Source organism: Dysidea avara, chromosome 6 (genome assembly GCF_963678975.1).
Source record: "Dysidea avara chromosome 6, odDysAvar1.4, whole genome shotgun sequence".
In the NCBI taxonomy this organism is placed as follows: domain Eukaryota; kingdom Metazoa; phylum Porifera; class Demospongiae; order Dictyoceratida; family Dysideidae; genus Dysidea; species Dysidea avara.
The window spans coordinates 13059529-13281162 of NC_089277.1; the positions used below are offsets into that span (position 1 = coordinate 13059529).

At 37.7% G+C, this 221634-nt stretch overlaps 21 protein-coding genes, 2 long non-coding RNA genes and 2 other non-coding genes across 39 annotated transcripts; 13 read left to right on the forward strand and 12 right to left on the reverse strand.

The window, feature by feature from the left end:
- Nucleotides 1-2582: 2582 nt before the first annotated feature.
- Nucleotides 2583-7072, reverse strand: LOC136259203 (uncharacterized). Its single transcript, XR_010703239.1, has 6 exons — nt 7026-7072; nt 6798-6827; nt 6715-6742; nt 6287-6343; nt 4310-4351; nt 2583-2621 (listed from the first exon to the last, which is right to left on the reverse strand). It is a non-coding gene; the product is annotated as an uncharacterized lncRNA (long non-coding RNA).
- A 6448-nt stretch (nt 7073-13520) lies between these two features.
- On the reverse strand, nt 13521-20304 carry LOC136259204 (uncharacterized). Of its 6 annotated transcripts, XM_066052687.1 has the most exons (8): nt 19350-19540; nt 19031-19303; nt 18925-18971; nt 17585-17614; nt 16911-16979; nt 16769-16810; nt 13865-13929; nt 13521-13818 (listed from the first exon to the last, which is right to left on the reverse strand). In XM_066052687.1, the coding sequence occupies exons 3-8, from the start codon at nt 18968-18970 to the stop codon at nt 13684-13686; spliced, it is 387 nt and encodes a 128-aa protein (XP_065908759.1). In that variant the 5' UTR covers nt 18971; nt 19031-19303; nt 19350-19540; the 3' UTR covers nt 13521-13683. The 6 variants fall into 6 exon arrangements, with proteins under 6 accessions (XP_065908759.1, XP_065908756.1, XP_065908758.1 ...); XM_066052684.1 differs by lacking the exons at nt 19031-19303; nt 19350-19540 and adding an exon at nt 20195-20304; XM_066052686.1 differs by lacking the exons at nt 19031-19303; nt 19350-19540 and adding an exon at nt 19851-19963.
- A 7059-nt stretch (nt 20305-27363) lies between these two features.
- LOC136259206 (uncharacterized) lies at nt 27364-30790 on the reverse strand. The gene is made up of 4 exons (XR_010703240.1): nt 28167-30790; nt 27840-27986; nt 27604-27786; nt 27364-27548 (listed from the first exon to the last, which is right to left on the reverse strand). It is a non-coding gene; the product is annotated as an uncharacterized lncRNA (long non-coding RNA).
- A 1564-nt stretch (nt 30791-32354) lies between these two features.
- On the reverse strand, nt 32355-53391 carry LOC136259073 (poly [ADP-ribose] polymerase 2-like). Of its 2 annotated transcripts, none has more exons than XM_066052492.1 (20): nt 53244-53391; nt 52778-53062; nt 51955-52173; nt 51237-51557; nt 49678-49763; nt 49362-49412; nt 48140-48236; nt 45485-45560; nt 44830-44926; nt 44313-44402; nt 42718-42802; nt 41757-41895; nt 41644-41707; nt 40323-40460; nt 39855-39979; nt 39693-39792; nt 39294-39392; nt 38899-39023; nt 38768-38850; nt 32355-32573 (listed from the first exon to the last, which is right to left on the reverse strand). In XM_066052492.1, the coding sequence occupies exons 1-20, from the start codon at nt 53263-53265 to the stop codon at nt 32503-32505; spliced, it is 2373 nt and encodes a 790-aa protein (XP_065908564.1). In that variant the 5' UTR covers nt 53266-53391; the 3' UTR covers nt 32355-32502. The 2 variants fall into 2 exon arrangements, with proteins under 2 accessions (XP_065908564.1, XP_065908563.1); XM_066052491.1 differs by having other exon boundaries at nt 52778-53092; nt 53244-53280.
- On the forward strand, nt 53325-56127 carry LOC136259074 (forkhead box protein O6-like). Its single transcript, XM_066052493.1, has 2 exons — nt 53325-54055; nt 54497-56127. The coding sequence occupies exons 1-2, from the start codon at nt 53615-53617 to the stop codon at nt 55676-55678; spliced, it is 1623 nt and encodes a 540-aa protein (XP_065908565.1). The 5' UTR covers nt 53325-53614; the 3' UTR covers nt 55679-56127.
- A 257-nt stretch (nt 56128-56384) lies between these two features.
- LOC136259075 (ubiquitin-conjugating enzyme E2 J1-like) lies at nt 56385-69219 on the reverse strand. Of its 2 annotated transcripts, none has more exons than XM_066052494.1 (7): nt 69130-69219; nt 66496-66701; nt 62160-62244; nt 58732-58837; nt 58111-58169; nt 57983-58053; nt 56385-56850 (listed from the first exon to the last, which is right to left on the reverse strand). In XM_066052494.1, the coding sequence occupies exons 1-7, from the start codon at nt 69158-69160 to the stop codon at nt 56506-56508; spliced, it is 903 nt and encodes a 300-aa protein (XP_065908566.1). In that variant the 5' UTR covers nt 69161-69219; the 3' UTR covers nt 56385-56505. The 2 variants fall into 2 exon arrangements, with proteins under 2 accessions (XP_065908566.1, XP_065908567.1); XM_066052495.1 differs by having other exon boundaries at nt 66496-66714; nt 69130-69212.
- Nucleotides 69220-78227: 9008 nt separating this feature from the next.
- Nucleotides 78228-87950, forward strand: LOC136259260 (protocadherin Fat 4-like). Its single transcript, XM_066052748.1, has 3 exons — nt 78228-79242; nt 79327-87876; nt 87930-87950. Exons 1-3 carry the CDS (start codon nt 78283-78285, stop codon nt 87948-87950), a joined length of 9531 nt encoding a protein of 3176 aa, XP_065908820.1. The 5' UTR covers nt 78228-78282.
- A 54-nt stretch (nt 87951-88004) lies between these two features.
- LOC136259261 (cadherin-23-like) lies at nt 88005-91466 on the forward strand. The gene is made up of 2 exons (XM_066052749.1): nt 88005-91379; nt 91442-91466. The coding sequence occupies exons 1-2, from the start codon at nt 88015-88017 to the stop codon at nt 91464-91466; spliced, it is 3390 nt and encodes a 1129-aa protein (XP_065908821.1). The 5' UTR covers nt 88005-88014.
- A 119-nt stretch (nt 91467-91585) lies between these two features.
- LOC136259207 (uncharacterized) lies at nt 91586-118605 on the forward strand. Its single transcript, XM_066052691.1, has 9 exons — nt 91586-98073; nt 99767-115003; nt 115059-115175; nt 115241-115561; nt 115652-115872; nt 115977-116055; nt 116105-116277; nt 116337-116402; nt 116453-118605. Exons 1-9 carry the CDS (start codon nt 91591-91593, stop codon nt 118449-118451), a joined length of 24696 nt encoding a protein of 8231 aa, XP_065908763.1. The 5' UTR covers nt 91586-91590; the 3' UTR covers nt 118452-118605.
- Nucleotides 118606-120283: 1678 nt separating this feature from the next.
- Nucleotides 120284-128079, reverse strand: LOC136258006 (E3 ubiquitin-protein ligase TRIM71-like). 2 transcript variants are annotated; one of them, XM_066051304.1, is made up of 2 exons: nt 127863-128079; nt 120284-122655 (listed from the first exon to the last, which is right to left on the reverse strand). In XM_066051304.1, the coding sequence occupies exon 2, from the start codon at nt 122647-122649 to the stop codon at nt 120781-120783; it is 1869 nt and encodes a 622-aa protein (XP_065907376.1). In that variant the 5' UTR covers nt 122650-122655; nt 127863-128079; the 3' UTR covers nt 120284-120780. The 2 variants fall into 2 exon arrangements, with proteins under 2 accessions (XP_065907376.1, XP_065907377.1); XM_066051305.1 differs by lacking the exon at nt 127863-128079 and adding an exon at nt 126118-126303.
- An 875-nt stretch (nt 128080-128954) lies between these two features.
- LOC136258070 (uncharacterized) lies at nt 128955-141472 on the reverse strand. Its single transcript, XM_066051376.1, has 9 exons — nt 141332-141472; nt 141226-141267; nt 140331-140618; nt 139562-139692; nt 139438-139511; nt 139187-139364; nt 138708-138902; nt 138152-138256; nt 128955-129621 (listed from the first exon to the last, which is right to left on the reverse strand). The coding sequence occupies exons 1-9, from the start codon at nt 141360-141362 to the stop codon at nt 129346-129348; spliced, it is 1320 nt and encodes a 439-aa protein (XP_065907448.1). The 5' UTR covers nt 141363-141472; the 3' UTR covers nt 128955-129345.
- Nucleotides 141462-143665, forward strand: LOC136258071 (D-aspartate oxidase-like). Its single transcript, XM_066051377.1, has 2 exons — nt 141462-141576; nt 142481-143665. Exons 1-2 carry the CDS (start codon nt 141558-141560, stop codon nt 143482-143484), a joined length of 1023 nt encoding a protein of 340 aa, XP_065907449.1. The 5' UTR covers nt 141462-141557; the 3' UTR covers nt 143485-143665.
- A 6697-nt stretch (nt 143666-150362) lies between these two features.
- On the forward strand, nt 150363-151806 carry LOC136258894 (D-amino-acid oxidase-like). 2 transcript variants are annotated; one of them, XM_066052271.1, is made up of 3 exons: nt 150363-150520; nt 150690-151410; nt 151465-151806. In XM_066052271.1, exons 2-3 carry the CDS (start codon nt 150708-150710, stop codon nt 151743-151745), a joined length of 984 nt encoding a protein of 327 aa, XP_065908343.1. In that variant the 5' UTR covers nt 150363-150520; nt 150690-150707; the 3' UTR covers nt 151746-151806. The 2 variants fall into 2 exon arrangements, with proteins under 2 accessions (XP_065908343.1, XP_065908342.1); XM_066052270.1 differs by having other exon boundaries at nt 150690-151806.
- A 13-nt stretch (nt 151807-151819) lies between these two features.
- On the reverse strand, nt 151820-153351 carry LOC136258893 (D-aspartate oxidase-like). Its single transcript, XM_066052269.1, has one exon. The coding sequence runs from the start codon at nt 152971-152973 to the stop codon at nt 151933-151935; it is 1041 nt and encodes a 346-aa protein (XP_065908341.1). The 5' UTR covers nt 152974-153351; the 3' UTR covers nt 151820-151932.
- A 138-nt stretch (nt 153352-153489) lies between these two features.
- Nucleotides 153490-156634, reverse strand: LOC136258895 (peroxisomal targeting signal 2 receptor-like). Of its 2 annotated transcripts, none has more exons than XR_010703092.1 (12): nt 156538-156634; nt 155096-155223; nt 154968-155028; nt 154803-154917; nt 154649-154756; nt 154494-154602; nt 154334-154443; nt 154237-154274; nt 154110-154185; nt 154006-154056; nt 153724-153820; nt 153490-153663 (listed from the first exon to the last, which is right to left on the reverse strand). XR_010703092.1 is itself a non-coding variant. In XM_066052272.1 (12 exons), exons 2-12 carry the CDS (start codon nt 155199-155201, stop codon nt 153592-153594), a joined length of 948 nt encoding a protein of 315 aa, XP_065908344.1. In that variant the 5' UTR covers nt 155202-155223; nt 156538-156634; the 3' UTR covers nt 153490-153591. The 2 variants fall into 2 exon arrangements, 1 of the variants encoding a protein (XP_065908344.1); XM_066052272.1 differs by having other exon boundaries at nt 154001-154056.
- A 229-nt stretch (nt 156635-156863) lies between these two features.
- LOC136258896 (c-Myc-binding protein homolog) lies at nt 156864-159777 on the reverse strand. Its single transcript, XM_066052273.1, has 5 exons — nt 159617-159777; nt 159436-159559; nt 159179-159306; nt 157063-157095; nt 156864-157006 (listed from the first exon to the last, which is right to left on the reverse strand). Exons 1-5 carry the CDS (start codon nt 159623-159625, stop codon nt 156989-156991), a joined length of 312 nt encoding a protein of 103 aa, XP_065908345.1. The 5' UTR covers nt 159626-159777; the 3' UTR covers nt 156864-156988.
- LOC136258891 (ribosomal protein S6 kinase 2 beta-like) lies at nt 159668-171085 on the forward strand. Of its 3 annotated transcripts, none has more exons than XM_066052264.1 (24): nt 159668-159778; nt 160218-160321; nt 160738-160794; nt 161645-161755; nt 162150-162231; nt 162285-162365; nt 162771-162874; nt 162936-163042; nt 164381-164418; nt 164611-164693; nt 164791-164850; nt 164904-164974; nt 165371-165459; nt 165705-165769; nt 166075-166174; nt 166232-166311; nt 166364-166552; nt 166997-167044; nt 167282-167329; nt 167539-167749; nt 167846-167955; nt 168538-168614; nt 169417-169669; nt 170607-171085. In XM_066052264.1, the coding sequence occupies exons 2-24, from the start codon at nt 160253-160255 to the stop codon at nt 170724-170726; spliced, it is 2253 nt and encodes a 750-aa protein (XP_065908336.1). In that variant the 5' UTR covers nt 159668-159778; nt 160218-160252; the 3' UTR covers nt 170727-171085. The 3 variants fall into 3 exon arrangements, with proteins under 3 accessions (XP_065908336.1, XP_065908334.1, XP_065908335.1); XM_066052262.1 differs by lacking the exon at nt 159668-159778 and adding an exon at nt 159939-160128; XM_066052263.1 differs by lacking the exon at nt 159668-159778 and adding an exon at nt 159940-160128 and having other exon boundaries at nt 162771-162850.
- On the reverse strand, nt 170759-182559 carry LOC136258892 (polycomb protein eed-like). Of its 3 annotated transcripts, XM_066052266.1 has the most exons (14): nt 182427-182559; nt 182270-182356; nt 182154-182219; nt 179643-179743; nt 179070-179094; nt 178945-179026; nt 176829-176920; nt 173374-173504; nt 173122-173305; nt 172813-172877; nt 172616-172676; nt 172492-172565; nt 172045-172113; nt 170759-170970 (listed from the first exon to the last, which is right to left on the reverse strand). In XM_066052266.1, exons 1-14 carry the CDS (start codon nt 182454-182456, stop codon nt 170889-170891), a joined length of 1149 nt encoding a protein of 382 aa, XP_065908338.1. In that variant the 5' UTR covers nt 182457-182559; the 3' UTR covers nt 170759-170888. The 3 variants fall into 3 exon arrangements, with proteins under 3 accessions (XP_065908338.1, XP_065908339.1, XP_065908340.1); XM_066052267.1 differs by lacking the exon at nt 172045-172113; XM_066052268.1 differs by lacking the exons at nt 170759-170970; nt 172045-172113 and adding an exon at nt 172252-172447.
- On the forward strand, nt 174530-174602 carry Trnar-acg (transfer RNA arginine (anticodon ACG)). The gene has a single exon. It is a non-coding gene; the product is annotated as a tRNA-Arg (tRNA).
- Trnar-acg (transfer RNA arginine (anticodon ACG)) lies at nt 175710-175782 on the forward strand. Its single transcript has one exon. It is a non-coding gene; the product is annotated as a tRNA-Arg (tRNA).
- A 29-nt stretch (nt 182560-182588) lies between the features above and the next one.
- LOC136258641 (uncharacterized) lies at nt 182589-184842 on the forward strand. The gene has a single exon (XM_066051979.1). The coding sequence runs from the start codon at nt 182612-182614 to the stop codon at nt 184790-184792; it is 2181 nt and encodes a 726-aa protein (XP_065908051.1). The 5' UTR covers nt 182589-182611; the 3' UTR covers nt 184793-184842.
- A 2734-nt stretch (nt 184843-187576) lies between these two features.
- LOC136259262 (tripartite motif-containing protein 2-like) lies at nt 187577-189317 on the reverse strand. Its single transcript, XM_066052750.1, has 2 exons — nt 188351-189317; nt 187577-188157 (listed from the first exon to the last, which is right to left on the reverse strand). Exons 1-2 carry the CDS (start codon nt 189315-189317, stop codon nt 187577-187579), a joined length of 1548 nt encoding a protein of 515 aa, XP_065908822.1.
- Nucleotides 189318-193149: 3832 nt separating this feature from the next.
- On the forward strand, nt 193150-195508 carry LOC136257766 (uncharacterized). The gene has a single exon (XM_066051077.1). The coding sequence runs from the start codon at nt 193178-193180 to the stop codon at nt 195365-195367; it is 2190 nt and encodes a 729-aa protein (XP_065907149.1). The 5' UTR covers nt 193150-193177; the 3' UTR covers nt 195368-195508.
- A 5515-nt stretch (nt 195509-201023) lies between these two features.
- LOC136257698 (probable beta-galactosidase 2) lies at nt 201024-203394 on the forward strand. Its single transcript, XM_066050989.1, has one exon. The coding sequence runs from the start codon at nt 201062-201064 to the stop codon at nt 203273-203275; it is 2214 nt and encodes a 737-aa protein (XP_065907061.1). The 5' UTR covers nt 201024-201061; the 3' UTR covers nt 203276-203394.
- A 186-nt stretch (nt 203395-203580) lies between these two features.
- On the forward strand, nt 203581-214236 carry LOC136258702 (tripartite motif-containing protein 2-like). The gene is made up of 2 exons (XM_066052046.1): nt 203581-203731; nt 211743-214236. Exon 2 carries the CDS (start codon nt 211749-211751, stop codon nt 213921-213923), a length of 2175 nt encoding a protein of 724 aa, XP_065908118.1. The 5' UTR covers nt 203581-203731; nt 211743-211748; the 3' UTR covers nt 213924-214236.
- Nucleotides 214237-221634: the final 7398 nt, after the last annotated feature.

The following is a 221634-nucleotide window of genomic DNA, read 5'->3' on the forward strand; positions in this document are numbered from 1 at the left end:
CTATCACGATGTTATGATTTACATGCATAAGTAACATCATATATGTACAACTTTAATTTGTATGAATTATTTATAAATAGTGAAATTGTGTACTTGTTCAACACAATTAAAGCCATAGGCAGTTACAGATAGCATAATAATATAAAAATTCTGTCTCAGAACTATACAGGCTTGTTGTCTGGATTGTGTTCTTCCACAACAATACACATTTACATATGATGTCACAACATTATTATTTATAATACACATCACAATGTTTAGAAACAACCACGATTAATCCCAGAATTGATAAAATCTTCCAGCCCTAGTATACGCAAAGGCTGCAGCACAAGTAGCTGTAGACTTCTCAGTGCACTCAGATGCTGTGTAAAGCCTGTCCCAGTTGTACACACTTTTAACTTCTTTGACATTAAAAAATGCACTGAGCATTGTACATAAAATTACAACTGTGACAGTGGTATCGGTTACTTCATAACTCAATATGGTCCATGGTAGGATCTGTCTAGCTTGAACTTAGGTTGCTCATTGATTAATACAGTATTACCAACCTGAATTATTACCGAACGAGTAAACCTATATTGAGGTTGCTCATTGATTAATACAGTATTACCAAAGTTTATTTGTGAAATTGCTAGGAAAAATATTCAGCAGGCTCAGATCAGAAAAAACAATATAAGTCTACTCATTCGGTAACAATTCAGGTTAAAGAGAACTGTGCCATAGTCTTGAGTAAATACCATAGTCTGAGTAAATAACAGGAGTCTTTGGACGAGGGGAATGGAAATTCAATGCTGACGGTAGCTTAGCATCTCTACCATATAGTAGGAAAAAAGGTGTTTCTCCTGTGGAGGAATGTACCATTGTTCGAAAGGCAAACAACAATGGACCAAGTAACTTGTCCCAGTCATGCCCTTTAGTAGTTGCTAGCATTGCTTTCAGCATGTGGTTGAAATGTTCGATTAAGCCATCACACTCTGGATGTCCTGGAATTCTGGAGCATGATAAGGCAGAGTTGCGGTGATTAAAACCGGAGAACTGTTCATATTTACATCATTCATTTAAGTTTAGGAAAGTATTTGTGAAAGTATATAAAGGTTTATAACAAAAGGATCAAAATTCAAGTAGAAGTTTTGATATTGCATGATTAGAGCTGAACCAGAAATTGCAGAGTTGGAGCATTTCAAGACTATATCAGGTTGCTGCAAAGGTATTGCATGTTTCAACTAGCAGATCAAACGTTCCAGGTTTTTATTATGGTTCTAATATGTTGACAAAATTTCTGGCAATACAAGAAAGTAAAAGCAGCTGGTACACACATTGTATAAATACAAGGTTTGGCCTTTTCTTCACTGTCATAGTAAGAAGTACACTGCAACTGCTGTGATGTTTCATTTCTGGGTTTATTTATCTAAGACGATACACTTAAGATTGAATAGCACACATTGTCAAGTATTGTACATATGATTTGTGATAGTACATTGGGTGATAGTACATTGGTACTCATGATTACATAATGGTGTAACTGTATTTTGTAATGCCACCAAAGTTGATTTCAAGGTCAACATCACATCTTAGCTTTTTCCGTTTCTGGTTGATTCCTTCTTGCAGGGATAAGATTTTTGATACTTTCTTGTCACTTTCTGGGTATTTAGGAAGGAATAAAGTGCAGAGTGTGTTGTTTCCCTGCAGAGCTTTCACTATGGCTCTAGATGTTTCAATAGTTAGTGGGTTGCTATCCAGATCTGTCTCCTTTAAGACACTATTTGCTTTTAGCATCTTTTGACACTATTTGCTTTTAGAGTAACAAAAGAGTGGACAGCCAAATTTTCAGCCTTTTGTGATGAATGGTCTTGAGTTATTGTGCTTGACAGTTGAAACAGTGATAAACTTGATTTATACAGCAACAATACGCTACAGGCACATAGATAATTGATCATAATTTACGATTGAAACAAGTTACAAAGATGGGACTTAAGGGCCTTATCTGTGCACTGGCAAATCAATCAAAGTAAAGGTATAGTGCTTTCCCTGTACTCCTTCGTGTTGACAAAGAAGGCCATGCCAAATAAGAAATGATGACGGTGAACACTGATTTTCCTCATCGTATAGAAGCGCCTATAACTCACGCGTCCTTTGCTGTGCAAATACAAAACAAAGATTTTCTTACTCTCTATGAACAGGCAAATCTATTGATGCGATTGGAGCTTACTTTTTGGTATGTATGAATGCGATTAAAGCGTGCATAAACTTTCCATGTAGCATGCATATTTTTACCCATTGTATTCAATACAGCTTTATGGCAAAATAGAATTTTGCAAAAATGGCCAGTTTTTGCTCAGCTGGTCACAATTTAGTTTTTCTTTCCAACAGCAGGGAAGAGCTACTAGAAACAAGACTTCCGGATAAGTAGACAATGACAATATTACATCTACATAGCATGATACCAACATACCGGACACGGTCGGTTACATAGGAATGAAATGCATACATAAATCATGCATAAAATTTATAAGATGTTTTGCTTTATAACCACAAAATATTATATTGCATGTACAAGTGATACATACACTTACCACTAGAGGCACCGGTCATGAACGATGGCATTGTTGGTGGACTATGACCTATGTACAGTAAGATATAAATATTGTAAATATAATTCAAATATAAGATCTTCTGTGTGTCATACAGTACATGTACTTCATCAACTAGTTATTCACAAGTAAATGTAGACACCTCAGATCAAAAGAATTCCAGAGGATACATTTGCCATGTATACCTGAGACATCTAAATGTAGCTACACCGATGTACATCAACATATATCCCAGGAAAGTGGTTGCACTTCTAAAAGAGCAAGCCACTTCATCAAAACAAGTATGGCCTTGATGTGGATGAGGTAATGGTACCACCCTCTGTTCATTTTATACAAGCTCAGACAGAAATCAATTGTGGGAATAAATTAATGCTCATGTTATGATTATCACAAATTGTGAAGTGTTGCCACAGGAAGCACTCAAATGAAGGCGTTTCAGTATCCTTGCCATGCTACAAGTTGGGAAACGTTACTTAAAAGTGATTTCAATGCATTCACAAGCATTTCCACACGTTTTTGCCAGAATGCAGACACGCCCACATTACAGATGACATGAGTTAACCACTCTTAACGAAGCTTACCCTTTAGGTCTTTAGTATACATGCATTGTGATTGGTCGTTAAACAACGTGAAAGCATTAAAACACTTGTAAATTCCCCAAAATTTGCACTACTCGACTTTTCTGTGATATCCATAAGACTCGTCTGTTTATTATAACAATCGTAGCTACAACGTTACTTGCTGCCTAACCATAATTGAATCTTTCAGGCATGTATATAAAACAAATCCAGTGGTTACACTCGTGTTGGCATCAAGGCTATCAGTTTGAATTGAAGTGTTACATATTAGCTGAAACATGGGCACTCCTGATTTGCCTGATATGTATGCCAGCAGCCCTCGGAATTTGGGCACACATATCAGGCAAATCACTTGTTCCCATTTTACACTGCATGTATAAAATATCTCTGTTGAGACGTGCTTGGATTTATTGTATTCAATTCATGATACTGTGCCAGTTCTAGAACCCTCTCAAATTTTACTAACTTAATTAACTGCTGTGGATGCCCCTACACACTAGGAATGTCACATGTCATAGAGGTTCATGTCACGACATGTAGTATGTCAACGGCATAAGCAATTCTTAAAGTTTCAAAACTGAAGCCGTTACTTATATAGCTATTTTTATATTCAAACATGCAAAAATATGAACTTGAACATCAACAATATTAACTGACATCAACAACCAACAATTGCTCATACTTATTTGTCAAATTTCCTCATATTGCATCAAATTTGATCAAAATGAATGTAAAAGTCTGCATTATTAGGAGACAATTATGTCACAACATAAAGAAGCCTATGTATGTCATATCCCACCATGGAGCTTTATATCATGACATGTTGTATGTAACGACTATCGTGGCATTCCTACTACACACCTGCACTCACTACCAAGTCTGGAAACCACCTTAGCTGGATATGCCCCTACATGACATGAAGTTGGCTTCTTTTATTTTATTTTTGTGGGGAGGGGAACGTAAATCTTCGTAATTCCTACTATTTAGTACTACAGGTATACAGTATACCTTGTAAATATTATACAATTATACTCCTGTGTAAAGCATGCATGCGTGATTTGTTTTATACAGGGTAGGGGTGTATGCACTCAAATATTTCACATATAATCAATAAAGTTATAACAATACATGTATGCTTACCGGATATGCCTCTCACAGCATCGGCATAGGTTGTTGCAACACCTAGACATACATAAAAACAATGATATATTGAAGCAAAAAAGGCTATTTTTAAACTGGTGTGTGCAACTCTTATCATTGATATGTACCATGAAGCCACCTAACTTCAAAGGCAACTTTCAGGGTACATATCTTATAAACCATGGCTGGCCATGGTACATTTAAGTTAAACCATGGCTGGCTATGGTACATGTTAAATGTACCATGGCATTGATGTGGGAGCAGTACTGCCAAATTCTTTATATAAGAACTCAAGCTGAAATCGATTGTGGGAATTTATTATTGGTCATGTGATGAAAACCATGCTTTTGATTTTGCATCCTACAGCACTCAGATGGAAGCGAATTGCCATCCTATGAGTTGGGAAACGTCGGTTTAAGGTGAGAATTAGTGCTATAGCATATTCATAAGTGATTCACCACATTTTTGAATACAGGCACACCCACTTTCTGAGTAACAGACACGCCCTCGTGATTTGCCTGATATGTACACCCAAGCTCAAGGGTTGTCAGGCATATCACTCAGGTACATGATACAACTATTACATACATACTAGTACCCAGGTTATGAATCATCTCACATCAGCTAGCTCATTGACTCCAATATAAATGTATTTGCAGGATCATTGTTACTTTGGTGGGATGGTGCCCCCATTATGGGACAGTAGCTGGTCCACAAGATTTTGTTTGATCGGATTCTTATTAAAAAGTCTCTCCTCATACATACACATAGACACTATTTTTGGGTGATATGTTTGGCCAGAAAAACCCAAACCTCCTGATATACAGTACTACTGTACCAGGGCTCAACCCAGAATATTAAGCTAGGGGGAAAAAGTAAGCTGCTTCGGATTCTGGGGGGGAGGGGGGGCTGGAGGTATGCTCCTCCACGAAAAGTTTGAAAATTTAGGTGTAAATATACTCAATTTTGGTGAAACTTTAGTGTGATGCCATTGAATATTGACCATTCGAGTATACTAAACTTTGGGATCAATTAAACCTTTTCATTTCTCAAGGCTTTAGGTATAAATCTAGGGGAGGGGCAATAGCTAATGCAGAGGGGCCTGTGTCTTTCCCTCCCCCTAGATTAAACCGTACAATAAGCAATAAAATGGATATTGCATATACCAGGTACATACTACCTGTAACAGGTGTCCTATGGAGCTGATGAAGTGGTACAAAGTAATCCAATGGCGGATCCAGGATGGGGCATTTGGGGCAAATGCCCCTCCCTCACCTGTGGAGGAGCCAGCCAGCCATGCTTCTGATTAAAATGATTTACTGTGTCAGGCCAAGATCAGCTTAGCTATAAAATTCATGAAAATAATTATATAAATTTTACTAGCAAACCAAAACGAACTAAAGTCAAACTAACTGTGAAATTGTCACCCAGCACCTTCGTGCGTAATAAGCGCCTCTAAAATAATTATCGTATTGCTGATGTTAAGGCACTCAGAGCCGTTTAAACAGCTTTTAAGACTTTACAATCATCTTTCAGAAGCCAAAAGGGCAACAATTAACAGTGAGACACTAAAAAGATAATTATTTGCTGTTTCAACAACTGATGAGAGATCTGGCTCTACAAATTATAGCCTGCTTGTGCCCCTCCCCTTGCCAGCTCCTGGATCCGCCCCTGTAATCTGTTATGAAAAATACAAATACAAATAATGTAATGATTGATACTTAATATGTAATTCTTTCAAAGGCCAATATAAAATTACTGCTCCACATAAACAAGTATCTTTTGCATGGCTTATAGCTACCATCAAGGCCACCTTGGTAGTAATTATAAAGACACCTAATCAGGCCTGAAGATTCACAAGAGACTGTAATAGGGAAATCACATCATTAATAATCTTTTCTACCCATATGAATAGCTTTTTACCCTAGGCAGTACTCATTGTGTAACTACTGTATGAAAAAGTAATACTAAACATACCTGGCAAACGGCTCCCACCAGATGAAACGAATCTGGCTGCTTGAATCATTGGTATACCTATAGGAAACACATCATGATCATTAATCTAAATAATTAATAGTTGATGACTTGATGTAAATAATGTGTTATTATAATTAATACAACAAATTGTGTGGGCGGATCAAACAGGACTGGTGAGTTAAAACATTAAAATACATAACTTTTTCTATGAATCAACAATGTAAACATATGGGAGATTTTCCAAAATTCATGCAATCACAAATAAGTCATAAGTCACACTGTCTATAACCCAAAGTGTAATAATAGCACACTTTGGGACTTTTCCCATTTGAAGTACATGCACATAACGAAGGACACACACATGCATTCACAAACACATGTACATGTACACACAACAAATACAGGACAGAGAAAGCATTTAAACATACCACGGATCCCACTGCCTAATGACAATGGCTATGATGGTGAAATTATACGTACAGTACATTATAGGTAAAGCTTATCAACTTACCACTTGTGGCACTACTTGTCATGGTGGGGGCTACATAGTAAAACAGTACATACATTACCAAAAATAACAATTAACATTATAAGTACAATAGTAAGGCTATAACAAAAGAAAGTTTGAACACAACTTAGCTTTGGGCACAACTTTAAAAGTATGTTGCTACTGATTGTTTAAATGTGGTTCGAAAAATTACAATACAATTAACTATTACACACATTAGATTTAACTCACCAGTGGGATCGGGTGCACAGCTCCTGCCGTCTGCACCAGTGATGGCTGTAGGGAATGGGGATCATTAACAATATATCACATTATAATATCAAGAGTTAATAATAGTGGGGAGTAACCACTAGATGGTCATGTTGGCTCACAACAAACTGATGAGTTGATGCGAGGTAAAATTTTCCCCTAAAGTACTCGTAATGTCAAAGGATTGCTCAGTTGTTGTTGTTGTTTAACCAACATGTTCAAATTGTCACAAACACTAAGGTGACCTTTCATGTTTTCATAAACAATATGCATGCATCAGCTAATTTTTCTCTGATACAGCAGTCTAAAACATTCTACTGAGCTTTGTATCCGGATGACACTGGCTGAGCTGCTATGAATCATGAAGCAGTCGGCATTGACTATCTTACCTAGCTGTTAACATGCATGCACCTTCTAGCATGGTTTTGCACCAACCTTTTGACATGACATACAGATATAGCCCAGCGTTTGAGCCATGTCATATCGGCAGTTGACTGACTAAATTTCGGTTTTAAATTAGCTCAGTGGCAGTGCTGCATTGACAATTTGTGATAGCACACAACTACATACCACTGTATTTCAGTAGCATGCACTTAATTAACACCATATATAGCTATTAAACCCTCAGCAACACTTTACTTTTCATCTCCCACTGCATTAAAAACGATCGAGATACTCTAACAGAGCAGTCAAGTAACTACTCTAATAAAGCAATCAAAGCTAAAGCTTCGTCACAACTTTTGCCTTATAGTTAGCTATTTGGTATTTGAAGCATTGGATTTATTGTAATTGTTAACTAAAAGTGGCATAAAATTCAATCTCAGAGCTTCTAAAATTTCAGTTGGAGTTATGTCCTCAGATGCTTCATTTTTCATGTCAACTTTCAGATTTGGGTTCAAACGAATATTCTATCATTCAAATATTCGGTGACTATTCGAATATTCGAATACCATTTTGGGTATTCGAATATTCGTTTCAAAGGGAATATATAACATCGTATGGTACATAAAAATTCTTGATCTCACATACAGCTCTCTGTAAGCATTTTGATTCTGTATTGTATTAAGGAGACATATTGTATAACAGGATTATTGATATCCCAGTCACATGTACTGAAAAAGAATATTCAAATATTCGGTAGTTGTGAATAAAGAATATTCGAATAGTAAAAAACACTATTCATTTGAGCCCTATTTCAGATACCCACTTTTAAAATTTCTAGATTTGCCACTGTATTAGTTATTTAGACTGTACTATAGCTATTTATAGGTTTACTAAATCACTTTTAGACTATGGTACAGCTCATTTACAGGGTTACTAAATCACTTAGTCACCTACACATGTTCATTTAGTAACCGGCCTGCCCTCACGCAATTTTGTACAATGATGATACATAATTATAACAAGGAAGGTACACTGGAGTAAGGTAAGTGCGCCTAATTTCGGACAGTTCCTAACTTCTGACACTTCCAATATTTGGCGTCATATCTCCAAAACTATTTACAGTATTTACTTGAAATTTTAGGTGATTAATACTTCATACACCATGATGCTGTGACCCTAAATTCAGCTTTAAAGTCCTGCTAGTTTTTCCAAACGAGTGATTATTTATTGCCATGTGTGGCAAAAAAAAATTTTTTTTTTTTAATGACAAGATAAAACAGTACATAATAAACAAAAACAAATTATCTTACATATGGGCCTCAGCGAAATTATCAAAAATTCTTCGATAATCGCTGCTTACTCCCAAAAGAGCTATCTGGCTGATTTTAATATAGTGCAGAGAGACAACTATGACTTACCACTGCACCAAGTTTCATTTGCTAACAATCAAGCAAACACTCGCTATGGACGATTTTGTAAGAACCAGTCTCATTGAAGCTACATAAATATTTTCGGAAATACACCTAGATTTGAAATACCCATAACTAGACAATGAAAGGTACTATGACTCTCAAAATCGAGTATGAAGTGAGCAATAGATGCAAGTTTAACGTGGCGGTGTTTAAATTTCGAAATCAACTTCGGAAGTGCTGTTTCAGGCGTGACAAAAAGTGTCCGGAGTTAGGAGCATGCGCGAAATTTACACATAGTTGAACTTTGGAGCGCAGCTCCTCGACGGATGGAGATATTTTAATGAAACTTGCAGGACTGATGCACCACAGGATAGGATTTATCACCATATTTTAAGGTTTAAGTAATTCGCTTGCATAGCGGAGATAGAGCACCGAAAGCAAAAACTGTCCGGAGTTAGGCGCATTTACCTTACTTGATAATACTGTAATACAATTCTTCTCCGTGTTCTGCGAATAATTCTGGACAAATAGTAGACTAAGCGGCGTATCTACTGTAGCTCTGGCCATTACTCAGACATGCCAACTCTCACGCATTAGGCGTGAGTCTCACTCTTTGGCTAGTAATCTCACGCTCTCACGCCTAACCCTCTGTTTCTCACTCTTTCAGCTTAGTTCTCACGCATTTCTCACGCCTGATCTAATTCGTAATTAGCCCTGTGCTTAAAATTGGGCAGACCTGTGCTTATTTTTATACTTAGAACATGCGACGACCTTTTTTTTTTTTTTTTTTTGGTCTTCACTACCAAAAATCCTGGAGCTGCACTTGAATCTGTTCCACATTGCCAGTAGTGTTTGAGGTCTCACTCCTAAAATTGTTCAGAGGTTGGCATCTCTGCATTACTCTGGTTACCGGTCGAATAATTATTTTTTGTAGGCACTGTAAACCTAAGAGCAAAGTGTGCTACCATCCTATTAGCTTTGTTCCACAGCTTTGGCATTAGATTATAGCTTGAAAGACAAACGGTTACGATAGACGGCAACTGTGCAGAGTTAGGAAAACAGAAACACGATGGTACAACAATACCTTGCCAAGTTGTAACCAAGGAAATACGAAGCGTTTAAACTAAGGTGTGGCTTACAAACCATACTGTTCAATTCTAATACCTAAAGAGGTTCTAAAAAGCCATGTATCCATACCAGAAGGTGTACACAGCTGCTATAGGAATAGAAACGTACCTTGGTGTACGAAGCAATACCAAACGGCACGATATAACAAGTTTCTTCTGTGGGAAAGGCCAGTCAGTGACTTCCACCAAAGCAACTCAACTTTAGAGAACTTTCATATTCTGCACTGATAGTCTACAGTAAAGAGAAATGCTAGTCTTTTCATGCTCTTCAAGTGGTAACAAGCAAAATGCACCTCGTATCTAACCAGTGACGTAAATTGTACAGGTGGTATACTGGGTGCGTGAAATCAATTTCCAATCCCTATTAAGAGTTGTATATCTATAACCAATACTCCTAAGGCACCATGAAGGTGCATGAGACTGGTTATAGGGTGATTTTAGTAGACAGAAAAGCCCAAACCTTCCACATACAGACAGTACATTGTGTAATGGCAAATTTACATAGAATATTAAATGGAGTGTTTGGTAATGCTTTCTACACTACAATGGTACATACCCAAACTGTCAAAAATCCTTAAAAATTTGGTGATAATGCTATAAAAATGGATATCATATAGTACGATACTGTATACGTATAGTAGGGACCACAAAGGAGTAGGTGTGGCCCACGAAACAACATCACCCAAAAACCAGCCTCAATTTTCCCAGACGACGATGAGGCAGTATTGGTTAGGCACAACTTAGCCAAAACAAGCTTTCAGAACTCGAAACGCTTTCAACAAGTTGCTACGGAATTATAAAAAAATTTAAAATTTAATGGATTTCTTACAGACTGAGTGACTGACCGATGCTTTCAGACAAATGTAATGCAATAACGACTGAGGCTATGGGCTTGACTTTTTCACTGTTCAATATTGCTTCGGCTCGAGAGATGCCTTTCAACATACTTCAGTACATGTACATGCAACACATTCTTCATGGATTTACCAATGTCAGATGATTTCTGTTACGAAGGGAAGCCATCACATGCTACTGCCAAATCTACACTTTTTTGCTGCCAGCAAAGATGAATGGGGCAAAAAGGAGGATAGCATTCTTTCACTGATTGCGGAGATGCTTTTTAGGCAGTTCTTGATTCATAATGCTGCATGTGTAACAGGTTGAACATAGCTGACAACAAAGCGTAACAGATACTTCACTTTTCTGATAATTGGTAGCAGGGGCATGCGACACCTTTTCTTTTGATGCGGTAAGTGTGGGTTCACCATTCACAATAATTCTATTTCACAAAAAAAGTTAACAAACAAGTACACAAAAATAGGAATTTTCAACTAAAGTAGAGACCATAGTACATTAATAAAAAGTACTGAAAAAAGCTGGAGTAGTGCACAATATTAAATCACAGTAAAACAATAAGAAGTGTTCGGAAGTGTTATATCCCTACTGTACATTTCCTGAGCACAGTAGGGATATAACACTTCTTATTGATTTACTATGATTTAATATCATGCACTACTCCAGCTTGTTTCAGTACTTTTTTTATCAATGTTCCAGGTCCCTACTTTAGTTGAATATTCCTGTACATACTAAGTGTATGTTAGATACCCACTGGAGGTTTTTAGTAGGGTTGACAACCCAAATGCGCGGTTTGGTCACTAACTAATGCCCGCCGATGTGCCAAACCAAGCACGAGGGTTTCAACCCTACTAAAAAATGACAGTGGTATCTAACCTATTTAGAAAGCAGCTCGTTACCAGTACTGACAAAAGAAGCACAGAGTCAAGCTAGGTAAGGTCCTTTACAGCGTGTTTACTTGTGCTGCCGGCTTAGTGGTCAGGTTAGTGTTGTTTTAGTAGCTGTTATCATAGATACTAGAATACATAATGGATTGGAAACGCAATACATTTTACGGTTACGGGCTCGATACGGTCACGTGATTTATGGCAACGTTACCAAGTGTACAAACTGCAGTTGTTCTTAACACTGAGACTACTATTACAGGTTTTATAAAGCGTTAAATCATTGCTAAAGGATTCAGCTATTTATTTATTTTATTTTTTTCCGTTAATAAATTAATGACATATATAAGATAAAACAGTACATAATAAACAAAAACAAATTATCTTAAATATGGGCCTCAGCAACCTGCACAGCAATCGGTGCCTCAGCAAAGGGACAGCGCAAACTGGACCTGGCACCGCAAATGCACATAATTGCAGACCTCAACAAAGAGAAGCTCAATTTACATCTCAGCCATCCCATCACTATTCCATAGGAAAGACTGTGCTTTACACTCAAAAGGTTGGCCAATCTCTTATAAAACTGAGTAGCAGCATCACCCATTCCACCAGTAGTAGTAAAAATTAAGGGAGTAAATGAGGCATTCTCTACTTCATGAACCCGTTGTTGGTATTCACGTCTCTTTTCCTTGTCATGATGTCGGTAATGCAGAGTGTAGGGGTTGATTTGAGGGTGCACTAGGGTTAAAAATTCTGACATCAAAGTATGACCTCTCAAATCGTCCTCCCCAAAAACCATTAGCTGCAATGGTTTTTCTCAAATCGTCCTCCCCAAAAACCATTACACTCAAAACCATTACCTTCAGCTATTTATTGGTTTGTGACTGAAGGTTAGTCGTTTCGTACAACCAAAGGTGTGAAGGAAGGAACGCGAAATTTGTGTTCAAAAACTAGTGTGGGGGTTTTAGTGCATAGCCATAGGCGCGTATTACATACGAAGTTTTAGAAGTGCTGAACAGTTTCGCCACATAGTAATGAATACAAAATAGTTATTTTTAGCACTGTACAGCAGTTACTTTCCGTAAGCGAAGCGAAAGAATGGCTACATGACGGTAGTGGCTGTGGGGGTTTTCCTGGCTTTGTGAAAACGAGTCTGGCGATACATGCTATACTAAAGAAAAGTTCATACCTTCGAGAGTGCTAAAAAGAGTATGAACGAATTGAACAAGCCACCTGTTTTCGAGAAAACTCTGGGCGAATTCGACAAAAAGTGTGTATTGTGCCTATTGAAAATGCTGCTGTGCCCCGTAAATGTAATCACGTGACCGTATCGAGCCCGTAACCGTAAAATGTATTGCGTTTCCAATCCATTATGTATTCTAGTATCTATCCTGTTATTTATGTCCAAGGCTTGTTTACTAGCTAATACAAGCTGGCCACGAGGCGTTTCTTTTACCCCCTTTACTAGCTGAAGGGACATGGATAAAGACCGAGATAAAGACGCATTCTACTCGACTATCTCTCCCTCCAAGGTTCCTTTGCGTACTCTGCAGCTGGCCTGGATAAGGTGCACCGTCTTTCTCTCTCAGTGTTTCGCTGCGTATACTACAGCATTTGTGGTAGGCTAAGCCATTCGTTTTGATCAGCTGATATTGATGGGCACAGTCCAGCCTGCATGTTCATGTTTTACTTTTCCTAGCAGTTGTCCAGCACATGCAAACACTGCACCATGCATATCAGCACATAAGGTTTGGTACATTGTAACTCAAGTCCAACATCATATCTTTAATGTCCAGCCTTAAATAGTACACGTAGTTAGTTTCACTCTCACATTATCCCATGCATCCAGATGTAACACAACACGTGGTTAGCTACATAATGTCACTTCTGTGTGATACAGTTATTAGTGCAAACATATAGTGTTTGGAATCAGGTATGCTGTGTTACACATATAGCTAAGTATGCTCCAATACATGAGTTACAAAGGTACAGCTCCATTTGATGAACAGCAAGACCCAGAAAAGTTGTATCCATTTTCATCTTGCCTGGCTATAACCACATGTCTTCCTAAACACCGTTCGTGGTACCCCCATGAGCAACTATTGCACCTGACCTATGGAATCCATACATTAATTTGTATGTATAACTATAGACCTCACCATGTCAGTTGTATCATCATCCAAACTAATCATTCCACAAGATTGATAATAGTCATCCAAAGATTCTAAATAAACAAACATTGTAATGCATGTGACACATCATAACTCATCGGTATAATACAACAGACGATGAAAAGAAATTTGCTGGTTCACCAAGAAATCCAACTATTCATCAAGAAGGTTATTTAAGCTAATATAGATACATTTTACCACAACATGAACAAACACGTACATGTTTACTTAATGGTACAAATGACAAAATGTGATGATGTATACCGTATAGCGGGAATGTTTGGCGAGAATAAAGTTTGGTGAATCTCTCCATCAAGAGTAAATGGCGAAAAAAAGTTTGGCGAATTGATGAGAATCGGCGCCGCTTCACTAATTAATTTTATTTCTTGATCTGCATACCAGCATTCTTCGTCATGGTGACGCCACTGCTTGGACTAGCACGCTGTGAGGATTAGCAGACATTGCTTTGTTGCACAAACGATGTGATCCGTAGATTCCATATTATACAAGGTGATCAATCTTGGTAAAGAGTTGGGCACTGAGACATAGATATTAGAGAATATCTATGACTGAGAGAGCTGGAAACTGTATGGAAATGAACATGACCCGCTAGCAGCAGTAGCTGTAGTGAAATCCCTCCATGGAGAAATACGGCAGACGCTTGCAGCGCTGACCTTTTCATCGAGCTTTTCATTTACTGCAGCAATGGTGGGCGACGGTAGCTATTACCTTGCATTGGGATCTGAAGCATCTCAGTCGTATAGGCTGCCTGCCTTCTGTGCAAACCCTCCTGTGCCCAACTGGTAGACTTCAATGATTATGATCCAGTAGGTTAGATTCTTTTGATGTAGTTGACTGCTCGGTTTGCCCTAGTTCTTAACAACTTAGTCGTACTTCAAGATTCCCAAGATGTGTGTTTATTCCAAATACTTTTCACGTGATATTAAAGGTGGACAAGTGGGAAAGTTTGGATGGTTTTAGTTTGGCGAATAGCTGGTCATTCGCCAAACTTTATCCCCGCCAAACTTTCCCGCTATACGGTATCAAACTGATTGCTGAAGCAATTAATAGGTGCATAATTATAATAATTTTTGAGGGAAGCCATTACATGGTGCTAGCTATCACAAATCAACACTTTCCGCTGTCAACAAAGATACACAAAGGAGGACTCAAGTAGGTCCATGATGTTCTCATTATATGTACTGCAGTATGCCAAATTAAGGTACCAAGCAACATTGAACAATGAGGAAATCAAGCCTGTAACAGGGGGTCTGTTCCAAGTAATTGTAAAGCTGAGTACCGTGTGCAAAATACACACATGGTCTTACTAGGGGGGTCAGGAGGCATGCCCCTACAGATTCCTTCTGAGATCACTTACTGACTGCTCTATTAGAACAAATGACTGTTCTATTAGAGTGTCGCAATTTTTTGCAAACTAATATATCAGAAAATTGATAGGTGGGCTCCATAAATTGATAGGTCGATGGGGACCACAAAGGTTTGGTCTCTTGCAAAAATATCAGCTAAAATCCAGCCTGAATTGTCCTTCACAACTTGGCATTATTACAAACTTGGGAACCGGACTACTTGTTCAGTACAGAATATTGGTATCACCCATCTCCACAACGTATGACTAGTGGGTATAAATTTTTGTGATGCTTGAGAATATGATAGCAAACATAATTCACTATACTTCCATATCTCTGCAAGTATTTTCTTGTAGTCTACATGTCCATTTTCAGTTGAATGCACACGCTCTACTATGTCATAAAATTTCTCAACTGCTGCAACTAAATGATGGTCATTCTCATTCTGTAATTACAAAATTTTGTGAAGGGCAGGCACAAAGTTTCTTACCCTTTGTTTGTTCCAACTTCAGCTCTGGGTAGTTTAACAAAACAAACTTCCTTGTTGTAGTAATGAAAGGCAGGGCTAATTAGAGCATCACTTCTTTCCACTCCATTCAAAACGGTCTGATATCAAACATGATCTTCTGCACCTTCTCCTCCGTTACTGTTTTGTTTTGCTTTTTGGAGGTGTGATTGGGACCAAGATATTTTCCTCTACAGAACCTTTCGAATAGCCGGCTCTCTGTGACCCTCTTTTGACATACCTCACAAACTCATAGTGAAATTCACACCTCGCATACACTGCCACGAGGAAATCTCGTGATCCAACACTTGAAACGACAGTAGGTCGGCAACTGATACAACAGGCTGTACGTGTCGCATCTCGCCTTGCCATATGGCAGCACGACACCTGCGCAATTTATAAATTGTTGCGCATTTTATGAATTCACAAAATGCGCAGCACAATTTATAAACTGCGCAAATTCACAGATTGCGCCTAATACCACGAAGCGACAAGCTTTATTAGCTACAACGCGACAAGCTTTATAACAGCTGGCCACGAAGCTACAGGCTTTATAACTGGCCACAGAGTGACAAATGTTACAAACAGGTGCAATAGCATAGCTGAAGTGTGTTGATGGTATAATGACAACAGTGCTGACAAACGCAAATGTGCTTGCTGTAAACTCGCAACACCAGTAGTTTCACTGATGGCTAGCTAGTTGTGAATGTGAACATTGTTGGGGTAACTGTGATATGCTTTGAGCAGCTGGCTGTTTCGGTTGATGGCTAGATTGGTCAAGTGCTGGTATGGCTGATGAAGGTAAAAACCCAACTCTCACTAACCATACAACCACTAATTAAAATCAGTGACATAGAAAACTCTTTGAAGTGTTGCTGAATTTACCATAACAGTCTCACGTGACAAGAGGTCTCAGGTCTCTAAGTGGTATTAATAACCTCATTAACTGTGTCAACATCAAAGAGAATTATTCATGCTGCTTTCTAACAAGAGTAAAAAACTAAGAGTAAATAAACATACCCACTGGTGTTCTGTACAGCTCCCTAGTCGGCCAGAAGCCCTCTATTATGATAAATACAAATATAATAATCAATGCATATGTAATTGTACTTGCATAGGTCAAACAATACTTGTAAATTAACTGAAGTAATACTGAACGTACCTGGAATACAGTGCTCGCCAGCCCTAGTAGATGTTAACTGGGCTGGCACCGTCGAGATGGTGGCTGTACCTACACAAAACACATCATAATCATTAATCTAAATGGTTGATTTGGTAAACATGTGGGTGGATCAAAGGAGCCCATATGCATGGGCTATATTTACAATGTAACCAAGTGCTAAAAGTGTTAAGGGAGTAGATATGGCCTTATAGAAAAAACTAAAACTAAACAACTATACAACATGGCATTCAATATAATTTTTTCCTTACTTTGGCCCCTTTTCTGTTACACCTTATTTGCTATAAGTTATTGTTTAAATCCAAGTCCTTGTAACTAGGTTAGGTAATCCTAAGGCTGCAGCACAAGTTGTTGTCAGACCTTCAGTGCTGGTCACTGTAAAGCATTAAAAATAACAAATATCCATTATAAATTTGATATAGTCAGCACTGAACCCACACCATTGTCATACTACTTACATAAAGGGGAAAAATGGACACAAAAGGGAAATCTTTTCAAAAATGCACATGTCAGGAGTCCTGTACAGCAGACCACTCCACAAGCAGTACACTAGCTATAATGCACCCTGTTAGTGCAATGCATTCACAAACGCACGCGCGCGCGCGCGCACACACACACATACACAACAAGAAAACGTCTCTTACAAGTAAACATACCATCGATCCCACTGCTTGATGTCGCCGCTCCTATGATGGTGAAATTATAATCTTACAGTACATTATTGGCAACCCTTATTAACTTCCGCTAGTGGCACAAAGTGTCACTGCAATTACTACATAGTAACACTACAATTAACATTATCAGTACAACACATAACACGTAACAGAAGAAATTTTGAACACACTTAGCTTTGGGTATGCACAACTTAAAAGTTTCATGAAAACATCAGAGGAAGGCTACATATTCTAAAGGCCTTCATCTTTTGGCTATTGGCAAAACGCAGAATTACGGAATTCTGGAGTGGAATTCCACACCCATTAATTTTATCATGCAAGTCATATATTCGAGTCTTTGGCATGATGCATTGAGCTGGAATCAATTGTTTTCTGAAATGTGTGTGTGTGTGTGTGTGTTGTGTCTGTTATGTTGTGCATGTATGCGTGTGTAACTATATAGTATGTACACGTTGAGCTGGATCCTCAAAAACATTTAATAATTATCTCATGGTGCAATTACACACTATCTTGAAATTTGGCTCATTTTTAGCACTGCTTGACCTGCTAAAAGTATTTTAAAATCTTTCCATTCGAGTGTCTGACACAATATTCACGACCAATCAAAATTTTCACCATACATTCCACACGGGAAGCCACAGAAGTGTAGTGTCCATACAATTCTTTTACAAACTTGTAATGGAGCCAAATCATACATGTGTGTTGTTGACACCTTTGCTGTCACCACTAATCATCTGGTAGGTTACATGTAACTCTCTTGATAAAATATCCACTTATTTTTTAGCTGTTTTTCGGGATCCAGCTCACATGTGAGCACTGTAAAAGAAGCCAGTTTGTGAGAAATAGAAACATAAGTAAGCTTTGCTCAGATGGGTGGTTTCTCATTAAGCATACCAGCACTAAACACTAAAAAAAAAAAGGTAGCAAACCTTCTAGGTTATCATGATTAGTGCATCCATTTAGAGATAAAAGGGGTCATCTCCCATGTGCTCATATATACAAACTTTTTCAAACACTACAAGCTACATTGGGAGTGCTTATGTACATACATAGTTCCCAAAAGACTGCAAATCATTGTGACACGTTTATTTTAAACTGTTGCACTGCGGTGCACCATGCAACAAAAAGAATAAAGCTAGATTTTTCTGGGTAGCTAAAACTGGACAGAATGTTGATTGGCAGGCAAAGTAGCTGGTTTACTTTGCTAAGCCATGTTCTGCCTGTTTGATAGAAAGCCTGTAAGATCAATCCCACTTTAATACCTCATTACGGCTTAAAAATTACTTGACCTACAATACTATTACACATTAGGTTTAACTCACCAGTGGGATTGGGGCTGGTGGCTAGGGGTGAATTGTCACGTGACATTCTATAAACAAAACAATCATGCACATTATATCAGTGAGCATGAAATAAACATTTTGTAACCTTTAGAGAACCATATATGGTATAATACAACACTATGGTTCATAAAAAAATTGCTGAATAGGTGAATGAATTTTCTCACTAACATCAAAGACATGTCAATCAGTAAACAGCTGAATGTGACCTTTAACAACACATGCACATGCAGCAAACACATAAACAACTTGCATCAGCTAATTTTGTTGATACATTTAGCCCAGCCTTATGATGATGACGACTAGAAATGGTATGTGTGTAGGCCCTATAGTTGACTCCAACTTAAAAATCATGAAAGGTCTGCAACATATACATTGAGCAAACATTGAATACCTGTGAATGTCACCTTTTAGCATATGGTAACTACGACCTTTACCATAAATGACGCATTGGCTGTTGCGAGTCTCACTCTTTGGCTAGTAATCTCACGTTCCCACGCCTAACCCTCTATTTATCACTTTCAGCTTAGTTCTCACGCATTTCTCACGCCCTATCTGCTTAATCATTAGCCCTGTGCTTAAAATTGGACCGCCCTGTGTTGATTTATGTACTTTGAACATGCAGCGACTTTTTTTTTTAGTCTTCACTACCAAAAATCCTGGAGCTGCACTTAAGCCTAGTCCACATTGCTGGTAGTGTTTGAGGTCTCACTCCTAAAATTGTTGAGAGGTTTGCATCTCTGCCTTTACATAGCTACATACATGCATTTCAGATACATTGTGTAGCTCGAGTGTAGCTACTGGGCCGCATCATATTTGCGAGTGATATGCATGACATGAAGGCGCCAGTTTGTCTCGGTGCCGCCAGTGTCAGGTCGTAAAGAATGTACACAAAGTAAGATACTCACCCACAGCCGAGGGGTCCGCCACGACCTTAAAATCCTGTACGAGATTCAGAATCCCACGAAATTTCAGGCAAGATTCCGGATTCCAAGAAATATTTAAATTACTGAAATCCAATTAACAAAATTAAAATCCTGTACTCAAACAAAATTAATGACACGCTAGCCCTACAGCAATGCGTGGAAAGGTAACAGCTACCTCGAGCTACTCTCTTGGATAGACGATCAGTGCCTCGGACGCTCTCCTCGAATGCCGGCGAGCTCAGACAATGCTGCTCAACTTCGTGTTCAACTCGCACCTAACTCGGCACCTAAACTTCATTAGCTACTCATTGTAGACTTCGCTGTACCTGGGATAGGCTCTGGATTCGCCTTGTGGTTCGCTGTTAATCGGAGACATAACTACGGACTCGGCAAAACTCGAGACTCGACTATTCAGCGGTCAGAGACTCAGTTCACCAAGTTTTGATTTAATGAGCCTTATCCGCAATTACGTCACAACGCGAAAATAACGCAAAAATGGCGAAAAGTGTGGGGGCCAAGTGGGATACTTTGTATGGAAGGGATAACGTTTCGAGATGTTCCACGTGAAGAAAGCATGAGAAAACTCTGGTGAGGCTTATTAACTATCTTACTATGTAGGGGGCACGCATTTTCGTACTTCTCGAGTAGTCCTACGGTCTGCTTTTGGTTTCTTCCCAATGGCCCTCTGTACAAAAGGCCCCCACATTTTTCGCCATTTTTGCGTTGTGACGTAATTGCGGATAAGGCTCATTGTTTAACTGTTATTTGTATGTTCTAATCTTAAAAAAAAACAAAAAAAACTATTCAGCAGTTCGACTCTACACTCGTGCTCTGTTGAATCCATAAAAGCTCTTAAGGTTACGGGATAGTGAGCGACTGTCCAAAAAAAATTATAATGGAGGCGGGCTTGGTGTTGTGTTGTGTGGCTTAAATTGTTGGAAGAATAATAGTGTGCTGACTGGACAGGTACAAGGTACAAGAAAACACATGTAACAGTACAAGACAGGGGCGGATCCAGGGGGGGGGCTTTGGGGGCTGAAGCCCCCCCCTTCATATTTAGGCTTTACTTGATCAATATGCCGAGTATTATAATGAAATTTTGTCTTAGCATAATTATATGATCACTAATAATACAAATACTCATAAAACCACCTTATAAGCATCTTCCCAAGGTATTATCAGTGGATTTATGCTAAAGTTTATGTAACAAGGACCTGGATCAGCATTGGAGGTGTACAAGATCGAGATACTCTAATAGAGCAGTCAGCTAACTACTCTAATAGAACATTCACTGGAAACATGTAATTGGTTCTGTTATGGAATTTTTCCAAATCTGCCTGCACCTATACATACAATGCAGTGCATTGGCCTGTTTAAAGGGCTTCATTCATCTACTTGTGTAGTTAATATGTATGGCAATACTTAATTCAGGTACACCATTTCCATTGAAAATGCTCTCAGATTCAATCTTGTATTGTTCAAATTTCAAAATTTTCCACTTTCAACATTATTATTCTAGCATGCACCTATTCAGTGTTGCGCAATTGTGAGAGGGGTGCATCATGTACTTGGTTGTCTGTACCTACCCAAGCTATTCCATGAGCAAAATGCTTCAGAGAGCCATACCTATAATCTAAAGGCAGTATATAAAATATCTACAGAAAATATTATGAATTTTATGTGGAAATGTCTCCAAATTGCAGTATTTTAGCAACTATTTTTCAAAATTTTCCTGGGGGAGCATGCCCCCAGACCCCCCTAGTTCCAGCATGCTTTGCATGCTGGGAAGTGTGCTTTGCACACCTCTACCCAAGAGATTAGACCTTGAGGTAGCCCCCCCCTTTTATAAATCCTAGATCCGCCCCTGCAAGATAACATAGAAACAACCCACTTTGCAACTGGCGCACCTGTAAGCGCATGCGTAGTTTTGCTGAGTAATGGCGATATTTTCCTGAACCAAAAATCAGGACTGTCAAACTAGTTGTTAACATTTTGCATACACAGATTGCTAGTTTGGCTTCTTGTCTAGGCCCTGACGGAGCGGTTTGTTAGAAATAATGTTTCTAGTGCTTGTGATATGAATTTAAAAATTAATTTTGTGACCACAGTGTCTTGCTTCAGGCCATATTGTAGCCATATTTCAGCAACTATACACATTATTCACAAATCCTCCTGTCAGTCCCTCACAAGTGATGTTCTTCAAACCTTAGAATTGTCAGTAGGTTCTCATGGTTCTTCATTGGTCTGATTTTTGGTTCATAGTTTTCACTAATTGACATGGGGACAACTCATGTTTCCATAACAACATTTGAATTCCATGTCAATTAATGAGAATTTAAGAATGCATAAATATTTGATAACAATGGATTAAGAAAAATCAAAACCCTAAATCATGAAAAATGATCAATAATGTACATGTGGGTTTGCAGTATCCCGTAACCTTAAACACCTATATAGACACAGTAAGTTTAAAGCGAAGTGAAATTAACAGCTCAAGGCAAGTTATAACAGGCCAACAAGCTTATAGCTGCATCTCGAGCTGCATACCACGAGTTGCACGCTATTAGAATATCCAGAATTATTCGGAAATTCACGGACTTTAATCAACCAACAGATTCCAAGGCAAGATTCCAGATTTTGTGCGAGATTCCGAGGGATTCCAAATGACTTGTACGGGATTCCAGTCCGTGACGGACCCCTCGCCCACAGCCCAACTCAGTATCTTCGCGGAATGAACTTCTCTGATCTCAGTCCGAAACACGCGCTGACAGTACTCGTCGACTGTATAGCTCTGTTTGCAACTTTCAAACTGCCGGAGAAATTTCCCAAAAGAATAAGTTAAGGCTGACCAAACCGTAAATGTGGTGGCGGGTCGAGTCAGTCTGGGCATTTTATAGTGCTTTTTTTGGCACGTGAGAGGCAGTATTATGCAATCAGACTGCGGAAACAGTCTCAGCTTTGACCACGAAAGAAAACAGGATCAGAAATTATGATACTACCCAGTATAGCTGGTTGAATGTTGTGTCACAGTGCGTGCATGCTAATTATGTGTATGAAATATGAAAATGGTCAGGGTTCAATGCTTGATTCAAACAAATTAGGCTAAACTTTTTTTCTCGGCCGCGGTCGTGTTTTTGGTATCACCTTTTCACACCGCCCGCCCTTTTGAATTAATTCATTATTACTGATTTTCTTTTTTTGCGAAGAAGCGGTTCAACTGGCTGACAGTCTTTGCATTATATCTGTAGAGCTTGCTAGATCAGATTCGTGAAAGCCTTTAATAGCTTCTTGATACCTGTAATTGGCAGTTATTTTCGGTAGGGTCTATTCTACGGAACGGAACGGAACGGAATGATGGACTAAACTGCGGAACGGAATGCTTTCTCAGATTGAAGCTTGCAGCTTACCATTGCTGTACAAGTTATCAGTGGCACTTCCAGCAGGTAATCAAACGTTACCCCAAGAAAGATAAAACGAATTTAAGGATCGATTGTGGGTTCTTGTTGGTTGTCATTAGTAACGAAGTACTAATTGTGGGAATAGCTGACTCAGTGTGTTCATCTTCGGATATATCAAGTAGGGAACTAATGCATGACTTGTTTTTACTAGTATGTGAGTTATTTTTACTTACTTGACTTTAGAATGTACAGTCTGAGGCCCAGCCTTTCTAATCGGCATAAATCAGTATGTGTATAGCTACACTACAAAGGAAACAAGTATGGTGACAAGCTGAATCAACTCAGTCTAAGCAGAATCTAAAAGAATTTTGTGCAGTGTGTGAGGAGCAAACATTCTGATACCTCAAGGAGGCTATATTGTGTGAACATCAATGATTCATTAGCAGAGTAGTGGACTATTGTCAGATATCTCAGCCTGAGTACTGAGTTGAATTCTGGATGGGGTCTATTTTACAGAATGGAATGCTTTCTGAATCAACTTGCAGCTTGGCTAGCTGCTATCATTGCTGAAATTGCATTTTATCAGTGGAACCTCCAGGAAAATGGAATAGGATAATTATAAAACATTAATTGATTGTTTAGGTAATCATGACTTTATTCAGTCTAATAAACAGATTATATGGTTGATTGAGTGAGGTATCACTTTCAGAATGTTCAGACGACCAGTGATGAGATGCATGGATTCATCGAATTTTTGTTGTGGTTGGAGACATTAAATATCCAAAAGCAAACTGACTGTATAATATTAATTCACTTTCTTTATATTTTCTCAATTTTGAGCCTGTATACAAATAATTGAATTTTCCTTGTCAATAGAAATCCTAGAATAAGATGGGAGAGAAACTTATCTTTGTTTACCTATACTGTACAACCAAGAGTTCGTAATACTGATTTGTATGGAGGAGAGTGTCTAACTCTCAGTATGGCCTGTACAAACACCCTGCGTAGTAAAGTTCACCTTCATCAAATCAACACCTTTACTGGGGGATAGAAAACTGTTGATTAGTGTTGCTGAAGAAGGTAAAGCCTTTGTTCTGAAATAAGGCCGAGGTGTTACTTTAAGCAGGGTGTTTGGTGAATGCGTTCAAGTTAGACACTCTCCACCTTATTATGAACTCTTGGTACAACTTCAAAGGAAAATGAAGAATTACATACAGATGAATCAATAAAATCACTACAGTAAGGTGAATTACAGACTAGTGAGATCTTGGTTAATTAATGACAGTGGTTGGAGATTAAGTGTGGTAGCTTCTTGTTCTTGAATATGTTGCAAAGTGGAAGTACAAATCAAAATGGGATATCAATTTCATTATGAAAAATTTGTATACATAAATAATCTAGCATTACTATTTCATTTGTCCTCCACTTAAACATGCTACAACAGTACTAGTGTCAGTACATTGGCAGTGAGTCTACCTTGAAATCTCAACTTTAGAGTAGATCCAACACAGGACAGCCCGCACTGTAACAAATACATGTGATCCCATTGTAATTTCATGGACCAGCTGGACTGGGAATCACTTGAAAATAGACGAACAAATTTAACCTGTTTTGTTTGAAGTGAAGCATGTGAAATGTTACACTTAAGAAATCCTAGGATTCTTAGGTGGTATGTAATTAATGTGAGTGTTCCATTTCAGGTCTGACTAGATACATTGAAATTACACACACATCCTGGTCCAAATCATGTTTGCCTGGTGGCTACGGGCATGGTTTCACATGCGACTTATAATAGAGATTTGGCTGATCTTGGAGTTTTGGCATTTAGCCTGATTCAAGGCTAGCAGTCAGACACACCCTTGAATTGTGCAACAGATAAAATCAGCTCACTATTGAATACGGCATTAGTCCACTTCTCTCTAATATCTATGACTGCACCAGCTGTTAATATATAAATAACTCCATGCATACACTTCAGTGATGTTTGCAGAATATACCCTCCTTGCGGTCTGCCAAAATATTTGCTCCTCACACACTGCACAAAATTCTTCAAGTTTTAATTCAGCTGGCTCTTTCCTGTTACCAGTATCTTCCTGCTTGCTTTATTTATACACTGACTTATGACTTGAAAGACCGGCCCAGACTGTTTTCTAAAGTCTAAATAAGAAAAACAGCTCACATAAAGTTCCCTTCCGTATGGATGAACATCACTGATACAGCTCATCCCACAATAATACTTCGTTACTAATGACAACCAACAAAAACCCACAATCGATCCGTTAATTCTTTTTATCTTATGTTTAATCACCCACTGGAGATGCCACTGCTAACTTATAAGGGAAGTTTCAGCAATGGTAAGTTGCAAGCTTCAATTTTAGAAAGCGTTCCGTTCCGTGGTTTAGTCCATCATTCCGTTCCGTTCCGTTCCGTTCCGTAGAATAGTCCCCACCGTTATTTTCCGACTTGCAGTATAGGTCTTGCAGCAATGTTTCTACAGCAAATGGAGCTAGTCCATAATTCCAAGTCTCCGCAATCAAAGGGCAGAATAGTCCTCCATGGCAGCTGCAACGTTCTCGTGATGTTTATCTTTGAGAGCCTCGGCTGAGCAGCAGCAACATGCAAGCAAACAGCAAGCAGCAGCTTTTAAAATAAAATACAACACAGTAAAAACAAACTAGTGAAGGTCACTACTAAATGTAGTGAACGTCACTACTAATGTCTGCCACAATACTCACTACTTTTGTGTAGTGACGTTCGGCACTACTAATTTTGTAGTGAACGTCACTACAAAAAAATAGTGAGTATTGTGGCTGAAATTAGTAGTGAAATTCACTACTAATTTTTTACAGTGAAGGAATTGTATTTATGATAGAAATAGCTACTACACAGCTATTTGAGAGCTATACTTACGATCTCCAGCTATAACTCTGCACATAGACCCAGGCAGAAATCTATGGATGAGTTAATTGCCCATCTGAAACGTATATCATCAGTGTATTTACACAAGAATTATAAAGCCATGCACACTGTCCTGTATAATATGCTTGAAGTTCAAACCAATTGTAATTAGCTATAGTTACTGAACTTACTGCTTAGCTACAGCAGCAAACCATGCAAAGAATAAGAGGCATTAATTATCTTGCACGAAGGTTATGGGGAGGAATTGTTGAACTCCATAATACAGTGGATCCTCGCTTATCCGAACTTCGGTTATCCGAACACCTCGATTATCCGAACGCCAAATGTGACTGTTCTATTAGAGTATTTTACCATCAGTGTGCATTCTATTAGAGTAAATGACTGTTCTATTAGAGTAGTTCAACGAAGCTCTGTATATAAATCAATGGGCTTCAGTTATCCGAACAAATTCACTTATCTGAACACTTTTGGCAAACTATAAGAACAAAGCTGTTCGGATAACTTAGGATCCACTGTAGTAAACTGTGAACCTGTTTTGAAGTCTGGTGGGCTGCATGTATAAACATTGAATACAAACTTTACCTCCACCAGGTATAAGGTACAGGAAAATTACAATATAGATAGGATGATTATAGCTACAAATAAAGTCTATCAACTATTTAAATCTCTACTATAGTGGTTCCTGCTGCATGCATTAGGAGGTAGGTTGTTGTTGTTCCATAATTATAACTTTATTGCTGATGAGTCATAGGGTCTCATGTAGTGGTAAGGATGCATGGCCTTGAGTTGTGGTATGGAGGGGTTAGTTCATTGTTGGATATCTGAAACAGTTGATTGACAATTTTATAAAAGGTTACGAGTTTCATGTTATCTCTTCTTTGTGAAAAAGATGCATGGGATTACTTAACATTACAGTAACACCTACATTGTTTGTAATAAAACGGTCAACTTGATGTTGCACCATTTCAAGCTGATGTACATTGCCAGCAAGCACAGTAAGGTGGTAGCTAAAAAAAACTGCTGAAGTGCAGACTTTCTTGTGCGGGGTTGGGAAAACACATGCAAAAGGAAAAGAGCAGCCTGCAGGGGTATGCAGGCTAGTTGGGTACCAAAGTGTTTAACATTAGTATGGCATGCGCAGTCAAGATTTTAGCTTAGTGTTAGCTAACAGTGTGGTAATTGAAGTGATCTCAAATGAAATCACTTCCAAATAAAAATTTAGATACACTTGTACATGTAGCAACATGAATTCACACAGAAGGAAAAAATGTGTCTGTCACATCTACAATTTTGTACAAAACGAAACTGCTAGTCAACATAGCAACAATGGCTAATAAATGGGAAACTACTGCAGGAGCTCCACCTGTTCAACAAACACTTACATCAAAAACACTATAAGAAAATATTAAATCACTTACAGAATCTCCAACATTGGTACTTTTTAACATTGAGAACAGTGTACGTTGGTTGTGGAGTGGGTGAAGTTACAATAGATGCCATCCACAGCATCTGGGTACGAATATCAACTGGACATTTCTCAGAGAAACACTCAGGACTATTTCTTTCACAAGATGTAGACAAGGCAACCTCTAACCAAACCTCTTTATACAAATAAAGATCTGAAGTTGATGCATTTTACTATGACAAACAATACCTGCTGTGTTCCATTGAATATACTAACAACCACCATTTTGTTCATAGATTTGCTCATTTCTGTAACCTGATTAGCAGCAGCACATGCAGCTCCACATACATGTGAATCAGTGAAATTTTGTATGATCATTTTTCCTTCAGGTGGTGGCTATCAATATAAAACCACAAATACATGAGGAACACAATGTAATGCAGTGAGCCATTTAAGCTTGTAAAGAGCCAATATGAATACACCCCCTAGTACCTTCCCTCAATGCAAGACTTGTACTAACTCAAAATGTGGAAAAACGTACGCCATGTATCCACACTCTACTTCTATACCACTTACTATAGGGCAGATTTCGCTGACATCAAGAACAGTGTATGCTGGCTGTGGATTAGGGGAAGTTATAACAGTCGCCATCCACAGCATCCTAGTATGAACATCAATTGGGCACTTGCTAGCAAAACATTTAGCACTGTTTCTATCACATGTTGTAGACAAGGCAATCTCTATTATGAGATCATATCTAATTCCATTAACAACCTGTAGACACATTAATGAAATATGTCATGATTTGTAGTGGTATATCTGGTATGTTCCATTCAATATACTAACAGTTACTATTCTGTTCATAGAATTGATAATTTCTGTAATCTCATTATAAGTAGCACATGCTGCCCCAAGTACACGTGGATCAGTGAAATTGCGTTTCCTCCACAAAGTGGCTAAACAAAATACACATTAGTAAATGTGGTCACACATGTATGGCACAAACAGTTCAATAGCAAGAGTTCATAATAGCTAAACACTATTGCAAAATCCTTGGTTATGAACAGTAGGATCACGAAAGTTTGAGCCTTTCTTGGAAAAATATCATACTAAAATCAGCCTTGGAAGTATATATATAACTAAGCCCAAAAGTGCCTTCAGTGTGACCCAAAACATTTGCAATAAGTTGCTATGAAATTAAAATTTTTACTGACTGACTGATCATAAGATTCCTCAGTACTCAAATATTTCAAATACGTACATTTGTAATAGTTTAAACATTAGTTTAATGATCACATCTCCTGGTTGTGACATAATGGATGACTGGTGCTTTTAGACAAGTGTAACATGATAACTGCAAAGGCTACGGGCTTGATTTTTTTCACTGTTCAATGTCACTTCAGCCCCCAACAGGTGCTTTTTGGCATACTGCAGTTCATACAATGTATGTTTATCGATCTGTGTTCTCCTTTGTGTCCCATTTGTCTTTGTTGACAGTGCAAGGTGTCAATTCACAGTAGCGTCACATGATGGCTTCCCAATATTGTAATGGTATTGTGACTGGATTTATTGTAGAGGTCCTACTCGTAGTGTTCTTCATTTGCAACGCTGTGTAATGGGGCTGAAGATGAAGTATATATAAGAAGGAAGTATAGGTCCTACTCGTAGTGTTCTTCATTTGCAACGCTGTGTAATGGGGCTGAAGATGAAGTGCAAAGGCCACTTCAGTAATTGATAGTTTAGGCACACGTTCACATAAAAACAATAAGCTTGGTGGCATTCTTTCTTCTAATGCATCTCCTCACATGCATATACGGTTATGAAATTACTTTAGTAATAATTATTAGCTGATAATGTTTAGTATGTTAAATAACATTTCATTGCCAACTAGAAAGGAAAATAGGTAACATTAGTTAATTGGATTTGGAGGTTGGAAGTTAAAATAATCATTACAGCAAAACAGCAGGTATCTTCTCAACCTATGGTTCACCCATTCATCGGATGAGACAAAAAATAAGAATCAAGCAATAATTTTTCAAATAGGTGTGACCTTAACCATTAGTACAGTGGATGCTAGCATTGCCTTTACTATATATTGACCCCATGATGCTGCTGACTATAGTGTAATATCAGTCTTTATATCAGGCCACAATCAATATCACAAGTTCAATGAAGCACGTTCCACCAAATATGCTTAATGCCCTCAAATAGCTAGATACTAAATAGATGGTCACTAAGTGATGTTTGTAGAATGTCACTAAGTGATGTTTGTAGAATGTAATTACAACTTGCAGCTGTATATGTGATCATGTTAAGTTTACAATCTGCATACAGTAAAACTGCATTGGTGCACACAGAAAACAGTGAGTCATTACCTTCTATATAAGATCTTATCTGCATTTTGTGCCCTGAACATCAAGTTGATAATTATAGTTCCTCACTTACACTGTTTATGATGATGCAGAGGTGTGGCTTTCAAAAGCCTGGGTGACAGCTGTTGTGAAATCAAGGTGACAGCCAAGAAATGGCTGCAAAGATGGTACTTAAACTTTATTGTCATTAAAATCTTTGATTTCACAATTTTCACACAGCCTTTCCATTTTCTGTTTTGCATGGATTTCACTTTTTGTATTGTAAATACCACCAAGAGTGAATATTATTCACTCTTGATACCACAAAGCTAGCATAAAACTGGTGTCAAGGCTTGTTTTTTTACCTATATCTGTGATCATGGAAGACAGAAGTCATATAAAATTATATTGTAGAGTTTGATAATACAGTGAAACCTGTCTAATCAGGTCACTGCATAAAGAGTTCACCTGTCTAAACTGGCCATTATAAAAATCCCCACGTATGCTAACTGTGTACAAAGCAACCAGCCACCTCCTTAGCAAAGTCAGAAAATTTTGTCCCTATGATGACCAGAATACAGATTTTACTTTACTCACACATTTTTCTAAGGACAAACTAAATTTTTCATTGGTAAATTTATGAAATTACAAGCCTTTAAGCAAATTTGAACTGTCCTGGAAAGTTTTTCCCCAACATCTTTTGTGCACTTTTTTAATTCTAGGTATATAGCTGTTCTTCAACCCTGCAATTTTACAACAGGTCAATTGTTCCTTGTAACTCTGTAGCTGTCACTGCAACTTCTTGTAACTGCAAAGGGTTGCCATTACACTGGCTAATTTTCAAGTTATTCCCATAAGCAATTTACCCTGTTGCATGACAAAATATTGCTCTTTTAACACAAATAAACTCTATTATTATTTACCAGATCTGCACCAAAGCTGGGTACATGAATCTTCCCTAATACATCCTTAAAGTGCACCAATTTTCAAGGCAATTGAGCTGTGCACTAGCTTGTGTTCTTATAATCACTTATGTAAATACACACGCTCTGCAGCTGGAATGCATGGTAAACAACTTCAATAATAACTAAATTAAATTGACCTGTAGACTATCATCTCACTATTAGTACCTGTTAATATCACTTGATGTCTCCTTTCCTGACATAGGGCACTTCAGAAATCACACTGACGAGTGGTGGCATCAAGACAGTCTCAAAACATCGATTTAACTAAATACTTTACTATAGTCTCAATCACTAATGGACAATGTTTCACTATAAATCGCTATCTTTTGGGATGTAGCATACAGTGGAACCTTAATTACCTGGACCCGGATTCTTGGTTAACAGAACTACTGATATGATTGCTCTATTAGAGTAGCGATTGTTCTATTAGGGTAGCATTAAATACTGATATTTTTCTTTGATTTATAGATATGGACCACCTCTGGTCCCAAGGGGTTCGAATAACTGAGGTTCCACTGTATAACACAACTACACAGATATGACTGAAATATAAATCTCCTTGAGCGCTACACACACAGGGTCATGCATTAATTTCAGTCATATCCCTCATAAGCATTTTATATAATTATCTAGCTTGATGCACAGTATATGATAATATTCTTGCTGAAAACATTTAGGAAAAATTTTTTTATAGCTGGTTACCAATATCTAATTCTGAATGTATATCATTTTACTTTAAATTATCTCCAATTCTTTTAACTTCCTACATGTCAGCTACTTCATTCTAAATCCTTCAAAACAACAAGAATTAAGCATATTGTGTATGTGATTGTTTTCTTAGAGTATCTCTGTATTTAATGACCAAAAACATATCTGAAACTGTGCTCAACAACTTCTTAATGTAAATTAATTTGAACTACATTTATACAATATAACTTCTGTGTCACAGGATTCAATACAAACAGGAACTATACAAACAATGTACCTTTCACAAGTCCACATAGAACCAGGAAGGGTTAATAGAAGTACATAATTCCATACATTCCACTGTACATAAACAAAGTACTGTAAACACTAGAGCTGTGAAACTTAACTGGTTACCGATTAATCGACCAGTTATTTTTAGAAATTCAGTTATCATTCTCATAAACGGATAACCAATTTCTAATATTTTCACTCAAAATTGCATGGTTTGGGCATTCTTTTCATTTCAACATTGATATCACACTTGTTGCAGGATTCAGCTTTAGCATGTTGCCCACTATTTGGCCACTACAAGTGCAATCTGTTATACTATACAATTTGAGTTACAAACTATGCCCAGCATTAAAAATTACAGAAAATTACATTCAGCTGAGGTAACCAGATAACTGGCAGGTATGACTTGCCCAGTAACCGGTAATGATTTTGTCTAGTTTCACAGCTCTAGTAAACACTGTATCTGTATGTCGGAATTGAAAATACTCTTGTTTAAAACATACATAAGTGTATTGCAGTCATAAATAAAACCTAGATAATAAATGTAATCTAACAGATGGTTAAAAATATCCTTGCATACTCTTTCACTACTAATAGCTTGCCCTTAATGTCTAGTCTTCATTTAAACTGGAATGTTATCCAGACTAAATATCTCATCTTAGTTTGCTTGGGATCATAAACAACATACTCTAAAAGAAAGTACATAAGAGTACAGTAAATGAATTGCCACATACAGACACAAATCAACCATAAATTATTTTGTGTTTTGTAAATACATGGGCAGATCTAAGAGATGACAAGGAAAGGGGGAGGGGTGTATACCCATGCAGGTGATTATACCCTCTCAGGGAGCTGCATGTAATCTACAATAATGTTTGTGTTGCACCTGAGTGGTTTAAACAGGGGGATGATCTTATGATAAAATGTGATGACCGTATTTTTATATATATATATATGTATATATTGACTGCTCTGCTTAATTGTGACTAAATATTGGAAAAAATATCTGGCTGTGATGCACACAGAACTGCAACCCTCCGAAGATTATTATTGTTGGCATTAGGACTGCGTCACATAAAACCAAATACAGGTACCAACATGACAATCTAACACCAGGGCAAGGCATATACAGTGTGTAGCTACCATAGTGTTCAAGAGAATAAAACATACAGTTGAACCTCAGTTATCTGGACCCCACTTATCCGGATTCTCGGTTAACCAAACTACGGAAATGACTGCTCTATTAGAGTAGTGACTGTTCTATTAGGATAGTTGAAATACTTTTTAAAATTTTAAAATGCTATTTTAAGATTATTTATACACAGTTTCAGAGATACGGACTTTTCAGACTTATGGACCACCCCTGGTCCCAAGGGGTTCGGATAACTGAGGTTCTACTGTACCTAACAAAACCTAGTATGAAACTGACTGCTATATTAAGGTAAGTTACTGCTATATTAGAGTAGATCGATCTGTGCAAGTTTACAAGATGGACACACAGAGCTTAACTTGATTAGGAGAGCTAGACTTTTTCTAGCAATTAAGTGTGTGAACTTCCATTTACATAGTCAAGTTAAGTGACTGACTGCTCTATTAGAGTATCTCGATTGTATAGTATACAATACAACAGGCTCACTTCCACCCTTCTTACACTAGGGTTGGGAGGTATTTAGGTATTAGTAGTTAACAAAGGTACTTTTCAGATACCGAAGTGGTTTTCTAAAAATACCAAATACCGAATTTGATGTAGTAATAATTTTTGATGGTTTAGTGGTGACCATACGCACATGAAGTGAAGTCCCATACAAACATGTTTACACTGTGGACAAGCACATAGCTTTGTGTGTTGAAGTATTCACAATGATTTCTTACTTTTTGGGATACTTCAAAACTTACTTTGTGCACAATAATAATATTGTTGTTTCATTTGTTCCTTTTAATTAAAAGACTAATAGCACAATGTGGGTATAAGTGTAAATATAGCTTACCATGTTTTTAATAAGAGTGTAAAATATAAAAGGTATTTAGTGATACCGAGGTATTTTCCTAATACTGTACCGTTCTTCAAAAATACAATACCGCCCATCCATACTTACAACAGTATCTCGCAAGCACCCTTTCTCCAATGCCTGACAAGAAGGCAAAACACTGGCAGCGGGTGTTAAGCCACCTCGGTCACCTGTAAAATGGCAAATCGCTCTGAAACTAACATCAGCGAAACTAATTCACACTAACATTTCGTGGATGATGGCTTGTCACTTCGACTCTCTAGATTAACAACTGCTCCAAAAATGCACTGGCACTGATACAGTAGGAATGAATCAATCATGTGCTAATCTGTTTTGATCGACGTTAAATAGAACTGTCGTATTGTTTCAATCACTGGCACGAAAACTCCTGATTATTACACGTTTGCACCTTTGTTCACCGGCGAGCCAAACCCCAGTTAGCACAAGTTCATAGGTCTTGTAGTATTCTCAAACATTCACTAAGTCATAATTTTGACCGCATTTCTTATTCTTAGTACTTGGTTGTATCATGAACCACAATTGTGGTTCATAATAGGGATCGGAGCAAAAATTTTCAAAACTCTCTAATAGAAGGCACACCAAAAGCAGCCTTCCGGGCTTTGGATGTGTTTCAAAAACCTTCCAAACCTTCCTCTGGTGTTGTAAAGACTGATCTGGAAGTATAAAACACAAGGGAAGTGGTATTGGGAGTTTTTAAAAATTTCCTAAATCGCCCCATATCTCCATCTTCTTATTATTTTGCGCATCTACAGCCCACAGGAAGTAGATATCAGCACTAAAAATGTATGGTGTATTTTAAAATCATTCCTACCCAGGTCTGTGTGATATTAAAATCTTTGCTTTCTAAGGCGATTGCGAGATATAGAGCAAGAATCATGGCTTTGAGACGCCATCACTCGCGAAGCCATAAAAGCAAAAGTACAACAGTTTAAAAAATGCCATTTGAAGCAACACACAGGACTAAAACGCATCAAGATGTATTAAACTAAACATTAAACATAAATGCTGCTCACTGAAATTTGTTTCTGAACGTTTTAGAGTTTTTCAACTCGCGTCAGTGAAGGGCGTGTGGCCAACAGCCCGTCACTGAAACCGCTTCCCAGGCACTTTCCTAAGGGCTACTACATCCATTTATCAGTCAAGAATTGATGTAACAGCCTCGTAAGCTATCAGAAATAGCGTAACCCTTCGAATCGAAAAGGGGGGGGGGTGTCCCCTTTGTACGCGATCGAAAATTAAGGGCAGTTCCAAGGCCTTGGGGGAAAGAATTCGCGTAAGAAAACAGTATAGCCTTCCAGTATATGTAAATGATTATAATTTAATGAACTTAGTACTCATTCCTGTGAAATTATAGTGCATGTGTTATTCTAATGTTTGCAATTAATACTCTTAATTTAAAAAAAATTTGTGCTGTGTGTTTGAAATTTAATCATTAAATCTGTCAGATGTCAATAAGCACCTCAAAAGCCAGTGATGTGGAGTCTATGCAATTGCTTGCTATTTAACATTTAATTTGTTGAAACTGGTGAGTATGAATTTGTCAAATTTTATTTACACCTGGTGTATGGTAAATTTGATTTGCTGTTTTCAGTGTCTGTATGTACAAATCCATGCAGCAGTACTATATCACTGCATGCCAGCCATAAAATTGTGTTGTCAATGTGCATGGACATGAACAAATTTCAGAAACTAGGGGGGCAAAAAAATTGTAAATCTAAACAAGTAAAATAGGGATCGAAGTTGTGATTCTGAAAAAACAACAACTGCATAAACAAGAAGTAATAGGGATGGTGATTCACAATACTGCTTAATACATCAATACAAGCCAAGTAGCTTGATTTGTGTACATTGAATTTAAGATTCCTATTTTGGCTTTTTATTTGAACAGTCGAAATAGGAATCTTAAATTTAATATACACAAATCAAGCTCCTTGGCTTGTATTGATGTGTTAAGGAGTATTGTGAATCACCATCCCTATTACTTCTTGTTTACACAGTTTTTTTTCAAAATCACAACTTCGATCCCGATTCTACTTGTAATTTACAATTTTTTGCCCCCTAGTAATTACTAGGATCGGGTCACATATACCCTAGTACATACACCAATGCAACAACCCCCTGGTGAGGCTATGCACGACAAGGTGATGAAGGCACAATCAAAATAATTATGCTCCCAAACCAACTCAATACGGCACAATAATGACAGATATAACACAATAGTGGCAATGTAACTAGAGGCCACTGGTAGCAGTGCCAGTACATCATTGGTGTAGCAATAGCAGTGATGTGTACACAGTATATATGCACACAAATCTGTAGTATTGTACACAGCAATACATTATTGGCAACACCGAAGATTACATGTAACAAACCAGGTAAAGGATGATGTAATGTGTCTCTGAAGATGACTCAGTCTATTAATAAGTGAGGCTATGCATGACAAGGTGGTGAAGGCCAGCATATATAGTCAGCATATGATCCCAAACCAAGCCAATATACAACACAGAATTCACTAGCAATCACCGGTAGCTAAATGCGGTTCATCAGAGGTGTGGCAATGGTGAACTTCCTTTGCTTGTTGCATATTGGTGCTGGGTGTGGCCACCTTAATTACCTGTTTTGTAGGGTGTGTTATATGGAATAATATGGCTGTTCAGTATACGTTTGTGCCTTCGTTCAATGGTAATTCTATCCCTGGTTAGTGCATGTCTGTAGGCTTTGTAGTTTCTGCATATATTAATTAATTCATTCATTCATTATTTATGATGTAATTCATTTCTGGTACTTGGTTGTATACATAACAATACCTGACTGCTATATTAAGATAACTGACTGCTCTATTAGAGTATATTGATCTGGCAAGTTTGCAAGCTAGACACCAGCTTTTGTAAGCTAATTTTAGGATGGAGAGCCAACAGTTAATTAAGTATATACAGTTAAGTGACTGCTCTATTGCCAAAACACCATTCGGTCCAAAATGACAAATGGCTCTGAAGCACACACTCGAGCACACATCAGTGAAGTTAATAGCTACTTATATTTCTATGCCTACTTTCATACATGTAGATGACAGCTTATTGCTTCGGCTTGCCGCTTTTACATTGTTCCAAAAATGCACTGGCTACACATATTGGTAAGCAAGTCACATGTTAATCTGTTTTGGTTGGTGTTAAATAGAGCTGTCATACTGTATCACTGGAAAACTTCCAACTATTATACATTTGTGCCTTTGTTCTCTGGCGATTCGAACCCCAGTTAGTGCAAGTTTGTAAGTCTTGTAGTTTTCTCAAACCTTAATTATTATTATTTCATTTATGACGTAATTTTGACCAAATTTCTTATTACTCTTAGTACTTGGTCATATTATTAGAACTTAAACACTAATGGTACAGCAACATGTGCTGCAGCCTAACCTAACCGAAACTGGAGACTTTAAATGATTACTTAACCTACAGTAGTTGACAATAAGGTGAAACAGAAAAAGGGCCAATGAAAGGAAAAAAAATCCTCCTACCCCAGGATTCAAACTGCAGGCCACCCAATGTCTAGTCGAGTGCCACACTCAAGTACAGGTGGATTACCCAAAGGCTACAGTACTTGTTGTTGTCAAGCCTTCAATATTGACCACTGTAAAATAATAACAAGTTGATGCTATGCTACTTCTAAAAATCAGCGCCCATGCAGTTAATACTACCCCTTCTAACTGAATAGGCAATTAATCAACCATGTACATACTATTACTATTACTAATTCAGCTAGATAATTAGATTTGTAAATACTGTAATTTAGCATATTACAGTGTATGGATTATTTTGTAATTCTGAAATTACGTTGCTATGCGTTGCTAAGGAAGTATAACTATAACAAACCACTTTAAACCGCAAATTACGCACAGAAGTAGTTTCTCAACTGTTTACAGTGTGTTTACTGTGTTTTCTCACACGAATTGTTTAGAGAAAGCCTTGAGGCTGCAAGACTTCCTCTAATTACTAAGTATTGCATTCTACTTAGTATATAGTCAGGTATGGTATACAAAGGACAGCCATTGCTCAAAGAAACACTTACATTTACAGTACCATGCAATTGGTATACTTGGTCTCCTAGGAAATTTTGTAAATGGGATACACACTCTGCATTGCAAGTGATTCTCTGTGATACATGATTGTTCTATTAAAGAACCTTGATCTTGTTAAAAAATATGTCTGATAGATAGGAAAAAATGGGAAGGGTAGGGGGTAGGGGGCATTTGGAACCTCCACTGAGTTGCTTTGGCTAACCAATGTTTAGTATAAATGGATAATGCAGGGTTAAAAAGTTAAGTGGGGAGGAGGAGGGCTCACAGTGGACCTTCCTGGATCCACCCATGCCCAGTGAGTCCAGGTGACCTATATTAACAAGTAAAGCTCATTTAGTGGCTACCGTATTAACAGACCATACCCACATACAAAGTAATGGCGAACTCTAATAGTTCCAAACATTGGAATCACTATATATGCACAAGGTCACTTTAATACAAGAACCAGCCTTGCATGTGGAAACTACAGCACTATTGGTAGAATTCTAGCATGAAAAACAACAGTACATTCTACAGTATGTGGATTCACAAATGTGATAATATGTACTGTAAATTTGACAACATTCAAGATTAAGTAAGGAGATAGTGATCAGACATCAATTGCTAACATCTATAGTACATGTATCTGCTTGACTTTATATATCTGTACAGACGTTCTCAAAACAGCATCCATGTATCTGTTGTGCCAACTGGTAATGACAAACTGGCACAGATCGAGATGGGCATAACAATGAGGCCCATTTGTACAGTATATGTACATTTTATATAATTACTTTACCATTGTAATTAAGGGTATATCCCATCGGATTAGAAACACCTGTGTCTTTACTAGTTCCCACTGGAACAACTACGCCATCGGGTCTAAAAATACAAAGAGCATAACACAGCTTAAAGTGCTTGTGATCTTACAGTGTATGACTCTGAGAAGGGTCAGGTTCGATACGACCAAGTCCTTTAGTACTATGTTTTCCTCTAGGGAGCTTATCAGCACTATAATCTGCTGCTAGGAGATTGTTGCTATGACCCAGTGACACCTGAAGTATAACATCACAAGAAAAACAATATTACTGAAGTCAAGGAAAGAAGACACCAAACCGAATAGTGTTCCTAAGTTATTGGATACATTAAATTCTTTTTATAACCAGAAGTATAACTAACATCAAAATGAAATTATACACAAACGTAATCAATTGAAACCAAATATAAGATCAATAGAATTCTTTGTTAAAGCGTGTGCCTTGTGCAGAAGTACAAATATACTAACAAATAACAGAGAACAAAGAGATCATGTTGTACACACAGACCTCTGAAAGCAGTACAAGTCCTTCATTCTTGGCACGAGTGGCAAAACAGTAGTTGGCACTCTTTGAGCACATGTCAGCAAAATAGATTCCTTTACCAAACTACATACAGTAAGAATAATTTAGTACATTAATAATAGAATTGTAATTATACATTATACATATACAGCATTCAGGATACGTCAACTCAAACATCAAACAGTTAGAATTTTTTTTTGTGGCACACACACACGTATGCATAGTGGGAAGGCACTTTTACATTAGAATTAAGAAAATCTATATCCCTATGCACACATGATTTGAAATCAAGACATCGTAATGAAGACACCGGCATTATATGTAGCATAAAAAGTGTCTAGTTTACTTTATACTATGTACATGTACTAACAGTTGTTAACAAACCATGTATCCTGTGACTGGTGCTTCAGGTGGGGCAATTCTTAATCCCTGACTAAGAATTCCAACCCAGTTTGTTAATCGTGATCCATGCCATAGCAACATTCTTAACAAATGAAATACACATTACAATAGCATATCACTATACAATGAATTTCTCAGACTAACTTGTTTCCATGGTCCTGAAATTGCTCTGCTTCTCTACCTCGCTCAATAGCTATTACTTCTTTGACAACCATTGTATACATATTATGTGTCTTGGCATGTGTTTGTTGGACATATTTCTCTATTAGCTAGTAGGAAAATACATTGTATAACATCAACCTATTTTACATATTACAAAACAAATAGCAGGGATGGATAGGTTTTCTCTTGTTTGCACTGAGAAAGTAATTTTTAGGATGTCTATAGCAAAATCCAATGCCTTAAACACACACAAACGCATGCATACCATAAACTATCCCCTTTTGTTGTAGTTCATGTTTATCATAACAAAACGTGGCACAAAATAGTGTTCACTGTTAAGTATATAGTACACTATACATGTAACCTCTTTATAAAAGACACTTTTTGAGGTCCTAACTATATTATCCCTGCATGAAAACAGAAAACATCCTAGTTGCACTTATAAGTTACCTTAAACATCTCGCTACTGTGATCCAGTGGTTCCATTTTACAGCCTAATTGTTGGTAGTGACGGTCAACAGGATGAATATCAGATTTAGACCCAGCATCACTTAAAACTTTCATGGCAATCTCAATGTCTCCCAAAGCCTATATAACACATACAAAGGATACAACAATGAGCTAGCAGATCAGTTCATGGTTATACACGAAGGCCCAAAGGGATGGGTACATTGGCAGTATCCTGATATTGGTGGTTGCTATGTGCAATGTGTGAAGAGACAAGTGTCCTACTTATCAAGGTCTCTATTTCACACACTACCTATTTGGAATTACACCGCACTAAAATAATGCAAAACGGATCCTGACGTGGTCCTCTCCTACATATCATGCATGACATGAAGCCGTACTCTATTTAGATTCCCATCTACTATACCTTCTATCCTATAGACACCATCCAATAATTTCAAACAACAAACTATAGCCTAGATATTATATAACCAGTTTCACATGTACTCATGGAAATTTAATACAAGTATAATATTATATAATGTGTGCTGCATACTTTAAGGAACACAAGACAGAAAAGCACCTAAAGGATTGTGGACAGCATTTAACCTGAATTTCAATAAAAAGTGGTATTTCTAAAGAATCATTATGTTGGCAACTAAAGTAGGGATGATATATGTACTTTTACATGGGTTAGGGCACATCCAGTCACATAGTGGATCGATGCCTGCAGGATCTCTGGCTGGTTGTTCATACAGACAATACTACAAAGGGCTTCATATAACAAAATTCATTCACTCTTTGACTGACTATGCTTTACCCACACAGCCTAAGAGAATATAATAGCCTTACACAAGATTACCATTTACAGGCTGTAATGAATAAATTTATATGCTGTCAATGGAAATAAGTGGTCAAGCACTGTGCTGGATTAGGTCAGATTTGTACAGTTAGCACCTTCTACTATAACTGTTACAATGTATTACAATGTACAAATACTCTAACAGGAACTAGAGATAGATTACATCCTTGGCCACAAAACCCTTATAACAGGAAAGCAGAGCCTAACCAAACAGTCTACTTTTAAGTAAGTGGTTTGAAATTTCAACTTCTTTAGTGACTAAAAAGAAATTAACGTACGTACATATTGACATTACACGACTGGTTTTGGTGGCTACAGTCTTATGAATGCAGTGCAAAAAAGACTGCTTTGGCACGCAGGAAGCCGGGTAGCTCAATATGACCTACTAATGTGAACAAATTGATGTGCTGTTGGCTTATACAGGTACATTTTTGCTAAGTATTTCTACTAGCAGACTATTACCTCTAACAAGGCTATCTTTTGTTTGACTTCTTCCTTTGTCCTTAAAATGGGAGGTCTTCTCATCCTACAGTACAGGTTTCATAAAATGTAAAAACCTAAAAACTTTTACATACCCAAAGTTGTGAGGAATTCTGGTATAAAACTCATCACATGCCTGGACAAGAGCATCACCAGTTTTGCCCTTGTTAATGCAAGCCTCTATCTTCTGTAAGGCAGCATAACCTGCTTTTATTTGACCTTTGGTTAGTTTCCCTGCAAGCACAGAACACACATTACAAAAGCTACAGAGATAAAGTACAACTACACAATTTTTTTACAATCCCTATGAGCTCAGTAATGGTGCACAATACTAGAAATATAGTGTCATGTGACCACAGAGTCTGATTCCATGTGACTACAGGGTCTGATTCCATGTGATAAGCATGGATGTGAAGTATTTTATTGATGAGTGGTGCTCACAGAAATTATACATGCGTGTGGAGGAGTGATCTTACTTGACTAGAAAGTAGTGACACTAACCTGTGTTATTACAGTGCTTGTAGGGAGAGTGAAGGGATGCATGTGTCACAAATTACATATGTACATGCAAACACATTTACTATTAAATTTCAATTAATACACTTGCAGCTGTACAGCTACAGTGTAGTACATGCACACTATACACACATGCATGAGTACACACCCTTCCACTATTAGTAGTTACAGGGTGTATATAGTCAACCTAGTAAAACTGGCACATCATCGGGCACAAGGCATCATGCACAGGAGTTCCCCTTATTTATAGTCCCGCACAAAAGGACTCTATACAATACCATATAATGGACAATGATACATGGATAATTGACATTTGCTTCCCACAATGAAAGTATAAACTTCTTCTATAGTAGCAGCAACTAAGCACACACAATCTGTTACACATGTACAATACACTATATGCCACCCTAAACTATTGACATACTGGGATAGTGCAACCCAAGTCAGTCATATAGTGTGATGGGTCCACCTATGACATTGGAGCTGGTAACCACTTCATCACTCTATCAACTCTGATCACATTGCTAACACATGACTTACCTAGTGGAGCCTTCTTAGTGTCATATTTCATCTCAATTACGGCTTCTTCCATTTCTTTGACATTACAGATCAGTTCAATGAGAGACTAGATATGTATGTAACAGAGTATATACAAGATCTTGATGAACAGTCACACATGTGTGTGTGAGTAGTACATAAGTGCATGTGGCTGTGTAGTGTCATATGTACAGGGCTGTATACAGACTCTGTCTTTCTCTGAACCAACTATTTATTTTATTATTTTTAAAATCAATTTTGCATGTATATACATGCATCCATGTAAAGTGGTTGAATGCTGGCCCAATCACAATTCCCTTTGATCACCTGAAAAAGTCGGCTAAACTGACACGTGATTTAGACTCAATTTTGAGCTACTGTATGTGCATAATTCAGTTTGATAGACAGAGGAAAATACAATTATCTCAAAATTATGCAAGTGTAAAACTGCAATTGTCCTAAGACTAGAGATTGATTTTCAAATATTCGGCATAGTCATTCTCCCATAAAAGAACATACAAGAACAATTACAAAAGCAATGAAAGCACACAAGTACAGAAGCTATAAGTACAACACAAGCACACAGTTACAGAAACTATAATATACGCTACACAAATATCATTACACAGCATAAAATCATATACACCCTGTACCAAGGATGGATGATATATCATCAGGTAGATCATTCCACCAGAGTGCAGCAGAATGTCTAAAAATTTAACTGGTATAAGATAGTCTACAAAAAAACCGGCTAAATAAATCATTACAACGATCAAGTAAAATAGCTAAGATTAGACTTCTAGAACTGCAGTCATCCTTGGGTGGTAATGTGATTTGCTCTTTTTACATGTGTATAGTGCATGTCTATCCATGCATGTGTTTTTATATGTATATGCATCTTTTACAAAGTCTCTGTGTGTGGTTTGCTGTGGTGAGTGTGCACGCATTGGATAAATATGTATACATGTATCATAACACCACAACCACTTTGGAGATCAGTTGATTGGGCTGATCAAATCACTCAATCATTCAAACACATCATGAGGTAACTTTGTATCAACAAAACAATGAAAACAATGGACATTTAACACATACCGTACATTTAAAGATGCATCGTACAGTATCTACTTACTCTACAGCCTCTAACATACTGTATAATACAATGCATACACTGTACCATAAGTGTGGTACCTGCTATAACAAATTGTTACACAATAGTCAGAACAAAATGGTGGCAGTTCACACCGTAGCTACTAGTCTATACCATTTCTATGTCATTACATACAATTGGCTTTTCCTTTCATTTTTATGTACAGGCTCCTACTACTACTGAGTGATGGAATCTTGTGTCTAAATTTGTGCATGTGCATAAGTATGTGTGCATGACTCATGACATTCATTCTGGTAAGCAATATGCGTGTGTGTATGTGTGTGTGTGTGTGTGTGTGTGTGTGTGTGTGTGTGTGTGTGTGTGTGTGTGTGTGTGTGTGTGTGTGTGTGTGTGTGTGTGTGTGTGTGTGTGTGTGTGTGTGTGTGTGTGTGTGTGTGTGTGTGTGTGTGTGTGCAGGCTTGTAGTAAACTGGTCACTCTGGTCTTACTTGTAGTCTAACATCCAACTGTGACTTGACCGCTGCAGCACTACCATCATCTGGAGCATCAACAACATCCTCCTCAGATGAGTCTTCTTTCTAAAGCAGCACACACCAAAGTTAAAGAAGCTACTATATATCTTACTAGTATAAGATTGTGGTAGTATACATTTACATACATGTACTGTAGCCCGTAGAAAGACACTTGGGACCATCATGAACATACACGCTTATTAAAACAGCATCTTGATTTACATGTTTTAGGATTTACATGAACTTGGTCTGTGTTCTTCTATAATGATATGGAATATGCATATAAATATTAGTACTGATTCAGAGATTAAAACTCTACTACAATGAATTAGAAAAGTAAGAATCAGGTTGCCTACACCTGAAGATATCTTTAGGTGAACAGGGTAGGTGACTTGTTTCACTACTTTCTATGTCTATGATCCCTAATCAAACTGAAACTTCCTAATTTTTCCTTGTACTTGTACATGTATGCTGTACGGTTGACCAGTCTTACCGCGGCTTCATAATCCACTGCAATTAGATCATATTTGCCAGATTGCTTCACAAAGTTGTCCCGTTGCTCCCAACTATTACATGTCTTATCAGAAAACCTGCAAACCACTTATAGTCAACAGAGTGCACAACCATATACACATACAATCAGTATTGATATGGTAAACATTCATGTATACGTGTATAATGGAGTCATACACAACCAAAATTGCAATTATAGCAAGTATTAAACAGTAACTGTTCTTCATGCTACACAACATTGCACAGTACACTTACAGTAGCTATATAAAGTTTGAGTTCTCAGCTGTGTAAAACCCTATCGTGCTCCTTGTAAACAAAAAGAAACACTATACGAACATGATAAATATTGGAGGAGTAAAATATCGAAATGTTCAGCAGTATCTACATACATTTTTTTAAACCAACAAAATGGACCACTTTCGTGGATATGCTGCAATGTTCGATCATTTAGAGGCCGGGCAACAAATTAGTTAGCCATGTGCATCAACAAATTTACTAAATATAGTTGAAATGTAAAGAATACTGAGTGCATGTGCTTTGCAAAGCAGGATCATGAAACACTTGTTCTTTTTAACACAACAAAGCAATGTACACCAGTTGTACATGTGTATACACAAGACATGGCAATGGCTTACTTCTTCTTGAAAATGTTTTTTGCTCGTTCAAGGTCTGTCCCACACACTGTTAGTGTGTTCTGGCCAGTCAGCCCAACTGTGTACATGAAGAGAATGTATTATACATACAGTGCACTGTATATCATACAACATATCATACAGTACAATCAAGGTACAATACTACTGTATATTTGGAGGTTTACACTCTCTCAAAAAAAAAAAAATTGACCAGATACCAGCCTCACAATACCTTTATGGTACCTTGGTAGTATTGGTTAGGTATAACCAATCCCAAAAGTGCCTTCAGTATGACCTGAAATGGTTGCTACAAAAAAATTTTTTTTTTAATTAAGTGGTGGCTGATCAACCGATGTCAAAGTAACTCAAGAACGGTCAAGGTTACGGGCTTAATTTTTTTCACTACAAGTATTTGATGTTGCTTCCTTTTGGTGCGGTATTAAAAGTAAACAAACGAGTACAAGGAAAAATTAAGAATTTTACATTCTATTAGGGATCATAGAAATAAAATGCAGTGAAACAAGGAGGTCACCTACAACTGAACATATCATACAGTACAATAGTACTGTATTTGGTAGTAGGGACCACATGGGTGTGGGTGTGTCCCATGAAAAAACATCACCCAAAAACCAGCCTCACTTTTCCCAGATGACGATGAGGCGGTGTTGGTTAGGCAAAACTAAGCCCAAACAAGCCTTCAGATCAATCCAAAATGCTTTCGACAACAAGTTGCTATGGAATTTTTAAAAGGAATTTTCTAGTGACTGACTGACTGACTGACTGACTGACTGACTGACTGACTGACTGACTGACTGACTGACTGATGCCTTCAGACAAGCATAACTTGATAACGGCTAAGGATATGGGCTTGATTTTTTTTCACTGTTCGATGTCGCTTCAGCCTGGGAGGTGCCTTTTGGCATACCGCAGTATGTACAATGCATTTTTCATGGACTTACCAGTGTCCTCCTTTGTGTCCCGTTCATCTTTGCTGACAGTGAAATTGTTGATTTGGTGGTATCACGTGATGGCTTCCTTTGGTAACAGAAATCGTCCATATTTTTCATAGTTGCTACTTTGATTGCAGAGGTGCTTTTCAAACAGTTCTTGATTCGTACTGCTGTGTAACGGGTTGAACATAGCCAACAATGAAGCGTAATGGATACTTAACATTTCAGATGATAATTGATATAACTGGGGCATGCGGCACACCATTACTTTCTTTTGATACAGTATGCGTGGGTTCACCAGTCGTAATAATTATTCACGCAAAAAGTCAACAAACAAGTACAGAAAAAATTTTGAAATTTTCAACTAGAGTAGGGACCATAGCACATCAATAAAAGTATTGAAACAAGCTGGAGTAATTCATGATGTTAAATCACAGTAAAATAATAAGAATTGTTATATCCCTACTGTGATCAAGATACCATAACGGAAATGTACAGTAGGGATATAACACTTCTTATTGTTTTACAGTGATTTAATATCATACACTATATACTCCAGCTTGTTTCAATACTTTTTATCGATGTGCTATATGGTCCCTACTCTAGTTGAAAATTCCAATTTTGTGTACTTATACTATTGGAGATAATCCCTATAATTCAGTACAGTTATATTAACTGTAAATTGTTTAAATAATAAAGATTGTCAACACCAATTACTGGATGCAACAGCACAAACGAATAAACTGTATACTATTTTTTAGCCATGTTGTGCTTAAGGCATTAGTACGACGCTATATATAGTAAGGATTACTACATAACAGGATTACAGTTGCACTCTTACATGGGTTTGAGTTAATCTATTTCTAACACTTTAGGCAGGGATGATGCAATAACTTCATGTTGCATGCACCTGCAAATTTAATCACTACTTTACTCATGCTGTGTTAATATGGCAAAATTATGATAAAATTTTTCACTCATACACAGATGTAGGTGTTGATAGCTTGTAAAGGCCAGAGGTCAAATTTCAGATTTTCATGGGCTCGATCTCTGAAGGTACTGTATGGACCATTGAAGAAATGCGTGTAGTTAGTATACATACACTCTTGACGCAGTTCCATCATTACAATCATGCATACAGTATGCAGTTTTAGTGCTAAGAATCTGACTCCCTACATTTACAACCTGACAGTTCCTAGATTACAATAAATAAAACCATTAACTGGCAAAAAGTAAACGTGCATTCAGCAATCTTACTGCTGAGTTTCTGCATGACTCTAAGCATTTAGAATGAAGGCTTTAGCCTTCACGCATCCCCCTTATCTTCATAAATGGTAGGGTATGCCACTGATCATTGAGGTCATGTCTGTACCACCAATGGAATCATTTTTTTGAAGGCAAAAATTTCTCAGTCATTTGAGCAGTCATACAATAATTACTACGTGCAATTACAAAATCTTGTACATAGCAATTTTTGTTTTAATCAACTATGGTCATTGGTTATAACATATACAACAATATACACAGTGAGCTTAAACAATACCACAATTACAATGAGTAGTTGAGGCTCATTTATCACTGTACTGCACACTTTAGGAACTGCTGTGTTTATTGATAGCAAAAACATATGCACATCCTACAAATATATACTGTAGATGGACACTATACATTATACCCATACACAAAGATACACCAACTACATACTCACCTCTTCCCCAATGAAACCAAACACTGAAATTGCGACTGTCATTATCTTCCAACAGTTGAATAATATAAAATTTGTTGTTGTTATTTTTCACATTAGTCTGCACATGGAATAAAACAAAACCAAAAATCTCTCCATATTTGCATGTAGAGATGCATGTACACATATACAAATATAGTATATATGTGTACCATATTTACATTAACACATACATGCATGCATACAGCTATATACTCACACACTCATACTGTACATACAGACGACATTTATACAACCATATATGTACTGCATGCATTACGATACAGTATGTCACTAATATGAGGCAACTTCAAAGCACACCTACACTGAATTCTCATATTAGGAAGGCGTATTCATGTTTGTACACTGTCAAGTACATTGTATGCATACATTGAAAAATACCGACCAAGTAAATGGGAAATTATATCACCAGATATAACAGTTTACATTGAATTAGAACTGAAATATTCACACAGAATTATTTACACACAATTTTCAGTATAGTATGTGTAAGCTCACAAGCCATATCTTAGTGATATAAGAAAGAAGCCATACTGTCATTAACATTTCTCTCTAGGCCACAGTATAATCATGTAAACTTGTAAATGGCCTCATGCAGTAGGAAAAATATCCACAAAACTAATCCCTGAATCCATTTGTCCTTAGGGCAAAAAGCAAGCACACAAAACATAAACACATTTATGGTGTGCTTTCTGGCAAATAAAAACTGATAAACACACACAGACCACCTGAGGGTAGTACCAGGAGCCTATAAGCACCAAAGGCACTTATACAACTTCTATAGGTCTTATAAGTGCCAAAGGCGCTTATAAGGCCTTTGGCAGTTACAGTTCCTGGGAGTACCCATCAGTTAAAGGTAAAGAGTGATACTGTACAATGAGGATGGTGTCAAATGAAAACGGAATATATTAATCTTGGCTTTCATACAAAAGACCATGTTATCATAAACTCAGGAAAAACACACTGCACATTTTAAACCACTGAAGTCAGGAAGCCTTTTGAACAGGTAAAGAGGGGCATGTATAGGAGATCCTCCCCTGTATATACAACACACACACACACGCATGCATGCACGCACACAGAGTAATTTCTACAATTCTTGATGCTAATTTACAATTAAAGAGCTAGGACACACAGAATTACATCCAGTATGTTTTCTGCACAATCCTATACCCAAGTACAGTACCTGGTTGAGCATGGCATCCCACACTTCATCACCTTCACAGTAAACGTGTGCCTGAAACAGAAGTAACTTGTTCAATTAACACCCAGACACCCACCCACCATTCATCCACTATGTAACCATATCTAACCAGGAAAACATAATGACATCAATATCATGTGACCCACTCAAATGGTTCTTAAGATACAGGACAGTCAGATTACATGTATAAGGCCATTACAGCAAAACTTCCTTCTGATGTAAGATGTGACTTAAGCAGTCAAAAGTTATCATAGTTTCCATAGTAACTTGAACAAACAATCAAACTAGATAAGAATACCTTGTGAAGTTTCTGTGTGCAAGCACTGTCCACTGGTGCCTTCCCTTTGAATACCACAGTGGTCCCATCAGTGTCATCTTCCTTTGCTACATTGATACAAGATGGTGTAAATGGACATATACATGTATTCATATGTACCACTAGCCAGGCTAATAATGTAGCTGCTGCAATGTGGGGTTGAATTTCTTGTGGAGTAAAATTTGCTACATGCATACTGTACTTCTAGCAATGCATGCTATTACAATAAATTTATGTAGGGGTATAATATACCCTCTAGGATAGAAGCTATAATACTGTAACACAGTACATAGATAGGAATCATATAAAATGGATCCATGAATGTGTATAGGTGGTACAGATTATACCGTAACTACTGCTAACTACATAAACCTGTCAGAACCACGTACCATTAGTAGCACTGCACCCCATATACTAAAATAGGGAGAGCTACATACATCATATGTATCACAGGTGCACTGTATCCTATGAAGAACTGGTTATCTCATTGAATGCAATACAGCTCTTATTACACTGTACCCTGATGGTCAGTTACCATTCCAGTTGATACAATGCTTCATAGCCACAGTAACAGGAAGAAGCTCTGTCACATGAAAAAAACCACCTAGTGTTTTGGTTTCAAAAGGCCTCTCAGTAAGCCCATCCCATCCACTTAACACCTTCCCTTCTTCCATTAACAACTTGACCTGTATGTAACCAAGGAGGGGCAAGCTAGGACAAATATTTTCACTATGTCTGTGAGGGGCTGGCAATAGTTAAAAGAATGCTTTTGTGCCTGACTGACCTATAATTGTGTGTGTCTCTAACCAACAAAAGAAACTAATCCACTTAAAATACTAACAATCTGTCAAGAAGTGTACACAGGACAACCCATTGGTGTTTACAACTGTGACTTCTCTTCTGTGTTGCCTGTAAGTCTGCTGTAAAAGTGCTAGTGGCAACTTCACACATTTGTATTAATGAAAATCTAATCAGTGGGATGAAAGACATCAAGTTCTGGAGGATTGACAGTTAAAGTACAGTTGTGTGCTAGATCAAATTCTACTCTTTGTTTATAGTTATTTCATAGACACACAGCCATCTGTGATATGCTTGGTGTGTGTCACCACAAGGGTACTCCTCTAGACCACAGAGACATTGGCTTCTCAAGGTATTCCACTTTCTAAGATAATATACCTCCATACTGCAAGCCTCCCACAATGTGTACTCAAATATATCCCTGGTTAAAAATATTCACGAGGAATCCTGAAAGGTTTAAAACGGTGGGACAGTTTAGATAATTTGGAAAACAGTGGAAGTAAATTGCTTCAACTACAATAACCAAAAATTGTTTTGAGAACGAAAGTATTTTATCATAAGAACAACATCTGAATTCTACATAACATGAAGCCATGATGTGTACTAGAAATGATACATATTTGGGTAAATTACAAATACCTGCACAGCAGTACACTAAATGTTGACATTATGGGCATAATTCTAGTTATTAATTGCATATGCCATAGCTACACACACCACACACATGGTAAATGCATACAAACCTTTGCTTGTACTTTTGCCAGCACGAGAGCTACCACGGACAGAATTACTGCTACTACTCGAAAAAGCAGCAGGTGCAGACGATACTGCAGATGATACCGGTAAAGATGCAGCTGTTGCTTTCACTTGTCTACGAATATTTCTTTTTACATTGGTGTCTTTGTTAATCTGTTGCATCGCAGTTACATCTGCCTCGTAGCGTCGTCCAAAAACACTAAAATCAACAGTACCACCAGATCCGGCTGAATGAAGGCTCTCAATCTTATGAGATATAGTAGCATCGTAGTCATGCCATGTTCCGTGTTCATCCATCCACTGCCAGTCTATCAGTGGCAAACATAAAACGTACAGTAAAGAAAGGTGGGAGTTGACAAATTCAACCAACTTTGTTCTATTCATAAAAGTGAATCACTACTAATCTTATTCCAGTATAGCTAACACTATCACATTACAAATACGTTATTTCAGCCAGCTGAGATTGTTAATAGTGCTAGCTTCATGAGTAGTCATAGAGCCTCAAAGTTATCACAAAACATGTACTTACACATAATACTACAGATCAGTATAAAAGACAATCTAACAAAACATATTCATCGTTTCCTACGTCACAGATAAACCTTAACTAAACCATCTCATGAACTAGGGAGTAATAACCAAATCCTGCATCCTAAATGTTTTTATTGGATGACTATTACTATATAAGAAGGGTAAATCACGAACCTGCTGAACTGCTAGTGTCTATTCTTCTAACATTTCTTTCTGTTTTACTTTCATCATTTATCTGCACCATGCGCTTCAGGTCAACTGTGTAGTCCCTTCCAACAGACGAGATACTAACTTCATCCAAGTCACAAAGCTTTGCAGCTTCCAGCAGCCTGCAGTGACCAGCCTTGTAAGCATGCCAAGTCTTGCCTTCATCCTCCCATTCCCACACTTCAGCTAATAATTATACACAATGAACACAAACAGGAGGTGCCATTGGATAGAGACACATTAGCCACACACATATACACATAAGTAATCCATGTATGAAAACCATACATTAACTTTGTAAGGCTTCTGTGGTTGCCAAGGTAATGTCATAGGGTTATGTGAAGTACAGCCTACCCTAGCATATACAAATAACATATGAGCTTCAGTTTGGCTGGCTATCTCACATTTGAGCCAATGAGAATCTGACCTGGCCATTTAAGTCATGTATATAAGTGACTGTAGCAAAAAGCCCATTCAACTTTGTATAACGGGCTTACATGATAACCTTATACAGTGCTGCCATACAGAGACGTAGTACAATAAACATAAATGGTTTCTGTTCAATGGAGACAGTTAAACAGAAAGTAAAACCTACTACTAGTAAGTAAGTCAGTGTTCAAGGAACACTTGACAATTGGGTGGTGCACATATAGTACACCATATGGGCACAAGCTTATGAATTTTTTAAGCATCACTTTTATTAGCCATCACATGATAATAGGCCTGACCATATTAGCTTAATAGGGTGTTATCAAAGACTTGACGAAGTTAATAATGATATGCTACTTACAAGTTGTAATCGAGGGGTCTTCTGATGTGCATCGAATGTCACGTTGGTATCCAGTTGATGTGTTGCGCTGCTCCATATCGGCAAACACAACCTTCATCTCTGCCCCTGACACTTTAAGTATCACATCTGCCTTTTGTGCTTTGAATGCATCTGTAAGTTTCTGGGCCAGAGCAGACGTGAATGGTTTCCATCCACTGTCTGCATGCCATTCCCAAGTTACATCTGACTTGTTCCGCTTAGACTCTTCTTCTCCACTAGCAGAGGAACTGGATGCAGCTCTAGTGTCTTTTAAAATGTTTAAATATTTCTGTAAATCTGGTACCAATATTTTCGCACGCGGACAAGAAGGAAAATCAAAATGTACGGCAACGTGCGCGTTGTATATAAGCATGTAATTGTGTACATGTGTGAACATTAAAACGCTATGAACATGTCGAATGGAATTAACGCGTGCAAAAACACTCACTTCGTTTACGAGAATGAGACATGCTTCACGTGATCGGCATATGACGTCACTAGTGCCACGAAGGGGCGACAACTTCCCGCAAAACCTATCAGTATTCTTGTGTGTATATTTTAATGATGCGTGATTGATTGGAAAATATATTTCGGAAACGGACATAATTTACGCTTGTCTGATACTATTTGACTTTGAAGCTGGTTGTGCCTCTGGTTGTACATAGTTCGCTGCTGATTGTACTGAAAGCTAAGGAGTCGCGCCCACTTCGTGAAAAGAAGTCTTTGCAGTTTTGGCCCTGCCTCTAATTCCCTTTATGTGAAAAGCCGCCTTGCGCAGGAAACGTCACCGCCAGAAGCCCCAAATAGCAAGCAACCACGATGGAAAATTTTTACGACTCATATGACGCTCTAAGAGTTCGTTCAAGTACTTGGCCCTGTCCAGAACCTGGTATGTTACCTGGTATGATAAGTACTGAGATACAAGAACTACCTACAGCGATGGAAGCGGTGCAGACAACAGTTAAAATGGAAATGGTTGAGCCACAAAGTATTTTGGAAGTGGAAAACGACTCTCCGCCGGATTATTACCAACGAGAAGAAGGCGAGAAGAGGTTTAAGCAGAGCGGGAGCAGTGGGGGCAGTTCGTCAAAGAAACCAAGAAATCCTTGGGGAGAGAAATCTTATGCCGATTTGATAACACAGGCTATTCTCTCGTCGCCAGATAAGCGTTTAACGCTTGCTGAAATTTACAAGTGGATGACGGACAATATCCCTTATTTTAGAGAACGCGCTGATTCAAATTCTACTGCAGGATGGAAGGTGAGTAAAATCAATGGTGTGAAATTAGCACCGCTAGGTCTAATTTAGTTTTAAGTGGCGATAATTGTCCCCCAAAAGGACATCAACATTTAGGCCTTGTGAATGTTTAGATTACACACACGCATAGTAATGGGAATGCGGTTTAATATAGTTTTTTCAACCCACCTAATAGCAATTAATTCGTTGGCCTGTGTGTCTGCTTTGTGTGTTGAGTATTCTCAGTGTGTGTTCCACCCTTTGCCTTTCACCAGAAGTTTTATCATTAATGTATTGAAGTGCAGTAGTTAATTTATCATCATCTAATTGTTGCCATGTTAAAATTTACAGTACTTCGTTTGGTTCATGTCTTTCTCCTTCAATAGTTATAATTAGCCTATTTGTTATGTATTTGTTGTGATTCTGTATACATTTGTATGTGTGTGTTTGTCATTTGTGTTGTAGAATTCCATAAGGCACAACTTGTCCCTTCATGAACGATTCGTCAAGACAGAGAACACTAACCAAGGGAAAAGCAATTGGTGGACAGTTAACTTAGATGTGAAATCAAAGCCCAGTCGTCGTTCACGCAGTTCTTCTGTCGATACTCCTACCCAGCAAGGAAGCACTCCAACAAAGACCAAAGAGAAGAGAAAGAAAACAAAGAAATTATCAGGCATAAAGCTGCCATGTTCCACGCCACCATTGGGAGGTAGTCCATGTGGAAGTCCAATGGGGTCTCCTCGTGTTAATTCACCGTACAGTCCGGCTCACTCTCCATTGCCCAGTTGTGCTAGCCCAGTAGCTGGAGCAAGATCACCAGCACTTGGAAAACGAAACAGCCGAGGCACTCCGGTATCACCTCTATTATCTCCGTCCATCAATCCTGAGATTTCTTTTCAGTCAATACTTAGTGATTCCACTTCATCGTTGGCAGATAATAGTAGCATGGCAGATAATTTTCCCGATGAGGCTTATCACACATTAGATCAGTCGACGGAAAGTTTATCATCATTCTGCAACCGAGAGAGACGTGGATCATCATCAAGTATTTCATCTATTGCATCCATTAACTCGCCTTTGGCAAATCTGAGTCTCAACAATGGCGGACAATACAACAATACAGCATTCAATTTTCAACAGCACCACAGTCCAATTAGCTCCCCAATCCCACCAGCTATAATGAATTTGAGTGGCTACTCTGATCCTGATCTTACTGGGCATCCAGAATGTCATCCTGCACCAGTTTTGTTGCAGCACAATGGTCTGGCTCAGACACCCCCTCCTCCACCAAGCTATGAGGAGGCATTATACCGCAATGGATGTCGAGCGATGCATCGTTCATCACACCCGGCTCATCAGCTCCACATCTCCCATTCCCCAGATATTGTCCTTGTCCGACCACGATCCACATCTGTTCCAGTGTCGGTAGATTTAAATCACCTTCCACCTGATCTTGATGCTAGCCTTTTTAACGGCAACACAGGTTTTCATTCAGTTGATATGCAAAACATTCTGCAAAACGAAATGGATTTAAATGGTGGTAAATTAGACTTTGATGAACTTGAGCCAATAATGGATATCCCCCCAGAACGATGTCTCAACTTGAGCCTTCAACAGCAGGTGACCAAAACAGCCACAATGTGAGCATTATATTGCACTCCCCAATTAATGCCACCCTTAGTTACATTAATTCCTGCTGCTTCATTGGTTGATACATGTTATTACTTTTCCTTACTACAAAGTTAAATTTTTATCAATATTATTTTTTCTATTGATGGTGTAAAAAAGTGGACAGTTATTTCTTGTAAATGTGCAATAATATATAACCATGTCACTCATCTTTTTTTGTTGTTGGGTATATTGTAGAGTTTATTATTAGTCTTGTATATTACTTTGTCCATAAAAAATAGTTTTAAAAGAAGACAATTTCTTTGTTACGATACCTTGTATATTGTTATACATAGCATTTTTGGCCGCTGCATTTTAAATGTGCCTATCATTTGTGGCAATTCCATTTTCTTGTTCAGTAGACTGTGTTGATCATACTGTATATGTATTTAATTTGGAATAGTTATAAATTTATTTTAAAGAGATTTTATTGCTAATTATTACCTGCTAATATATTTGGCTAAGTGTGCATGTGCAAAGGCAGTGACTTAGCCAGAAGCCTTATCAAATATTTAATTGTATGGCTTGAAGCCAACTAACTTTGAGTCTATTATCCTATTCTGGTCATGTTAGGGGTGTGGCGATCAGGATTTGTCTTAGAGCTTAATGTTGGCATGACAACATAACTACAAACTGTAACAACTGTCTCTTTATATGGTCTTGCTGGTGCTATTACATCAAGTTAGTTTTATACATGATATAATGCATTTCTTCATTCAAAGGTGATTGTGAAATGATCTAAAATGCAACCAGTTCTATCTCAATGACTTGATAGATAGGAAATTGGTAATGTGATTTCACTTTCACATGTAAAGTAACCTTCTCAGGGCCAGCATGACTACAACAAAGATTAATGCCCAGAGAACCAGTAGGGATGTGATATTATTTCCATCAGAATTTTGTCTGTTGGATGTTTCGGTAGTTCTTGACTGTGGTGATGGCTTGTCTTGCTGGCTTGTTTCTTTGACATTCCTTTTTCTCAGCCCTTCACTACTGCTTCTTGTTTCACTCTGTTGCCTATCTAAATCCACTACTTTGTCTTCGTCATCTTTTTCTTTAACTGTGTCTGTAGTCTCTTCCTTTGGTCCCTCCATTTCTGACACCTTTTGCTTCAGTTCTTCCAGTGATTTCTTTGTTTCTTCCTCTGACTGCATATTAAAACATTTAGCATAAATACACAGTACTTGCTTTTTACATATATTATCCTGTATATTATAACAACACTGCACGACTTACTAGAAAAATATAACATTCGTGGAAATAATAATCATGCATTCTTTGGTAAATTCTAAGTAAGGAGAGATTATGAATGCTTTCGTGAAATGAAAGCACGAATTTGTCATCAGATGAATTGATTCATGAAATTACAGTGCTGTGAATAGAAGACCAACTGTAGTACCTTTACCCCTTACAAGAACATACTATCAGACATTTGTTGACAAGTGTGTATACATACATGCTAAAGGAAGCCCTAGAGGGCTAACAATTAGAGTGTTGCTGAAAAGGAGCTCCAACATTTATATAACAATTAGACATTAGCTGTTTACTTCAAGCCAAGCCTACACTGCTGTGGCAAAAATCCTGACGATATTATAAAACCAATCCCAGATGTAGCTATAACATCGTTACTTCACAATGCTAAATTAGATAATTTCGTACTGGGTTCACCAGGCTAAGATAACATTCACATAGCTATCAGCTGAATCGAGTAATCTGTTTGTGCATTCTTGACTTAATTGAGCCAAGCGATCATAGCTACCTTCAAACATATGGGGAAACCAGTGAAATGAGGAAGACACAATAAATGCTAATCACAATTATTAAACTTGGTGATCATAAGAAACAAATGTTGTAAACACAGCATGCACACAGAATTAACTAGATGTAATAGTAGACATCTGGGTGTAGATATTATAAGATTATTAAAGCTTTGCCTGTCTGGCTTGTTTTGTCTACAAAGTTGTAACAAATCTAAACCTACCCACACACGCCTATATGCACTCTGAGCAATATATGCTATTCAAATATACATGAGGTAAGTACATGTTATTTTGTAGAAAAACAAAAGTTTCAAACCGCAAAACTTTTTAATGATTGTGATCTAGGCACAAAGATAACATGGGCTTAGACAAAGACATCACGTTGTTGAATCTTGGACAGTATTATTTCTGCCTTTTATGGCAGTAAACCAAACTGAAGTGAGTAGTACTAAACACAAGGTGACAGCTGTTAAACAGTCCGAAACACCACCAATGCAATAAATACCAGCAACTTTCTCACTTTAAAGGACATTTGCAAAGCTACATCCGCTGCCTCACTGGTCATTTTTTTGCTTTGTTCATCGTCTGTATCTGTGAAGGGGGAAGGTTGGGTATAAGCATATTGTTTTAGGATAACATAATACAAACCTTCAACAAGTATATCCTTCACTACTGCTCCACAAGTTGAGCACACCCATTCAAGTGACCTATATAATTTATAATGATCATTTTAAATGTCTCAATAAAAACTTTATACATTTAATGTAATTAAAGCATATATCCCTAGACAAGATTATAATTTAGATTAGATCATGGACCTTAATGGGAGGCAACTAGAAATCAAATTTCACACAACTCTCTAAAGGCTTCTACTGACAGAGCAACCAGTCTCCGTTATTAGTTTCTACCTAAAAGAATTTTCTACTCTTGTGATCAGTTTACAAAACTCCAACCTGCTGTGGCTTTTATTGCCAAAATCCCAGGACCCATGTGTACATATCCGAGAGACTTGGCACACAGGTGTAAAATACACATACAAAAAGAATTTAAAACATCCATAATTACCATACATAATAAAGAGATCACACTGCAGCAACCACAATTACATGGTGTGGGAGTGAATGTCAAGGTTTGTGCAGAGGTGTGAAAGTTGCTTTTAATAATAACTTGTGGTTACCACCTTAACAACAAGATAACCAAACAAGGCAGTGGTGTGATGCCTGCTTGTAACCACTGTTCTCATTAAGGTGCACCTTCAAAAACGCTGACCTTTTAGCTAGTAACTTTCTTTCTTCTGGTGTATAATCCAATGATCCAATTGCTCCACCTCCTTCGCTCGGCATGAACCCAATTATTGCAAGCAAGGCAGTTCTAACTGTAAGTACAGCAGTTAATTAAATCAAAAAATACAGCAAAACTATATGTACAAGTGAAAAGAGATATAATGTGTTATGTCTTTCATAGTTTGAGTGTCCCAAGGGCTTTGTCAGATTATGGCTAGAAAACATGGGTGTGTGTGTGCTTTAGCTATACACAGAGGTGCTATACAGACTAGCACAATTGTCCAAGTATCCTTAAAAAGAATTTTCATAATGAGACCAGCTTTTTCCCAGCAACGCAAATCCACACATTGCGCATTTAATCAGTATGATATAATGGTAGACAAAACCCAAGTGTTAAGTAATATGCAGCGTACTGCTAGAGTGTGCCACAGTGCCAGTAATGGTAAAATTGGTGCTAATTGCAATGCACATGTCAGTGATAAGTGTGCGAAACAGGAAGTCCCCAGAGGTGATACTGGGAATTGTCAGAACACCAATAAGCACTATATTATCACCCAAGCTGCTGAATTATCACCACTGAATATCTTATAAAGACACAGATGTGCTAATGAACTGGTACCTTACATCTAGCCTGTTGATTGTATAAAGCAATAATTGGCTTACCTTACATCTAGCCTGGTTCAATCACTTACTATGGCTACACCTGCTATAAGTAAAAAATTTTAAGTGCTTGGTAAAAAATGTGTAGCATTCTGTGGTCAGCTACCAGTATGCAAATAATGTACATAGCATTATTACAGAAATGTTGAATACATTCTTTGCGGTTATATTAAGCTAGCTATAAATACAACAGAATAGAACCTGGAGGTTCAACAAATAGAGTTTGTCCTTGCATTGCGTACAGTATATTTATTTACAGTGAACCTAGCACTTTAAAAAGTCACTCTGTTAAGGACACATTGGAAAATGATCTCTATAATAAGAAGCACTTTGGTGCAACAGGTCTGGCTTCAAAGATTAAACCTCAGTATAGCAGCAAAAATGGGTCAGTGTTCATTACAAAGTGGCACACTGTATGCAGCTTGCATTGAATTAATAGTTATATTTATAAAGCTTGTCCAAAAAAAGAATTGATAGCAGTCCAAACACTATGTATGGTCTGTTAGTCAGGATGTTTTTCTTATTTAAACTGCCACATTTGTGTTGTCTGTGTGGAATGGCCAACAAAACTATTAGACTGAAATCTCAAAAAGTGATATACACAATCACATAGTCATACACACAAAAATGGATGTCCATATACCAGCTAAAGAACCTTAAAAGGTGTGCCAATTCATTGGGCATCTCAATGGAATGGAAACAGGTGGAAGAAGAATGCAACAACAACCTCTTAGCTTATATTAAATAGAACACTTTCAATATGTCCAAGATAATTTGATTCTCTTCTCAAGAAACTCAGATATGAAACCTCAGTGAGGGTTCCTATAGAAACTGATGTGTTAACTGATATTTAAGTTGACAAGTTAACCACAAGTCTGCTAGGCTATTAGTCATCTTTTTACTCATTGTCATAAAACATGCTTACCAAAAATTAATTTTACCTGGTGTAGATATATATATATATATATATATATATATATATATATATATATATATATCTACTACTGCTAAATTTAGTACTGTTGGTAATTTACTTTTTCTTAATACCACATATAGAACTTTCCCCAAACGGTAAAGTAAATAAGTGCTTCACAGTGCGCACAGCAAAATAAAGTAGAGTGGTGAAACTGTCAATTTGTTACCAACATCAAAGTTAATTTGTTAATTATACACGTTGCTTTTACCACATCAAAAGAATTTTGAGTAAAGTAGAGCAGTGCTGCACCACTCTACCGCCCTTAGGGAAGCCCCTGACATAATATATAGACAGCACACTGCATACATATAATAACAAATATGTTCCTAGAATCAGCTGCTCTCGAGGCACAATTGGAAAGGGGACTATTGAAGACAAATGGGGCTATTGTAAAGTTTGCAGATTCAACTTAACTTATCTATTTGGTTTCACCGCACCTTCAATAGTAGCCACAGTTGACTAGTGTCACAGTCTATATTTGAAAATAATTATTTGGGCTTAAACAATGTTTTTGGGCATCAAGTAGTGGTCAAGTCTGAATGCTGAACTAAGTAATAAACACCACAGTGTTTAGCCAAGTAAATGCGGTACTTCTAAATAACTCTCATCAATGTAGGCATTTTGCAAAACAATGTTAGTAACCCTGCTGAACAAAACTAGCACAGTAATTTGTATAAGATCTAGAGGAACTAATCCTAGCTATTTATTCTACAACTAGAAATAGATTATACGTTTACATGAGTAATAATCTGATAGCAGGAAGAAATTTGATCATGAGTATTCAACATGTACGCTCTGAAGAAGATGACCAGAACCAGTTGCACAGAAAATACTGTACTCATGGAGAGATGCACAAAATTTAAAGCAAGGTGACATCACTTTAGCTTTGCTTGTGCTGTACTCACCCAATCTTTACTTTCCATACAACGTACAGTACTGTAATTGTACTGTACTTTCCATACAACATACAGTATCTTGTAACTATAAAATATTATTTAACCTCTTCCATCCTTTAGCAAGCTTATTCATGAATTTTCGTTGTAAAAACTATTCCACATCAAACTTGCAAGCTATGCATTAAATTGATAACAAAAACCAGTCTAGTATATCTCCATATACGGTAATACTGGTAAGAAAGGTACAGTATGAATGCACTTGAGAGAAATGCTTGGGTTAATTTGTGTGGGTGGCTGTAATTGAAACAGACTGGTTAATAGTGTTGAGGTGGTCAATACTGAATACTAGAGCAGTTAAACAAAGGTGCTTCAGGAAGGCTGAGAAATGCTGAAGCACACACACACATAACACACTGCTAGCTCAGCCAACACAGAGAGTAGCCTACCATCCCATATTTGTATGGAAGACTATTACATAGAAAAGTGCCTAAGACGAAATTGCACATGACGTACAGTGTGTATTAACAAGACCATCCAGCTGTACAGAAGAAAATCTAACGTACGTGCATTCTCAAAAAGAATACAGCTGGTCACATATGCGGGACACACATATACCCACAAAAGAAAACTTAGACTTGCAACAGCACACAGCTCAGAGAACGTTGTGATCTGTGCACATACAATCAAAGTTGCAGGAGTCTAGAGCTCTTGGGGCAGGATCAGTAGCCTGCAGGAAGTTGTACAATGCATATACCAGGTTCCCATTAGTTCGTACAGCTTAGTGGACCATCCAGAGCAACATCTTGTTCAAGAAAACACACGTACAGTACATGCACATACACACACTCACATGCACAGTACACACACAAATCAAACACTCACTACTCCATGAGGGCTGCCATAGTTCAGGATGATAAGCTGACATGCTCAAACAAATCTTCTTATTCACTTCAAATCGTCCATTAGGCTACATGATAAAAAAAAGCATAAAACACTAAATCCCAAATGCAGCTATCTGAAACAAATTGAAACACAATTAACTTTGTTCCTTTCATGTGGATAACAACATGTTTTGTGTAAGTGTCCTACATATTACATGTATGTGAAGGTACATCATGGGAGTATAGTGTGTAGTAGCATTGTATTACTGTATACTACAAGAAGACTACTAGTTCAGTGTACACTATATTATATACTATACGTAGACCAACTTGGTAGTTGCACGTATGCTATTCACATTTACAGTATCCTACAGGAGGAAGATAGAACTACTGTGTCTGACTACTGTATCCCATGATGGGAATACCTGTTAAAATTATTACACTGCACAAACATCATGTGCTAATGATCTTATTATGACCAAGCAGTAATCAGACAAAATGTCTGTGACACTTTATAGTACAGGATCATGTGGGATGATGTGTAGTGTCACATGTATATCACGAAATAATCCCCCCTACTGTATTTGGTGTTCACCATCCACTTTGTAACCTGAAAGCTGCACACCTGAAAGCCATGTTATGTCTCTATGCAGTGATTACAGCCCGTCTACTTATATGATTAGCTTCTTTACATACACATATCTTGGATTTCAGATGTGTACAATGGCTATACATTTAAGGTGCTGAAATTATGAACAGGTGTCCTCATTATCAAGGTGTCCATATTTCAGAGTGTTAGTTGAATAGCAAGTATGCAAGACGAAGCAGCAAAAACAGCACGGTCATTAGTGTTGTTTCCTTGAACTACTATTGTTTTCTACAATGTCTTGTAATATGAAATTTCACAGGAAATTAAATTTGATGGTTTGGTTATTGCATGGCAAAGAAACTGCTATAATTTTTTGTGCGTAGAACAGTTGTGTGTATGTGTACGTGTTCAGGATGAGGCTGACCATTCTAACATTATGTCAGTCACCACCTCCATGGCAGTGACCCCTGGGGTATTAGCAACACCAATCACATGGTTGAATGTACCAAACTCAGGATGCGTGGCATACCAACACCAACACAGTGCCTCTGCAGACAGTTTGCAAATCTTTCAGGAGATAACATCTTGCGCTTAGATGTTGTGCAGTGGACTTGCAATCTGGAGTTCTAGTGGGTCCTCTACTTTCCATGCAGACAACTGCAACATAATGATTCACCTTTACTGTTGTCTTTCCAAAAATGTGTAGAATACTGTTAGCATCAAAAAACAAGAAAAAAACTAAATACATCTACAGCAGAAGTGCATCCGTTAGATGTTTTTTTTTTGTGTGTGTGTGTGTGTGTGTGTGTGTGTGTGTGTGTGTGTGTGTGTGTGTGTGTGTGTGTGTGTGTGTGTGTGTGTGTGTGTGTGTGTGTGTGTGTGTGTGTGTGTGTGTGTGTGTGTGTGTGTGTGTACATGTGTGTGTGTGTGTGTACATGTGTGTGTGTGTGTGTACATGTGTGTGTGTGTGTGTGTGTACATGTGTGTGTGTGTACATGTGTGTGTGTGTACATGTGTGTAAGCGAGCATGTGTGTAAGCGAGCATGTGTGTAGGTGAGCGTGTGTGCGTGCATGTGTGGTGTGCATTAGCATTTGCTAATTTTAATCATCCGTGTCTTACAGACTGTAAGGTAGCTCTACTGTTGGGTACTACAGGAAAGACTTTCTTGCGTGCATGTAGCACCTGATTATACAGCACAGGTGTTCTATAGGTTAGAGCTGAGCAATACTGTACATCTGTCGTCTAACAAGTATTCATGGTACTGAATATTTCACAACACCATGTATGATATTTCTCACTATCCAAGCATTGCTAGCTAGTTGAGTTGTGGGAAAGTGAAGCTTAACTCACAAACTTTTTTCATTATTCTCATTGAGGATGGCTGAACACTTGTTGTTTTGAATCTAAATTTTCATAACCAATTTTTTACAGCAAATTTATATTTATATAGCCTTAGCTTGTGCTTTATGTACAGGTTCAAGCAATACTGGAGCACATGAGAAAGTTTAAAGTAAGCAACTACAGTAGCACAACTTGTTGTTGTACGCACTGTACTAAAAAAAAATTTTTTTTTTTAAACTGCATGGCTACACTCGAATGCAATACAATCTAAACAGTCATACCAAAATAGGTGCACACTGATTATACATTAAAGGAACCTTATAATCGGTATCAATTTAATATTGTTAGCTGTACACAAGGAGATTAGCTGTATACAGCAACACACACTAGCACTAATTTTTCGCTTGACTACACCATGCTGGGGACACACTGATTCATTGATATACTTGGAAGAGCACTGAACTACTACAGAAGCCACTTTTAGCAAAGATGGGTATTCATGGGGCCTCAATGAATTTCGGACTGTGTAACTACTGGACATGCCAATGGACACAAAAGGGCTTAAAAATTAATATCATGAATGTCTCTATTGGAGGCATTGAACAGAACAAACTCATGCATCAATCATAAGCCATCATCATATGCCTAAAAGGAATTCACCTTAACATCAGTAATTATTATTATTTAAAATTAAAATAACAAGTCATGATTAAAACACACTTAATGCAACAGTCATATCATGTATAAAGTTATATTAGTATGAGCCGTAAAATAAAATTACTTGTAAGAAATTCTTTATCTACAGTATCTTATGTAGTTCCCCAAATACCGGACAGAAACCCAGACACTGATATACAGAAGCCAGTTTTACATATACCTTGGCTCCTTGTGGCTTCATTCTACTAAGATCCCCATGTATGTGAATATGGCACTCTACTTTTCAGCATGAATGGAACTGAATGGAATTCTTAGTGCCAAGAATTGATGGTGAAATAATCCATTTAAGTAAACTGATAGATGTCAGGGATTCAATAATTTGTAGACTATGGTATATAATGACCATCATTGGACTATACTATGATATTTGCCACTAACTTGCTGGATCATCCATTAATTAACAGTACATGAATGATGCCAAAATCTTACACCTGGATGTGCAAAATGTAAACCTTTAATTGACATACACTGACTGATCAGTATACGTAGTTCTATATATACCTGTGCAGTCGCTATGTAGAAAAGTAACTCTTGTCAGCCATCATTATAACTATGAGAGCTCCACGCATATAACCTACTTCAATAAATATTAACTCCTACTGATCTAACGTAAGTACAACCATCCAATCTATTCATTTAAACTACGTTGGCAAATTGAGCATATAAAAGTAAGTGAATGCATGTTGTTATGTGTAATAATATATGTGCATGCGTGCATTAATGTGAAGAGGTATCTACAGGGCTAGCAACAAGGTCAAGAGTACTCAGATGGCAACAACTTCTGTATGATGTTTGTGGTCACTCTGTTTAAAAGAATTATGTGACAGACAACACCACAGTACAGATGAAAGGTCGAAGCAAAACCAAAATAGCCTCTATGTAGGCTCCAAGTGTCTGTAGTGAAAACCAAATGATTGACAATCAAAAGTTCAAGAACACGGCTATGTGTGGGTGGTAGGTATCTGTAGTGTGCATGGATATGTGTAACAAATATGCACTGCTTGCAACTAACACGAAATATACGATACATGAAAACCATATGTACTAGTAATAGCATGGGTAGCAGTGAAATTTGGGATAAATATCACGAGTGTTGTATTGGAAATGGGGATAAATTTCACGAGGCGAAGCCGAGTGAAATTTACCATTTCCAATACAACAAGAGTGGTATTTATCCCAAATTTCACTGCTACCCATGCTATTCCCAGTTAATACCATACTCGCTGCATATACGCATGCTGTGAATTAGCGTTGCTATATACGCAATTTGTCACTATGTACTAAACACGTGTCAACACTAATTGTTAACATAAATTCTAGCCAATGAAATTGCAATTACAACTTTTTCACTGCTACCAGTGAAATACGGGATAAATTTCACTGCTACTATTGAGACTTTTGTATGGGCAGTGAAACAGGTGTGGTATTAATACATAAACCATATATACATAAATTATCACAGCATTGTATACGTACATACCACATGTATTACATAAATAAACATTTCTCCCCACACCATATATGGCCATATACTGAACATTAAGTCATATCAAATCCACTCTTAAAATAAATTTAGAGCAGCACAAAATGAACACACACCCACTCGATACAACCTCCCAGCATATACATATACATCACTTGCAGGAGATGATATTAATTACTATGTTTCATTAAGAGAACTTAACTCACTGTCAACATAATGATGCTTGGTGGCTTCATAGGGTAATCAGGAGGGAGTAGAATCCTTCCATGATATCGGCCCCCCTGAAACGCTGTATCCTTTGGTCCTTGAACCGTGAAATGCCACTCAAACAAATTGTCTTCCAATGGTTGTGCATAATACAATGATGTGGCTGCTTGTAACTCTTTAGCCTCACGCATTAGTCTCTTTACAGCTAGACAATGGAACTAGGCAGTACTTACTTTTATTACATAAGTGGTAATAAGGTTCAAAAGTTTAAAGTGGGTTTCTATAAGACGCCTACCCACTTTATTAAAACTATTTCACTATGTAAACACAAGGGTGCAAGCATTCAGGAAAGTTCATGTCTCCCAGTACATGCAGTATCATGTATACTAAGGAAATGATTAAACATGTAATGTGTTCTCTTGGTACACGAACAGTAGCACTGCAGATCTATGATACAATTTTATGAACTCTTGGTATAGTGGGAGTTCATGAAGAACATCCTGGATACCTCAATAAAATGATCAGGACACAGTCCCAACAGTATAATATTACACAGTAAATGATTCAGACATACACAGCTAGGACAGCTACTAGACAATGGTATTTCTAAGGTGTTCAAAAGTTTAGAGCACATGCACCATTAGATATGCTGCATGGTCATTTTATCTAACTCTGATTTATTTTAAAAAAGTTACCAAATATACATCCGAGGACTAAGAATGTCTATTAGAAATCTGTCTGCTGCCTATATGGTGGGTGACAACTGTCAGTAAATATACCAATCAAAAGTGCCAATAATCGGAGAAAATGTTGTAGTTAGCATACAGTTTACATGTACGGATAGCATATGTACAGTAGAGTCACACTTAACTATGTACAGTGCATGTTGAGTGATAGGTACTCAGATAAAGCTGGCCTATTTTAAGGAATAACCAAGCAACTGCACAACACTTTAAACAAATCTGCTGGCAAATAAAGCTACAGGTGTTGTTATGAGCACAGTGGAGATAGTATTGACGTGGACTCCTCAACTCCATGAGTCAGGCTAGTCAGGGTGGTCTTTAGTAGAAACTATGCAGGGGCTTTTCAACCACGGCAAGATTTTTAACAATCTGCAGTTGGTTGAAATATCACCAGTGGGCTAGCTGATTACTAACACTATAACTACAATAAACTTAAGACTGAGTAGAAACCTGACCAACAAACTATTAAGTGTGGTTGCTATTGCATCACAGCTTTACCACTGACTTGTACAGAAGTGCAGTAACCACATACACCATACTTGGAAGAAAGGTGGTTTGAGTATGAGTTAAATAACATGCACTAAGCAGCAGGATACACTTTCACCATAAGTTGAAAGATACACCCCTGTTTTTTTAGTTGTGGATTCCATCCCAATGAAAACATTAGCCACCAACAATTCTATGTACAGTGTCCATTAATTGCATCAGATCTCTAATTTGATGACACACCACAAACATTGATCAGGGAATACCCATGAAGTAATTCTCTCATGTAAACAATCTCAGATAGTGCCTGCAGTGCAATAACTTTGGTAAATGCACCAAGTCTAAACTAGGCAGTTTTAAATTTAGCACGAAGCTATTTACTTAGGTGATCAGCTTGGCACCTGCACTGTATCACCAAGTAACTAGGAAAATGATACTAGTCCACAATACTGTACAACAGTTTTGTATTTAAAGCACTTGCGTGGGTGAAGATTAAACAAATAAGAGTGCTGCTGCTATTACCATACAGCACTGCGTACAGAAAATACAGCACTGTTGATCACGTGTGTAGCCAAACCAATGCTCACGTGCGTAGCCAAAACAATGCTATCTGTTTGTTTTATGACCAAACTTGTACTATATATATAGACACTTACCGATTGTCTGACCAACACAGTTGGAACTACAAAATGAATACTCCGAACAAAGACAGTTAAAGCATTGCCATGTTTGTGCAATATGGGAAAATAGCACGAGGGTGTGGGCAAGAGACTAATACAGCACGAGGCAAAGCAGTGTTTATCAATCTGTTTTAGTGGTCACCTACAAAGGTTAAACTGGTAAACTCAAGTAAGAAATTTTATGGTACAATCAGAGTCATAATAGTCACTAGCAACCAACCTAACTCGAGCTCTCACATTGTGTCATAAGTTGTTACATCATAACTACACTTCGACAACTCCTCAGTTTATTATATCAACTCTTGGTACAATGAAGTCACTTACTATGAAGACAAAAAAATGACCCTAGGTGACAGGCCTAGACAGATCATCCATGTAATGACCAAAAAGGGTGACACTATGTAATCTGTTAATGAACTGTCACATGTATCTCAATTAACCATTAAGTAGATGAAATGATTTTGATTGCCTAAAAATTCAAAATACCTTTGGATCACGTGCAGTTGAAACACATTGGCAATGTTGCTTACATAAACAGGAACTATCCACAATGGAGACAAGAGTATAGTTGGAACAAGTACACATATTACAAATATACAGATAAGACACAAAACGTATACTCGAGATACTATTTATTTAAAACTTGACTTTACAATAATAATAATAGAAGTCCAAAGATTATGTAAGATATCAAAGCGACTAGCAAAAAGATAATTATAATCACCTGGACTACGCAGATTGTATTGACTCTCCATCTTATAAACTAAATGCCACAATCCTTTTGATCAGAAGTGCAACCAAAATTCTAATTTCTCGAAGGAAAAATATTTTGTAGTTGGGCGGATAGCCATCAGAAAATCCATGTTGACGTTGCTGAGCCGCCATCCTGCCTAAAATAGTTATTCGAAGCAAACATCAGACGAACATGCTTAAATAACATGTGAGATGAAAACGCAGCAGACAGAGAAAGGAAAACTCATAAAAAGGGCTTGTTCTCAGCGCGCACTTCGAATGGATGCCATCGGAATTAGCGCAATGCTGCTTTTGATATCTAGTTTGACTGGTATTGGTGATTGTCAAGGAGGTTTGTTTCCTCCTGCAAGGTTGGGAAGAAATCTAGCTCCGTTTAGTCGTGTGGAAGCAACTTCAACTTGCGAGGAAGTCAGTGGGGAGGGGCACCCCGCGAGCTATTGTGCGCCAGGTGGCTCTCTTCTCACTTGCTTGGAACGGACATGTGATGAAGGATGTTTATATGAGTCTCGTCTATCAACTGGACTAGATGTACTAGCAGAAGGTTCTGCTGGACCCAGTGTGGTAAGCCTAAGTTACTACTATTTAAATCCATCCCTCCTGGAGAGGGGAAACTGGGTGTGGCGTATTGGGTGGCAGTTCGAATCCTGTGGTAGGATTTTTTTTTCCTTTGGCCCTTTTCTGTTTCACTTTATTGTTAGCTAGGTTAAGTAATCATTAGTTCCTGTTAGCTTAGGTAATCCAAAGGCTAGCTGCAACACATATTGCTGTCAGACCTTCAGTGTTGGCCACTATAAAGTACTAATAACAATAACAAAATAGTCTTGCAGTAGAATTTGTAGTAAACACAGTTATAGAGAAGTGACAGTGCAGTCCAGTGGAAATTAACTACTAGTATCATGTCATAGACAATTCACATTAAATAGTACATTTTCTTTTCCCTGACTTCTGCCCGTGTCTGTTTCAAGTTCTGTTTGGACTTCAATTTTAATGCCGGGATCCTACCTATTTTGCTGACTTCCTTACCTACATTGTTCCGTTGACTAGAAGCTGTTCACCTTGGAGACCTACTGAGTGTTCAAGGTGAACAGCCTCTGTAATGTGTGTTCTGCATTCCTGTTGCTTTAAAAGTCTACAAGTTCAACGTACTTTAATTATTGTTGTGCCAAGTCAGGCCATGCATCATATTGTCACGAATTCATTCAATTGTCATACACCTATGCCTGATCTTTATACATTTCTTTATTTAAAAATGGAGCCATGGGAGGTACAATGTTAGAGATGTAGTGATAACGATAATGCTTATGCATATACGATACCGCTCAAATGCAACATCGTTTTGAGACAGTGCAAGCTATTAAAAATTCACTAAAGAGCGAGGCACCCATTTTGCTTGCAAGTATTCATCCCGCTTTATTTGGGATGAACACTTGCAAGAGAAATGCATGCCACTCCCTTTAATTAGCAGGTTTTTTAATCGCTTGCATTCTGAGTGGTGACGTTGCATTTGAGCGTTACTGTAGGTGCCTCACGATTTCCAGGGGTGTGTGTGTGTGTATATATATATATATATATATATATATATATATATATATAGTACTAAAAAAGTTAATCTGAGGACAAAGATCAGGGTGCAATGATCTAAATATGTTACACCTCCTTATTTTTTTAATAACTTTATTGGTGTATATGGAAATATATGCAGCATAGTATTAATTGCTGTCCCTAATATATCTTTTTGTCTATATTTAAGTTTGATTAAATTTGCTCAAAAACGTTTTGTTTCAAAGATGATTTAGGCAGTACTATCATGTGTATTAACTAGTGTTTAGTGAGTGCCTCTTTGTTATTTATAATGTAGGTGATATCCAATGATACTGGACCTACTGAGTACATGTTCATCCAATCAGATGGTTCCCTGGTAACATTTCCTGTTCCTTCACCGGTAGATGTTGGGTTCACTGTGTCATTATGGGCTAACCAGTCAGCTGGCAATAATGGGTGAGACTGTATGTTAAGGTGTTTACGTATGCCTTTTCAGTATACACTGCAACTAATTTGGCTGAAATAATGTCTATTGCTCCTGGTATATAAGTTGTACAAATGTCACACCAGAGGAGATGGGTCATGCATCATTTTTTGATCTCAAGCAATTTCAGTCATCATTGAAAGTGGGTCAGTATTACTGAGATAGTAATCTGGATGGGACCTGAATGGGATAAATTAAAACAAAGACGTATGTCAGTATACATATATTTAGATTTTAACGTCAGGCATGATGAATGTGTGTGAGACTATAATATGTATGTATGGCATTGATTATAGAGTAACTACTCTATAAGGATCGTTTGCAAGAGGAAGAAGTAACCAGTGGCTTTGTGTTACCCATACAGTATTTTAATCAATGCAAATGTTAACTCTGATAGTAACAGGCAATTCCGGCGTATGTTTGTAAGTGGGTGGGCTCACACAAATTTCTTGAGGATGTACACCTCCTTTCCATCAGTAAAATCAAGATTCATAGCAAGAACCAGTTACTACCTATTATTCAAATGCAACAAAAGGATTTTCATATATAGGTATCAAAAGCAGGTACCATGTTTGGTTGTGGAATTACAGTACACTTGTCAGTAGGTGGCCCTGCACTGTAGTACATACTGTGTATAGTGGGAGTTTTTTTCCTAGGGTAAAATTTTGTGATTTTTATGAATTGGCTGCTGTCCGTGCCCCTTGAAATTTGCAGTGTTATAAAATGCATGAAAGATCCTGAAGAAACCAAACTCCTCAATTATACATTATTATTTGTTTAAATATATTAGTTTGGAAAATGTAGGAGACCCTTGTTTCATTTGACATACATACGTATATCTTAAAGCTATACTGTTATTTTTGAGGGCAAAAATTGTTACAGATCAACACCATCGAAATTTAATGGATTTCACTTCTTTTTGTGTGTTAAATGCCCCATACACATGCAGTCATAAACTGGCTTTGGGGCTTTTTTGCCCAATTTCTATCATATTGCAAATTTTATATTTGAGTATTAATTTTGTTAATTTATTTTACTATTAAGTAGAATTTTAATTTACTGTATGAAGTAGAACTGATTGGCTGACAACAGTGGTTTAGTGGTGAAGGGTTTGGGAGCTGGGTATGGATGTCCCTGGTTCAAGCCCTGAACAAACAAATAAACCAACAAAAAAAACTGACATTTTTTTTATTCTTGGTGACTATTCTATTAGAGTATTTTGATCTATACCAGGTTGGTTTTCCCCTTGTGACTCATTACTGTCACTACGATTTCTTTAAGATTTGAACTATGATGACAAACCTAAGTACAGACTGATTTCAACTTATTCCCACATGTGGTTTACCCTATAGGTGTGACAAAACATTAGTCTTTTAAAATATATAACTTTGTGATTTTTGCAGTAAACTTAGTACTTCCAAATTTCAATTTGGCACATTTACATTTAATAATTGGTTTTGTAGTGATCTGTAAAAGAAATTGAACTTGACCAACCTTTAAGGGTTTGTATTTCACAAATGCATAAGGTGATATTTTAGGTGCTGAAGGTGGCGGACATTTGCAGCAAAAGTATCATTCCAGGAAATACCCGAGGTGTGGCGCACTGGCTTTCTTGGCCACACAACATACTACTCTGTGTGTCTTGATCTGTATGGAGAACTGAAACAGTTTATTTATGTATATAGAGTTGCATTCAACTACTCTAATAGAACACATAATTGAACTACTCTAATAGAACACATAATTGAACTACTCTAATAGAACATTCAAATCCTGTTCTAGGTTATCATACAGTACAATAGTGCTGTATAATAGGGACCACAAAGGTGTGGGCGTAGCCCATGAAAAAAACATCACCCAAAAACCAGCCTCACTTTTCCCTGATGACGATGAAGCAGTATTGGTTACAGTAGGTAAAATAACTAAGCCCAAGCACCAGCATACACCATTTTTGTATCTCCTTTCTTTTGTCACTTCGCCCTTATTTATGCTGTAAAGTCTAATAATAAATAATAAAATAATAAGCATAACTCGATAATGGCTAAGGCTACGGGCTTGATTTTTCACTGTTTGACGTCGCTTCAGCCAGACATGTGCCTTTTGGCATACCGCAGTACATACAATGCATTTTTATGTACTTATCAGTGTCCTCCTTTGTGTCCCATTCATCTTTGCTGACAGCGAAAGGTGTGCGTGATAGTTAACCTGTGTAATGGAAATCATCTTTATTTTTTATAGTGGCTTCTTTGCTTGCAGAGGTGTTTTTTGAACTATTCTTGATTCACAATGCTGTGTGTAACAGGTTGTACATAGCTGACAATGAAGTGTGATGGATACTTCACTTTTCAGATGATATGGGCATGCGGTACCATTTCTTTCTTTTGATGCGGTATGCGTGGGTAGGTCTGTGTCAAATATGCCAGCATAATAAAAGCATAATAGGCTGGAGTGCTATGTGTAGCTAACTACGGAGCTTAATTCCATGAAAATATACTAATAGAGCAGTCAGTGGAAACTGCCAACTGCAATTGAGTCAAAATGTATTGTACACAGCTCATTAGATCAATACTCTCTAACAGAACAGTCACTTTGTAGTGAAATACCTAATAGAGCATTCACTAATCAAAATGTTTGTAAGAAATGTTGCTAAACTAGGAGAATAATGCAAGCATAATGGGACCACTGAAGAGCATAATAGATGAAAATTTTGGGAAATTCCTGAAAGCATTTTAAGCAAAATTTTGGGCATATTTGACTCAGGCCTATGTGTGGTTCACCAGTTATAATATTTTTATTTTACAATAAAAGTTAACAAACAAGTACACAAAAATTTTTTGGAATTTTTCAACTAGAGTAGGGACCATAGCACATTGATAAAAAGTACTGAAACAAACTGGAGTAGTGCACGATATTAAATCACAATAAAACTATAAAAAGTGTTGTATATACATGTCAGTACCCCTATTGTGCATTTCCATTATGGTATTTTGAGCACAGTAGGGATATAACACTTCTTATTGTTTTAATATCGTGTACTACTCCAGCTTGTTTCAGTACTTTTTATTGATGTGCTATGGTCGTTAAAAATTCCAAATTGTTTGTGTACTTGTAAAAGTGGCATATAACATGAAAGAAAGTGCTGTTTTAAGTAGCCAGACCACAGGATAGCAAAGTACAAACTTCACTTACCTGCTTTTCATAAAATTCAGAGGATGTGACTTTCAAGTAATACGAAATTATAACTTTAATACGAAATTATAACTTTAATGGCATTTACTGTCTTAGTTTGTTGTACAGGTAGTTAAACTAGTTAGTAATGGGCCTTTAATTTTTTTTTTATAATACACTACTACATTGTAGTACAATTAAAGTATATTTATGTATAATCTAGCTATGTGACATTAGCAATAACATTAGCTACCATATATATTTGTACTATGGCTTTAAAATAAAAGGGTGATTAAGTGACCTTAGATGAACTACACGAGTTCAGAAGATTGCTCTGTTAATGAGCAGCTACTAATAAGCACCTGATTCCCCATTTCTGCATGAGATCAGCTATACCATACTAGCTTTATAAATGATGGGTGAAACAGTAACTTCAGAAGCTTACTTATCTGATTGCCTGAGACCATTAGGGTTTGGATAACTGAAGGTCAACTGTAACTAAGATGATTCACATTTTATTAAGATACAGTAAATATCTATCCTGGGTATCATTCCACCTTGGGAATCCCCCAACTACACACAGACATATGGTCATAGATGCAGAGGATAGCTGGCGGAGCACCACACAGGCTTGGTGATAATCTATGTTAGTGACTTGGTGGCATATTCAACAGACTAAAATGGTACAGAAAACATGTCAGCTTGGGCTTGAGCCTTAGAGAAGTAGTTCAGTATTTAAATCTCTAGAAAAAAAACCTGTGTTGTGAATCAAGGAGAGTGTATGTAACCTTTTATTAAACCAGGAACATGCCCACACACGCCTGGTTTACTGAAATTGTTTTCAGAAAAGTGTGTGTGTACCTATCTACCTATGTGTCTATCTATGTTTGTCCACGTGACCAAGATCGTTAATGGTAAAAGCAGCTTGCACATAAAAAGTGAAAGTGAAAACGAAGTCTATTAAACTTCTGAACAAGTGAACTTTGCTCTGAGGTGGTTTCTTTCTGGCAGTCTGAAATACGGGTGTGATGATTCTTCTCAGGCTTTGTGAATTACCTTCCCTACAGGTTCTACAGGCATTTAACAACTGAAAAACAATGGTGCACACCTTGTAGAGTATCAGGAATAGCCTATATCTTCGAGTTGGAAAGGAAGCATATCCCCTACATACACAAATGAAAATGAAGAGCAACTTTGAGGCTTTCTCAAGAGAATTAGCCGGAAAAAAGCATAAAATAGTTTAGGAGATACTTCTGTGTATAATATGAGTGGTTTGTTTAACAAGCACTTCCTTAGCAATGCATAGCAATGTAATTAAAGAACTACAAACTTTCATGAATTGCAAAATCCGAATTTACAATAACTTAATTAAGTAATGCATTATTGCAAAACCAAAACCTAGTTGCTAAAATAATAACATAGCAATACATAGTTGATTAATTACAGATATGAGTTGGCTAGCTAGCTGCATGGCGCCTGGTTTTTTAGAAGTAGCACGACATCAACTTGTTTTTATTTAACATTTTTACAGTTAAATTTCATTAGTGGCCATCTTTTTACAACGATGACCAGGCACCATATCTGTTTTTGACCTTAGCACAGTATACTAATTAGCATTGTAGTTATGTGCTTTTGTATTAATTAGTAATACTGCAATTACAATGTATATTGTTCTATTGCAGTTACCTCTTTAGTCTGACTAATGGAACAAATGAAGTGTTCACAATTTCATCCGACAGTACCACAAACACTCTCGTAGTTCAGTACTCATTGATAAGTAGTGATAATCTACAGCAGACTGCAACCATCAACAATATTTCACTCAGTGATGGTGGATTTCATCACATTGGTGTTGCTGTTCATGATATTTGGTTGTCAGTGATTATAGATGGTGTAATTAAATTGCGAAGAGAATTAGCGTCTTCAGCTGCTACTGAAGCAGACAATATTTATGTGGGAACTTTAAATCAAGATGAGCAGCCGACATTACAAGGTAGTATATATTTATGTATTTTAAAAATTAAAGATGAAGTAGAGATCCAAGCAATAAAAAGTAATGAAACAATAAGTGAATGTTGATATTACAGCATAGCTCGGTGGGAAATCCCTACGTTGGCATTGAACTAAATTATTATTATAACATGCCAATGTAGGGATTTCCCACTGAGCTATGCTGTAATACCATCATTAATCTCTTGTTTCACTACTTTCATTGCTTAGATCTCTACTTCATTTTTAAATTTAATCTACTACTTTGTTTGGTTTTCTTGTTATAGCATGTAGCCATATGTGTGTGACTGTTCTATTAGGGCGACTGCTGTATTAGAGTATCTTGAGTCAGCCTTTCACTACCAGGGGTGTGTCAATACTTCATTGTGCTAGCATACAGCTAGGCCAATAATAATGGAGTGTGTCATTGTGATAGATTGGTAAGAGGTATGGTCTCAGTGCTTGATCGTTATTGATCAACCAGATTGCAGTAATTAATTAATAGGCGTGGCATTGAAATTACAGGTATCTATTGAGCATAAACACTTCAATAAGCTTGCAGCATCTAAATATGCTGCTCTAGGAAAGTGTTGATAGGAAAAATTATGCCTCAATATGGTTTTATTGCATGAAGTAGGAAGAAGACTAGCCTGATTGAAGATAAAAGGTACAGAGGGCACACACTCATCAGAACCCCCAAAAGGTACATCCCACAGGTGAGTTTGCTGTTGTGGCATAAAATGGTGGCTGTATACTGCTTCGTTTGGCCTCCAGCCTCGCGACTGGTCAGGCAGGCTGGCTGGCAGTGATCCTAAAATCCAAGTTTTAGCAATTTTGTTTACAATTCTATATCCGGTTGCTTATTAGCATTGTCTTGTTTTAATGATGTTAGATGGACTAATATTATTTCATTAAGCATTGCGTAAGATGTCTCTAGGATGATTTTTGAAGGCGGCAATTTAGATAGCGAGCGTCAATTTGGAGGGAACTCTACTTAAACAGTACCACCGTACTGTTTGATACGCATATAATTTTGTTGCATATACGTACATAGTTGGAGCAGACACATATATCGTACAACGGGTGCATGATAAAGAAAACATTACAAATGGCCTGTTTGTATGAAATTAATTGACTAACTTTCACGTTCTGTGCAAGCAATAATTTTTGAATGTTTGTTCAAATTTTACACAATTTACTAAGTTTGTTTATGTAAATATCTATTGATTATGGTACAGGTGTAGCAAATAACTTTATAATGACCAAACTAGTATGTTTACAACATTAGTTTTATGTGCCCATAACTGGCCAATAGGTACTTGATTACATGATAATAAAAGTGGCTGTACAAGTATATAGTTGCTGGTGTACGCTTTAGAGTATGTGTATATTTTATTAGAGTATTTGAATGGAACTATAACATGAAAGTATTTTACATGGTACCCAGCTGTTCTAAATGTACTTAATTGAGATAATATTTCACGTTTTAGTTTGCATCATTTTTGTCCTGTAGGCACATTACATACTGTGCTGTACTACAGTGTTGGATTATCTGATGTTGAACTGACAATGCTAGCAGGTAGAGACACAGGTCTACATGTATATCCCAACTGTGCATGTCCATCAACACATCCCTCTATTGATCCATCCAATGAGCTAATGTGCATTGATGTTGCACGTAGTGAAACTGTGCTGAGAATTAGTCCCAATGCACACAGTGTTGAGTTACTTAATGACAGGAATGATGACACTTGGTGGCAGTCAGTTAACAATGTATCATCAGTTAATGTTACTGTTGATCTTGAGAACTACCGTGAAGTATTTTTGGTTGCTATACATTTCGTTTCCATATTGCCAAGAGCTGCCATTATTCTATACTCACAAGATGGAGTTGATTTTTCACCTCGGCAATATTTTGCACAAGATTGTGCTATATTTGGTATGCAAAATAACTCGGCTCTCACATCTGCCACTGATGTAAATTGCCTCCATGCATTTAGTGTTCCACTAAGCGATCAGTATTTAGAATTCAGACTGTTGGACTCAATCAGTAGGCCAGGGATAACAAACATTGACAGTGATCCTCTTTTGAAAGATTTTAGTCTGGCAACTCATGTTCGCATAGTATTAATTGGCTGGTATTCTCAACAGATGATATTTGGACATAGGTATTTTGCAATCAGCGAAGTGTTCATTTCTGGGAGACCTTGTACTTGTAATGGACATGCTAGTGCTTGTGATGGCTCTGAGTGTGTGTGCCAACACAATACTATGGGACCAAATTGTGAAGAATGCCTTCCTCTGTTCAATGGTCGGCCATGGGCAGCAGGGACAGTGAGCTCTGCTAATGAGTGTCGTAAGTGTACATGCAATGACCATTCAGATACTTGTGTGTACCAGGATGACACAGGAGTTGGGTTGTGTACCAATTGTATTCATAACACGATGGGAGACAACTGTGAACAATGCCTGCCATTATTTTACACACCATCCAATGTACCATTTACAGCTCCTAATGCATGCCAGGCATGTGACTGTGACCCTGCAGGAGTTATGAATACTTCTGTCATGTGTTTGAATGATGGGACTGGACAGTGTCCATGTAAATCGTTAGCAACTGGTAGACAGTGTGACACTTGTATGGAAGGTTACTTTAACTTGACTGCTGATAATCTTGTTGGCTGTGAGCCGTGTGTGTGTAACACAACGGGAATTGTACAGGGTCCTATTAACTGTGATATGTACACGGGACAGTGCCCTTGCCTACCCAATGTTGGGGAGCTGGACTGTTCTCAGTGTTTGCCAGGCTATTATGGATTCGGTAATCCATCTGGATGCCAGGCTTGTGATGAACAGTGTTCTAATGCTGGCTGCTGTGGTCCAGGACCTACTAACTGTCAGGTAAGAAATGGTGCATGTAGTCCAGTATCTATGTGAAGATATAGGTTATGTTCATTTATATGCAAATTTTTTGTATTTTTGTAGAACTGTAGAAATTTTGAGGATGTGGATGGAAGTACTTGTGTCGCAGTGTGTCCTGCTAATGCTTTCCCAGATAATGACAGAAACTGCCAGTTGTGTAATGGATCCTGTCTGGCATTTTCACGATCATTTTATGAAATATCTGTAGAAGAAAACGTCCAACAAACAAGTGCTCTGCTCATACTGTCCATATCAGATAGAAGATCTATTAGCAGACCAGTAGAGTACACAATTGTTTCAGGTAATGATGAGTTATATTTTACATTAAATAGTAGCAGTGGACAACTGTTCATCATAAGAGAAGCTGACCGGGAGCAAATATCATCATTCAGACTACAAGTACAAGTTGCTGATATTGGTACCAGCCCCACATCAACAGAAACAGCTCAAGCATCAATAGTCGTAACAGTAGATGACATGAATGATTCGCCACCTCTGTTTGTATCACTACCATACACTGCTACTGTTCTGGAGAACTCACCTCAGAGCACCACAGTACTTACAGTATCAACTACTGATGATGACATTGGTACTAATGCAATAGTAGGCTATGCCATAACAAATGGTAATGAAGGGGGATATTTCATGATTAACCAGCTGTCTGGCATTATAACAACAACAAATTTAGAAATAGACTACGAAAACGTTAGAAATTTTTCCCTAACTTTAAGTGCCATTGATGGGGGTATAATTCCACTGACTAGTACAGCAGTAGTTAGTATAGAAGTCATTGATGCTAATGATATTAGACCAGTCTTTACACAAGCTGTTTACCAGTCTGTCTTATCTGAGTCTTCTGTTATTGGTACTTCTGTTGCCCAACTGGTTGCAGTTGATGGAGATACTACTGAAGACAATGTTCTAATCCAGTACCAGCTGTTAGATGGGCTTGATACATTTATCATTGATAACTTAACTGGCTTGATCAGGACTTCAGCATCACTGGATTATGAAGCTATAACACTGTACAACTTGACAGTTGTTGTAAGCAATGGAGTACCTAACAATGAGCCAATGGGAACTTCAACAGTCAGTGTGTTTATAACAGATGTAAACGACAATGCTCCACAATTTAACAGCTCTGTCATCTCTACCACCATTGATGAAGACATATCCATTGGACAGACAGTGTTAGAGTTGTCTGTCATTGACAATGACTCGGGAAATAACAGCATGATAGACTATATCATTGTTAACAATACAATGCTACCATTTGTAATCACCAACAATGGTGTGTTGATAACTGATGAATTGCTGGATAGAGAAGCAGTGGCAGCATATACTTTCACTGTGTTGGCAGTTGATAGAGGTGATCCTCCAATGACTGGGTCTGCATCAATCACCATCACATTGTCTGACGTTAATGACAATGAGCCAGTGTTTACAGATGATATGACTGAGTTAGAATATGCTGAAGATTTGAGTGTAGACACTATTATAACAGCTGTTGTAGCTACAGACAATGATATTGGCTTAAATTCTCAACTGTCGTATTCCTTTGTCAGTGGAAATGAAGAAATGAGGTTTTCTATTGACATGCAAAATGGTGAAATTGTGTTAAACAATTCTTTAGATTTTGAGACCACACAGGTGTACAGGTTGCAAATAGTAGCTCGAGACAGTGGCGTTCCAGCTTTGTCTGCTACAGCTAATGTAATTATCAACATAACTGATATAAATGATAGCAGCCCTGTGTTCAATCAATCACAGTATAATGTGACTGTCTTGGAAGTAACAACAGCCAACTCAGTGATATTCACAGCTAGTGCTACTGATGCTGATGTGGGTACAAATGCTAATATTTCATACAGTATTGTAACAGGTAACTCAGATAATACATTTATCATTGACTCCAATACTGGTATCATTTCATTGAGAAGGCCACTAAATTTTGAGTCTACTCAATCTTACTTACTAACACTGTCGGCAGTTAATCTTTTGTCAGATAATCCACTGCAAGGGACCACTCGACTTGTCATCTTTGTTTCTGATGTAAATGAGTTTTTTCCTCGCTTTACACAGGCAGCTTATGAAGCAACAGTTTTAGAAAATAGACCTGCAGCAACAAGTGTATTTCAAGCAGTTGCAACTGATAGTGATGCTGGTAGCAGTGGCAAACTTGAATACCAAATATTTAGTGGAAATAGTGCAGGAAATTTTGAAATATTTAGAAACAGTGGGTTAATAGTTACTACTAGACCAATCGATAGGGAAGATGTAGACATGTTTAATTTACAAATACTAGTATCTGATGGTGGTACCCCTTCCTTCTCAGCATTAGCCTCAGTAGCTATAACAGTATTGGATGTAAATGATAATCCACCCATGTTTAGCTCTTCAAACTACAGTGCAGTCGTATCAGAAAATTCTCCAACTGGTGTAAGTATTTCAGTATTTCCCATGTTAAGAACTACAGATATAGATATGGATGGGTCCAATACTCAAGTAACGTATTCAATTGTAGGCAGTTTCCCTTTTTCAATAGCTCCACAGACAGGTGAATTATCCGTTAGTGACGATATTGATTTTGAGAATGAGAGCAGCTACAGTGTTACTATCTTGGCTGTTGATGGAGGTGTCCCAATGCTGTCATCTATAACTTCAATCAGCATTACTGTGGTTAACTTGAATGATAATGCACCGATGATTCGCAGTGCTCCTACAACTGTGATGTTTGTGGAGGGAACAGTCAATGGTGTTTTGATTACTCCAGATGTTGTTGTAATTGATGTTGATGATTTACCAATATCACTGATGACTATATCTTTAATAGACCTTAATGGCAACCCAATCACTTTCCCAGATACCCTAGCTATAACTACAACTCCCACAGTTCAGTCGATGACTTCCGATGGTGGAAAGGTATTACAAGTATCTGGTAGTTTTACCACATCTGATGCCACTAACATGCTAAGAACACTAACATTTATTAATGAAGAAAATGAACCTGACAGTACTTCACGGTTTGTACGGATCACCGTATCAGATGGAACATTTGTGAGCACTGCAGTGCGAGTTCGAATTGACATTGAGCTAATAAATGACAATGCTCCTGTGCTTTTACTTGGTGGACAATCATCAGTATACAATGTATCATTTACAGAGGGATCCTCACCAGTTCGTATCACTGGTGATGTAACTATAGAAGATGCAGATAGCAGTCCTATTATTTCAGCATTACTTACTATAACAGACCCAGTGGATGGATCCAGTGAAGGCTTTATGTTGTTGAATGGTTTTCCTGATGAGCTTTCAGTTGAAAACAATGTATCATCCCTCTTGCTGCAAGGGTCTGTCTCTGCCAGTGTATATGAATTTGCACTTGAAAATATAGTTTATTTCAATATAGCTGAAGAACCTGGTACTCCACTGAGACGTACAGTTGACTTTACTATCTCTGATGACCAGTTTAATGGTGAAACTGCTACAACAATCATTGACATCATTCTGATGAATGATCCCCCTAGGTTAGACCTCGGTGGTAACATAGATTATGAGACCACATTTTTAGAAGGAACTGGATTTGTCAGGCTAAGTTCTTCATCATTCATGCTATCTGATAATGACAATACAAGTTTAGACAGTGCTGTTGTATCACTAGTTAATCCACTTGATGGAAGTGGTGAGGCATTACTGGTAAACTTGACTGAGGATAATAGTACTGTTTCTGTGATACAACAACCTCATCAAATAGTTGTCATTGGATTGGCTGATATCAATGTGTATTCAAACATATTAAGTAGTATACAGTATTCCAACACCTTAGCTAATCCCAGTAGTGATCGTAGGATGGTGGAGTTCACTGTTAGTGATGGTATACTAAATAGTACCACTGCTACTGCTTTTGTAAGCTTTACCCTTGTCAATAATCCACCAATAGTTGATTTGAATGGACCAGAATTGGGTGGAAATTTTACTACAGTGTTTCAGGAAGGGGGAAGTGCTATCAGCATTACTAGTGAGAATATCATTATTAGAGACATTGATAGCCCTTCAATTGCCTTTGCTGTAGTTGAGCTACGTAATCCTGTAGATGTGGGTCAAGAGGGGTTAACTCTAAGATCTGTAGATAGTGATGTTGATATATTGTTCTCGGCTGACAATGGTTCTATTACAGTCAGTGGTGAAGCTAATTCTTCAGTATATTCAACAGTGTTTCAAGAACTCCAGTATTATAACACTGCTGAACAGCCAACTGTTGAGGAGAGATTAATAGCATTTCTTGTCAATGATGGGAGTGCCAATAGTACTCTAGTCTTCACTACAATCACAGTTAACCAAGTGGATGATGTGCCAATGCTTACTATCAGTAGCGATCCTGTGTTTATGATAGAATACATTGAAGAAGCATCAGCAGTTCGTATGGTTGACTTATTTGCTGTAAGTATAACGGATGGAGACAATACAACCCTCGACAGTTTACTGCTGGTAGTTAGTGGATTGCTAGATGGAAATAATGAAGTGATTGAGTTTTCTGATCCAAGTGGTGATAGGTCTCTTAGTGTTCAACAAAGTAACTTACCTGATGGCTCTAGGAGGTATGTTTTCCGCTTCAGTGAATCATTCCAAACCATTACAAACTTTGAATTGCTATTACAGACACTAAGATATGCAAACACATTATTGGAACCCACTGCTGGTTTTAGGTCACTACAGTTTACCATTAGTGATGGCATCACAGAAAGTATCCCTGTTTATTCTAATCTTTCAGTAGTACTAATAAATGATAATAGTCCAGAATTTGATAATTTCATCTATTCTGCTTCAGTTATGGAAAATGCTGTTGGAGTAACTGTCATAACATTGACTGCAACTGACACTGATGCCTCCACTGGTCAGTTTGGATCTCATGGGATCATTGTGTACAGCATAGCTGGTGGGAATCAAGATGGACTATTTTCCATTGACAGCCAAACTGGTGACATTGTTATTGAGGTTGCTAGTGATCGTGAAAGTGAAACAGGAACATTTGGTGGATTGTTATCTGTGGAAGCTCGCAACCCAGGTTCATCCCAACAAGATTTTGCCAATGTGTTGATAACCATCACTGATATCAATGATAATGCCCCACAATTTGTTAATTTTACTGATAGATTTACTATTTCGGAGTTAGCGCAAAGTGGCAGTGTAGTTGGGTTGGTTTCAGCTCAAGATGTCGATGCTGGTAGTAATGCCGAAATCCGTTACACTTTATCACAAACCACTACAATACCATTGTTTGCAATTGACCGATTTACCGGGCAGATAACAGTTGCCTCCACCGCACAACTAGATTATGAGCTACAACCACAGTACACAATTACAGTAACAGTCACTGATAGAGGAAGACCTGCTCTAAGGAATTCTTCATTGGTTATGATTGATCTGATTGATGAAAATGATAATGCTCCAATGTTCGAACAAGCATCTTACACAGTGAGCATATTTGAATCTGCTCAGGTTGGTGATGAGGTGTTAGCAGTCAGAGCAGTTGATGCTGATTTTGGTGGAAATGATAGTCTTGTATATACCATCACAACTGATGATGACTCTGTTCCTTTTACTAGTGACACTGCAAGTGGTATTATAACTGTTAATGGATCTCTTGACAGAGAGCTGATTCCAAGCTATACATTCTCTGTTACTGCCAGTGACCCAGTAGGAAACTTTGATTCTGCAAATGTTACAGTTACCATTGAGGATACCAATGATAATGTCCCAACATTTATGCAAGTAACTTACTTCTTCAGTATCAGGGAAGATGCAGGTGTTGACTTCATTGTAGGTGCTGTAACAGCCGTTGACAGCGACATAGGGACAAATGCTGATATATTATATACAATAGAAGATCTTGTACCATTTCATATTATTTCCACATCTGGTGTATTGGTCGTTAACCAAGAGCTGGATAGGGAGATGGAAAGTTTTTATCAGTTCATTGTACTGGCTAACAACACTGATGGCCTTGAAGGATTTGATGCAGCAAATGTCACTGTAACCATAACTGATGTTAATGACAATACTCCACTATTCACAGAACAAGTGTATGAGGTGACTGTTGAAGAGAACTTTCCACTGTTTGTTGCAGTTGTCACTGTGGTAGCTAATGATTCAGATATAGGTACAAATGCAATCATAACTTATCAACTCTTGCCATCCTCTAATAGTGGAATATTCGCTGTCAACAAAACAACTGGAGAAATATATTTAGTTGCCAACATTGACTATGAGACACAATCTGAGTACACACTAACCATTACTGCTACTGATGGTACAAGAAGTAGCCAGGCTGTTATCAGTGTATCAGTGAGTGATGAAAATGACAACACACCAATCTTTGATTCACCATCATATTCGGGCACTGTAGCTGAAAATACTCTGTCTGCTAGTATTCTCATGGTGCGAGCTAGTGACAATGACTCTGGAGTAAATCAACAAATAGTATACAGCATACTTACAACTGAGGACAGTTTTCCTTTTAGTATAAATGACACTTCAGGTGTCATATTTCTCACAAGAATGTTAGACAGAGAAGAAAATGATGAATACACCTTCTTGGTTGTTGCAGAAGACAGAGGTATTCCATCACTAAATTCTACTGCAACTATTGTTATCACTGTGGAAGACAGAAATGACAATGCTCCAATATTTGACCAAATTGGATATAACACCAGTCAGACTGAAGGCACTGAAGATGTTGGGACAGTAATATTTAAGGTGTCTGCCATTGACAATGATGCAGGTAGCAACAGTGTAGTGATGTATAGTATTGTTGCAGGTAATGAAAGGGGACATTTTTCTATTGATCCCTTTACTGGTGAGGTATCCCTTGTTACACCACTAGATGCTGAAACTATACAACAACACGAGTTGATTGTTGAGGCTACAGATCGTGGAACTCCTGTACAATCAAACAATGTTACAGCACATATTGATGTAGAGAATATTAATGATAATATACCTGTAATCAGTCTCAATTCCACTTCAGTGATGTTTCAAGAAGGTGGTAATGCTATCACTGTGGCTCCATCTATTGTAGTAGAAGATGGTGATGTAGATCATTCACTGTTACAGGCAAATATTAGCTTAATTTGTCCTTGTGGTGATGAGCGGTTGATATTAGGTGGTCTTAGTGACACAATAATTGTTAGTGACAGACATATTACAATAAATGGACCTATAGCTGATACAACCGTTACCGAAATCCTACAAACAGTTCTGTACCTCAACAGTGATGAAGAACCCGATCCTCAAGAAAGACTAGTAATATTTACCATCGATGATGGTATGACGGTAGTCATTGCCAATGTTACTATTATTATTTTTACTATAAATGATCAAGCTCCTGTGGTTGATCTCAACATTACTGATCCCAATACTGTCAATAGTCAGACTACATTTATTGAGGGTTCTTCATCTGTTTTAGTATTTGGGACAGTTGTTAACATTACTGATGAAGATTTTAATGGTGATACGTTAGATTATGTTGACCTAACACTGTCTGGTCCATTGGATGCTACTGCAAGTATTACTGCAACTCCTAATGGTTTAGTCAGGGTGTTGTCTTTTGGGCCTACAATGCTTCAGCTAATAGGACCTGCACCACACACTGACTTTGTGAATGCATTAACCAGTGTGTCTTACCATAATACTGGTAATAACCCTCGTCAGCCACTACAAAGGACTGTGGAGGTCATAGCAAATGATGGCATGTTTAATGCCACAGCAATAGGAATAATTGTCATAGAAACTATCAATGATCCACCAGTGATACAACTCAGTGACCAGTTCAATTATTCTACAACTTTTCTTGAAGGCAGACTTCCAGTATCTCTTGTGTCCTCTCTGTCTATATCTGACCCTGATTCAACCACACTGCAATCCGCTTCCATTGAACTGATTGATTCGGCTCAGGGCAGTTCAGAATATTTGATAATAGAATCACATGAAAATACCAGTACTGAAATCAATGAGACGTCAATTTTGATTAGTGGTCCTGCACCCATAAATGATTTTATTGTAGTTCTCAGCAGTGCTAGGTATTTCACCAATGCATCCAATCCTGTATTTGGGATCAGAACTGTGTTGTTTACGGTAAATGATGGTGAATTACTAACAGAAGCATATGTAGATGTTGAAGTTATAATGCAAAATGACCCTCCTGTGATTAGCTTGAATATGGGAAGTAACATAACTGAGTTTATAGAATCTGGACCACCAGTTACTTTTATACCTACCAGTTTAACAGTCACTGATGAAGACAGTGACATAATTCATTTTGCTGTTGTTACATTGAGAAATGTCATGGATGGAAGCGAGGAAATCCTTCAACTGCCACCTCACCCAAATTTGACGTCAACTTATAATCCTTTGCTAGGGCAGCTTATGATACAGGGTGAAGCCATGCCAAGAATTTATGAGGAAGCTTTGATATCTGTAACTTACAACAATATGGCTGAAGAGCCATCTGCTATTAACAGACAAATTGAAGTAACAGTAACCGATGGTCTGGCTACATCAGATAGTATAATGCTAATCATTCACATCACTCTTACCAATGATTCTCCCCAAATTGTTCTTGATGGAGAGAACTTCACTGAATTTTCAACCCTCTATTTTGAAAACAGCAACTCTGTATCAATTGTTAACGCACTCTCTGTACAAGTAATGGATGTTGATAGTCCATTCTTGTCATACCTTACTGTTGAGCTAATGGATATTTTAGATGAAGGACTGGAATCTCTTATCTTTAATAGTTCATTCACACTGGGAATTAATCTTACTTCAGGTACTCAATCTCGTTCGTATAATATAACATTTTCTGACCAGCAAGGATCCTTAGCAATGTATACTGAGGTACTGAAATCAGCTAGGTACAACAACTCAGCCTTGGAGCCCAATGCTACTACTAACCGTACTGTAGTCTTTGCTGTGTCTGATGGACAACTGATTAGCCCTCCTGCTGTTACTACTATTGCTATCCAGTTGCTTGATGATAATCAGCCACAATTCTTTAATAGTGAATATTCAGCTAGGATAGAGGAGAATTCAAGCAATGGAACGTTTGTTGCACAGTTGAATGCCTTTGATTCTGATGTTGGGGACAACTTTATTTATGTTCTAGAATCCAATAATGTTTTTGTAATCTCACCTGAAACTGGAGTTGTTACTACTCTTGGCAGTGTCGATCGTGAGAGTGTAGAATTTTATACACTTGCAGTGTTTCTTGCCAGACCAGGTTCTCCACTTAACTTCTTCAATGACCAAGCTATACTTAACATTACCATCTTAGATATCAATGATAATGCTCCAATATTTTCAGAAGATATTTATTTAATAGAAATAGGTGAAAATGTTGAGATCAGTTCAATAATTTTTACAGTCAATGCGACAGATACTGATGCTGGTGTAAATGCAGAAATACAATACTCAATCACAACTAATACTGAGATGTTTATGATTAATTCAACCACAGGTGATGTTATTCTCACCCAAACTTTGGATCGGGAAATTGATGATACCTATAGCATTATCATAGTTGGTGAAGATCAAGGGCAACCATCAATGAGTAGTCAAACCACTCTACAAATCAGTGTGACTGATATTAATGACTCTCCTCCAGCATTCTTGCAGGCATCATATGTTTTCCCTATCTTAGAGACTGTACAAATTAGTAGTATTGTAGGTCAAGTAATTGCGACTGACCCAGACTCTGGTTTAAACTCAATCCTAGTATATTCAATTCTGGAAGGAAACATTAATGAATCATTTAGCATCAATGGTAGCTCAGGTTTTATTGAAACAGCAAATCTACTTAACTTTGAAATAACTCCTCGATATGACCTGACAGTTTCAGCATCAGATCAAGGAGTTCCACCACTGAATGTCACAGTATTAGTTGTAATACTGGTTATAAGTGAGGATTCAACATTGCCTATGTTTTTACAACCTTCTTACCAAGCAATGGTATTTGAAAATATCACGGTTGATACTGTAGTGTTGCAAGTTCAAGCCAATGATCCAGTCACTAATACTTCTGATACACTTGTGTACTCCTTTCAGGATCCAACTATTATAGCCTTTACCATTGATCCTATTGATGGTAATATCACTGTCAATAGGAGCCTAGATAGAGAAGATCAAGGTTTATATCAGTTTGAAGTAATTGCAACAGACGTGCAAGACCCTACAAGGTTGGGCTTTGCACAAATCACTATTGAGGTTTTAGATTCCAATGACTTTGCTCCAGTGTTTGATCAACTTGTATACAATTTTATGGTAGAAGAGGGAGGCACATCTGGTACTGTAGTAGGCATGGTGCTGGCTAGAGATGAAAGAGATATTGGATCAAACAGTGTTATCATTGATTATGCCATTGAAGAACTAGATGTTCCCTTTACCATTAATTCTTTAGGTGCAGTTATTGCTGAATCAGTTGCCAACAGAGAAAATGTAAGTTTTTATGAATTTAACATCACAGCTATTGATGGAGGTTTTCCAATGTTATCTGGTAATGCTATTGTGAGGATCACTGTGTCAGACATCAATGACAATTCTCCAGTGTTTGACCAAAGTATCATCATTGAAGAAGTACCAGAAAACGCTTCACTTGGTTATTCAGTAGTAACAGTCTCAGCTACTGATGCTGATGAAGGTAATAATGGAACAGTCGAATACACATTGATAGATGGTTCTCCATTCACCATCAACCAGATGACTGGGGTTATCACCCTACAAGAAATGCTAGACTATGAATCAATTAGTCAGTACAGCATCACTGTTGTGGCTGAAGACTTGGGAAACCCTCAACTTAATTCCACCCTTCTCTTGATCGTTAATGTTCTGAATATAGATGACACAGCTCCAGCATTTGATGTAAATCAGTATAACTTTCGCATCAGTGAAAATTCTTCCTTATCCAGTGAAGTTGGCATAGTGACTGCAGTTGATGTTGACAGCTCAGAGATTTCATATGAAATCATTAGTGGTAATACACAGTCTCACTTCTCTATTGACATGACCGGAGTGATATCAGTACAACAATTTTTAGATAGAGAAAACGTATCTGAATATACTTTAACTGTAGTGGCATCAAGTCGTGATCATACAGGTAATGTTTTATCCAGCTCAGCATTTGTTTTAGTTATAGTTACTGATGTGAATGATAATGCTCCAGAGTTTATCAATGATCCATATGAATTTTCAATACCAGAGAATGCAACTATTGGAACAGTTGTTGGTAGGTTTACAGTCATTGATCATGATGCTGGATTTAATTCCCTGATAACTGCGATGCTAGAAGATGAGCTATTTGCAATATCTGGTTCTGCAGTGGTTGTCAGCAGTAGTTTGGATCGTGAAACACAAAACAGCTACACGCTAGAACTTCAGGCAGAAGATGCTGGTGATCCTTCATTGTCATCATCTACTCAAGCATTTATCAATGTCACTGACATCAATGACAATGCTCCAGTCTTTTCTCAAGACTTATATACTGTTATGGTAGCAGACAACAGCACAAACGGCACTGTAATATTTACAGCTATGGCATCTGATGCTGATGAGGGGCTAAATGCTATCTTGTATACATTTGATGATGTAACACTGTCTACATTTAGTATTGATTTGGTAACAGGTGAAGTCATTCTGTCTGGTCAACTAGATGCTGAAATTATATCCTCTTATGACATTATCATCATTGCATCAGATGGGATGCTATCATCTAATACAACTCTTCATATTCAAGTTGGTAACCTTGATGATTCTCCAGTTCAGTTTACTGATGCACACTATATAGCTGCAGTGGGAGAGAACTCCCCAGTTGGTTCTCCAGTGACACAAGTAGTTGCAGAAGACCCTGACATCACACAACTAACCACTACTTATGGATTAGTAAATGAGAACTTGCTTCCATTTCAAATTGATGCAATGAGTGGACATATTACTGTGTCAGGTGTATTAGACAGAGAAGAAACACCTGAATATATTGTCACAGTTACTGCTAGTAATGTTCCACAGTTTACTGCTACTGCTATTGTCATTATCAATGTCTTTGATGTAAGCGATGAGCCTCCTAGGTTTATAGAAGACAGTTATCAATTTTCTGTAATAGAATCTGCTAATTTAGGTACCACTGTAGGTTCAGTTTCAGCAATGGATCCTGATATTTTAGGGTTTATAGTGAGTTACATGTTGTTACCATCCAGCAGTCCTTTTATAATAGATTTTTTTGGTAACATAATGTTAACATCTCCATTGGACTTTGAGAAACAAGATCAATATTTCTTAATGGCATTTGTTAGTGATGAAATTGGACTGAATGGGTCAGTAAATGTGCTGATCAATGTGACTGATGTAAATGACAACAACCCTTTGTTTTCTGATGACAGTTATACAGCAGAGATAAATGAAACTGCACCAGTTGGAACAGTGGTAATCAGTACAAATGCAACAGACAGTGACAGTGGTACTAATGCTTTAATCCGTTATGAACTCTCTCCAGATTTGTCTCTGTTTGATATTGATTCTAGCACTGGATTAGTTACAGTTGCTGAAGACCTCATCAGTATAAACCAGTCCTTGTACTTGTTAGATGTCGTAGCAACTGATAGTGGGGAAGTATCTCTTTCATCGACTGCAACTTTGCTAATAAGAATATTGACTGCCAATAGACCACCTGCTTTTATCAAGGATCCTTACGAAGTTAGCGTTAGTGAAGATGTGTCTGTTGATAGTATGGTGGTGCAGGTACAAGCCATTGACCAAAATTCTAATGGAAATTCTGAAATAGTTTACTCTCTTGAGCCCAATGACACTTTTACAGTGAATCCTACTACTGGCAATATCACTACCATTGAAGTCTTAGACAGAGAAAATATATCTTTGTATACTTTGATTGCAACAGCTACAGATGTCACGATTGTTCCACCATTAGATGTGAAGGTTGAAGTTAGAATTACTGTTACTGATGTGAATGATAATGCTCCACAGTTTGATGAAAATACGTATAATGCTTCTTTGCTGGAGAACAGTACAGTAGGCACTTCTGTGTTAATGGTGTTTGCTACTGATAGAGATATTGATGCAAATGGAGCTGTCACTTATGCAGTAGTACAGGACAACTCTGATGGAAGTTTTAGTGTTAATACAACTTCCGGGGAGATTTTCCTCCAAGAAGATATTGATTTTGAGACCATCACAGTTGCTCGTTTGGTAATAAGAGCTCAAGATGGAGGCCTAATTGGCATGTCAGCTATGATTGATGTTGTTATTGACATCGTTGACGTGGATGATAACCCACCTGTGTTCAATCAAAATCGGTATATCATAGTGCATTCAGAAGATCTTCCTGTTGGATCTGCCATTGTACAAGTGTTAGCAACTGATGCTGATCAATTAGATAACGCTGCCATACAGTACAGACTTCTTAATGACACAAGCTTATTTAGTGTTGACCCTGAAAATGGCACTATTATGCTACAGTCTCCTGGACTAGATCATGAATCTGTTCATAATCATATACTAATTGTTGAAGCTTTCAATCCATCCTCGTTTCTATTTTCTGCTTCTACTAGAGTAGTTATCACTGTGACAGATGAAAATGACAATGCACCTATTTTTCAGCAACTTTTTTACCAATTTAATGTCACAGAAAATTCTCCAACTCAACAGCTAATTGAAACTGTGATAGCAGAGGATAACGATGCATTGAAGAATGGAAATGTGACTTATGCTGTAACATCAAGATTTGTCTCTATTGGACAGCTAACAGGTGAACTGAGACTGGCAGAGATTTTAGACAGAGAAACAACTGATGTTCTTTCATTTGAGGTAATTGCTGTGGATCAAGGATTTCCACAAATGACAGGCAGAGCTGTTGTAAATATTACAGTGATTGATATAAATGATAACCCACCAAAAATAAGTGTTGGCACTTCTCAATTTGTGTATGAAGAAGGATCAAGCCCAATTCATGTTGGTGGAGATGTTATTGTGACGGATGCTGATGATAGTCTTCCACTTCAAACGTGTAATATATTGCTTCATGGGGGAAATGGATTCATATCACTTGACAATGTTCCATCTTCAATTAGCATGATAGCTACAGATGATTTTATTGCTTTAACTGGTCCAGCATCTGTTGCTACATACACTATTATTTTGCGTACTTTGCAGTTTTCAGCTGCTAACCTTCCTGAGCCTCTTGGAGGACAGCGCACCATCAGTATTACTGTTTTTGATGGTACATTTACAAGTTCTCCAGATGTGATTTTGATTGATGTTGTGTTGATCAATGATAATGACCCAGTACTTGATCTTAGTCATAGTTTGGCTGGCTTAGGTTTCAGCACCACTTTTGTAGAAGAAGGCATCCCAGTTGGTGTAGTAGGATTTGATGCTACTCTTAATGACCTTGATGAAGATGGAGAAATAGTGTTTATAAATATTACCCTCAATGGTATACTAGATGAAACACTAGAAACACTTGTGTACTCAGAAGTAAACAATATTTCTGTTGAAGTCCACACAAATCATAGTATCAGTATTGTCGGTCCCGGTACTGCTGATGACTTTGTGTCTACTCTAAAGACAGTGACATATGTGAACTATGCAGATGAACCATCACTAGGGATACGTAACATCACATTTACAGCCTTTGATGGTAGGTTTACAAGTGCAGTCACTGTTTCCATTATTAGAATCCAGCTACAAAATGATCAACCTATTGTGTTCCTTGGTACAACCCAAGATGTGTTGATTGAGTATAGTGAGTCAAATGAATCAGTCCCCATCACACAATCAGGCTTTTCCATAACAGATAGTGACAATACCATGCTTACATCTCTTACTGTCAGCATACAAGATTTTGATATGACCATTGATAGTTTACTGCATGCAATTCCAGATGAGTTGAATCTCACTGCAGAAGTGATATCTGGCGACTTACAAATTATAGGAGCAGCTAGCTTGTTGGAGTATACTGAAGTCTTAGGTTCCGTAATGTATGCTTTATCCAATGATGCCAATGAAACATTTGAAGATATCCTGAATGGAATCATACCTCGAGTGATTTCAGTTGTTGTAAGTGACGGAATCACCACCAGCCCTTCAGCAATGACCACTATTGTATTTACAGCTGTTAACAATCCACCTCTTATAACCAACATTAGCTTTGTTGCCACCTATATTGAGGAGGGTAGTCCAATACTAATTGCACCATTCATTGTGGTAACTGATGTAGATTCAGCTAACCTGACTAGTGCTACAGCTTATATTGAAAATGTTTTAGATGATCAAATGGAGGTTCTTCAGGTTTCACTATCCTCTCCTCTAATTAGAATTATTTACAATGAAACTAGTGGTATTCTATCCCTCTTTGGTATTGCTCCTGTAGAAGAGTATCAGGATTTACTTCGTAATTTGTCATACGTAAATACTAACTCTGAACCAACTGAAAGAGGTAGGAGAGTTACAATCAGTGTTAGTGATGGAGAGGCATCTGGCGTTGCTACTGTTGTAGTGAATGTAAAGCAGAGAAATAATCTACCAGAACTGAGTGCTGTTATCCTGAATAATAGTTTCATAGAACAGGGTGAACCTGTAGCTTTAATTACAAGGGTAGCACTAACAGATGAAGACGATACCATATTTACTAGACTGACTGTTATTCTATCAGGTGGTTTAGATGGAGCAAGTGAAGAAATTATTTTTCCAATGCTAGTTAACATTAATTCAACAATGTCTTTTGTACCTCCTACAACTTTGCAGTATGATGTATTCTTTGAACCTAGGAATTTTGGTACAGCAGCAAATTACATTGAATTATTGGAAGGTATATCTTACAGCAATGCAGCCCAAGAGCCCAGTATAGCAACTCGAAGTATTAGCCTAACTATATCAGATAGCAATGATCAAAGTGCTCCTGTTTTAGTTTACGTTGACGTAGAGCTAATTAATGATAATCCACCAGTGTTTGCTCGTACAACTGAAACAACTTCTGTAGCTGAAAACAGCCCATTAAATACTATCATATTCACTGCAAAGGCTACTGATCTTGATGAGGATGCTGAAGTTGACTACAGCATTGATAATTCTTCATGTGATAGTTTTTCCATCAATTCCACATCTGGTGATGTGAGTATCACAAGTGTATTAGACTATGAAATTGTCACTCATTGCGACATCAAAATTACAGCTACTGATGGGACCTTTAACACTTCACTGATATTGCTGGTAAATATCACCGATGAAAATGACAATGCCCCTAGTTTTGTAGAGGATACTTATGGAGGTGAAATTTTAGAGAACCAACCTATTGGAACTAGTGTATTAACTGTTAGTGCTACAGATATTGACGAGGGAGATAACGCTGTGATAATGTACTCCATTGCTGCAAATGTGCCATTTGGTATCAATCAAACTGGATATATGTTTACAATTGAGGAACTTGATTTTGAAAATAGAAATTTTTACTCTTTCAGTGTACAAGCTGTTGACAGCGGTTCACCTTCTATGACATCAACTGTACCAGTTAATATCATGGTCGAAAATGTCAATGAACAGCCTCCTGTTTTTAATGAATCATTACCCACAAGTGTTTCAGTACCAGAAGACATGCGTGTAAACAGCACTATCGTAACTATTAGCGCTTATGATCCTGATGGAAATTCATCCATTCTGTACTCCATTGTGGATGGAAACTATTCAGATGTTTTCTTAATTGATGAGGTTACTGGTGATTTGATATTAGTTAGGAGTTTAGACAGAGAAGCTGAAGACGCATATCGGTTAGTGATAGCTGCTATGGATTCAGGAATACTTCCTTTGCTGATAGAGACTTCTCAACTAGATATCACTGTTGTAGATGTCAATGACAATTTTCCTATGTTTGTACAGAGCTTTTACAATGTATCTATCACAGAAAATACAACTATTGGTACTGCAATTGTTCAGTTGACTGCAGTTGATATTGACACTAGTACTAATGCTGTCATCTACTATAACATCATCTCGGGAGATAGTAACGAAAAGTTTGGGATTAATTCAAGAGGAGAACTTTTTGTACAGAGTGTATTAGACAGAGAGACAGCCCAAGCATACCAACTTGAAGTTACTGCCAGCAATTCACAGAACAGAAACCCTATTCAAACTGATATAGCTAATGTTACCATCATTATAACTGATATCAATGATAACCAGCCTGTGTTTACAGATATTCAGTATAGATTTTCTGTTGCAGAAAATGTTAGCATAGCTACCGTAATAGGTATGGTGAATGCCACAGATGCAGATGAAGAAGGTAACAGTGAGCTGATTTATGAAATTCAGTACCTTGACAACTATACTGTACCTTTCAACATTAATGATAATGGATCACTGAGTGTTACAGAAATTCTTGATTATGAGACAATCCGAAATTATAGGTTTATGGTGATAGTTACTGATCCAGGCAACCTTTCTGGCACTGCAGCAGTTTTTGTTGAAATACTGAATATAAATGATAATCCACCTGAGTTTTTCGGATTAGATCAATCTGGCATATTGCATACTAGTGTGGTAGAGAACTTACCCATTGGATCAAACATTACCACCATTGTAGCTATTGACAGGGACTCCTTGGGTGATTTGAGTTTTGGCTTAACGTACACTATTTTAGACAACCAAGACTTATTTCAAATTGATCCTAATGCTGGGGTTGTTACATTGATTGGGGATCTTGATTATGAGAATACGACAGAGTATAACATCACGATATCTGCTTCTGATAGTATTGAAGGTTCGCTGGTGTCCACTGCAATTTTAACAGTACTTGTTGAGGATCAAAATGAGTTCAGTCCAGTATTTACCATGGATGGTTACAATGTAACTATACCAGAAGATACTACCGTAATGTCTTCAATTGTCACAGTGACTGCAGTCGACCTTGATGGTGGTTCAACCTCTGTTGTGGAATATCAGCTTCTTGATAGCTCAACCTTTACCATTAATGCTAGCACTGGCGTAGTTCAATCTGTTGTCTCATTGGACAGAGAAACAACTTCATTTTACAACCTAGTTTTGAGAGCATTTAATCCATTTGGTTCTCCTCCTCAAGAATCACTTTCTAGCCTTAATATTACTATCAGTGATGTGAATGATAATGCTCCCATGTTTCAAGAAGACATGTACATTGTTTCAATTCCCATTGGTACTCCAGCTGAATACTTCATCACCCAAGTTAATGCCACTGACATTGACACGTCCAATGTAGTTGTGCAGTATAGTATAGTTAATACTTCAGTGCCATTCACTATATCACCAGATGGATCTATATCTACAGCAGCTTTGATAACTGAGCTTGGAATGTATTCTTTGCTTATTTCTGCTACCGATAATGGTGATCCACAGCTTACAGGTTTTACTGTGTTGACTATTAATGTTCTGAGAATTGCTGACTTTGAATTTGACATAAAAGGAACTGGATTTTTAGTATCTTCTTCATCGCTACAACAATTTGGATTCTTTGTAAATGCAGCTCCTGGAGAGCAGGGAACTTTAACAGCCTCTCTTTTAAACATCTCAACTACTGAGAGCTATGAAACAGCTTTGCCTGAAGCTGCGAGAATTACAAAGGCTGTACTTCTTAAGAATGTGCTGTATGTAGGCTCTAGAGTTATTACAGTTGTTGGTCAAGTTGCTGATGAAATCAGTGGGATTCGCTGTATGCCAGCTAGGCTACTGATCCGTGTAGTACCTGATAGTGCTCTGTCTGAAGTCATTAATTTACCCCAGGTAAGTATATATATATATATATAAATGATAGTTATGCTGTGTTTTCATGTACTGTAAAGGGTTTCATGTATTTGTATCATGCAGTATGGTAGCGCTGTATGGTAGGAATCCTATACCAAAAAAAGTTAACAAACTAGTGAATATAAAAATTGTTAATTTAGAAATGGAAGTAGGGATCAAGCGATAAAAACTACTGAAACAAGTGATTTGAATGATGGCAACTATTACAACATAGCTTTGTGGGGAAATCCCTACTTTGGCATTGAACATATATGGTGACGTGGTGAGATGCCAATGTAAGGGTTTCCCCACAAAGCTATGTTGTAATAGTTGCCATCATTCAAATCACTTGTTTCAGTAGTTTTTATCGCTTGATCCCTACTTCCATTTCTAAATTAACAATTTTTAAATTCACTAGTATTTATATAAATGATAGTTATGCTGTGTTTTCATGTACAGTAAAGGGTTTCATGTATTTGTATCATGCAGTATGGTAGCGCTGTATGGTAGGAATCCCCCCAAAAGAAAATAATAATATATATAACTAAATTCTGCCAAAAAGATTTCAGCTTTATGTGACAAAAATACGTGCTTTCACAGAAGTGATGCAATGTATCTAACATTTAAAATAAGAAAACTTTTTTAAAAAGCACCAGTAATAGATTTAAAAAACTATCTTCCAGCCTGACCATAGTTAAGTAGAGGTTAAAAAAGTAAAAATACGCATCATAATTATGTTAATTATGTGAAAATAGCAAACTTACACATAATTTGGTTCTAACAAATGTCTGCTCTCTGCACCTTGTTTTTACTTTAATAATTCTGAGGAAACCTTGAATTTTTGTATCATCATCACAATATTTATTTGGATGTCTTGCACTACTGTAAAAGGTAGTGCATAGCTGCACTTACAACTGATGAAAAGATGATGACTTAATAATATATCACTTGAGATATCTCCACTAAAGTCTCACTTGTGAAGATAGCATAGAAAATATACTGTTGTACACTGTCACTCTAATAAAGCAGTCACTCTAATACAATAGCTTGCATGATATTATACAGTACAGTAGTAACTGTACTGTATATTAGGGATCTTTCTGACAAAATATAATATTGGCCAGAAACCAGCCACACAATATCTTCATGGTACCTCGGCAGTATTGGTTAGGTATAATCAAGCCCAAACGTGTCTTCAGTACAACCTGAAAGTGTACAAGGAATTTTGAGTTAGATTAGGAATTATAGAAAAAAGGTAGTGAAACAAGGAAGGCCGCCTACATCTGCAAGTATACTAGTGGACATTCAATCCCTAATTCAGTTTGGTACCCATGACTGAATTAGGGATTAAATGTCCACTAGTATATATGTGGGTGTAGGGTGCAACCTTCTTTGTTTTGTTACTTTTTTTCTATGGTCCCTAATCAAGCTTAAAATTCCTAAATTTTCCTAGTACTTTTTCTAACAGAACAGCCATACTCATACAGTATATCACAGCTTGCTATAACAAAAGGTAAAACTGTATATCATTAATCCAATCCATCCGCTGGAAAATAGCAAAACAGATAGGATGGTATTACAACATAACTAACGGCATTTTTTAACCATCACATGCATGGATGACTATGTTCTTGTTTCATTACTTTTTAGTTATTTCATTGCATGGTTTCTACTTTATTTTCTGTTACTGTAGGTACATGTAACAGCTATTTCATCCTCCTCCAATGGCTTGATAGAAGCTAGTATTACACTGCCGGAACAATGGTTTACCAATTCTAGGCTGACTACTAATGCAAGTGCCTCAGTTGACATTAGATTTATAAATTCTTTCCAACCACCTATGTCAGTAGGAGTAGTAACACTTGTTCAGCAACCCACAATCTCAATAACTGAAGATGTGGCTGCTGTGGTTCCAGTTGGAATAGCATTTCACAATGACCTTCTTATGGTTCCAGTATATGCACACGTAGTATATTCGGTTGCCACATTTGGTGTACTGTGTAATGTGTCAGATGGCATGAGATTTGAAATGGACCGTGTTGAAGTTGGCTCAAAGTGGAACTATGAAATTAGACAGCAGTTTTCAAGTGACATTAGTATTGTTGCAATGCTCACTGATCCAAGCTCTGCAACAGACAATCCAGCATCTGTTGAAATTCTCTTCACTCTTGCTCTTAGAGTTATGTCTAATGCTACAGCAAATCAAAAGCAAACCTTCAGTTGTTCTGTACTGTACATTAGTCATGTACTAAATGAAAAAGTGCAGCTACGAAACATGGTAACTGTACAACCAGCAACTATTTATGACTACTTTGATAATGATCCTTTTGTGGGGGAAGTACAGATAGAACAGTCACAACCAGTTGCTGTCTTTCCATATGCAGCACAATCTCAGTTGATCAATACAGCTTATTTCACTGGTGTAGTAGTATCTGTACCAGTAAGGCTGTTAGTTGCATTTGAGTCAGGGTTAATAATGTCTACCGTTGCTGATAACTGCTCCTCTTTAACTGATAGTTTGTCTATTGAGGAATCATGCAGTAATGTAATATTAACAGGAAGTGAGACACGTGGAGAAGAAGCTGCTGTTGTGATGTTGTCTTTCCAAGACCTATCTTCAGATATAACATTTAGAATTTGGTTTCCTACTTCATCTGCTACTTTGATTAGTACACCAGCTGTCCTTAGTGCAGTAGATGGATGGATGGGTGAAGATGTGAGTGTAGGAAGTTGTACTCAACAATATCAGCAAGGAAAACTATCTGCATTTGCCAATTTTTCATTTTCTAATACCTCTCCACAATTTGACGTTGACATTTTCAGCCTAATACAATCACAGTTGGTTTCATCAAATGACTCCATAATAGGAATTGGAAGTGATGGATCACTAATAGGTTTGCAGCCTGGAGAATGTGAAATAACTGGTGGCATTAATGTTGCTCCACTAACAATTAATGTATCATCTTCACCAGTGACTATAGCTAGCTTTAATGTTCTCCTAACTACTGGTATATCACTTGTGCTGCCAACTGATCCTTATGAAGTATTGTCTGTGTTGCCAGCAAGTGCTTTTCTGCTGCAAGATTTTAATATTGATAGAGTAATGGTCTATGTGATTGCTGGGGTAGTATTTAGTGATAGAACACGGTATTTACCTACAAGTGGTATAATTATAAATCCACTAAATCAGACAGTGGTTACTACAGGTGAACTAGTTGATCTAACTGTTCAAGGTAGTGGAACTGGTTTTGTTGAAGTCATGTGGCAACCTCAGTGTAACTCTTCTATACTAGCCTCTACCACTGTGTCTTTGACAACTGATCTACCTGATCCAAGCCATGTTGAAATCATCCTTAATGCCACTAGAATATCAAAGGTTGGAAGCCTTGCCAGTCAGGCTGGTGTTTCAGTGGCAGCATCAGTGCAAGCATTTTTGGTTTACCCAGATGGTGCTAGGGTGGATGTTAGTACTGATGGCAGACTTCAGTTGGATTTAACACAGGCTAACGACTTGATCACCACCTCACTTTCAATGAGTAATGACATTGTTATTACAGTTGCTGAAGCAGCAACAAGTGGTGTAGCTATTGTTACAGCTACTGTGTCAGGCCATTCTGTTACAACACAATTTAACATTACTGTTGTGGAATTCAATTCACTCTTAATATATGCAACTCCCTATCCCATCTATGATGGGTCTGATGTCAATATGATCAATCAGTTACACCAAATAGCCAACACTGGCATGTACCAGCAAGCAATGCTACACATGCTAATGATCCTGAGTGACAATTCTTCTGTTGAAGTTACATCTGCATTTTTGTTCTATGAATCTAGTGATGAAACAGTGAACGTGAGTAGTAACATAGTAGCAGGAATATCTCCAGGAAGGGCTACCATTGGAGGACGTTTTGGTGACCAGTCTACATCACTTGAAATAGAAGTGACAGAACTACTTGTTGTAATATCTGAATTTACTAATTTCACATTAGGCACAGATACACTAAGTGGAATTAAAAATCTTCACACAACCCAACTTCATGTTAGTGCCATATTTAATGATTCAACCATATATAATGAATTGGTGGTAGACAACAGGGCTGTGTATCCAGGATTACTAGCATTTTCCTCCAGTGTACCTTCTGCTGCATTGGTCGATCAGTTTACTGGGGTTGTAACACTTCGTGATAATCATTATGACATTGTAACAGTTACTGTACAGTCTGCTCTCTCTACTGCAACTGCAGAGTTCAGTTTTGCTTGTAATCTGGTTGCTGAACCTGGAGATGTTGATATTGGCTCAGAGACTGGGGTTCCTGTGCCTCCTCAAACAGTTGGAACCAGTTTTATCCTCCCAATCTATGTGAACACTGGTGGTCAAAGGTTAAGAACATTTGACTTGCTTATTTTATCTAATTTTAATGTACTGCAGTTGCAATCAGTAACAGAAGGTACTGATTTTGTAGCTACTCTCACAGTAGACAGCAATCAAGATACTGTTAATATTATTGGTATGGGTGTTTGTGGAACCACTTGTGACACACAGGAACTGATCAATATTGCAAACTTGAATGTTACTGCTGCCAGTACTGGCATAGTTCAGATTGAGGGACTAGTCATTAGTCTAAGTACAGATGATGCAGGAGATTCTCCGCTTAATGGTGGTGTTGCCAGAGATTTTGTTGCAGGAGAAATACAAATTTCAATCATGGATGAAAATAGCAGAAGGAAACGTTGGTTAACTCCGCATAACATCCACCATCATTATAAAAGACAAACTGATTGTCGACCATCACCCAACTGTAATTGTATTATCCCAGGAGATCTCAATAGAGATTGTATATTTGATGCCAGTGATGCGTTATTCTTACTAAATTACCTTGCTGAAGAAACGTATGATTTTCAGTTATCCAACTTCACTTCTCAACCAGATGAGTTTGATGTTGACAAAAATGGTGCAGTTGATTTGTCTGATGCTTACATACTTGAAAGAGTGTCCTTAAATTTACTACATTTACTAACCAATGTGACTGTCATTCCCACACAGTCAAATCAAGATTGTACTTTGGTGATAGGTGCTACTTTTGTTAGCCGACAAACTACAAGTGGAAGTCTTCTTGTATTCTTTGACATATCATTACCATTTGACCGCACCTTTATGGCACAACAACAATTTGATGACTCCGTATTCTTGCAAGGCCAACTTATTCCTAACAGTAAAAGCTTAATTGTACAGGGTGGTGTAATATTAGCTGCATATGTCAACCAGGGTCAGTATGTAGCCATACTGAGAACCAATCTTACCTCAGAAAACATTTCATTGAGTGTGATACAGGTAAATCAAGATACTGGACAAAGTTCCGGCCTATCTCCCTCACGAGTTCAGCCAATGTTTGGGTTTCCTAATCCTCCATTTGAGTATCCTCAAAGTTTTGATATAGATCTTCCACTTAACGACCCTGCAGTGGTAGTCAATATTCCTATTAGCTATGGATTCAACCCTTTCACTACATTTGATAACAGACTGTCAAACGAAATTTGTACAGACACGCCTCCACCAGTGTTTAGTAGCGTTAACTATACTGCATCTGTTAGTGAGAATCAGAATGTAGGAACAACTGTCATTACTGTTGCAGCAACTACGGTAACATTTTATACCATTCGTTATTCAATTGCATCTGGTAATGAATTAGGATATTTTGCTATCAATGATGATACAGGAATTATCACTACTAATGTGCTATTGGATGCTGAGTCGAATGAGACAATGTTTATGCTAACTGTAGTAGCTATTCTTGTAGGCACTGAACCAAATACTGTTAGTAATGCCTTGGTGTTTATCACTATTACTAATGTTAATGAAGCACCAGAAATCTTAGCTACTGGAATAGTAGAAGTCGATGTTACCAACCCAGTTAACAACACAATAGTTAGTCTAGTAATAGTTGATCCTGACACATCTGATGCTAACTATTCTGAATTGACTATTACAAGTATTTATCCACCATCATCACTGTTCATACTAGTTGGTAGTAGTATACTTGTCAATGCTCCATTGGCTTCTGGACCAAATACCAACTACACACTAGACATTCAGGTCACAGATGCCATAAACTCTAGTTTATTCTCTACTGCTTCTTTTGTAGTATCAGTTGTCAACATAACTGAACCTTTCTTTGATATGGTAGCATATACTGTGGATATACCAGGATCAACAGAAGTTGGAAATGTTCTTACAAATTTTAATCTGAATAGTCCACTTGGATCAACTGTTAATTTTACCATTCTAAACTTTACTGATATATTTGACATAGATGCTAGTCAATTAATACTAGCAAGAGCATTTAATATTGAAGAAGAAATTACTTATGAGTTTGATATTGAAGCTCTTGTAACAATAGCTGGAGAAAGCTATACAGCTGCTGCCATAGTCCAAGTCAATGTGTTTCCTCACTTAAACATAACTGTAGAGTTTACAATGGATTTGTTTGTTTCTTCAGTACCAGAAGGATCTGAAAATGGTACTATTTTCTTGCAAACAGTAGCAAATATTAGTAATGGATTAGCAGATATAGCGTATAGCTTTATTGATGGTAGCAACCTTCCATTTATGATCAACAATATCACTGGAGAAATATCAGTGTCAGGATTTATTGACTATGAATCTGTTCCCTCCTACAGCTTTGTTGTAACTGCTACATTACCTGACAGTACATTTGATACTGCAATAGTTATAATCAATATCACAAATGTCAATGACAATCCACCTGTTATTACCGCTCACCCATCAGTCATAGTCCTATCGAATATTTTACAGAATACTAGAATAGCTACAATACAGTCAACTGATGCAGATGGTATTGAGGATTTCAGATACTCTATACAGAATAATCATATTGGCAGCATTGATGAAATAACTGGTGAGATTAATACTACACAAAGCTTATCAAACTTGGCCAGGACAGTACAAACTTTGACAGTTGAAGTAACAGATGGTAATTTTACTAATTCATTTAATTTAATTGTAGTGATATTACATCAAGTTTATAACTTAACATTGTCAGAACAACAGCTAACATCATCCACACGGTCAATACTGATGTTTGCTAATGAGATTGTTCATGATATCATGTATGTTCCATCTCAACTGCCCAGTGTGTTTGAGCTAAATTCTACAACTGGAATGATATACCTCAGTGAAACTTTGGATTTTGAAACAATCATGTCATATCAGTTTACTGTTAATGTGACATCTCCCATCCAAGAGGTGGGAATTGATGTAGATGTTACTGTGATAAATGAAAATGACAATATTCCATTGTTTGCTGATGAACTTTACAGTGTTTCTCTACCAGTAAATGTCCCCATTGGAACACAAATTATTCAGCTAAGAGCTTCTGATGCCGATCTCAATCAGCTTCTATTTGGCATTGACTCAAACTACACTTTTATTGAAAGAATTGATGGGTTAACAGGAATTATTGTTACAACAGAATGCATCCCCCTATCAATAGAAGACTCTGTCATAACTATACCGGTGTATGTTACAGATGGGTTGTTTAATGCATCTACTGTACTGACTGTAAATGTTACATTTCCCATGGGTGTTACCTCTTGTAGTGTTGCCAGCATTAATGTTACTTCAGAAATTGATATTGAGTATAGTGTAAATGGAGGAGGGTTTTTAGTCAGCACTGATGAAAGGTTGTCAAGATTGATGTATTCTCAAGCATTCAGTTTTCTATCTGAAGAACCAGGTACACTGACTGCTAGAGTTGGTGAAACACAAGACAGCATTAGTAATTACCAGCCACAGCATTTAATGGCAGAATCTGTGTCAGCAGTATTACTAAATGATGTGGTGTATTATGATGACCCAATTGTTGAAGTTGCTTTACAAGTCAGAGATGCAAGATACAGTGTTAATACACTACTAACCATGGTACGAATTCTAGTAACACATCCAACCACTAGTAGCATATCTGCATCATGCACGCCACGTGCTCCAAGCAGTACTTGTATTGCATCTGCTAACATACCTAGTCAGTGGTTTACAACAGCTTGCAATATTTCTGTGCAGTATGGTATCACCCACCAAGATGAAATGTTTGATCTTAGTACGGTTCAGGTTATCCCAGCAGTCAACTTCACAGCGAACTACACTGTTGTGCTTACTGCTCCAGCAAGACCATTGTATAGAGGCAACAGATTCACAGTTCCAATTGTAGCCCATACTGGCTTTGCAGCAAGGTCTTTTCAACTACTACTGACAAGTACTGCTGGTATTTCAATTGGTAATATTAATGTTGACATTGACCTGTGGTCTCTAAGCACACCTAGCACTGTTGAAAACACAGATGGCAGTACTACTACTTCATTCGCAGCAACACTACACACTGAAGTAGTTCAAACAATATCACGAGAACTTGTAGACACCTCAACCAACTTGGCTGAAGTTATGTTCACTGTTCAACAGAATGCTATGGAAGATACTCAGTATTTTATTAACTGCACTGTTGTACAGTTAGCAAATATTTTTGAGAGCATCCTGACAGATAATGGACCACCTACTGCAGTTTGGATCACAAGAAACAATATTGAACTGCAAAGAGGCAGTGTATTAGTAGCAAGTGACCCAGTAATTGGCTTGTTTGCATATTCATCTCAGTCTGAAATAATTAACACTGGTACCACTAGATCCCTTGACATTCACCTCCTCACAGCTAAAGCAGAAGATGGGTTAAGAGAAGCAAACCCAATGTCATGCAATTCATCAAATTCAATGGCTTTGGAGGTTACTGGTAACTGTCAATCTGTTACTATTGACTCTGGTCAAACTGAGGGTTCACCACTAGTCAACGTTTCTCTTTTCAACTCTGGTCATAAAGTTGTGCTTCTATTCAGAGTGTGGTCTCCTGTTAATTTTAATTTACAATTGTCTGATGCCATCTTAAGTCCAATTGCTGGATGGCTTGATCCAGAACAAGGTTGTACTCAAAAATACCAGAGAAGTATGGTTAGGGTAGACTGTAGGTTTACTAATGGAGAAATGACTTCTAATGTTGTAGATGTTACTGCACATTACACAAGTCAACTACAAGTACTGAATTCTACAGTTGCATCATATCAGGATGGCTATGTGTCTGGAATTACACCTGGTAATACCACAGTGGTTTTGCAAGTTGATGGTCAGATACTAGCTAGTAGTAGTATTGTGGTAATTTATGAACCTGTGGATGTTATAGCACTAGACACTGCAGTAGTAGCATCCTTATCACTTATTCAATCAGCAAACCCCATTCTACAATACGATACTCATTTCATCAATGTATTTGTACAAGATGTGCTGGAGTTTGAAGGTGAAGAAGCCTATGTAGCAGTTGCAGCAGTAATGTCTGACTCTACTAGATTCCCTCTTAATGCAAGTCCAGGTTTGTTAATCAACCCACTGGATACATTTGTGTTTGTTCTAATTGAGCCTTACACCATACGTGCAAGAGATTCTGGAAGTGGAGAGCTCCTTCAAGTTAACTTAACATCTGGAAATTGCTCTGCACAAAGTTTGGTATTCAGTCAAACAGCATACATCAACATATCTCTTCCATTACCAGTTAGTTCCATTCTTCGGTTGTCATCTACAGCACTAACAAAAGAGTCAGATGCAGCAACTATGATTGGATTGCCAACTTCAGTTTCTTTAAGGACATATCTTGTTTTCCCTGGTGGACGCCAATTAGAAATGACTCTAGACAGCCGCACTGTTTACAACTCTACCAATGGTCTCAACATCACCATGAGTAGTACAGCTGTCACAGTAATGGCTAATGCTAATGCAAGTGGATCACAAACTATTACAGTAACCTATACACATGTTGACCTCAATAGTACAGTTTCTGTAGATATTGTTCAAGCATTGGATATCACACTAGAAGCACATCCATTCCCACTATATCCTGGTTCTAATAACTTCCCAACAACTACACTGTATCCTATTGCAAACACTTCTCTTTGGGAGCAAGCCATGGTATTTGCTAAATTAGATCTAGATAATTTTCCTTCAAGAGACATCTCTGCTGACTCTCATTTACAGTTATCATTGAATGAAACATCTCCTATGGATTTAGAATTAGAATTTCTCCAAGTATCTCAGTCTCAAGTTCTCAACATAAACTCTGCTACTGCTAATGGATTTGTTAACATTACGGGAACATATGGTAACATTATCAGCAGTAGTCTACTAAGGATCACCATATCCACTATTGCTGTAGTTGTTAGATCTATTGATAGCATATCACTTGTGTCTGGAAGAACTTATATTGCTGGAATACAGGACATAGCATCAGACCAAGTAATAGTATCAGTGACCTTAAATGATTCTACTCAATATATAAACTTGTTTAGTGCAGGCGTGCGACAGTTGCCTCGACTTCTTCAGTTTTCCACCAGTAACAATACTATTCTCTCAGTTGATGAGTCAAATGGTGCACTGTTACTACATGCCAACAGCCATGAACAGCAGAACATCACATGTACAGTAGCAGACAACACAATATCTTTAAATTTTCTAGTAGCCTGTAATCTGGAGCCTGATGTGGGTGATGTTGATCTTGGAAATACTGTTGGATTACCACTAAACCCCCTGACTGTTGGATCCACTGTATCCATACCATTGTATATAAATGCTGGTAGTGTTGGAGTGGCATCACTTGATATTTATATATTTTATCCTCCTGATGTTTTAGATATCCAAACTGTTGAATTATCATCATTGACTAGTAGGAATCCTTTTGTAAGCTCACTCAATGATCCACCTGGTGTAGTGGCTTTAGGAGGAACACTTGATCAAACCCAAGCACGTGGTACTATATTAATAGCTACACTACAAGTTGAAGTTGTAGGTTCTTCCACTACTGTAGAGTTTACAGGAATGATCAACCAATTTCATGATGTTGATGGCATGCTTATTGGAAATGGGGGTAAAATTGTGGCTGGTAATATAGTAGTTGATATTGTTTCCAGTAATAGTAGACGAAAAAGAGCAACAAGTGACTCTGTCCCCTTGGTGTATTCAAGACAGCGCAGAGTAACTTGCGGTGATCCTCCCTGCTCTATTTGCCCAGACACCAGAGAAATTGGAGACATAAATTTTGACTGTGTCTTAAATGTTCAAGATGTCACATTTTCTAGAATATACATTACAGAAGCTCCGTTAAGCTTTACTGGTTCTCTGGCTTACTTGTTGCAAAATGTGACTGATGCACAACGTGCTGCACTGGATTCAGATCGTAATGGAGTAATCAATATTGATGATGCATTTTACTTGTTGAGGGTAATATTTCGTCTACTGAGGTTTATTGGTGATGGAATGGCTGTATCCAGACCACCAGAATGTGGATTACAAGTTAGTTTTACACTGTACAATAGTGGTAATACTTTGACTGATGGATCAGATGCTGACAAAACATTTTTAGGATTACTGTTAGCAGGTGACGATAAAGGCTTTCAACAAGTATTTGATAATGATTCACTGGTTACAAGCCATCGTTTACCACTCAATACAGATACTGGTTTGTTTGGGGGCATAGTAAATACTACATATATTGGCAACGGTACTTTTACTGTTTCATTTGGCCGTGAGTTAGTACAGTATAGTAATATTGGTATATCACTTGTGCAACTAACTGTTGATGACTTGGACAACTCTAACTTGGCAAGACAAGAATTTTTACGAGGCATACCACAAGCACCTTATATGTATGCTAGTTCATTTAGGGTGGATGCTGAGATACGTGGTTCATCCATCACTTTGTTAGCTAGCAATGGATACAATCCTCTATTTGTTGTTAATTCCTCATTGTCAGAACTATGTGATTCTTCTGTGACTGTCGCATCTACCCTAACAAGCATTATAGCAAGTAGTACACTACTTGCTACAAGTGTTTCTCCCACCATAATACCTACTTCCACCAGTACTCTACTTGCTACAAGTGTTTCTTTCACCATAATGCCTACTTCCACCAGTACACTACTTGCTACAAGTATTTCTTTCAACATAATGCCTACTTCCACCAGTGTACTACTTGCTTCAAGTGTTTCTCCCACCATAATACCTACTTCAACCAGTACACTACTTGCTACAAGTGTTTCTTTCACCGTAATGCCTACTTCCGCCAATACAGTACTTGCTATGAGTATTTCTTTCAACATAATACCTACTTCCACCAGTACGCTACTTGCTACAAGTGTTTCTTCCACCACAATGCCTACTTCCACCACTACACTACTTGCTACAAGTGATTCTCCCACCATCATACCTACTTCCACCACTACACTACTTGCTGCAAGTGTTTCTTCCACCATAATGCCTACTTCCGCCAGTACAGTACTTGCTACAAGTATTTCTTTCAACATAATGCCTACTTCCACCAGTATACTACTTGCTACAAGTGTTTCTCCCACCATCATACCTACTTCCACCAGTACACTACTCTCTACTTCCACCATCATACCTACTCCGACCATAGTTCCTGAACTTCCACCCATTACACCAATGATAGTGGCAGGAGCAGACATAAAGTTAATAGGTCAAACATTAGGTAATTCATCAACCAACTACAATCAAGAATTTGGGCTGCTTGCTGCATCATCAGAAAATGTTGAAATAAGCTTAGGAGGGTACACATCACAAGTGCTCATCCAGAAGGCACGTCAACCAGCAACAAGATTCAGAGCATCAGTGTTACATCATAGTAACAGAGTGTGGTCAGATGGGAGAACTGTTCCTGTGGTATTCCAAATACATGATGAAGACTGGAGCAGTAGAGTACAAGTGAACACTCAAATTAACATGCATGTCACCTTAATCTCCAGTAGTGAAAACATGGTGTACAACTGTACTCCCAATAACAATACGGGCATGTGTACAATAATTGTAATATTTCCACAAGAGTGGTTTAATGACATATCTGTTCAACATGCTAATTTGACTTACATGACACCAGAGCCTACTTTAATTACAACACTACAGCTACAACCATTTGCCACTGTAAGTTCTATAATCAATCAAGTTGTAGTAGAGTTACCATCGAGGACCATCTTTCCTGGTGAAACATTTTCTGCTGATCTTTATGCTTATAATTCTTTTAGCATCACTGGATTCAACTTAGTGTTTGAAACTGGCTCTAATCTTAACATAATAAGCAGCCAAATTGTCTCATCACTGTGGAGTTATGATGTTTCCACCAATAATCAACAATATGCAGTAGCAGCTATCAGTACTAATCCTGATGGTAACCCAAACAGTATGGGTAGAGTATTACTACTGACTCTCAACTTACATGCCGCACGGCAGATAACAGATCCAAATAGTTCATTCATTAATGGAACAGTAGTTTCTCTATCCGACACTAGAGGGTTAGTTGTGCTAAGTGACTTGGACTCCACAAGTGGACCAATGATCTTGTGGACTAGGAACATGTCATCTACCATTACTATGGTGGATATAGTGGAGGATCATCCAATAACATTATTTGCTGTTGCCACAACAAATGAAATAGTTAACACTGCTGTACTAAATGGTGTTGACAAAACAGCTGATATCTCAGTCATTGCAGGACTAGCTTCGGGACAGCTACAAGTTGTAACTAATGGTCTTACCTGTTCAAGTAGTGATATGTCTGTGCTCTCCATTAATGACCAGTGTTCTACAGTAAATGCAGGAAATTCAGAAGCACCGTATGTTAATTTTACTATCAACTACGTGAGTGTTTCTGTTGATGTCACTTTTAAGATCTGGTTTCCTCAAATGCCATTGCAAGTTGTCTTAAGTGATGACATTCTTAACACAGTTGAGATAGGCAGTTGTAACATCTACCAGAAAGCTACTATTACTGTACTAGCTAACTTCACTAATGGAGGCAGTGCTGTTCAGGATGTTGTTGTGACTGATTTTGTCTCCTCTAATATTTTATCAATGCAACCAGATATTGCTAATATCACCGATGCTGTTGTGTATGGTGTAAGTATGGGAGAAACAGATATTTGTGTGCATACAAATGAGCTTATCTTGGGATGTGCAAATGTGTCTGTCTCAGTAGAGCCTGTAACTGTTTACAACTTAACAACCATAGTTGTCAATGATATTGTAGTAGCAACAAATCCACTATCTGACAGTATCTCAATTAATGTGAGGTATCGTTTGGAAATTGAAGGGGATCAAGCTGCCGTGATTACTGCTGTACAATATACTGATGGTACTATCTTTTTGCTAGAAGATACAGAAACACTGTTACAAAGTACCAACCTTTCAGTAGTTGATACTGAAAGGACAAACATAATAGCTAGGAGTTCTGGTACAACTCGATTGAATATTACATGGCTACCTGTAGGCTGCGTGACTGGAGTACACTCATTGGCTGAAATCATCTTATCTCTGGAAGATCCAATTAGATTGATAGTCACCCCATCCTCACAAATGTTAGAAATAACACCACCTTTAGATGCTGCTGGATTCGTAGGTATTCCCACAACTCATAAAATTACTGCACAATTAGTGTATAGGAATAATAGAACACAAGATGTTACCAACCACAGCAAAACTGTGTACACCATTGGAAATGGTTTACTGTTGACCAATATGAGTAGTGGTAAAACAGTGACAGTCAGCAATAGCAGCAGTGCTCTTAGTGCAAATATAACCGTGTCATATCCTTCTCTATATCCACAATTTATCTTCTTTGAAATAGTAAGAGCTCAACAACTTGAACTATTAGCTCATCCATACCCACTGTATGATGGTTCTTTCAATGATATAATTACACAATTAAAACTGATATCAAACACTGGTATACGACAACAGGCTGCATTGCGCCTTACTCTAACACTCAGTAGCAATCGCAATTATATTGTTACTACACATGATATGGCATCTATTAGACCCATTGCAAGCAGTCCTTCTGATTTGCTGAATGTTACTTCTGTTGTGCAGATTAGCTCAGACGTAGTCTTAAGTGTTTTGTCACAGGCTGAAGGCAGTCTCATGCTCGAAGGATCATTTATGTCATCCTCCTCTATCAGTAATTTAACCATAACTTTCTCATCTTCGCAAGTATCATTATCAAGCTTCACTATAAATCCGCTTCCTTCAGGTACTCTTAGAGGTGAGTATGGCTGGTCCACCATGCATTTTACCATTGATGCATTCTTTGATGATGGCACTGTCATATCAAACTTGGTGCCATCTAATCTACCTGGTCTTGTCAACTTCATTTCCCTCAATAGTGGTGTATTCGCTGTCACTGAACATGGAATACTGACTCCATTAGCTAATACTCATACTGAAGTAGCAGTAGAAACTATTGCAATTGTGGAAAACATCCAACATCGGTACAACTTCTTTGTCAACTTGGACCCATCACTTGGTGATGTTGATTTGGGTAATGTTGAAGGAGCTCCTATTATGTTATCATCACAGTCAGTTTTACAAGTTCCAGTGTATGCCAATACAGGTCAGAGTTACCTTGGTGCTATACAATTAGATGTTAGGTTTAACCCACAAGTTCTACAAGCTGTCAATGTTACTGAAGGAAGTGACTGGGTACAAGGGATATCTGAATATAACATGGACAATACAGGTGGAAGTGTAGAGTTTGGAGGAGCAATAAATGCAGAGAGAGTGAGAGGATCAAGAGTTCATATATTTACATTAAATTTTGAAGTAGTTGTTATCTCACCAGTAATCACTAATTTGTTGACAAATGTTCTAGTTATCACATATTTTGGCATTGAAAGTAGCACCATTGGTGATGATACTCCCAGACTGTCAAGAGCAGGAAATGTTACATTTATGGTAAGCCCAGTTTCCAGTAAACGTTCAGTAATGAGGAGATCTAGAGTACAAATGATCAACAAATTTACATCAAACCATTTAACGAAAAGGCAGACACCACAGTGCACAGGTAGTACATGTGTTATGGTAGGGGACACAAATGGAGATAGCACATTTGACATTAGAGATGTATCCTATACACTAATGTACATTGTAGAAGCTACTCTAGGCTTCAGCAGCACCAGGGGAATGGAAATCATTTTGTCTACTTCTCCTGCACAATCATCTGCCTTAGATGCAGACTTGAATAGTGTCATAGACATTGCTGATGCAATTTTCCTACTAAAATCAGTGTTCAGACTCGTGTATATAGTACAAGAACCAACCATCACTCCAGTTAACCAATCTCGTAGTTGTCTGCTTGAAATATCTGTGACTCTTACAACAGGAACTGAGGCTCCAGTTGATGATGTTGAAGTGTTTTTTGATATTGGCTTACCAAACATTGAAGCTCATCAGAACTTCACATCAAGTAAACTATTAATTGGTACTGTTATCACATATAACAAGGGAAATAATTTGTTTGGTGGAATAGTGAGAGCTCAACGATCATCCCTGACTGCTAATCAATATATTGTCCAAATTAACAGCTCAATAGTTAACAGTATAGTAGGTATCTCTGTATTACAAGTGACATTTGATGCACTCAACATATCAAGACCATCACGTACTGCACAATCTTTTGGAGTCATGACACTTCCACTGGTTTACCCTCACGAGCTAGACTTTATATTTAGTGTACGAGGATACAACTTTACAGTGTTTGCTCCCAATGGTTATAACCCGCTTGTTTCTTCAGAACTTTATCTAGTGGCTGTGGACTGCAGCATAAATACAGTTGGAAATGTTAACATTTCTGTTAATTTTGAAGACAGTTTGTCTACTACAGAGTATGCAATAATCACTGTGAGCTTAGGGATATTTATTTTGGGTGTCCTAGTCCTGCTGATTACTATTTGTTCTTGCTGTCAAAGCCTAAGAGAGAAGACTTTTGGTTACCAAAAAATGATGACAAATGATTTTACTCAAGAGGACTATTATGTGGTAAGCATTAAATTTTATATTGTAGCATACAAAATCTGTGATGTGTCTTTCTTAGGAAACTCATCCCGTGACCGACATCCTGCCTGCTGTTCAACAAAAACGTCAAAACTATGAAACCAAATTCAAACTTGGTAACCCCCAAAATTTCTGGTATCAAGATGAAATGGGAATCGTGAGTTACTCACTATTAAAATATTACTATTAATTGCTATACATGTTATACTTTTGTGTTAACAGGAATTACTGCCAGTTGAGAACGATGATGAAGCAGACTACTCCAGCAGTGATGAAGATGAAATTGATGTTGGCATGCTACTACAAGACCATGATGAAATGATCCGTTCCAATGTATTCCCATTTGACAACACACAGGAACTAAAGGTTGGGGAGCTGTATGATGAAACCAGTTTTAATGAAGGGAAAAGAAAGAAAAGAGGTAGTCGAGTGAGCAGGTATTCCACTGGGAGGTTGAAACGGCACAGCAAGCCACCAGATGAAGATGAGACAAGGCTATTAGAAAATGAACAGCAAAATGGTCAGACTGAAGTAGAACTCATGGTAAGTTTACTACTAGTTAATAAGTGAAGAAAAGTATACACTACACACACAAAGTTTTGGTATAGCTGTCATATTTTACTTTTCTTCAAGACTAATGTGCTAGATCAACAGTGGCAAGAACAAGGAACCAGTACATTCCAAGGAACACAACAATCGTCAACTCCTACTGCTACTGATATAAATGTAACTGATAAGAAAGACCTCTCTCTCTTGATCACTGAATTAGTAAACTACTTGGAATCAGGAAGAGCCAAAAGTGATTTTGATGCTTTGAACATCATCCAGCCACTAAGCCCAGCACTTCAAGCAGTGTAAGTAACACAGAATTTCATGCACATTTTTTTGTTAACATACGTACCATGCATTTATATACACATACTATCAGACTAAAATATATTGTCTACATTTTATTTAGGCGCACTTGCAACACTGGTAAGAACCAATCTCGAATTGCTCTACCACCAGATCATAGCAGAGTTGTTCTTCAACAATCTGTGAGTATTCTGGCACAAAAATAATTTACTTATCTTCTTTACCCACCAGCAGGATGATGGAACAGACTACATCAATGCCAGCTACATTGATGGCCATAATCAGCAGAAAGCCTATGTAGCAGCACAGACTCCAATGGGAACTACTGTAACTGATTTCTGGAGGATGATCTGGGAACAAAAACTCACCAGTGTAGTAATGGCAGCTAATGAAGGAGAACACAGGTAAAGAATAGTACTCTACTGTTATACCATGTCTCAAAATCCTTAATTTTTTTGCTTAGATATTGGCCAGATGAAGGTAGTTCTTTATCTTATGGACCAATTACTATCACTTGCTCTAAACAACAGTATGTCATATTGTGTGTTAATTGTTACTTATAGTTGTTATTCCTTTAAGGCTGAATGACAGTTTTGTTCAGCGGACATTCAGAGTTACACAGCAGTATTCTACAGAATCATTGGAGGTGCAACACTTCCAAATTTTAGCTTGGCCTGAAGGAGAAAACCCTGCATCACTGCCAGGCTTATTAGAGGTACTACAAGACCCAGAAGTACAATATCCATTGCTAGTACATTCACATAATGGAGTCGGTAGAACAGGGGTGATGATTTGTATACATCGTGCTCTCAAGTGTGTGGGTGCTGGTGGGAAGTTAGACTTGCCAGGAATAGTGCGTCACATGCGGCAGCAAAGAGGAGGCATGATACAAACATTTGAACAGTACAAAACATGCATATCGGGTGTATTACGATACCTCCAATATGTAACTGGTTACACTACCATGAGTATTGAAGATGGGGCAGCAGCTTCACTACCATTGCTGGATATTATTCACCCTAGGAGGTCACACACAGTGACCGCAGCGGCACACCCTCTTGTTGCCAATGTTGCAAAACAGCATGCACAATTACCACGAACATTCTCTGATCCAACACTACAAGGTTCTCCACGAACAAAACGACTATACTTACAAAACATGATACCACCACCCCCTACGTACCCACCACCATACAGTGATGATGATGCAGCAAGAGCACCCACTTCTCCACAAGTACCCATATCACCTCCACCACCAATGACACCTCCTGACAATGAGCTTGGTGCCACAGCCAGTGGCCCATCACCCATACAACTAAAGGAAGACACAACTACAGAAGATACTGCTACTCCAACCACCAGGAAGCCTAAATTAAACCGTATACCAAGCATTGTAGTTGATGATGGTGATAAGGTTGAAGTTTTATTTGATGCAGACACATCTATTTTGCAGCGAGATACCATGAGGGCTTCTCAACATGACACTACAGCAGGACAATTGGATGAAGAATTACAAGAAGAAACTACAGAAGAGTCTTATGTGGCAACAAAGCCAACGATAGAGGAAGACGATGATGATGATATTTTTACAAAAACATTTGGTAGTTTGGAAAAATTACCAACTAAGAAATCTGTTGCCTCTTCTGAAGTAGATGAGCAAGAAACTACAACCACTAATGTAGAGAAGACCTCAATAGAAGAGCAAGATCTTTCAGAGCAAATCAATACAAAGGTGTCATTAGATACTGAACAAACACAGTCTTTAAGTCAGCAAAGTGAAGTTCCAGAAATCCAAGACATGGAAAATGAAAATACAGAGCCAAGCACAATTCTACCAACTATTGAAGAAACACAGACGTCCACAACTGATCAACAAGAACAACAAGAAGAGTTAATAAAACAAGCAACTGAGGTTCCGCCAACTACCCAGCAAGCTGAACTTTTCAGCCATGAACAAAAACAAACCTCAGTCGGGGATGCTGCAAAATTATTTGGTGGCATGAAGCAACAGTCCAAGTCATTCACCAATGTATGGAAACAGCAAAACTCTATTGGAGAATTTGCTAGAAAATTTGGTGGAACTAAACCACCATCAATTACTAAACAGTCTAAATCATTTAGTTACAAGCCAAAAGAGCAGACTTCTTCACGACTAGTAGGTGACCTTGCTAAGATGTTTGGTGGTCAGGACACACAACAACCACCCAGTCAACCTCCTACAACATCAACAACTAGTGCAAAAATGGAAAACCAGACACTTACTTTTACATTTGATGATGTCGATGGGGAGTTTTCTGAAATGACACTTACTCGTTCTGTTGAAACGCAGCCTGAAACAAATACAGAACCAACACAAACAGAGCAAGTCCCTGCAGATACAAGGGAAGAACCACCAGATATGTCGACACCAAGAACAAAGACGTTTCCCAAAACAGACAACAGTTCAACAGTACCTCCTCAGCCATCCAGAACTCCATGGCCATCAGCACCAAAGATATTTAATCAGAAGCAACAGGGCAAGGTTAAGAAACTTGACATGAACAAGTTTGCCATGTTTGGGAAAAGCATTCACGATTGACACATCTACAATACACTGTATTTATAATAAAGCTTGTGTGAAACAACTATAACAGGTACTTTTATATAGTTTGTCATTAATGCAGTCATTTTTATACATTTGCACTCTAAATTTACAGTTATAATAAATTATATAATAATACTATGTAACCTCAGTTCCCTTCCGCAGCAACAATATCGATATTATAATTGTACTTGTATAGCATTACTCACGATAAGAATTTTTTGTGTATATATTTGCATGTGTTGCAATGATGGGTAACTGCATAGATCTCTAGTAGCACAGTGGTAAAATAATTTAGCCACTTTTCTTAGATGCTTGCAATCAAAAGTATGGTTTATAATTTACCACCACCACAACAGTTGTGATTTAATTTAGTTATTCTTATAATCTTCCTACAGTGATCAGCAAGTTCAATAGCTTGGATAGATTTCTTTTTAAAAAGCTGGTTTTGCCTGTTATGTCTGATTCCTGCCTTGGTACTTCTACTTTTCTATATATAGTGCCTCAAAATATCCTGGCATACTATATAGACTCAAGCCTAGTTATACATCTAAGACTAACGCGGACAGTATAATTATGTAATGGTAATGATTGTGATTCTAGAGCATAATTCACATACATACTGCTTGTATTTATTCCGTCTATGTAATTTTGGTGTTTTTTATTTATTTACTGGACAGACAGACAGTGTCTGGTGCGTCCAGGGAAGCAGCCCAAAAAATACAATCACGTTACATGTACAATAATGATATCATGCTGTAGAAATAATTATTGTCAATCAAGAGTCTACGGATAGCAGCTTTAATTTAAACAAGGGCAGACCACAGGCCCCAATACTGATCATGAATAGCATTGGAGTCATTTATAGACTTGTGGTCCATTTTCTCTTGTCATCATAGGGACTTTTCGAATTAGTTGTTCCAATACTGACTAAAGATGGAGTTTGTATAGGTATGGCATAGGCGGAGGAAGAGGGGGTGCTCCAGCACTCCCAACTATTTTACTGGGGGTGCTGGGGGGCAAACTTAAAGCTGTCTTGCGCAATAGTCATCATGTGAACTCCTGCAAGGTTTCCAGAAACTGGTCAATCACGATCGAGATAATCTAATACAGCAGTCACTCCAATAGAGCAGTCATCCTAATACAATAGTCAAGCATGTATTAAAATAGATAGCAATTTATTGACAGCTAAATCCACCAAAAATGCCCCAAAATTCAATCTCCTGATACCTAAATTTCAAAATTTTCCTAGGGGGGGGCATGCCCCCAGACCCCTCTAGCGTTAGCATGCTTCGCACACTTACTACTACCAACATAAATTTTGGGCACCCCCAACTCTAGCACCCATCCGCCTCCTATGTATAGTATCAAGAGTACATAATAAAAATAGGGAGGGAGAGTGTCTAACTGCCAATGCAGCCTGTACATAATCACTGCGTATTATTGAATAGCCAATGATCTTTGAACAAATTAACACTTTTACCGATGATAGAGATATGTTGATAGGTGTTGAGTGCTGTTGAATAAGGTAAAGCTTTTGTTCTACCAATGTACTGATGCTTTATACTACGCAGTTATTTTGGCTGATCCTAGTTAGACACTCTCCCTCCCTATCTTTATGTACTCTTGGTAGTATTGGAACACTATTTTTGCTGTGTACAAATTTGTTTCTTATTATCTTTACACACACACACACACACACACACACACACACACACACACACACACACACACACACACACACACACACACACACACATACACACACACACAAGACAAATGCAAATGATCCAGCACTAAGCAACATTACACTGCAGACGGTTGAAATTCTGAATAAAATAAATGGTCAAGCAATACATAAATTATAGCAGCAATTACGTAGGACTACTGTTATAGTTTTAAAAGTGTCTATTACAGTAGTTATATAAAACGTGTATATATATATACAAAATTAATACTATCATAGCAGCTAAATATTATAGTTTGCAAAAGTAATTAAAGTTATATGTTCAATAGTTTGTGAATGCCTAAATCCTTTTGTTATAGCAGTCACTAACATACAAGCTACCATTGGGACTGAGAGCTATGCCATGAGGACTGTTAAACTGTCCCTTAGCAGATCCATTAGAACCAAAGCAATACATCAATTTACCAGAATAGTCAGACAGACACACGATGATTGTAGTCAGTAACTAGAATAAAGCCATGTGCATCAGAAGAAAGACTATATGGATAATTCAATTGACCCCTATTTGATCCTCGTGTACCAAATTTGCCTACATACTGACCATCAAGATCAAAAACAACAATGCGGTGGTGGTAATAGTCAGCATTTAAGCAACTGATTATTGACACTAACTGCTACATCATAAGAACCGCCTATCCTATCAGAACCAAAAGTCATGCAAAAGTCACCATTGTACTGGAACACTGATATACGATGGTCACTATACTCAGCAACATATACCCTACCACTATGTGTTGTGATACCATATGGAGACTTCAGTTGACTATCACCTGAACCACAACCTCCAAACTGCAGCAAATATTTGCCATAGGCATCAAACTTCTGTACCCTGTGGTTACCAGTATCAACCACATACAAGTGATTGTCATTGTCAAATGCAATACCTCGTGGACCTCTAAATTGTCCATTAATACTACCATGGTTTCCAAACTCCCTAACCATCTGATCCTGACCATCAAATACGTATACACAATGGTTAGAGCGGTCAGTTGCTGCCCACACTTCATCCCTACTAAATGCGATACCAAAAGGTTGACCCATGCTACCATTATTATCCACTATCCTGTTAGGAAAGCTAAGTGCCTGGTAATCCCTAACCACAATGGTGTAAGGGCTTCCATTAATTTCCTGACCATTAACGGATACAGATAGCTTTGCCTCTCCAATTACAAATGAAGCCACATAACTACCATCATTGTTATCCCTCACCTCCCCAACAGTCACATTGCCTGTAAATGATTTTAATCGGACAAATACCTTGTGACCTCCTGTGGAACAATGATCTCCATTGCTATCCTTGGTGATGATGGTGACTTCTACCTTTTTACTTACAATGATGGATTGTGGAAGATTAGTTATTTCAGAATCATGACACTCTGCATAGGTAATGAAGGAACCAAACTGTGGAATAGGATCTGCATTGTGTATGAACTCCATTGTGGCTGATTGCACAGGAGATTTATTTAGTTTCTTGTACCTTTCAGTTAGTTTCTGCATGTCATCAATCACTTGTTTCTTTGCGGACAATATTTCTAAGTCGGAACCCTTCTCTAAAGCATCATTTAATTCATTCATGCTGACAAATTTGTCTTTTGTTGAATCCACTTCATCAAGTTGTATTGTAAGTGCCTTCTCTTTCTGTGACACTGTGTCACATACTTGTCTCTTGACTTGATCTTTCTGCTTCATCAGCTTTTCAACCAGTTCATCGTAATGTCGATCAACTTGCTTGTTCACTTCATCACCTTGTTCTCTTATCATCTTCATCATCTTGTTGATGTTATCATGTACACCAGACAGACCTTGGACCATTCCTTCTATTGGAGTGGTGATCTCCTTTAACTGAGACCGGTGCTTATCAGCTATCTTCTTTACAGTATCATGATTGTGACCACTGTGGTCTTTCATTGTACAATATACACACACCAGCTCATCACATGTCTCACAGTAGTGCTTCAGTTCATAATCATGTTCCTTACAAAGTGGGATCTTCACCTTAGCTTGAATTGCTGGTGTGTCTTTCTTTGATCTCAGTTCAGCTAATGGTAGAACACCATGATCATGGCAATCCACTTGGCGATTATGACTGTCATTACAATCATGGCACAAAAATGAATTACAGTCAGGGCAAAATGATACAACAGGATGATCCTTATCACATATATCACACTTGACAATTTCTTCTCCGGCCTCGTTTTTCTTCAAAATCAAATCATCGACTAGCCGGGTGATTAAGAAATTGGTTGAAAATTTCCTCACTCCTCCTGGAGGAACCTTGGCTCCATTTCTGCACTCAGGACAGATGATCTTAGATTGTACCTGTATCTTCTCCAGACATCCTTCACAGTAGGAATGATAACAAGGCAGATACTTGGGGTTCTTGAACAATTGATAACATACTGGACATGTTAAATTATTTTGAGCTTTCTTCACTTCTGCTGCTGACATTGCTCACTAAGGTAGAGAAAAACAGCAATCATTGAAGATAAAAGTATAGTACACATCATATAGGGTGTATATAGTAGGGATACCTTCAGACAAAATTGTACCCTTCAAAATTCTGCATATTTGTCACCAACCCACATGGAAAAGTTTCATGAAGTTTGCTTGGACAGGATGGGAAACAGGAAATTAAGTTGAATATCCTATAGTTTTGCCCCTATACCCAAATTCGACAATCGATTTGCACGTCAGAATCACTATGGGCCTCCACGTGGCTTAAGATTGCTGAGACACACACAACTATATATGCTGCACATAGATTGGAAATTACTCCATAAATTGAACAAAATGGTGAAACATTCCTTGTAATAAAGTATATGGGAAAAACTTATTTCATGGTGAAACTAGCCATTTATGCAGAGGAAGACAATGTTTATGCGAAAACTGATTCTAGTACTTATTCTTCCAGTGAATAGTGATAGAGTCCCCACTTGAGTTTCTGTGAGTGCAGTAGTTTCACTGCCAGGTGTAAGTTGTCTGAACATTTCACACCACAGTGAAGCTTCACATGATGCCAACTCACTACATTGTGTTGCTAAAGAAACATAACAGATACTGCTTTCTTTCACATGCGCCAAGTGTGTGTAAGTACATGCTCCCACTGCCATGATTTACCTACATAAACATTCCGTTACATTCGCGCTTCATCCACTCGATAATTCAGCTTTAACTTCTCCTACATCAGGTTTTAGTACCTAAAGAAATAAAATACAGTTATGTTATTTAAATTGAGGGGCTGTCCTTTCTTTCGCCATCACCTAGTCAGAGATTACTCTACACAAACATACCAGAGCAACACATAGAAGTAACCGTAACCTATGAAGAAGAAACCAACTAGAAGTAACCGTCACCTATGCAATGCTCAACAACAAAACAACTTTAGTGATGATAACAAGACACTACTACTTGATGAAAAGGCCTTATAAGTTTCAAAAATGTTCTGAAATCATGAGAGAATTGTGGTATTCTACTCTAGTCTCAGGAACTAGTCTCCACTACCAATTCCTTAAAACACTGTGACATAATATTACAAGGACTGTACACTATTCGTAATACATCTTGTGTGTTTACAATCCATGTGCAACATTGTAATATATTGTCCATGCACATGACCTCCTGGAGACACACCATACAAAAAAATCCAAGAAAAACAAATATTCACATTTGTTTTGTAGATTCTAATTGCAGCATTTGCTGTCATGTCAATAATTACATAATATGTGACCTAATTAGGGAAAACTGTCAATCTACGCACATTAATACACAGCACAACGAAATGCTTGCGAGTCAAGTCCCTTTTGAGTAGAAATCTTTGTCAAAATGGCTGTCATGGTTTGGAAGTGCTACAGTAAATTTCCCTCAAAATTTCCCAGTGTAAATTGTAAGATATGCGATTTGAAACATTTCAATCTCAGCATAGCTTAGGAAGGTCAAAAGCTACAAATTTGAAATTTTCGCTGTGAATACGGCCAACCAGTGTTTATTTGGCCGAGTGGGTCATATGGTATCCCCAGCCTTAATATTAGCTTTGCTGCACTCTATTTTTTTCGTTGTTGTAGCGCCAGGACTGAAGCGCTTCTGAAATCCAGCTCTGAAATAATTCTGTGGCATGTAAATACACTGCTGAAAGAAAGGGTTGATACGGAAAATGAATGCCTTGGTATGGTTTCATTAGATGAAGAAGTGATTGAAGATGAAAGAAAAGACAAGGCGGAACCTCAAAAGGCACATCCCACTGGTTTGTTATTGTGGCATAAAATGGTGGCTGTGCACTGCTTTGTTTGGCCTCTAGCCTTGCGACTGTGGTCAGTCAGGCAGTCAGACTAAAATTTGAGGTTTGGTGATTTTTAAAAATTCTATATCTGGCCACCTGTAAGTGTTTTGTTGCTGTATTACATATTATATGAACTAGTACTATTCTGTAAAGGTGATTTTCATCATGCAAGATGTCTCTAGGTTGATTTTCAAAGGCAGAATTTTGGGCGGCACGCGAAATTTACAAGGAGATCCCTACTTAAACGGTACGTCTGATTATATTTGTGTTTTATAAAAAAATATTGGGCTCTGTGCCACTGAAAATTAAAGAAATGTATCTAGAAAATATATAGGCAGCTCTAGTCTGGTGTTTCAGTTGGTCGCCATATGCATTAGTCTTGTGTAGCCAGACCACTACTTTTCTTTTGTGTGGGGTCGGGAAAAGTACACCTGCATTAGGAATTCTGTGTAACTTTCACTGCAGTAAGGGTGATGATTGTTGATTGCTGCTGATTGGTGAAGCCCTAAACTTCTAAGGTGGCCTGTTAAAAAGCCTCACACCTGCTATCCATCATTGTACAAGAGGTCTTAGAAGTTTAGGGCTTTGCCAATCAGCAGCAATCAACAATCACACTGACTGCAGTGGAATGTTACACAGAATTCTTAATGCAGGTGTACCAGACCCTACTTTTCCCAACCCCACACAAAAGAAAAGCGAGAAGAAAAGTAGTGGTCTGGATATGCAAGACTACATATGCATGTCTATCCACTTGTGAAAAGCAGCCTGAGCAAATCAGAGACATGGCTGTGGTGCAAATGTGTAGAGTATTGGTGAAGCTATTCACTCATAATGAAAAGTGAACTTTACTGGTATTTGCGTAGTTTGGTTGCATAAATAGACACAATCCAAAACTACGTAATCGTCATAGCAACAGTTACCCGCCATTTTGAGCTCGAATTAGGGGTACTGTCGAACAATAATTAGTTAGGGGCAGGTGGTTATCAGGGTTGAACAAGGCGCGAAGCATCGACAGCCCAAATCTCGGCCCAAATTGCCTTATTGGCCCACTGCGAAGCAAATAGATAGTATCCATTACCGCGGTAAATTATTAGTGATACTAATCGTAATAGCGGCTGATCATCCAGGCGCTCCTTGTACAGGTAAACAAAGGAATTAGTGTCGTCAGCCCTTCGCGCCTTGTTCATCACCTGATAATCACCTGCCTTTAGCCAGAACAAGGAATTTACTGCATTGAAAGCTTCCATGGACTATTGTTTGACAATACCACTTAGTTCGAGCTTTCTTCATTGCTGAATTTCAACGCAGTGCAGTCAGTGATTATTGAAATTGGCCCCATACAAAATGGCGTCCTAAAGTGGGCGTGGTTTTGGATAGTGTCTATGTATTATTTGTCACTATCAATTACTGAATATTAACTTCGCCGTACCTGCAAGGTTACGCAAACGACCAACACTTGGTGATCTCGCACACAGCCTCGGCACACAGCTCAGGACTCCTAAGGCTGCTTTAGGAGTCCGACTCCTAAGCCATAATGAGTATTTCTCCATTTTAAGGCACATTTGACAATATGAGTATTTCTCATTTTAACGTACGATACTAGGTTGCTGGTGACAGCCACATTCAGTACCTGTACCAACCTTACGAAAAACTGGTGCGTCCAATCAGATTGCTTAGTGACCAATTAACAACATTCTATGACGTTATTCCCGATTTGGCCACTGATTATGGTCAGCTTCTTATGTCTTTTCCACAACCAGCACAAATGTAAGGGTTTGTAGAGGAAATAGACGTCATTTAATATATAAGTGCAAGTACAGTAGCTGTCGCACTCTGTTACCGGAAATTGTCCCAAGTGTTTCGCGCGTATTTTCAAATTAATTGCATTCCATCTGCACAGGTACTGAATGCGGCTGTCACCAGACTAGAGTAGAACTCCAGAGAAAGTTGTAATTGTTTGGGATTAATCAGTTTTGCTGTCTGCTCTTCCCCCCAAATAATTATGGAAGTTGCCCATGCTAAGTATATACTTAGGTGTAGCTAACAGTTTAATAGTTACAATCTTACTTGGTCTGATCATATAAAGCAAATTACCAACAAGGTTAACAGAATCAAAGGATTTCTGCAACGAAATTTGCACAACTGCCCACTTGAAAATAAAAGTAATTGCTACATGTGCTACAAAGCGATGGTAAAGCCTATAATTATTAGATTACATGATGCAGCCATTATTTGGTCACCACACACACACAAAAGGATATCCGAAGAAGTCAGAGGCAAGCAGCAAGGAATAACTTCTCCCCTTATGCCAGTGTTATACAAATGCTAACAAACCTTAAGTGGCCAACCCTTGCTGAATGTAGAGAAGAACAGAAAGCTGCATGTTATGATGTTTAAGATCACTAATCACCTTATTGACATCTCAACAAATTCTTACCTAACACCTGTACCAATGTTACATGATGTTTATGTGGTGCAGCCATAGAAGAGTCTGGGTAGTTACTGTATTATTACATTATTACTGTGCAGACCTCTGAAAAGAGTATGATGCACACATCACAAACAAACAAATTACAAATAGCTTAATCAATATTAATAATTGTTGCTAGACCAACTAGAATTGATCAATGTCGTTAGAGTCAATCATGTGCTGGGGTAGAGATTCTAGAGAATTCCAGAGTTTGATAGCAGAGGGAAAGAAGGAATATAGATAAGAATCAATTCTTGTCATGGTTGTCTCTTGCTATGGCCTCTTGTATAGCTAGAAACAAGTCACCCTGCATGTAGAGAGATCAGCTAGAAGAAGTTACCTTGTAGAGTTCAGCTACAAAGAAACCACCATGTAGATAGTTTAGCTGCAAACAAATCACCCTGTAGAGAGTTCAGCTAGCACCCTGTAGAGAGATCAGCTAGAAGAAGTTACCTTGTAGAGTTCAGCTACAAAGAAACCACCCTGTAGAGAGTTCAGCTACATTTCAAGTTACCCAGCAGAGAGATCTGTACGAAATAATTTGCATGTAATAAATATATTTAATGTATAATATTACTGATAAAAATCAAAAATAGTTCAAGAACATCATAGAGCAATATTTTCTGGTAACATAGCCTAACATATAATAATTATATAGCATATTTGCAAAATTTCATCATCTCAGTTTCAGTCAGAAAATCACAAGGGGGACTCCAGCCCCCCGAGTTGCTACGCCTTTGCCAGAGCCCTTTTTGCTACAGTATCTTTGTACACAAAGACTACACTACATAAATTGCTAAGCATTAAATATAATGAGCTTCTGGGGGGGACTGTGAATGTGCGGGCAAGGTAACTTTACAGGTAACTTTAACAATATTGTATAATGTCACCACTGTATTACAACTAACAAAATACCTTCAAGATTTTACTGAATTTTTTCACCAAGTGACACTGGGTCATTGCCACCCTCCCCAGAATTGCAGGTGTACCACTGTTCCAGACATCCAGCCATATATATATATATACTGTATATATATTATACTTGACTGTTACTCCAACATTGCTAACTGTAATTCTGCTTCATCATGATGAATATTTAACCTTAATAACATGATAATAAACACATACAATACAGTAACATTCCATATATTCAAGTTGACAACCACCTCAAATTTCATACAACAGAAGTCCCTAGTGGCATGATTAAATGCTCTATATATCGGCAAACAGCTACATCAAATTTCACTAATTCACCACATTAATCATGTATATCGTACTGTAAATACAATTCGACATGTAGGAACCCAGTCAAAGGTTAGAAACCAAGGCGAATGTTTGAAACCCACAATTAAAAACAAGTTTTTATAACTAACTTTAAAGTACATTTTACTAAATGTTATATGCAGTCGATGTGCTTGAAGTCTGAATAAATAACTCTCTAACCAACTCAAGGAGGTTTCTAACATGTCAGGAGATTAGAGACTTCATTAAAGATCAAAGCATACTATACATGCTACATTCTAATGATTACTATAAATCCTTGTTAGATGATCTACCTACATTTTTGGTGTATCTAATGGACCTTATCCAAAATGACGACAAAATGGCCGTGGGCACTTCGTATGTAATCACTAAATTGAGCTTTGTTTGTGGATTTCATGACATGGAACTATTGGATAATAAAGGTAAAAGGCTAGTTAGCATGATGTGGCGATGCAAAATAGTCCCAAAAGACAAAACCAGACTTAAGTTTTGGTATCAAAGCAAAACCATGCACATTTGTCTTGTAATTAAGTCTGAATACCTCGATCACCTTGCCCCTTGCTGCAGTATGTAAATGTTAACATAGCGAACCGCCATCTCTCCCAATACCCCCTGTACAAAAGTGTCCACACTATCGGCTGCCATTTGGTGCTTTGACGTCATTGCGGATAAGTTGTAAACGTGCCAATCAGGTAGACAGGTTGTACATTTATATCATATCATAATCGTACTCATCTAGACATCCACTGTTATTTGTACTTTAGATAAACTGCTTGAAAGATAACTCCTTGACTGTAGTAGATATATTCAGTTCTACATTCATAATATACTTGATGTTCAGGATGCATTCAATTTGAAGCTAAAATAGTAATACTAGCACACTCCCCTTGTACAATTCTAGATCTGTCAGGTGATCCATCAAGTTTTTACAAAATCATGAAACAAATCTGTGCATTCTTCAAGGTATCTAAATCATATAAAGGGTGTGACCTTTCCTAAGGCACCTAGCCTAATAATCTGATCAATGATAAACAATTTGATATTACATCTTTTACCAAGGATTTGTTTTATTTTTAAAGGTCATGCCTCTTTATCTGGTTTAGATGTTTTGCAACATATATTACAGTAGTTATTACTATGTAACATCAGTCTCCTCCCATAATAACGATGCAAGTATCTTTTCAATAATTCCCTGTATTTTGCTGGACCACTGATTAACAGCTGTTAGCTTCTGTTCTAGGACTTGTTTGTTATTTAGGATGATTCTTCTTTCTTCCTGTTCTGATTCTGTCAATGATTCCAGTGATGCATCATCATCATTTGTTTGTGTAGCTATTTGTTCTAAGCATGACTCTAATAGTTTCACTATAGCTGGTAGGTTATTGAATAGTTCCATTCCATTCATGTATACCTATTCAGCAAATTCACAAGTTCTCCATAACACAGGCACACAATTGTTCCTTATACATACATTACACAAATGAGTTGTAGGTGTTTGTGGATGAAGACAAAACCAAATTTAAAGGTTTACAATAACACATGTACTTAGGTCAATGCACAATTGATAGGTGTACCAATAATCGGATTGGATCAGTTACCAATCTGGCAATTTCTATTATATCAGTAATCAGCACAAATGCTGCAAGAACTAATTTTGCTACCAATTTCAGCAATTAGAAAGCTTTTTTGTTCACTACAAACAAATAAGAAAGCCACTCATATTACTGTATTTGTGCTACAAAGCTCAAAGTTACAAAAAACCATATGAGTGCACATGTGAATACTGCTGGATGAATTTGCTATTGTGACAAAAATGGTGGTCATACGATGCTTAGCCTCTAGCCTTGTCAGGAAGGGAGGGGGGTGGGGGGCAGGCAAACAGGTTTTGGCATTTTTAAACAGGCACACGCCCCATTACTATAATTGTTTTGGAAAAGTGTGTGTGTTTGCGTGCGTGCGTGCGTGCGTGCGTGCGTGCGTGCGTGCGTGTGTGAGAGAGAGAGAGACACACACACACACAGACAGACAGACAGACAGACAGAGTCTGTGTCATTTCACCCATGTGAGCTAACAGTGTTGTGTCAAAAACAGCCTCCATATGTGAAATGAAGGCTGTACAGAAGCAGTATAAACCTTCCTGTTAGGTAAGCTTTCATATCCGGCTTTGTAGGCCAGGAAATAATGAATCACTTTGAAGAGAAAGTAGGTGTGCCCCGTACTTATGCGTACAAAACTGAAGGGCAGCCTCAAGGCTTTCTCAAAACTATTCACGTGAGAAAACACTATAAAGTAGTTGAAAAGATACTTCTGTGGATGATTTGCAATTTAAAGTGGTTTGTTAAAGTTGTATATGCTTCCTTAGCAGTGCATAGCAACATAATTACCGAATTACAAAACAATTCAAGAATTATAAAACACACTAAACTACAGTATTTACAATCTAATTATCTAGCTGAATTAATAACATGAATATGGATTAATTGCCTCTTTGGTCAGAATGGGATAGTATTAACTGCATGGATACCTGGTTTTTAGAAGTAGCATAACATCAACTTGTTTGATTTATTTTATGCAGTATTGACACATGCATGAGGTTTTGTTTTCACACAGCAACCATGTGGGGCATGAGCATGATCACAGCCAGTTCTAATCATTATTTACCACAAGAGGACAGGAATGGTGCCACCTTTGGTTTCAACTTAATTTTGTAAACATTGAAATACTCTAATAGAGCAGTCAGAACCTCCCCTCATGAAGACGCTAAATTTTTGCATCACGATAAACTGCTACACACAACGTCACACAATCACGTACAATGTCACATAGATATATTTAAAAAGAGATGCAAATGTTAGTAAGTAAAAGTAGAAGGAATTGGTGTTACTCCACTTACTCAAGGGAAACAGGACAAATGTTTCCAGTAATTCACTGCTCACCCTTTGCTCACAATCATGAATCTTATAACAACCCGCTTCTCTGCCATCGACTTACAAAACACGTCACAGTAGCAATTTAATGATCAAGTGTGCACCCATTACTAAGCAGCCGTAGGCACACACCAAAATTCTTAAATTGCTTTGCACAATAACTTGCAATGTTTTCCCCACAAGTGAGAAAAGAATATTTCTTTCGCAAATCATTCCTACTATACTGTATAGCAGGCATGGGGCGAAGTACATGCAAAAGTACTTAAGTAAAGTACAAGTACTTTGACATTTGTTGAAGTACAAGTACAAGTACATGACATTGTTTTAAGAGAAATACTTAAGTAAAGTACAAGTACTTTTGAAAGTATTTAAGTACAAGTACAAGTACAGATTATGCTTACAGTGTTCACGATTACATTTATGTAGTTTTGGTTGCACCTAATAAAACTGTGAAAATCTGCCATCTGTAAGGTGAAATCTTTCAGGAGTAAATACCTTTCCTGCAATGCTAAAGGGTCTCTCAACAGGCACAGAGGAAGATGGTACTCCTAGAATGTTTTTTGCCAACCTTGAAAGCAGAGGATATAATCTTTCTTCTTAGCTGCTATAGCTTCCTGCTTCTTATAATGATTAACTAAATCTTTCAGGCCAAAAGCAGTACAACTGTTTCTAAGATCAACAGAGAAATAAATCAGAAGATGGGAAACCTTTTAAATCCTGTTTTTAGAGCAAATGCAGCAATTGTGACTTCGACCAAAAGCTGACCATGCCAATCCAGGAATATATTTATCTTTGAGCCAATATATATATATATAGCTACAACTTATTTCACTTATACATATGTGAAAGGACTTCATTGTACTTCATGTACTTCAAAGTACCTATAAGTACTTTAAGTACCTTAAGTACATCGCTTAAGTATAAGTACAAGTACATTACATTTGTACAAAAAGTATTTAAGTATAAGTACAGGTACTCAAGAAGGTGTACTTAAGTGTCCTTAAGTCCAAGTACCAAAGTACTTTGCCCCATGCCTGCGTATAGTAGGGATTAGAGGTGGACCGATACCACTTTCTACCGATACTTCCGATACAAGTATTTGTATTGAAATTATCTGCTGATACCGATTCCGATACTAATGCACTTGTCAATTTCATGCCCCACCCCCGGGCATCCCCACACCCCAGGCGGGGATTTGACATTGCTTCTTGTCCCCACCCCTGGGGCAATTTGACAGTTGTCCAATTCACTGACCGATTTTCGGTAGTTGCATTTCTAAACAATAAAATCACACTTGCTATAATTTTACTAGCTACAGGGCAGGTTTATTACTAGTCACAAGCATGAAATATGCGCTTAGTCATCTTTGAGATGTTGTCAAATCCCCTACTATGGGGGTGGGGACATAGTGGGGATTTGACAGCCGATTTTGTCCCAGTAGTGGGGAATTTGACACCACAATTTGTCAAATCCCCTGTATTCCCCCCCCCCCCGGGGGTGGGGGTGGGGCATGAAATTGACAAGTGCATAAGCATTGAAGCCTAGACAAGTTTACTATAGAAATTTCACTGTTGTGATACATAGCTAGCTATTAAAATATCAGAAATTGTGCAGTTTAATTGAGAAGTGATGATCTCAGTTCAATCAAGTTTCAAAATATTCATTGTACAAACAGCTAAACATGATAAACATCATTGTGTGATTACTAATTGCTTGATTTGAGGTAGTTTTCTTGTAAGCCTTATTAATTAGGTAACTAATTGCGTGGGTGGATGATAGTTTCTAAACCTTTTCATGAAAAAGCAAGCCATTGGCAAGTAATCATAAACTTATTTATTCGAGAAACGTCATTTGATTACAAAGGATTTACGTGCTCTAATATATTAGAATAAACACAGAGCAACTTGGAAAAGAGTAATGCTTTGTTTTCACTACTTTGTTAGCCCAACTAAGTTATTTGCTACTGGAAACTTAGCTAGAGATGGCTAAATAAAAGTGGTGAGTGTCTACTGGTGGTATCTGTACCTTTCTTTGTATTACCAATACCGATACAATAACCACTGGTATTGGCATCAATACCAATACTGGTATCCATAAGGACCACAAAGGAGTAGGCGTGGCCCATGAAAAAACATCACCCAAAACCAGCCTTACTTTTCCCAGATGACGATGAGGCAGTATTGATTAGGCAAACAAAGCCTGAACAAGCCTTCAGATCGACTCGAAATGCTTTCAACAAGTTGCTACAGAATTTTAAAAAATGATTTAACGGAATTTTCTACTTACTGACTGCCTGATGCCTTCAGACAAATGTAACTTGATAGAGCAGTTTCAAAGCCATGGTAACCAAATATTACATACGTGACCACACACCCCTGTTGCCATATTTTTGTACCACCTGTGAACACGTGGTACTGCTGAAACTGTTTACATTGGTCAAGAGTTTGTTCAGGAAGACTCAGTAGTGTGAATATCATTACTGTGGTTAATGTTACCACTGTTGTGCTTCGTGGCTGACTGTTTGATCATGGTTAGATGTGCTATAATGGGTTGTTCTAACAAGTCCACAAGGGATAAATGTTATTTTACAAGCTCCCTGCTATAATTTGTCACCAAGGGCAGCAAATGCTTGAGATAACTAATGAACATCACAGGGCATGGTTAACAGCTACATGTATCTCCAGGGAGGACCTTACAGATGACAAACTAGGGAATGTTTTTGTTTGTGAGCATCATTTTGCACAGGAGGTAAGTATGCATGACTAGATTATAGTCTTAGACAGCCTGTTGCCTTGACTACTTGCATTCGTGATTTTTTTGTCATCCGTCATGAGTTATGGTTGCAGCTACATGTAATTTTATTTTTAAATACTGGTTAGCTACTTAGTAAATGCTATATGTTGTTGTAGTAAAGCCAGCTAATACAATGGATAATGGACTGGTTTCCCACCAGGGAGTTAGGACATTACAAAGTGGATATTGCTGCTTTGGAAGCTGCACAGCGTATACAACTTAGATACAAGAAAAAGGCTGCAATTCAGTTACAGTAGCACCTCAGAGTGTTTCGACTGCTTCCATAGAGCTTCAGACAGATGATAATGATTGTGATGTAAACCTGGAGTGTATTCCAGTTACAGAAGCTAGTGCGGAAAATGTACAGGTGACCTCAGTAGTGGAGCCAATGACAATCAACAATGACACACAGACACTGGAGCCAATGACAATCACACAGGCGCTGGAGCGAATGACAAGCAACAGTGATACACAGACAATGGAGCCAATGACAAGCTACAGTGACACACACACACACTGGAGCCAATGACAAGCAACAATGACACACAGACACTGGAGCCAATGACAATCACACAGGCACTGGAGCCAATGACAAGCAACAGTGACACACAGACACTGGAGCTAATGACAAGCAATGATGACACACAAACACTGGAGCCAGTAATGACATATGACTAAGAAACTCAAACACCTAAGCAAAAGAGAATGATGTGTGACAAAGGAGTACAGACAGATGACAATGATTTCTTTTCTGAAGTCCTTTTCTTTCAGATGACTCAAAAGTGCAATACTACACTGGTCTATCAAGTTACTTATTACTAAAACTTTTGACCTGGTGATGAGTCCTTTTGTGCATGGTGATAAATGATCTTACTATTGGAAATCCTTTTTAGTAGTCCTTCTCAAGCTAAAGCTAAATTTGGGGTTTCAGGACATTGCCTACAGAATGGGAATATCTAAAACCACTGTATCCAGACAATTTCACAAGACTTTAGATGTCATGTATACTCAGTTAGAGTGGCTAATCAAGTGGCCTGAAAAAGCAGAGTAGTAAAAAACAATGCCTAATTGTTTCCAGGCTACTAATGGAACCAAAGTTGTGGCAATCGTTGATTGTTATGAAATCAAAATAGAGACACCACCCCATCTAGTAGCAAAAGCTGCTACATGGTCTCAGTATAAAGATGTAAACACAGCCAAGGTTTTATTGTGATGTGTCCCCAAGAAGTTAAAACTTACATTTCACAACTTGGGGTGGAAGAGTGAGTGGTAATTTTTTTAACAGTAAAGCCAGGGTTTCTTAATAAACTACTACCTGGAGATGTAGTGCTAGCTGACCAGGGTTTCGACATATAGGAGGATGCCTTTACTAGAGGCTGCACTCAGTTGACTCCAATCGACATAGAGCAAACAAGGAAATTAGCTAACTTACGCATACACATAGAAAGAGAGTAATTGGCTTGACAAAAAAATTTTTTTAATGAGCTTCATGCCTATCAATTTTTCAGCTATGAATAACTTGTGCATTTCTGTAGTTCCAAAGGACTGGTCTGTTATTGTAGTATCATTACAAACTTCTGTATTTCACACTATGACAATAATATTGGAAAATTGTACATAGACTGTAAAAAATTACTGTCAATAGTCTTGATACATTACTTTCTAGATCATTTACGTACGTGTGAACACTGGAATTCTCCTGCAATCTGGGCAATACCACTTGCAGGAACAGGGTTTTGATATTTTTAAGCAAGCGAGATGAAACCATGAGCCATGCTTGCAGTCGGGATTATCACAACCAACCATTTCTCCACCTATGTCTATTTTACAATAACAGTATGTGTATTCACTGTTAACAACTGAAGCTCATGCAGTCTGATTTGGCATTACAACCTCCCTAGAATACCATTTAGCTGGGAGTTCAGGGAGTACACAAATTTTGAAAAAACTTGAGCATTGTCAATACATTCTCCTATTTACTGCTCATCTGGATAAATTCATTCATGATATAAATTAGGATTTCCATCACTGAATGTCACTAACACAAAGTCGCCATAGTCAGCTGAGCACACACATAATTGTGTCTGTATCTGGTAGTAACAGGAGTGCTTTTTTGAAAGCTTTTCATCTTCTAAATAAGACGCTTGATATGGATCTTGCTCTCTATGCAGTAAGGACATTTTATTTCCAGCACACCATATCTGCAACAACTACATTGTACAATCCCATCAGGGCTGGCACCAATATACGTATGGATGATCTCTGTGAATTCGAATTGCTAAACCACTATCTTGATACTCAAAATTTGGTTTATCACATCTATATATGAAATTCTTGCAATGGCTTCACGTTCACAACCCCATGTAGTTGCCCTGATAGTAAATTTGTAAAGCTGAGGATATCGATGATATGAGAGATTGAGCAGGGTTACTGATATCGGTACCACAGACAGACTTTATTTTGGAAGCAGTAATTCAACCAGCACGCTGCATATACCAAGCTGTGTTTCTGGCTTGGTTACGTGTATGAGTTTCAATGACATTAGCTTTCTCTTCAGTAATGGTCAATGGTATCTCATCACACACATCTTCTAGAAGTAAGTTCTTCATTATCTGGCTTGCGCAATAACTCACACAATGAAGGAGGAAGCTTGATAGCTGCTGAAGCAGGCCCTGAATGCATCAGAATGAGCAGGCACTATGGAACAAACCACTGGTTTACATTTAGCAATGTCACTTAGAAATAGTGATTGCTCTTCATCTGAGGGTGGCACACTTAAACTACCTAAAGCTCTAGCTCTAGATGATCCTGAGCTGGCAGAGTGCTCTTTGACTACTGGCACATAAAAATTTTGGTCTACAGTGTAGATCTGTAAGTGGTACAGTGTCATTTTTTATTGCAACTTATCCTGGATTTAGGCATATAGTGTATTTAAAACCATGTTATCCAGTATTACCTTTGACTTGTGGAAGTTTCATAAAAAACTGTTGTACTGGACTAGAAACAGTGTGTTACATTAATTTATTACATGGTTACATTACTGTTGGCATGACTACATCTTTAGTACTGAAAGCTTAACACTGGGTACCAGTACATTTAATGTTTTGACAGGACAAAATCTGTGTTATACTGGAAGTTTGACAGTACACTCAAAAAAATTACTGTGCCTCTATAATCGGGGATTGTCATCAACATTAGCACCCTGAAATGTCCAATACCTCAGGATCATCCTGGCATTGTTCATCCATAAAGCAACAGAAAGTTGCTCGAGCAGGTTCTTCCTTGCTAGCTTAGTAGGAACACCACTACGGGTGGTGGTACGGTCAACAATTGTCTGTAAAGTCTTTAAGGCAAAAGGGGTCCAGACTCCAAAACTTTCCACCACTAAGGGAATAAAATCAGATCCCACTTTCTCCACAGCTGCCAAATGGTTCTGAAACTGCTCTATAATGGCTAAGGCTATGGGCCTGGTTTTTCACTGTTCAACGTCGCTTTGGCCCGAGAGGTGCCTTTTGGCATACCGTAGTACGTACAATGCATTCTTCATGGACTTATCAGTATCCTCCTTTATGTACCATTCATCATTGACAGCGAAAAGAGTTGATTTGGCGGTAGCACATGATGGCTTCATTTTGTAATGGAAATTGTCTGTATTTTTCATAGTGGCTACTTTGATTGCAGAGGTGCTTTTCTAACAGTTATTGATTTGTACTGCTGTGTAATGGGTTGAACATAGCTGATAACGAAGCATAATGGATACTCCACTTCTCAGACGATAATTGATAGCTGGGGCATGTGCGCCATTTCTTTCTTTGATGCGGTATGCGTGGGTTCATCAGTTATAATAATTATTTATAAAAAAAGTTAACAAACAAGTACACAAAAATTTTCGGAATTTTCAACTAGAGTAGGGACCATAGCACATCCATAAAAAGTACTGAAGCAAGCTGGAGTAGTGCATGACATATTATATCACAGTAAAAGAATACGAAGTGTTATATCCCCACTGTGCATTTCCGTTATGGTATCTTGAACACAGTAGGGATATAACACTTCTTATTGTTTTACTGTGATGTAATATCATGCACTACTCCAGCTTGCTTTAGGACTTTTTATCGTTATAGTCCTTACTCTACTAAATTCCACTGTATTATAACACTCAATCTAAAACAAACTTGTTTACATGTTTACCTAAACCTGACAGTATAATGTTTTACTTACCTGGGAGTGGTAAGTTGCTACAACAGATGAAAATTCCCCAACAGATGCTGGTGAACTGGTGTCATTATCAATGTAAAGTTCTGGAAATCCATCCACCATTTTATACTACATAACATACAGTTAAAGTAACACACACAACACAGTAATTCAAATATAACACATGTTACATTACTATACAGCACGGAGCCTCTATCTATGACTAACCACCATTTACTGGATCTTACTTATGTTCTGTTTACTTTATATCACGTCCATACTGTAAATCACTTTAATATATAAAACAGATGTACAAACAGTTATAACATACATGTACAGTAATACGTTTCCTCTGAAAGAGTTAAAAGGTTACAAATACATACATATACGACCATCAGAAGCCATTCATCAAGCTTCTATAGAGTTCAAGTAAGAAGAAATCATATAATTGGGAAAAACAGTGGAGATTTTTTATTATTTTTTTGTTGTGAGCTTTTCTGACAAGTTTACAAAGGATTGGTATACCCAAAGAAAAATGTTCACACACTGCACAACAGTATTAAGTATGGGATAATGTTACCTTTAGGCTGGCCTGGTCTCTGGTCACACTACTACATAGTGCCAAAACACATTGCTCTATAGAAGAGTGAGAGGCAGACGTGATATCCGCAACCACACACATCTGTCTGAATTTTTGGACACCCTTCTGAAAGGAGTCATACTGTTGCTCCACTGCGGTCAAGCTCTTAGCACACTGAGCATTGACAGAATCCATCTATTGAATACGTACATAACAATTAAACAGCAAAGCCTTCTCTCTACAAATTTCTAAATCCAGTGTATTAAAAAGCGCATGTACATTCTATTAGGAAATATAATAGCATTGTCCAAAGTTTATTGTTTTGTGACATCATTTAGATAGTTAAACAGCAGCATATCTGTAGCATTCACATTCTTACATGTACGTTACTAAAAAAAAGCTAAAAGTACTCTTAAATTTGTCCTGTACATATCAATACATACCAATACAGACACAACACATATAAATCAGTTACTTACTTCTTTTACTCCAGTTAAAGACAAATTGTGTACTTCCAGCAAAGAAGACAACACTTTATCTGATGCAGCAACTGTCATATCCTTTTCCTGCCCATAAGTCTGCTCCAAAAGAAACTCCACCAGAATTTGAATAGCTTTATGTACACTGCCATCACCATTGCTGGCTGATACCGGAACACTGTGGTAGAAAATAAGAGAAATAAAACTATAACTTTAGATGCTGTATTAATGCTGTATTAATTAGAACTTACCCAGCAATAAATCCATTTTTAAGTGCAAATCCTTGTAACCGTTTTACTGCAATTTCTTGTGCATCAATGTACAACTGAATTAGAACACATTTAAACAAAAGGGTATCATTGATTTGTTGCTCACTCTATCTTGTTTGTTGCCAAGCAGCAGGAAGGGAATGGTAGGAGCAATCCTGGTATCCAAGTTGCTTATAATATCCTGTTTCCAATGTGTAGCAGCCTCTGTGTCCAGCTGTGCATCCAAATCTATAACAACTAGAACAGCAAATAATCCACATTATAAACACACCACTTTACACATGGTGATCTATGAACAGGTGTACCCTTAATTTTCTAGCACATCGCTTTGTGCACACTTAACTTTTTTACTCAAAGTATATCCCTTGACAGCATATGTTGCTCTTGGGAAAGTATATAGCACATCTGATTGGTATAGGGAAGGCATGGACAGCCCAATCAGCATACATATTCATCTGTCTGTGTATTTGTCCTGTATGTGTTTTTCATATATAACTACAATCATTAAATTTAAATTGTACAGTGTATATACGTCTATGCAGTCTAAATTAAAACTGTGCTATCAAACAGTACAGTAGTACTGTTTAAGTAGGATCTCCCCAAAATGGTGCACACCACCTAAAGTCCCACCTTTAAAAATCATCCTAGAAACGTCTTATGTGACAAAACTCACCTTTGTGGAATAATATTAGTCTATCTAACATAAAACAACTCTAATAGAACAGCCATCACACCGAGTACATGCATCTAGAAGCCCACGGAATGGTACTACGTTATATTACTGAGCAGTGACTATACCCACTCCTTTGCAAGCTACATTTTCATACAGCACTTGCGGCAATGCTTTAACTAAGAGATCGTCTAATACTGCTTACCTATTACAGCATCTACATTCTTGTAATATGTCTTCCTTAAGTCAACATCCTCTTTCCCTGGTAAGTCCCAAAGGGATAGCACCACAGCTTGTTGGCACTGCTTCTTCTTCCATAAACCATTAGATTGTGTGTCTCCATGTCCACCATTATTATGTCGTGTCAACAGTCTACTGTCAAGGAGCTTCACTACTGACCCTATTGTGACAGACATGGAGGGCTTGTAAGAGTAGTCGAACTGGTTTTTGGTATATCGAAGAAATATGCTTGATTTTCCTACAGCACTCTCCCCTACAGATCGAAGGAATGCAAACACACTGTAATGTCACATGTAATAAGCAAAACATGGTACAGAGGAGTCTCATGATCAATTATTTTTTTCTCCAAGAAATCAATGGATAACTTACAGTAAAAACAAATGTATGTACGTGCACTGTATGTAGACAATCCGTCCAAAACTACTCTAATAGAACAATCAATTTGACATTGTATAGTAAAGGCTCTTTGCTATGAATTGTCATGATATGGCACAATGGCATGTACATTTACTGATTTTGTAAACAAATGTGGATATGCATATTATGGAAATTTACTGTAACAGCTTTGCTAAAAAGATTATCACAGAGTCATTATGCCACAATCTTCTTAACCCACCAGCATTGCTGCAATAATGTGCACACTGATAAGCAGCATATTAGGCAGCTGGTATTATTTTATTGAGAAATTCACAGTGAGTAATATGGTAGTTGTGGAATGTTGAAGGTTATTAGCCTGTCGCATGGATAAAGCTGTCTACTGGCTGTCAAAGTTCATGTGGCATAAAAATTCATAATTATGGTCTTTATAACTTAATGCAATGTCAGCACTTTGGAAATACCACAGCTACGATTCTCCTTACCTACTATAATGATCTTGTAACTGGTAGGGCTTCTCTTTACAGCTATATAGTGGAGGTGAGAAATTTTCATCTACACTTTTCAAAACACATTTTCTATGCAACTCACTGGAGCTCAGAGTTGAAGAGCAGCTTCCCATTATGAGAACAACATCTCAAAAGTCACAAAATAGTCTTTAGTAAATCGTTACTCGTCCGATTCCAACTCCGCCTTTCGGCGAATCCTTTAGAATACAATTAATTATTTGACGGCGCGCGTTTAGTATGCTGACAGCGAGGCTGACAGTGCTGAGGAAGTAGATCTAGTGATTATCGACCTTTCACTTAGCTCAAGCATGGCAGAAGTAAACAAAGGTATGTCCTATGAACAAGAGAAACGTCAGGCTTACGCGAGGGCTTACGTTGAACGTATCCTGGAAGTAGAGGGCAAGCTGGAGAGAGCGTGATTTTCATCATTGGTGTTGTAGCTACTGGTTGTTGTTATCTGCTTTACCAGTGGACCTACTATTTTTTGCTAGGAAACTTGCCTCCATGTTGGCTGGGAAGTGGGGTGTTTATTACAGCAGATAATAAGTTGTGTTTCTGTGCTTTTCTTTAATCTGTTGTTATGCACCTATCAATATCAAACCCCACCTACCCCAGGTCGGGAAGAGGTGGGGATTTGCAAATGCTAGATGAGCTAATCTTCTCTAGGAATCAACGAGAGGAAATAATAAAACAATGAAAAACTTTACCACACTGTAGAGCAGTCAAATACTCTAATAGAACATCCATTATTTAAACAAAAGACCAACTCCTAAACTTCAACTTTGAACTCAAACCATACTGCAGCGTTTATGTTGTGCCCTTATATGAAAGCTAGTAGTTATCACTGCTATGATTTCGTTATAAAGTGGCTTATTCAATAAGGTTCAGTCGATATTATTGTCAAATTCGATCTCAGAAATGCCCCTACCCCCTAGATAAAGTGTGCTCCTCATGCTGAGTGTGCTTCTCACACTGCAGTACTAGTTGTATCAACCAGTTGTCACATTTTTTTGTCACCACTATAGATGCCCCTAGCTTAGCTGCCTTAGCACCTCCCCCACCCCCCCCTAGATCCGCTGGTTAAACTGGTGTGACATGTCAGCTTCTTGGGCTGCACAGTACGCTACCACCTGACTTGCATTATAAAAACAAGTACATAGTAATTAAATAAGCAATTTAATTACAAATTACATAAAAGAATTGTCTAGTGATGTTAACTCATTTCATACAGGAAAGAGGCCTAATGTAGCAGTTGTAGGAGCTGGTGTAGTTGGACTACCAACAGCAGTGATGTTAACTGAGAGTAAACTTCAACCACAGGTGACAATTATTGCTGAACAGTTCAGTCCCAACATCACATCTGATGCTGCTGTTGCTGCAATAAGGATCACAGACTATCAAACGTTTGCTAATGATCCACGAAAAGTAAAGTGGATTGGAGAAACTTACCAATATCTATCAAAGCTTTTCCCAACCCCACTGGCTGCAAGGCTTAATTTAACTCTATTATCATCGTATGCGATCTTTGATGAATACAAAGAGTATCCTGGAGTGAGAGATTTGGTGCTAGGATTCCGTTTCATAAGTGCAGAAGAAAAGAGAGTCCTTAACATTCCACAAGATAAAACCGCCTGCTCTTACTTAACATTCACTGTACCATGTGGACCATTCTTGGCCTGGCAGTTGGAGCAGTTCAAAACCAATGGAGGGATGGTGATTCAGAAGAAACTGAACAGCTTAAAGGAAATAGATGGTGAATATGATGTTATAGTGAATTGTACAGGACTTGGTAGTAAAGAATTGGTTGATGACCAGGAATTGTATCCGAATAGGGGACAGGCAATGCTTGTCAAGGCTCCATGGGTGAAGTATGTGATAAAAGAAGAATTTGATGGTGGCTCGTTTAGCATCTACCCTCGTAGTGAAGGAGTTGTACTAGGTGGTACAAAACAAATTGATAACTGGTCAACAGATGTAGATCCTGTAGATAGTGCTAACATATTAGCTGGGTGTTTAAAATATGTCCCCAGCCTTGCTCAAGCTGAAGTGCTTCATGAATGGGTGGGGCTTCGTCCAGGACGTAAACAGGTTCGACTTGAAGCAGAAGATCTGTCAGAGAATACTGTAATTGTTCATAACTATGGACATAATAACAAGGGATTTGCTCTCTCAATAGGCTGTGCCAAAGACACGGTATTGCTAGTTGAAAAGCATTTGAATGAAAGAGGATTTTGAAGTAAATTTTTAATTGTAATTTGATTTGTGGTAAATATCTTTAGAAGGTAACCACCATTTTTGTATTTGTTAGTCATGTGTGTTAATACAAAATTATTTTAAAAGAATTATCTGTCTCATCCCTGCAAGGTGATACAGTTGAGGGATTAGACAGGTGCAGAGGACATTATTTAGTGCATCACTGGGCACAGTGTATGGCTAACCTATTTTTTTGTTCGTTTTTTTTGTGCAACTTTATCAAACATTTCGTCTAACTATGCTCTTCCCTGCATCATTGTCACGTAACTGTTGTCATCTATGAATATAGCTACTACGACTATTGCTCCAGGCATGAGTTTGAAACTCCTTGGTAGTTAATTCATATGTATACAGCTGTCACGTATAGTGCTGTATTCTGTTCTGTGTCTCATCATAGGAACTTGTCTAAGCCAGTCAGTCACCTTTGGGCCAAAAAAAAATTTCTTGGGGAAAACATATTTCTGATCCAATAGATAAAAAGGTATGACAGCTGAATGATCCATTCTAATACTTCTTGGAACTTTTACATCACCAACGATTGGGAGGAGAATTTATACGATATATCTTTGACAACACAACTGCTTTCAGGAGCATAGAGATGTGTTAGAATTTTTCATGTGGGCACAGAAGAAATTTAAAGGTGGAGGAAAAGGTTTCCCCCAAATATAAAGGATAAAAGCGGTCTGGATACAATGGTACATTTACTGTTAGATGAAGCAGTATTTCTGTCTCAAAGCATATTTCTGACAAGAAACTGTAGAGTCAGTGGCTCGCATAGTGACACCTAGTTACTAATATAGATTTATCAGTATCCTTTTTGCCTGCCAGTGTATTAAAATGTTGTCTTTTATTACCTTTTTGTACCTTACCATGCCCACAGTAGTTTCCAATTTGTGGTCACATGTTGCCCGAGGTATCACATGCCGTTCTCTGCAACACTATGATGGTAGTTTTCTCTCTAATAAGCACCAGCACAGACTGAGGTAATAGTATGCATATGGTTGAACTCTGCTGCAATAAGAGTCACATCTGTGTGGCTTAAATCTGTTCAGGGTCAAAATTATAATTATCAAGAAGCTGATTCTGATCACAGCCACTCTTCTGCACAGCCTGTCAGCACCTGCCCCTCCTTACTCTAAAAGGGAAGGGTGGGAACTACCCAGCATGCAGAATATCTTCTGCCATATTACCTCTTCTCCATGTTATTTATTACAGTCTCTTAACAAACTCCACGAATTAAGGACACAATAGAAAGAACCTCCATAATAAGGACAAAAATTTTGCTCCCAACAGGTCTCATATTTTACCTTTGAAAGAGGAAAACCTCTATATTACACAAAAAATTCTGGGCCCCAAACCATAATATAGTCAGGTTCACTATGTACTTTTGTTCAAATTTTATGGGGATTAGCAAACCTATGCATTTTTGAAAAGCTTAGAGCATGTGGAATCTGAAAATCAATGTTTACATTTGCATAGATCTCTGCAAGGTCAACATTTTTTTAATTTCAAAATGGTAGCTAATAAAGTAAAAATTCCAATTTTAATGAACTCAATGGATTCTCTGGTGACATTTTTCACATCCCTATTCGTTAGAGGTGTTAGTTAATCAGAAATTTTTACAAACAGAATAGAAGAGCATCCATTATGCTGCAATAACTCAGGAATAATTTTTAGCAAAAATAATTGAGGAATATTCCAGATTAAATGGATGAGGTCTATGTATAACTGGTGCAAAGTATAAGTTTGGATTCTACTGAAACAGTTCAAGCCTAAAAACAGCACAAAAGATTGAGTTACTCTAATAGAGCAGTCACATATTCCAATAAAGCAGTCAACTTTGAGTCCATATTTCTAATGTAGCAGTCACTTTTGTGAAAATCCTAGCTAGTGTGCATATGTTAGGCATAAATTTCAGGAGAACATTCTCCTTTAAAAGTAACTTTGAAAAGTAGCAATTGGCAACTATGATTTCACCCTGACTAGATCCAAGAGTACTTTTGCACCAGTTGATGGCATACATTGACACAGTTAATTATGTCAAAGATAACTTTGCTCAAAATTTATGGGCCTACATAATTATTATTAGAAAGCTGAGAGCATGGAGATCAGTGAAAATCAATGCTTACATTTATGCAGATACCTACATGTTAGCAGTTTGAAAATATCAGTCCATATGGTGCAAATGTCTCCATATGTCATGAGCCTCTTATTTGCAACAAACTATTTCTATGTTCTTACACCCTTGTAGAATCCAGATAGCCTCTAAAGTGCTAAGAAACTTAACTTGGCAGATAGTTATTGCATGAAACAAAGTGAATTATCAACATTTAGATGTATAGGGTATAGCTACGTATAAAAACATCACAGCTATGTATCTACATACATATACGTATATGTATTAATACCGAATACAGTTAATTCAAAGATATGAGCCTAACAATCATCAGCACTGTTACTGTTGTCATTTTTGATGCATTATACAGTGCGATAGTACTATATATTAGGGATCATGCAGAATCTTTCCAGTTCAAAGTATCACCCTAAAACCAGTCTCAATTTCCCTTCACAACAGCTTAGCAGCATTGGTTAGGCACAGCCAAGCTCAAAAATGTCTTCAGACTAACCCCAAACTCTTTCTATAGCATTTTAAAAATTTTCTATTTAACAGAATTTAATGCTGACTGACTGACTGACTGACAGCCAAGTATAACTTGACATATGGACTTGATTTTGCCAACTACAGACATATAATACATGCATCGTGGGCTTGCCTTTGTCTTTGTGTTCTAGTTCTCTTTGTTGACAATGCAAGGTGTCAATTTACACTATATAGCATGATATGGCTTAACTGTGGCTGTGTAAGCTTATTGCCAGTATTTTCCATAGCAATATGATTGATAGTAGTGACACTTCTCATGCTGTTCTTTGTCTGCAATGCTGTGTAACGGAAAAGCATAGCTGAAAATGAAGTGTAATGGCTACCTCCATTTTTACTTCATAATTGATAGTTGGGGCATGCGACCAGACATATAATTATTATGTCAGGTTCCCTTCTTCCTTTTGATGCAGTATATGCGCTGGTTCCCCAGTCATAATTATGTTACAAACACAGTCCTACATTTAATCCCTATGGTTCAGTCTAATACAGTAGTGAAAAAAGAGAGGTTGCATATATGCTGCAGTGGACCCTAATTCAGTCGTGGTTGTAGACTGAATGAAGTATAGGGATTAAATGTCCACTAGTATATATGCAGATGTATGGGCAACCTCTCTTCTTTCACAACTTCTTATTATAGCAATTCCCTACTTTTTGATCCCTAATCCAACTTCAAAATTTTCATTTTTCCTTCTACTTGTATGTTTAAATCTTCATTTGTACCACACAACTATGCAAGGTAAATTGTTGCAATAGCACTAGCATTTTAGCATGGAGCAGTTACTTGTAAGCCTGTCATTAAAAACATGTTGGCTAGATATTTTATTACTGTGCCAAATGTCCTTGTTTATTTTTGTCATCTTCTGGATAAGAATCACTCCATCGACAATGGCAATATTTGGATTATTTAAAGATGTGTGATATACAATCATTCTGTCACTGGAAAAAGCAAATTTTCATTGGATTAATAGTTAGGTAACAGTGGATCCTATAATTTTCAAAGATTGTTTATCAATTTTAACTTGTCGGTGCATGCCTATATCTGGTGCATAAAATAACTCTTGGTGATCAGAGTAAATTCACTGTTGCCAATTGTTTATGTGAAAAGTAAACTTCCCTTTTAGGGGAGAGCAATTTTAAAATGAAAATTGTTTCAAAATTCATCTAGTGCTAATTATGCTAAACATACGTAAGCACATTAGCAAAAGAAATGGGCTCAAAAGTTGACTGCTTATATAAGTGACTGCTTTATTAGAGTATCTAAATTTTCAGCTTTTCAGTTTAGGTTTGAATTATTTTAGTAGGAATCAATTATTATACTTTGCACCAGTTATACCCAATATTTGTTCACTATATATTATTCCTGAATTATTGCAGGTGTTCTTCTATTCCCTTTGTAAAAGCTTTCAATTATTCATGATTAACTGTCTCACTTCTAATGAATAGAGGTGTAAAAATATCACTAGAGAACTAGAGAATTTGTTGAGTTCATTTATTAAATTTTATGTCAAATTAAACTTGATATGTTAGAATTTTCTTATTTTATTAGCTGTCACTTTGAAATTAAAAAAATACTGACCTTGCATGCAGGAATCTGTGCAAATGTAAACATTGATTTTCAGATTTCTCATGCTCTAAGCTTTCCAAAAATGTATAGGTTTGCTAATCCCCATAAACTTTGAACGAAAGTGTATTTTTGACCTAGTGAACCCTGACTAAGAGAGAGGTTCCACTGTAATGCCAACAGTTAATTTTTTTTTGTACCAAGAGTTAACTCTTGTTAGTACTTTACAGTGGCCAGCATTGAAGGTCTGAAAGTAACTTGTGCTGTAACTATGGACGGATTCAAGGTTTGGCAAGGAGGGAGGGAGGATATGGAGTAGCGTAGGGGGGTCTGGCGGGCTGTACTAAAGTCATTCAGTCACATTTCAGAAGATTTTTGATGCAAATCATACTGCTTTAAAAGATCATGTGCATATCATTTGCAAAATATTCTTAGGAGGTTAAGTATGCACATGCATGGGATACTGAGTACTGCAGATTCTATAGTTTTCATACTCAGCAACTGCCGGAGGATTCTCAATAGTGTTATATGTGGTGACTGTTCTATTAGAGTATTTGACTCACTGCTCTATTCCTGTAGCCGGAAAAAGCACCGGGGCTCGAAAGTACAGTTTAGTGACCCGGAAAATTGCAGGGAAGTACCCTACCCTTGGCTTGAACTGTAAATGACATGTAAATTTTATTTCGGCTTTTTAGACTCTCTAGCACTGCACAACGAAGAGCAGCTGTGAAGTGACCATCCTACCTTGACATCTGATGAACAGTACACTTTTTCAAGGGAGCTGCTGCATGGCTTAATAGATTTGATTTACCATCAAAACCCTGCTTTGTCTGAAGATGTAGTTCATCATCAGCATGAGATTTTTCATCATCTTTCTTCTGTCAAAGAGTGATCCTTATCTAACCAATTAGCTGTTGAATGCTGCACCAAGAAAGGTTCTTCTTCTTGGCTTACTGCTCTTCCTCTAGAGCAGTATGGCTTTGCACTTCATAAGGGTGAGTTCATTGATGCCATTTGTTTAAGGTATGGCTACATTCCATCATGACTACCATCTCACTGTATGTGTGGCAAGGATTTTAGCCTATCCCACGCCCTTAGCTGCCCACATGGTGCCTTTCCGATTATTCAGCATAATGAAATTAGGAATCTGACAGCTAGTTTAATGTCTGAAGTCTGCCATAATGTCCAGATTGAACCACAGCTGCACCCTTTGTCTGGTGAGACCTTGCATTATCGCTCTGCCATTCAGGATGATGACGTGAGGGTAGACATCGGAGCTTCTGGCTTCTGGAGGTGCCTATACCATCATACCTTCTTTGATGTGAGGGTTTTTAACTGCTTTGCAGCTTCTAATCATTCCTCTACACTATCTACTACTTTTCAAAAACATGAACTAGAGAAACATCATGCCTATGAGGAACGGATTCAAGAGGTGGAGCATGGGAGTCTTACCCCCCTTGTTTTTCCACTTCAGGTGGCATGGGAAGGGCTTCTACCACCACTTATAAACATCTTGCCTGCCTGCTGAGTGAGAAGTGGAATTCCCCATGTTCTGTGGTGATGGGCTGGCTCCGTTGTAGTTTGGGGGTTTTCCTTGCTCCGTTCTTCAGTTATGTGCATCAGGGGATCATGCTCAAGATCCAAGTGTCTGTGTGTACCTCCAGCAGTTGATCTTGCTGTTACTGAGGGGCACCTGCCTGCCCATTGAACCCTGGGCATGCTGTAGGTTCTGTGTAGGTTCTTTTCTGTAGGTTATAATTAATTTTTCAAATATTTTCTTAGAATTCTGAGATGTATGGGAGGAAGGGAGTGCCATTAGGGCCGGAGGGAAAAAAATGACCATTCCAATTACGTACTCGCACGTGACCCACCAATTAAACGTTTTTTAACCAGGCGCACGCCCACAGCCGGCCGAAGGCCGGCTGTGGGCGTGCGCCTGGTTTACTGAAATTGTTTTAGTAAAAGTGTGTGTGTGTGTACCTATCTACCTATCTTTGTCCGTACGCACCCACGTGAGCAAAATCGTTTAATAACGGTAAAAGCAGCTTTTGTGTAAGAAGTAAAAGTGAAATGAAGTCTGTATTAAACTTCTGCACAGGTGAACTTTGCTCTGAGGTGGTTTCTTTTCGGCGGACTGAAATGCGGGTGTGGTGACTTTCCTCAGACTACCTTCCCCTTGAGGTTTTCAGGCATTTAGCAACTGAAAAACAACGGTGCAGGCCTCGTACACTGCCAGGAATAGCCTATCGCTTCGAGTTGAAAGGGGGCGTATCCCTTACTTACGCGAACGAAAATGAAGAGCAGCTTTGAGGCTTTGTCGAAAGAATTTGTGGGGAAAAACACGTTAGTCACACTATAAACAGTTTAAAAGATAGTTTTGTGCGTAATATGTTGGTAAAAGCGGTTTATTTAACAAACGCTTCCTTAGCAGTGCATAGCAACGGGGATCCCTAGCAACGTAATTGAACGAATTACGAATATTTCATGAATTACGAAATACGAGAAATAGCTAATTATATTATTGCACAACCCAAACTACCCTATTGTAAAGTTGTAATACATAGTTGGTTAATTCATAGTAGTATATACTGTCTATAGTTATTCCAGATGAGTTAGCTAGCTGCATGGCGCCTGGTTTTTAGAAGTAGCACAACATCAACTTGTTACCAAGGTTTTTACCGATTGTGGTACGCTGTAAATATTACTCTCGAGGGTACTCCTCCAGCCTAGCCCCGAGCCTAGCCTCCAGCAGGGTCACACTCCCAACAAAACGTAGGCATAGACGTGAAAAGAAGGTTTGTGTTTAATGTGAAAGTGCCACTTTACAAAGTTCACATAGCCCGACATAGTCTGCGTATTTTAACTGTATGACAATACTCATATCTGAGTTTGTACATTAATGTTCCCTATATCTATGTATTATTTGCTATAAAAATTATGTTCAGTCTTATGACCTCCCAATAGTGACCTTTATTTATCACCATGGAGAGATCACTCAGCAGAAGACCAAGAGTGGCTGTGATTGGTGCTGGTGTGATCGGCTTACCGATAGCAGTGATGTTGACCCAGAATAGGTTTAAGCCACATGTAACACTTCTTGCTGCAGAGTTTAGTCCTAATATTACCTCAGATCGTGCTGGCGCTATGATGAGACTTCCTGAACATGTTGCATCCATTGCTGATCCTAGAGTAAATGGATGGTTTAAAGAAACTTACCAATACTTTACACAACTTTATGCCTCATCTATGGCAGCCAAACTTGACTTATCTTTAGTAACACATTATTCAATTTACAGTGAACGGGTACAAGATCCATGCCAGAAGGATTTAATGTTTGGTTTTCGTGAAATTGGCACAGAAGAAAAGAAAATCTTAAACATCTCACAGGAAAATTATGCTATTTGTTACTCCACATTCACCTTACCAGTCTCACCTTATTTGATGTGGCAAATGGAACAGTTCAAAGCCAATGGAGGGACAGTGATTCAGAGGAAACTGAATAGCTTGAAGGAAATAGACGGTGAATATGATGTTGTGGTAAACTGTACCGGACTTAGTAGCAAGGAGTTGGTAGGTGATAAGGAGCTATATCCAGTTAGGGGACAGGCAATGCTTCTCAAGGCTCCATGGGTGAAGCATTTGATTATTAGTGGAACTGAAGGTCATTACACATACATTATCCCACGTAAGGATGGAGCTTTAATAGGTGGTACATTACAAGTTGACAATTGGTCCACAGAGGTAGATTCTTCAGATCATGCTGGGATATCAGAAAGATGTTTTAAGTATGTTCCAAGTCTTGTACATGCCGAGGTGCTTGATGAGTGGGTGGGACTTCGTCCTGCGCGTAAACAGGTTCGACTTGAAATAGAAGACCTGTCAAGCAATACTGCAATTGTTCACAATTATGGACATGGTGGAAAGGGACTAGCTTTCTCTATAGGTTGTGCTAAAGAGTCTGTAATGTTGACTGAGAAATATCTTGGTGAGAAAGGATTTTATATGAAAAGCATGATATAATTTCTGTATGTACCAGTTTTGTATGTATAAAAGCTTGTATTATTATTATCATTCAGTGGAACTTTACGATGGGACATTTTGAATACAATATTGGCACAGAATTATTAATTTTATGCATTTATTTTTTGAAACGTTATACAGTACAGTACCATCATGCATACATACACAAAAAGTATGCAGAATGTTCTTATAATTTTGCATTGTCATATTTTAAATTTTTTTTCCTTTCAAAGTATTCTTCAATGAGTTGAATGGAATCCCTAGCACAGCCAATGGAGTATACAAGTCCTTGACCAGTGTGACCATAATTGTGTACCACTGCAGTGTCTGCTGATAAATCCTCTATTTCAAGTCGGACTACTTTACGTCCTGGACGGATTCCCACCCATTCATCTACTACCTCAGTTTGAGCAAAGCTGGGAACATAGGAAGTACATCTAGACATTATTCCAGAACGATCAATAGGGTCTATTTCTTTTGAACTGTTACCAAACTGTGCTGTACCACCGATCAGAACTTCTCCTTCTCGTGGGTAAATGTACGTTACATCATCTGCAACTTCAACCCCAAATGAATGCTTCACCCATGGTGCTTTAAGAACGATTACCTGCCCTCTGACTGGATACATTCCATGGTCACCAACCAACTCTTTACTACCAAGTCCTGTGCAATTCACTATAACATCATATTCACCATCTATCTCCTTTAAGCTGTTCAGTTTCTTCTGAATCACTGTTCCTCCATTGGCTTCAAACTGTTTTAGCTGCCATTCCAGGTAAGGCCCACATGGAAAAATGAGTGTTGAAAAACACCAAGCATTTAAATCCTGTCGGATGTTTACAATTTTCTTTTCATCATCAGCGACATCACGAAATCCTAACACAAGATTCTTCCACCATGGGTGATCCCTGTATCCATCAAATACCTGGTACATTGTAGTCAATGACATTCCAAGTGTCTTGGCCATTGGTGATGTGAACAGGTTAAAAAAATAGTGGTATGTTGCTCTTGTCCATTTCTCCTGTCTTGGATCTTTAGAAGATGTTTTGTTTCCAGTAATACGGAGGGAGGCACCGGCAGTATCAGAAGTGATGTTTGGAGAGAACTCAGCTGCAATGAGGGTCACATTTGGTCTGAATTTGTTTTGTGTTAACATCACAGCTACTGGCAAACCAACCACCCCAGCTCCAATTACTGCCACTCTAGGTCTCCGCTTTACTGGTATCATTTCTATTGGCAAAATATGATGTACTGTACATTTGTTACAATAGGACAGAACACTTAATAGTACTAAAATTCAAAAATTGACTGATTATCTCTAATGTTTTCATAAGTCCCCCTCCCATTAAAAAAAAACAACAAAAAATGCTGAATAGTTAAATCCCATTGTGTTCTCTGGCCACTACACAAGTGACACATAATTTAATATGCACACACACTAATCAGATGGCCCTGTGGCCCAATGGATAAGGCATCTGACTACAAATCAGGGGATTCCAGGTTCAAATCTTGGTAGTCGTGCTTTTTTTCTTAATTTACAAACTACAAGTACTACGCTGGAGCAGGTAGCACACATGCATGGCCATGTCCACCTCCTAAGCCCACATCTTTACTTCTTACAAATGTACAAAAGAATACATGTATGGATAATTGTGCTTAACACTCTAATAAAGCAGTCCTATTTTAATTCTTAGTCCCCAGTATGCTTTTTACTAGTAAAGAAAAAGCTGTGACCCTGCCAGGATTTGACACGTACACAATTTGAAATTATTTTCATATAAAGTCATACATAATCTAAAGGTAACATGTGCACATAAAAATTAGAATTAATTATACAAGAGGTAGCTCATGGCGGAAACAATGCAAGACTTGCTGGAGTGTACACTTTAATGGTCTTGTCCCAGGAACAGTCGACCATCTTGTCAGAAAAAAAAAAGGAAAGCATATAAGCACGTGCAAAGCGGCTACATCAGCTTACTGTTCCTTTCTCATGTAGGCTTATGTCCAAACCAAACGTGAATTCAGTATGGTGTGCAACGTTCTCAATGGGATTATTGTGCCTCATATCCCATAGCCTGTGTAGACACAGATTTAATAAGGAACAATAAAGGAAAGTGGAGATCCAATAAACAGAAAAAGCATGCTGCCACTATTACAACCATCCAAACACCTTTAGTAACCCTATTTTCCTTCTGTGGATTCCAAACAATGCAGTGAATGCACCTTTACATACTTACTACACACACACACACAACCTCACAGTAAAGTCGTAAGAACATGATGCTACTGCATTGCTGGAATGTGGATCACACTACAAGAGATACTGCTAAAAGCTTAAAGTTACAACTAGAGAAATAATAGTACCTTGATATTCCGAATGGCTTTAGAGTGAGCATGTATGTTAAACAATGGTTGGTTAATATGCCGGATATCCCAACCTCTATTGAATACAATAATATACGGAGTACTAAACCATCTCAGGATGTTTTACCTTATGCACCCATCTACCGCTCCTGTGCACAACTTGAACTAAAATAACCAGTCAACCAAATTAGTTATGGATTTCTAACATCTACTTACATACATACCTGATCATATTTGCTCCAATCACATGTAAGAACTTCTGATTGGTGTACATTGACTTGTGAAACGGGATGAGCAGGTTTGGAAAGATCCCAAAGGCACAACATTTGGTCACCTAGTCCAAAGTGCTATGTGCAGCATAGTAAAGGGAACAGGCATGCTTACGTGAAACAGATGCCACTGTGCTTGGCAGGAGAGGCGACCAGCAAGCACGATACACTATTTCTGAATGACCAGATAATACTGATACACAGGACTGCTGGGGGATATCCCACTGCAGAAAAGGTGAATAAATGATACCAAAAAATGTCATCTACTACCAATCGAACAGTGTGGTCCCACGATGAAGATATTACATGATGATGTAGTCGGGATAAGTCCCACTCTACACTTGAAACTTCAGCAGTATGACCTTGCAGCAAGCACTCCTGTAGATTGTGGGAATCATTTAGTAAATCCTCCTTGCATATTTACCTGTGGTTGGGTTGTGTCCCAGACAACTACACCGCCATTTCCTGTGGCTACCAACAATACGTTTTCACTAGCTTCGCTCCAAGAAACATCATAACAAGCATCTTGCCATTGCAACCTAGACAACAGCCATGATAATGACTATGGAGTAACCCACATAACACAAACTTTTCGAGCTGGTGCCAGGCTCCAGTAGCATCTTTTTCAAACAGTACACAAGCACCGGCACCTACAAGCAAAATGAAAAAGCCAAGCAAGGAAGTGTTGTGACAGCTCAAGTTTGTTGTTCTACTCACCAGCTATTCCATAGTTTTCTGCTCCAGCAAAAGCTAACCTATTACCAGCAAATGGTGAGAACTGTACTGCATGACCACACAGTGGGCTAGTCTCTATAGAAACCATGTATTACGAACATGCCACTGACCTGCAAAAGATATACAGTAGATTCTGTGTAATCTAGCAGACTATGAGTGCCACAGGAGTGCTTGCACGAAGTCACAATGGGTAATTATAAGTTCCTGATAAGTCAAGCATGAATCTGATTCATACAAAATTATATTGCACTAGTCAGTGGCGCATTTAAGGGGTTACCTTGGGTTCCGGAAGCCTCCTACGAAATTTGAACTTGCAGCAAGAATACCAACCATCATAGTTTGGCTGCACAGAAAGATGGGAATTGAACAGAGCCACAGTGCATGTAATTGGAAATGTGCTCAAAGGGGTTTTAGAGAGAACAAAAGTATGAATTTAAAGATGCAAGGAAAATGTTAGTAAAGTTCAAGATTTTCTAATAGAGCTGTCAGATGTATTCTAATAGAGTGCTTTAATAGAACATTCATAACAGATTGCAAGTATAATTTATTAAGAATAAATCAAATGCATTGAACTGAAGAATTTGGATATAGTATTTGGATCACTACAATACTCCTGACCAGCTATATTAAAACCATAATTGATAAGAGCTATACAATTAGGCATACAAGCCTGTACATTGAAGATAGCATGTCCATGAGCTAGTAAATTCAATGTTCAAAATCTGTCAGTGGCTGGGGGTTGTGCCCCAAACCCTGCATCAATAATTACTCACTACCAAATCTGGAAACCCTCTTTGAAAAATCCTGGATAAGCTCCTAACTAGTCTGTATGTAAACAAAAATCAACATCCAACTTTTCTTATCTAGTGTTCAGAGTAGCTTTTGGGAATTTCTGAGACTCAATCACAAATAGGAAAGAATGTGTGGGCATTTCTCAAACCTGAGGAAAGAAAGCAGCCTACACCACATAAGCTTACTTCCTGAGGAAGTTGTGTACGACTGCAGGATATTGGTCAAGCTCTATAGGCCTCTATAGGCCATTTCATGAGCTTGAAGCAGTGCAAGGGGGCGTCACGTAGGTACGCACTGTAGGTAGATCTGCGACCGTGGTCAAAGTCTTGACCTGCTGAAATTTCACTGTGACCTTTGACTAAGAGCCTTTTTCAATGACTTAGCAACGGTATTTCAGATTGTAGGTTGGAATTTTTTGTCCTTGACCGTTGACTTGTCACGAATTTGGTTCGTTGACCTTGACTTAGAAATTGATACCCACAGTGAGTGCCTGTATGTCACCCCCAAACTCGAATGCAGCGATAAAACACGGTCACTCATGATCACACAGAATGATTTACAGCTAACATACACGGTAGTATATACAGGCAAGCAAACTATTTAACGAGAAACAACACAATAAACAAACTCACCCAACCACTGAACATACAACTCGGCAACACCGTTTTGACCTTCCTCCTACACTTGTAAGCGCCAGCGCTTATAATTCACAGGCACCAACATCACGTGACTACCAACCGTACAGCCATATAATAGACCTATGGGGTGTCTATCATCTATGGTACAGCCTAACATAAAAATCTCTAACACTCCCAAAATGTATTAGACTATATGGAGGTCTAAATATTTCAAGGATAAAATTTTTGCTGGTAACCCCCTAAACCTTGAAATCAGCAAAAACTTTCCCCCTCAAAATATTTAGGCTATACAGTACCGTTTTAGCATGCTAGGTACGGTATAGTAAACACACAGAAATATTAAAAAGTACATAATTATGCATCACATCTACAACTTGTATGTGTATCTGTGCTGGCTATAGACAAGGGTATGTAAGTGATCGCGTGTTAGTACAGGACTGGTCCCTCAGCTGTTTGTAGTCCCCTATAGCAAAAGCAACAACATAAAACACAGTTAGGTGATTAGGTGACTTTACATACCCCAGAAGCATCTGATCCTTCATATTTTGCTAGCTAGAATAAAACAGAAACAGGCGTTTGATATAAGCACAGATTAATTGTAAACAAAGAAATAGCAAACAAATCAGACTGCAATTTACTCCTAACATGATACAAAAAATTGAACGTTAGCAACAAAAACAATGTTTAATAAAATAAAAACATGACATGTGTCTACTACATCCTCGTACTTTACATATTTCAAGAGAAAAGTTTTTCACTGATTTTGACATTTGGGAGGCTAACAACAAACTCTTATCCTTGAAATATTTAGTCCTACATTTGGGATTGTTAGCAATCTGCAACTTTATTACAACATTGAAATGAAATATTTAGGCTATAATTATGGTGTTGAAGTTTTTGCAGTGACTTCTGGTAGTACCATACAAGTTACGTGATATAATGTTAAATTCTGTTGTGGGTGAACATCTTATAACAATGACAGGAAAAGAAGCAATGTTAAGTGCTGAAAAAACTAGAAAAAAGGAAATGTTTCCTATAAATGCTGTAGCCACTACGGTACCTTGTTTTATCTATTACTCAGTTATTCCATATTTAGCCAAACTACTTTTCAATGTTAAAACCCTTTCACAGCCTTTCCTGGTGTGACAATATAAAACACACGCTAAGTGAAACTGTTGTTGCTATTGTACTTTTAGTATAAGCATGTGTATGTATGTTTGCATTTGTACAATGCATGACAATGCATCTCTGCATGTGCTACACTTCTTATATATGCACTTGCGTTCTTTCTAGTACATGCATATGTAGTTGAAACACTAGATGTATGAATGGTACATATACAATGTAATGTAACAATGTTTGAAATGAATAAAACCTCCATGTTAGTTAGGAAGATGCAGGGTGCTGGCTAAGAATTACTCTTAAAAATATTAAACAGTGAAAGTATGGTATTCATTTTGAAAACAACTACACAAAATTGGCTTATCTAGAGTAGAGATTTAACAAAATTAGTCAGATGTTCCCATGACACCCACATTCTTGTCTTAGGTCACTAGCGCAATCAAGTTATGGCACACAGCAGCCAATTTCTAACCAGCATAATCAGTCCAATCAACAACTTGAAGGTTGTGTAAAAACAGAGCCTCTAGGCATGTTTTAATTAACTCAAGCCAAAGCCAACTAAAATCTCATAGCAATGCTAATTGTGAGTGTTAATCTACAATCAAACCTACCTTTTAATACACAGCAATCAACACTATAAGTGTTAATTATACTGTAACACCTGCAATATGACCATTACATTTTGGAGAAAACAGAAATTAAAATTGCATGCGGTTTTAGGACCTGCACCTCCTACACAGTTTCATACTCACAAATGTCAAATATCATAAGAAGTTTTCAGCAATTTAGAGATTCCAGCATTGCATTTGCTGTGGATTCAGAAAAATATTTGGCAAATTTTAATAATGCCACACCTATAAATAACAGTGAATTCCTACTACAGAAAATTACAACATTATACATACACTGTCATCGAATTATTGTAAAATCAATTAGATTGACATGTAGCAATTAAATTGGTTTGCATTATAGTGATGCCATGTGTGACTGTATTGAATGAGATGGCTTCCAGAGGTCACATGCTGTTACAAGTCATGTACGATTAATTATGTAAAGAATTAAAACCACCAGGGAATAAAGTATTTGCATGACTGATGTCTTAGGATTTGCTAACAGTTGTTGCATGCATGCAAGCACATTACCTGTATGTTTGATGTTTTTAACCAGCCTCAACCATAGTTACATTCCATCAAACATAAACACCTTGATTACAAGGATTTACACACAGCTAACCTACTGCCTATCGACCCAATCTGTTTCCCAACAAACTGTCAAATATCTTGCCTACTAGACAAAGCCACTTAGCTTTATAGGTTCACGTAGGTTGTGAATTCATAACATCTACCATTATGGAACTCTTGCATTAACAACATTTAAAAGATCACAGGATTTTTAGAGAACATTAACAATATGCGATACACCAAGAAAAAAGATTATGGGTTCCCAAGCTTGAAATATGCAATACAATTCAAACTTGGATTTATGGATACACATTAGACATATTAAACTTTACCTGTTGTTTTACAACAGTCAGTTCATTTTCTAGTTTCTTGTTTTGCTCTTCTAATTCACGGACACGTTGTTGTAATGCATCGGTATCAATACTTTCAGGTGGTCCTCCATGAAGGTGCTTCTTCACAAATGTGCATACAGAAGTTAAGGCATCACCATGGTGAAATAAACAAAACAAAAAATCCCCTAAATGCATAAACATAAAAACGTGCACACATTTTATACGGGTTTCACAGATCTGTTTTTACGTCAAAGGATATTCTAAAGGATCCATTGGCTTCTCTGGCTCTTCATATAGGCCGACCAACACTTTCGTTAGCGCATCAAGTATCCCATTACTTTCCAAATACTTGCGAAACTCTTCTCGTTTTGTTTCGGCACTCTTAGAGATTTATAAGCACACAATAAACCTTCTGGACATTAATGCACAGTCATTTACCTTGCTCATTTCTTTCAGCAACTTTTAACTCTCACGTGACCTATAAAGCGCGTTTATTAATACGCCCACGTGTGTAGATCACGTGTGCCGAGAAAAGAACTGCTCGCTTTTTTGTCACCAGTTGCAGATCATCGTTTTCAACAATTGACGATATTTTCATAGGTATGAAACTGTCTTAATTCTATTTACGTGCAGCAAAGTTACCCAAACGTACTACTTTAGTCGGTTTTAATACCGCAACGTCAAACCACTTGAGCAACTCCGGTTATGCACATGTATGGTTTGTGTTTGTAGTGCGGAACGAGCGCCTTCCTTTTTCTACTAGCTATATATTTTGGTTAAATAATGATATCAGTTTTAACACATTGGAGTAAAAATTTAGTAGTAACAGTACTTTTTAACGTAGCTAGTAACGGCGGTAATGATAGGTGCTTTATACCAGAGATCAAGCTTAAGTGCAGCGTTCGATAATCGCTTATCGTTTGGAGAAAAGCCGTACGTTGTTGAAAAAGGTCCGTATATCGCTTTACCATTTGTGTTCCAGTGTGTGTGTGTGGTGTTAATTGTGACTCCCGTAACTGTTGATTCTTGATATTTATAGTTGAAAGGCACATCGCAGCGTCTTGTCGATTAAGTATGCCGCTCGCTCAGTCCCACCCGTGGCAACCAGTGCCGGTGAAACATGAAGAATCGGACGCAACGGAGGTGAGGAAAATAAATTTGTATCTTGTTACATGTTCAGCTTTGGGATGACAAAAAATTGTTGGTTAATTTTTGCTTGAGGGTTTTTGTACTAAGTGTTGTCCATTTCACTAACCACAAATAGCTCATTATAGTAGAGAATTCCATTTTATCATTACTACATATTTTTACCTTCATATTTAATATCAATCATTCTGTTCAGAATTCTTCCATTTTAGTTTTTAAAACATGTTGTAATTGATACTATTATAGCTATGAGGTATTGCTTACACTCTAGGCATTTGCGTTAATATTCCTGGTGATAAAATATCGTCTTTTTGGTATCCATAGTTTTAGTCCATCCTGTTTGTCGTATTGTTAATAACTGTGTAGTAATCATTAGTAAATATTTTCTTCTTGTTTGTACATTCTTCTACTAGGAGCCAGCTGATCATGACGTCCATATGGACACTAACCAAAGCATCTCTACATCAGAGGTATGGCAACAGGAATCAAGTATATAAGCACACGTACATGATTGCATGCTCACATGTATATGTGTGCACACACAGAGAGCACACATACATACACACACACACAAGTATGCATGTAGGTTGGAGTCTATGTATGTACTTGGACATGCAAAACTTCCACATGATTGTGCCACACGTATGCACGTTTTGTTCAACTACCTGGAGAACATGCTTGCCAAGTTAATAATGTATTATGCACTCTGATAACTGTTAATGTCAGTTTCTTTGTGATAGTGATGTTACCAGTGTGTAAATCCTTTAGTCACACATGTTGGTTTACTAATGAACTGATTTGTTTTGATGTCATGACATTGTCTGTTGTTGATATAATTTGTCAGCAAGTCTTTCACTTTAAACTACAGATGAGCTTGATGTTGGTAGAAAGCGCATGTTTTCATTTGGCAGTCATACTTCTTACAATCTTAAGCTTTCTTAGATGCAAGATATTTAAATGTTGATCGTCTCACCTATCCACAGTGTTGGTTTTCAACTTGTATGCTGATTGATTACTGGAACGTACAATGTTATTTTTCAAATTCATTGAATATTGGTACTAAGTAGTACTATAATTATATGTAATCTAAACTTGCAATCAAAGTTAACTGACTTTGACAATCCGGTTGTTAAGCATAAGAACAAAGCTTATAGAAATGTATACACAGAGCTTTCTATTAGAATTGTGGTTTGCCAATTATCCTCTCATGTGTGGCAATATTACTTTTTTTGTATATCTGTTCTATGTCTTATCGATCATATTGTGACATGTTCTACAAAGCATTATTCCAAGACATGGATTCATTCACATATTTTATAGATGGAGTCAGAATACAGTCTTGCTAGTATGATTAGTGAAGGAAAGTTACCCAAGGCAGACCCATCCCAGTTTGAGCTTCTAAAAGTTTTAGGCCAAGGATCATTTGGGAAGGTAAATTATTGGCTTCGTTGTATGTTAGCACTTACTTCATCATAATGTTGGTTATGTCACTGTACTTCCTCAGCAGTAGTCTGGTGTCTATGGTGATGACACTTTGTGGTTTAGTGATCCCTTTATGCATGATTACAACACAGAACTTTGGATATTAAATTTCGATATCCTGATTTGGTCCAAATTAATAAGTTGCATGATAGCTGACTAGAGAGGTTTTAAAAAAATAAGCAATCTAATTGTCTTGATTTGTACTCTAAACTTAGAGCTAATATATCCTTGGGTAGACAGACATACGGTATAAGGGTGACCTCTTAGCATTAGTACTGCATTATATCCTTTTTGGGACATCTACCAGAACTACTGTACTGTTCATCTTTAATTTCCTGTACAGGTATTTCTGGTTAGGAAGATAGTCGGAGTTGATGCTGGTAAACTGTTTGCTATGAAAGTGCTTCGTAAAGCTTCTCTAAAAGGTCTGTATCATCCAGTGTTAGTTGTACTTGTGATGCATATGTTTTGCCAACAGTTAGAGACAGAGTAAGGACAAAAATGGAGAGGGACATTTTATCAGATGTTGTCCATCCTTTTATTGTAACACTTCACTATGGTGAGTGCTATATAAATATGGGTGTATGCATGCATGTGTTTGATGCTGTACTGTACCTAGTTTGCATATGTATATGTAATACAAGAATTGTTATCACATAGCTGTAGTGTTATCCACACAAACTATACACTTGTATATCCGTAATTCTAACTTAAGGAAGAGACCATTTGATACGATACATGGCCGGGACCTACACCTGTGTAATACCTGTGATGTATAATGTACCATGTACAAAGTTGTTTCATCACATGCTTTTTCAAACTTATTTGACTAAAATTTCACACTACTGTAGTGATGTGATTGATTTAGGTTGTGAAATACTACATGTGTAATGGAAATCACTCTGACAATGGGCATTATTTAGAATAAAGATCTGAATATTTTTTGACGTTTTATTCGATACAGCTTTTCAAACAGAAGGGAAGCTCTACCTGGTGCTGGAGTTCCTGCGAGGTGGTGACCTGTTCACCAGACTCTCTAAAGAGGTTGGAAATCATTTCTCCACTATGGTGGGCACTAATTGAGAACTTAAAGTTACTATCCCTGCATCTTCTATCCCCGTACATTCAGGTGATGTTCACGGAGGAAGATGTAAAGTTTTATCTCGCTGAGCTAGCTTTGGCCCTGGATCACCTTCACTCACTAGGAATTATTTATCGTGACTTGAAACCTGAGAAGTGAGTAAAGCAATGCCATATAACTTGCTGGGTTTTGTGTCCATTTGTAGTAAATGGGTTTTTGTACAGATTGATGTGTACGTATCAATACTTTAATGTACATGGTGCAGCAATCATTTAATGCAATGTGTCAAAAGCACACAGCCACATACATATAAATGTACACATGCGTGCTCAAATGTTCAGTATATATATTGCACACCATGTATGTATAGTATATTGTATTTTGCGTGGGAGGATCAAAACGTGCTGCCATGTACTGTATTTGCCCATACAGTATGGTGCAGATAATTGGACATATACAGTAGTACGCTTGGGCGAATACCAAAATACACTACAGTTATGTAAGGAATGTTGCAAAAACAGTCCCACTCAGATAGCACAATTGGTCACTTTTGTGACATTGTAAATCGTTAAAATTAACCAAACCAATCCTACCACTTTGTTGTACAAGTAGTTTTATATTTATATGAACACTTACTGTACTGATAGGCAGTCAAATACTTGAGACTAATGTTCCAAGCAAGCTGATCAGGAAGTGCAATATAACACTTTATGCACCATCCATACTTGTATGTGCAAAAGATATAATAACACTTTGGGGGCGGTGTCTCACTGTATTAGCCTCTTGATACAGACCCTTGTATTGTACTTTCTGAGGTGGTGCTTTAACTCTATAATGTGCAGTACACTGTACTGTATGTAATCAGCTGATAATTAGATAATTTCTGATGCTATTCCAAGTAGGTGCATCATTTGTTTTCCATCATTTGTTTCATTAGTTGTGGTGTTTACGTGATTAATATAATGCACTGTGAAAATTGTGTGTGATACCATCCCATAGACTAGTTATGTAAATTACAGTACATGTATAGTGAAACTTGTTGTATATGGTGCAGAACTATATAAGGTAACTACCCATGTTTAAGTTTTGATTTACAGGGTACCATAAATATTGTTGGTATAGTGGATGTATAAGGCAGTAGACCATGATTGTATGGTATACAATACATTGCCAGGAACACAGCTTGAATTTTGTTTCTTAGAAGAATGCTCAATGGGAGCTTGTAGTGGTGATAGTATCGAAGTTGCATGCTTCATGGATTCTGTAGCTTACAGCCTGTAGATTTTATAATATATATTGTGCCGCATGCAATTCAGCATCACAGGATGCATCCATATATATATATATATGTCATCCATACACATCTCAACATACTTATGTATACATGTGCATTTAAACAACGGCTCTGTTTAGTATCAGCTATATGTGCCCTAGGTAGTAGTAATATGTTGTGGAATATAACTTGATTCTGGTGATCTTATGTTTTACTTCAGCATTCTACTAGACTCTGATGGACATATTAAGTTAACAGGTATGGTGTGAGTGTGCCACAATTGTGTTTCAGTGTTTGCATTATTGTATACAATTTGTTAGTACATGTCCTTAATTGTTACAGGTATAGTGTTATATTATTATTGTGTACTGCTTGGCAGTGATGTGTGTTTTGTGTCAAAGGTGTATAAATTAAATTTTATCAGGCCTATATACTGTTTTTTTTTGGTAGATTTTGGTTTAAGTAAGGAGTCCATTGATGAAGACAAAAAGACCTTCTCTTTCTGTGGTACAGTGGAGTACATGGCTCCTGAGGTTAGTATAGTATGTATGCACTGTGCTGTCTGCGCACATACTCATGCAAATGCATGTACATGTATGTATGCATGTTATTATGGACTTATGTTTCTAGGTTGTTAATCGTCGTGGTCATGGTATAACAGCTGATTGGTGGTCATTCGGTGTACTGATGGTGAGCACTATATAGAATTACCATGTATTGCACTTACCTATTCATTTCAACAGTATGAAATGCTTACTGGCTCTCTGCCATTTCAAGGTGAAAACCGCAAGGCCACCATGACCATGATATTAAAGTAAGTGTAGAAAAGATGTGTAGTGATACTAGAGTAATAAAGCTGGCCCACTGGTCCAATGGATAAATGAAATTATGGCTGACCCAAGTCAGGGGATTCTAGGTTCAAATCCTGCAGAGCTGGTGGGATAGTGATCAACCCTTGTAATATACAGTATGACCTGTACCAGAAGTTACTGTTTTAAGCGTTGAATGAATGCAGACAATATTCCAGGCTCTTGGAATGCTGTCTTGGGGATCAGTCACCACTTGTCTGTAATTTTCAATGCAATTTTAGACTTTTTAAAGTAAACATTCTGGTTATGCAATATTACATGTAGCTTTCTGGCAGACCCCTGTAATTTACTGTATGTTGATCAACATGTCATTCACAATATTATGTATACATTTTTTGTAGGGCTAAGCTTGGAATGCCACAGTTTTTAAGCCCTGAAGCACAAAGTTTACTCAGGGTGCTATTTAAAAGGAATCCTATTAACAGATTAGGTAATTGTGTGCATATCTGTGTTAAGAACATGTATCTTCATTTTCCTTGATTAATTCATGCATGTGCAGCTTGCATATTAATTTGTACTTTGAAACATGAGTTGTGTAACTGTAGAAACTGCTAATTTGTATTTACATACTGTACACTAAAATATATACACATATATATATATGCATTGATGTACTAAATTGGAGCTATTTTTAGGCTTCTCATTAGATGATGTAATGTGTGTTGCTATTTTTAGGTCATGGACCAACCGGTATTGAGAATATAAAGGCACATCCATTCTTTGCATCCATTAAATGGGAGGTAAATGTGTATACAGCACTGCTCCATGTTGTCATATGTAATTATCCTTATTCCACAATGAGATCAAACTCATATTGCCACTCCAACATTATTTTGTTCTTCATGTTTAATTTAGTTAAGCATTGTATTGAAAGCTATAGCCTCATTGTTTAAGTGTTCAACTCCTGGCTTGTGGTTTTATTTTGAGGGTGATTCTTCTAATATATGGTCTTTACAACTTTAAGGGATTCTGAAACCACCATGTACAGCAAATTAGACTTTATGGTTGCATGTAGGATGATTTGTGGAAATATTTATTTTCTTAGAAACTATATAAACGGCAAGTAAATCCACCATTTAAGCCAGCCTGTAGCCGTGATGATGCATTCTACTTCGACTCTGAATTCACTTCACGTACTCCACGAGGTGCATTAAGGAATTAATAAGATTTTTTTTCTTTTTATAAGTTTAAACTTTCTTTAGATTCACCTGGGGTACCTGTGAGTGCTACATCTAAGGAACTATTTCGTGGATTCAGTTACGTTGCTCCAGTATTAAAAGAGGTGATAAAACTACGCTCATTTAACACCAATTTATTATGGTGTGCATTAATAGGAAGAACAACTGAGACAGCCACCTAAAAAGCCACACATCCACATGAGTTCCCTTGGGTCACCACTACCAGTGAGAACTAGTAGTATTCATGATGATTATGAAATTCGGGACAGTGTCCTTGGTTATGGTACTTATTCAAGTGTCAAGCTGTGCATTAATAAAAATAACAGACAGGAATTTGCTCTAAAGGTACTGAGTATTATATATGTATTCATGATAGGTTAATTGTATGTGTTTGTATGCATGTGTGTGTGTGTGAATCTTGTTTGTTTATATGTGTGTGTGCACATGGCCTCCTACAGTGCAGTAGACTTTTGGCACTTGCAGTATATATAGTCCATGTGTAGTACACCATTATTTTTCACTGTATATAGATTGACTGAGTTAGTGTGAAAGTAACAGTCAAGGTTTCCTTCCTTTTTGTATTCATGGTTTCCCAACTATATGTGTGCACAGTGTGTATACTGTGAACCAGGAAGCCACTGCATTGTGCATCCTTTTTCGAGTAATGGGAATTTGCCTTAAAGGGGGTCTCCCAAACACGTATGGATGTGTATGCTGTTTTGTAGGTAAAGTTTATCATTAAGGACGTGTATGTGTGGCATTGCCTGATGTTGTGTTGTCTCATTGCAGATTATCAATCGTACACTACACAAACAGGACCCTGATGAGGAGATAGAGGTGAGCTAGACACACGTAGATGGATGTATAAGTAGGGTGACTGCCCTTTTGTGGTATACTTTGGAGGTGACTAATTTTTATCTCCCCTGTAATTAAAAATTCAACTAAATTAATTTCAAGAGCCATGCATGTGTACAGTACTTGACAATGCATTAATTATTTCTGCTGTTTTTTTAATAAATGTGTATGAAGAATGATTACAATTAATCCCATATGCTGTTTGTTTTGTTAATACAGATATTGCTGCGTTATGGCAACCATCCTAACATCGTTTCACTAAAGGATGTAAGGGAGTGTGTATAATTGGTTGTAGGTTACATGTTGTATTTGTGACAATTATCTGGTTAACTACTCATGCAGTAAAGCTTATTGTGTACATGTATTGTAGCTGCTTCACAATAAATTTACCGTGGTAGCTGCTATTATAGTCAAATTTTCCTAGGGACAATGTTTAGGGACAATATGTTTACAATATTCACTTCCTTACATTGCAGGTATATGATGATGGTACTAACACAATGTTGGTTATGGAGTTGATGAGAGGTGGAGAGTTATTTGACAAGATCCTAAAGCAGAAATTCTTCTCCGAGAGGGAGGCTGCTGGTGTGCTCAATGTTCTGGCTGATGCTGTCAGCTACCTTCACAAGCAAGGAGTGGTCCATCGAGATCTTAAGCCCTCCAATATTCTCTATGCTGATACATCAGGTAATTGTATATGTGTGTGTGTGTGTGTGTGCATCTTTGTGTGTGCGTGTATGTGTGTACTTATAGTTTGTCATAGTATATTTCATATATATTTAGGAGCTCCTGAGTCATTGAGGATTGCTGATTTTGGCTTTGCCAAGCAGTTGAGGGCTGAAAATGGCCTTTTAATGACTCCATGTTACACTGCCAACTTTGTAGCACCAGAGGTAAAATATTTTTTTTGTTATTTGTTGTAAAGCAGCATTGTACAATGTGCATATACACATGTGCTTTACCTGTTATCAAACTAAGTTATCCCCGTTTAGTTTCTTGACTTTGTTTTTGGGAAATATTGCATGTCCTACACCTACGGCTGTATTTGAATAATCAAGAGTCTACATACTTGATTTTATTTATAAATGTCTGTTTGGGTAATTTGCTAGCTAATAGTTCAAAAGTGTAGCATGTTTTGTGTGAAGATATGCTAAACAATGTGTATTATTATTACATTTGTGTTTAAGTTCCCATTGATTACCGTGGAATGCATATCCACTTCTTTGTACATAGTGGGTGTACCGGTGTGGTATTTTTCTGGAGGATGCAGCCCACATAGATGCTTTACAAATTTAGGTACATTTTTAAGCTCTCTTGAAGCTACACATTTTATGGGGTGTGGTACATCTAGAATAGCACTTCACCAATTTTGGCTTTAAACTTGGAATATATTTATACTGCAATTTTATCAGGAATGTACATAAGTGTGCATCTTTGCTACAAGTATGTGTATGATGTTACTGTACACCTTGTAGGTACTAAAGAAACAAGGCTATGATGCTGCCATCGACGTATGGAGTCTGGGTATTATTCTCTTCACCATGCTTGCTGGGTAAGTTGGGAATATTGCTGCATGAGAAGGGTTTAAAAGGGTGTTTAAATTGCCTAAAGGTAGAAGTTAAGTAGCTATTGTATTTTAAGAGTTTTACAACTGTACAACAATTTGTTATACACACAGCTTAATTGAAGGATTGTTTGTTTTTGCAGTACAATTGATTGCAGATTGCATGCAAAATGCAATTCGCACCCATGATTGTTCACACAAAGAGTTTTTTTTGTTGTTGATTACCTTAGGTCGTTAGACAATGCTTGGGGCATGCTCACATTTGTAAACATTGTGAGAAAACATGTGCAAATTGTTCATTGCATTTTGCAAGCAATCTGAGAATGACTGTATTTACTATTTCAGAATCTCAGGGTTTCTTTTGTTCCATATAAGAAACCTTCTTTTGTTAATGCTTAATACATGGGTTGTCCATGGCTTACACAAGTACATTCATCACATCATTTACAAACTGTTTTGTGTCGACAATTTGTAACTTATAGGATTGAGCTGTGAGGTTTTAAAGTGATTGTTGGCATATGTTTTCAGTACAAGCTACAAATTGTTAGCTTGTATAGCTTTGACGTGTGACTGTTTTTATGAAATGTCATGCTTTAAATACTGTTAGTAAATCTGTTGTGATGAAAAATAGGTCCATCTGATGAAACATTTGTATTTTAAGTATACTATATCACTATATGCCTCATTATACAGTAGCTAAATGTTGTCTCTCCCAATGCCTCTCTGTACAAAGTCCCCAGCTTGTGGTGTAATTGCACATTAGGTCTCAAGTCAAATATTTTGCTTGTAGGCAAACACCCTTTGCTCAGGGACCAGAGGACTCAGCAGAAAAGATCCTTACTCGTATTGATCAGGGAACACTGGACCTCACCAGTGGCAACTGGCGTAGCATCTCACCTGCAGCCAAGGATCTTGTCCAGCGCATGCTCTATGTTGACCCGGGTGCTAGGATCACAGCTATGAAGGTGTTACAACACCCCTGGGTCAGTGACCGGGCCAAACTATCTGAGATCAAGCTCACCGTGGCAGATACCAAAATCAAGGTAGGTAAATGGTTTACTGTATGTGAAGATGATACATATTAACCTATTGAGATTTTTATAATCTCTGTCTCGTGAGTAGTGTCATTAAAAAATTAATTGTACTATTGAACATCTGTGTGTGGCAGATGGGACCACCATTGGTTCAGTAAACTGTGTTTGGATATGTGGTAGATCATGTGCTTAAGCTGTTCTTTAAAGGGGCTGTTTCCAATGGCTTGGGATTTTATGATATATGTTGTTTATAGTATGGGGAATATATATACCACAGTGAATTTTTTTTTATCTGAATACAACACAGTTTTAAAAAGACATCCTATAGTGTGGGTGCGCCCATGCCAATACCTGGTCCAAGTTGCCAAATTACAGGTACAGGATATAACTACAAACAAGGTTAATAGGGATTTTGTGTACATCCTTAGTTTGTGTTATTTAACCCTGTCTTAGTTAATGTTTTACCTTGGTAAGGTTTTTTTTAAACCAACACCCCATGGTAAACTTAGGAGATAACCTATAGCTGATGAAAACATTGCTCCATTTCTATAGTGGTATATTTCGGCATAGTTTCCTCCACTCACTAAATTCATTATCCAGTGAACATATTAGCATTATATGCAATAGTCTTGTGTGGCTTGCTGCACAGTGGGTAGCTAGACTTGTAGGAGTGTTAGCTCACATATTGGTGGTCCCCACTTTGTGGTTAATACTGAAGACATGTAAGTGTGCAGGTCATTTGTATGACATTAAATGCAATATGTATCCTTGGAAACTGAGAACTGTTTCTTATGTACAAAATTGCATTGTGTCATTACAAAATTAGATTCACAATGATGTGATGACATGAACCCTGTTTTATCTGTATTATCTATTTGTCACACTTCAATTAATTGCTTTCTGATTTGTGATCCAGTATGTAACAATTACACTAACTTTGTTACAGGGAGCAGTAGAGGCGACATTCTCGGCAGTAAACACACCGACATCAAGGCAACTGAACCCTGTTAACCAATCAACCCTAGCCCAGCGTCGTCAAAAACGAAAGAGCTCCACTTCCATTTAGACTACCAGAAACTAATCAAAACTAGAAGATAGTATTTTTGTCTTATTTTAATAGTGTGTGTTATTTATAGGCATTAATTGTAATATCATTACAATACAACATGCACATGTATTTTTGTTATTGTAGATTATTAGAGTGTGTGGCTTATTTTTTAAGCAGGTTTTATTTGGCAGTGGCATAGTCACCTACTGTCTTGTGATCCCAGAGCCAAATGGTAGCATTGTCACATCCACAAACAATGTGTCTGTAAACAAACAAATATCATTTGTAAACAGCTTAGACTGTGTAAATAAAGTTACCATTTTTTTCTTATACATATATTGTCATATTTATTTTAGATGTAATGTGTACACTTGTCACTTTCAATAAATTGCATGCTATGAAGGTTTGCAACAAAAGCTACAAAATGTGAAAATTATTCATTCTGTATACTTTGAAAGTGTACTGAAATACATCACCATTTTGAAATACCACATTCTTTTGAGTTGTATGTGTAGGTCTAATTGTACCATGTAGTATAAAGTACATACAAGGTATATAAACTGATTTTTTGAAAAAATATAGGAATTAAAATATTGTATGTATAAATGACCTCCCTTGTTCATAACTATGTCCCTACTCAAATGTAAATTTCTAATTTTTGTTAACTTATTTGTAATAATAACATTCATTATTGATTAGCTGCATCAGAGAAGTGAATGATGATTACTGAAACCCATGCCAAAGGGGCCTTATTGCACTTTAGTCCCACCAATTACAAATTAATGAAAAACAGTACAAGAAGTGCCTCTGCAATCAATCCAGTTTCACTAGGAAAATTAAAGCACTAAAGTTATGATGTGTTACTGCGAATCAATACCTATGCGGCAGTAGTACAAGAAATGGGACACGCAGGAGGACAAAAGTAGACAAGCATTGTACCTGCTGCAGTTGGCAAAAAGGCATGTCTTGAGCTGAAGTGACATAAAACAATGAAGAAATCAAGCCCATTAGTCAGCATCAGTCAGTAGAACAGTCAGTAGAACATTCAGTTAAACAAAAAAATATCATAGAAACATGTTGGAAGGATTTGGGGACATTTATGGGTTTGGCTTTGTCTAACCAACCAATACTGCCAAGCGTCATGAAGGAAAAGTGAGGCTGGCTGTTTGGGGGCAAAAAGAAAGCCCAAACCGCCATGGTCCCTATTATACAGCACTAGCAGTACTAATGTACTGTACGTTCACTAAAATTTCAGTTGCACTATAGATACGTGTACGAATGCTTGCATACAGTGTGTACCTACATGTAGCAACATTATTTATATACAGCTGCTCACTTTCCATTCTTGCTAATGGCTACATGGCGTACTGCAGTATTGCACTTGTTGTGACTTAGAACTTGAATCCTACAAAGAGATTGCATAGCATCTAACAAATCAACTACGTTCTGTTCTGAACACTTGTGTGCCATTCAATTATAAAATTATAAATAAATGTGTTCAGATAAGTGAATTTGTACTGGGATACAGGCAGTACTAGTTTTAATGAAGGTCCTTAAATATACTTTCTTTGTAAAATATTATTATATTAGTTAAAATGCAAAACTAGGATAGGTCAGTTAAGCTGATACTGAATGCTGTGTTGATGGATTTTCTGGTTAAATCACAGTGGTATGGGTTATACAGGAATCAACTTTTCACACACAAAATACTGTAGCACAATCTTCCACCACATTTTTTCCTATACAATTTACAAAATCACATGTTACAATATTTCATACATACTTGCTCTTTATAGGATCATCAATTGTCATATCCCATAGCGTTACCTTGCCAATCTGGTTGCCTAGTGCCAACAGCTATAAATGCAGTATAATGTACACACAACACAATGTTTATAGTGACTCACCCCAAGTCGTTCATTGAGGCACATCTTCATAAACCAAATCTCACACAGTTGTACCTCCAAGCTAAACAATTATAACTGTCAGTGAAGAACTGAGTAAAGAGTGTAAGGATTGCTGAACAAAATTTATTTATGACTATGATGAAATGTAGTTTTCACCTTACACACATGCATGCACACAAAACTACATCCGTACTCACCTTCTCAATGCCACCACACTGTCACCAGATACAGATGAAGAAGAGGAAGAAACAGGAGGCAATGGCTAACAAGAAAACACTCCATGAAAAGGAAATTCAACACCAATAGACACCATATGTTTAGTGCTAGCAAGAATTCATAATGTATCTTAAAGCTAGTACGTACTTATAAGTAAATACAGGAAAAGAAGCATTTTACAGATCATAATGAAATCATCAAAACAGAGGCGACGTAATTACAAACTGAAATTCATTGGTGAGGAATGAAGCAAATCACCTTCCTCCACTCTAGTACTATTAATTGCTCACTTGGCTGCTGCTAGTGGGTGTTGTGTCGGGTGATAACTGAAGGACTGGCTTCCACCATACAACCTTGTTCTCACATGACTTAGAGAGGATGGTGTTGCCAAAGTAGCACACACTGTCCACGTAGTTAGAGTGGACCTCCCGAGTACTGAAGGCTGGAAAGTGACATCGTAATGTGGGGAAATTTCTAGTAGAACCATAGTAGTTAAACTCTATATGCACACATAATACACCTTACTCCAAAATCTTACTAACTTGTTTGACCTTGCAGAATGTTGCTCGGATGCCTCAATGGCATCCTTTATTTCACTAGTGTCCAACTGCCACACCTTCAGTGAGTGATCCATACCACATGACACTATGCTTCCACCAAGCATGTGAAAATCCTGTGTGTATGTGATGAACAATCGTACTTATTTTACCTCAGAAAAAAATTGCATAATTTGCATGTGTACTCTTGGTTCTACTGTAGACAAAAACATTTTGGTATTAATCTTCTAAAGTAGTCACACCGGGAAAAAAAATCTCTGCATCATAGTCACTACCTTCTGAGATTCTCAATGTACTGTATGTATAGTCTTTCATATACAGTAGCACAAAGGCTTACATGTAGCATATAGCAGTTTGGCTGGAACAAAGACACTAGGTACGGTACATACCGCTCAAATGCAACGTCATCTTGCGAGAGTGCGAGCAACAAAAAGAAAGGGCATGACACTCATTCCCATTTCACTTGCAAATATTCATCTTGTTTTAATTGTGATGAATATTCACAAGCAAAGCCCTTTAATTAGCAAGTTTTTTTTTTATCTATCACACTCTTGCGAGATGATGTTTTGATTGAGTGGTACCGTATTTTGGGCTATAAACAGTTCTTCTGCTAGCAGAGAATTTTGGCCAAGAATCCAAGTTTGTAATTGTCAGTACTTTAATTTCAAAACTGATATCAAATACCGCTATACAATTACTACAAATTTTACGAATTACTAAACATTGATGAAATGACAGTACACAAATTCTGCAGAAAAAAACAAACTATTTTGAAGATCCCATTTGCTTCCACTTTGTATTCTGTGGGATTACAATAATTGTGTATGGGAATTCGGTTGGTGTTGACTTCATTACTACAGCAAAGCTACAGTAGAATTCCAGTGAGTCATGTTTGTTGTCCAAATTATAGAGAATGTACAAAAATTCCTTAAGTAGATTATTGAGGAGTCAAACTAAGCATGATGCAGAGTGTGTACACACAAAACATATAGCAAGGTACAAGACTGATACACATCCTACAACACCACCAACACTACAACATAGGAACACATTAAAACTGGAACACATCACACACAGTATACAGGTGTAAGCAAAGAGCCATACTGTTATTAGCCAAATGGCACATAGTAATCAAACAGATGGCCCTGTGGCCCAATGGATAAGGCATCTGACTACGAATCAGGGGATTCCAGGTTCAAATCCTGGCAGGGTCAAATCATTTTTTTTCTATGATAATTTTTTTATTGTATGTTAAGTTTAACAGCTATATGCAATTGCATAATGGTCTTGTCTTACAACAGTAATTGTCTACTTTACCAGCTCACTTTGACCTTATATTTCACTTGGCAACAGTGTTGGGCAAGTTACTTTGTAAAAGTAACTAGTTACATATTACATATTACTTGCAACTGAACTATTTAGTTACAGTTACATATTACCCATAAAATAAAGTAACTGTAATAATATTACATTGTGTCCACAGCCTTAAGCTGTCACGTATGAAACTACCACCTTATCACGTGACATGATTGCGTTGTTGGACAATATGCAAATTTTGGTTATAAGTAAGAAGCTGGTGAATAAGCTTCATTCAGTAGGCCTCGTTACTTCGTTGTGGCTAGCCGTTACTCAAAGGACAACTAACGAGATTAGTAACTTCGCTACTTGTAGTAATAATATTACGTAATATTAGACTCATTACAGTAACTATATTACTTAGGTAACGCGTTACATTTGTAAGTAAAGTAGCTTGCGTTATATTACCTGTTTTTATAGCGTATTTCGTTATATTACTTTGTTACCACAAAAGTAATAATATTACGTAACGCGTTACATAAGTAACGCGTTACTCCCAACACTGCTTGGCAACAGCTTCCTACACCAACACTACTACAGAAGAACACACCATGCACATTAGGTATATCTTCAGGTATAGGTGACCTCCCTTGTTTCACTACTTTTTACTACTTTTTATTCTTCGATCCCCATAATATTCCTAGTACTTGTATTATTAGCAAGTGTTTAGTGTGATTGATCTGATGATTCAAATATAGTGAATACAGTTGTTAGCCAAGTAGCGCATATCAATCAAACAGATGGCCCTGTGGCCAAACGGATAAGGCATCTGACTACGAATCAGGGAATTCCAGGTTGAAATCCTGGCAGGGTCACTTGTTCATTTTTTTCTTCTTTTTCTCCCTCTCTCTCTCCATTGCTTCTGTTATCATTTATAAATGTAAAGTACCTACAGTACAAGATACTGACCCAGATTCAACCCTGGTGCATTCAACATGACAAACATAACAACTACATGCCAACCAGGCCCTGTGGCCCAATGGATAAGGCATCTGACTACGAATCAGGGGATTCCAGGTTCAAATCCTGGCAGGGTCGAATCTTTTTTATCCATGATTATTTTTATTTTTTTTAATTACAAAAGTTTAACATTTATGCAAGAACACACAACATAATGGTCCTAATTGTCCAGCTCACTTTTTGGAGCTTTGCTAATGAAATACAGCATGAAGAAAGAATGGCACCAGTGATTTTGTTTTCGTCTGAACATGTGCCCCCAACCATCAATAACCATTACGCTTTGTCTTCAGCTACATTTGATCCATTGCACAGTGTTACAAATGATGAAAACTTCAAGAAGAACCTCTGCAATCAATCCACCAATAACAGGGAAGCCATCACACAGCGCTACCACAAATCGACACCTTGCGCTAGTCAGCAAAGACAAATGGGACAAAAAGGAGAACACAGGTAAGTCCATGAAGCATGCACTGTACATACTGCAGTATGCCAAAGGTATCTGTCAGGCTGAAGTGACATTGAACAGTAAAAAAATCAAGCCCACATAGCCTTAGCCGTTATCAACTGAAGGCATCAGTCAGTTAGACAGTGTCAGTCAGTAGAGAATTCCACTGAATAAATTTCTTTTAAATTTTGTAGTGACCAATTGGAAGTGTTTTAGGTCATACTGAAGGCACTATAAGTATAAGGGCTTGTAACTGCCAAGGCACCATGAAGGTATTGTGAGGCTGGTTTTAGGGTGATATTTTCAGCCAGATCTTCATCCCAATACAGTACTAATATATATATATATATGATATACAACATTACGAAGTGTTGTAATACACTGTAGTACTACTTCAGTATAGATTATATGCCAAGTTGTCCCTGTGTACCAATGGATAGGGCATATGACTAGGAATCAGGATTCTAGTTTCAAATGCTGGCAGGGTCATATTACTTTTTTGTTTTTTTACTTTACATTGTAAATCCTCAATAAGATAACTGATAAACATTATTGTTTAAAGCTTAGAAATTAAAAATTAAGAGTGCACACTTCTCCAGGTTCATTATTGACAGAACATGCATACCTACTGAATACATGCAACTTCAGTCTCTCCATCTAGTGCAATGCAATAACTTACTGTTCCTAACACTTCATCTCTGTGACCATCTACTCCACCAAATATAGCAACACACACATCTGTCTGTATATTCCATAATCTCAATGAATGATCTGTAGGGAAACATCACAGCATTAGCAGAGTTGGAGGAAGGTATAAAAAGTTGGGAGGGTCAAAATCAGGGCCTGACACCATTATATGGAGCATGCTTGCAGTGATCGCAAGCATGCCCTCCAGGAAAGTTTTGTGCTATACGAGATTTAAATCTGGTGGCAATTTTACACTTGTGATATTACACAAGGCAGTTATTGAATGGTAATCAAATGAAGGGGCTCCAGCCCTCCCCCTTAAGGCCCTTCCAAAGGAATCTGGGGAGGTTCACCCTCTAGCTGATAAGGCCTTACAATTTTCATTTGTAAGCTGAAACTGCACACATTTTGTATGATGCAATCTAAAAATTTACAGGTACCTATAATTGTGAAGAGAAGTGTGGCTAAAGATCAAAATACTCCAATAGAACAGTTACCGCACATTTCATTGGATACTCTGATAGAGCAGTCAAAGAGCACATTTAGAGATTAATTATAGGGCATAACTGAAGCATGATAGGGGAAATTTACATTCCTCTGGTGATTTTAAAAGCATAATTGGCTTAGACCTAAAAACTGTATCAGTTAAAGGTTTTGTAGCACAAAAACAACATGAGTGCTCTATTAGAGTATTTGATTTATTAAACTGTATTCTCAGATAGGGAAATAGGAGGATTCCCATGTTTGACACTCAGACTGCAGCAAACCAATAAACACACACAGTGATCCAGATACTCCAATAGTATGGCAAATCTATAGATAGTCCACACGTAATATTTACTAGCACAATGCTACACTTGTAATATCATTCAGCTATATCTAAGATTAAAAGTGAATGTTTAATCCAAACATTTTGCAATTTAAGATCTGTATTTTGTTTCACTTTCAGTCAGAAAGAACCTATTGTATGTACACACTTGAATGTGCATTCTAAGATCTGTATTTTGTTTCATTTTCAGTCAGAAAGAACCTTTTGTATAAACACAACTGATAGAATTTGATACAGTATCTATACTTACAGGATATACACCTGTATATCACTGGATACATTAAAGGTTTAATAAAAACCGTAATTTACTTTTCTTTGTTGTAGAATAATTTTTGTATGCAATACTTGTATGAAAATTTCTTACAGAAAAATTTTAACATAAGATTGAACTACTCTAATAGAACAGTCATTCATATACAGTAAATCATACGAAAATATTTTACACGAAAAAGCAAATTACGGTATCACATCTTCTACACATAGTCTGCCCAACTGTGTTCACACACTTTTCTTGCCAGCTGTTACATGTATTGAAGCGGTTTCTGTGTCAAACAAAGCTCTCCTTATCGAAGAGTGAAATGTCTTTTAAATGAAGCTTCTAACTGCCATCGTTTGCTGTTTACAGTGCATTGAATAAAAAACTCGCTGGATGCAAACCACAAGTAAACACCTATTCCATTCAAGTTAAGCATGTCTTTATAAATGTGTTTGACACTAAAGGGTTGCATAGTTTTAAGTGATAGAACACGTGATTGCAACTGTTAGGATTCAGCTAGTGGCATTGTTTTTCGTTTTAGCGTACCTTTTGGTTACAACTTACGTTTTGTTTCAACAATCTTTTGTTTGCTTTGGCAACCACATTTTTTTTGTTATATGTTTTATTTTATTTTATGCCTTTTCATGTAACTTTTCATGTCATATCTAAAGGGGAATTAAAATTTTGCCCATAGGGAATGCACAGGTATCAGTCTATCATAATCTATACTTATTATGTTACTTGAATGCATGACATACTCAACAGGGAAAGCTTTGCACTGCAGGGCAGGTATGGCACTGATGTTCAATGCTTATGACTTTCAGTTAGTGTGGAAATGGTCCAGCACTTTGGGCAAGTACTAATGTTATAAAAAAAGAAAACTATAATTGTCAATATACTCTAATAGAACAGTCAAGTAAATTTAAGTAACCACTTTTACACAGTAGTTGTACTAAATAAATAATTACAGTTAGAAACTGGTTTACTATGTTGATACTTTAGTATGTTGTCTAATCTTATCACCTTTACTAGCTGAGAGAACCAACTGTGGAATAAGTGGGTGAGTCTTGAGCTCATTGATAGCATTGCCATGACCACAATAGGACTATGAAGAGATAACATATCTGTAATAATTCAATAAGGCTCACCTTCCAACTTGCTACTGTAGATGTACTAAAAACAGAATATACAAGATGGTTACTTGATGAAACCACTTACCAATGGTGTATGTTCTATTAGAGTATTTTATAAAAATAAGCACGTCTTACAACTGTACTGACAATAGTGAGTTACTAATCTAAAAATCACTACCAGATAAGCTTTAAAGTTTCACTGAGCTACCTTGAAATGGTGCATTAATAATTTTCACTGTAAAGAGCAGATGTAACAGTACACCTTATAGCATGGTTCTTTGCTGGATACTGGGATGAGTAACCACTCTGAGTTTTATACCGATAAAAATTGTTGCACTTGCTGCATTTATCTTCCATGTATGAATGCCACAGTGAACACTGATCATAATACTTGGTTGTTAGCCAATGGGACAACAGCAAGGAATCAGGAATGGTCTGCACACATGACCGTCTGTCCTACATGCTGTAGGTGTTCTCAAGAAGTCAGTTATGCTTTACATTCACACAGGGTGGTAACCATTAGCAACAACAAACAAACAACCTGCCATTTAAATTTTTCTCATGCTATATATGTACACTAGAACTCACTTGATGACCCTCAGTATTCCCAATGCACCTGCTACAACCAGCAAGGAGTGGCAGTTATCCTTATTAATGCTCCACGTGCAGGTGTAGTAACATTCTTCACTCTATACAGAAAATGAGATGGCAAAACAACAAACTATCTACTCTTCAGTACAGTACAACTACCACCCAAATTTCTTGTTGCACTATTTGTGACCAGGTGTGTGAAAATAGGGCATGAGAGCACAAACTACACCTTGTCAGATTTGTAACAGGTCATGTTTCAGTACTGGAATAAAATATTTGCATGCACTCTGTAATTAACTTGTACTAAAATGTATACATCTAATTAAAAGTTTAATAAGGGCTGAAAATTGCATGACTATAATTATGACAATGACATAGAAAGTTATGAGTAATGAAAGTTTGAAAAACAAGCATGTACCTACATGCCCTGTTTTTACAGACCCAGTCATATTTATTGCTTGGATCCATTAATATTAAAAAGGTACAAATTTTTGCTTTCTTTTATACAGCAACCCAAAATGTAGGGTTGCCCTTCAAGACACTGTCGTCAAAAGCCCATCATACCCTGTAGAAACATCATACATGACAAAAGTACTTTTATGAAAGTCTTAGTCTAACATTAGTCTGCCTGCATGCCTCACTCACTGCCTGAACAAATTAGCAGGGCTAGAGGCTAAACAGCACATTAATTGAACACGGCCACTATTTTACACTACTTTAGTTCACACCTGGGATGTGCTTTTTGGTGTTCCAATGAGTGTCTGCCTTCTGTGCCTTACATTTCCTTTTAATCTTTGATTATACTGCTTGTCATCTTCTACATGTAATGAAACTATCTTAAAGCATAATTTTTTGCATCAACACTATCCTTGAGGAGTACATTTAGATGCCACAAAGTTATTTGTACATGTATAGCTACACAATGGGTTTGTACCTCCCAATGATCCAGTTAGTCTTAAACAATCAAACATGACAACCACACCCTTAATTGTCTAACTACACCAATCGAGCATGATGGCCATGCCTAATCGCACTTGTAGTGATTGAACACAGTGAACACCCTTCTTGGTCTGGCTGCACTTATAATGAAAAGCATAGTGAAAAGCAACACATATATATGCCAATCATGTTATCCAGTCCTAATGCAACAGCTATGTACCATAATTACTCTAATAAAACAGTCATAGTTGTACCATCTCCCTCAACTGGAGATAGGAGGTCTCATTTTAGACTCTCCAAAGGTCTATAACTATTTTAGAGAATGGGGGAGGTTTCTTAGGACCTCATTATCTCCAAAAGATCAAAGGATTTTATGCATACCATCTTCTAAGTATACAGCATACCAGCGGCAGAGGAAGTAGTTGATATGTGGGGGGGCTGGGCTGACCCAGACTTATTTCTATAGTTTGGTAAGGTGAGACCAAAAAAAAAAAAAAAAGGTCACAACCAACTGATAAGAGCTTCCCACCTCACCAGCTACCATTTCCAGCTAATAAACTACATAAAAATCCTTACATAGCTCGCTACACACTGACTACTTTATTAGAGTGACTGCTCTATTAGAGTATCTCGATCTTTATCACGGTTTTCAGTCCCACTCCAAGAAAGATAATTTCGGTGTGATATCATTCTGAGGGGGGGCTTCGGCCCCCTAGCCCTCCCCTTTCCGCCGCCTATGCAGCATACACTAAGTTACATCTTGGATAATGTTTGGCCTAGTTTCCAAATCAATAAAAAATACAGGAAGTGACGTCACTAGGACTGCCATATAAGTACTGCCATGTACTCACACTAATTGCCCCTTTTTCTTGCTTACAGTTAGCAAAAGTAGGATCATGTCTTAATTCATCTTATCACCAGCACCGTAAGAAGCATTGCCAACTGTTACCATCACAGATGAAATCCTAAAAAATCATCGCATCTACTCGAATATGTTTATAGTACCAAAGAAAGATGGAGGTCAGAGGCCTGTCAAAAACTAAACAGATTTGTGAAATCAAGATGGAGGGCACAGTTAAAGCTCTTCTAAAGAGAAGCGACTGGATGGCCAAGATGTATGAGATCCCATTGTGTTCTCTGGCTCTTAATTGTGCAATGCACACTATAAATAATTTAATTTCATGTGCACTAAGCAGATGGCCCTGTGGCTCAATAGATATATAAGGCATATGACTACAAATCAGGTTTAAATCCAGGCAGGGTCGCACATACTTAACCTGTATTACTTTTTTACAAACCACAAAAGGAGCTGAAAGTCATTAGTTAAGATAACAACAGAGAAGGCATGGCCTTCGTCCACTCTTCACATTTGCTTATAAATGTGGCAAAAGTAAAAAATATATGTACTAGTAGTTTACAGCTAGCTACATATACAACTTGTGGCCCAGGTGGCTAAGGCATCTGACTGCATAGATTATTGAAATTTCATGTCTTGTAAAAATACTGTGTCTTAGAAATTATAATTCACCCTTGAATTTTAAGGAAATGGATGTAGTACCACAAACTTACATTAGCATCATTGTAGGCTTGGAGGGGCTTGATAGTTCCATCTTCTTGGCATCGATACACAGTTACCTAATAGAATCCCATCATGTGCATGTGCTTTGATCAGCAGTCTCACACACCCGGTTGCTTCCAACTGTTGCAAAAGTCCGTTCATCCTCTAAAAATTCATTGAATTTTACTCCAAATATTTGATTTCCATGATCCTCCTGCAAAAGACAAAATACTTGGATACTTTCCGTATACTAACGGAGAATGCAAAACACGAGGATGCTCCACCTTAATATGAGACACACATTTAAACGCCATCAACAGCTAGGGAGTTCAGCAAAACTGAACTGCTTCGGTAACTTTACACTCCGTAAAAGATTCCTAAACAGATTTACGATATTTATAAATACATTTGAATTTTATAATTATAATTACTAAGAAACACGTGACCGAGGGAGGACTGGTATACAGCAATGTGGCTTCTATTAGCAGTGTATATTTCTTACATTTTGCAAGGAATTGCTCAACCTCAGACAGGATTTGTGAGATATCACGATGTTGCTGGGTCCAGCTACACTGTCACTTACGACGAGCGAAGTTTCCTCATTAACAACAAGAGAACCGTTATCTTGTCCGGTTCCGTGCATTATCCTCGCTCCACTCCTGGAATGTGGGACCAGATATTTGCAGAGATGGTGAAGGATGGCTTAAACAGCGTCCAAGTCTACGTGTTCTGGAACCTCCACGAGTTTAAAAGAGGCCAAGATTTTGATTTTTCTGGGCCAGCTAATCTTCCATTGTTTCTGGATAAAGCTGCGAAGGCGGGGCTATTTGTAAACCTGCGCATTGGACCATATGTTTGCGCAGAATGGAACTATGGTGGACTACCTATATGGTTGAATTGGATCCCTGGCATGCGTTTGCGCAGTGACAGTGCTGCATGGGAGTCTGAGATGGAGAAGTTTGTAACCAATTTTACTGAGGTTTTGGAAAAATACTTAGCTCGTAATGGAGGTCCCATAATTTTAGCACAAATTGAGAATGAGTATCATGGATCACAATACATGGACTATGTCAAGTGGTGTGGTGATCTAACAGTTAAACTAGATCTTGGAATACCATGGGGAATGTGTAATGGACTAAGTGCAAACAATACAATAAACACATGCAATGGAATGGACTGTCAGAGTTATGCTGAGAGGCATTCACAGAAATATCCGGCTGGTCAGCCATTGGCATGGACGGAGGATGCTGGTTGGTTTCAAGAATGGAGCGCACTGTATATTCCACGAGCCTACCGTACTCCAGAAGACATGGCTAATGCTATGCTAGCTTGGTTTGCCAGAGGAGGTAGTTATCATAACTACTATATGTGGTATGGTGGTAACCATATGGGACGATGGGCTGGATCAAGCATAACAAATCATTATGCTGATGGTGTCAATATGCATTCTGATTTTCTTCCCAATGAGCCCAAGAAGACGCACTTGATGCGAGTACACAATTTAGTTGCCAAATTTTCTGATGTTTTACTGAACAGTATGATACAGGTTGACAATCCAATCCATTTGATGTATTACAATAACAAAACTAAACAGTTTGAAAATGGAACACAGCAATTGGCTTTTGTCTACAACAACAGTGCTGGTCGTATTGTGTTCTTACAGAACAGTGCGTCAGTAGAGCTCATGGTTGAGTACAATAATATGAAATTTGTTATGCAGCCATTGTCAATAATAGTTCTGGATCGAATGAATACTATTCTGTTTGACTCATCCAAAGTGAACTCCACAGGTGTACGCACTAAGCGAGTCTACACACAAGTCAATGTTAGTATGGAAGCATTCTCAGCATGGAGTGAGAGTATACAAGAATTTAGTAAAGGTATAACAGTACAACAGCATCCTTTAGAACAGTTATGGGTAACACAGGATGAGACCGATTATCTGTTTTATCAAACTGAAGTATCCAAACCAATTTCTGACAAATCAAATGTTATGATGAAAATTGATAGCCGTAGAGCAAATTCCTTACTTGTGTTTGTCAATGATCATTTCTGTGGAGCTACTGATAATCATGAACACTCTGCTGGTGATATTACCATGACTGTTCCAGTTGATTTACCTGATGGTGATAAACCATTCAACTTGACTATCTTGTCCATCTCTCTTGGACTTCATAATGGCATATCTCCCGGCTTCATTGAACAAAAAGGAATAGTAGGCAAGGTTTCTATTAATGAAGTTAACATTACAACCTCTAAGTGGCTTCATCGACCTGGGCTAAGTGGGGAAAGAATGAAAGTGTTTACTAAAGATGGTTCCAGTAAGGTGGATTGGGATTCTGATCTTTCAAAGTATGTCAATACTTCTCTGACTTGGTACAAGACTAGTTTTACTGTAAAGCAATATTCTACAGATTATAGTTTATTGTTGAACTTGCAAGGATTTGGTAGAGGACATTATTATGTTAATGGTGTTGATCTTGGTCGATACTGGTTGATCAAAGTAGATGGTCAATTTGTGCAGGAGTATTACTTTATTCCTCCAGACCTTGTGAATTATGATGGTCCCAATCTTTTAGTTATTGGAGAGGAATTGGGTGCTCCAGACCCATCAAAAGCTACTCTGGTGTTGTCTACTATGACAATGTGATTATGTGTGAACATGCATGTATATGTTTATGTATGTCAGATATGCTTGTGTATGTGTATTGAGGTACATAGTCAAAAGTAGGCATGCTGCAATTCAAGGTAACTGGTTTAATAAAACAATAGCACAAACAACTGAGTGTATTTCAGATTACCTTATTACTGTTTGATGGTATTATTCATAGCAGGAAGAGATACATGAGGAGTAGCAAAATCCCTAAAAAATCTCAGCCCTGTTTCCTATGCCTTGCTTCTGCTCCTGTTCTATTACAACATGCAATGTTCTAAGAAATTGACCTACCCCCTTAATTCCTTTGATAAAATTATAACCTTTTAACTTAGAAGGCAAGGGCGGATTTAGGAGGGGTGCCCACTCCAAAATTTTACCATGTGTAAGGTAGGAAGCTTCTAGAAGTTTCGGTATAGATGCAATTGCATCTTATATGTATGCATGGGCAATGAAAATATGGAAAGAGAAAGGAGAATGGCTAATCTTTACTTAGAAGTTCTAAGAACGGTTCAAATTATACTTTTGGTGTGAGACTTAACCTAAAAGCTGCTAAAAATCGAAATACTCTAATAGAACAGTCAATTACTCTAATGGAACATCCATCACAATTTTTTCAAGAAGTTGCCAGTGTGTCTGAGCACTGCTATCTTACAATTGCTCCAAACATCCTGCCATATACTAATCACTTTCTGAGAACAACTTCTGTCAAATAATTTAATATTATAGTGGGTATTTTCAGTTGTTGCTACATTGATGCTTGGGTTAACATGCTCAAGTAAAACAGTTAATTTCTTATCATGTATACAGTTAACAAGGCGGTAGTATCTGAGAACTGTTTGTTTTTACCAAAGTTCCATGCTACATTTATCTGAATCTGAAGCTAATACAATTTATTGTACATGTCATACAAGGTTTTCACTCCCAAACCCCTTGAAGCTCAACTTCATAAGCTCAAATGATACCACAGCATTTATGCTGTCACATTATAAGGGGGTTAGTTTTGGCCAAAAACTAGTTGTATATGTAAGTGACTTTTGACTCTGGTTGTAAAAAAATTAATAATTATGGTAATGGGGCCATATAGTTGAAAAAGTCAGAGTGATGTAGCAACAGAACAGTCTGTGACTATATATACTACAAAGTTGAAGTTATTTTTGTGTGAATTTTAAATCTCTACATTGACCTTAAGATCCAATCCTGTGTATGTCTTTGACAATCTACTATTATGTATTGCCTTATAATCCAATATATAACATTTAAAGGTGTAGTTCTGTTTTTCTAAAATTGCTTACAACTGAACTCATCCATCTTGTACCCCACAAATAGAGTATTTTGTTAAAAATAGCTTCCAAATTCAATCTTATGATAGTTATGTTCCAAAAATTTCCAGAGGAAGCATCACCCTAGCTGGAAAATTCTACGTATGCATACTCTACACACCTCATGGTGAATGTATGCTTGTCCTCTCAAGCTCTCTTCATTGTTACTGTTTGGACGTTATAGTTTGAGCCATGAGACTGTAAAGCACACTAGCTATACCTTAAGCCAAGCAATACACTAAATTTAGCAATCTTGTATATTGATGAACTTACCATATAGATTTTATTAATCCGTGAATTGACGTAATCAATTAGCAAAAAACTAAACTTTAAAATTACTAAATTTAATGTACCGCTAAATTAAGTTATTTCAAACACAAAATTAATAGCAAGTACTGATCATGTGTAGCTGCATCCTTCTCCTTCCTGTTCTTTATGTAAAGAATATATTTTTAGTTACTGGCCGTAGACAGGTAGTATTACATCTGCATGTATCTTTTGGTGGCTGTGCATTTGAGCAATGGGTATTACCAGTACCTTGCTACTACCTAGGTACCCACTACCAGTATTCAAATAAGTGGAGTGAATAATCGACAACAAAGTGGCTTAGTGGTCAATTAAATTGAGTGGTTAGATGTGGGTGTCCTGGTTTGACAGTACTCCTTCTACGTCCCTGGTGCTCTTATTGGAAAAACCTCCAGTAGTGACTACTGTAGGTATACTGGATACAGAGACCTAAGCCTGATCATGAAATAGCTAAAGATGAGGATAGACTTATAATAGACATTCCAGGAGTGGAGCAAAGAAAATAGACTGAACTGGACAATCCTCTTGGTGATAAAGAAACTTCGTTCATTGTATGTGACAGAATATGTTGTGGAACTAGATACTCACTGAGATGGTGAAGGATGACTTGAATGCAGCTGATATCTTTGGGTACTGGAACAGATTTAATTTGCAATACCTTGACTGAATTTTATCCCTGCAAACTTATCAAAGCCACTCAATTTACGAAAACAAATAATAATAACAATAATAATATGTGTTACACTCATTGTTCTATTTCACTATTCCTAGTCTGTCATTCCTGCTTTTTTCACACAGTCATTGGAGCATCCGATCAAGAATTACCACTTTGCAAAATAACTCCTCTTTGTACATTGTGATACATACAGTATGTATTTCACACTTTTGGCATTGTAGAGAGTGGCAGATCTATACTTAGTACTGTAAGACACCCACCAGTTAACCAACATAGCTACATAATAAAATTATGTATAAAATTCCACTTACAGAATTTTACCATTTGCATGCACGAATGCTCCCTAATATTGACAGCTTTTATTTGGCTTCTATCAACTGCATAGACAATCAGTATAACAAAAATAAAAAATAAACTAACATACAGACTAAATGATATGTTTAATAAGCTATAATCAACACATTACTGCATATAACGTCAGTATTTGATAGAGATCTGGACCCTTTTGTTCTGATAGTCACTGACATAGATGCTACCATTAGGACTGAGAGCTATCCCTACAGGAAAGTCAAATTGACCACCCTCAGATCCATGGGATCCAAAACAATGAATTATACTACCATCATGGTCAAAGATAGAAACGCGGTGATTGTCATCAGTTACAAAGATGCGGCCTTTGACACCAGTGGTAAGACTATATGGATAACTTAACAAGCCCCTGTCAGTTTCTTGTTTACCAAACTTGCAGACACAACAACCATCAAGAGTAAAAGTGACTATGCAGTGACCACTATGGTCAGCAACAACCAACTGATTATTGACATTAACTGCTACATCCCTAGGACCATCTAACTTATCAGAAACAAAAGGGATGCAAAACTTACCATCGTACTGAAACACTGCTATACGATGGTTACCATAATCAGCAACATATACCCTGCCATCGTGTGTTGTGATACCATAAGGCTCCATCAGTTGACCAGTACCAGATTCTCCAAACGTGAGCAAGAAGTTACCATTGATATCAAACTTCTGTACCCTGTGGTTACCAGTATCTACTATATATACAAGTGATTATCATTATCAAATGCAATACCACAGGGACGATCGAATTGACTCTTTTCCTTGCCTTTACTGCCAAACTTCTTAACTAGCTGATTTTGACCATCAAAGATGCACACACAATGATCAGCAGTTTGAGTTACTGCCCATATACTCCATATTTACCCAATGCAATGCCCCATGGCTTACCCATTCTACGACTATTATTCTCTATTTTGTCAGGCAGTCTAAGGTGCTGATAATTCCTAAGCATAGTAATGCTATGAGGGCTCTTCATAATTCCCAGACCATTTATGGACACATGTAACTTTGCATCACCATCATGGTCTCCTTGAAATGAAGCCACATAACTGCCATCACCATAGTCTTTCACTTCTAAAGGTTTTATTTCACCTGTGCTCTCTTCCAATTGCATAGAGACCTTATTACCACCGATAGAGCAGTAGTGACTTTTGCCATCTTTTGTTAGGAGAGTGGCAGTAACCTCTTTTTTTACTTTAGTTTCATCTGGAATCAACAATTCGGAATTATTTGAAATGGAACATACAGAAAGATGAAAAAATTGAGGTAAAGTAAGGGAGTTTGGAGGCAATAATTTAATGTTATTGGTCTCTTCTGGTTGAAGATTTATCTTGTGGCTTGATGGATTAAAAGAACAGTCATCAATCATTTGCTTCTCATCCATTGCAACCAAAATTTCTTGGTAAGATTTTTTCTGCGGGGCATCATACATTGGTTTCATTTTAAGCATTTTCTCTTTTGTCTGATCCACATTTTTCAGTTGTTTTCTTAGTACCCCCTTCTTCTGTTCCACTGCATCATTTACTTGCTGCTTCATGTATTCCCTTTGTTCTCTCAATTTTCGCTCCAGTTTACTATAATAATTTTCTATCTCTCTTATGATATCATCACGTTGTTTTTCTATCTCAGTAATTTTAAAAACCCCTTCAGAGAGGTCATTGATCATTTCATCTATTTTATTAGCAGACTCCTTTAATTTATTCTTGTACTGAGCAACTGCTTTTTCAGATGTGCAGTAACTATGTTTAGAGTGCTTTCCAATTTGTGTACAAAGGATGCAGATGAATTTCTTACAATCACTGCAGTAATGTTCACATTTAGCATCACTAATAAGGTGTTCATTGCAAACTTGCATGGTGGTAGCTAACCTGTATAACAATACAAGTTTAATGCAAACTGAGGCAAATAGTAAAGTTTCTTTGCTAATATTATGCATAAATTAATACATTGTTTTATTGGCAATTATGCTAGTCCAGATCTATAGGGAGACCTTCAATGAACCAGATTGCATTTCCAATCAGTGAGCATGTTTATAGATATGTAGCTATAATTGAAATGCATGGTACACTGGTCAGATGTTAGTTGAAAATTGAAGCTTTCCTATAGTGCCTGCATGTGCATGGCTAAATCCAATACTTATTTTCAGGGGATGATTTCTTGAAATTTCCAACTGTAGCAATGAATTCAGATGTGAGCACAGTCCCCAGACACTGAGAGACCTTATAAGTTTTATAGATACAAGCCTTAACAGATCTAGATGGCTATGTATATCGTTAGCTTTCTGGTGAAAACACCAAAGGTAGTCTCGTAGCACAGCACTTATCAATTAGAATTAGAATCGAGCAAGCGCTTATAATTCTAATTGATAAGCACCGTGCCAAGAAAAAGCGGTCCGGCCACGTCAGACTAATACCAAAGGTATGTTGGTTTCATATAGTTCATTTATAGATTAGTATAACTGATCTTGATATTGTATAAGGGAATTATAAATTTTACATATTAGTAGGGATCCCAAAAAAAGCAATGAAACAAGGAAAGTCATCTACACCTGCAGCTATACTAGTTGATATTTAATTCCTGCTTCAGTCTGTCAATAGTATAAATATGGCTATGACTTAAGGGGGTGTCACATGGGCTCTTCATGTCAAGTACGTATACCTAATCACACCATGCTCAGACCCTAAGGGTGATAAACCATGTGAACTAGAGTTTCTACATAACAAAACAACACCAACCCATATACCATCAAATTCAAAAGTCAACAGTCGAGGCCACAAAGTCACTCTACAGTGGGTCAAGGACAGAATACTTCATAAAAACTTAATCCCAGTTTAATAAGCAACTCACAAGACGTAAGGATCTCCAACAAGAAGCTACAAAGCTTTAGCAGACAGTTTTTGTGATTGAAAGGATGCTTCTTCCACAGCTCTTGTTAGCAAGAAATATACAAAGTTACAAGCACAAATGTACATTGGAAAATAAAGCAGCGGTTAAAACTTTGAGAAGAAATGTTTAATTTAGCTACAGGTCAAACAGTGATTAATGGTTTAAGTCACTAACATTTTCCCAATCAAGATGACTTTACCCACAGTTGCTACAGTGTGTGCTTAGGTGACACCTCGGATGACATGTACCCCTGGCTTGTGACTGAAGTAGACCAGAATTAATGTCAAATAGTATAGTTGCAAGTCGTTGCAGGTTTAGTCTCACTCCTTTTTCAGCTCCTGCGGACTTTTTTACAGCATGCCGGCCAACAGCGGTTGAGTGGGAGGCTGGCCACAAGAAACTAGCTATGGACAATATATAGTGAAGCGGATAGCCGAGGTAATGGAGCAGTCTGGTGATAATGGGGCCACCCAATTTTTGATTCACTATTGATGTTCAACATATGTGGCAATGTTGAAACTGTAATGGCAACAATTCCATCCGGCAACACTGGATTAGGCACAGTTCACTTCTCTGCCAACAGTTTGAACATGGCGACATTTTTAATTGAAATGCTGTATTTAGTAAACTTGTTCTCATGTGTATGTGCATGTCAAGGGGTAGTCACTACCAATAGCCCTGTAGAACCATCTGCGACTGGGATCAAAATCAAACCAAGCGATAAAGAGTTAAACTAGCACTGAATCAAGTGATCAAGACGTCCTAGAAAGAAAGCAGTGATTAAGCTACCTAGCTTGCAACCAAAGTGAGAATTTTTTCCTTACTACTGCAGGATACTTAGCTTGTTGTACTGATATTTAAACCACTACAAATCAGAAGCCGCGAGTCTTTTAGATTGAGAAATCGGCACATCGTATTTCACGTATTGTGTGATTTGCAGTAAAAACATGGCATTGTAAGTGCAGCTTCTTGTAAAGGACTGGGTCGAACTTCCTTATTAGCTGTATGTTATCTTAAGTTGTTGTGCTGTGTAAACATGCAGAAATGGGTAAACGTCCAGCTGGGTGGCTTACAAAGGCTCGTTTTTTGTGTCTGCAAAATCATGAAAAATGTGTTTGAGTTGCTCTGGTTCCTACCACAAGAGAAGCCAGATCTTCCTCACAGCATGGTCATACAACTGGATGTTCCCTCAGTCTACAATGCAAGTTTGAAAAGAATCCGAAACTGTATGCTATCTGGCTGGTGACGACGAAATATAACGGTGATTTTACAAAAAATAATGCAGCCCACTGCTTGTGCAATTGAGACTACTTTACTAATTATGGGTTAATTGCAACACTAACCACTTACACTTATATATATATATATATATATATATATCAAACTGGATGGCACGAACCTGCAGCTGCTTTGGTGGCAGAGATCGCCAACGTCCCAAATTAACGATAAAATATTTCAATATCACCAGCCAGATAGCATGCATCCTTGGATTCCTTCCATCTTTGCAGTATAGACTAAGTAAGCATCCAACCATGTCACCATGTGGTGAGGAAGGTCTGGCTTCTCTCGTCATATAGATGGTAGCTAGTATGCTCAAAACAATTTTTAGTACATGTCTTACGACGCTGTTGTGAAGAAAGCAACCTTGTGTAAGTAACACAGCCAGACATTTGTCAATAACTATGCACGTTTGCAGAGTATAGCAAGCCTAGATAACATCTAGCCAATAAAAAAGTTTAAACCATTTCTTAACATTACCTCTCGCATTAGCTAGAAACCGGGGCTAGAAACTGACCAATTGCTATGCTCTGCAAACGTGCATAGTTATTGACAAATGTCTGGCTGTATTGCTTGCACAAGGTTGCTTTCTTCAAAACAGCATTGTAAAAAAAATATTTTGAACGCACTACCATCTACGAGAGAAGCCAGACCTTCCTCACCACATGGTGACACGGTTGGATGTTTACTTAGCCTATACTGCAAAGATAGAAGACGATAGTTACGAAAATTCGAGTTGGGCCGCCACTTAAGTCCTGCGCCTGTTAAACATAACAATCAGCGTCAATCAACTTACGTGTTATGTTACAGGTGGAGTATGTATATAGTATATAAAGAGTAGACTATGTGTGAACGTTTAATTCTACTAGTGTGTTACATGATATGAACTGGTAGCCACGCTTGGCAGCTATCTACACATCTCCAGTTGTTGTGTGGGTATGATGGTTTTATGACATGTATGAGGAGAGAGTGTACGTTTCAGTCGAGAGTGAAAGGCATGTGCATGGCACGTGCACCCTCATTACGTATTCCGGAAATAGGTTATTTTCCGTCTAATTCGCAAGTTCAACCGACATAAAAATACACCACCCTTTTGATTGTCCACGTAAATTATTATGATTATTATGATGTGATTTGGGTTGAGGCTTATTCAGTTACAAATATATACATACATAAATTAGATGCAATGAACAAAAATTAACTATGAATATAATTATTACATTAACATAAATCTATAGTCATAAACGTAATTATCTATAGCTGATTTAAAATTATTTAATAAAGAATTTCCTACAATATCACTCGTAAGATTGTTCCAATCATTAATTACTCTAGTACCAAAATAGTTGACCCGACATGAAAGGTGGGCAGGGGGCTTAAGTAATTTATATGCGTGACCTCTAGTTTGTGTATTGTGGGAGAATCCAAATGAAAAACCACGTGCATAAAAATGGTTTGCCCCAGGGGCGGGCGCACTAGTTCAAGCACATCATGTGACTTTTGTAGTTTGGTTTCCCCGAAAAACCACGTGACAAAATAAAGTTTTGCACAATGTGGCTTCTTTTTTCCATATCATTTTATATGTTTACCTGTCTTTTGCAAGGAAGCAGTGCAGACTCGGGATTTGTGAGATACCATGATGTTGCTGGGTCCAGCTACACTGTCACTTACGACGAGCGAAGTTTCTTTATCAACAACAAGCGAACCGTAATTTTGTCCGGATCTGTACATTATCCTCGCTCCACTCCTGGAATGTGGGACCAAATATTTGCAGAAATGGTGAAGGATGGCTTGAACGCTGTGGAAATCTATGTGTTCTGGAATCTTCACGAATTTAAAAGAGGCCAGGAATACGATTTCTCTGGGCCTGCCAATTTACCATTGTTTTTGGACAAAGCTGCTAAAGCGGGGCTGTTTGTAAACCTGCGTATTGGGCCTTATGTTTGTGCAGAATGGAACTATGGAGGGCTGCCTGTGTGGTTGAATTGGATCTCTGGTATGTCTTTACGTAGTGATAGTGCAGCATGGATGTCTGAAATGGAGAACTTTGTAACCAATCTCACTCGCATTACTGAAAATTATTTGGCTCGTCATGGAGGTCCCATAATCTTGGCACAGATTGAGAATGAATACCGCTGGTCACAGTATATGGATTACATTAATTGGTGCGGTGATTTGGTAGCTAAACTTGACCTTGGAATACCTTGGGTGATGTGCAATGGGTTAAGCGCCAACAACACTATAAACACATGTAATGGAAACGACTGTCAAAATTATGCTGAAAATCACCCAGAAAAATATCCTGGGAAGCCAATGGGTTGGACAGAGAATGAAGGATGGTTTCAACAGTGGGGTAACCCATATAATCTGCCCCATACTAACCGTGCTCCAGAAGAAATGGCATATGTTGTTTTAGCTTGGTTTTCCAGAGGAGGTTCTCATCACAATTATTATATGTGGTATGGTGGTAACCATATGGGACGATGGGCTGGATCAGGTATTGCTAACCAGTATGCTGATGGTGTCAATATGCATTCTGATTTGTTACCTAATGAACCAAAGAGGACACATTTGATGAGGGTACACAAACTGATAGCTGACAACTCTGCTATATTACTAGGCAGTAAGATACAAGTCAATACTCCTATTCATTTATTATACTATGATAACAAGACCAAGAAATTTGAGAATGGAACACAGCAATTAGCTTTTGTGTATGACAACAGTGCTGGTCGTATTGTATTTGTACAGAACAGTGCCTCAGTGGAGCTCATGGTTGAGTATGAAAGTATGAAACTTCTCATGCAGCCAATGTCTATTATAGTTTTGGATAAAATGAATTCTATTCTTTTTGACTCTTCCAAAGTGAACTCCTCTGGTCTTCGCACTAAAAGAATATACTCTCAGAATGATGTTAATATGAAAGCATTTTCTGCGTGGAGTGAGAGCTTAAATATGGAAGGGATCTCTAATGGTATAGTGACAGAGCAACGCCCATTAGAACAACTCTGGGTAACACAGGATGAGACTGAGTATCTTTTTTACCAAACTGAAGTGTCTATGCCAGCATCTGGCAAAGTTATGGTAAATGTAGATAGTCGTAAAGCGAATTCTTTGCTAATATTCATAAATGATCGTTTCTGTGGAGCTACTGATAATCATGACCACTCTGCTGGTAATGTGACTATGGCTGTTCCAGTTGATTTACCTGATGGTGATAAACCATTTAACCTAACTATCTTGTCTGTCTCTCTTGGACTTCATAATGGCATTCCTCCTGGCTTCACTGAACAAAAAGGAATAGTAGGCAAGGTTTCTGTCAATGGATCTGACATTACAACTGCTAAGTGGCTTCATCGACCTGGGCTAAGTGGGGAAATAATGGAAGTGTTTACTAAAGATGGTTCCAATAAGGTGGATTGGGATTCTGATCTTTCAAAGTATGTCAATACTTCTCTGACTTGGTACAAGACTAGTTTTACTGTAAAGCAATATTCTACAGATTATAGTTTATTGTTGAACTTGCAAGGATTTGGTAGAGGACATTATTATGTTAATGGTGTTGATCTTGGTCGATACTGGTTGATCATAGAGGGCGGCCAGTTTGTGCAGGAGTATTACTTTATCCCCCCTGACCTTGTGAATTATAATGGTCCAAACCTTTTAGTCATTGGAGAAGAATTGGGTGCCTCAGATCCAACAAAGGCTACTCTAGTGTTGTCTACTATGACGACAATCTGATTCACTGCTGCGTTATAGCTTACATTAAGTTATTTGACATTTTGTATTAGCTGCTTGTTTTTGTGCAACTGTTGCACGTGCTTCATTGTATACATTTGTGTTGCAAGTGTTATAAAAGTATTAATAAAAATCAAATGAAGTTCATGCCAAAAGTTTATACTACATCCAAAATTCTGTAGTTACAATATATTGGTGTTAAATTAGCTAGGAGTCTCCTTAAAATATCTACTTGTGTGAAATGTGCTTCAAGTGTTGAAAGCTAACCTGTGCTTCAAGTGTTGAAAGCTAACCTGTGCTTCAAGTGTTGAAAGCTAACCTGTGCTTCAAGTGTTGAAAGCTAACCTGTGCTTTCAGTTGCACCACAAGCACTCATCAATTCATCAAACTCATTTACATTGTGTAACCACATGCATACATTTGGTGACTTAACACAGTAAATTCAAAAATATGAGTATCATACAAAATTGCCACAGGAGTCATACACTACTGGACATATTGCCCATGAATATCCAATGAAAAAATTGTTCAACCTGTGAAAAGTAAAATTTTCATTGGGTGGTCCCAATGAAATTCTATTTTCATAGCATTTTAATTAGGCAAATTAATGAAAAACCAATGAAAACCTAATAAAAATTACCACTGAAAACTCTGTGAAAAGCAAAAACCAATGAAAAACGATGAAAAGTGACCAATGAAAAGTCCATGAAAAGCTTTTCACAGAGTTTTCAGTAGTAATTTTTCATTAGGTTTTCATTGGTTTTCATTAATTTGCCCAATTAAAATGCTATGAAAATAAAATTTCATTGGGACCACCCAATGAAAACTTTACTTTTCTTAGGTTGAAAATTATTTTCATTGGATTTTCTTGGGCAATATGTCCAGTAGTGATACAAAATGGTCATTTTGTATGACTCCTGTGGCAATTCACATTTCCGGATTTACAGTGAACAAAACTAGAGTGCAAGTTAATTACCTTTGTAAACTTGTATCTTTTGGCATATTCCGTGCCTCCTTGCATTGCTTGCTTGTTGTACTAACATTATTATTGCAAAATTAAAAGTATAACATATGGCTGTCTTTGCAGACATAGCTAACTATGTACACTAGCAGGGTGGAGCTTGATCTGCATGCAACCTGCTATGGTAGTAGTATGATAGCTTCTGATAATTATAGCTCATGAATAGTTTCTTAAATTCCTAGGTAGCCATAAACCAATTTTCACTTTTTGTTAGTGTACGCATAAATTCATGCCAGACTACCTTGTCAGATAGTTATAGTGGTAATTGTCTAGGTACAGTACATAAGACTAGGCTTGTTCAGTGATATTCAAGAGTTGACTTAAGGAGGGTACTGTGGGTATTTATTGTAAACCACTCCTATAAAGTCTTTTAGTAGAAACTACAGCATTTTAAACATAAGCAATGAAAAGCTTAATAGAGGAACAAGGCTATTATAAATTTATAATCATTGATTGAAGATGGAGTTATCGAGTAAGGAATAAATCGAAGCAGCAAAACATTTGAATATTCTAACAGAGCAATCAATAACTCTAATACAACATCCAAAATAGACTGGCTGAAGTTGAACCTCTTCTTGATCTGTGAACTGCTATCTCACCATTATGTTAAATATCCTACCATAGACTGAAAATACATTTAATTTGCAATTTTATGGCTATAGCTTTTATGTACTACATCATGCAATCACATTTTGACACATTTTTGAGAGTCTCTAAATTTTAGTTGCACTGCAGGGCTTGAATTGTAAAATAACAAAAAATAATTCTCAGGGTAAATACTGAGAGGAGGATGGAGGGGTTGGCTGATTAGCTAATAGCACTTTAAAAGATTGTAGCTAACTCTTACCATGCATCAGTTTGACTTCTCAGATGCAAATTGATATGTTAGTTTGCAATTATAGTATTATCATTGTCTTAATGTTTTACAAGATTTTCAACAGCAACTACTTTAACTTCTGGCCCTTGGATGCTGCAAACATATAGCTATAGTATGGATCAGTTTTGCACATGTAGGAGGTAACCAGACAATCTGAAAATTATGATTGCTCTATTAGAGTACACTTTACTTGACTATTAGAATGCATATGTGTGGCTGCATAGTACGTCAACCTGAGGGAAGGTCCTGCACTCCTATGTACACTATAGACACTGGTGGGAGAGTTATTCATTCTCTAATATAGTTTGTTCTGATGAAAGACATTTTGATTATTAAACACGGCAAATACAGTCACAATCAGTTCAATATTCACTACATCAATTTCAGTTCCAGGTCTGATGCTAGTATGGACTAACTTCCATGATCCATAATGGTAGTATGATAGATATATATAAACTTATCACTCCTCATCATTAATTTTAAACAACATATCTATAGACACTCTTGTTTTGGAATGCCATGTCCATCTTTAGACTTATCATTCTATGTACTCAAATGATCGAAAACCTTTCTCTGGGATCATTTCTTGACTATAACTTTGAGACAACAATAACAACAACTGCACATTACATTATTTGTGCCCTTATTCAAGATTCCATCATGCATCCCCTCCATGCAACTTGAGAAACTGTAGACATGCAATGCATGTATGTATAGCTCGTATGTAACAATATAAGTTTTGTAATATAAAGTACGTAATGGTACTTGTTACCTTCAGAACTTTGGTGTGTTTACACAATTCCACAGAAAAATCTGTACATTATTATCATCTTAATTTTGATGCTGCACAGCTGCAATTTGATAAACAACTAACAATTACAAGGTATAGTATTTCTAGCAAAAAATTTAACTTTGTGGCTATACCCCATACGTTTATACCCTCAATTTGAGCTCTGTTGCACCGTCAAAACCATCGCACTAGTTCTACATGGTACTTTTGAAATCCATTCATTCTGAAAATACAACTCCTTATGGCTGCTACAAACTAAATGCTTGGATTAAATGCTTCCTCTGACTGACAGTGACTGTTAGCTTTTAAACACAATAAGACACATCAAAGCCTGCAGGTTTCCAATATTCTGTACTTGATAGCTATAGGCAATGAAAGGGGGAGTGCTTTTGTTAGACCCCAGCAGCCCCTCCTTGTGAAATTCTATAGATATTAAATTCTCAGACTTTCAAGCCCATAATATTAATTAAGTTACTTTATTATTACTAGGCTTCAGTGCTAGTGGACTAAGTACAGTAGGTACAGAAAGTAAATCAGTTAAGTAAAGATAAGTATAAGTTTACATAGTTCAGTTAGTTGAAAGACTTGTCAGGGTGCAGCGTTAGGGCACCAAAATGAGAAAGTACATGAATTGGTTGGGTCGATCACGTCGAAACTTTGATCAAAATGATTCCACGTGACAGGCCGGTAGGGGTGGATGTAGGATTTCAGAAGGGGAGGGAGGCTAACATATGAATGGTTGGTTGTCTAAGAAAAGTGACTATAGTGTGTCTAAGGGGATCTGGGGGTATTCCCCCACAGAAAATGTTTGTAAATTTAGCCTATTGAATATTAAATTTGGTAATATTTTTGACTGAAAAATGATGCCACTTTGTTTAAGTGATTCACAATGCTTGTAAAGCATTGTGAGTCACCTAAGTGTAATAATGATGAAATTCCAGAACACTATTGTAATACAGTACTAGCTGTCATATAAGGGCATAGCCAGTAACAATGGCGGATCCAGGATGGGGCATTTGGGGCAAATGCCCCCCCCTTCAAGATATTGCATACAAGATCGAGATACTCTAATAGAGCAGTCAATTACTCAAATAAAGCAGTCACAATGTTTATGAGGCAGTGCAGCTTACTTATGAAGTGCATAGCATACGTGATATAATATATTCGGTAAAGGATAACTAGGTATTATTGTTGTGACCTTTTTTTTTTTTTTTTTTTTTGCTCTTCAACTTTTTTCAGCAAGGTGCCCCCCCTCTTTCCAAACTCTGGATCCGCCCCTGAGTAACTAAAATCTCTTCTTTACACAAAAAAAACAGGAAGGGGAAGGATATGAATATCAGCTATACACGACAACGTTGAAACCGGGTCACTACTGCTGACACTGACCCGGATTAATTAAAGCCGAGACGTGTTTCGGCTAGTCTCGAGCGAGCGAACGAGTCTACATTTTCAGCGTTCGATTCGTGTTGAGTAAATATTGCAACTTCAGCCTAGCTGTAGGTTGAAGACCAAAAAAAAAAAAAAAAAAGTCTTCACCTACTGACAATAGCTACCCCTCACCATAGATACCCTCAATTTCGTGCTACATACTACACTTACTAACAAATGAGCGTGGCTGAGCGTATGTTGGTAATGCGATAAGTGGGCGTGGCTCACGAAAGAGCTACGCGATAGCGTTTATAAGTTTCCACGTCGTCAAACGAACAATTTCGTTTCTCACGTGATCCAATCCTGGTCAAACCAAACCGGGTCAGACCCGGATGACCCGGAGAAAATGTGACCCGGATGACCCGACCCGGTTTCAACGCTGATACACGATCCATTAATTTTGTGTTTGAAATACCAATTTTAGCATTTTGGTTTTTTGCTAATTGATTACATCAAGAGTTTATAATACTCTTGATTACATCAATTCACAAATTAATAAAAGTTATATGGTTAATTCATCAATATAATATAAGATTGCTAAATATAATATAATGTATTGCTTGGCTTAAGGTATAGCTATAAAGTCCAAACAGTAACAATGAAGAGAGGGATTGAGAAGGCAAGTATACACACACCATGCAGTGTGTAGAATACATATACGTAGCATTTTCCAGTTAGGGGGCTGGGGTCTGGAGTGATGCTTCCTCTGGAAATTTTTTGAACATGACTATCACAAGATTGAATCTGGAAGCTATTTTTACAAATACTCTATTATTGTGGGTACAAGATGGATGAGTCTAGTTGTAAGCTATTTTAGAAAAACAGAACAAACTGCACTGGAAACTTCCTGAAAAAGTATTATGATGAATGTTCTATTTCAGTAGAGTAGTTGACTACTCGATTAGAGTATTTAGATTTTTAGCAGCTTTTAGGTAAAGTCTCATACCAAAAGTATAATTTGAACCCCTCTTAGTACTTCTAAGAAAAGATTTTCCTTCTCTTTCCATTTTTTCATTGCCTATGCATACGTGTAAAATGCAAATGTATCTGTACTACAACTTCTAGAAACTTCCTAGCTTGCACAAGGTAAATTTTTGGAGGGAGTGGGGGTGCTGAAGCACCCCCTGAATCCGCCCTTGGGAATAGGAGGAGATTTGACCCAACTCTAACAGTCTAATTCCTCCACTGACACTGCATGGGGCAAAATTTTAGGTATAGCTAATCCCTTTCTTTCTCCACTAGAAATGATTAGCTACCTCAATCTTATGTTTCAAGCATTGTCTAAACCTCACACCTGGGGCCTATATTTTTGTCTAATCCCCTTGCTATTTCCAGCATGGGGGTAGGCCGGTGAGGCAAAACTTTGATAGGTGCATAAGATCATGCCGCACAGTCAACTATATATCATGACAGGTAGTGCATTCCATACTCTAGACATTCTGTAGTAAAACAAAAAGTTGCTGAGACTTGTGTGGCCTCGGAAAAATCAAATTATTTAGTAAATTTATCGAGGGTGTGTCATGTACACGTGATGAAGGGCACACGTGACTTTTATAAAAGTACAACTGCGTTGCTGTAGAAATGTGGGGTTGCCTAGGGTCTTATGTAGGTTTATGTAGTGTGGTTTTCTTATCTTATTCACAAGGAAGTGAACAACCAGGATTTGTGAGGTATCACGATGTTGCTGGGTCCAGCTACACGGTCACTTACGATGAGCGAAGTTTTTTCATCAACAGTAAGAGAACCATAATCTTGTCCGGGTCGGTACATTATCCTCGCTCCACTCCTGGAATGTGGGACCAAATATTTGCAGAGATGATTAAGGATGGCTTGAACGCTGTGGAAGTCTATGTGTTCTGGAATATCCACCAGCCTAAGAGTGAACAAGACGAGTTTAATTTTTCTGAGCCAGCAAACCTCCTGCTTTTTCTGGAAAAGGCTGCCAAGGCTGGATTGTTTGTTAACTTGCGCATTGGACCATATGTGTGTGCAGAGTGGAATTACGGTGGATTTCCAGTATGGATAAATTTTGTCACTGACCCAATTTTAAGCAACGAAGTAATAAAACTTCGAAGTATTCAAAAATTGTGGTTAAATTATATGTATCGGTTTGTGCATCAGATTGTCAACCACACTGAGAAATATCTGGCTCGCAACGGAGGTCCTGTAATTATGGCACAAATAGAGAATGAGTACAACTGGCCAGAATATATGGACTATATTAACTGGTGTGGTAATCTGGTAGCTCAACTAGACCTTGGAATACCCTGGGTAATGTGTAATGGATTGAGTGCAAATAACACCATAAATACTTGTAATGGAAACGACTGTCAGAAGTATGCTGATAATCATGCCAAGAAGTATCCCGGTCAGCCACTGGCTTGGACAGAGAATGAGGGATGGTTTCAAGAGTGGTCAGTTTCATATAATGGTTGGGCTGATCGTACGCCAGAAGACATGGCTAATGTTATTCTTGCTTGGTTTGCTAGAGGAGGCTCTTACCACAACTACTACATGTGGTATGGTGGTAACCATATGGGACGATGGGCTGGATCAGGTATTGCTAACCAGTATGCTGATGGTGCCAATATGCATTCTGATTTGTTACCTAATGAACCAAAGAGGACACACTTAATAAGGGTGCACAAACTGATAGCTGACAACTCTGCTATATTACTGGGCAGTAAGATACAAGCTAATAATCCTGTGTATTTACAGTGCTACAACAATGCAAGTGGGAAATTTGAAAATTGCACAATGCAGATGGCTTTTGTTTATAATAATGTTATTGGTAAAATTGTGTTTTTGCAGAACACTGCACCAGTTGGTGTTTTAGTCAAGTATCTTAACTCACAATTTGCTATGCAGCCTCTATCAGTTATTGTTCTAGACAAATCAAACTCTATTATTTTTGAATCTAGTAAAGTTGATTCTGTGGGTCTTCGTACAAGGAGAACATACACTCAGGATGGTACTAGTATGAAATCATTTGTGGCATGGAGTGAAGATGTAAGGATAGCAATTAAAGGAACAGTCAAATCTTCAGAATATCCACTAGAGCAACTCTGGGTAACCCAGGATACTACTGAGTATCTTTTTTATCAAACAGAAGTCGGTGTACCGGTTGTTAGTGGCTCATATGTAGTAGTTGACAGTCGCAAAGCTAATTCTCTACTAGTTTTTGTTGATGGACAATTTCAAGGTGCTACAGATAATCATGATCATGCGGCTGGAAATATAAGTATGGCAGTTGGCATCACTACTCCAACCAAGCCACCTTTTAATTTAACAATTCTGTCTGTTTCCCTTGGCCTTGATAATGCTGTTTATCCTGGATTTCTTGAGAAGAAAGGAATTGTTGGCAGCATTTTTATTGATGAAATAAACATCACTGCATCTGCAAAGTGGTTTCATCAGCCAAAATTAACTGGTGAATTGTTGCATTTGTATACCGACAGTGGTTGCAAGAATGTTGCATGGAATTCTGATGTTTCAAGCTACAACAATGTTCCATTGACTTGGTACAAGACCAGTTTTACTGTAAAGCAATATTCTACAGATTATAGTTTATTGTTGAACTTGCAAGGTTTTGGTAGAGGACATTATTATGTTAATGGTGTTGATCTTGGTCGATACTGGTTGATCAAAGTAGATGGTCAATTTGTGCAGGAGTATTACTTTATTCCTCCAGACCTTTTGAATTACAATGGTCCCAATCTTTTAGTTATTGGAGAAGAATTGGGTGCCCCAGACCCATCGAAAGCAAAACTGGTTTTATCAACTGTGATAGTATAGTTTTTTTTGTTGTCATATTATTGTGTAGTAAATACAACCTCTCCCCCTATAATTATAGGTGGCCTCCTTGGTTGACAGTTGCATAGCTATTTGGTTCACAAAATGGTCATTTCATCATATTACCTGGGGTCAGTATATTTATGATTTCATCATTTCAAGGATGCGCGCTATAGGTAGATCTATCCTAGGAGATTATTTATTAATAATCTACATAGGCAATATACACGCAGGTACGTCAGAAAACTGAGAAGTACCTGAAATTAATTTACGGTTAGTAAACGGATAGGTTACTGTTATATACTGAAACAAATGTTTTTGTCTGTGGTCATCCTTTTGTGACTTCGTGAAGGTTCGATCATTTCTACTTTGTTATTGTTATTAGCGCTTTACACTACTTGGTCGATAGCGAGGTCAATTCCCAGATTTGTCATTAATGATTAGTCACTATTATAAATGGTAAGTGGAATTGTGACTCGACATAAATTATGAAAGTAAACACACTTTAACGTGGTGGAACGGTACACAGGTATAGTCTCGTTCCCAGATCATCTGCACCTTATAAATCAAGTAGAAAGTTCATACCCTTTGGGAGAAAGCAGCACTGCATATTTTTAAATGTTTATGTAATTTGCAAATATTTTCTTTGTATTTCAACCAAGCAGCTGCTGAAAAATCGACTCCCACTCCACCTGTGCTGCATGGATTGAGTTTTTAGTATGCAATTAAAATCGAAAATATGAGTTTCGGATGCCTGATTAGATTAACATTTCAAACTTTTTGAGCAAAACTACCCTTGATTGCACTACAAATTCATGTCAAACTTCACAGTAGAATAATGGATTCGCTTCAGTTTTGGTTTGTGGATAGGCCATAGGACACTGCCATATTATAGGCCCAGGAATTCTACCATTGTTGAGAACGATCTAAGCCGATGTCCAGAATTACCCACACTTACCTTATATTAACATACAGCAGACAGGCTAACCTGTAAAGCAGTTCGAAATATTGCTGTGCAATTCTTGACAGAGATGCCGACATACAGAATAATAAAGAAATTAGGTGCCATATTAGTTACTATCAAGGTTGCTATATTAATGAATACTAGTACTGTGTGTTGAATGCATCTTTTTATGTGAGGATTCACTACTCAAAAAAATCATATATGAGATTTAAAATGTTATATATATTACAAATCGGAAGGCTCCATCCATATTAACATAGCCATTTTGAAGAGTCACATGAGTGATGACATCAAAAAGTTCTTTCTAGCGCGGTTGGTTTCTTTGTAGCTAGGTATCCTCTTCAGCGCTCCATATCCTAACTAATATTATAAGCAATTACATAGACCTAAAATAATACTAGTATGCTAATCCATCAGTGAGTCTTTTCTGTAAATGCAACCTGAAAGGGAATAAGAGTATGGTAATATAAATACAAGGGAGGGAGTGGAACATTGTTAATAATCATTTCACCTTCCTCATGTAATTATAAATAGCATACAGGCACTTATGCTCTGAGCCATTTACAAGTTACAAATTGGAAGGCTCTGTTCATATTAACGTTTTTGTTTAAAGCTAGCATGACAGACAGAACTGATGTGCCAAAACGGTTCTGTCCTGTTTCTTCAATAAAACATTTGGAAGGTGCCCTCTGAGGCTCAATCTGTTGCATCCAAGATATCCTTTGTGGTGATACCTGCCCCTGCTGCTGTAGAACATGATGCCCCTCTAATAAAATGAGTATTTGCGCCAGCTTCCTCCATCAAACTTCTAAGCCACTGTGGCTCATGTTTCCCTATCCAGGATAAGGATTTAGAAGCATCACCTGATCTGTGGAAGGATATAGTACCTTTTTCATAAGCTTTCAGTGTTGTCATAGGACAGACCGGTGGATATTCAGGGAAAGAAATCTGCTACTGGTTGTGATGACCTACTCTGCTTAGCTAGATGAAGTGCTCTGAACGCCACACCATTGCATTTGTAAGAACGTGTGCTGATGTCTAACTTAGATCAGCAGAGCATGATGGTCTTGTTAAAGCTAGCTATCTTCATGGCCAAATGTTTTAAGAGAGAAGCTGTCATTAGGACCTAGCCTCTTTAAACATTTAATGACCACACCCACATCCCAAAATGATGAGTGTTGTGATTGGGGAGGTCTTAATGAAAGGCTCAGTAGCTTAGTTATCACAGGGTGACTGCCTACAGTGATTCCATCAATCTTCTCGTGGTTAGATGAATTGCAGATTGATATGCATTCAATGATTGGTATTTATAGCTTTTTGAATACAAACCGTCCAGGAAATTTGCAATGTCCTCCTCTATTGGTATCGAAAGGGGATCTCGACTCCTCTGCTGACACCAGCAAGCCCATTTAGCAAATGAGGATCTCTAATTAGAGTTTGTTTTCTCTCTCCATGATGCGAACATGAGGTCTGAAGCCAGGTGCGAAAACCCTTGTGATGAGTAGGCAGGGGCGGATCTAGGGGGGTTTCTGAGGTTTCCATAAACTGGTCAAGTGTATTCAGGTAATCAAAATTTTATAGTTATTTGCAATTGTACAAAAGTTCAGATCAAAATACTCTAATAGAGTCAGTCAACTACTCCAATAGAACAGCCACATTTTGTATTTCTCTTAAGAACTGTAAGTAGGTAGTTAGCTACTTTATTTAACTGTGCCAACACAGTAAAAAATAGTCCAAAATCTTATAACAGAGTATTAAAATCTGAAAATCTTCCTGGGCATGTCTCAAGACCCCCAGAACAACATCCATGTCTGTCATGCTTTAAATTTGCTCCATCCCTCAACTCTTTAGTCTGCACCTGATACTGTACCAGAAGCAAGCACAATTAAGCAGCCTACATTATACCTAACATAATTATATTTTTAAACTATCCATATTGCTACCAGATTCAATTTCAAATTACACAATAAAAAATCTTCTGGAAAATCTTGCTCCCCCCCCCCCCAGATTTAAATTTGCATATAGCAAAAGTTTGGAAACCGGTCACCAAAATTCCTGGGGCCACCCTTGGTAGGATTCCCTGAGATAGGCCATGTGGTACCCCTTATTGCATCAGGAATTCCTGGGTGTTGGACTTGTCATGCCATTTATGCTTTGATCTTGGTCAGGCAACATGGTATCAAACACCACGGAGGGTTGACAAAGCCCCTGCCTGTCGACCAATCCTGCAGGAAGGCATCCATGGCTGCTGCTTCTGGATTTGGCCTCCAGCTGTAGATACAAAGATGTTGCCTTGTCAATCAGGGATCTATCTTGAGTGGTCCCATCACTATCTCTATTTGCTGAAAAATTGTTCTGTTGAACATCCAGTCGCAGCGATCCTTCATGGTCCTGGACTCCTTGCCTGCCAGTGAATTTAGATGGCCTGATAAGTGCTCTGCTATCAGAATTATCTTGCAGCATGGAGGTCCACAGCAATATAGCCAATTGACACAGCAGTTTGGTGGTTGCACCCCCTTCTGAGTGATGTAACTCACTGCTGTAATGTTGTCTAGCCGAAGAAGAACTGTGACCTCCTGCCAGTCCTTGATCGCCAGGAATGCTGCCAGCAACTCTAGGTAGACGATGTGATAGGCTGCTCCTCACTCAACCACAGACCCTGCCCTCCCCCCCCCATCTGTGTGCAGCCATTGAGCACTGCCCCCCAACCCTTCCCAGATGCATCTGAGTGCACCAGCACTGTTAGGCACATTGGGCATATTGGTGCTCCTAAGGGAATTAACCTTCTCAAGAGGGGCCCACCAACTGAGATCTTCCTTGCAAGCTGGGGTCAGTGTCAGGGTTGTATTGTACTTCCTGGCAATCTCCTTCTGAGTGTAGTCTAGGGGCATGACAGAGTTCATCAAGATTTGTAGGGCCCTGTAGTGCAGAGGGGCTGAAGGGGTTGCTCTCCCGGTGGCAGTAGTCTTCCCACAAACTGGGCTATCTCCTTCACTGACATTGTCTGCTGATCCAGGATTTTTCTGGCACCTTGTTTTATTTTCCTTTTATGGATGGTTAGCTTCATTGAGATAGAGCATACTGAAAACCCAGAAATTCCAGTCTCTGCACTGGTGTTGTCATAGACTTTTTCTGGTTGACCATCAGCCCTAGATTCTCCAGTAGACTGCAAATCAGGTGGGTGATTTGTTGCATCTGTTCTCTGTTCTGGTGCATCACTAGAATGTCGTCTAAGTATATTATTAGCTAACAACAATTTGCCTCAGGAAGCCCACCACCGATTTTATTAGTTTTTGAAAACTCTTGGGGCTGACAATAGGCCAAACAGGAGAGACTTGAACATGTATGTATGTTCTTCCCATTGAAAAGTTAGGAGGTGTTGGTAGTCTGAATCAATTGGGATTGAAGGTAAGCATTCTTCAGATTCAATTTCACCATCCAGTCCAGTGGTTGTAACAGGCCTGAGAGGAGGTGCAGGCCCTCCATCTCGGTTTTGACAAAGTGATTCAGGCACACTACTGGCCTTTGTCCTCCATCCTTTTTTTCCACAAGGAATATCTGAGACACAAAACTTTGTGGAATGATTTGAGTCTCCACAATTGCCCCTTTGGTTAAAAGCTCAGATGCAATACCTTGATGGTAATCTGAGCCAGGTTTTCTTGTGAGACCTCTATCTGATGGGGTACCCTGGATTGAAATGAGATTGTTATTAGTTCAAGGTGGTAACCAGCCATGGTTTGTAGAACCCAGTAGTTTTTCCCAGTTTGACTGGTACTCGCCCAGCCAATTGTGGACATGGTACTGACTGATTCATCTGGTTGATGAGTACCTGCAGGCGAATATTTGTGCATTTTATAACATGGCTAGGCATAGCAACTTTTAACGAAGTGTTTAGACACTGAGGTACAGGTGTCTAGTCATTTCTTTTGGCTTGTGAAGGCTCTGTTTGCCATCCCTTGGTTGATCGGTACTACCTGGACTGTTGAACTGGCCGCCAGCCCCACAGCCTTGAGTCTTCTGGGGGTAGCCTCTCTGAAAACCCCTTTGACTTCCCCTATCAATGTAAGCTGTCTTCTTCAGAGCTGTTGCTGTGTCTAAACGCTACTTGCAAAGTTGTCTCCGAGCAGAAACAGTGCTGAGTCCTTGAAATCAGCATCATTGAACAATAGCTTCAGTCGAGGATTGAACTGGATAAAGAAGGCATTCCTCCGTAAAACTGAGTTGTGGTAATTCGCATTGCCCATGAGTTGTAATGAGGTCTGGATGGAAGTTATCACCTCTGCCAGAATTATCCAAGTCATCCGCTTTTTCGATAACCATTACAAGCGGTGTGACTGCATTGAGCCAAAACTGTTGAGATGGTTCACCCTCTGTCTGCCTTCTGAGCAGCTGAGGAAACATTTGCCGCCACAACTGCATCAATCTTTGGACACCTGATCCAATGGGAGTCTGGAATACCATCCTTATTCGCCTTGACTTTCCTTGTTTTGTTGTGTAACTTGGCGCTGAAGGCCACCTCAGGAAGGTGGCATCTGACACAGCGGCAAGTTTCCCTGAAGGTTCCAGGTCTATCTCAGAGTCTTCCTCGTCAACTTCTTCTAACTCCTTGTCCTCGCCAGCTCTGCATGCTTCTCTTGGGGAGGGGGTTGGAGACCAGTACCAAGTTCGCTGTGTTGTGAACTGGTCTGTTGTGGACTCATGCCACTGTGTGTAAGTGGCTCCACCCTTTAGCATCGAAATGTCATCCTGAATGGACTTAACGCTATCAGGCAACAAAGAAAGTGCTTTCACCAACCCTTCATTGCTTGTAGTTTCTGCCATTTTGACAGCTGTCACAGCCAAATAAAAACCCAATGGAAATCAACCACGTGCTCCTTTTATAGAAAGAACTTATAAACATAATCACTATGTGACTCTTCAAAATGGCTGTCATATCCTATGCCAATTGTTAATATCAAGAGTAAACACTCTTGTTAATATTCACTTCATGTGATTATAAATAGTATGCAGGCACTTTGTGCCCTGAGCCATTTACAAATTTTATGGCAGGATTTCAATATCTGGAATATTTGGCTCATGTGATTTTAAGCATCCAGAATTGAATGGAAATTCTGTCGTGAAATAAGACTTTGAAATCTCTACAGGCTGTACGAGATTTCAAAAGAGTTGTGGGCCCCTCGATTTTATGCAAGCTCTTGCAACTATTCCCTTTATCGACAGGCTTCCTCAGTCCAGGTCTGGTATGCTGATGATGCTTGTGCTTGTGGTCATAGTAGTATTCAGAATTTAAATTGCTGGTGGAACCAGGTTTGTGCTGAGGGGCAACCTTTTAGTTATAATTATATTTATATAATTTTATAATATCTCTTTAAAACTTGTTTAGTTTCCATGCAAAAGAGGGCTTTCATTTTAATGCTTCAACAGTATTTCAGGTATTGATATCAACATGATCTCAGCTGGATATCCCTACCTTGGTGCCATTGTTAGTTCTACAGCTTATGTCCAAGACTTTGTGAGTGAGAATTAAGGTTATTGGTTGGTTAGAGGAAGTTATACATCTTGCGAAGTTTGCCCACATGCTGCTTATTAAGTAGCCACTAACATTATCTTTCTCTTTGCTGCACTACAGTATGCCCAACATTCAGAGCTTTGCAGCCTCTTGAGGATAATATTTCACAGGTACAGTGTGTACTTATTCCTACTCACTGAATGCCTCCATGTGGCACAATACATAAACTCTTCATCCTCGTTATGGTGACCTGAGACTTATATATGAATCCAACAACTATTTCTGCTAAGGAGTATTCAGCCTTTTGTGACATCAAAAAATGTATTTCTTATTTAGCCTTGGCTAAGGTACTAATTCCTTTGATGTGAAGGCTGAGCAACAATTTAACAGTACAAGTCTTCCAATTATTGTGAACTGCCCTCCAAGTATTGATTCACTTGGAACCCTCTCCTCAGCATGCTTAGGATATTGCCGCAACTCTCCAGCTGGCTTAGTACTCAGCCCCTTGAGGAACACAGCTTTACACTACACAAATCAGTCTTCCATGATGCTGTTGCACTACACGAAACACACTCCAACTCATTGTGCTTGTGGAACATCTTTTATGGTAGATCATGTACTGTCTTGTCCTAAACGTTATCTGCCTTCTATCCAGCACAATTAGATCAGGGACCTCACTGCCATTTTGTTAACTGGAGTGTGTTTACAATGAACCTGAGCTGCAGCCTGTATTCCAACAAGAGTATCCTCCATCTTCCAATGTCCAGGTGACACCATGAATGGTGGAGGATGTTTTGTGGATGTATGTGTGTTTTATCATCTTGCCACCTCTAATACCTCTTCATTGTCATCTTATTACCATCAGCATGAAAACATCAAGAAGTGTGTGTATGCCCAACGTGTTCGTGAAGTGATGCCAGGGCCTAACTACATAACACTACAGCTAGGTAAGGCAATTAGACAAAGTTGACTCCTAGTTTCTTGCTGCCACCTCAAAGTTGATTATTGGTATAATTGATCACATGCACAAGCGTTTCAATGTTGATGACAGATTAGCCATCATTTAGAGCTAGGAAAACTTTTCTTCCTGCTATAGAAAGGTGGTAAAGTGTAACTTAAACAAAATATGACCATCTGGTCTCATCGAAATTGAGGGAGTGGCTGATGAGGAACTGGTTTACTTTGCCTGCCTAATATAAGCCTTCCATTAGCATGTGAAGCATGCTGATCTAGGGGAGTCTGGGGGCATCCAGTTGAATTAGACCTTTTGAGATTGAACCTGAGAGTGATTTTAGCAGCTTACAATTAATATTTATTACTGTTGCATTAGGGTGACTGCTCTCTGCCCTACGTGCAGGACCATTTCCACTCTAACTAAAAGTCATAAGTATTAAACATCAGCACATTCATGACCCATAGCATGCATCACTTTTAAAATACATGAGCCTGCAACTACTGTAATATTCTGAAATGATATGAGCATGCAGGTACCTGATTGTCAGCTCACACACTGTGGCAGTACATTTCTAAGTGTCGATACTATTGCATGAAAAAGATAACAACTAGGAAGATTGGAGATAAAAGGTAAAGGCAAGGTGCAGAGGGCAAACTCCAAAAGGCCCGTGAGTTTGTTATTACGAAATGGTGATCATTAGTTGCATAGTCTAACCTCTAGCCTGTGACTGTGGACAGGTGGGCAGCAAGCAACCAAAGCTTGGGGTGTGGTTTTTTAAATTCAATATTTGTGCTATTGCAATGTTTTCGATGTTAGATAGACTTTAAGACTCTTCCATTAAGGTGTTTGTCATCATATAGTGTTTTTATGGAGGCTTATAGTAGTAGCAGTTTGGTGGACACCTGGGATCTCTACTACTATATATTATGTAAAAGAATATTGTAATAGTATTGTTCTGTGTAGTGCATGCTATTGCCTTGATTAGGTAAGGTTACATAGTAGTCTTTTTTGTGAAAGCAATTCTTTGTTGTTCTCACAATAGTGAGCAATGTCAGCAGTGGAGGTGAAGAAAGCTCAAGATAATTTATCATGTCCAGTATGCTACCAGTTGTACAAGAATCCCAAGTATCTGCCTTGTTACCATTCCTACTGTGAAGGATGTCTGGAGAAGATGCAGGTACAATCCAAGATCATCTGTCCTGAGTGCAGGAAGGAAGCTAAGGTTCCTGCAGGAGGAGTGAAGGAATTTGCAACCAATTTCTTCATCAATCGACTAGTTGATGATTTGATTTTGAAGAAGAAAGTGGCTGGAGAAGAGGAAGTTAAATGTGACAGTTGTGATGAAAATGATCCTGTGGTGTCTTTTTGTCCCGAGTGCAATTCGTTTTTGTGTAGTCTTTGCAATGATTTCCACAAACGCAATAAGCAGCTTAGAAACCATGATGTTGTACCTTTAACAGAACTGAGGTCAAACAAAGATACATTAGTACAAGCTAAACCAATAGTACCACTGTGCAAATATCATGACGAACAGCTGAAGTACTATTGTGAGACATGTGATGAGCTAGTGTGTGTTTATTGTACTGTGAAGAAACACAATGGCCACAATCATGACACAACCAAAAACATGGCCAGTAAGCACCGGTCTCAGTTAAAAGAAGTCACCACTCCAATAGAGAAAATGCTCCAAGATCTGTATGATGTACAAGACAACATTGGCAAGATGATGAAGAAGATAAGAAAAGAAGGTGATGAAGTAAATAAGCAAGTTGATCAACATTATGATGGGTTGGTTGAAAAATTGATGAAGCAAAAAGATCAAGTGAAACAAGAAGTATTTAACGCAGTGTCACAGAAAGAGAAGGCACTTACAACACAACTTGATGAAGTGGATTCAGCACAAGCTGAACTTGTGAGCATGAAGGAACTGAATGATGCTCTAGAGAAGAGCTCTGACCAAGAAGCATTGTCTGCAAAGAAGCAAGTGATTGATGGTATGCAGCAAATAACAGGGAAATACAAGAAACTGAACAAACATTCTGTAAAATCAGCCTCAATGGAGTTTATACCCAACAAAGGTCTTTTTCCACAATTTGGTACTTTCTATGCTAATGCCAACTGTTCTGAAGTACTTCTTCCACAATCCATCATTATAGGTAAAAAGGTAGAAGTCACCATCATCACCAAGGATAGCAATGGAGATCATTGTTCCACAGGAGGTCACAAGGTATTTGTCCAGTTAAAATCATTCACAGGCAATGTGACTGTTGGGGAGGTGAGGGATAACAATGATGGCAGTTATGTGGCTTCATTTGTAGGTGAACAAGTTGGGGAGGCAAAGTTACATGTGTCCATTAATGATCAAAAAATAAAGAAAAGCCCATTCAGCTTGATGATTAGAAGTTATCAAGCACTTAATCAACCTAGCAAGATTGTGACTAGTAATGGAAAACCTTGGGGCATTGCTTTTGATAAAAAAGGAGTATGGGCATACACCGACCAATTCAACAATTGCGTGCATGTATTCGATAGTCGAGATCAATATGTTAAAAAGTTTGGCTACCCAGGAAAGAATAATGGTAATTTTAAAAGTCCCCACGGTATTGCATTTGATAGTGACAATCACTTGTATGTGGCTGATACAAATAACCACAGGGTACAGAAGTTTTGTGTCAATGGTAACTACTTGTTACAGTTTGGAGGCTTTGGTGCACATGATGGTCAGCTAAAGGAGCCTTATGGTATCACAACACATAATGGTAGAGTATATGTTGCTGACAGCAGAAACCGTCGCATATCAACATTCCAATATGATGGGCAGTTTTGCATCTCATTTGGCTCTGATATTTTAGCTTTTCCTGAGGATGTAGTAGCAACTTCTAATAATCAGTTGCTTGTTGCCGATCATGGTCAACATTGTATAGTCACGTTTACTCTTGATGGCCAATATGTAGGCAAGTTTGGTACACAAGGATCTAATAGGGGTCAGTTGAATAGCCCATTTAGTCTTGCTACTGATGTGAATGGCTTCATCTTTGTAGGTGATGGTAATGACCGTGTGTCTGTCTTTGACCATGTTGGTAACTTCATTCATTGCTTTGGATCCCAGGGGTGTGCTAATGGTCAGTTTAAGGAACCACGAAGTATATTTTTTGGTTCTAATGCTAGCATCTATGTTAGTGACTATAACAACAAAAGGATTCAGATTTTTACCGACTATTGACCTCATGTAGTTATGCATATATTTATAATTACAAGAATTGGCTGACCTGACCAAGTTAAAATAGACAGTATTATATTGTCAGTGTAAGAGTTACACAGTACTTATGCATGTGCTTGTGCAGTACATTTAGCAACTTGTAATCATTAAATTTTTGCACTATGTATTGATTGTAATGATATACATAATGATGTAGCCAATGGTTGTTGCTACATACACAATTTTATTATTGAACGTACATTAGTCGCTATTAAAGTTTACACTGCAAAATTATGGACTTTGTAAGTATTGAGCACTGTCTTGTATCATTTTTTCGTTGATTGCTCTGATGTGATCCAATATGTACTAGTAATAGCATGGGTAGCAGTGAAATTTGGGATAAAGACCACGAGTGTTGCATTGAAAATGGGTAAAATTTCACAAGGCGAAATTTTCAATGAAACAAGAGTGGTATTTATCCCAAATTTCACTGCTATACCCATGCTATTCCCAGTTAATACCATACTCGCTGCATATACGCATGCTGTGCATCAGTGTTGCTATGTAGCAATTTGTCACTATGTACTAAACAGGCATCAACACTAATTGGCGTTACATTGTTACCATAAATTCTAGCCAATGAAATTGCAATTACAACTTTTGGGATAAATTTCACTGCTATCCTATTGAGACTTTTGTATGGGCAGTGAAACAGGTATGGTATTACTGTATAATTGTTCATGCATGTCATTGATGAAATTAGCTATGTGTTTATTGGCATCAAGACACACGGTAGTGTGTCGTGCGGCCAAGAAAGCCAGCGGCCACACCGTGAGTATATTTACAGGTGAGTATATTTACAGGAAGAAAGAAAACAGCTTTTTCACGCATGCATAGCTCCATGGCCCCTTCTCCAAAGCACACCATTTTTGCATTATAGCCGTCCCCCAGGTAGGGTACGCTACACAGCAAATTTGATTAAATTCGCAACAGCCATTTGCGAGATATAGGCGTCCAAAAGTTTGTTTTAATTTCTTCGTTTTTTTCTTCTTATGCCGTACGGGGGGCTACGGGGGCTTCGATTTCTTTTCGCACACTTTGCAAAAATTGCTATAAAATGCAAACGTGTAACTCGATTGCCTCGATCTTTGGCACAAATGAAGAACGTGTAACGGTGGATTCACGTACCAAGTTTGTTGTAAATCTGAGTAATATTCAAGGAGTTCTGGACGTTTATTCACGTAAAAACAGATCAAACTTCTGTCACAGCTACAGGGTAAACCAAGCATAGAAATAGCTTGAAAATTGGTGTGTAGATAGGCTGATCATCGTAGCAGTGCCTTTTGATAGTTTGAATAGCAATAGAGTTATAGAGACAAAGTTATAAAGCAAAAACTAAGCAAGTGTAAAATCGCGGGATCGGGATATTCTAATAGAGCAGTCACCACGGGGTAAAAAAGGTGTGCAAAAAATGTCGAAAAAAAATTTAACGCCTGCATCCTTAACCACTGAACCACTGCTACCTTGACTGATCACCTCACTTAATTTCTACTTTATAAATGAAATTTCTAGTTGAAATCTGCTTATAATCAAACGTTTGTAATTTCATAGATCTACCAATAGAAGTTCTAGATTGTTCTAAAACATTCTATGTATGTTCTTTTAGAAGTCCTCAAAAAAAAATGTGCACTCTATTAGAGTATTACAATAATATTATCAAATATTGAATTAAACCATGCAATGAAATACATTTATAAGTCTGTCTTCAATAATCATCATTGTATCTACATAGAAAAGAAGAAATGTGAGTAAAAACAAACCTCAAAGTCAGCCATAGGCTGGTTTTGGGGCCTTATAAAGTACAAAAAGGAGTGAAATCCACACAAAAACAGCCAAGCTGTGAAAAAATGGTGCGGCCTTAAAAAACCTGGGTGAAAAAAGCTGTGAAATCAAAGGTGGCGGCCAAGAAATGGCTGCAATGATAAAAATTTTAATAATGGCTGTGTGCATTGTTAAAATTTATTAGCATTAACATCATTGCAGCCATTTCTTGGCCGCCACCTTTGATTTCACAACTTTTTTCACCCAGGTTTTTTAAGGCCGCACCATTTTTTCACAGCTTGGCTGTTTTTGTGTGGTTATATTTTCTTGTAGCTACTGAGGCTTATACAATTGCCTTGAGGCACTGTGAATATGACTAAATGAGACTTTTCAATAAACAAATCTGGTGCTACATAGCTATATAGTACAACAGCTCAAGTTCACCTATAAGTAACAGTTGTGCTCTTTGCAGCTAGCACTCATGCCCCTTGGATTTTTGTGATACAAGAGAAGGATTATATTTAATTTACTTGTTGAACAGCTGTGGTGGACATATGCTACGTAATGAATTGCCAAATTGGGTCACACAGGAAAGTAAAATTATGAAACTCTGTGAAGGATACTGTTCCTGCAAATGTTATTTACATAGTATCATCAGCATTAGTAAAAGGGGACTTGTGAGATAGCTATAGTGTACATTCATATGTGCATATACTTGTAATTTCAAGCCCATCTGATGCCCCATCCCTAATTGTCTGATCAATAATAATATTATTGTGACCGGATTTGTGAAAAGGGGTCTTCCACACACATCCAATTTACCAACTTTGACGACTAATAACTTACGATTGGAAAAAGATAATCATTGTTGAATATTTTAACCACTCAATAATCAGCAAAGCCATTTTTCCTTGTTGGAGTTACAAAAAGACAAGAAAAAAATGTAGGTACGCAAGCAGTTGCAAAGACAAATAAAAAGCAATTACAGAGCAAAAAAAAACAAAAAACATAGGAATCAGTTACTGATGGATAGTACAATGTTCTAGCACCACTATACTGTAGATGTCATTGTATGTGCCAATTTCCTTTAGCTCTGGTGGCATTATACATTTTGGATGTCTGAAAAATTATGAGTAAAGGAAAGATGACAATCGATAGAATTTGCAAAATACACTATAGAGTTCTGATGCCATAGGTGGTTTGATTTCAAAATATTATAGATGCTAGAGTAAAACTCTTGTTTATAGTGGTCACCTCTAAAAGACTACCTTGTTACAAACACCACCACTGTACCAAGACCATATTGTTAGGTCCCAAAGATATGACTTGAGTAGTTCACTAAAATGACCAATAAACTTGTTATAGGAACACTCTGTACAAAGACACATGTACGCTAGAAAGAATAATGAGTCTGTAATGTATAGTTATGTTGGTAGGTCCCAGACACATCCTCTTGTTGAGACCTATTGTCCCAGGGTGTATGTATACCTTATGAACGATTACTATGTCAAATATGTTGGCTCCAGAAAATTAATGGTCTACTTTATGACCCATTGTAGGTGTTGTTACACTGAAGTCTTTGTAAAGAGGTGGTTTGTGGTCATTGTAAAGTGGCCCCTATACTGCAATGATCTTATTAATGAGGTCATTGAATCACTAATGTAACATGTTTATGAATTGGTCATTAGTAAGGTCATTAAGTATGCTTTAGTTATCATCAGGACCTAATTACAGTGTGCTCTTTACAATGAAGTGGTATTTGTATTGAGGTGGTCATTTAAGATCCCTCTAAGCAAGGCTTTATATAGATCTACATGTATTATGAAGATTTGACCATTCCATTTCCACTGTTTCCAATTGTTCAAATCTCTGTACTGAAAGCCTGTATAGCAAGAAGTCAGAAACATGTTACTGCAACTCTGTTGAATACGGAAAAAGTCCCAGACCACTTTATATGCAGGTAGTTTGTAATCTAGGCAAGTGCCTGAGGACCTGGCTACATCCATTAAAAGTTCACTGCAAAAATATAACCCATTATATTGTACATAAATGTGCAATCTTCCCATGCTATTCAAGCAGCTCTACTCCTTATTTGAATAGGTAGTTTATAAATTGTAAATTCATCACCAACAAATGGTGAGGCTTTGAATTCAATGCAGTTATGTACATAGCACTATAACACTGGTATTGCATACAGTTTCCAAGAAAGCCTGTTACAAAAGATACATTTTTTTTAAGGCTGTGCAGCACAAGTGCTGAAGGCCTCTAGGACACCTGGTCCTACAGCCTGTTTAAAGTTGTTACACAAAGTGTGTTTGAAAAGATGGAGAAAGGAGAAAAAATCCATAACTGTACCTGGGCATTGCAGCAAATGCCAAGATATCAGTAGTGAGTGCATGCTAGCTAAATGCTTTAAACTTTATAATGGTTACCAAAACTTAAATTAACCATTTACACTGTCTTCAATATATATAGTTTAAAGAGAATTCATAGAATTAACCTACTACAGAAGTATGATATTGTCTCAACAATACTAATCTCTACAATGGCTTCCAGACGCTAGTATTTGTGCCCATATACATTTCAATCCTCTAGGAAATACATATGTAAAAAACAAGACCTCCTTGAGTGGTGGAAAGCACATATCTATGCAGTGATAATCTGTATAGCTGCTATTATTATTATCGTGTTTTTAAATTCTGCAGAATCTAAGTAGCTACCCAAAAATTATGATGTAAAAATGTACAGTAAAAATATCCTGGCCTTGGACCCCTGGGTTAGCAGTCCAATGCAGTAACCACATGCACTGGACAACATTGCCCAAAATGTGAATTGTATTATAATATGCTTGCATAGCATGCCAAGTTAGTTCAGTGTGACCATCAAATTTTAATTGCGGACAGCATAACTGTGACAAGATTTTATATGGTTTTTGTGCTCCCCACTCGACTTAACTGGCTTCATATAACAAATAAAATACATTTTATAGCTTCACACAGCAATTTTACTCCTTGAACTTGTAATGATTCCCTATTTAGTATTTTTAGTCATATTTTTTTAATGTTTCACATGTGTAGTCTAATTGTTACTTGTATTGTTTCTATAATTTTGTGGTCTAAAAGTGTAGCAGAATTTTATTTTTCTATTCTATTCTATGAGTACTTTTGGATTTAGTGGAGTGGTTATAAAAACCATCACACTGTGTATTGTGTCTATATCACTATCTGATTGTTTAAAGAATTTGAAGTCACGAATGAACAAGTTCTATTGTAGGAGTACTTGTGGGTTCAGTGTGGATTATATTTGAGTGGAGTAAGTAGTGCATTGCGCATTAGTTTGTTATACAAACCATTGACAAGTGTATAATGTGTCTACATCTACTATCTGATTGTTTCACTGCAAGCATGCAGGCTATAAGCCATTCAAAGTCTGTGAAAACTTCACAGACTTTGCAATTGAATGGCCTAACCTGCATGCTTGTATCTTAATGAAATGGCTTTGCATGTATATGATAAGGAAAGAGATGTTATAATATTCGATCTTATGTATTACATAACTCTTAATTATAGGAAATTCAGCGTGATTAAAAACATAGGTGTGTTCAGGCTGTAGACCAATCCACCAAACACTGTTTAACCTTTGAAAAAAGAGTCTAGCAAATGTAATAAAAAATCACTAACAGGTGGTGCCATTTCACTTTGGGAAGTTGGCCCAATCCTGATTGCCCCCCAACTACACACGGACTTGGTCATAGATACAGGGGACAGCCAGTGGGGCACCACATGAACTACATCTGGACTTTTTGATTTTGGGCTAGCTGGCCTACCAGAAATAGGCTGTTAGGATAAGGGAGGAAGTCTAGCCCGATTTCCAGCACCACCCACGGGGTTTCCCAAGCAGTCTCCTTCAACAACTCTGATCCATCAACTAGACACAGATGGGAGTAGTATTTTTTGTGACAGTGAAAAAGAAATTTTGGAAATGAAAAAATATTTCCCTATGTGATTCCCTGGCCTTTGACCCATGGGTTAACAGCCCAATGCAGCGCATGACCACTGGACAATCACACCCACACTGTAAATAGAGAAAAATTTATCTTTCTATCCGATGTGTTCTGTATATGTATAAATTTAAGTGCTGCCAGTTCCAAAGAGATCATCCTCAAAGTATTTATTTGGCTTCACTTGGCTTCAGATGACAAAAACATTTATTGGTCAAACTTGAAGGACTTCATAATGAATAATTTTAGGGCTTTTTTGCAATAATTTATATCTATATATAATTTTGATAGGTTAATAAACACTTGCATGATGGATTTTTGCTATTCTGTATGTTTATTTTTTTCTTCACAGTGCAATCACGAATGGAAAAGTTAACAACAATTTTACTTTTTCTATTGTAGGAATACTCTTGGATTCTGTGTGGATTGAATGGAATAAAGTAGTGGATTGTGCATTAGAATAAGTCCACTATTTAACTATTATCTGTTTTTCATCAACGCCTGGATGTATTTTTACTGCCACATGTATTCCCTATTCAACCATTATTTCATTTTATTAACCACTGACCAATGAGGATGTGCAGTTAGTTTTCAAGATTGCTGCACTCATACAGTAGCTATGGCACATTGTAGCCAAGAGAATGTGAAAGATTGGTGCACGAAACACGATCAGTTTCACTCAAGGTTATTTAATAAGAAGTTGATCCTTGAGTGAAACTGATCGCGTGACGAAGCCACATCTAAAGAGGATAGTTGCCAAACTAGCTATGTTGAGTTAGCCAAGTTAGCAAATTGCCTGTTATGCAGAGAGTATCAGGCCCTGGAGAGTATAATAAAGGTATGAAAAATAAGTCTAGCTAGCTATATTGTGGCAAGTACTATGGATAATGGTAGTGACCCACCCGCCCCCACTCTACATTTGGAATTTTCTGATGAAAAACCAAATAGTGGTCAGTTAGATTTTATACAAACCACATTTTTATTGACAAGTGTATATTGTGTCTACATCTACTATGGTATAACATATGTGATTGCTTCACAGACTTTGAATAGCGTAGCCTGCTTGTATCTTAATGCAACTTATGGCTTTGTATACAATAAAGAGTAGTGTTCTGCGATACAGTGCATTTTGTGTATCGCGTATCACCATCAATAAACTGTTCGATACGATACTGTATCACGATACTATAATGAAGTGGTCATGGCTAGTTATAACTGGCATATTAGCTAATAGTTGTAACAATATCCAATTTATCTGTACCTTAAAGAACCAACACTGATTCTACATTCATTGTGTATACAATTTCTTTATTCAGTGAATGCTGCTAAACTACAGTAATAATAATTATACTGATCATGCATGATGTGACAGATAGCTAGTGTGTTCCTGGTATGATTTTTAGTATGGAAAACAGAGTTGCTGTTAAAAATACATCTCTACCTAGATACCTGCCTCTATTACACCACCCAGACAATTAGCTACCACAATCATTTTATTAATAAATGCTCCCACAAAGGCTTGTCCGGATTTCTCCGCATTTTGGTGAGTTGTCAAGATGGCTAGTATATACAGCAGATGTTTACTGCTAGTTCCTTATGCTTAAAGTGTAACAGCTACTGTTTTTAGAAGACTTGGGTAAGAATATTTTAGCCATAACACAGTAACAGCAGCACTTATAAACGCGTATTTGTATGGCTTCTCATAACGTTACATTTTATAGCACGGGTAGGCTTTCTGTTCGTGTATTTAGATCACTGTTACAGTAATAGAGCACTTACTACCTGTTCTACTAGAAACTTCGATATATCGATACTTCCTAAGTACAGTATCGTATCGTGATACTTATTTGCTGTATCGATATATTGCCGTATCGATATGTATTGCAGATCCCTAATAAAGAGGTAAGCTTTTAG

Excerpts from the sequence above, each read along its gene's own strand:
- LOC136259204 (XM_066052684.1), bottom strand. The coding sequence starts at position 20,244 with ATGTCTCCGATTAACAGCGAACCACAAGGCGAATCCAGAGCCTATCCC. Across the intron at positions 17,615-18,924 it reads CACCAGCCCCAATCCCACTG|GAGCGGCGACATCAAGCAGT; the intron begins GTGAGTTAAACC and ends TCACCATCATAG. Across the intron at positions 13,819-13,864 it reads ATGATGATACAACTGACATG|GTCAGGTGCAATAGTTGCTC; the intron begins GTGAGGTCTATA and ends TGGATTCCATAG.
- LOC136259073 (XM_066052491.1), bottom strand. The coding sequence starts at position 53,265 with ATGTCTCATTCTCGTAAACGAA. Across the intron at positions 44,927-45,484 it reads AAAAACATTTTCAAGAAGAA|GTTTTCTGATAAGACATGTA; the intron begins GTAAGCCATTGC and ends AGTGGTTTGCAG. Across the intron at positions 44,403-44,829 it reads CAGTGGATTATGAAGCCGCG|AAAGAAGACTCATCTGAGGA; the intron begins GTAAGACTGGTC and ends GTGCTGCTTTAG.
- LOC136259074 (XM_066052493.1), top strand. The coding sequence starts at position 53,615 with ATGGAAAATTTTTACGACTCATATGACGCTCTAAGAGTTCGTTCAAGT. Across the intron at positions 54,056-54,496 it reads ATTCTACTGCAGGATGGAAG|AATTCCATAAGGCACAACTT; the intron begins GTGAGTAAAATC and ends TTTGTGTTGTAG.
- LOC136259075 (XM_066052494.1), bottom strand. The coding sequence starts at position 69,160 with ATGGAGAGTCAATACAATCTGCGTAGTCCAG. Across the intron at positions 58,170-58,731 it reads AGAAAGTTACTAGCTAAAAG|GTCACTTGAATGGGTGTGCT; the intron begins GTCAGCGTTTTT and ends TAAATTATATAG. Across the intron at positions 56,851-57,982 it reads CTTTGCAAATGTCCTTTAAA|TCAGAGGAAGAAACAAAGAA; the intron begins GTGAGAAAGTTG and ends TTTAATATGCAG.
- LOC136259260 (XM_066052748.1), top strand. The coding sequence starts at position 78,283 with ATGCAAAATAACTCGGCTCTCACATCTGCCACTGATGTAAATTGCCTC. Across the intron at positions 79,243-79,326 it reads CAGGACCTACTAACTGTCAG|AACTGTAGAAATTTTGAGGA; the intron begins GTAAGAAATGGT and ends GTATTTTTGTAG. Across the intron at positions 87,877-87,929 it reads CCAATGATTCTCCCCAAATT|CAACTCTGTATCAATTGTTA; the intron begins GTTCTTGATGGA and ends TTTTGAAAACAG.
- LOC136259261 (XM_066052749.1), top strand. The coding sequence starts at position 88,015 with ATGGATATTTTAGATGAAGGACTGGAATCTCTTATCTTTAATAGTTCA. Across the intron at positions 91,380-91,441 it reads GTAAGCGATGAGCCTCCTAG|GTTCAGTTTCAGCAATGGAT; the intron begins GTTTATAGAAGA and ends GTACCACTGTAG.
- LOC136259207 (XM_066052691.1), top strand. The coding sequence starts at position 91,591 with ATGGCATTTGTTAGTGATGAAATTGGACTGAATGGGTCAGTAAATGTG. Across the intron at positions 115,176-115,240 it reads ATCAAGATGAAATGGGAATC|GAATTACTGCCAGTTGAGAA; the intron begins GTGAGTTACTCA and ends TTGTGTTAACAG. Across the intron at positions 115,562-115,651 it reads AGACTGAAGTAGAACTCATG|ACTAATGTGCTAGATCAACA; the intron begins GTAAGTTTACTA and ends CTTTTCTTCAAG.
- LOC136258006 (XM_066051304.1), bottom strand. The coding sequence starts at position 122,649 with ATGTCAGCAGCAGAAGTGAAGAAAGCTCAAAATAATTTAACATGTCCA.
- LOC136258070 (XM_066051376.1), bottom strand. The coding sequence starts at position 141,362 with ATGGGAAGCTGCTCTTCAACTCTGAGCTCCA. Across the intron at positions 140,619-141,225 it reads TTACAAGATCATTATAGTAG|GGGAGAGTGCTGTAGGAAAA; the intron begins GTAAGGAGAATC and ends TTCGATCTGTAG. Across the intron at positions 139,512-139,561 it reads TTGGCAACAAACAAGATAGA|TTGTACATTGATGCACAAGA; the intron begins GTGAGCAACAAA and ends GTTCTAATTCAG.
- LOC136258894 (XM_066052270.1), top strand. The coding sequence starts at position 150,708 with ATGGAGAGATCACTCAGCAGAAGACCAAGAGTGGCTGTGATTGGTGCT.
- LOC136258893 (XM_066052269.1), bottom strand. The coding sequence starts at position 152,973 with ATGATACCAGTAAAGCGGAGACCTAGAGTGGCAGTAATTGGAGCTGGG.
- LOC136258895 (XM_066052272.1), bottom strand. The coding sequence starts at position 155,201 with ATGGTTTCTATAGAGACTAGCCCACTGTGTGGTCATGCAGTACAGTTC. Across the intron at positions 154,186-154,236 it reads GCGGTAGATGGGTGCATAAG|AGGTTGGGATATCCGGCATA; the intron begins GTAAAACATCCT and ends TGTATTCAATAG. Across the intron at positions 153,821-154,000 it reads TCTTACGACTTTACTGTGAG|GCTATGGGATATGAGGCACA; the intron begins GTTGTGTGTGTG and ends GTGTCTACACAG.
- LOC136258896 (XM_066052273.1), bottom strand. Across the intron at positions 159,307-159,435 it reads GCCAATGGATCCTTTAGAAT|TTGTGAAGAAGCACCTTCAT; the intron begins ATCCTTTGACGT and ends CTGTATGCACAT. Across the intron at positions 157,096-159,178 it reads TGACTGTTGTAAAACAACAG|CTAGCAAAATATGAAGGATC; the intron begins GTAAAGTTTAAT and ends GTTTTATTCTAG.
- LOC136258891 (XM_066052262.1), top strand. The coding sequence starts at position 160,038 with ATGATAGGTGCTTTATACCAGAGATCAAGCTTAAGTGCAGCGTTCGAT. Across the intron at positions 162,875-162,935 it reads GAAATCATTTCTCCACTATG|GTGATGTTCACGGAGGAAGA; the intron begins GTGGGCACTAAT and ends CCGTACATTCAG. Across the intron at positions 164,419-164,610 it reads TGGACATATTAAGTTAACAG|ATTTTGGTTTAAGTAAGGAG; the intron begins GTATGGTGTGAG and ends TTTTTTTGGTAG.
- LOC136258892 (XM_066052266.1), bottom strand. The coding sequence starts at position 182,456 with ATGGCGTTTAAATGTGTGTCTCATATTAAG. Across the intron at positions 182,357-182,426 it reads AATGTGTGTCTCATATTAAG|GAGGATCATGGAAATCAAAT; the intron begins GTGGAGCATCCT and ends TGTCTTTTGCAG. Across the intron at positions 176,921-178,944 it reads GGTTCTCTCAGCTAGTAAAG|ATCATTCATTGAGATTATGG; the intron begins GTGATAAGATTA and ends GTTTCCCTACAG.
- LOC136258641 (XM_066051979.1), top strand. The coding sequence starts at position 182,612 with ATGTGGCTTCTATTAGCAGTGTATATTTCTTACATTTTGCAAGGAATT.
- LOC136259262 (XM_066052750.1), bottom strand. The coding sequence starts at position 189,317 with ATGCAAGTTTGCAATGAACACCTTATTAGTGATGCTAAATGTGAACAT. Across the intron at positions 188,158-188,350 it reads GAATAATAGTCGTAGAATGG|TAGATACTGGTAACCACAGG; the intron begins GTAAGCCATGGG and ends TTGTATATATAG.
- LOC136257766 (XM_066051077.1), top strand. The coding sequence starts at position 193,178 with ATGTGGCTTCTTTTTTCCATATCATTTTATATGTTTACCTGTCTTTTG.
- LOC136257698 (XM_066050989.1), top strand. The coding sequence starts at position 201,062 with ATGTGGGGTTGCCTAGGGTCTTATGTAGGTTTATGTAGTGTGGTTTTC.
- LOC136258702 (XM_066052046.1), top strand. The coding sequence starts at position 211,749 with ATGTCAGCAGTGGAGGTGAAGAAAGCTCAAGATAATTTATCATGTCCA.